Below are 250,993 nucleotides of genomic sequence, written 5' to 3'. Positions count from 1 at the left end.
CACCTGGCAAGCTGGTGTGTCACGGGGTAAGTCATCAAGATCTGGGTTATTCATAAAGCCCCAGAGGAACCTCCTGCAAAAGACACCTCAAGACTGGAGAAAGCATTTTCCCTCTGTGCTGCTCTCAATGGCACCATAATAAAAGCAATTTCAAGGGTTGTAGTAGCTCAGTTTGAAAATGTCTTAACTGACTCAAAGTAGCCTGTTGACAGGGGCTCAGAGACACCCAAACTTTGACATCTAAATTACTTTTAGGAGAATTTATGCTCTCTTCTGCTGCCTGTGTTCGGTTAGGGTGTTTACTATATCTGTGAGTATGGGTGTAGCTTAACCAACAAAGTGGTGGTGGTGAAATTTTTATGACATGAAGGGTCTTTTATTGAGGGCTGAGCTTTTCAGAAAATAGCATGCCTTTCATTATAAGCAGCTAAAGGGGTCATTAAATAGTTTTGGTGTGTTCTACCAGAGCAGTTCAAAATTTTTTTTTTTTTTGTGCAATAACTTTATTATTGTTGAAGAAAATGAGATAAGCCAAGATGCTGCTTATTTAAACAAAATACACTTGGGCCTACAAACACTTGTTTACGTCAAAAATGAGGCGTCTTTCAAAAGTATTCACGCCCCTTCAATTCTTTCTCATTATGTGACGTCACAACAACAAACTTCAAAGTATTTTCTTGGCATTTATATTACAGACCAACTGATGAATATGAACAACTTTTACAAATAGAAACCTTATGTTGTTGATTACAAGCACCAATTGTCTGGACCACTGTTGGATTAGGTCGGTAACTTTAAAGGGGGCGAATATTTATGAAATTACCTTTTTTTGTTTTTCAGTGTCATTACTTTGTTGAGCTAGTTTTTACTTTGACATTAATGTTTTGTAATTGTCTTTTGTCAAGCAAACCAAACTTTGTTGATCATAACTCATTTGTAAAGGCATTAAAGGGTAAAACATCCATTATGCTTTTTATAGGCACTTTTTAAGTAATTTGTTAAAACAGTGCAAGTTGGTCTGTCACATAATCCTAATAAAATACATTAATGTTTGTAGTTTATTTTTCAATTTTGTGATATGACGCAAAATTTTACCCAGTTCAGTTTTTTTTTTGTTTGTACAAAATATAAAGAGATCCCATATGAAAGTACCAATGAGTAGACTGTATTTTCATCTATTTTTCCAGCAGCAGATTTAGCAGACATGAGTTGTGGTGAGATGCTGCACTTCACTACCCGTTTCCCGGAGAAGGTATTTTTAGAGAAAAAAAAACACAAAACAGATCTAAATTCAGAATAAGTAAGGTCACTAACTCTGAAGTTGCATTTTCATTGGAGCTTTTTAATAGACTTTGCTACATCAGCTGTAAATTTCACTGCCAGTCCATTTTCCTGGTGGTTTCTTTTGTGTTTTAGTGGATAATATCAAAAACCGTTGCCTATATTGGCTTATTGGACGTCTGTAAACCTGGATCCAATCTGCCTGCAGCCACCCTAAATATGAATGATGATCTGGTGAACATGAGAGGTTATTAATTTTCATGAAGTTGGCTTTGTCCAGTGCCTTCAGTGGCAGTGGTTTAACCAAGAAGTACTTAAGGGTGGAAGCAAGTCATTGTTCCTGTTGCATCTGTGTCTGCATTAACAGCATGGATAAACACAGAAACCATGTTTACAGCCCTGGTCCTTCTCCCAGCCTTCGCTCAAACGCCCATGAACCACCATAGGGCTCATCCACAATCCACCATGACAAAGGGAAAGAGCTGAGTGCAGGATATAAGGCTGTCACTGGCTGCCAGAGTGCGTCCAGCACTGTGTTTTTTGCAGATTGCAGCAGTTTGAGCTAAACCCCCCTCTGTCTGCTCACTATAGATGGGACGTAGGCGGGTAGGGGTCATCATTGGTGCATGCAATGACCAGGGTGGGGAAGGGAGCAAGGGTGGTTGGTGAAGCTGCTTTGGCTCTACACCTACACAGCCTGAAAGCTGAATCATATGGCTCCAGTCCTAACTAATTGGGAGGAGCCTGAGCTTCCCTTGAGTTAATTGTCTGGGACAAGGTCACACAAGGTGAAGGGTGTTGAATGAGACATGCATGTATTCTGCTTTTACAACCTACCACTGAATGCAAACCCTATCTTCTAAACAGAAATTAAAGTTTTAATATTGTTTCTTCTGTATTAAGGTGTAAAAATAAAAGTACTGATGCACTGAAGAAACTGGAGTCTTTCTCTGGGAAGCCAGTGCTGTTTTCATTTGTGCATGTACTTTGGGTGCTTTTCTTACTGAAAGACCCAAAGACTAGCAAAAGCATAAGTCGTGTTTTTATGTAAACTTTCCAAGATTAAAAGATTTCATAATGGCCCCAGGATCCTTCGGAAAAGAAACAGCTCACAGCATCATGGATCCCTTATGTATGTAAGAGTTTACATGATAATGTTTTTCACATTTGTCTATTGTTTTATAAGTAGTACGTAAAATTCATTTATACAGCACTTTTCACAAGTTGAAGAATAAATAAAAGGGTTTTTAGAAGTTGAAAAGAAATATAAACAATATAACTAGTGTGAAATAAAAACATACTGTAAGAAGAATTTGTAAAATAAAACTACATGTATCTCGATATAGAAGACAGCTTATGGTGTTCAGTGAACCTGAATTAGCAATAGAGCAGAATATCATTGGCATCATCAGAAACATAGGAATCTGGGGTAATAAAGTATAATATAAATGGAATAGTTCCTCATTTCTTGTGCAGTTAAGTATGTCTTGTTATTTGTCTCATGACAACTCGGACATTGTTCCTCATGATAAGAAATTATAAAAATTTTTGATCTAGCATTACTTTGTGTAAAAATACAATTAACAAAAGAACAAAACCAAAATCATTCTAAACCCAGATTTTGATTAGTGGTTATGAAACAGGCTTTCTTCTTGCATCGCCAATCAATTCTGGTGACTGAAGTGGTGAAACTCTTCTCTAAGGGAGTGTGTAAGACGGAACAGCTCTGTAAATGTCTTTTCTGCTCTGTTTTTGGCGTAGAAACAGATGTAACAGACGCTGGATACTTAGATGCAGCATCTTTTTTTTTGCGTGCCACATTTGTCCCACAAAACCAACACAAGTTGCAGACGACTACAAAAAGTTTAGTAGCCATCACCCAGTGGGTTATACTCCGGTCACTGTGACCCATTTCAAGATATTTATATCCTCAACATCAAGTTTTTGAGTCGTCTCCCAAGGACAAGTATGCTATTTCTGTTTTGGTTCTTTTTCTCATCCCCTGACTCTCCTGTCCTGTTTTTTTTTTCTCTCTCTCTCTCCCTAAACCAGTTGCTGTAGGTCACCCTACAGTTCCAGTTTTAAACAGATATAATTATTAGACAGAATGAAACCAGGACAGCAAGAAGCTGAGGCACCACTCTCATGTGGTGTGACTCGCTTCATCTAACAGATTGAGGACCATCCATAGGTTAGGGGTTGGTATTCATGACACCTCTTTTTTTAATTCAGCAAAACAAAAGTCAAGTCTGTCCTTCAGTTTCTATTTCGCAGAAATCAAAACCATTATGGTACCCAGTAAACCAAAATTATGTGACATGGGGTTATAAGATATATTTGGCTCCTCTTTTTAATTATCTTATCTGGCTGTCGGGAGGAATGTTGGTTATGAAAACGTTAGGGATCACAGGAAATCTCTGTCCTGCACAAACTAACCAGCAGCTCCCTCTAGTGGGTAATGCTTGCTACTCTGTTTTTGGTCCACTTAAAAAAAATGGTAGAATCTATTTTTTAATTGGGGGTTTATCTTGAGATAAATTGCTTTAATATTTTTTTTATTTTTATGAACCCAAAGAATTAAATTTGTGTCATCTGACCAGAGAAATTCTGTCTTATGCATACAATTTATTCCTTACTCTAAGCATTAAGCTTCCTAGTAACTAAATATTCTCTAGCAGGCTTATAAATCTTTGACACATCTCTCTTTATACTCGGGTGGACTCGATTTCCTGATTGGGTGACTTTCAAAAGACAACCGGCTGCACTGGACTTCATTTAGGGAGTGATTTAATACAAATGCACATTTTTACTTGTTAGAACAATGTATGAATATTGTACACTGTGAATGTAAGCACTACTTCGCTTGAATAATTTCTTTTTTTGTAAAGATATTTTCAGGTCTCAATGTAATGTCTAGAAGTGGTGAACTATTTGTAAATCAATCTGAGTTCTTGCAAACATTTTAAGGTTTTGAGGGACGCTTTAACACAGACTGGGATTGTTATGTGAAAGACTCGATTATATCAAAGTAAATAAGTGGATATAAACTAAGGAGCTGATTGTGAAAATGACTTATTGTGTTTGCTCTCACTGGTCCTGTTTAATACAGGGAAAATCTGTCTCTGTCAGAGTTAGACGCTGCTTCAGACAGTCGGATCCTGTGTCAGCTGTTTACTGTCAGCCTCCTCATCCTGGGACCGCTCCAATGTTTGTTTTCACATTCTGTCGGCATTCTCATGGTTCTTCTTTATATTGGAGATCCTTCAATCAAATAGAGACAATAATGCAAAATGGAAAAAGTCAAAGAGAAAACAAACCAGAAAAAATTACCAGGGAAATGTCAAATAAATAGTTCTTCTTTGTGTTGGGTAATTTGATATCCCAATGCTTCAACAAGTTCCTGTGTTTGAACACAAGGTTTCCTCCAGAAAACTTGCTAAGCCTGGTGGTTGGTGCTCGGGCAGTCATTCATCCAGCGGCCCGTCGTGTTTTTGAGTTAAAAAAAAGTTTAAAGTCTACAGAAAATTTTAAAATATCACTTGCTAATTATGTGTTATTGGAAGATTAATATCTGAACACAAACTATAAAGTCTTAAAAAATGCAAACATATAAAAAACATAAATACACATTGATTAACCTGGTGGGGGCACAAGTAAAGCCTGGTAGCCCACCAGGCTTATAATACACTGAGGGAATCCTTGCAACAGGAGCTATTTTTTCCTTTTAGTGTCTTTGATTTGATATATTGTTTTGCATTCTGAGTGCTTATGCATAAATGTGGCCATATGCACTTCTTAGGTGTTACAAATTATGTTTTCATCTCACTTCTTCTGTTTGGGGGCCATTTTGATAGTATAATATTGTTGTAAATTCATAGATCCATCTAAACAAGGACTACTCAATTGTCAAATTTATACAGGACCTGACTATTTTGGAAATGTGTCTAAAGCTAATAAATTTTGTATCTATTTTTAACAATGGTTCCTGAAATGGCTCAAGGACTCCAGAAAGTTTAGAGAAGAAAAGTGCTGACCTGTAAAATTGTCGGAACCTTGTTCTCATGCTGCTTGACTCAAATGTTTGATTAAATCAGGCTTGTGTCCAATAACACAAGATTCAGAAACAAAGGTTCTGATTACCATAATCCGATGTACATCTGCTGTTGACCTTTCCTGTAAAGACCGAAACATTCAGTTTACTAGATTAGATTTAGGAATTGTAGTAACGCAAACAATTCACAAGATGGCATCATTATGAAACTGATCAGCACATCATAGTCTCCCTCCTCATCAATCTATTGGCCCCATTTTGTTCCTATCCAATCATTTATTAGTTATTTTCAGTTTCTGCTCTGAATGTTCTGTTTGATTTTAATTTATTGGCTTGACTAATTCTCAACTGGAAATCTTGGAAAATGAAATTATTGAGCTGTTATCTTTATTCGGCACCTTGAAAACATGTGTAGAATTAAAGACATCTTGTATTGCAACGGCAAAATCTCATACTGAACATTTTTGAAAAAGCACTTTAAATCAAACATGACTTTCATAAATCAAAATAAAGTTTCAATTCCTACCATGTGCCATGTGTTTTTTTACTCTTAATTTATAATAATAGTTCCATATTTATTGATTATTTTCTTTACGGGCTGTAATGTTCACTTGTGTAAAACTATCCAGAGTGGATAATAAAAGTTTGAAAGCTCTTGTTTTTAGAGTGTCTAATCCTAAAAACAACAAAAATCGTACACACATGTATTAAAAGTGATTTTTTAATTACATTTCTCTCTTCCCAACAACTTCTTTGGCTAATAATTTGATTCAGCAATTATAATGGCTTTTCCCAGAAGAAGGTACATTTAGCAAATATTTTCCACTATACTCCCACTGCGTCTCAATCTCTCCTTTTCTGCAAAGTCCACTTTGGTGCGCTTGTCAAATTGATAACAAAACCCTAATTTTCTTTCATACTTTACATCAACAAATAAACAAAATAGCAATGGGGTCATTCCACAGAACAAACTGTACAAAAACACAATTTAAACAATGTGTAATAATTAATGTAGAAAATACACTTCAGGTAATGTATTATTATTAAACATGTCAGGATGTGGGTTTTACAGGGGAATGTAAAAAAATTCTTTGAGATCTTTGAGATGAATTTCTTTTTTAAAACTAGCTTGTCTTCACGCTCCAACTGTGATTAAACCAATGTGGCGAAGTGGGGGGTGTCGGCAAAACAAAAATCACAAAAATATACACTTTAATATTAATCTAAAAAACAAGTTAGAAAACAATAATTACAAAAAAACAAAAATTAACCAATAAACAATTATCCTAATGTGAGCTGATAATTTATTTTTTTTTAAAGTGAATTGGTGGGAACGAGAACGTTTTGTACATTTCAGATAGGCCTTCGCGAAGACGTGTCTCCGACGGCGAACCGTGTTTTCAGGTCTGCAGTGGCTCACGCAGTCACACAAGAACAGAGAGGTGTGCGACAGCATGTCTGCTGGGTTGGTGTTAAACTGCGTGTACATACGCCATCCAGGTGGCACCAGGATCTTTACTGAGTTCTGCGGCGCACGCATACGTTTTGCCGGCGCGAGGCCATGAAGCCGTGTTTGCAGAAGCACTTGTACGAGCCGAAAGTGTTCACACAGCGAGCGTTCTTGCAGGGGCTGGTGCGTGGACCCGGCTCTGCACACTCGTCAATGTCTGGAAAACACAAACGAGTGTCAGTGAGGTTTAGCCGACAAACAGAACCAGAAACCGTAGGTCAAAGTGTACAGAGATGTACAGTGACTTGCAAAGGTATTTTCCATGTTTAGAATATAAAATCCCAGTACAACCAGCAGTCAGTAAACAGAGTCCATGTAAAGGTAATTTAATTTAAGTATGAATACAGACATCCTGTGTAAGCCTCAGAGTTAAATAAAGAACAAACAGCATCATAAAAACAAACCTGTAAGTATATGGCAAAAGGAAAAATTATACTTTTGTATGCCACTGTACACACATTATTGTATTTTTGTTTGAATTTTGTATGCACACAAAAACACACAAACCTATACAGCGGGCACGGGAGTGGTCTAGCCTAAAGCCTGTGTTACATTCACACATGGTACCCAGGTAGGAGCGGACACAGCGGCCATTTGCACAGCTACATTCGTCCGAATCCTCCTCTGAACTGTCACCTTTTAGCAAAAAAATAACATTAGACACCGAGGGGTAAATATCACATATTATATGGCAAAATAGTAAAGAGACAACAAATACAGAGTATGATTTCACCTGGGTTGTAGTTTGCGAAAGCTGCCAGAAAATCCTGATCCCCATCCGACTCAGTCTCATGTTGCATCTTACATAGAATACTGAACATTTCTGAACAGAAAACAAGAAGCGTGTTGGTGGAAAGCAGGGGGAAAAATAAAACCAAAGATCAAGCTGATCCTGTAGGAAACTCACCCAAATTTCTGGGAGGGCAGGTGTTGCACTCTGGCCCCCAGCCGTGGCCGTAGTGACAACAACACTCAGAGTAAGTCACCACTTTGTCGATGGGCTGACTGCAGATGAGACCCTCGTCAACACGCTCGAAACACACGTCTTTGTGGGCTGCAGTACGATCTAAAATAAAAATAAGGAAGAGATATACATGTTTTTTTAATGTTTGCTACTTTCACTTTAGTTGTAAAATGGGTTATAGTCCAGCAAATCATTTTATTTTTAGCGCTTTTTTTTTGTAAAAGTGCCATTGGGTGTATAATGTATTATTATCAACAAAATCTAGAAAGTAATCTGTGTGAATTTGCAGAGAGAAGCAGATTATGCAGAACTGCCATAATGAAGTGAAGTAGTTCTGCCCAACATAATAATGAAAGTCTGATTTAAGTAAAAGTTAATCTAATACGAGTAGAAATGATGTTAGGGAAGCCAAAATTAAGAGCTTGTCAGAAAATCAATCAATATGAAAACATCTGTTGAATTTTAGTACATATTTGGAAACATATTTTCTGTTAATAAATTTTCCTAATGTAACTTGGGAGACTTATGGTGTATTTTTATTTTACTTTTATGCATTCCCATGAGTAGGTTTCAGGTTTTAAACATAGAATAACAACAACAACAACAACAAAAAAAAAAATCAAAGGTTTGGAAGAGTAGCTGTTTCTGACTGATGTATTTGTGATACTTCTGTGGCATGTTCTCCTGGATTTCCCATTTTAAAGAGGAATGGGCCACACAGAAAAAAATAACAGCGATTACTGATAAAATGCTGTGATCAACTAAAAACGTCCATTGCAGTATGAAGTTAACAAAAACACTTTAGTTAAATACTGGAAATACTGGAGGTTTTTTGTAAGCGCAAATAATTTTATTTTTTTCCTACCACTAAATAAATTTACTCAAATTAAAGGCTGGAATTTCCCAAATGTTATATGAGAGATAAGATGAATACATGGCAAGGCTTTTTACAAAGTGTGGAGGGCAATGTGTGCTAAAACCAATACAATAAAAATCAGTGGAATAATGAAAGTAAAAGCCTTTTTTATTCTCTATAAATGCTTTTTATGGTTGGGTGTATCAGGGTCATATAGGCACATGCAACGAGCAAAACCAATAAATTGTTCTGAAATCATTATACAGATGGCAATGCTTTAAAAAAAAAAAAAAAAGGTTTATGGCTTTCAGCCAACTCATAAAAAAGCTAGATAATAAAAATACATTACCTGTTTTTAAAAAGATAAATAGATATTGTTTCTTTATTCCCTAAAATATTTAGTCATTATGAGTAAAAACATAATTTCAGATTCCTAAAATCACACATTTCACACTAATTTATAAAGCAAAAGCAGCCACAATGATTTGTTTTTTGCATCGTAAACGAACAAAAGGTAATAAAATAAGACTCACTTATATATAAAGACAGAAGCTGTTTTTTAAAAGTTTAATATTTAATAGTAAATAAGTGAAGCTAATTACAGTATGAAGTGGTTCACTAAATATTTGCTACTGCTCAACAGCCTGCAGGTTTTACTGTATTGCGCCACATCATTAAACACATTTTGTGTCATTAGAAAATCCTGTAGCAGCTGTTACAAATATTAACCGTGAATATAATAGTTATAGTTTTAGTAATATTTCATTCAATTGTGTGAAATCCTGGGCAGCTCTCTCTTGGAAAAAAGAAATTCAATATATTTCCTTGTTAGAGAAATACTAAATAAATCATAAGTGGTTACATTGATTATTCTGCATGGATAAATATTAAGGTTTTGTTGACTTTGTAGTGAAGTTACCAATAAATTTCTTGTATAATTCTGACTCAGCAAGTCGATTGCATTAAGCTATTTGGCTGCAGGAGTCAAAGTAAAGCTTTTAAATAAACAAACAAAAAACAACTAAGCTGTTAAGCATGGTGGTAGCAGCATCATGCTGTGGGGTGCATTAACATTACAAACACATTGATACTGGTTTTGAACTAGCCGGAACAAGTATAAAGCTTTTGGAAAACCCTGACCTCAGCTAAGATCAAATGCTAATAAATTATTACAGATGTGTGTTGTGTCATCAGGACAGTTTAAATGCATCATTAGAAGCTCATAATACGACATGAGTGCATGTAGCGTCTGTTTGGCAGTGTATTAATCACTTTCTAAGACCAAACATGCTTATAATACAAAAGTAATACTGGTTTAAAGCTAGAAACATCTTCCTAAAAACAGCCTGGACAAGGCAAGGCTTGGGAGGAACTGCAATGGAAAACAAGAGTGTCAGACTGAGCGGTAAGGCAAGCTAGTTCTACCCACCGTCATAGACGCACTGCTTCAGCGCCGCGCTGAAGGTGAGGGGAGGGTCGCAAAAACAGTGAAAGGAGCCGGGCGTGTTCTCACACCTCCCATTCTTACAGTACGAGGGGTCCTGGCACTCATTCACATCTGCAAAGGGCACCACAGACACTGGTTACAGTATGAACATCTGCTTCTGGGCCAGAGCTTAGTCTGCAGGTGGTCGACTCAGGCTTTCGTCTCACCACAAAATGCAGAACAAATTCTTCCCTGGGGTAAATGCTCCATTTGGGAATCTTTTTAGACATTAACTGTGTGTCGAAGGTGATTATTTATCCCTAAGCTAACTGTTAAGGCCGGTGTGTGAGGTGGATCTCTCAGTCTAGAGGTTGGACAACTATAAAACTAAAACAGGTTGAAATAAAACTGATTAGTTGATTGCTGATTAGATTCATAAACAGTTTTTACAGCTGTGATAATCGACTGGTTTAGATAAAACTGTGGTGTAAATAATGTCTTTGAACCACATGTGGTTTCTGTTAGTTTTTTTTACTACGTGAACCATTCTGCTTATGGGAGATTGCACAACCTTGCAGCTGGCCTGTTGTATAAATAAAAGAAGAAGAAAAAGGGGAACTGATATCTATGAAGTTAAAAATGAGAGTTTGGTTCCAGAAGAAGCTGCTGAAATATTGCTAAGAAAATAAAAAATCTCTAGCGGGCAAAACATTCTGTTTATGAGCAAGACATATTGCTAATGATCAAGTTTATGAGGTTGAAGTCTCCTTATTATCATCATTACAAAATTTTCTAGTTTGAAGAAACAAAGTGTGATGTGAACAAAAAAGAATTTAGAGAAAGAGAGTCTACATCATATTTACAAAGCATATGTTCTCACATCCACCCACATTATTGCATTGCTACGGTTTTTGTCCCAAACTGGAGGTCAACGTTATATTTCAGAAAAGAAACCATGTTACTTGGAGGCCTTAAATTTTTTCTGACTGTCATAACTAAGCCATATTTATCTCCTGTGTGTGCGTCACAGTATTGGGTTTCAGGTAATTATACATGACCCGACTGTGCCACATTCATCTGCAGACTAGGCCTGTAAACATTCAAAAGCTTCACTTGGGTTTTCTACATACTACGGCTGCAATAGCTGCAAAGTTAGCTCAAGCAAAACGAACATATCCAGGTAGAAACCAGTTATCGTTCCCAGCCAGATCTGCTAGATGGAACCGCTTCACATTGACCTACCTGTCTACAGACTACCTACTGTCAGCCTCAGAGGATTAGTTTTCACGACTTCGCAAACATTTGTGGAATCTAACCAAAGTTTCTAACAGATGATGAACCATGGAGAACTTTTTATCTATGCAGGAACAAAGTTTTTCCCTGACAGTACGTTCATTTTTTCACTGATGAATGGCTTAAAGATATGTACTATTTATTAATAATTGGCACAATGATTATCATCAATCTGCTGGAGATGACTTGTAGAAACAAAAGATCCCTCACTGTTTAACATTATCTAGTACATTTGAACCACAGAAGCTCACTTGAGAAAGGTGGTAGTTTTCATAATGATAGAAGAGTAAATTCATATTGATGCAAGGCTGTGAATACTTTTACACTTAATTTATTGGACTAAGAAAAAGAAAAACAAAGCTGGATTTGCATTGTTTATATTTTTACATTCTGCGCTGAAGAATTTAAAAAGATGTCTCTCCTGTTTTGCGTCTCTAAGTTCAAGTTATTGTTTGGTTTGTGGATTCCTCTTTGACACCATTTGGATTTTATCATTAGGAGCTAAAACATGAACACAAGAGGTTTTTCACGTGTCATTTTGAAATTATTTAGCTATTGTTTTGTATATTATGCAAAAAATCTTCACTTGCACAAATCCGTCAACATATTTCCATTTGACAAAAAAATTTGCTGAAGAGGGTATGGATACTTTTGATACAAATTTACTCTCATACATTTAGCACTTCTAGACTGCTGTGATCAGCAGACCATAGTTGAGAGGACTTTTGCTTTTAAGTTCAAAACATTCAAATTTGGGCAAATGTTTCTATTTTATTAACCTATTTTTGCACCTGATAGCATCTATGCATCTTCCAAGACATATTTACAGGAACATAGGGCGTATTGTGGGGAAGGAGTTAGTTTTTGGCCTGATCGTTGACTACATTTCAACAATATACATCAAGTAATTGATAGGCTTTACCTGTCACAACTGACTTAATTATGAGTTTCAGTTCCAGAAATTATATATCATCTTTATTTGTACATTTAGAGAAGAGCTGGACAGATTTTTAAATTGCCATGCATTGTTCTATGCCAATGTAATGGCATAGGACAGTTTGGATGCAATATTTGGAAGGGTATTATATTTGTCATATGTGATATATTATGTCATGCATTTGCTTTCCATGTATCAATAATATGTTTGAGCCGTTGGATGGACTTTAATTGCCCTTAATTCCCATATCTCAGGGTTTCCCACAGTGTATTATAAGCTTGGCGGACCACCAGGCTTTACTTGTTTATTTTTTATTTTTTTAATTATTGCCTATTTTTAAAACTTTATAGTTGGTTTTCAGATATTAATCATTCAATCTTCCAATAACACATAACTATCAAGTGATATTTTCAAATCTCTTGTCAACTTTAAGTATTTTTTTAACTCAAAAACATGGCGGCCAGCTGGATGACTGGCCAGCGCCACAAGCACAGGGCTTAGCAAGTTTTCTAGGGGAAACTGTGTATCTGATGTATATTTAAAGTGCCTGTGATGCTAGAAATCACTGAGAGTGGTTGGGACTTTGTATAATAGCATGTAACATGTTCTTCTTTATCTGCTTAATTATGTTTTACTGAAAACTGATTTAGCTTCCCTTATTAATTTCATTCAGAAACCTGTCTAATTTTAAAATTCTGCTTGCCAATTTTAATTTGCAGATCAAAAACCCGAGGAAAGCCACATAATTACGGCTATCCAAATCTGCAAGACGTGTAAAAATAAGGTACTTCTTGTTAGTAGATTTATTGGGGTCACATGCCTACATTTTCTGTGCAATAGACAATAAATAGATTACAAAAAATTTCTTTATATCTTCTGAGGTCACGGTGGGTACAAATTGAAACAAAGTATGTAATGCAATGAAAGATGGAATAAAACATCTAAGTAACAAGTGCAAAATGTCACATAGGCGACATTTTGCAAGGGAGACTCAACAAACTTTTCAATATTAAAATAGAAATAATCTTTCTTGGCGACCAAAGTGGAAAAGTTTGAGTGGAAAAGTTTGAGAGTTAACTTTTCCATTGGTCAAACACACAGAATGATGCAGGCTAAGATACTGAGCCAGACATTGACAGTAAGTTCTCTAAATATGACCACTTTGACAGGAAACCCATTGTTTCCACATAAAGCAAAAAACCGCTGAGAAAAACAAACATTTTTGTGCTGCAAGTTCAACTTTGAGACACAACGAGAAACTGGCCAAAGATTGGGATAATCTTGCCAAAAACACAAATGTCTCACATTTTTTTCGGCACAGTTCTGAGTCAGGAAGACTCAATTAACTTTAGGCAGATATGCAAAAGATTTAATCCAAGATAAATCTGTGGTTTATTTGCGCTGCGCAAAAGAGAGAGAGAGCAAGGCTTCCATATGGACGTCTGAACAAAGTACTGTAAGGTTGCTCACCTTTATTCCTCCCCAGCTCTTAACCTCTATCTGTCATGAAACATGCTGCATTTAAACATATATCGGTCCTTTTGAAACTATCTACATCCTGTCAACTATAAACATGGAGACTGCTAGTATGCTAAGGCTTACAATTCTATTCACCCACTGCAGGGTGGACAGAAAATTGTTCTTCAAAGAACGCTAAAAACAACAGAAATATTCTAAAAAATAGAATATTCTAAAATGTGGGTGTTTTAGATGGAAATATCAGGGATTTCAAAGACAGACTGATACTCAGGACAAATGAGAACTCACCAGCCTGCTCCTCGAGAGTCACGCAGCTGTTTCGGTCCACAGCCAGCGTCCAGGGCAGAGAACAAATGCAGTAGTATGAACCCACTGTGTTCACACATAAGCCATTCTTACAGTTTCCTGGGTTGTCACACTCATTGACATCTGGACAACAAAGTTAGGAGTTCAAAGTTGTCCCAGAAGAAGCTAGATAAAAGCCGGTTTCAGCCATGGAAAGGGAAATACTACTCACCAGCAACTGTTGGCATCACACACTTCTTCCTGCTGGAGTCGGGGATCCAGGGCCGGTCACAGATGCAATAAAAGCCCCCGTCAGTATTGACACACCGACCATTGGTGCAAAGAGACTCATCGTGGCATTCATTGACATCTGAGAGCAAATATGAAGACATGAAGCAAGCACCAATCTGCTGTAGAGAGTCTAGAAAGTCCTACATGCAGAAATTATTCACAATTTCATGATCCTACATACCAATGCACTCAAGAAGGTTGCTGTCATAGTAAAAGCCTTGTTGACAGTAGCACTCATAACCTCGCAGTGTGTTTTCACAACGACCCCTTTTGCAGATTTCCTCAGCAAACAGAGTACACTCATCAATATCTGCAGACAACAAACAAAAGATTGTTATTCTGCAGAAAATTTGATCTCTTAGCAGTTAAAAGAAACCCCTTCAGATGCAGAATTAGCTTAAATTAGCGAGAATCGCCTGGTTGTAAATTCAGTAAATGAATCTTTTTTTCTTTCGTTGACCACTACATACTGAATAAAGTTATTTGAACAATTTAAGTTTTAAAAAATATCAATCGGGGCGTGCCGTGGTGGCGTAGGGGATAGCTTGACCCATGTTTGGAGGCCTTGAGTCCTCGACGCGGCCTTCACGGGTTCGACTCCAGGACCCGACAATATTTGCTGCATGTCTTCCCCCTGTTCTTCCCCCTTTCTGTCAGCCTACCTTCATATAAGGGACACTAGAGCCCACAAAAGACCCCCTGGAGGGGTAAAAAAATGTATATATATATCAATCAAAAGGTAAAACAACTACAGAGATGTAAGAATCTATAAAAAATAAATCTATTTTCTACATGTTGAGTCCTGCATGTAGCCAATTCCTTCTGTGAAAGAGTGAGAAAGAGCAATACTGACAAAACGGAAGGATAGACAAAGTTCTACAAAGTGTCTGCTTTATCCTTGTAAAGATTCAACATCTGTCATGGAACATGTTGTATTCGGAAATGGCGACAGCCTTTTAGAAAGCCTAAAGTCTAACTTTTTTTCAGTAATGCTAGCCTTGCTAACTTTTCTTGTAGCCATAGCTACAAGAACAGTTTGCAGCTAAGGCTACAAGTGCTAAAAATATATTTTCAGCGATGTTCTTAGATCTGTTTTTAGTCTTTATATTAAATATAAACTGAATTGTTGCCTTACATTTGTACAGTTAGTGAAGTTTACATATTATATTATATTATAACTTAAATGAACACACCGTGGTAGGCGGGCAGGCTGTACTGGAGTCTTTGTTCACTGTAGAAACCTTGTCCGTGTGGACAGAGGAAGTGGAACTCTGCTACATCGAAGGGGGAAAAAAAAGAGTTTTGAAAGAAAAACTTTTAACAGAATTATGAAAGTAAATAGTCGTTCTTCTATTTGCTTCCTCTGTAGTAGTTCAATGGTACCTGAGTGGGAGACTGGGCAGGGATGGATCTCGCAGTGATCTCCCCATCCCACACCGATGGAGCAGCAGCACTCCTGCTTGGTGACGTTGATGGCCAGGACGCTGTCGCAGAACACCGTGTCATCGAGGTTCAGGTAACACTCCTTTTTCTCATCCGTCAGGATTCGAACCGCTACAAGTACAAATGTGAAGTTTGAAGCAGATAATTATTAGATATCTGTAACAATAATGCCAAAAAGTCTTTTGGGATTTAGAAGGTTTCAATGTTTTGGTTCATCTAAAATGAGAGAGGATGTACCTTCGCAGTTGTGTCTGTCCTCTGAGAGGGCATAGCCGTGATTGCAGACACACACATATGAGCCCAGTCTGTTCTCACATGAGCCGTAGGGTTGGCAGAGGTTCCTGTCTGCAGCACATTCGTCTATGTCTAAAAGGGAAATCACAAAGCTTGTACTGAGCATTTGAATTTCAGTCCTAACCATAGCAAAATTTGCTAAAAGAATTCCAGAAATGAAGCACAAAAATAAAAATCTCTAAAATTCAAGACTCAACATTGACTAGCTCATTCAATTTGTCATAAATAAAGGAAAATGGATACAAAAAAAATCCAAATGTTGACATCCATTCAGAAGGAGCTACAGACCTTGGCATTCCCTGCCTCCGACCAGTTTGTAACCCTTCTGGCACTCGCAGTGGTACGAGCCCATGTTGTTGAAGCACTGGCCCCTCAGGCAGCTCGACGGCCTCTCACACTCATTAATGTCTGAAAAGACAGCAGAGGAAAATTTTTACTTAAATTTCCACACCAGTTCATGTCTGAATCCTTTTCAGCAACTGGATCTCAACTCCTTTTTTTATTTCAGAGAGAAAACACTGAAGTACGTGAAATTGTACACTTAGAAATATCAGTTTCCTAGTATGCGAAGGCCCAATTTCAAGCCTAATTTTGTTTAGCTGTAAAACATAGTAATTTGCATACAAAAAATTACTTGTTTCATCTAGTGAGTACACAAGAAGTGAAGTTTAATCAAAGAGAAACTAATAGTGGAGGTAGAGAAATAAAGAAAAGTTATAAACTTGTTTGGTTTTCTTTCATTTTGATGTATTCTTTTATTTTCATTTTGATTTCAGGAAAAAGTTGCTTGTAGCATTGTTTGAGCAAATAAATAGTAAAGTACCAGGGAGGTTATCACAGCGCCCGTCGCGACAGATATCAGGCTTCTGACACTCATTAATGTCTGAAGAAAAGGTCACACATGGAATTTTAATGTATTCCTTTAAAATTCCTTTAAAATATTGATGGGTACAAATATTTGCTGCTTTAGATTTTTAGGTTTCTGGGTAATTTCACATTAATTTTTAAGAATTCAGATTTTCTTATGCTTTCCATTGGTTTTCAGTTGGGATCATTCATGGATCTTAATGGGTATCAATCTATAATAACGTCTTAAGAACTTATTGTTCTGAAAGTTTATCATCATGCTATTCTAACAATTTAAAGTCCTTCTAAAGAAATGTCAGAGTAACGATGAGCGGAGTTTCCTCTGGCTGCAGAGAGTAATGCAGTGTTGCCCCACCTCCACCTGTTACTGTGTACAGCTGGTCAGCTGGCTGAAGGAAAGCTGCTTTACTTATCCCTCATTAATTAAAGAAAAAAAAATGAGAAAATATTTCCATGAGAGCCAAGAAACCAAGATCTTTCTGTTTTTGGAAGCGATCCTGGAAGTCATTTATGCTACAGAAGTATATTGTGCAACATTACAAATTTTATATTAGGCTTGATAAATTGTTTACTTCTTGCTATAAACAAAAACAATTAACAATTAATTATGGTATATATTTTATCAAAAACTTTGTGCAGACACCACAATAACCTGATTTGTGCTTGAGAATGTCATTTTGCCCATGCCTAGTTGATGCAAATAAAACAAAACCAAAGTTATTTTGGTGTAATTTGCACCTTCACAGTGGCTGCCCTCCTGTGTGCGCTGGTATCCTGGGTAGCAGTGGCACTTGAAGGAGCCTTGTGTGTTGATGCAGCGGCCATAAGCACACAGTCGAACGTCCGCACACTCGTCAATGTCTACAGGGAAGAATTTTTTCTTTGTAAATGAAATGGTTTAAACCAGAGGAATGTATTTTCTAATTAAAAAATACCTCACTGTTTGCAAAAGTCAGGTTTTCTACTTACCATTGCAGCTTTTGCTGTCTGCAGAGTGGAAGCCCTCGTTGCAGAGGCATCGGTAAGTACCAGGGAGGTTATCACAGCGCCCGTCGCGACAGATATCAGGCTTCTGACACTCATTAATGTCTGAAGAAAAGGTCACACATGGAATTTTAATGTATTCCTTTTTATCACTGCAGCAGCAACATGCCTTAATCTTTATCATTTCCACTGCAAAAACACAAAATCTTACCATTTATTTCTGGTATCTAGTGCAAAAATCTTAGTGTACTTGAAATAAGACAAAACTAACTTAGTAGTAACTTTTCAACAAAATATAGGAGCTTGTTTTTAAGTCAGAAATTCCTTTATATTGAAGAAAATGTAACAGTAACTAGCACTTTTTAACAATATTAAGACATTATTGACTAAAAATAAGCTCCTATATATCTTGCTAAAAAATTGTTATGTCTCCTATCAAGTGCTCTGAGATATTTGTGCTAGAAACTAGCACAAATACTTAGAAGTGCCATTTCTTAATGGCACTGCTCATTAAGAAATACTTGGTAAGATTTTGAGTTTTTGCATTGTTTATCCACATTTTCTCTATCTCCTTACCCTGACAGCTGCATCCATTTTACCTCTCAGACAGTTTTTACACAAGTATCATGTGATATTTCAAATAAAAATAAACAGACACTCACCATAGCATATGCCAGCATGGGCCTCATAGCCGGGTAAACATGGCATGCACTCATACGAGCCCGGTGTGTTTTCACACTGCTCGTTAAGACAAGCATCCGGACTCAAACACTCATTAATGTCTGGAAAAAGACCAGATTTATGCTACTTATTTCAGGATGAACAGAGGGATTATTACCCAGATTATTAGATGATTTGCATCGCCACCCATAATGTCAAAGTGAAACTGTGTTTGTACCTTCACAGGCTGGATAACGGTGGGACTTGCTCCTAAAGCCGTTTTGACATTCGCATTTATAAGAGCCAGGCAGGTTGACACAGTGGCCCCCGACACCGCAGATATCTGGTTTATGGCATTCATTTATATCTGTTGCACAACACAATTGTTACAGTAAGATCTGACAGCATACAGAGGAGAAAAACAAAACAAAACACAGAACCGCTTTGGATTTTTTACCTATGCACTTCAGTCGCCCGTGCTGCACCATGTGTTTATAACCTGGCCGACACTGGCACTTGTAGGCTCCCTCTGTGTTGACGCAGCGGCCTCTGCCATGGCCGCACGGCTCCGCGTCACATTCATTATCATCTGATAAAGGAAAGAACGCGAAGTCAGTGTGGAATGTGATCAAGAAGTTAATAAAAGTAGTGCTGAATATTCAAAACAATTAGTGGAAAAACTGCAATCTCAGAGCACATTTTGTCTGAATGGTGAGTTTGATAAAGACACCTTTTTTTTTTTTTCCAAAGATTGTGCTCACAGCTCAGCAGAAGAATTAGGGCACCACTAATGAAAATGCAAAGGTTATATGAGTTCTGCACTGACTTGCAGGTACCTGCCTGGCCCCCCACAAAGATTTGTCTTTCATTCACAATCTAATTCCTAAAAGATTCAAATAAAACCACCAATAAAAAATAATAAGCAAGTCTCCACAGGAAAACTCATTAACCTGGAAAAACGTTAAAATAGTGAAAGTCATGTCTGCATGTCTCTGCTTGTGCTTAGGTATTAAGTAAGTTTAATGACATTTACTAACAGGCGGTTAAGTTAAATATATTTCTTGCTCTAAATTCCTTGATTGTCCAATAAATAAACACATAATTATAGGTGATTTTAAGCAATATAATGTACTAAATTGCTACCAGCAAACCACTTACTTAAAATCTTTATTGTATAAGGTGTGGTGAGTGTTTGTATATTTTTTTACTTTGATAAAACCTGTTCTAAAATCATGATCCTAGAACCAGTTTAATGTCAAAATATGCACTGGTGTTGCTAGTAAGAAGATTTGAGAGAAGATTCACTTTTTGTCCAAAATGTAATTTTTCTGCAGCTCAACATTTTCCCTTTTTTGTCAGGAACAGCAAGAAAAAATAAATTAAAGTTTGCATGGTTTTCTCTCCCAGCGTCTCTTACCCTCACAGATGTTCCTCTGCAGGTTAAGACGGTAGCCGGGGAAACAGTGACAGATGTGGCCGTTCGGGCTGTTCTCACACTTCCCATGACCACAAATGCTCCTGCTTAGCCCGCACTTATCTGTCTCCGCTTCAAGGGCAAAGAAAAGAGACCACTGGTGTTAATTCAATGCAACTATGTGTGTATATACAGTGCAATACAAAAACATTGAAACAAGAAATATACTTTGCTTACATTCTTATGCCCTGATCAACAGTTCTCTTTCAGTCTTTTTTAGGAGTTGTACATATTTTTACTCCTCTCATTGTGTCTGTCCATGACAATATGTTGCAGTGACATTAGGAGCAGAAAAACGGAAAGGCAAAAAGAAGTGTGATGTCTAACTATGAGCACCACCAGAAAGTCCTGCCTCTTAGAAATAGTACAATAATCCAACACAGATTGTTAGCGAGTGAAAAGCTTACATTCAAAAAAAGAACAACTTTTACACTACTTCACAATCGTGCACTACTGTGTATTGCTCTGCCACAATAAATTCCCAATAATTACATTGATGTTTGTGGTTGTAAGAGGACAAAAAGTGGAAAAGCTCAAGAGGCATAATTATATCTTATTGATATTTGCACTTTTACATATTTGAAATTAAGAGACGCCACTGAAAATGTAAGTAGTCTCCTATGAATGAGAGGTAATCACACAAATTATATCAGATTAGATTGATCAGATTTGGCATTGGTTTATCTTTTGGGGATGTTTTCTTCTTATGGGACAAAATCAGTGTTAATACATTTATTTTAAATGTTTAGCAAAAAAGAAAACTGTAGTTGTGGCAGCTTTCATTACACACAATGTGTGTGAATGAAGCCTTCAGGCTGGTTCATGCTTCGTGTTTGATGTCACATAACATGCACAGTGACCAAAAGCATCAGCTAACTACAAAAGACATGCAGAGAAATTAGCTTCGTGTTAAACGTCGGGTTTTGGAAATGTGAGGTTAAAAAAAACAACAACAAAAAAAACACAAGAGTTATCATTAACGGTATTTACTGCAAGAAGGAAGTCAACATGTCATCTGTGAGAGACGGCGGCGAAGCTCGCCATGGTTACCGCCTCTCACTCTGGGTGGGTTTGCGGAGTGCTGGGTTTCCCAGTTTTCAGGCGCATGAAACATGAACCAGCTTGTATTGAGAAGAGAGTAAATAAATAAGAAGCGACTCTTATGCTGGATTGGTGTTAAACTCACGTTTACCTTTAGGGTCTATTTCGAAGGGGTCATTGCCTGGGGGGATTCGGACGATTGGCGGAGGGGTGGGTTTAACAACTGTGGATCCAACAGAGGAGAAATGAACCAGCAACCATGACATGTTGATCTTTGGTCTTTGTACTCCACAGAGGCAACATTTATTTGCAATCTTCTGTCAGTTAGCAGCAAGAAAGAAACATTCCCCTCATTGTGGCAGCTAATGGTACATTTAGTAACTCAAGACATTCAAATGTTACTTGCAGCACGTCTAATTTTCTTTGTGAAAGGGGGAGCGTTTACCAAGCACTCGCGGTCGGGTGGTGCTGACAGAAGTCTGCTGCACCGTGGTCGGCTCCGGGGGCTTCTCCTAATCACAGGAGGGGGAAAATATTTCATGCCAGCGAAAGAAAAAGCTACATCTGCAAATAGAAATGAAATCTTACCGTCACAAGTAGTGCTGAAAGGAAAAGTGGTAGAGTGAGGTTAAAACGATGAACCTCTAATAACAGGATTAAAAGCTTACAAAGCAGAGATGTTGGATGTATAAACAGTGCTGGTCAGAACTTTAAATGCATCCATTAAGGGTAGGAACATAATATTGACACTGGCCTTTTAATTACACTTTTGTTCTTCTTTTAGGATGGGATGATAATGCAACACACACCTTAAATGTCTGTAATGTTCCTGGCAAAAGTTTAGCTGGATATTTAACCACACTTCTTTCTAGAAGGTGTAGAGCTTATTTTAGTTTTTTAAGTTTTACATTTTTACAAGACTCCACTTATTTCCGGTACGGTAAGGCCACAACTACTTGTACCCATTCTGAGAGCACTTTTCATGTCCATTTAGGATCACCGTCCTGTTTAAAGATTATAAAACGAAAACTTTCTTCTAAATTGGCAGAATCTCATTGGATGGATATTTGAAGTTTGCTTTCCTGTGAACAGCGTCACTGGGGTTCGAGCAGTTTCCAGTTCAAGGCAGGAATGGGCCTTGATGGTTTCGACATCATTCTTAGTTTTTCCTTTTTTCTCCTTTGTCTGACAGTTTGAGTCAAACACAAAAACTTTGATAGAGTTACGTGTTAAAACTGATCAATGATTCCAAGAACACATCAGAACAACTTTTTTTTTATTGATAAACCAAACTAAAATGAACCTTTTGGAAAGTTTTTATCTTCATCTCACTGAATGTTTGTGTCTTAAAATTAGAAATTTTCTTCCATGTCACGAAAGGAACCGATTTAAATAAGCTCTGCCAATTCTACTTAGAAAAGTGGTTGAATGTCCAGCCAGAAGTAAAGCAGAAGGCAGTTGATGGCTTCAAAAACAAAGTACGTACATATTTGAACCTACATGTGTAATTATGACCATCATACATTTAAAATTGCACATGCAATTTGTGTTTGACATTAAATTATCCCACCCAAGAAACAGAACAGTACAAATAAATCACAAAGGGCAACATCAACATAAAACTCCTTCCTGTGACTGTATGAAAACTTCTGGCGAGCAGAATGAGAATTTATGCAAATTCAAACACTCACGATGGAAGATGTTGGGGGACAAGGCCACAGTCTCTGTTATACTTTGGAGATAGTATCCTTTCCCAGCAGGGCAAATCTTATTGAAGGCCACTAAATACAGCATGAGGAAAGACACAAAGTTTAATTGTTATTTGATTGTATACAATTACACTGATTTGACAATTATCTCTAGAAAGAGTCTACTATTTGGGATTTACACAAAAATAAACGTTGTGAAACCACATCTGGATGTACAGCAGTGAGGCAAGATTTAATCCACATGAACGTATCTCCAAATATTAGAGAATTTAAAGACAGAATGTTGAATTTTAATTGAACCCAAGCCAAGAAAGCCTTTATTTATCTGACAATATCCAAAATGGCAAAAGATACTCAGATGGAAACTGATGACACTGGAAGCTTTGACTCATCTTGTTTAAATAAATGAAACATTCATTTTTGAAAACAAAAAACAAAACATACTGTATTTAGCAAAAAAATAAATAAATCGGCATGCATGCAATAGATACAGCTTTTATTTTTCCAACAGAGAAATACAATACTTCTTTCAATGAGATGTAAAACAGGAATGTAATAACATTTGGAGCTAAAGTAAAAATGCAATCGATTATTTAAAACTCAGGGGAAAAAAAAAATCTAACTTCTTCAACAATTTACCAAGCAACAGGAATCATGAATTGTGGAGGGAATTAAGCTTCATCTCTGAATGAGCTGAAACTTTTCAGTGAACATTATTGCTATGGCGACTGACTCACCTGTGCCCACCTGAGGACATCTCTCACATTTGTGGCCCCAGGCTTTGCCCACCGTGCAGCAGCACATCTCCTGGGTGATCTGGTTCACCAGCGGGTGCTCGCAGCCCCTGGCGTCAGACGCCAACAGGAAGCACTGCGCCTGCTCCGGCGGAGACTCTAACACACGATGCGCTTCGGTTAAAACAGTAATAAGGGAGCAATATTGTTTACTTTACTCTCTTCCCACAAAACTCTGCTCTCACACCTTCATTGCTTTCATATATGCTCAGCTCATTCCTTGAAAATAGTTTCTTGCAGTCAGATTTAATGTCTCTTGCACAAATATTTGTTGTTCGTGTTCGAACTCCCACCCTCTGCTCTCTTTAATAATCTGGTATGAACTGTATTAGCACAAAGAGGGCAGTGGCACTGAAGTCACATTGTGTTGAAATCTTTTCAAGAGAAAGCAAAGATGAATGCTCCAAAAAAACATGATCTCCACAGAAGATGTTAAAGCACAAATGTAAGATTTAAACAGGAGCAGAAGATATTTGCAGTCAAAGTCTCACTTTGCTCAGCAAAATGCCTTAATGTGCAGAGCATATTTGTCAGCAAGCTACTCTTTGAGCATCAGAGAGGAGTTTTGAGCAAGAGCAACTCAAAATATTTGAGTAAAAATAAAGAATTTGCATTAATACGGAAGATTTATGATTATATATTTTTTTTATTTGAAAGAAAAAACTAACAGAGAAATTCAGCCTCAGTAGTTTGAAGAGATGTCATGTTATTTCTTACCAACGCATCGATTTCTCTCCAAAACAAAGCCAGATTTGCAGGAACACTTGAAGCTGCCCAACGTATTTAGACAATCTCCGTTCTGACAGACTCCCTGCAGGGTGCACTCGTTGATATCTTCACAGTCAGGAAGAGAGAAGCGAGAATAAAAAGGTTACGCCGATTTCTGCAAGAGATCTGGAAAATGACACGGCTAGTGTTTCGAGTTGTTACCTTGACAGTGAGTGCTGTTAAATCGCTTGTAGCCTTGTGGACATGTAGAGCCGTATTCTTCCACAATGGTGTGTTTGACCGATGCATCTGAGGGAGGAGGAGACAGGAGATCCAAAAAATTAGTTTCTACATCTTACAAAACTCCTGGGTGTGAAAAAAAAAGCTATTAAGATTTCACACATGAGCAAAACATTTAAATTGAAATCTTTAAAGATAAACAACAGCATCGATTCAGGCTCGCACAAAATCTATGTTCTTTGCCACACATAGAGATACTTGTATAACATTTCACTGGTGCAAACAAATCCAAAACCAACGTCTATGTTTAAATTAGTAACAGAACTCCTTTGCTTTTGATTCTTTCAGAGGCTTGTGGAGGCCTGCTGGCTTACTGAGGGCTGAAATGACAAAATTAATACACTTAATACTTATTCAACTCTGTCCCTGAGTTTAGGAAGCCACATGATACCTTTCATTTGTTATCCAGTTTTTTCTGCACAGTTAATAAGCATACTGCAAAGAAAAGGTTTCTGTGCGTAGTCAGGATTGCCTTTTAACTGCAAGATTTTTAGTGCAATTTCATCTTATATTTCAATTTTATGTAAGAGCCAACTTTTGATTATCTTGACATGCCTTATAAGAAGATTTTCTTTAAAAAAGCAGCTTCCATAAAACCCAGAGAAGTCTGAGCTTCCAGGAGAATAAAAAAGCTACAGCAGCTTTTTTAGACATTAGTGCCAAAAATAGCTGCATGCCAACAGCAGCTTTTTCAAACCTAGAAGGCAGCATAATGTAGAGTCTGAAAAAGAAACTGGAAAATTAGTTTTTGTCTTTTCAGTTCCTGTAGTAAATGTTGTAGCTGAAATCGATACTCCACTCCAGCAAAATGCCAATTTTCCAGACTTTAACTGTCCAGTTTTGGCAAGCTTCTATGAACTGTAGCTCATTTAATGTTCTTAGTTGAGACAGATTACTGTGACTACTAAAGACTGATGAAGTACAACAAAGGCAAGAGCAAGCCAGGTGCAAAAGTCAGAGCATACCAACATCCCCATAATGTGGGAATGGGTACTAAACTCCAGTGAGAAGCAAAGATGCTGAGATCATGACTTAGTTGGAAACCCTGGAGACTTTTGAAAACATGCAGGACGTCGGCCCTCGAGGACCGACTTTGGATGCCACAGCTTTAGTTGAAGCAGTTTCAAAAGTACACCACCTACAGGTATGATGACAGCAGAGACAGCCTGTAGAAAAACACTCAACTGTATTCATACATAATATAACTTTAAAAATGAGCAGGACTCATTTGTTTTAATCCCTCTTTACTCTGAAAGTAGTAATGAAAATCTAGCTTTTAGATCTATGTGCAAAGAACGATATGTGGTGGAAAACAAATAGTGATGTCAGCATCATGGTGAGGGGATGCTTGTCTCAATCAGGAAGAGAGAAGTTGATCCGGGTCGGTAAAAGGAAAGAAATCAAGTCTTGGGGAGAAATTCACCTTCCGACAGCCAGAGCTCCAAAAGAATGGTTCAAATCAGACAGTCTTCATGTTAGAAGGGCCCAGTCAAAGTCCAGACATAAAATCAAATTAGAAAAGCTTTAAAATGTACATGAAAAAATTTTTAAAACAAGAATGTTTTCGAGAGGCTCTGTGAAAAAACAGCAGCAACTTCGCAAACAAAAAAGTCTTACGTCTCTCTGAAAAAAGAAATACGCTTTGTGACTTCTAGATCGCATCTTCTTGGTTTATTTTAGAAAGAAAATGAGTGTGGTTGAGCGGTTTCTATACTGGGTGCTTGTTCTGTTACCACATTCATCCTCTGACATCATGTTACTTATTTTCCAAAACTACGTCTTTATGTGGTAAGCTATCTTTTCCCTTTGTTTTGTTTTTTATTTTGTTCCTTTCAAATATAAGTTTTATTCAAGCCTTTGGACTAAAAAAAAGTGTTTATTAAGGTCTCAACTCATATAGTTGCTTTTTCTTCTTACTGGTATTGCTAAACGAGAATCTTTTTTTTCTATAAGCGAGTAAAATATTTGAGGCAGTTTTATTACAGAGCTGTGGGAACACTGCACATCGTGGAAAAAGAGAGAAGAAAAAAAAACATTGGAAATGACGGCAAGGTCATGGCTATTTTTACAGAAGAAAAAAAAGGAGGAGGGGTTCAACAACGTGCACATGAGTCACAAAAGTGACAGCAGTGTGTGCAGGAGTCGAGTCATCCGCAGCGCCAACCAGACTCACGGTGTCAGGTTTTCGTCAAAGCCCGTATTGTCTGAGCCAGCACCGAGAGACGGAATAATGGCGGAGTGGAAAACGTGAGCGGCCAAGATTTTCCTGAAATCTAATCCTCAGCAGGATGATGACAGTGAGCAGGCGCAGAGGAATGAGCTGAAGTAGAGGCATTTCCCCCCCAAAATTTATTTGTTTCTGTCTCACTGTCTGTGTGCGATTCCCATAACTTCCTCTGTTTTCTCATCCCTTTTGCTTTCAACACCATATGCTATGTTTACAGCGGGAACCACATATTTACATACAGTCTTAGAAAATACACACTTTTCTTTCACTGTTTTTGGCCAGTTAGGATAATAAAAAAATATTTCTACTGCTAAATCACTGAACTACAAGAGAGGCATTGTTTTAGTTACTTTTACTTCCTTTTATACTTTTAATATCAGAGAAAGACTTAGAGAAACTCCTGTTAGTTTATAAATTGTGGAGTACAAGAATCAAACATGGAGAACTAAGATTTAGCCTTTTCAGTTCCTACTTATCAACCCAGATCGATAGGAGAATTTTGAAGTGTAGTTTTTCTTTTGCTGTGCTTGTTTTTCTTTCTTTTAGCTTTATTGTTTTGTTTGTATTCCCTTCTAATTCATGTAAAGCACTTTGAACTGCCTTGTTGCTGAAAATGTGCTATGTAAATAAAATTTCTGTACTTCACCTTAAAGAGCATTTTTATCACTTTATTCAAATTCGGAATGTTAAACACACAAAAACTACAAAATTCTTTAAACAGATGGTTTTGAAAGATGCTGATATGTTACTTCACAACATGTGAGTTAAATTAGAGTAAACCTGTGGCTGTTTTTTAAAGCAACACCTCAAGCAACGGAGCATCATGTCTCAAAAACAAAGAAGGTTTTGGTGTGAAATGTGTGAATCAAAACCTAAAAAACCAAAAAGATCTTGTGTAGATGTTGGCTGGAGCTAGTAAGCGGCGGTCATTGTCCTGAGTGGAACTGTACTAACATGGTCTGAAGGACCGCTCAGTGGCGAAGAAGCCATTACTCAAAAAGCAACACGAAAAAGCCAGAAAATCCTTTGAAAAAGCACAAATGGATAAGATCTGTTATTGAAGCAAAAATTGAACTGTTGGGCCAGAATAACTTTTGTTACATCTGGAGGAAACGGAAGGAAGCTTGAAGCCTGCGAACACAATCGCAACTATGAAATAAATAGAGAGATTGAAGGAACAATTCAAGACCAGAAGTCAATCAGAAAGCTGTAGGAAAGGGGGGAAAAATCAATCTTAAAAATGGACAATTGTCTATTCTGGAGGCAGAGATGCAAAGGTGAGCTAGCAAGTTAGCAAATCTAATTCTGTTGCACCACTTCTGTCAGGAGCCATTCTGTTATGAAAAGCTTAAAACATTTGACTCATGTGTCTGTTTTTTTTGCAAATTGAAGCTCTAGCAATACCTAAATAAATTCATTTTCTTTTATAAAATAAAAAAAAATGTCCTGAACACTTAATGTCAACTACATAGTCACTTTACTGTTTGCTTAGCAGCATGTGAAGCGTGTGGATTTTTTAATGAAAAGCAGTGTGGCTCAATGAATCATTATTTTATATCTGAAGAACATTCTCCATGTTGAGTTTGCTGGAATATCTTATTAAAAATGTCCACTGTTAGATCTGAACTTAAGTACAGTATTAAAATTAAAAATAGGAGTTTATGACATCTGAAAAGATGGAATGGGAACAATAAAATGTATTTTATAGCCAGCATTACTCACTTGGTAATTTGGGGCACTGGTAGCACTTGTTCTGTCCCCAGGAGTTTCCCACACTGCCACAGCAATCCTCCTGATTGGTCAGGACGGGAAGCGGCGTGCTGTTGCACTGAAACGATTAAGAAGCCTCATCAGCGGGTGTGAAGTGTAATATTTTACGGTGGTGACCAGAGCATGAGTTTTTATACACACGGCTTGTTTGGGTGTTGTCTCCTGAAAGCAGCGGCCCTTCGGTTTGTGTCTCGGTGGGAAGGGCCGCATTGCTATTTTGTGAGGAGGTTTGGAGTCTGATTGGTCGTGAGGCTGAATGATGACCGAGGTGTCTGGTGTGTGGTGAACACGAACGTTAATCTGCACTGAAAGCAGAGAAAAGGAACAGATCGGGTAAAAATGAGACAAACAGCAAAAGCATTTCTTACAATTCTTCACCTTTTGTTAAGTCGCAACCACAAATGTATTTCATATACAGCTCTGTAAAAAATTAAGAGTCCACTTCACTGAACCCCATTGAGAACCTCCTGGTTATTCCACCAAATACTGATTTCTGGCGGGACACCAGGCTTTACTTGGGCCCCCACCAGGCAAAACATTGCTTATTTATTTTAATTTTTTTAAATGTTTGAATTTTTTAAGACCTTATAGTCGGTATTCAAGCATTAATCTTAAAATAATACATAATTATCAAGTGATATTTTCAAATTTCCTGTCAACTTTAAACATTTTGTAACTCAAAAACACGGCGGGCCGCTGAATGAATGACTGCTCTGGCACACAACCACCAGGCTTAGCAAGTTTTCTGGGGGAAATCCTGCACTCTGTTAGAAAACAATTTGTTTTTGCTCCTAAAACCTATTTTTGGATGAAAAATATTAACAGAAATAAACTGATAATGTCACAAAAATGCAATCAATTTAGCCAGAAGATTGGATATCTCTAAATCAAATTTGAATAAAAACCTGACCTGATTGAGAAAAATGGACGTCATTTTTGGATTCAGCGGTGCAAAAATAGTCCTAATTCAGCTGAAAAAACATAAACTTCCAAAAAATATCTTTTGAAATCCAGTGTCATTTATCATGACAAATTAAACCCCAAGTAGGTTGCAGTGAGCAATAGTTACCTTCTGATGAATGGTGCCCCACTTGTGACAGGGGCAAGGTGAAAATGGAGTGTGTTTGTGTCATCTGGGTGCGCCCCATGGCCGTGTGCTCCACCAGCTTTTGGCCATCTGGCTTCAGGGAAGCAGGGTACACGGGCTGCCTGTTGCCGTGTGCCGCCTGCGCTTGCTGTGGTGGAAATTGGCAGAGTCGGCCCGTGAAGCCAGGCGGGCAGAGGCAGTGGTTCCTGGAACTGCACACCCCTCCATTCATGCATGTCAGAGGACACACAACTGCAGGGAGAAAGAGAAGAAGACACTCAGAGGTGGAGAAACTCCCACAAGCCACATATAAAATCATCGAAGGCATTACTTAGGATATGATTTACACACTAACCATTTAGCTTAACAAATGGATGCCTCGTATATTGTAGAGTATGTACATATATCAAACAGGCAGATAAAGAAAAAAACTAGCATAAGTAGGACCATATTCTCTTTGAACTGTAACGCCATAAAAACCAAATCAGCTCGATGAACTGAAAGGTCCCTGAAAACCAGCCAGGCAAGTGAGAGAGCAGGTAAAGTCATCGATCTGTGTAACGGCTTTATTCTGACATATGGGAAAGATCTGGAGTTCTGTGGGAAACCTGCTGGCTCCAGAGCGCTTCAAAGCGTATATACTATGTACTGCTGTTTAACTGGGTTTTCTCCGTTGTGTTTATTCAAGAGCAGGGCGTTTGAAACTTCAACTACAGAACAGTGAAAGTTAAAGAGCTAAAGAAGTGACGTAAAGAAAAAAGGTAGATTTCACATGCAGATTGAGCTACGTGATACAAGAAGTAATGATTTTGTGAATTGGACAAATAAATCTGTGGCAGTGGATTTACTTCCACTCTAATTTAACCAGCTTATATAGCAAATCGTCAAGCAACTTTAAATGCAAAAAAATGTATCCACCCACCACCAGAGTTCACATTTAAGAAATCAACCAATTATGTCAAAAGAAACTTGTCACACCACATGAAGTAGGTTAAAAGATCTCAAAAAGCACCATATCATGGTCCGATTGGAAGAAATTCATTTTGGAGATCCAGCAGAAATGGAGAAAACTGAACAGGGGTAATCCTTCCCTGGAGTGGCAAGCGTAATAAAATTACTTCAAGAGCAAATCAATGACTCATTTAGGTCACAAAAGAACCCACAACAACACTGCAGACCTCAGCTGTTTTAGAAAAGGTCCAACAATGAGAACGATACTGGGTAAAAGTAAAAACAACACTGCTCTCTAAAAAGAAAGGAGGCTTTTATTACATTTACCAAGTAACATGTTGAGGCTCTTTCGAAGATTTTAAACAGGGAAATTATGCTTGACAGCTCTCCAATGTAGCTGAACTAAAACAGTTCTGCAAAGATGAATCGGAAAATCTTCCTTCTCTAGAACCACCTATTGGACGGAGAACTACAACCATTGACGATCCACCTACTATTTATTATTATTTAAACCAAACCAAATTTGTAGTCAGTTCTCACGTGGATAAGTTTTTCTTATCTTGCAAACCATGATTATTTTTTGCACTTTTACACTCCTACTGCAAACGTGATTAAAAAGATAAACACAAATATTTTCTCAGAGTCATGGCAAGAACAAGGTTCTCCTTAAAACTTCAACAAATTCATATCTAACCTTCTGAGGGATGCATCATATTTTAAATAATGTTTTTTTTTATCTATATATGTTGTCCATTTTAACTGCTTCAAGATAAAAATCAAGATATAAGTATTAATGTAAATTAAAACGACCTCAGATTGTAAAAGTAAGACATTTAGTTTCTGAAAATCTGTAGTGTCTTAATTTCAGCTCTATGTTTTTCATTTCTTTATTCTCATTCAGATAACAAAACCCAAAAAACAAATTTTCTTTCTTTATGCTGCAGCGTGCCAAAGCAAAAACTGAATATCATCACCAACAAGTCCATTTACAAAATCTGCTCTACCTTCTGTGCAGCACAGCAGGTCATTTTGACCTTTTCCTTTTCCTGAACCAAAAGTACAGGACTGTATTTACTTTATGTAATCTGAGTGTTTCAAACAGTGTGGATTTAGCTAGTGGTAAATTACAGAACTATACATAAAATTTTGTTAATTTCCCCCTAAATGCATGCATTACAACTCATTTAGATGTGAATAAAGTCCCTCACCCAGACTAAGAGAAGTCTTTCTTTGCATTTGGTTTAATAATCAGATGAATGCACATATTTAGAGCGAGCAAGTAGCTTGGTGAATTTCCCCACTTCTTTCTTCTCTAGTCTATTTAATTTTGCTTCATGTCGCACAAAATAAATTAAAATCAACATGCAGATTTAACTTTACTATTTTGCCAGTTTTTTCTGATGCCATCTAAAACAATAAAAAGATATTTTTAATAAATACCGCCAAACTCAACTGGTTTATTAATCAAACATAGAAGAGCAAAAGAAGCGAGGATACAAAAGGAGGGGAGGAGAGCTCTTTCTGCTTGTGAGCCAAGTGTGCACACATGTAAGCAATTAGGCGAGTACTGCCGAGGAGTCTGGGCTGCGGCATAATTAGGGGACTGGATCACTTTAAACACGGCAGGGACATCCTCACATGGTAAAATTCAGGCAGAAAAAAGAAACGAATAACTGAAAACAACCAGCTGCCAAAGTGGAATAGCTTAAATCTGAACACAAGGTGGATCATTCAGAAGCAGCCTCTCTTTGCCTGTATGTAGTTCAGTGTCACAGGGCCCTTTAACCACAGAAACTGAGCGCAGGCAACAACACGCAGCGTCAAGAGGTAGAGAGAGAAAAGACAGAGCACCGCAGACTGAAACCTGCCAGCTCAACCCTGTCAGACTTCCTCCGGTTTCCATGGATCGGACTCCGTCTCGGCCCTGGATTCAGAGCAGGAGGAAATTGGGAAAGATGCGGGGGCCGAAAAGTGAGATCGCAGACACACACGGAGAGAAGCAGCAAAAAGAAGCAGCACCTCTTTTCCAACTGTCATTATTACACAATCTAACCCAACAGAGACGGAGGAGATGACAAACTGCAGGCAGGGTCTGGTCTGAGGCTCCGTCTGGCTGGGAAAGTGTCTGTGTAAGACCGGGAGCTCTCATCTACGCTGATGAACACAAGGAAGAGCAGAGGCATCATGTTTCATACTGAGGCTTACAATCTGCTGTGCGAACGGGAATGGGGGTCCCATGAATGAGCGCTTTGATGCACGACCAGTGGAAAAGAAACCACACCACTGATAACAGAAATAATAGACTTCAGGTAACGCTATGCTGCAATAATAAGTGTAATAACTGCACTGCAAGCTGTCAGTCAGCTGTGTATGAGGGCTTGACGATGGATTTGGTTTCTTTGAGGTCTTTCCAGTACAAGCAGCCATGGCATGGCTTCAAGACGATCACACTCCATTACTCTTGTTAAATCTATTCTGAGTCAAACATTTTCAACCAGCTACAAGAGTAAGAATGTCTTATTTTTGTAAAAAGTTATTATTCAATCAGATTCTCATACAGTCCAATATGCTATCTAGATATATCTTCTATAACAACCAGGGATATTCATTTAGTTTGAAAAAAAATTACAAATGTTTAAAGCAGCAATATAGAGTTACAACTTAACGAGCAGAAATCTTCTCGTCACTTGTTTCTTTGTTTTTCTTATTTATATGAACAAAGTACATACCGACTAAGAACAGCATGGGAGAAAAAGAAGAAAAACAACAAAAAAGTAATAAAACAAGCATCCATACGAGTATAAACATGTGTATTATTAAGAACATGGGAGAGAGAAAAACAAAACAGGACATACATAAATAAGCGCAAAAAAGCACCAGTAGATCTTCCCGTATAAACTTTTATATCTAAATCTTTTTTTCCCATAAGCTAATAAAAATATATTACTTAAAACAAATAGGAAATTTTATTTATTAATTTCATTGCTTCCAGTGTTTTGTAAGTGCTTTCAACAGACAAAGATATATTTATTTTAAAGGATAAAAGAGTTGGAACTCCTAAAAACTCAAATAATTCTTAAAATCAAGTACATAGATTAAAAAATTCATATCAAATTGTTTCATTGTGCCATTTTTTATTATATCATTTCCATTTACATATAGATTATTTTAAAAAAAAGTAAAGCTAAAGCTATCCATGCTTATTATCTTCTGTTTATATGAGATCAGGTTGTCGGGGTAACCAGTTTCCCGCAGGCACTTCCTGGTCAGAAATGACTTGGAATCTCACCGCAGCTAATTCCCAGGAGCAGCATCGTAACTCTTCAGAACTGCCTTAATTATCCATGCCTTATATTCAACAAGATGTTGCAAACATTCCTCTGAATTGTTGATTCAAAACGTGATAGCATTCAGCAGATGCTGCAGATTCTCTGCAAATTTGCCATTTCACCATATCACAAACGTTCTCCACTGGACTGAGATCTGGGGACGACACAGGTCGTTGGGTTATAGTTTCACGAAGCCAGATTGAGACTACTTGAGATGCATTATCCTACTGGGAGTAGTGGTTAAGTGGTTTATTCTTTGCCAAAAATATATCCTACACACTATTACCACCACTAGACTAAACTATGATAGGAAGGAAGGATGGATCCATGTCCAAAGACTGTTATTTCAGAAAGATGCCATTTTGTTTCCATCTCCAATTTAAGCTTAAATAACAGGTGACCCTACCGCTGCACCTGATGCCTCTATTTTCACATTCTTTGCTTTCTATAAAGTGTTTTTTTATTATGTCTGCTTGTATCCAGAGCTACACAAGGATGCAGTAACTTGCACACATACAGTAAATTCTCACTTCACTTCTGCCCTTGTTATCTGAGCCCGAGTCACCCCGACTGCGCACAGGCTAATGTTTTTGGCAGATCGTGCATGTTAGTGGGCGTGCTTGTCTGCGTGTGCTATTAAGTGGAGGGTGTTTCGTCTCCTGAAGAGCCGCTGCGGTTAGCTGACTGCAACCACACTGTACAGTGCGAAAGAGCAGAAAGCCTTAAAGCTGAGATCTGAAGGTTTTCACTGTGAAAATAAAATCATCACCCTGGAGTTCATTAGTAAAATTTACAATCCCTGAGTCACTTGTGGACTTTCCTCCCTTATATTTTCTGGGATTTCTGTTTTTGTGCCACACCTTTGCATTTGAAGATCTAACACATTCCTGAGTCTAGAGGTGGTATGTTATTAAAGAAAAAAACAAAAATCAAACATGCTTAAGAGTTATGAAGTGGTCTACATGAATGTGAGGCATGAACATGGCCGCCTGGCTGGCTGACAGGGGCAGGAGGGGGGACTTGTGATTGTAAAGCCATTGAATTATAATGAGCAATATTTTCCACGTGTATTAGTCGTAGAAAAAGGGAGTATTTTGGTAACAATTCCATCTTTAGTTATGTTCTGTCTGCTCCAAAGAGACGTGCAAACAATCCTAAATAATTTACTTCTTACACTTCAATGTGCCTAAAAGCTGCAGTGTTTAACATTTTTTGTCCCCCAACACATTTGTGTTTTTCATGTCAATAGTGCAGAACATATTGTATTTTATATTTAGAAAAGGTACAATGCCGAGAGCTATTACACTGTATATAAATTGCTCTTTTACAGAATATGACTTCAATTAAAACTTAAAAGGAGCCAAAGTTGACCACATCCTTGGCTGTAAGGTCTGATTTAATGTATAGTTCCAGCTCGTAGGTATGCTCCAAGACTCAGGAAGTGTGTAACTTTCCCAGAGAGGAGTTATTCAGAAAGTAGAGTGAAGCAAACTGGCTAAAAAAATGACAGAAAGAAAGGGAGTCTGTTTGTCTTCAAGCTTTATCAGCACCACTTCTCCTGACGTAATCAGAGCTGTTCCTTAAAATGCCAGATTTGCCCACAAGCGATGAAGGATGGAGAGAATACAGATCTGTCTATTTAGGGGTAAAAATGATGGCGTAAAGAAAGATTAAGTATTTAGGAGGAATGCAAAACGAAAAGTGAAATGTTGTTTCAAGTGGGATAATTGTGATTTTCCTGTGAGAAAAAATGTACTTGGCATTCCTTAGCTGTTAAGTAAGCAAAACTGATGTATGTGGCAGGGCACACATACACCAACACAAAGTCTTACCAAAGCATTGTGTGCAGAAAGAAAAAAAAATTATAAATAAAAACCTGCTTTTGTATTTAGCTCCCTTTATTTTGATGTCCCTTAAATAAAATCCAGTGCAGCGAAATGCCTTCAGAGGTCATCTATTTTGTAAACAGAGTCCACATGTGTGCAGTTTAATCTCAGTATAAATCCAGATGTTCTGGGAAGGTTTGTTAGAAAACATCGGTGAATAAACAACAACATAAAAACTAAGGAACACAGCAGGCAGGTCGGAGAAAAAACTCCTGAGATGTTTAAAGTAGAATTAGGTTATTAAAAAAAACAATGAAAATATCACTGACTGAGCAAGGAGAAGGACTCATTTCACAAGGGTGGTCTAAATAAGATAAACTTCCAATAAAATATATTTAAGAATTTGACTGTAACAAGAAGGCCTATGAAAACACGATAGAGTGAAATTGAGAAGTAAAGTGCAGAAACTGCTGCTAAAAATGAAACAGAATGACGTGCGTGCGTTTGATGGCAAAAAAATAAACGACTGGGCCCAAAACCCTGAGGTTGCCCTTTGATTCCCCTGTGAAAACACCTACCCACGCTCCAGTCTGTCTGGAGATGATGCATCGCAGCCCCCACTCCACTCCCTCGTCATATTGTCCTCTTACCCACAGCCGCACCCTCACAGCACAAAAACAACAAATTATAGCTCTACAAACCGCAGCTTGCTGAGTCTGAAACGGCTGCACACAATCTCCAACCGGACCAATGATACAGCCCCTGATCTGGCTCCCGCTTTAGCACAGTCTTCTGGCAGGACTACAAATAGCAAGTCTTTAAGATTCAGACACCAAGATGTGATGTCTTCAATCAGCTTACTTCCACTGTGACTAAATCCGTCCATTCAGAACGGACTGCTTCTTCGTCTGCGTTTCGTCATTTCCAAGATTTATCCAGGAGCTGCTTTTCCACTGCCGCAATATTCCAGTTGTAATATGGCAACTGTGAGGCTTGTTATGACCCGGTCTCTTCAGCTTCAAGCAGACGAAAGGATACAAGTGGTAAAAGTTTTCCTTGCATTAAGTTTTCCGACTACTGTGACATTCCACAAAACATCTACTTCTAATTAAATTCCTCATTAATCCGTCAAGCTGGTTTCAGTACTGTAGGAAACCTGAGAAGTTTCTTTTGAAACAAACTAAAAAAGATATTTTCAACCAATTTTTAAAAGTTAAAATCAAAGCTGGATACATTTATCAAAAGCCGACATTAAAATTAGTTGCTTAAATTAAAGTGTATCGTTTTATTTTTTCGTCATGATGCACCTAGCTTGGAGCTAGAAAGAAACACAATGAGACACTTTTTGGTCAAGTCTGTGGAAAGAATAACAGAAAATGTGAGTTGGAGTGAATGCAGCCAGCATCATAAGAAGCACAGATAACCAGTAAGGAAAATATGGGAGAAGATGAAGGAGAAAGATCAGAAGAAAGTTGAAGACCGGGCCAAGAACAATGTTTTCAGGAACATTTTTAGCTGAAGCCACAATCACTTTGACATCATGTTGAGGGGAGGGAAAAAATAAAGACAAGTTCTTTGTTTAAAGGCTATGAATAAAACATAGGTGAGGTCTTAGCATTTGTAGCACCAAAATGAAACCTCATACACACTCATTGCCATTTTTGATAAAGCTGTTACCTAAACATTATTTTAAAATAATAAAAAAAAAACATTTGAGTAGCATCACTTTAAATATCAACTTTCACAAGTCCTACCATTAATTTAAGTACATTTACTTTGCATGGGGGAGGATGCCGGTCAAATGTGTTGTGAGGGTCTGCTGGGAACGTCTGGCGGAATCCCTTGTGAGACGGAGCTTTAACTCCCATCTCCGGCAAAACTTCGACACGGAGGTGGGGGACATTGAGTCTGAGTGGACCATGTTCCGTGCCTCCATTGTCGAGGCGGCTTATCGGAACTGTGGCCGGAAGGTTGTCAGTGCCTGTTGCAGTGGCAACCCTCGAACCCGTTGGTGGACACCTTCGGGAGGGATGCTGTCAGGCTGAGGAAGGAGTCCTATCGGGCCTTTTTGGCCTGTGGGACTCCGGAAGCAGCTGATGGGTACCAGCGGGCAAAGCGGCATGCGGCTCAGGTGGTTACTGAGGCAAAAACTCGGGCGTGGGAGAAGTTTGGAGAGGCCATGGAGAAAGACTTCCGCACGGCTTCGAGGCGATTCTGGTCCACCATCCGGCATCTCAGGAGGGGGAAGCAGTACGGCGCCAACACTGTCTATTGTGGGGATGGTGTGCTGCTGACCTCAACTTGGGACGTTGTGGGCCGGTGGGCAGAATACTTCGAAGACCTTCTCAATCCCACCAATATGCCTTCCATTGAGGAAGCTGAGCCTGGGGACTCTGGGTTGGGCTCTCAAATCTCTGGGGAGGAGGTCGCCGAGGTGGTTAAAAAGCTCCTCGGAGGCAGGTTGCGATTTGCCCGGTGTTCCTTAAGGCTCTGGATGTTGTAGGATTTGTGTTGGCTGACGCCACTCTGCAATATTGCATGGACATTGGGGGCAGTTCCCCTGGATTGGCAGACTGGGGTTGTGGTCCCCCTGTTCAAAAAGGGGGACTGAAGGGTGTGCTCCAATTATAGAGGGGTCACACTTTTAAACCTAGCTGGCAAGGTCTATTCGGGGGTCCTGGAGAGGAGGGTCCGTCGGATAGTCGAACCTCGGATTCAGGAAGAGCAGTGTGGTTTTCGTCCTGGTCGTGGAACACTGGACCAGCTCTACACCCTCAGCAGGTTCCTGGAAGGTGTATGGGAGTTCGCCCAACCAGTCTACATGTTGGGTGGACTTGTGTCCGGTGTTTTGTGGACTTGGAGAAGGCGTTCAACTTTGTCCCTCGGGGAGCTCTGTGGGGGATTCTCCGGGAGTATGGGGTACCAGGCCCTTTGATACGGGCTGTCAGGTCCCTGTTTGACCGGTGTCAGAGTCTGGTCCTGGGGGGTGTCCTGCCCCAAGTGGAGAAGTTCAAGTATCTCGGAATCTTGATCATGAATGAGGGAAGAAGGGAGATCGACAGGCGGATTGGTGCAGCGTCTGCCGTGAAGTGGGCGCTGTACCAATCCGTCGTGGTGAAGAGAGAGCTGAGTCAAAAAGTGAAGCTCTCGATTTACATGTCGATCTACGTTCCCACCGTCATCTATGGTCATGAGCTTTGGGTCATGACCAAAAGAACGAGATCGCGGACACAAGCGGCCGAAATGGGTTTTCTCCATAGGGTGTCTGGGCTCTCCCTTAGAGATAGGGTGAGAAGCTCAGTAATCCGGGAGGGAATCAGAGTAGACCTGCTGCTCCTTCACGTCAAGAGGAGCCAGTTGAGGTGGCTGGGGCATCTGGTCAGGATGCCTCCTGGACGCCTCCCTGGTGTGGTTTTCCGGGCATGTCCCACTAGGAGGAGGCCCCGGGGAAGACCCAGGACACGCTGGAGAGACTATGTCTCTCGGCTGGCCTGGGAACGTCTTGGGATTCCCCTGGAGGAGCTGGAAGAAGTGGCTGGGGAGAGGAAAGTCTGGGCCTCCCTTTTTAAGCTGCTACCCCCACAACCCGACCCCGGATAAAGCGGAAGAGAATGAATGGATGAATGGATACTTTGTATGGAAGCTTTTTTCCCCTCTGTAATCACCAGTGCCACTCATATTGACACGTGTAACACATTTTTACCAAAACTGAAGTGGAAAATAAACCACGACTGGCCAAGGGTATAATTATGATGCAGCACTTTTTTTTTTAAACCACTGGCTACTAAGATAGATCCAGACCCATGTTTATGTTGCCCCAGAGAGCAAAGAAGAGCAGCAAGGAATAACATCTTGGGTCACCATTAGTTTTTCATCTTTAAGGTCTTTACTGGCTAGACTTGGATATATGTGGTGGTGGCCCTTACAAAAAAATCCCATGAAATTCACATGTGGTTCCCATGTTCCACATGTGATAAAGTATTTTGTTCATGTGATCCATGGTTTACTCAACATGGGATCACATGTGATCACATATTTCTCACATGTGCCTTAGTCTATGTGCCTCTGGCATAACTTAAATAAATGTAAAGTCATGCCAGAGGCATAAACTTCAACTTGAAGACAAAACAAAATATATTAACTTATATTTATATGTTAATAGAAATATTTGATAATAATGTAAAGTATATAGTTAACTAAAAAAATAACCAACTGGTGTGAAATAAAAGTTTAAAATGCTTTATAAAATAAAATAATACAAAATAAAGGGTCTAAGTCTGAAATAAAGGGTTTAAGTCTGAACTAAAGGGTTTAAGTCTGAACTAAAGTGGACTTGAAGAGTTTGATTTTTTTTCCCCAAACAAAAGGTAAGAAATGTTTTACTTGATTTGAATCTCGAGGTGTATCAAAAATGTTTACACCGAAATATAAATCTGGAAAGTAATGCGTACTGATAGTGATGTACTGGTGAACTTTTCCTTAGTACTAAAGTCATGCTAAGCTAACTAAACGTTAGCTGAATGCTGGCCGATTTTACAGTTTGAAGGCATCATCTTGAGTCCTACAGCTCCCAAAACAAATTAGTGTGGATTTGATGGTTCGATGCTTCACTACTTAAACTTTACCTCAGCTATTTTTTTTAATGGAGGGTACAACAGACGGCAGCTGTTTTTTCAGTCAAAATTAAAGTTGAGGACCTAATAAAACTGCCATTTCTCCACCCTCCCTCCAAGTCTGGAGTGCGTGCAGATATGTGAGCTCACTGCTGGATTATGATGACATTAATCCAGTTGAAAAATATAAATTGACCTGTTACTGGTTTTAACACTGCGTGATTTTTCTTTTAATTGCCAAGAGAATCATAGTTGTATCAACTGAAGTGTTTTTTAGCCTGACACAAGATAGTCACCAAACAACGTCACGTTATGCTGCTTTATTTAGCATATCAGAGCAGCCCATGTCATTCTGGTCAATTACATGCTAATGTAAAAGTAGGACTCTGCTGTGCGTGGGCGTGCTGGTGTGTGTGTACATAAAATGTAGTCAAGATCGTAGGAGCTTTGTTTTATTAATTTTTACATTTTGTTGGAGGCCAGTGGTCCAGTGAAGCTCAGATGAGGAATGAATGGGGCAACACATCAGAACAGCCAGAGACCTCACCACCTTCAGCACTGGAGAAGGAAATCTCCCCACCTGAGCATCAGCACCTACAGCACCTTTACCTGTGGTTACTGGCACATATAAGAAGACCCCTATACAAGCCACCAATGCCAACATGTGTGTGTGTTCTAACCATCCTTGAAGACATTAATGAGACTCAGTGGGTTCACAGTCGAATGCTACAGTCTCTCCTGAAACAACGTGAAGGACCAGGAGTTCGCTGAGGTTTTATTTTCCCTCTCTGGACTGGCACTGATGGTATTAAACCCGTTTCGACACATCTGGTTTCGACACGTTCATTGTCGGGTCCTAATTTGGGGCAAATCTGTATGGTGTCATGCTCAGATGCTAAAAGTCGTTTCTGATTCTCAACAGTTTCAAACAGAAGTAAATAAATTGTTGTTTTGTGTACATATATACTTGTCTTAGAAGTCTTGATTCATAGCTACAAGTTTACTTTAGTATGCAGTTATGTCTTAGAAAATGATATGAAATTGACATGTGACCTCATATTCATCGTAAAAAGTGAATAATATGAAGAAATTGGACATTTTCATGGTAAAAAAAAGGTGGTCCCATTATTTTATAATTGTATATATGTATATGTATATCACATATTTCCACATGTGGAAATGTGTGAATTACATGTGTATCACATGTGAATTACATGTGTAACACATATTCCCATATGTGGAAATGTGTGTTACACATGTGATCACATGGGAATCGCATATAATTTTACCACGAAATGTTCCAAAATCACACATACACATGTGCTTTCACATGTGATACACATCTTTCACATGTAAAAAGTTGTGTGAACCACATGTGTGGTTTTCATGTGGTCACATGTGACCACACTTTCACATGGGATTTTTTTTCTAAGGGGGAGCATCAAACATCTTTCTGTACCACTGTTTGAAGAAAGTGTTTCCTACAAACAGGCAGCAGGTTTGAGAGTTGATTCCAACCAGCTCATCGTTAATATCAGCCCAGACCAGAACCACCTTGTTGGTGTCTGACTCCAAGTGGAGCTCTGAGCCCATTACTGACCCAGCCACAGGTCCATCCGTCTGGCCAAGTCAAGAGTCACTCTCACTTCATCCAGAAAACCTTTAACAAATCTGTCTTCAGATATTTCTTGGTCCAATCTTACCTTACATTGGCCATGTCTCTGAGCTCTGAGCATCTTCTAGCTACTCCAAGTAGGCTTCAACTAAATGACAGAACTGGGAGGTAATGGATTCCTGATTGCTTCAAGCTTCATTTGAATAGTTTTTCTAAGCATGTTAAGAAAACGTTTGATGGTTCTGTGATCACGCCACAATATCTTATCAATTTCAAAAGGGCTGCATCCCTCTGAGAGACTTTTGGTAATTTGCATGATATTTCAGAGTCAGTTAAAGCTTTTTTTATGCTTTTGATATGCAGATCAGAGGTAACTAAGGGTTAAGTACATTGCCCCTGGGAAAAATAAGTTGTGGATATAATAAGTAAGATAGATACAACAGTTTGACCCCTGGCCTTTATAGGACCTCCGTGTTTTATTGTTTGTAGATGTTTCTTATAGGTTTGAATTCTGTAACTCTAAACAATCTGAGAAGAGTGAAATAAGGAGATTACCAACTTCCTTTAGCGCAAATGCTGTTACCCAACCAGGACTTTTTTTCCATTAGCACATATCCCACAGCATAGAGGAATGGATTTTAAAAAAAAGGGAAAAGACGGAAGCGTTTTAAGCAGGCGAGCATTGAGGCTTGACCTTAATCCCTCTAAAATGACCTTTGGACAGAGCTCAATTCTTTGTTCACGTCAAGAAATTCTGCAGTCTTAAGACTATTCAAACTCAAGGACAGAAACCACAACGAGTTAAGGACAAAAAAAGCCGTGGTTGTTGTCAAAAACTTTGTGACCAGCTATAAACAAAGGGTGGAAAGAAACAGCCATTAAAGCCCTGTTTATGTAAGAATTTAGGCTCACATGCCGATGTATTTTCAGGCAACACCGCAACCAGACTGCTTTCTGGACTGACATCATGAAAAAAATCAAGAATTCAGCTAAGACATTAGGAAGAAAACTGTGTGCATCCATAAGTTTTGCTCAACCTGTAGCTATAATTTCCAGGTGCCTAAAGGTGCAACATAATTCTGTTCTAACAATTATAACAAGTAGCCCTGACAAGTAGGGCTGTTATTAACAATTATTTTAGTAATGGAGTATTCTATCAATTATTCTAACAATTAATTGACTAATTGAATAAAAACTTTATGAAATAAAATATTGGTAAATTCTACTATACCCACAATATTGATATCGGCCCAAATTTTCATATTTGCGCATCCCTAACAGTGACTTTTCTGTAGTTTAGAAAATTAACCTGTAACAATAATAGCTCACTTTCTAAGTTAACTTGAAGAAAAGTTATACAAAATTCTGAAATTATATTTTATTTAAGAATAGTAAGGACACTTTTTAAAATGGAAGTGAGAGAGTTGAGCAACATAAATAATCACCCGGCCACAACACAGTGTGCTAAATAATAAAGCATAATTTAATGAAGCTTTGAGGCAGGTAATTTACCTTGAGAAGTTTTAATAATCATCTGAGGAATCGTTACAGCTCTATGTGCAAGTAAAGTCATCAACGCAATCTGCAGCCATCGTACTGTTCAGGAACAATGAAAATGCTTTTTTGGTGTCAAGCATACAAAAGACCTTGTGAACATACTCACTGGAGTTGGTAATAATGTTATTATTCACGATAAAATTAATCTAATACCAACTTGGGCTAAAATGCTACTCAGCCAGGAAGAAGCCATTATGCTGAAAGCAGCCCCCCACCCCTCCAAAAGCATTCAGGAACAAATATACTTATTTTTGGAGTCTTATCATGTGGTCTGATGAAACTAAAACAGAACTGTTTGCTATAATGTTCATCAGTACTTCTGGAGGGAAACATGGAAGCTTGCAAGTTAAGAACACAACCAAAGAGGTTCCAAAGTGGCTTAGAGACAACAAAATCAAGGTTTTAGTGGCCCTCAGAAAGCCCTAATCCCAACCAGATCTTCCAGCAAATCTTGCGAGCAGAGCTGAAAATGTCTGTGTGAACACAGTGGCTTACAATTCTGACCAACACCAGTTCTGACAGGAGGAATGGGCCACAGTCCCAGAAAACTCTCGTGAGAACTTTGTTGGAGAAAACCAAACCTGGTTGACCCACGCTATATAGCGTAAAAGAGATTTCTACCAACTTCACGGGAAATCTTTGTAAAATGTTGAATTTAAGAAAACTAAAAACTAAATCTAAGAATGCAAACGGCAATAATTGTGCTAATCCAAAAACAGGAAACATTCAAACTGATTTAAAGTCCGACAGGGAGGAAAAAAATATGCAGAGCACAAAAACATCTGGTCTCCATTGTATTTCTGAAGAAAATACAAAAAAAAAATCCTGATAAAACTCCAAGAACTGTGAGAGGCACTGTGTTTGAAAGTGGTGAGGTTCAACTATCGGTCAGTGAGAAACCGTAATAATAACCTACGACGGCTAAAAGCTGCTCTAAGCTTCTATAACAGATGTTAGCTCTCAGTGGGTCCAACACTGTGAGGTTTCTAGTCTTCATAAAAATGTACCTAAATAAATAAATACCCCAGTAGTTGCCCTACTTCCATGACCTGGTGTGGCTAAAAATGACTGGCTCCCACAGAGGGGGAACACGTTCCTGCTGCAGAAGGAGAACAGGAGAAAGGTTCACTCTCTCATGACGTGCTTCCCTCAACCATCAACTGCAAGGCAGGAAACCGCCATCCAAAATACGCCTACCATCAATGGGCACAGTGAGACCACATCCCACACCAACTGAGGAGCAACATGTGAAGTGTGTTCGACTCCTAAGACCGAGCCAGCCGTCACAGTAAATGACATAATCACTCCCTTTAGCAAACACAAACCAGCGTACACCTTCTCCCCCCGCCCACCGCCAGAAACTCTGAGAGGTCGCTGCTTTCCAAACATCAGAGATGAAACTCTGCTATTAGGGTTGAATCGAATAGCAGATTCGATTCAACCCTAATATATATATATATATATATATTATATATATATATAATATATATATATATATAATATATATATTATATATATATTATATATAATATATATAATAATATTATATTATTATATATATTATATAATAATATAATATTATTTAATATTATATAATTAAATAATATTACTATTATTTAATTATTGAAATAATCATAAACTAATTTAGTAATTGGTTAATCGTTTACTGGATTATGAAGACAATAAAAAAAAAACATATTCAGAGAAGTAATTAAGCTCAAACTGTACATAGCGCCGTCTTCTTTGCTACATATTAGGGTTGAAATTAAGCCCAGACTGTGCATAGCACTGCCATCTTCGGTAGATATTAGGGCAGACTCGATAATTGTGAGTAATCGCAATTAAATCACTATTAATTGAAATAACGTCAACTATTTTAGTAATCGATTAATTATTAACTGAAGTATAAAGAAAAAAATATATGCATATTCAGAGAAGTAATTAAGCCCAAACTGTATATAGCGCTGACATCTTCACTGAAACAATTAATCTGATTAATTGTCATTAACCGATTATTGAAATGATCGTCTACTAATTCAGTAATCGATTAATCATTAACTGGAGTATAAAGACTAAAAATAACATATTCAGAGCAGTAACTAAGCCCAAATTGTGCAAAAATAAATATACATTTAGCATTTAAGACTAAAACTCCTTTGTCTGTAGAAATGTTTTAGCCAAAACTCCTCAAGTGGCAGAGTTTTAGCTTCACCCAGGTCAGATTTACTGAAGGAATGTTACGTTATTACATTTCAGGCAATGAAATGTCTATTTTCTTATTTTCAAAAAGGAACTGAATTTTATCTTTTATAAAAATCTGTAGAATGGGCCATTTTAATCCAATTAATCAAGTGTCAGAATAATTGCTAGATTAATCAATTACTAAAATAATAGTTAGTTGCATCCCTGCTATGCATCGGTCCTCACATTCAGCGTGAAACAGGAGCAGACAGAAAACCCTGCTAGACCCCTGGAGTTGGAAGAGTTGCATTTATCCACATCTACACCTAAATATGCTCTGCATGATGTGTTTTATATGTCATGGAAAAATGCTACATCTCCTTAAACAGCTCCCAAATGGGCACAAATCCAATATTGCCTGCTTTTTTCCGCTCTTTCCTGGCAGAGCGGTAAGAGGGGGGAGAAGCAGACAGAAACTTGGAACATGTGCACATGATGTCATATAATGACTATCTAACAGCCCTGGCTATAGGGAGTGGAGAGGAGGCAGGTGGAGGAGTGCTGACAGAGCTCTGCCGAGATTAGGTCAGGTACCTGCCCCTGGAGGAGCCTGCGGGAGGTAACCTCAGGAGGCCGATCCGTCTCTACTGCCCAGGTCGGCTCCATGTTCTTCTGTTTACTCTGGCTAATCGCTACAGCTACAGGGCCCTGCATTCCTCTCAGTGGCTTTAAATAAATGCTGCGAGGCCCCCCCACTCCTCCCTGCTACGCAAATGGGAGGAGAGTGTTAAAGATGGCAAAGAAGGTTGTTTGTTTGAGTAGGGCTCAGCGTGCTGCTCTTAACACTGTTCTCCTGTGACGATGGAGAAAAAAAAAGAGCCTCTAATTGCTGCTTTGTTTTCCAGATGTAATTTATGGTGATGGGTGTTTTTTTTTATTTTTTTTAAAGGTCACGCTGCAAAACTGTTGACTTGCAGAAGTTTGATTTTATGGAAAATTCTGACTGAGATTCCACTGATTTGAAAAGTACTCAAACTCTTGAACAGTTTCACATTTTGTCTGATTGTAGCAAAAAAAAATTTTGGATGTACTTGGATGTAGTAGATAATTGTGAGGTGAAAGGAAGGTGATACAAATGAAAATCTGAAAAGTGTGGCATGCATTTATATCAGCGTTTTCCCTACCAGCTGCCAACGAGACCACCTACCTCCACCCCCCAAGAAGACCACATGTAATCATTATAGAGGCTCACAGTTAGTCATTAATTTTATTAGCCTAAATAACACCAGATCACATTGTGAGCTATTTCTGTTTCAACGTGGGTGCTCCTCTACTTTCAGCTCTCTCTCAAGATAGGCTTAGTGGTGCATTGAGTTCGCTCGGCTCAACGTTAACTTTTAAAAGCGAGACTATAACTCGGATTTTGCTCTCCTGCGAGTAGCAGCAGGAGGCACGCTCCTACTTTTAGTTATACAAATCACACTTCTTTATGTGACTGATGTCCTGCAGGAGTGTGCTATGTTACAAATGGCTGTTTTTCAAGAGCAGTATTTGTGGTGATATGATTGCCTGTCATTCAGCTAACTAAAAAACAATAATAAATAGTTCCCAACGTCACTTTTACTGTCATCACAATAGTACCATAAAATATTGTGATAAAACTTTTTCTATTTCACCCATCACTACTTTCTAATATGGCTGTCTTCCTCCCACTCCGCTATAGACCCTTTTCACATGACGTCACACAACTTCCGTTTTGGCTCGAAGCTGTGTATCCTTAGTTCCGGTGTACATAGTAAGTAATGATAAAGTTGTCTATTTCATATATATATATATATATATATAGAGAGAGAGAGAGAGAGAGAGAGAGAGGTATAAATCTGACAGCATATGTTGATCAGACAGATCACCGGAGCATGGAGTTTACACAGTCTCTAAAACATTTGCCTAAAATAAGATTTGAAGATATATCACGATTTGCAAACCAGTTCTCTCTGACAAAAAAATCTAAATTAGACAAAGGCTACAAATTCTTCACCGAACAATACCTGTTTGACTATGAAGGTAGGTATTTTTGTTTTGCGTAACCGTTAGCTTAGCATTAGTGAATTTTGTTAGCTAGCTAACTACGTGACATAACTGTTCCTTAACCAGAACTTTTTACTGTTTTTGAACTATAACGTTTTAGGCTCTAATCTTGATCAGATTATTAAATTATAGACTGGAGTTGCCACTCATCCCATAAAATAGGGATTTGTTTGTTATAAGCAGAGATGTCCGGTGCCGCCGCTGCTTTGTAATGCCTTTAATCGGACCACTTTTTCGGTAACGAATAATCTAACGAGTTCGTATTTCAAATCCAGTAATCAGATTAAAGTTATTTATCCAAATCATTGCACATTAATATTTTCTTGTGTATTTATTTTTATTCCTTCTTTGCGTCTTTGGGAGAGACTCTGTGACAGTTAGCAGTGACAGAAACATGAACAGTGCATGGAGATGCGCATTTTGTTGCTGGAAAAACAGAAATATCGTCAAGCCCAACTGTTATTTGTGGCTTTTGTCTTGTTTTTTTGTTTGTTATTTGAACAGCATGGCACACTACAATAGCAACGGTTTGATGATTGTGCCATGCTTGTTTGATAGATGGGTCGTTGCTGAGAAAGATGGAAAAATACAACAAAACAAAAAGAGAAATTATGAATCACATCAGAATATGTGAATGATGCATGTAAATCTTTTAAGTCAATATTTAAAATACTATTCTAAACAACGTTGTTGGAAGCTGCCCTTTATTTTCCATTAATACAGAAAATGAACCTCTAAACGTTACATCACTGACAGGCGGCGGTGTATATGTTTCCTAACTGTGGCTAAAGCTGCTGCTAGCTGGTTTACTCATGATCGGAAGCTGGTTCCTTTGAATACAGTTGGAGAATGGTAAATTGACAATGACTGATAACGGTTATCTAACACGTAAACACCGTTTTATAAAATACAGAGAGTGAACCTCTAACGTTACAGCGCTGACAGGCGGCCGTGTATATGTTTCCTAACTGTGGCTAAAGCTGCTGCTAGCTGGTTTACTCATGATCAGAGGCTGGTTCCTTTGAATACAGTTGGAGAATGGTAAATTGACAATGACTTATAACGGTTATCTAGCACGTAAACACTGTTTTATAAAACACAGAAAGTGAACCTCTAAACGTTACAGCGCTGACAGAGAGTATATTTTTCCTAAATGTGGCTAAAGCTGCTGCTAGGTGGTTTACTCTCCGATCGGAGGCTGTTTATTTTATACACAGATAGAGAATGGTGAATTTACAATGATTAGTAACAGCTATCTAACACTTAAATGCTGTTATTATTAAACTTACCTTTTATTATATCCTTAAGATTATGAGAATGCGGGAAGTTTTCAGCTTGGTTCCCAAGGCAAAATCACACCGGAAGTAAAGATACCCAGTTTTGAGTTATGGCGGCCATTGTCTGACGTCACTGTGAAAAGGGTCTATTGACCCTTACTACGTCACTTAGTTATTTGAAGCGGCATGATGGACGTCAGAAATTAGGATTGGGAGTTTTGAAATGAGCGACTGAAGTTGTTTTCTAAGTTGTTTTTGTCAGTTTATTCATGGCTTTTTCTTGTTTTGAGTCGAGCTAATTTGTCTTTGAATGTAACACACCCGGTTGAGGCACATAGGCGGCGGTGTTTACAGAAGCTTGAAATAACTAGCTTAGAAACCAGCTGACGTGTTGATCAAATTACCGACTTTGCCTGAATTCACCACATGATTTATGTCACTATGTCATAAACGGCATTTCCCCTTAAACCGGAGCAACATTAAAAACGTACAAAAGACGAGATGCTAACCAGTTTTATTCGTACGTGCTAGGCTACATGATGGCGGGACATTGTTTCCATGGTTACTGGTGGTTAGACGCGTACATAATGCAATATTTGATAACTTTCTAATCATACGTACTTATAAAGTATATGAACGTTAATCTTCTTACCTTGTAAAAAGTGTTAACTGCAAATCCGCGGTTACACCGAGGGCTGACAGTGATTGTGATTGACAGCTGCTATCCATCACCGCCGCATCTTTCCTTAAAAGTTATAAAATAAAATGACATGTTTGGTTTTCACCCCTGTCTGTTTGTGCAGCCGACCGCGCAGCACCTTGTGGCCATTCTGTACTGCTAAGTCAACTAGATAAAAGCGATATTAGGCTACCGCATGTGGGTTTTTTGACAGACTTTACAGGAGCTGTCAAAATAGCATACATGCAGTGAGTATGCTTGCGTGCGCATGCGCATTAAGAAGTCCGCGACATTTAGAGGAGCTGTCAGTTCAGCATACGCCACAAGATACGATAAAAATAAGTCAATAAATTGTTTCCAATGATAACTAGATAGATATACAGTACAGACCAAAAGTTTGGACACACTTTCTCATTGAATTCAATGAGAAAGTGTGTCCAAACTCTTGGTCTGTACTGCACATGCATTGTCGTGGTTTCAAAGTGTATCTAAAACGGGGTCTAGTTGTAGCTACAGTCAACTACAAAACACGCCCCGTATAAAACTGCCCCTTGATGATGGTCTGACTAGTTTACCGCTAAGTCGGGATGTCATACAGCTGTTAATAACAAAGTGTATGACGATTTAACTTCTACGTCATGATGTTATGTTGCTGATTAAATAAAAACATGTGGTAAAGACAGTGTGTACTTGTCTGACAGATGTCGCCGTCACCTCGCAGTGCTTCTCAATTCCAGTCCTCAGGCCCCCCTGCTCTGCATGTTTTAGATGTGCCTCTATACCAGAACAGCTGATTCAAATGATTGCATGACGTCTTCTGCAGCCACCAAGTGCTGCAGAAGCCTGTTAATCACCCAAAGATTCAATCCAGGTGTGTGGCAGAAGGGAAACACCTAAAACATGCAGGGCAGGGGGGCCTGAGGACCGGAATTGAGAAACACTATGCTAATCTGACAACACGGGCCGAGTTTGGAAGAGAGTGACGTCACGTGCAAAGGGTCGGGAAGCGCATGACTAATCGATGTCATGGCAACGAATTCTCCCACCTGAGCTGTGGATTTTGGCAGCTCCTCTCTGATTGAAACCCTCCTTGCCTGAGCTGTCAGTTCTAGGAAATGATTTACTGTAATTTTTTTAATAAAATGTAATTTTCAGTTGTAGCTGAAAGAAAAAAAAATGTAATGGCCATGATCCATTGTGACTTTATATGTGTGTGTGTGTGTGTGTGTGTGTGTGGTTCTGCTTTAATCCAGCTTGTAGAGTGGTGAAAGATTTATTGGAGCAGAAGACCTTAAATAACCCCATGTGTTACTTTCTCTACAAGCATAAATAGACAGGGAGAGGTGACAGAATGTGGCTCCATGAATATTAAAACTCAGCCTTGATGAGAGCTTCACGGTTTAGGCAAAGCACCCCACAAACACACCCACACACACACCCACCCCCACACACACACCACCAGCTAAGGTAAGAAGCTTTCTTGATCTTTAAGCTACAAATGAATGTGTGCGTGTGCGTTTGAGACGTTGAGAGCGTGGGAGACGTGTCAGCTTCGACTCAGAGTTCATTCCAACCTGTGGCAAAAATACGGACTGCTGTAGGTTTACGGTTGCCAGCTTCAGGCCGCCTTCTCAACAGTTTGGCATGAGGGAAAGAGGAGTATGTGGAGGAAGAGCAGAGGGCTCTGAAAGGTAAAATAAACTCGCCTCCCTGCACTGAGAGGAAGCAGACCATGCCCTATTTACTGTATTTAACTGACTGCTCTTCATTCTCCAGCTCCGACAGACCTCTGACCCGAGCCGAGGAGAAACCAAAACAAACCACAAGGCTACTACTGTCACTTCGCTCTAAATACAAAACCACATGGGAAAGCCCAGAAATAGCTGCCTGCCATGATGCCCGACCTAAAGGGATGACAAGCCCAGACCGGGGCACGATGAGAGCACGTCCTGTGTAACGCAGGGCCTCTGAGCCCGGAATAAGACGGGAATCCAGAGCAGCTCGGACATCCAGAACCCAGGGAAAAGGGGGGATGCTGCTGAGACGAACAGGAGGGGCGAGGGGCTTACAGGGTGGTTTGTTTGAGCCGACAGCTGCTGTCGGTGAAGCTGATGTACGAGATGCCTCTGTAAGATTGATGGCACGAAAAACAAATAACCAAGAGAAAAAAATATATTGGATTTGTTGAGGGAAAGCACTTTTTTTTTTCTAATTATGTGCACCGGTTTTATGTCTGTACATAGATCATTTCAGAAAGATAGCTTTGAAACAATCCAAAATTAGACCTGCACACGTAAAAACTTGGAACTAAAATATACTTTCTGTGCAGGGGAGGGTTCTAGTTTGCAGGGAACGATACTTGATCCTGCACATATTAATGATAAAAAATACAAAAAAATGACCTGCTGGTTCAATCCACAGCTCTACAAAAGAAACTATAATGTGAATGATGTCAAACAAACTGATATAAAACACTTATATTAATATTCTTTAAGTTTACATGCGGTTTAGTATATTTTTAATATTACCGGCTTGACTTTTAACGACTTGTAGCTTTTAACACGCTCCTGTTTTATGGACATTAATTGTCAAAATATGTAGCGAAAGGTAATATTTTTGTCACATTATTTAAAAGAGTATGTTTGGTGTCCAAGTTGCCATGGTGATAAAAAAACAAAAACGACAGATTGCCAAAACCCAGAAAATAAAGATAATATCTCTTCAAATTGTCTCATTGAACGAAGGTAAAAGTAGGAGTTCCCCTTCTCAAAACGCAGGGCATCGCCTGCCCAGGCATAAAGTAGGTAGGTAAGTAAAACTGTTTTTAAATGGCACCTTTCAAGACATAAAAATCCCTAAATGCTTCACAATAAAATAATACAATGCATAAAGATGAGAAATAAATGAAAGGCTCATATCAAAAGTCACAACTGCTAATGATACTGTAAAAATAAGAGTAAGTTATTCATTAGACTGTTTGTTGATTGTTTGGCTTTAAAATTGAAACTTGAAGTGAATTTTTTATTAACTGCACAGCTTATAACAGTACTAATGTAAATGTCACTGGAATTCAACCAGATGCCGCCTCTCTTTTTTCCCAGATGTTTTTGTGTCCATGTGACCGATTTGCTTCACATGTTACTTATTTGGTGAAGGGGTGCACTCTTCATCAGCTGATCCCACTATTCCCCTCTACTTTGTGGAATACCTAAGCTTTTTTTCCTTGCATTTTATTTATTTTTTCATTTATTTGTCTGCTTTCCGCTCAATAAAGTCTTGGAATCAAATCATGTTTAGTTTAGGAATAAATCCTAATTTGTCAGAAAAATTGCACATTTTATTACCTTGTGTGATCCTGTCAAAGTTTGCTGAGTTACAGCGCCTCGTGATTTTTTTTACAGACGAACACAGAGTGTTTTATGCAACATCTCACTCTAGAGACGATGTTTTTTTGTTTTTTTTAAATTGTCCAGAGAAAACCACGGACTTTGGACAATAACTCAGATCAGTCACATGCGGTATTTAGCCTAAAAAAAATCTCTAACATTCACAGGTTGAAGCTGTAAATCTGATCTTTTTCAAGCCTCTCTCAGTTTTTTTTTTTTTTAAATTCAGTGCATTCCTGATAGGAAGCTGTAACCTCTGCCAACACCGATATGTCCTGCAGCTGTTCAAACCACAACCTGAGTTTGCTGTCCTGTTGTTTTCAACCACATTCTTATGCTGGCATCTTCTACATTTTATACAAAGTGAAACTCCTGGTGCATAAAGGAGCACAGATAGGAAAACATGCATCTCAGACCGAATGCAGAAAACGCAGATCTGAACTGCACGAATATGGGAAAGTCTGCATTGCTGTAGCAATGGCCGTTTTGACACAGGAGGGAGAAATTTCCACCACATTCCAGCACCAAAGTCAAACCCTCCATCCATCCCTTCACCAAACCCAGCGGGGAACTTTTCAGATACTTTGACTGGGAAAATGTAGGGGACTGTATGATGGGACCGTGATCCAGAGGCGCTGTGAGGTATTCCAGGAATCCGATATGCCTCTTTTTGTTTATTGGACACAGAAGCTCCAGAACGTGATGCATCACATGGAAACTGGGCAGAAGAAGGAAAACCGTATCCTGAGCCAACTTTCTGACTCTGAACGGCATCAGAGAGGAAGAACGGCGTCATGGCGCTCCGAGCAGGAGTCAGCGGACTTCAATAGCGCCGCAGTCATAAAGTATATCATATTTATGCTGCTGTTGCCAGCACCCGTTTCTCTTCTCCCTAAAAATTCCAACACAAACCTGCATGGATTGAAAAAGCACAGGCGGAGTTAACACGAGCAGCTATTAAATCATGCTGCTGAAAGAGAAGCACACTTTTATCTGTTGAACTAGAGCTAGCAATGCAGCTTATTTGCGAAAATATCTTATTTTATTTCCTGACTGACTGCAGGGATTCTCTTCTTGATTGAAGATTCACGTTGAACGAGAGTTTGGGACGTTGAATGAAGTTCTTTGGGTGTGAGATCGATGTAGACTCCTAGGCACCACCAACTCTGATCTGATACACAAAATTAAAATAAAATAAAATAAAGGGCTCCATCTATGTCAACCAGAGATTGGAGTCAGGGGGAAGGAGAAAATATAGATCTGTAGAGAACATTATGTTCCATGTAATGAGCCTCACTAATTAAAGTGCAACGTGGGAATATTTTACAGCGTTTAAGTACAGGGTAAAGCCCACCACACCTCATCTTAGTCTCTCACTAAGTAAAAGAGATTGAGTCAAGTAACTTGAGTTGATTGGAGGAATTAGTTTAATCACATTAATGCATGTTTGTTTTTCAGGAGGATCGGCGCCCTTTGAAAAACCCAATACTTATTCCCGTTAATGCTTTTTTTGCTGTTATGTTTAAATGTTTTAGATCATCAAACAAATTTTCATAGGAGACAAACATGACCTGAGCGAACACAGAAATCCATTAGCTACAAATGCAAATGCATGCGAGACACTGTTGGCCAGCCTTGTTCTAATTTTACTCTCATGACTCGTGCAATAAAGTTGAGCTATTTGCAATTTTTTTACACGGTCTGACTTTGAAATGAAATTTGCTGGAACATTAATTTCTATGAAGACTGGCAACTCTTCTAAATGTTAAAGATTTTTTTTTCTCTGGAGAATCTAAATAGCTTGACAAAGACCTCATAACCCCTCCCATGTTGACACACAGCAACAATTAATTATTCAATGTCATTGCTGTTGTCTTTCCCTCTTGGTATTGTGCTAACAAAGCCCCGCAGCAGTCACACTTGCTGACAATCATTTAATCAAGCACTTTTCTCTTTTTATTTAATTTAATTTAACCTGTATTTGGGTAAAAACCCACTGAGATTAAAAACCTATTTTTCAAGGGAGTCGTATTGAAACATTTTTGCGTCACTTAATTTGATCAACAACATTATAAAACTTGTTTTGCATTTTCGTACACTCCTCAAAAGTATAGTTTCAATTAATATTGAAATGGTAAAGACATATCAGTTTTATTGTGCTCTAATTAATAAAATATCACAATTTAAAAAGGGAGTAATGTATTTTCCCTTTGATGGTATTTGGTACCTTTGCTTACTTCCAAATAGTTAATTTGCTTATTTTAGCATTTTCTGTTACAATTGTTAATTGTTTCCTGCATTTAAACCTCCCTGTGTTACATCTTAGTGCATAAAAAGTCATCTATAAATAAAACTGACTGATTTGTTGTGAGGACACGTTCAGGAAAATTTGGTATGGATATCGGAAGTCATGTAATTTAGTATATTGAATGCTCCCCTATGATTCTGCCTCTCTAATACAGGTCTAATAATTGACCATATTAATTCTTTGTTTATCAAGACCTTTTTGTCATAAACAATTATATAATTAGGAGATGGAAGGAAAATTGTCGAAGGCCTGAAATTAAAAAATAGCTGCCAAGATTTTTAAAAAAAGAAAGTATATCCTAGTATATATGCTAAATAATTTTATTGTTTTTGTTGTGACACCAATTGATTATGTTCTGTGTTTTGTTTTGAATGTATCCATTTGGATGTAAACCTTCTTGTTTGGTTATTTTATTTTCATTGCTGTCATTTGTTCCATTAAGCGGTTAATTATTTTGTAGAGCTAAACCCCCTTTTGCTTCTTGTCAGTCTGTAATGTTTGCTGTATAGACACTAATTGGTGAATAAAAAATAAAAATAAATTAAAGTCTGAAAAATGTGTGGTAAATTTGCATTCAGCACACCCGAGTCTATACATTTTAGAACCATCTACTATCAAACATGTAGCGTTTGATAGGAGAGACTGAAGTTTTCATCAAAGCAAAATATCTCAACTCCAGTCACAATGGATGGAGAACATCTCAACATGTTAGTTTATGTCTTGGGACAATTTTTTTATTTGAATGTTGGTTTGAGTGTTGGATTGACTGGACCAATCCAACACGTAAAAATTTTTTTGTTTTTCGCTCTGGCTGTATGTTTTAGTTTGTTGTCAGCCTGGATGGTTTTCCGTGTTTCTTGACGGTTTTCTTTCAGGGCAGTCCTGTATTTAGCTTCATGGATGTTTCTCGTCAACATTAACAAGCTCCCCTGATCCAGCAGAAGAAAAGTCTCCCATGTCTCGTAGCGGTCAAGCAGTGTTCAGAGTGAAGCTTGATTTTGGTTTCGTCTGTACGCAGAAAACTTCAAACTGAATTTTTTAATGTTTTTTTTTTCCAACAATGGTTTTCTTCTTGCCACTTCTCCAGAAAGACCAGATTTGTGGATCAGCTAATAGTTCTTCAGCTAACAGACTTTCCCACCTGAGATGCAGAACTCCGGTCTATTTCTGTGATTATTGCTCTTCTCACTCAGCCAGTCAGTTTACGTGAGTGAACTGACTGGCTGCATCAAGCCACACTCTCGGTTTTTAATAGAATGAATTGAACAGCACCCTGTGAGATCTCCAAAGCTTTGATATGACCCAGCTTAAAGCCACAACTTCATCTCTGATCTGTCTGGGGTGTTCCCCATTTTCCTCTGATTCCTTCACAGTTTACTGGATTTAGACACAGGTAGGCTTTAGTTATTTATTCGATTACCCCTAAAGGGAATTGGTTAAACTGAATATTGTTTAAATCGATCTGAATACAAGATAATAAAAAAAACCACCTCTTAAAAACGCAGATTTTTCCTTCTACTTTGAAATTCTGGCCTACGTTCTGGTGGTCTGTCCTGTAAAATCCTAATAAAATGCCGTGTGGTTTGTGGCTGTCAACTGACAAGACCTAAAAAAAATTTTTTTAAAACGTACATATACAATTTTGAAAACACTCCACTTTTCCCACTCACTGCTACAGAAATAAAAATGCATAAAGCTTACCCAAGAGTATCCAACTGATTACCTGGTTTAAAAGTTACAGGTCTGTATAAAATACATCTATGTTTTGTTAGGTTACAGTTCTGGGTGCAGCCTTGCCATAATCCCATTAAACTCGGATTGCCAGGGTAAATCATTCTGCCCAATTAGGCTATTTTATGGAGTTCCATGGCTGTAATTAGCATTTTCACTGTCCATGGTATTTTTATAAGGTCTGCCTGGAAGCCACCGCAGCCTTTAAAACTCGGAGGTCAGCCCATAGGCCTTTTCACGTCTCCCCTCCCTCCGGAGGAAATAATACGGCATTGTTCCACTCACTCACTCACTCACTCACTCACCAACCCTGAAGCCCTGTCCGATGAGCGTGTCGGCGCCCTGGCCGTTCTCTGCGATCAGCGTGGTGTTGTTGCCCTGCTCGCACCTATCCTGGCACTGGCCCTTCAGGCAGATCCGCTTGCAGATGAGTGGCGCGATGACCACCTTGAAGCGCTCCCGTGCCGAGGCGCGCTCCGAGCACCACACCAGCCTGTGGACGCTCAGCCAGATGACGAGCAGACGGGAGATCATCAGGCAGGGCATCCTGGCATCCTTCACTGCCCCGCGCAGAGACCCGAGGGCATGAAATCTGCTGGCTTCGGCTTCGGCTCCAGCTCAGAGGAATCCCGCTTTGTTATCCAGGGGGGGAACTTGGACGTCTCATGCGGTGGACTCAAAAAAAAAAAAAAAAAAACAGAAGAAGGAGAACAAGAAGAAGAAGAAGCGCGTCCTGGTTTCTGTTTTCTTCTTTAGGAACGAGAAAAAAAGTTACTCCCTTCGCGTATCCAGGTGGTCCGCCTGCAAAACTGCCACGTTTGCCATCCTCGGAAGTTTCCCGTTGGTCCAAAAAAAGTTTGCTGCGGCGTTTCCTCGGTCTTCCCTTCCGTCTTTTCGCCGTGCTGCGTTGGAGAGTTGGCGAGGACTGGTGCGTATGAGGGTTTGGGAGAGAAAGAAGGGAGGAGACGGAGGAGAGGTGAAAGCGAGGGAGCCAATCCTATCTGGAGAAAGCTCGCTGCAGGCAGGCCAGGCGCTTTCCTTGTTGGCTCTTCCTCCCAGGACCTCCTCCTCCTCCCTCGCAGACCCCCGCTCCGCAGATCACAGCTGCACATTTGTCTGTGTCACTCTGACTCACAAAAACTGTCGTCAGCCCCTGATTTATTACTTGATGCACCTTTCTGTCGAGGTTCATACATGTCTGGAAATCTAGGAGCGCGACAGCAGATCCCCAGCTGGGATCCAAGAAACATTGGAGGCTTTGCCCATCACAGAAACACAGGACATGTTGTACCAGCTCTCTACCGGATTTTAAATACATTAAAATGAATCTGAAGTTGTGAACTGTCATTTAGTTGCTGGGCTAAATGATCAGACCCTCATATGCTCTGGGATGACTGGACTTCAGATTTCCTAATCAACAAAGATGCTGTGAATTTAAAAGATGTCCAGAAAGTCTGAGTGTTTGAAAGAGGAAAAATAAAAAGAAAGGACAAATAAAGTTACATCCATGACATTTAAGAATATGGCATATGGCATATCCATACCTGGAAGCTGTAAATATGTGCTTAAATTCAAAATGAGAATCCGACTTCACAAAATGAATCATGCTGAAGAAGAATGGAAACTCGAGATTTACATCATACCTTGCGCTCATTTCAGGATTTTTCTTGCCTATTCGTCACTGGCACCACTGGAACTTCTCCATTTCCTCCTAAAGTCTATTGAAGACATGCGGCCGCTCATATTTGCAGCTTTATATGCTGACAGGAGCTTCAGTGTAGTACAGAGACAGATTATTGATGAGTAGTTGGATGGGATCGCCCTTTTTTATTGGACAGTCATGATCAGGATTGTTCGACTTGTGCTGCCTAGAGTTCATTGGGAGCTGAGAGTTTTTTAAAGCCAGATAAGTGCGTTAGATCAGATCGTGGTGTGGCACCAACTCATGCTTGACAATCCAGTAGCTCTGGGAGATTGAGCTTTCAGTTTCTCCAGTTGGTGTCAGGTGATTTCTATTTCTCTCATTTGCTTTTCCTGTGCTGTTCAGTCTTAACTCTGCGTAGATCTCATGTTGTTTCACTGCCACTGAGAAATCATCCTTGATGTTGGAGGGGAGAACATTGTGTTTATTGTCCTGGCTGTGATTCTCCTGTGCATCTCTTGAGGCAGCAGGCCAGAGCTCTGAGGAGTCTCTTGGCAGCCTGTAGAGCCTCTGGTTTGGACAGGTTGGAGTATTTCTTCACTGGTGTTTGACTCTCCATGTTGCCTTGATTTTAGCTTCCAGCATTCACTGTAATAGGAGACACTGATACTTGTAGCTGTTGTTGTACTTTGTCTTGCAATCAGTTATCACAAGAATCACAGTAGCTGGTGTGTATTCCAGCTACTCACAAGTAGATCTTCAAAAGTCTCCAGGGTTTCCAACTAAGTCATGATCTCAGCATCTTTGCTTCTCACTGGAGTTTAGTGCCCATTCTCACATTATGGGGATGTTGGCATGCTCTGACTTTTGCACCTGGCTTGCTCTTACCTTTGTTGTACTTCATCAGTCTTTTCATTTAGTAGTCACAGTAACCTGTCTCAACTAAGAACATAAAATGAGCTACAGTTCATAGAAGTCTGCCAAAACTGGACAGTTAAAGTTTGGAAAATTGTCGTTTGGCTGGAGTGGAGTATCGATTTCAGCTACAACATTAGATGGTAGGGCCAGATTTTCTCCTGAAGAACTACCAATCCATCCCGACTTGCTTCAAAAGTCCAAACTAGAGATGGTTGCGTAATAGTGAAAGGAATATTTCAATAAATTAAATCATTTTGATCTGAACCAGTCCTTGACCAGTGTTAAGTCTCTAACAGGTTTTCCTCTAGGAATTGAGCTCCGTCTATCCTCCACAACTCATTCTGGTCTCATCTGGTCAGAGTGTTTTCTTTCACACATTTGCTGTCTTCACTGTATGACTTTTAGAAAACAGTAAATCAGATTTCTGATGACTTTCTTGCAGTATCGTCTTTTTTTTATCGACAAATGAGCAGATCGGTGTAGAGCACTATTAACAGCTGTTCTGTCAACAGAGCTTACAAATCCCCACAGCTCCTCCAGAGTCACTATGAGCCTCGAAGGCTACAATGTGGGTGGATGTTCATGTCTAGAAAGTTTGCATTTGTGCCATCCACTTTCCAGTTTCCAATTGATTAACTTAAATCTGGTGTTTTTACTCCGTGACTGTTTTGTCGTACAATTAATGAGAGGATCAACGAATATCATAGAGATTATGAAACCTACTCATTGCTACAAGTACAAGCATCTGCAGTTCTACCAGAGCTGCCAGCTGAGATATTTCCAAAGCTGCTGCAAATTACAGTGTAACATCATGAGTCCACACAACTAAATAACAGCCAAGCCTACAGGGATGCACTCTCACTGAAGCAGACTGTAATTGTGACACCGTACTGTCATCAGAGCCAAACTCATCTGAGAGACACACTCGGCTGTGTTTCTCCGCTGGAAAAAGGCTGGCACGCTGATCGAAAACAAAAAAGCTAAGAACACACCAATCTCAGGACTGCAGGCGCCTCGGGCAAACAAAGGGACACAAAAGAAAAACAAGTGAGTCACTTCCGCTTTTAAAAAGTGAGAGTGTTGACTTTCAGTCGCCGAGGAAATGACTGCATGGGTCTGCAGAGAGTTCACAGGCTGCGCTCACATTTCTCTGCAGAGTTGCTCGCCGTAGCAGAGTCATTGACTGCCAAGATACACACACACCCACCCCAACACGCAGAGTGTAAACACATTGTGGGTCAGTCAGGAGCCAATCCTGAATATTTGTTGGTACAATTTAATGATTTCCATCCCTGAAAACAAAGACTTAAAGGGTACTGAATGCACCACAAGATAATGAGAGAAACAAAAAAGGCAAACAGTCGTTCTGCAAAACCAGATGGTAAAGCAGCTTGAGGTAACTGAAGATGATGCACCAGCTGAACCTTTTGGACATATTAAAGGTTTTACATGGCAACTTGAAACACAGAATATGTGCAAACACATATCCTGCTGCTAAAAGTAGAGCATTTATGCATTGAAATAAAACAAAATAGCCAACTTGTGAAAGTCAATGTCTAGTTTAAGTGAAAAAACAGGATTTTTTTCTACATCCTCTGAGATTTACCAGATAACTTCCAAAACAGAAAGGACGAAATGATAGGATGGCTCTGGATTTATTTTTTCCTAGAATAAAAATATTTTAAATTCAAAAGGAGGTGAAAGTATTATATAAAATTAACTTTTTTTGAGCTTTATATTATGTTATAATGTCAAAGTCTCATTAAAAACATAACTAGAGTGTTGCTTTTACTTTTTGATGCACATCTGAGGAATCCTTGAATCTCCAGAGGTAATCAGATCACTCCTCCTATGTGGCTTTCCCAACTCAGCTCCTTCAGACTAGCAGCAGAAATTAGCAAACCCGGGGGGGAACTGCACATCTGCTGAACTCATTATACAAAGTGGTTCTTAATCAAATGCTACTAATAACTGTAGCTCATAGCATAACTGGAAGCAATATTGTAATGATGAGCTGAAAGCAAAATGTAGGTAATTTTATTTATGTTGCACGTGTTATTGCAAAAATGGCACTGTGTGTCTGGAAAACACAGATTTAAAATGCATTTTATGGACTGGTTCTAATTTTTGTAATAAAGATTATTTATTTCTTGCACTTTTAAATAACTGCATTTACAATACTTTATTTGTGTTTCATTGTCGTGATTAATGACAATGGCAGTTGTTCAAATGTTAATTTACTGTATAAAATGTGTACTATTAAGACTGATAATTAATAAAGAATGTTCTATACTTAAATCTAATGTTATTTTCTTGTACTTAATGGCCTATCAGTTTGCCTTTGTGCCACACATTAGGCTGCATTCTAGTGTCATGTTAATGTGGAGAGTTCACCGTCTTCCAAATCGTAAACTTGCAGGAATCTAATGGTCCTTTGGCTCCACCACAAGGAGAAACGTGTTCCTTCAAGAAAATCAACTTCAATTTAACAGGTCATGAATTGAATCAGATTTACTTACTTAAACTCCTACTGGTTAGAGGCTAATAAATGTAGGTTAGGATGATTGCACAATCTAAAACAAGAAATATTAAAAGCACGATCATACAGGTGTAGTTTTTTTTTGCTAAATTTCTTAAGATGGCCATGACACTCGGGATCATATTCTTGCAAGAATATCCAGTTGGTTCCAACTTCCAACCTTCTGATTCAAATTTTCTAAGAAAGGAAACTGGCTAGGATGTTCAAGAAAAACCCAGGAAACCATCTAGAGCGAAGTCTGGAAGTCTGGTTCGCAGTGGAGTTTTAGATTTTAAAAGAGAAAAGGATACATTTGTAAACTTTCCAAGAGAAGACTAACGGTGAGATTAGAGAAAAAATATATGATTGAATGACTATTGTTCAACTTGTGTCCTTTAGAAAACTGAAGATGTTGGGGAAAAAAAACAAGTATATGTAGGCATCTTGTCAGAATTGAGAAAAGAGATGTATTATTAGGCCTCCAGGTTTGGATGCACTCTTTTCGTCTAAATTGATCAATACTTAAACATTTTTGAAAAACAAACAAAAAAAACACAGCAAGACAATAAGTAGAAACACAGTCCTTTAACATAATCACATTTACAGAACCTAAAAAAGCTGATAGTGATTTTATTTATTTTTGTAGTCCACAAAAGCATATAAAACTTCACTCATTTCATTGACTTTTTAAGAGCAATGGCAATCTTTAACCTACATGCGGAGGTCCTTCTGGAAAGTCAAAGAAAATTGATTATCTGGGGCATAAACCACTTTAGCATGTGAAGTCTTGGATACACATAATCTAATATGTTTTAATGGCTTTGAGAGTAACCATACCGTTATATATAGTTGGAGATTATATTGGTATATATGTCAAATAACACCAACGTGTAGCTCAAAGCTTAGTGCCCCAACAGCCTTTATGAAAACGCTCAAAGGTCAAGTATTTACATCACATTTTGACGTCCTAAAATCATAAATCACGATACAGTTGTACGTCATTGTTGCACGAGAACGTTTATCTACAAAGAGAGACCCAGTTAAAACCAAACAAAGCTCATTTCATCTATATACAGAAACATTTAGAAGAGGTGTGAGGAGGTGAAGAACCAGATGATAACAGTGAAACTAATCCTAGAACAGAAAGGCTTTGTTGGAATATTGGCAAGAAGCTGAAAAAATGCATGGAGTGAGTTATAAAGATGATTAAAACAGTGGGTTCGAACTGGGTATGGGCGTGTGCTGATGTTTGTTTTTCTGTATTGTTTTAAATAATTAGGTGACAAAAATCCATTTTACAGATGGATTTTTGTCTAAATCCTTACTTTTTCATATTGTCTCAGTTTATATTCCTTAAATACTAAGATATGTTCAATAACCCCAAACAGTGATTCAAAAGCAAAACGTGGATAAATCTCTGAGGTGGATGCCTACGGCCTGGAGAAAGATTTGTTTCACAGAGACACACACACACAGAAGAATCCAATCTAAAACCAGACTGGATGTGTTTAGAGTCCTTGTCCTGCTGAAACGCCAAATTATGTCCAGGTTTTAACCATCACTGATTGGTTGGGATCTTCCAGAAGCTCAAGACTGCCATGACCTGGAAACTCCTGGAACAGTTCCTGGAGAAACTGGAGAAAGGTTTTAAGGGTAAAATGAGACAAATATCTGTACACAGTTACACAAATGGTGTGGAGGAGTCAAAGAGGTGATTGTTTCAAACATAGAAACGCTAGAACAAATCCTTTCCTGTTTTATCCATAACTTTCTTTCAAGCTGTTGTACTCGTGTTTTCCCTTCACTCTGTCGTTTTTTGGGGTATTTTTAAGCAGTTCTGAGGCACAAAACTTGAAACTGCTGCTGTTTGTTGCAAGGTAACCAAAGAGTGAGTGAGTTGCTAGGTAACCAAAGAATGAGTGAGTTGCTAGGTAACCAAAGAATGAGTGAGTTGCTAGGTATCCCACAAATATCCAGTGAGAGGTTGAGAAGTTAAAGCCTTTCCTTTGCCTACATCCCCCAGAATGCAGTGCAGTGAAATTACTTAACATCTAGCAGACTTATCTATTGATTTTGATCACATGCCCATTGTAATATATATTATTGATTTATTATCCAGTACTAATAATGAGTTCTACCTCCTGATTATAATTAAATCAACAAATGGTGGGATGTTTCAGCAGGAAAAAGATTCTTTTTAAAATTTTGAGAATAGATAAAAAGGCAAAAAATAATTATTGTTATGCCCATGATAAGTGTTGGCAAACATTTGACCTATAAGCATATTTGAAACTTCAGAATTTTCTTAAAACCAATATAAATATGTGGGTGAAATATGACACAGTCGACCTCGAGTTCTCTTTTGACCTTAAATTGAATCTTGAAGTGACTTCATGTCAGTTCCAACATTTCTAAATTTGATTTTGTTGAAGACATGCAGTTTTGTAAAAGCTGATTACTTTTAAAGGTGACATCTAAAGTTGATTTATAATGTTTTGTCTCCTCCATGAACCTATCTGGTGGTTCCATTTCTGCTAACAGGAACATTTTTTAGAGTATTTGTGTGTAGAAACAACAACTTTGTTTCAACTACTCAAACAGAAGGCTTTGGAAAAATTGACATTTTAAAATAAAATACATAAACATTAAATTTTAGGGTGCTAAAGTGGTAGTGTGGAACAGAAATGCGTTAGTGTTATCTGTCATGCTTTGTTTGTATTTCAAAGACAAACAAACAAAAACAAAAGTCACCACTTCTCCGCTCATCCCTAAACACAGTCTGCAACCGAGCCGTCCTCCTCCTCCTCCGCCCCCCATTCCCCGAACCGCATCTGAGGAGAGGGAGCTGCAGGATGGAGGTTATTGATGTCGTCCATGGCGTCTGGGTCCGTCTCCTCGCTGGGGCCGATGCCCATGTGGCCGCCCTCGTCGCGGTGCGTCCGGACGTGCTTGCGCAGCGCCGCGGGCTCCTTGAAGGTGCGGTTGCAGAAGGGGCAGCAGCAGGGCCTCTCGCCGGTGTGGATGAGCTGGTGGTGTTTGAGGTGCTGCAGGCGACTCAGGCGCTTCCCGCAGATGGCGCACACGTAGGGCTTCTCGCCCGTGTGAGTGCGCCGGTGCTTGCGCAGACCGTCCAGGTGGCGGAAGCAGTTGCCGCATTCGGAGCACGAGTAGGGCTTCTCGCCGGTGTGAATGCGCAGGTGCGTTTTGAGCGCCCCGGACTCACGGAAGCGGCGGCCACACACCGTGCACGGGTACGGCTTCTCGCCCGTGTGGATGCGGATGTGCTTCTTCAGGCTGGAGATCAGACGGAAGGTCTTGCCGCACTCCAAGCAGTGGTGAGGCCGGTCCGCCGAGGGCTCCCCAGAGGTGTCGGGAGCCGACGGCCCCGCAGGCTCCTCGGCTCTGCCTGGTGAAACGGTGTCACCTCTGCTTGCTCCAAAAGTCCTTGACAAAGGTTTCTGTCCATCAAGACTTCCCTGCTGCTGCTGCAAGGCACCGCCACACTCCCGCATGAGTCTTTGGTGACGTAGCGGGTTGGAGAAAGAACGCAGAGTTCCTCCTTCACCTCCAACCTGACCGTAAGCAATGTCCCCCACATTAAGGGACGAGCCGTCTCCGTCCCCAACCTGGCTGTCCTTCCTATTGGGCTGACCAGAACCTGACGGTGGCCCCTGCTCCTCTTTTATCTCAAATCTGGATCCTCCACTGGGACCCTGAGGCTGCCGGTCATCTTCAGGTCAGAGAAGAAAGAAAAGGTATGAACAGAGGCTTTGTAATAAATCCTCACATCTAATCTAATGAACTTGTCTTGTTAGGATAACAGCCTAATTGTGTAAATACATTGAAATAACTTAGACCTGTTTTGCTTTAAAGGCAGCTTATATTTAAAAACTCAAGCTTGTTGTGTTACTGTAACAGCTTCAATCTGTAATTTTCTTTAAATAATGAGATTGTGATCATGTTTTTATCACAACATTATCACAATCAGGTTTTGTTGCCATAATACTTATGACTACAAGGCGTGAAATTAATTTTAGTGTGCGATGGTTTTATTGTATCATCTTGTTTGGTTAAAATAAGAATTGTATTGCAATTGCATTAGGAACTCTGTTTGCAGAAATGGTCTAATTATTTCTTTAAATAAAGGTAACAGGGCAATAAGCTTGTCTTTAAAAGTCACTGTTTCTTCTAAAGACATTGAGATTTGTTTTCATAACTCCTTCACTACATAATTATTTTCAGCTTGCTTTGGTTGCCACATTATGTCCAAACATTATAGTTAAATCCAGATTATTCACACCCTTGGGAAATCTAGGTTTAAAGTAATCTCCTAATTTAACCCTCATGTTTCTTCTGACTGAACGTAATAATACTGGTTTAGGTGACCAAACCAGAGTCCAGATTTAAATTAGAGATAATCTGTGGAGGGAACTAATGATTAGGGAAATGATCCAGAGGCCCTCCAACCTCAAATACTTGGTTCTTTTAATCAAAAATAAAGTAAAAATAACAGTGAAAACATGCAAAAAGCTGGCTATAACATAAGGGTTTAACTGCTCCAATGCTAAGGGGTTTTCTATTGAAATACATAAAGACAAATAATTTGACATGACATTTTGAAAAAGAAATGTAAACAGATTATTTGTTCCTAGTCAATAATCTCAAAATGGTTTCTCTCATTCCCTATCAGACCTAAACTTCTTGGTTGTATCAAAATAATTTGAAATATAAATCGGCTAAGGATACAATAGCTGCAGTTTAACTGTATCTCAAAACCTTGCGCTTGTATTACCTGTCACAATAAGCAATTAATCGAGTGACAAATTAAAACAAACATAAAAATTTCCATCTGTATAATTGATTGTTTTTCTCTTTTTCAACCAAAAACTGGATGATAAAAGTCTTCAGTTTGGTGTTTTGGTCCCAACTAGCCCTTTTTTGAAGGACAATTTTGTTTACAAAGACTGTATTTGTTGTTTCTGCTGTTTTATTTGTTTGTTTTGGATGATATTTAAAATGTCTTACAGTTCCAGTGTTAAAAGTTAATCAGAATGTAAAGTTTATTGATCTTTGAGAATGTGTTCTCGCATTATTATTATTATTCTGTCATTACCATTATATTGCTTGAATATAGTCTCAAAACAACATTATCGTTTATCGCAAAAAAACTTCTGGGGCAATTTATCGTTTAGCAAAATCTGTTATCGTGACAGGCCTAGCAAAGTTAACATTTTAGATGATGCACTTTTATACCCTCCATATTTGTTTTGTTTATTAAGCATGAAATATGAATGAATGCGGCAGAGATTGTGGACTTACCCGCTCCTCTGGTGTCTGAGCACATGTGAGAGGAGCTGGAGGAAAACGAGTCCAGAGTGTGGTTCGTCACGGAGCCGTCTGGCTGGATCGAAAGCTGGCACATTTTGTATTCATCTCTCGGCTCGAAGCCATGAAGAGATTCATCCACGGAGCCGCCCAGACCCAGATCCACGCCTGCTCCGTTCACGTTCCTGGGGTTCTGGTGGTCTCGGTCCAAGCCTGGGGTCAGAGAAGCCATGGAAGAGAGCGAGGGGCCAAACACCGACTGGCCGATCTGCTGGGGGCCCGTGTAGGAGACCTGCAGCTGGTCTATGAGCTTCTGGGCGCTGCACAGACACTCCTGCAGGGTCTTCAGCTCCCTCTCGGAGACCTCCAGCCGCACCTTGAGCCTCTGGTTCTCCTGCTCCTTGTGCAGCAGCTCCTGCTGGGTCTCGTTCAGCACGACCACCACCTCTCCCAGCAGCGTGTCCACGGCGGCGGACATGGCGGTCTGGATGGTCGGGGCCAGGCGGGATTTCAGCGAGGTTACCGTCACGCCGCCGCCCTGAGGAGCTCCGTACCCGCCCTTGGTGTCCGCTTTGCGGTCGTAGCAGGGCTCCATCCTGTCGGGGATGTTGATGATGCTCTGCTTGCGGCTCCCCGCGCTGGATGCAGAGGTGTCCAGGCTAGCTGCGTACTCTGTCCTCCGGGACGTCATTGGCTGCGATTTATCCGCTGTTCTGATGTTCTGAAGGCTTTAAACTGCGCAGGATCTTGTAGCTGAAAGGTGTGAGGGCATGAATTGATCTGGTTACATCTGTTTACCGAGCTGTGAGCCAGACGCGGCAGAGAAAAAAAAACAGAAGATGCGACACTCCGCTCCTCAACATCCGCCTGCAGACAAACAAGGACGCGGTGAGGCGGTGGGAGCTGCGAGGCGACAGAAACCTGGGAATCAGGCCCTCCAGGCGGCAATGAAACCCATCTTTTATTCTTCGGATACTTTAAATACTGCGGCCCTCCACGACGACTCGCCCATTTCCAGATTTGCACTCAGAGGCCTGTCGCGTCTTTATGACGAAACAAAAGGTTGAGCTTGTGAGTTTGGTCCCTGAGTGAAGTCTTAAAGGCGCAGCTACCGCTTCAAGTCAGGAGGAAACATTAGTGGTGACATTATGGTGCGAACCTATTTTTTCTACTCACACACAAACACTCACCTGTTTAGGAATAACTTCCTAATTTAGGAATAAACTCCCCAAACAGCTATTCAGCAAAAACAACCTTTTAATTATTTATATGAGACATTAGGAACTAAAAAATGCTCTCTGGAAATGTTCGTAGCATTTTTAGCTCATAAGTATGGTTTACAGCAATATTTTCCTACAGGACTCTGCACACCATAGGACATGTATAATAAAATAATGAAAAAGAGGAAACAAAATGAGATGTTATGTCTACACTGTCCTGTAGGTGGCGTCCTAGGCCTCCACTCAAATACAGAGTCTTTATAATAAAAGCCTCAGCTGCAATTAAACTCACAGCAATGTCCTTGTTTCGTCTAAAAAAACTACATTACGAATGTTTTTCCGTCCAAGAATAAAGTTTCTTACATAAATGACAAGACAACATAAAAAACATTAAAAACTCTGATGTATTTTTATCATTTTAACCCAGAATAAACACAAAAACCCCAATATAAACCATGGTCCAACATCAAGTGAAATCTTAATTTTTTATCTATCTATTTATTTATTTAAAGAAATTGTGTTCTCAAAAATTATTTTTGTTGTTTTTATTTGTTGTACATGTGTACACTAATTCTCTATGTGGGATAAAGTGTCTGAATGCATGGTTACTGATGCCGGATGGGCTGCTGCCATTATTCCAGAAACTGTAGATGTTCTGCCATCTTAGGGAAAATGTTCCAAAGAAGAGAAAACAATCAGAGCGCAGCAGCTGTGTGAACAAAATAACTTTCAGAAGTAAAAGGAGAACAGATAACTCGGCTCAAATGGTGACTTGTAATAAAAAGGTATGCAGACTACCATCTCTGGGAACAAAACGGACAGCAGAAGATCGCCCTAAGCGTCACTCCTGTCAGCTGACAGCAGGAAACTGAGGCTGTCAGTCACACAGAAAACAGACTGGGCAACATCGCCTGGTCTGATGTGTCAGTTTCAGCTGCAACATTCAGATGGTAGAATCTGAATTTGGCATAAAAAACAGGAATGCTTGGATTCATCCAGCTTGAATCAATGGTGGCGTAATGGTGTGGGTGACCAATTGAGCATGAAACTCTGCCGCCTACCTCAACATTTCTGCTGACCTTGTCTATTCCTTTCAGAAGGACAATACACCACAAAGCTCAAGCTGGTTTCTTGAACAGGACGATGAGTTCGCTGCACTTCGATGGCCTCCACAGATGCCAGATGTCAATCTAGTAGAACATCTTTGGCATGTGGTAAAATTGGAGATTTGCATCACGGATTTACAACCAATAAATCTGCAACGACAGCAGGGCACTAGAACTGCTTTCAACGTGTTGTAGTGTCTTTGCAATGACAGGTTACAGCAGTTCAGAAGGTAAAATCAGACACTTTACAAAATACTTTTCCGTGGCACTGTTGTATATCTAGAGATGATGCAACGTTTTTACAAAGCCTTTTGTGGAGGCTCTTTTGAGGATTTCATAATCAGTGTTAGGAAATCTTGCTGTTGTTGTCATATTTCATATTACTAATGGCTCCGTGGAAGCAAAAAAATACCGACCCTCTCTTGTATTTTAATCTTATGCCTTCGGTTATTGTTTTATTTCAAACAAAATCTTGTTATGAAGCAAAGCAGTAGAACATAATGTCCATTAGCTGGAGTGCGTTAGTGAGCTTATTACATCATTATCAAGAATCAGGGCCTTGATTCTTTGTATTTAGCTGGAAGAAGGCTGTATGTCATAAAAACATTATTTATTTGTAGCTTTTGCCGAGGGGGACGATTCATAACAATTGCCTTTTCCCATTTGGCCCATAAATAAAAGCACCAAAAGGATTTTATTAGACCATGTGAGGCAAATGCTGATCACAGATTTAAAGGCATAAATTGGCAGGGTTTACGTCAAACGTGTAATTTCTCCTGAATTCCCTTTGGTTTTTCCATGATTGGGCCTTGTAGTTCCTATTTTGGACTGCATCCATTTCAGAACTCAAAATAAAGTATTCCTGACGGAGTCATTCCTGATGGAGTAAGCAATCTCCCGATCCCAGACGGCCAGATGTTCAGCGGGGGAAAACTGATGTAGCTGGTTTGCGGTGAACAGAAGCAACACGTTGCGCAACAACACGTCCCTCATATATACAGTAATTTGTGTCATTTCCGTAGAAATACCCTCCACCACTCTGATCCTATTTCCATTTTCTTTAAACTGCCAGTACTCCCATTTGAACTATATTTTTTTCCTCGAGGTTATAAACATTTGTTCCTGGTGGATTTTATAGGCGTATTATGGAAGGAATGGTTTTCACAAACCCACATCTGACTCACGCCATTAAAAGCTGTGGCAAACGTAAGCTGAGTGATTTCAGGACAACATATGCAGCCAATGTTTAAAGGTATTAAACTCAGGCACAATCACTGGATAAACACAATCCATATTGCACAATAAACACATACCCACACATATCCTGGATGCAAATGTATGCCTCCTGTCCACACTTAAACACTCACCTTTCTCTTTCTGCTCACCTATAGAGACATACAGGAGGAAAAGCTAATAAACATGACCATAATGTAAATAAGGGAAAACATATTCAAGTAAGTTGGTTTTAGAAGAGTGACAAGAAAAACAGTGACACTTTAAGTTGATTCATATATTCATTTTTCAAATAATAATAATAATAATAATAATAAAACATCCCAGTAGCTGTTTCTTTCCCTTAACCTTTAATCTATATCATGAGCACATCTTGTTCTGCTTTGTCTTCTCAGGAAGAGTTAAAGATATACATGATTACTCTCTTAGGAATTATGCTTCAGTTCGCCTGGTTTTGATATTTTCCACAACCCTGAAGCATTCGTTCATCTTAAGCTGATCAGAGTGTCTAACAATTTTAATTTGTAATCCATGACTTCCTGCCTTCCTGGAATATTCAGTGTTTTGCGAAATTATGCACAGTCCTCAAACTTCTTACAACTACAAACAGCAAAATAACTTTTCCGGAATTTTACGTATATTACACCAAATAGAAACTGGTGCATAATTCTGAAATAAAAATAAAATAAAGTTTTGATTTTTTTTTTTTATATATAATATAACGGGGCAAAAAAGTATTTAGTCAGACACAGATTGTGCAAGTTCAAGTTCTCCTACTTAGAAAGATGAAAGGGGTATGTCATTTTCATGGTACACTTCAGCTTTAAGAGACAATATTAATTTATTTCTAACAGGTTTTCAAAAACAAGAAAAATGAGAAAACAAAATACAGGGACTCACGTAGGAGTTTTAGAGAATTTACTTGTAAATTAAGGTGGAAAATAAGTATTTGGTCAATAACAAAACTCAATATTTTGTGTCTAAGTAATAGAGAAACTCCATTTGTTTGTAATTTACTCTAAGTATAACAATAGCTGCGAAGACCTCTGAGGTTTATCAGTGGAAATCAGACCGGAGATAAAGAAGAGTTTGAACAGTTTTTATAAGAGAGGCAGTTTAAAGGACATGACAACTCGGGTGGGAGAATCTGTCACCAGAACAACTATTAGACATTAGACACTATTCTGGCCTTTATAAAAGAAATCCACAAGAGGTTTTGTTTGTAGTTTCCCATAATCATGTGGGAAACTCTGCAAACCTGGAAAACAAGGTGCTTGAATCAGATGTAACTCAAAGTTGGATGCAAAACTGAGTTTGAGTACGCCATCACAATGATGGAGGAGCATGGTGGTGGCAGTATCATGGAGTGTGACTGCTTTTTGTATACAGGGACACAAGCAGACCAGAGTTGGTAAATATAGGAGGATATACAGGAGCTAAAACAAAATTAAGCTATGGATCATCATGTTGGTATAAACCCAAAAACACACAGGTTTGGGATTGTAACATGAAATTTAACAGGAATAAAGAGCTTTTTACAACACTTTTTACTTTTTCAAGTTGATTCTTGAGTGTTAAGGAAATTGAATTTATCTATCTATGACTTCCTGTTTGCTTGTGAAATTTCTATGATGTGTCACGAATTACATCTCTGGGTTAAAAAATAGGAAATACAAAAGAAGAAGCCATTCATGTAAATCAGATTCATGCTGCTCATTATGAGTCAGAGCAAAGAAACAGCTGAAATGGGGATAAATGAGGCTTTCAAAGAACCGTCATTTATCTCACATTTGTCAAACTCAAGGCCCGTGGGCCAAATCCGGCCAGCCATAGCTTTTTATGTGGCCCTATAGATTCTAGACTAAAGACGATGTGTGTTTAAATATTATGTTATCGATCAAATCAATGCAGTTTTTATCTGTTTAGTTCCAAATTATATCAGTCAGTCCTTCTTGAGAATTATCGTGGAAATTCACACAAAATCAACAAATCTTTGCACTTTTTGTTGGGAGTTTATTGCATATTTTTCTCAAAAATTGTCAAAAACTTTTGTGCTTGTAATTAACAGCTGCCTCAGCCTTAACTGATGTCAGATTACACTCCACGATCTATACAGCGAGTAATAAAATTTGCATTTACCGTCATAAATAAGCTCAAATATCGCAAATATTTCCAAATTAGTACCACAAACACTTCGATTTTTATTGCAAAAAATCGCAAAACGAATCACAAAATCCTGGAGGGATCAATGCTGTACTTTCTGTAACCTTAGGTTTTCTTTATCTTGAATGAAAGAGCCTGACAGAGAACAAGCTGTTCTCTTACTGTTCAACGATTCATCATATTTTCTAAATATAAAAGATGTTCAATAATATAGTTTAATTTTAATAATTCATTGATATTTTAGCAGTTCGTGAACAGGTTTTATTAATACGTTCTGGCACAACCGGCCCTTTAAGAGCATTCATAATCGTGATTTGGCCCAAAATGAAAATGAGCTTGACACCCCTTATTTATCTGAACATAGCACACTGTAAGAAGGTTACAGATTATCCACCTGTAGGAACAGATTTTTTTTAAATAAATGAATTATGAGTCTATAAAGGCTGATTTCTAGTCATTTAATAAAATACTGTTAAATAGACTTTTTTTTTCAACTTTGCAGGTCATTCTTTTCCTTTACGTCCATTCAGGTGGAAAACCTCTCCCTTGCTTGCCTCAATGAATCAAGGCCCTGGTGTGGGGATTCCTCAGAATCCATTCAATCATCCTCTCCAAAAAAGGAGAACAAAAGCTCATTAAGAAAGGAGACACGCTCTGAATAATGTGCAGACGGTTAAAGAATGCTAGCAGATTTTCTGTGGGTCACCTAACCTGGTTGCAATAGCGGATGATCTGACTAACATCGCTTTGTGGTTTAATCACTACCAAGCATGCACGTCACTCAGTGACAAAGCAAATGTGTTTAGCAGGCAGGGAAGGCGGAGCTGCAGTCGCAGGATCGGGAATGAGGAGGTGAAAGGGGGGGAGGCAGGCAGAAAGAAGGAGGTGATTGTTGGGCAGGAGGGAAACATAAAGAGGGCAGCGAGAGGAGGAGAGGGAGCAAGTGAGGCGCAGCACACAGAGAAGCTCAACTCACATTCTGATCAACGCTGCAATCTGAAGCAACAGGTAAGTTCATGTCTTCTTCTTCTTCTTCTGGTTTGCACGGATGGAATACTTTGGATGAGTGAATGGCTTTAATCTGCAACAAAAACAGACAGTGAGCTGGTATTCAGAAGAGTTAAATAAGAGGACGTTCATAATAACCTGGAACGTAATTTCTCCACTAAAGCCCATCTCAGATCATGTTTTAGGTACACGCTTTGTGTAAACTTTTTCCTGTAATCAGATCCAGCTGACCAGACTGTGCTCGCTGCCGGGGCGTGCAGGCATTTGGGGTCAGTTGTGAAATACCGCGTGGAATGCTGATTTAGTCTGAAGCACCCCCAAGTCTTTACAAATGAGGATTATTTCAAAGTGTTCTGTAAACAACTCTATAAATCACCAAGGGAACATGTGACGAAGTTTGCTAATTAAGTGTCCTCGTTTTGATTTCTGCTTTTGCCAAAGCGGCGTGGTTTTACTTTGTGAAATAGCTTGTGCTTCCAGCTGGGATTTGGTTGAATAATACGAGCCTGTGTTAAATTATTGGTTTAATTTGCTACAGTTGTTCAGTTGAATGTCATATAATCTAGAAAATATGATGAATTAGTGAACAGTAAGAGAACAGTTTGTTCTCTGTCAGGTTCTTTCATTCAAGATAAACAAAACCTAAGTTGCAGAAAGTACAGCACTGGTGCCCGTTTCACTTATTCACATTCTGTCACATTTCAAGGATAAACCTCGAAGTATTTAATCTGGATTTTAATAATGTTATGTCACTGATATCCACAACATGACACAAGTTTTTTGTCGTGATCCATGATTTCAGGTGATAAAACAGTGCAGGATTGAAATTTTGTCTTTTCCAAGACACTCAATACATAGCTGTAAACCCAAAGTAGCTGATAAAGTTGATTTCATATACAAAAAGCAGCTTATCTGATCAGACAGACCAAAATATAATGTTATGTGGACATTTTGATTATTTTAAAAACCAAAACTATAAGAATTCATAGAAATAACATAATTACAAAATGAGACAAGAGAAACATTGATCCAAATCAGTTTCTTTCAAAATAACGCTTATGAAACTTCAACAAAAGCTGCAGGTGTGCGTGTGTGTGTGGGCGTGTGTGGGGGTGGGCGTGTGTGTGTGTGGGGGTGTGCGTGTGCATTTTGGTTAAAACAAGCTTGTTAGTCATTCAGTGAAGTGACTCACAGTGGATAGAGCATCCAGAAATATTACTCAAGAGTAGCGATACTTGGTAATAAAATTGCTCAAGTAAAAGTAAAAAGTACAGCGTAGTAATAGTACTCCTCAAAGTACTACATATTGCACATTACTAGCCAACTCTGCTGATGGATTTTATTGTTTTTTTTAATATTATTTCCAGCTCATCGCCTGCCATGAGGAACCATCCCTTCCCGCTCGTGATCATGTGCCTGCTTTCCATCAGGGATTTCTGTCCGCTGTCCGCTGCAGGCACAGGAGTGCCTCCCAGAGGTCCCGTCTTTCCCACAGACGACTACAGCATATATGAGGATGTATCCACTCCTGCTATGACTACAGATGCTAGAACATTCCAGCGGTGCGACTACCACCCCTGCAATGAGAACCAGACCCCCTGTGAGGACCTCGCTGCCTCTTTCGGCTGCTTGTGCCCGGGTATCTCGTTGCCCGACCAGCATCCAGAAAGTCCCACTCTGAGCTCAGTGTCCTGGAACGGCTCGGCAGTAGTGGTTCGCTGGTGTGCGCCACCTTCATACGTCACATCTTATGTTGTGACGATGAAAGGTGGGGAGAAGCAGATAGTGAAGGAGGACCAAAGGAGCACAACGTTGAACCAGATCGACCACAAAGCGGAGGTCTGTGTGGCAGCTATAAACGACGCGGGGGAAAGCGGTTGGTCCTGTATGGAGTACACGCCGGCTAGCAACAGCCTGCCCCTGGCAGCAGGCCTCATCGGCGGGGCGTTGGGCCTCCTGCTGCTGATTCTGCTGGTCGTTCTGCTGTGTAGGCGCAGGAGGCAAAAGAAGAAACGGGAGGCCACGCATGTATGAGGAACTCAGCTGAGAGTCAGCGTCCAGACAAACAAACAAACAAGAAACACAGAGAGACTGCATACTCAGAGATGAGACTCATGAAACGCTCCGTTGTTGCTGAAGTTAATTAACTGTGAGAACGTCTGAATGTTTGTCTCAAGAAAGCAGGAAACAGGGTTCATCAACTCCTTATCATGCCTAGCTGGTTATATTCATCTCCTCATTAGTGGTGTCTTTTTTTTTAGGAATACTAAAACACTAAAAACAGGAAGGAAATATTTTACTCCAGTGATGCTGGGCCCATTTAACCAGTATTATTGTCTTACAATCTGTCAAAACAAGCCAGAAGGATGAATACTTGCTCAACTCAGCGAGCTACATTTTATATCAATAGAAAAAATAATGAGATTTATATTTATTCCTCAGGATTGGAAATTCACTTCAACTAAAAATAATTAAAATATCAATGAGAACTAAGCTCTGGTAGAATCAAGAAGAAATAATTATCAAACTAATTTATATTGGGTAGCGACCGAACCGAAACAACATCCAACGAAGATGAACGACTGATTTAACAGCTGGTTCTCACTAGAACCCCAAAATGGGGCTTTTACAGCCTAATTCTCTAAATCTGAGAGAGGAAGAACAAAACAGAGCAGTCTTGATTCCTCGGTTTTCAGCGTCAGAACTGAAACCAGAGCTTTGCTGAAAAGAGGCTCTTGTAGGCAAAAGGTCAAACGTGATGTGTTTGTGTACACTGCTTTACTTTATTCAACCAGCAATGTGCCTTTTTGCTCAATGAGATACAGTATCTCTTCTAACAAACAGATAAATGGCAAAAAAATATTAGATATAAAAGTACTGATAAAGCACTGAAAAAACCCCAAACATGAATAAATATATATATAAAAAAAGAAAAATTAAAGCAGTGATACTGTTTTGTTCAAGCTGGTTTTTTTTAAATTGTATAAAATGTTAAGTGACGGTAATGACTCTAAGTTGAATTTGTTCTGGAAAGGCAGTTTGGGTTAATTCTGTATAACAATGAAAAACAATATTTCCAAACAATGGGAGTTATTTATTACACTGGAATTAAGTTTGAACAGAAACATGAGTACTTCGATAATAAACATTAACATATATGTTACTTTTCTTCTAACTGATAAAAATTAGTAGAAAGAAAACAAAAAGAAAGAATTAGAAAAAGAAAATGCAAAAATTGTTGATCAACTTTTCTCTGCCAGGTTGAGTCTTTGCCTTTTTAGCTGAAATACATAGCAGTACTTTATACAGAATCCAGCATTTTTCAACTGAAGGAAATAAGTCACTCTGGACTAACCATTTTTGGGGGTTAAAATAAGATTTTTAAAATAAAAATAAAAATCCAGCTTTGGTTTAGTTTTCATAGGATTTTCCAACTTTATTAATGCCAATGTGGAATGTATTTGTAGCCTACCAGTCTACATATTCACCTCTAAAATAATTCCGCTAGCCAAAATCAGTAACTTCAAAAAAGTTATAAATACAAAAATCCCCTCTGCTGACTCTTCTTGCAATCAGATTTGTTTATATCAAAACATGTGGGGAAAAAATGGGCATCATAGGTGATTATCAAGCCAGGAAACGTAACCCTCCCCCGGTGAGACTCGTCTTATGTAGTAACTGCTTTTGCACTTCGCAAGTGTGTGGAAAATACATATTTAGTCTTTTGGTTGATTAATTTGCTCAAAACCTTTAAAAAAAAGGTTAGATGAATATTAAAGAGAGTTTACCAATTCTTTTCGAGATTGAGTCTCATAAATAAATAATTGTATCATCTGCATAGAAGTGAATGTCCGTGTATTCTACTTACATTGAGCTGCTGGAGTGAACGACACAAAAAGAAGGAAATGCTCATAGTTTGACCTTTAACGGAATAAAATCCTCAAATAGGCTGCCAACCATTTATGTTCTTATTTACATGACAAAGGTTTTGTCACTAAAATTATGTTTGAGGCCTGAAAGAAATTCATATCAGAGATGTATTTATATAAAATTTTTACTTAAATGGTTTTGGGAAGCAGGTTTTGATGCTGTATAAAAGAAACACTGTGAGAGTTTTATTGCACTCTTTATATATTTATTTTAAGTGGGTGAATAGATAGTGGGATTAGAAAACAAGAATGAATACATTTACTTTGCTCTTCTCTGGATATCATTCTATGTCCTGATTTGAATCATGCAAGTATAAAGAATTAGATTCTTTCACCAGTTACTGTGTGTGTCTGTAAATATCTGTCCATTAAACGGAAATAAAGTGAAACTTTTTCTTATCCAAATGTCTTCGAACATGTTCTTTTCCAAGTGCTGTAAGATGGGTGTGTTTTTCCATCTGTTTTGTTGTCGGAAGTCCTGTCATCATTGGACCGGATCAGCTCCAGTCTTTCCTGCTTTTTTTCCCAGCTGTCATACGATTTCCCTCATGAGTGAAGATAAATTTTTGCAACACTTGTTTCATATTGACTGGGGCTTCCCAATCACTGCTGAGCTGCTGAGAAGCTGCAGGCGTTTACTTCTACAATAAAAAAAAAAAGAAGAAGAAAATTGTGGAAAAGTCCAGTATTTTAATCCTCCCAGTTTATCTCATGCTCAAGCCTCCATCTGCATGTCTCCAGGTCATGGTGCAAACCCAATTTTTTCTCTGGCTGCTGTAGCATAGTTCTTCTACAGCACCCAGCTTTTTTTTTTTTTTTTTAAGTGCTGCCTGGAAGTCAGTTAGATGTCTGTAATTTAGAGACAAAGTCTTCTGCTCACTGCAGTGGCTGAAATGGACCCAAAAAGTGATGCATTGTGAATCAGCTCAGCCTGAACGCAACTTGATGTTATCTGCTAGAATACAGTTCAGATGCTCAAGAGCGATGTGATGTGATTATGGCAAAAATATCAGAAACTTTTAAAATAGTGTTCTTAAACCTTACCCTTACATATATGCTTGTTCTGCCAAATGAAATTTGGAAACCTGATCCATTTCCATGGATCAAGAGCGCTTGAGTGTTATTGTTTACATCCGGAAATTTCACGCATGCTCACAACGCTGGAAGGCAAAAAAAACCAAACCAAAAAACAAACCCGATTTGTTTTACATTCCATCCATATCCGCGTAGAACAATTCAGTTAACTAAATGACAGAAAAGTGAAAAACACACACAAAAAATACGTTGAAGAACAAGTCGAACTCTTATTTCTTCTTTTTTCTTGCTCTGTGTCGGCTAGCTACGCCACACAATGACTCGTTGCCAATGACAACAACGCGACGGTTCAACACCAAAAAACACTCTTTAACTTTTCCCACACAAAGAATAGAACATTCAGTCCGCTACCATATTATGTTTTTAGGCTTGATATTTAACAAGTGATCGCTGTGGCAGATTAGCTACCGCTGCTATTAGCTAATCTAACACAGCGCTGGTTGATTAGCTTACCTGCTACTGATGATCTGTCAGAGTTGGTGTGTGGGTCGCCATTTTTTTTTTTAACTGAACCGAAACACGCCTAATTCCAGCACGTCTACATGTTAAGGTTGTCAAAGTTAAATAACAGACATACTTTCCTCTCCCATTAAAACTTTCTTCTGACCTTCATGCTATGTACTTGTCACAGTGTTGACAATTAGTAGCAAAGCAGCTGCGTCCCTTTTTCTTAAGCCATGCATACATTTAAGATTTTGAGCGTTGCATTGACAAATTAACAGCTAAAACCAATGATAGTTATAATCAGGAAGTAGCTTTTATTCCTCCAGCATGGAGATGTTGGGTCGGCATCTTGTGCGCCTGACGCCAAGGGATCAGTTAAAGGATCGATGCTTTGGAAGATGATCCACAGTGACTGAATATGGACGGATTGGTAAATCTAGAGCAGGGGTGTCAAACTCAATTTCACCAAGGGCCACTTCAGCATATTGGCCACCCTCAATGGGCCACATTGACGGTATAAATCAGGAATGCCCAAGTGCAGTCCTCCAGACGGCAACTTTTAGATGCGTTCCTGCTAAAACATACCCCAGACAAAAAGTTGACTTCCCTCATTAGCAGTAACTCAGTTCTGTAGAAACCTATGAATGAGTCAATGATCCAGGTGTGTTAGAGAAGGAACGCATCTAAAGTTGCAGAGTGATGGGTCTGGAAAAGTAGACTTGGGCAACCCTAGCATAAATGTATGAAAATACAATGTTAAAAATAAATTAAACAACACCTCATATTGTTAAATAACTGATTTTATGTATTCAAGTTTTAAATATTACATTTGAGTTTGCATGGATGTAAAATTACTGCTCAGTTTAAAAATTACAGTATTTTTAAACTGCTCAGCTAAACTTCGCTCTTTAGCTTGTTAGCTTGTCGATGTTTCAGTTTTATTCGCTGGGAAAATTAATCTTTGTCTGCTTTGAAGATAAGCAGACAAAGAATAAAAACAAGTTTTGATATTAACTCTCAACTTCATTCACAAAACTTTTTCGTTATTTATTACACAACGAACATGTATTTCACATAAGAACAAAACAATTAGGTGATGTTGCCTGTCCTTGAACACAACGCTGATCCCTCTTCACCCTGTCACCAACTCACACACATCCTCATTGTGTTCTGTAAATAAACAAAACACAAGCAAAATCAATAAACTATATGCATATTCCAGTATACTGAGTTTTGGTTTTACATTCATTCTATTTAAATTTAGTTTGTTTGTGCTTACCAATGTTTTCTGGCCGGATGTCTGGCACCGTTTCCCCCTGGTCAGTTCGTCCATGTCTGGTTTTAGTTCTATTCTGTGGCAATCCGCAAAATGGCGTGTAGGTTTTCGTCAGTAATGCGCGATCTGGTCTTGGTCTTGTTTAAATTCATTATTGAAAACATCTGTTCGCACAGATAGGTGCTTCCAAACGTGGACAAAACACGAGCTGCATGGAGTCGAAGCTGTGGCATCAAATCAGGGGGCAGGAGACGGTAAAAGTCCTCGATTGAAACATCACGGGACTTCGCTCTTTAGCTTGTTAGCTTGTCGATGTTTCAGTTTTATTCGCTGGGAAAATTAATAATCAGCTTGAGGTGACTCTGCTGCACTCTAGTGGCGAGAAGCCGTAATGTTGGTTGGTAAGAATCGGAAGGCATTATGGGATATGTAGTTTGTAGTCAATTCGTGCTCAAAACCTATTTTAAGTCAATCAATGGGGCTGAAAACGGTGGTGGGGGGAGGGGGAGGGGGCCACATAAAATGACGTAGCGGGCCACATGTGGCCCGCGGGCCTTGAGTTTGACACATGTGATCTAGAGCTTCACTTCTCATTTTAGCTCTTTCTTCATTATAACTGATAAGCAGTGCCCACATTAGTCCAGGCAAAGACCCCGGCTGTCTACTGCTCCATTACTCATGAACAACACATCTAGATACTTGACTTCTCCCATTGAGACAAGTGTTGACTCCTGACCTGTTGGTGGAGAACCATTTCTGTGAGCTGACTCACATCGAGGCTGCACACCGCCCCGATGCACACTGAAGACAACAACAGAACCACATCATCTGGCTGACGTTATTACTGACTGCTAGAAGGACTCCTTTGAGGATCTGATGGAGGCACAGACTGTGAACTATTGGGAAGATGAGTTCATCAACATGTTAGAGGTCACTGAACTAGCTAACAAGCTCCGCAACAGTTTTTACATGGGGTGGATGGTTTTGGCCCGAAAGTGCTGAAGGCTTTGGACATTGCAGTATGGCGGTATGATAGTTTGCTTTCCAGTCCATATCTGTATTGTGGCTCTTCACCATGCTTATGGCCCTGTCCCTTGAGAGGCATGAATTGGTTTTATAGCTATTAAGTCCTGGTTTAACCAACGCAAGTTCTGTTTCTGCATTCTCGTCACTAACTCAGGTTGAACTTCGCCAGCACCGCCCATTGTCATCTACCCTCTGACTGAGTTTCAGTGTGTAATTGTGAAGATAACCTAAGAATCTCATCTTGATTTTTTTCCCATAATACTCTTCTTTTGGCCTCTTGAAGCCCTTATTGACCTGTAGACCTTCATGATTGACAGCTCATGTGTCTGAGCCCAAAGTTCCCAACTGGATCTCAAAATTCAGCCTTAAGCACTCTATCTTGATGTCCTGTTGACGAGTGATTGTAGCAATAATCTGTGCACTTTTTTGCTATTTTGTAGTGAAGAAAACAGTGAGGCAAAAATGGTTGACTCAAAGGTTGATCCCTATTTTTTTAATTGTCAAAATAGCTGAAATAAAAGAGCCACGAAGAAGGCCGTCAGGGAATTAATCTCTTTGCAATTGACTGCAACCTTTTGTAATGCTACTGTGGGATTTGGGAGTTTTATCTTAAAATAATTCAGCTTAAAAGAGCAATTTCAATTAATTTAAATTTCTATTTTTTTAAACTTACACAACAGTTAATGAATATCTGGCACAGGATATGCACAACCTCATCTGCTGAGTATTTGCTAATCTTGACTTTAGTGTGATTATTTTGTGCTCCTGAGGAAAAATTGTCCAAAGTTTCACCCCAAAACAGTTTCACTTGTTCTTCTGTGCCTGAGATACCTTCCAGTAAGCCAGACAGGGCGTCTCCTTTGGCTTTGCAATGCTGGCAGAAATTCAGTTTGTAACCCGCTTTCGTGAGAATAAATGTTGATAACAATGCTGATAAATCTGGGATGTGAGGGCTATCTGCCGACACTTGCTTTGGCTGGAGGTTGAGATCTGGCTATGTGCTGTCAGCACTGTGCTCATGTTGAATCACTCCTAAATCAGCCAGTGATCTGATGAGTTATTTTACCTTTCTGTTTAAGAGGTCACATTCAGTAGTGAATCAGTTCAGCAGATGGTGGGGTTTTAAGAGTCCAAACAGTTACTGTAAATGAATGACTAACAGTATCTACATGAGTGTTTGTGTGGAGAGTGAGGGTTAGTGAAGTGTTGGGTTGTACCTGCTCACACTGACCGGTGTCATGGTGTTAAAAGCTGGAGAGACATGACTCACAATATTACCTCAGAAACCTTTAAAAGAACGTTTACTGTTAGTAGTTCATTGCCCCCTGCTGGTCACAGTGAAACGTGGCAGCTTGTATAAAGGGCACAAAACGTTGTTTTGCAAAATAAACTTGACTGCAAAAAATAAGCATGTTTAAAAATCTACGGAAGAGGATTAGGGCCACTGACTAAAGAAATTCTAAAGAAATAATTATTATTATTTTTTTCTTTTTTTTCCAGTAGCCCCAATCCTCTTCTGTAAAACTCTGAATCAAATTAAGTGCAATATTAATTAGAGCAGTTCCTTTTCTCCTTTTTTGATGATTTTATATTCTTTGTGTTTTGTAAGTTTTGATCCTTACTTATACACGTGGCATTTAATAATCCACGATTCCCTCATATTCTGCCTTTAAGGAACAAGACCTTCCTGCTCCTGCTCTGGAGGTTTTCAGTTTCTCCACATTTTCTCTGGGCTTCAGCTGCTTCTCACTTGTTTTGTGTCCAGCTAACTTTATTATGACACAATGTTATAAAGCATGCTCTGAAAAATAAAGAAAGCGGACACATCAAGCAAAAAAAAAAAACCCAAAAACGTCTGCCACAAATAAGCAGTATCTGAAATTCTTCATGAAAGATTTTTAGAAGACCCGAGGAATGCATCACCTTGCAGTTGGTCAAATGCTTTTTGTACAGATTATAGCTTTTTCTGCATGTTTATAAAATATAAAAATGCATCAGTCTGGGTTTTCAAATTATGCATTTTTAACTACATACATTCTGGACAGAAATACAGAGAGATATATTTAACTTCACACAAGAAATTTACAAGCAAAGCATCTGTTCAGACTTGTCTCATGCTCTTACCAAGACCTTGGCTGTTTATGTAAATCTGGCCCACTTCATGGTCTTAGCTTTCCATTTTTAAGGCGGCGGCAGCAGCAACATGTGCACAAGTGTTCAGTAGTTCTGAAACTGATAGATTTATTTCTTTATTTATAAGTAACTTTAATTAGTAACTTTAATTATTTAGTTTTTATGGTGATACTGCACTGACCACACGCTGCGGCTAGGAGTGATCAAATAAAAATATTTAATGACAGTTAATGAGAAGCTGCTTTTACTTCTGTTTGCTGCCACAAAATTACTGGCTAGTGTGATTTTCAAAGCGTAAAGGGATCATTAACAAGACTGCTGGTATCATTTTACCATTTTGGTTGAATAGGAGAGGAGCAGATTTGCTGCTTGACTCTTCCTGACTCAACCATTCAAGGAAACATGTGTTACTCGTAACCCATTTGGCTCCAAATGGCTTCGCAAGCCAGGATATTGCTGCTAATGAATCCAAATAAACTTTTCGCTTTTGAGCTGTCGGAGGATATCTGAGCTAATATAGTGGACATCCTTACATTTACCCCAATGAGTTATTTACTACTATAAACATCTGACTTTTAGTCTCACAACTAATGAAAATGACTGGCTTGTTCTGCAATTAATTTATCCAGCATTGATTTTAAATGAATTCACAATATAATAATGCTATCAATTCACAATCGTCTTTTGCTGCCATGTAGTTATTCAAAAAGCAATTTGCATTTGGCAGTGAGAAAGTAAATGGAAGTATTATCATTATCATTAGTGATCCAGAAGCAGGTGCTTTAATGCTTCTCCGGCTGCTGGGGTCAGCTTTTACTGCGCAGAGAGAGAGAAAAAAGGGTCTAAGTAGGTCAGACATCCATCAGTGGCCATTACAGCGACTGCAACGTAAAGCCTGCGATACTTGCTGGTTCTTTTGTAATTTAAGAGAGGTTTGTGGTGCTTTGTACTTTTCTGTAGGGACCACAACCTAAAACCAGGGGCTCAACGAGCGACTTGTGATGAGTTGAGAGTTACAAACAGCTGCTTTAAGAGAGAGAGAGAGGCCTGCAGCAGCTGAAAGTCAGGAGCTGTGTGGGTGGCTGCAGAAACTAATCCCCTCCACCTCTCTCTTCGTCTCTCTCTCTCTCTCTCATGTCATCCTGTTTACCCCTGTGTCTGTCTGTCTCGGTTCAGACCTCAGACTTGTAAATAAAAAGATTAACTTCTGTCTCTCTGGTGCGAGTCGGATGTTGCTGGCAGGATGATTTGAGTTTATGTAAATGCAGCAGAACGGATGTTGCCCCTCATGGATTCTTTAGGCTTAATATTTGGGGGGGGGGGGGGGGGGGGGGGGGGGGGGAATCTTTCATCTGTCAGACTTTTTATTTTTTATATGTATACATATAAACGAGATGAGGCGGTGCAACACTTTTTAAATGCTTCCACAGCAGCCACTAGAGGTCAGTGTTGCAAAGGTTACAGCAGCGACTGAGGCCTCCTCCGGATGCACTCGCTCATAATAGAGTGGGGATGGAAATGAGTTGGTCTAACAGGGATGAAAATGAGTTTGCAGCTGTAATCAACTCGGCAGCACACACATAACAGGTGAGGGTTTTTTAACGTTTGAAGTGACAGCGTGAGGCAGCTTCTCTTCCCAAAAATAATCTTCCACTCGCTGCTTGATGGGCAGGTCAGCCTTCTCCTCCAAACTCCCAAAGATATCACCGCTGGAGTATTTCATATTGAAGAGACGTTTCTCCCCCCTTCAGATTTTTTTTGGTTTTGTTTGAAGAGCTTGAGTAACCGTGGCGTTCTGGCAGGATGCAGGACAGAGCTGAGGAAGGCTGGAGGGGGGCAATCATCAATCATCCTGGCAGCAGCCCTGCTTCCCACAGGCACACACCTTTTACCCTTCACATGACTTTTTTTTTTTTTTTTTTTTAATCATGAACAACAAAAACAAATTCATTCGGATGTGGTGTTGTCGTTGCTCAGATCTGGACACAGGAAGAATAAGCGTCCTGGAGGACACAGGATGCTGAAACAAAAGAGGCGACTCACTTCCTGCAAGTTTTTCATTTTTAAAATCAACACAAACTCAAGATTAAAAGAAATTCTCATACATTAGATGTAATTCTGGGTGTTAAAGTTCAAGCAATCTGTTTTAGTTTGCTTGAACTTTAATTTATTTGCCTTTGCTACAAATATGTAATCAACACAGAGCTGTTTTTGATTGTGGAATATGCTGATCTCACAACTGATGGTTTTAAAATTGCAGTTACTTTTCCTACCTGATTTCTTGTTTTCTCAGATTTCTTGTCTGAGTTTATACTCATATCTGAGTATAAACTCAGACATGTTCCTAAATTAGACTGCACAACAAGCAGTTCTTCTCTGCAGAATTGCAGGCTTACTATAAGTAGGAAACACAAACGTTTGATATCTGTTCATTTCCCCGTTGTGAAAAAGTTTTTAAAGTCTTTTTAAAAGAGTTGATTACATGTGGTAGATGAGCCTTTAAAGAATTTGGAAGTAAATTTCTTATAATAATTAATAACATTTTCCTCAGTATTTATCATCTCCTAGCCTTATTGTTGTCATATTTACCAGATGTGCTATTATAGAACATGTTCCTACAGCGTTAGGTTTGGCTTGTGCTGAACATTTTCCAAGTCTTTTGACCCGGCACGCACAATACCAGATAACATGCAGATATGTTATTAATGAACATTGCAATGATATTGATTGTAATTAGTATTTCCATCCTTATCATTAGAGACTACATTAGGTGTTGGGATCTGGGGTAAGAACAGTCCATGAAAGTATGTAATGCATAATTGCAGAGAACCTGCATTACTTTATATTGAATGCAAACAGTCCTTTGTAGTTTTGATAATTTACATATAAATGTGGCAATAAAGAGAGATGCAACTGTGCCTCATTTTGAGCAGTAATTCATCTTGAATCCGCTTCCCTACCAGTTTAAGTCCTTAATCTCCAACAGAATGAAACCTGGAGGGACGTGAAGCTGCAGCTGTATTTAACCCTATGAGGTCGAGCAGTTTCCCCAGAGGGACTGAGCTGCTCCACTTCTGCAAACCTCTCAGCAGGTCCACAGGAGGTTGCTCTTCACTTTCCTGGAGCCTAATTTAATTTTGCGTGATGAAACATTAACTTCACGCGCTCCGTTTGGTTGCAGGAGATTTTCCCCTCAGCTTGCAAACGTCTCCGTTCTCTCTGCAGATCTATATTCTTTGCATCCCTCCTGCTAGTCATTGTCAAGGGGGCAGCGGAGCATATCCCAGCGAGCACTGGGGTTGAAGGTAGAGACGCACCTCTGAGAGGCTCACCGTCTGTCAAATCTACAATCCACTTTGAGCTGTGCCAGAAAACTTTTCGAAAGAGAAGACAGAGAAGATGCAAACGGAACGCGAATGGTTTGTGTTTTCCAGCATCACACGAACAGCGGGGCTGCTTCAGTTTGGGAATTAATTAAATACGAGATGCTGAGATGTGAGCCATGTGCACATTCTGTCCTCTTTTTAGGCTAAACATAAGACACCAGACTTGGGAGGAGAAGAAGAATTCGTTTTTGAAGTGGAGGATGCAAAAAGAAAAGTGAAAGTGCTTTTGGTGAAAAAGCGGGTTCATGGAGACAGAGCAGGGATGAAAATATGATGAAATAATGGAAAAAACTATTGCTCCACTGCAAGAGTATCAAGGTGAAAGTAAGTGAAAGAAAGTGGCTGTTTGTCACAAAATATACAGATTTAATCGAAGCAGATTCATGTCTAAAAATGGTCAAGTCAAAGTCCTGACCCAAAGTCAACGAGGATCTCTGGCTAAACCTAAAGCGCTGGTATTCACAGATATTCTCATCTTGAGTTATTTCACAAAAAATGGGCAGACATTTCTACCCGTCACAAAGCCGGTATATCATTTAAGACTCGCACACAAGTTTTAGGTTGTAGTGTGACAAAAGAAAGAGACATGAACACTTTTGCGTGGTTCTGTAGAAAATGCAGCAGGCGGCTGAACTAAAAACCCAGGACTGATCACTGTCCAGATGTTGGGTAGAACAAATCCCAATTAGTCCTGCCCCCCTCCCGTCTCCGGCGGGGCAGGAACAAGCTGTGCAACACGAGGTGAAGCAGAGGCAGATTATTCAGGACACAGTCGCTGCGGGATGGAGAGCTCAGGAGGGCTGCAAGGACTTGACCTTTTCCTGAATATTCATGACAAGGGAGAAAGAGATGCACACCTTCCCTGACGCCTATAAACCCACAAGAACCGAAGCTCAGCTTATGATTCAGGACAAAAAAATATGATTCTATCTAGCATAAAGAAAAATAACACATCAGGACGTGTTGGCCGCCTGCCAGCCAGCAGGATCAATAACCATTAACACCATTGTGCATTCAATCAGAGGACAGCAGAGATTTGAGGCTCTGCAGATTATTTCATCATGATGGGAGGTGGATCAGAGCTTTAGTTACAGTAACCGCATCCAGATCTTCACTGCTGCTACTGCGAGAGATGCTCTCTGACTGACAATGTCATCAGAGCTCGCTCGCTCTCTCTCTCTCTCTCTCTCAGTGTGTGTGTGATTGTGTAAACACACAGAGAGAAACTAGGTCATATTCCAGCCTTGACAGGATGAGGAGGAGTCGTCTGGAGACGCACCGTGCTGCAAATGTGTGCTGCGTTCATGTGTCAAAGAGTCAGGGCGTAATCCACACACTCCTGTTTTTATCTGCCTCATGAATCAGGAGAACATGCCTCTAGTGGTGATGAAATCCACAGAGAAATGCAGGTACTGGAGCAAAGGAGGAGAGGAAGAGGAAGAGGAGGAGGAGGGAGTGCTTGTAATTTCTTGCTCCAGTTCTCTTTGGCTCGGCGCTGAGGAGACACTGTTCATTAATACCCAAGACTTCATTCTTTGGGAAGCACAAAGCTCTGAGTCATGTAATATTGACATTGGCTTGCTAAGAAACAATAGCAGCATGTGGCAGGAATTACACAGAGGCTCTCCAACACAATGAGCTGCACTCCTGTGGCATTCCTGAATATGTGGAGGTTGTTAAGAGTTGGTTTTTTTTTAAAGCTCTTCCTAAAGTGCTCTTTTAACTCTGTGTGAAAGGTGTGGGACAGAACGTCCCTGATGAGGAGCAACGCTTTAAGGATGCATCTCAGAGCAGCAGCGGAGCGCTTCCTGTCTGACTTAGCTGCTCAATGGAGGAGGTTTTTTTTTTCTTTTAATTTGTGAAAATGTGCAGAGAAAGTTGAAGAAATGATGCAGAGGTTGCAGTAAAACAAAGAGCCGGCAGCTTTTGGGGCTGATTGATAAGAACAAGCAGAAGCACTTTGAGCCAAATGCAAACATCAGCATGCCAACGAGCTCACTAAGTGGCAATGCCAGCGTGCTGATGTAATGCAGCGTGAAATGCTTCTCAAGTTTGCCGTCGTTGCTCAGTATGTCATAAAGCAGCAAGCGCTTTTGATGGGAATCTTAAACAGGGGCAGAGTTTATCCTCTGAGGAGCATCTGGACAGAATCCTACTCCTTAGTCAGCTTCGTTTTCCAAAGCGACCGTCTATACCCAAATGTTCCAGGCATTAGAGGCAAGAGGGACCTGGAAACTGTCGAATGTGTACTAGGGGTGCACGATATTGGATCTTTGGTCGATATCCGATATGCCGATATACACACTTGAATCCAACAGCTGAATTACCTCCCAAGTGCAGTCAAGTTTTCCAGAGTCCTGCTAATGACCTCATTATTTGACTCAGGTGTGTTGAAGTGGAGATACATCTAAAAGTTGCATCTCGAGGCCTGGAGTTGCCCACCCCTGCGATATATTGATATACTAAAACTTGCTTTACTGACAACCGATACCAATACCAATATTTTTTTCTGACTGAAACTGTATGGCTTTTCTCTACTGTGGAATTAAAATACTACATTGTTTTTGTCAATTTAGCCTGATACCAAACGCAAATGTTAAGAAGGAGGCTGAAAACAATGCAACACTTTCAACTTGAATTATGATTACTGTCAAATTTATTTGTGACTCTCTAAGACAATGACATTCAAACAGCGCAAATTTGATGTTGTACTGTGGCGGAGGCATCACTGTCAATTGTTTGTCATATAAAATCAACGGCTTCTATTTTGGTGAGTAATTCTGATGAAATAGCCGATATTAAATTTTACAGCTAATATTGACCAATTCCGATACCAATACATCCCTAATATGGACACTACACTGTATGTGGAAATATATTTAGATTTAAATTTTTAGCATACAGAAAAAATCAGAACTGTGCACACATCGTGGTCACGGATCTTCAATTATAATTATAATTTTTTGAGGGGGTGCAGGGATGAGCATGTATTTAAAAATGAAAAATTAGCAGCATATGTTAAATTTAATGCTAATTTTCTCTCATTAAAACAGGACAGGAAACATACATAAAGACTCAAATACATACATAAAACCCAGCTGATATTAGGATTGTTGTTCCTTTCACAAGCTGCCACTAATAAACTAATCGTTAATTAATTAAACATAATTCTGGATATTTATCCGCTCTTCGAAGACAAAAAAAAATCAAAAATAATACAGTAACCAATTATGAAACATTATATCTTGTCAACTGACATCATCAAGCAAATACACAGCAAATAAGTTGATCAGCTGATCAGAGGCAACTCAAACCCGGTAGGTTTTTAGCCTTGATTTAAAGGCGCTCTGTGTTTCAGCATCTTTGCAGTTTTCTATTTATTGGAAATGCACAAACTTCTTTTCTGAGAATCTAATTTATAGCTTTGTAATTAGAGGGAAACATTTAATTTCACTCATATGGCTTAAATCTTCACATATATATATATATATATATATAAACCACTTCTGTACTAAGCTGCAAATTTTCCTCTTAATGGCCTTATATACAGAGACATAAACAAGCTGCAGCGCAAACAGAGCAGCAATACACTGAGGGGCAGATTATTGAGGCTTTGAACCGTCTGCAGTCGGTTTCGGCGTCGTTTGGAGACTGTACTAATCATTCAAGTGCAGCGCTAAATTAGTGCCTTGGAGGTGTGAAAACAGGAATGTTTGCACCTGGCCCTGCTGCATTCGTGTTTATGTGATTTTTTTTTCTCTTTTTTTTTTTTTTTCCAACTTTATTGCCTGGCGTGACTGAGTTTCTGCTTCTTCAAGGAGAATGCGAAGGTGTTGATTACGAGAGCAGAGAATGTCAGAAGGAAAAGAGTTTCTATTTGTGAAAATGTGTTCAGGGATCCACATTATTCTGGTTTTAACAGAGTTTCAGAAGCCAAATTTTCTCCAACTAATCTGGACCCAGGGGTGTTGGTGGCACAAATCCATCTTCTTTTTCTTGTTGTGGAATTAATACTTTGTTTTTTTTTGTAATGGGGATTTAAAGAAAGATCAAAACTATAGAAATAACAACACACACAAGATGTTTGTCCTAGTTAAGGAACTTATCAAAACTTTATACTTAATCTTTAACAATCTTGTATAATTTCCCACCAACCACAACTTAAAGAATGCAACCCGATCCAGTAATGAACAGATTTCTCCTGTTTTTGCTTTTTTCTTATTATTATTATTTCAGACCATGAAAAAGTTTCAGCATCTGGATAACCTCAGAGAATAAAAGAAAACATATAGTTTTATATATTTTATATATTTAAGCTATCCAATCCAAAGTGACCCCTGTGGAAAAGTAATTACCTAAACCTAATAACAAGCTGCGCCGCCCCTTGCAGCAACAACTGCATTTATAATAACTGGTAATTATCCTTCCACTTCCCAGTAGAGGAAGTTTGTCTCACTCTTCTTTGCAGAACTTTCTTTTTATCCAATCACACTAACGGATCGGACAGCAGGAATGGCCTGTTTAACATTTTACCATTTGTGCTTAAGCACAGACTTTAACAATGCAACTCCAGAACCTAAGTTTAGTGTTTTGTTGCCATTCAGAGGTGGGAGGGCTCGTCTAATTTGGATCCCTGTCCTGGTAAAGAACCAGCGCGTGGTTTGCGGAGCTTAGCTCAAGGTTATAGTCGGACATTTGTCTGCAGAATTTTCTGATTGAGAGCAGAATTTGTGGTTCCATCGATTAGTGTTTTGAAGTGAAGTGCTCGTGTACCAAATGGGTCCCGAAGCATCACACCGTCACCACCATGTTTGACTGTAGTGATGAGTCTCTTTTCATGAAGTTTTCTATTGGCTTTAGACATAATGGCATAATGAGACACACAACTTCCAAAACCATGGATGCTATTGTTGCCCTGGCTCTTTCTTCTTGTTGAATCATGAACTCTGACCTTTTCACAGTGTATGTGATTTTCTTTAGGCCCCAATGTGTTGCTTGTTGAGATGGTTTAACCTAACTAATGCCAGTTTTCAAGTGATATCTTGATTCTGTAGGCCTGGATGGTAAACTTGAAGACTGCTTTCTGAAAAGTGTGGATAATTCATGACTTAAAAAGGGGGGTGAGTAAGTTTCATACATTGCCTGGCTGAATTTGAGACCTTTTTCAATCTAAATAAGTGAAATTACCATTTGAAAGGCAGGTTGGATGTTAGCACTGTTGATGTTGGGTTTGAATCAAAGCCCAGGGTGTTTCTGCATGAGTTCTCTCCAGATACTCCAACTTCCTTCCACAGTCCAGAAACATGCATGCAGGTTAATTTGTGTCTCTAAATCCTCCTTAGGAGTGAGGGTGTGTGTGTGTGTGTGTGTGTGTGGGTGTATGGGTGTGTGTGTGGGGGTGTGTGTGTGTGTGTTTACCCTATGGACTGGTCACCAACAACAGCTGATAATGGGAAACAATCTGCCCCAGCTGTCCTGCATGAACAATGGCTGGATCCTACAAAGTCTCCTTTTTCAGTGACAAAAGAACAAAGCAGAGGAAAGCTCTGAGGGGGAATTCACCTTTTCACATCACTAATTTCATAAAAGGAAATGTCTGGTAACCTGAACACCTGTCTGATGGAAAAAATGTAATTCCCGTTGCAACGTTTTCTTCTGTTTGGTCTTTTGATTCTTCTCCTTCCTACTCTAACTTTCAGCGATGTTCTCAAGATGCTACAGGAATGGAAATGTCACCCAACTGAGTGAATTTATGCACAGCAGGGTTTCCCCACATATCCAAACTGAAAGCTATTTACTCAAATCCCAGGAGTAAACAGCACTGAGCAAAAAAAGCTCTCCTTATTTGTCTAAATAACTTAGCGCAACTGCCTCAAGTTTTCCTCCAGTTTCCTTCCACCATCCAAAAATAATTCACATTATTGACTCCAAATTGTCTCTTTTGACCGTCTTGCCCAGTGATAGACTGGTGACCTGTGACCACTGGAGACAGGTACGTCCGTAATAAGAAGGTGAGTGAAATATTCTACACTAAATCCAGTTTTATTGCTGGTTAAGTCGCCAATCTCTGGATGGTGACAAGCCATTGAGATGTAAATATCTCTTCCTACTAATAAAAGGTTAAATTAGTCATTTGTTCTGGATTTCCACGGGGATTTAATTCCTAAATGTAAAATGAGATTATAAAATCTAACTGGTAAAACAATTTGGGGATGAAAAACTAAAGTAAAGACTAAAATAAATATGACAACATGACGAAAATTAATGCAGCCAGTCAAAGTTTTATGTAAAGATAAATATTGTGATGTGCTCTGAGACAGAACTTGCTTACTGAAAAGTTGATAGAAATTCAAATTAATGTAGAAAAATGTTTTTGGGGGTGTAGTAGAAAAAAACCTAAATTATCAGCAAAACCTAACTTTATAGTGTGACCCCTAAATTAACATCATGGAGTTTATATTTAAATGCAACAACTGTTTTTGGTCAAAACTAACTTTTTTATGCTCTATATTTTGTTTATTTAAAGACTTCCCATTATTTCGAAGATGGGAACTGCTCATATTTATGGGCTTTATTCATTAAGATGTGACTTTAGTTTCTGAAATGTCAAAAAAAAAAGATAAATTCCCCTTTTAATGTTACCAACTGCAAATAAATCCCGAACGAAAGAGCTGATGAAAGAAAAAGACAAAATAATTGCAACATCCAGGTCATCAAAACACGTTATGCAAAAACGACCTGATCTAACAACAGTGTTTAAGGGGACAGAGGAACAGAAGAAGCTCTCCAGCATGTCATTAATGGGATTTAATGAGGATATAATGAGCTCTTAAAGCTGCGGACCAAACTCACCTGGTGATTACACAAACCTTTTGTTCTCGCCAGCAGCATGAAGGAACACGTCTCGGACACCATATGCTGCTGTTAAGGCCTTAATCATCCAGGAGCAGATGGGCAGATTGCAGGCGACGTTGCCGTCTGCTGCGACGCCCAGAGCAGCCATGACAGCGGAGGGAGCGCCAGCCCTGGTCACCAGCTTCTTCACATCACCAGGGCGAAGATCGCTGCTTTTGTTACAGGCCAACATCACTGCAGAGGCCGCTGCGGCCCGCTGCGACCACCCGGACAATGTGGACTTCTCAACACTTTGAGCTCGAGTTTAATGAATTCTGTGTTTGTGACAATTAACGGCGTAGAGATAACCTCCCACACTCAAGCTTATTGGTCCTGCTTTTACTTCGCAGCTTATTCATTGCAGACAGGTCCACAAACAATGATAAAAGAAGCCATCCTCCCTTCTGCTGATTAATGAGCTGAGGGAGGGTGCAAATGTTTCACTGGAATGCAATTATCCCAAGGACTGGACTAAATCCAAAGCAACTATTCAAGTGAATGTTATCCAGAATGAATAAAAGGTCTGAAATCTCTGAAGTCCTCCCGTTTACAGACCCTGTAAACGAGAGAAGAAGAAAAAGCCACACCCAGGCTCAAATTCTGATATACCTCCAACAATATTCAACTAAATGTCCCTGAATGAGCTAAGCACCAACTATACCAATTTTATAACCACCATTAACTTGCTGCACTAATTCTGGTAATATATTTGACTGCTCTTCCAAGAGTCCAGAATAAACTGGACCCACTGATTCAACTTCTGAGCACAATAACATTAATGTCTGGGTTTCAGGAAGAGTCCAGAAGCCTAACTTATCCATTTCAGAATCAGATCTTTGCCCCGTTAGTATCCGACCCAGACGATTACACTATGTGATGACAAGAAATCAGTTTGGATGTCCAAGAATAACCCTCAACTGGAGACTCCAGGACCAGTGTCATTCTCCACAGTGGAGTGGGTCCAAACCAAATGGTCAGATGGCACAAAGTCATAGCCATCTGACAAGAAAAATGTTTGAAAGCTTTCAAAACTTAAGATTACAAAGCCAACTGTCAAGCATAGTGGTGACAGCATAATGCTGGGGGTCACTGTTGCTGCCAGTTCCACATGGACTGTTTAAAAGTTTTGTCCCGTGCCAAGAATTAAAACAACTTCAGCCATCAGAGAGGCTGCTTGTGGCCAGAACGAAACCAGGAAGTTGTTGACGGCTACAAGCATGCGGTCTCTGTGAAACTTGCCAAGAAACATTTCAACAAGTGTTACCACAAAAAGTACAAAATGATGTTTTCGATTGTCGTAACTCTTGGTTAGGGTTTTACCCATAAACATTCTCCAAATCCTCTCAGCCAGAGCCAAATGGTTTACTCTACTCTTGGCTCATTTGGTGTTTTTTATAGTATTGGATGAGTCAAGTTGGAAGAACAACACATTTTGGGATTCGTTTCACAAAGATTCACATCTGCCTAGTCATACCAAACAAAGCGACCTCATGCTGGTCATCAGCTTGGTTACACTGAATCATGTTCCTTAAGCACCGTTTTTCACAAGACTGAAAATTTGGTCTCTCAAAAACAGAGCATCCATACTGATCCGACAAGTTTCAGTAGAGTTGAAGTTATGACTGCATTTCATTCTCCATTCTCAGGTTCTGGAAGTAGTCTGATAACCCGGCTCTGTGGGAGCGAGCTTTGGCATCTTGAAGTTCACAGTTTGGGGCCCAAAGATGAAGAATGGGATTGTCATTGGTTGCAGATCATTTTGATCGTCTCTTATGTTGCCTTGTCACACACCCACATACTCAAAACCATCTCTGCATTTTCCTTTAAATTACTAAAACGGTTAAAAAAAGTCCTTAAGTCTATATCTTTAAGAACGAATATACCTTGGATAGATGAGAGAAAAAGCACAATAAATCCAAACATGTTAAGCAATTCTTGTGTTCTAAAAAGAAGAAAATACTTGAGTTGTTATAAAATGACTCCATGATCTATACATACTCTCTTCTCATTGATCAACTTCCAGCTTTAGATGTTGAGACGTTCACCTCAAATCTGCCTCGGTCAATAACCACAACACCCATTTTAAATTTTCTTTAAAATTAGGTTTATTAAATTTAGAAAACATTGTTTCATTAACAGTTTCATACCAACAGCAGGAAAGAGCTGAAACTGTGAGGAGACGCAGATGGGGCCCAGGCCAACCCCTGAGTTAAAAACCATCAGCTCTGGAGGTCTTCTGTCACTATTCCTCCGTCGCCTGGGGTCACCTGTAGTTCAACCTGGCATAGAGTAGAAGAGAGTCACAACGTCGTCAACATCTCAAGGTAGAACGCCAAAAGAAACGGGACGTAAGAAAACTCTGTGGACATCAGGTAGAAAAGTTGATTTGCAAAGTCAAGTTTCAAGTCAAGGTATTTCCTGCCAAAATATGCTGAGTATGCAACGTTGACATGTAATTAGGTTGCCAAGCCATGTCCTACGTAGACTTTGTCACTCAGGGAGAGGTTTCTGCACAGTTTTTAGGGGCTGTGGACTCAGGGATGCAGAACAGATGTCTGAGAAAGAAGTGCAAACAATGTCTATAAGGAGTGTTTATTGAGAAGGTTGCATGGGGGAAGGTTAACGGGGGTTTGAGCAGACCTGAGCCACCCCCTCGTTATTTATCAAGGTGCTGATAGGGGCGACTCTCTGGAGGGTGAGCCCGAGATATCCTCAGGAGGGAAAACTGTGAGCGTGCAGGCTCGGATCCCGCCTAGCGACTCGGGCAGGTCAAAAACCTTTTGCCACTCGTCTTTCTCCGGGTCGTACTTCTGTACTATTTCCACCATGCAGCGATTGTTCCAGGAGTAGCCGCCCACGACGTAGATCTTGTTCTCGAACACGGCAACGCCGACGTCGCTCTGGCCTCGCAGCATGGCGGCGATGGGCGTCCACAGGTCGAGGGCGGGGGAGTAATACTCGCAGCTGAGCACGTCGTCGTAGTCGCTGGTGCCGCGGAAGTGATTGCCCCCGATTACGTAGAGCCGGTCGCCCACCGTGCACATGCAGTGGAGACCCCGGACCGTCGTCATGGGCGCCTTCTGAGTCCATTTATCCGCATCTGGGTCAAAGCACATCAGCTCCTTCTGGAAAGTGTCATGAGTGATTCCCCCTGCAGCAAAAAAAAGACAGTAAAAAAACAAAAATTTATCCTCAGTCTGATCATCTTTGGGGAGGAAAACACTTTATGGACTTGTTAATCAGTCATTCACTAAATAACATCTTTCTAGCACCAGCCTATAATGCTGCCCCAGGCTCTACGGTTTTAAAACTCATCCTTCCACAATCCCCACATTGCAAATTCAGCCAATAAACAGATTAAACAGTAATTATACAAACTAGAGAAACATCAGCGGTTGCTCAGCCTCTTTTTAACACTCATTGTGAACAGTCGGCACAAAGCGGTGCGTCGTTACAAAGCCCCTGTTAACATATGCGCAAACAGACGGGAGATGTCGGGACACAAAACTGATGAAAAAAAAAAAAAAAAACAGGGAGGAAAAAAAAATATACAGGGCATGTCTACAGGGAAGGCTTAAAATAAAGAGGAACACAATCCCAGCATGCATTTGGGTGGGAGCCAGCTCGCCCCTCCTCCCCCAACCACACACACATAGGCGGGGAGCAAACGCAGAGCAGGATTTGCGGAGCGTGCCGTTCTCAGGCACAATCCCTCTTTTTGTTGCCGCCCAGCGATCGTGTGCTCGGTCCATTGTTCCGGCTTAATCTGTGTATTCAGCTGCCATGACTCGGATCTGTGATGCTGCACCTTCTTAACTGATCAAATGAAGAGATAGCCCGACTACTTTATCCACCAATTGTATGAAGCCATTATGAACCACTGACAAGAGAAACAGTGCTGGAGTTAACTCCGGATCTTTATAATTCCTCCTCAGGGGGCTGTGTTGCTATTTTGATCCAGTTCAAAGGGTTTAGCCTTTTCTTTGATACGATGCCGTCTGATCGGGATCCCAGTGTCTCAATGTCTAATCAGCAACATTAGAGGGGCACTGGGACACACCACATTTTCACCGAGCTGATCTCAACCTTCAAACACCAACTAGAAGCCAGTGCCCTTAATTAGTCGCCACAGGACAAACTGTTATTGTATTTCATGCCATGTGCGCCCATATGGTTCTATTTCAAAGCATTTCCCTGTGCAGCCGAGTGGACGCTGAATAACTGCGGAGTCGTTTTGTACAAGCACTGACCTGGATGAATGAGTGCCGGCACACCCGGGACTCCGGCAGATGACGGAGGACGGACAGAGAGGTGAAACCGACGGAGGACGGTTTCCATAAACGTCCAATAACAATCGCAGGTGTGAGGAGTTGAGATCCTGCATAAATAAATAATCGCCCACGGACGATCTGCGCTCGTTTCTGATGTTACATCCCTCAAGGGTGAACGGCGGAGATAAGTGAGTATAGATCAGTCTTACTACAGGGCTACATTATCATGAATGCAGCTCTGTAAGGACAATAAAACCCACTGCAGACTCCAGAACTCCATCCTTTCCCAGTGCACATCTCACTTTTTAGAGTAATTTAAAAGCAGAAATAGTTTAAAATCCCTGAAAAAAAAAACAGAGATGAAAAACAGCTCTGTTTGCTCAATCATAAAGCTGGTGATTTCCCTGAGATAAACCTGCTTCTTTCCTTTCTTGGAGGAGTAGCTAGATGGAAGTTTTTTCCCCAGAGTAATACTTTTGGCCTTTTCAGCAAACAGTACTGACCACAGAAGCCCTTTTATGGCTGTATGTAACAATGTGTGATTGTGTAAACAAAGCCACCATCACAAACCCAAAGAGTGGCAGCAGTGCCTCCAGCTATGACAGACAGCTGCTTGTAATGCCTCCCACTTCACACCGGCTTGCTTAATTATCACTGCGACTTCCTCCGGGGCCAGAGGAGATGTGTAACCGATGGCAGGTCAACTTGAACTTCCCTGTCCCCCCAATTCCTGACATTAAATCACAGCGAGATGCAATCCAACTTTTTTGCTGCAGTCTGAGCGCCCCAATCACAATCTTTTCACCCAAAAGTTTAAATCCAATCTGTGTCTCTTCCCCTTGTGATACTAATCTGGATACTGTTTTTTTGAGCATGTTGAGATTATTGTGGTACAAAAATATATGTCTTTGCATTCGTCGTTTATGTGTGTGATTTTTATACTTCTATCATGTTCGATATAAATAAATAAAAATAACCTGTGGTCATGTCGCATTTTACCCAGCTTGTATGTCATGTGAGACATGCGTAATAATTCTGCACCAGAAGAAGCTGAACTTGGTAAATTAGGATGTAAACGATGGCTAAAAATTACGATTATGAGGTTGCGAAAGAAGACTGTCACTAAAGCGCATCACATCACAATCAGACCACTTCTGGACCCGACTACACATCCAAACAAACCTCCCTGCAGAATCTGCAGTCAACGCTGCACAAAAGGCCGGTGCTGTTTGCTGTGCTTTCATTTGCTTAATATTAACGTTCTTCCTCTGTGCATGCGACTCAATCTGGGGACTTAAACCGTTCACACAGAACTCTCACTTAGGAATATAAATGACCACACATAAAAATGGATATCAGCAAAAAAATCATAATTGAGCATCAAGATCTGCTTGTAGCCAATGGCGGCCTGACTGTTTCGTAAAACCCACGGAGAGAAGGCAAAAAGTGTTCATGAAAAGGGGCACTGATAAAACATACAGACGGAGTCTTCTGGCTCGTATTCAATAAAACAATTATTGGTTTCCCCTCTAATCTGCAGGAGAGATACAGCTAAATGTTTGTCCATAGGAATGCCTGAAGCAGAACAGAGTGGTGGCAGTATGACACTGTGGGCTGTTCTCCACAGGCAGTTATAAAGAAACGTTTCAGTGAGTAGAAAAAGCCAAGTGAAGAAAGATGTTGTTCTGCCCCAGAGCATTCTTGGCCTCGCAGTTCTCCTTCAAACACGAAAATGTCTTTAAGAGGTTCGACCCAAGCTCCGACTTGAAGCCAATTAAATATCCATCAGGAGACCAGGAAGTGGATCTCTACTGACAGCCATGTCCAAACTGACGAAGCTCAAGGGGATTGCAGAGAGGAATGGCAGATAATCCCTAAATCCAGGTGTGTTCAGCAGCTCATGTTATTTCATGCCCAAGAGGGTTCAGAGCACAAAATGCAGCCAAAGATGATTCAACCGGTAGAGTATGAGAGCAGACGGCTTGTTTCAGTGAAGCATTTAAAAAAAAAAAAAATGCAACAGAAAGAAAAACAACAACAAAAAAGGGAGCTGAAATGTGCTTATAGGAAAACAAAGCGTGGCAGAAATTTAGTAATGTCTGAATTGTGCCGAGGCGCTGCGGCTGTGACGGCTTGTAGACTGAGTGCATTTGTCAGGTTCATCCAGCTGACAGAATACCTTCAGACAGCACAGCGGCGCAGACGGAGAAAGTGACCTGATGTGCTGTGACAGACAGACAAGGAAGTGCACTCCAGCGTGGGTCACCTTGCCCCGCAAGACTCTAACCCCCCGGAGACTGTGGGAGCCAGTGAGGCCTCTTAGCGAAATCTTGGAGCATTTTTATTAAAGCTACGTTTCATGTGCGCTGCTCGATTCCTCTCTGATAGCAGCTGCAGTCATTAAGCAGGTTGTGTTGTGATATTACGCTCCTCAACAGTTTATATTTTTAGGTGGTACGAGAGCAGAGCCTGCCCTCACAAAAACAAAATGTATCGCCCGACTCACTTGATATCGATATCGTAAAACTGTATTTTCAGCGGAGGAGTAAAAACGGTAAACGGTGAGCAAAGGGAAAAAGTAGTGTGTGGCAAAAGCCTCTTTCTCTCCAGCTGCCAACAGTGAGAATATTAATAATTTTGATTATTGCATCATCAGCATGTTCTGCTCTGGCTGGTTTTAAATATTCTCTCGTTCTTTATCTTGAAGTGAAAATGATCCGTCATGTCTCGAGGTAACAGCAGCCGTCCTTCGAGTCTTAGCTAATATGAAATCAAATTAAAAGGGCTCCCTGTTCTGCTAACTTGTCAATATTTCCCACAGCAACAACTAGGATCAAATAAGAAACTGATTCCTGAAACATTGAATAATTAAAAATTAGCCCCAGTTAACTTCATTTAGTCCAACTGTGCTGACTACAGCTCGACTCAATCATAACGTACAACAAAATACAAGATTCCTAGGAAATTGATCAACAAACATTTGATGAATATGTGAAGGAGCCTTTAGGAGCCTTTTTCAGGAAGAAGGGCAGTTTTCTGGCCTTTATTACCCCCTTGTAGTGTTTCACCCATTTATCACTTAGTGTTTCAAGCCAGGTTTGAAATGTCCAAGTAGGCAGATTGCACTTTAGAGTGGTAGAGGTTGACTGCTCTGCATTCAGACTGGTTTGATATCAATTTAATATGATCTACAACTCTTTATTTCTGTTAGCTTTAACTGTATTACCTGGTTAAACCCGTTTATGAAGAAAGAGTGAAGATGATCCTTCACAAATAAAAAGTACATTTCAGGGGTTTAGACCATTTATTCTTGTTCTAAGGCACAAATAAAAATTCCAGTCACTGCTGCAGAGGCTGCATGTCTGATTGTACCATAAATAAACGCAGTAAATTATCACTAGTTTATGGCTAGAACAATAGATTTTAATCCCGATCGCCTGCAAAATGCGTTTAAAATTTGTTGCAATTACATCTCCAGCTTTCCATTAACTCTACATATTATGTGTAGTTGCACAGACAGATTAATTGATTGATTATAGTTTTATTTTCACGACAACTTTCTCCCGCACTCAGTTATTGAGAGAGACGCAAGTCAACACTGCTGCAGTGGAAGGAGCTTCCAGTTAGACGTCATGTCCTCGTTAAACAAAACAAAACAAAAATATCCAGGGTAAATCCAGCTTTTGTGTAAATAAGCTCAGACTGAAAAAAACCTGCCTCCACAATCGATACAAGAACCACTCACAGACTGACACTAGGGGGTGCTATTTTTTGGTTCAAGTATGTGGTGCAAATCATCTCCACTCATTGGAAAAACTTTAAACATCTTTGGAATAACTTAATGCTGTGCAATGTTTGTTGTCAAATGTTGACTTTCAGCATCAGGAAACTTCAGGATCAGCTTTTACGCCTTTGAACGCCCGCCGCCGCCGCTCGCGTTCATGTGTTGCAGGAGGAGGAGGAGGATGATTTTTCTTGTGGCCAGGAGGGATTAACAGTGTTGTGTATTACACCTCCTACACCTCCTTCAGTTCTCCTTCTCCATCCTCCTGAATTCCCCTCCACCAGCAGAAACGGTCGCCCCTTTTGTTGTGTTGCTCTGGATTAGTCACACTGAGAAAATAGGGCTCATCTCCATACCGCGGGATTCGCTTCCAATCACAGGAACAAGTGTTAATGTGACGCCTAAAGAACAGGCAGTGATTCCCCTAAGGTCCACCGCACGCGCCAAACCCTCCACCATGACATAAGTGTGATGCCAGAGTGTCGATAGCGGACTACTTTCTTTAAGACTCGGCAAGTCAAGCAGACAAAAGCAAGCATCTGATCACAAACTAAGTCTTTAAGTAGACAATGGATGCACTGAATCACAATTGTCATAGCAATACCAGCGTGTGCAATGTCGCAGTCATAAAGGCAGCTTTCTTGCCATATTTGGTAAGGTATTATATTTAAAGTGTTGAGCATCCAGGGTCTGCATGTTAGTGATGTATTTGGCCATTTGGATGGACTGTAAAGGCCCTTTATGTCTGTGCCGGATGGATATATTTAGAAGCAAGTTTAACGAAGTTTGTGGAGAGTGCAGGAAATTTTGTGACAGCATTGAAAGAAAAGTGTTCAGAAAATGTAATTGTATTATAATTAAACCTGGGATTAAATGTTTCAACATTTATTTTCATTTTGACTTTCATAAATGAGCAAAATCCTGCTGAATGTAGTCATAAAATTTAAGGGCTAATTATACAGAATGTTGTATCTTTTCTTGCTTTTCTACTCTTCAGAATATAACAGGGTTTATACAAACTCCCAGCACACACTCACCTGAAATATACATGTAACCACCATACACCGTCCCAGCGTGGCCGTAATGTGGCTCATTCATTTTGGCAACATACGTCCATTCATTTGTCCTTGGGTTGTAGCACTCCACAGTAGCTTTGAGATGGGGAGAAAGAAAAAAGAAGACCGTATTAGAAGAAAGTGGGTCAAAACACAACTAAAAGAGGACAAACAGCAGCAAATGAGGCCTTGGAGGGTCTCAGTGTGGGATCTAAAACTCAGATTTAAATACAGCACACACCCCACGGCCCGCCAACCACTGCTGCGTCCACTGACTGTGCAGGAAATTGGGAGGATCCTTTATCCTAATGTGCCTGAGGATACTTCAGCGAGAAATCTGACATATCCAAGAACAGGAGCGGTGGGATTCACGAGCGATAATCACAGACGAGCGATCGGTTGCTTGTTACGACCCCATAACAAGCAACAAGGGTGCATCAACAAGATTACCTAGTGCTTGAAATAAGATCATAACAAGGCTCAAAGCACACTTCAGTCTCTGCCATCAATAGCCCTTCATCGCCATGGTTGGAAAAGACATGAGAAAGTTATTCTCCTGTAATCACAGGGTGAAAACTTGCTGGTTTTATTTACTGCATTCAGGACACTAGTACTGAACTAAAACTGAATTGATTGATGGTGAGCAGAAAGAGCAGCAGGTGGATTTGGAGAATTTTATAGGATTCTGTGAAATCAATGAGACGATTACAGATGAATGAATCTAATGTAGAAGCTGCCAGCAATAACTCAGTGGCCTGAATTGTCTGGATTCTCATATACTCTAAATTAAGCCTAGAAAACCAGCAAATTGAGTATAAATTAAGTTACACAAATTTATCAAAAACAGTAGTAGACGCACAGCAAAATACATATTTGTTCTCAGATTTTAAGAAGCTAAATTAACCTAAAGGGAGAGGGCAGTAAAGCGAGCCAGAAAGACTCAGTGTGTACTCATTAAAGCAGAAATTCCCCCCGTGAATCTGTCTTCACGTTGTTAAGCTTTCCTTTTCTAAAATCAGGGCATTCCAGACGCAACAATAAAACCACACCCATACGACCCGTCAAGAGTAAACAAACGTGGCGGAGGGGGAGGAGGGCACATCCAGAAATACATCGGGCCTGAACCACATGCAGCGCGAAGGCAGTGGAACGTAAAGCTGAATAAGGCAGTTGTGTAGACAGTCGGTGAGCTCAGGCTCTGTTCTTTGGTCTAATTATAACCCAAAATAGAAGACAGCTCCTCTCCCGGTCTGCTGGAGTTATATGGCCGGATTTAAGTATTGGGTGGCACCTCTTTGTGGTTTAAGGCTACCGGTGCAGCAGTCCCTGATTGGTTACTAGGCACCAACCGACTGCCAGAAAAACATATGAACAAACATATACATAGACTGATCTGCTCATAAAGTTAGTTTTAAGAATTAAAATAGAATAAAATAGTGTTATAGCAGGAAGTTTCAGACAGAACGACTTTGCCAACACTTAAAACTCAGGAGGGTGTGTCAGTCGCTGTCAGTACTGATCCTGTCAAAGCTTCAGGCCGGTCTCAACTCAATGTCACACGCACCAGCACAGAAGAAGAACAGCAAGTAACTTTTCTCCAGGGCAAAGTCACTAAAATCTTATGTATTAATGTGTTTCTGTAATCGACTGCAGCAGATTGGGAGGATATTTGAGGTAATTTATTTTATACTACTTATAGATTTATCATGTTAAACAAGCACTTTAAGGACTAAAAATTCATGTCAAATTAAAGGCGCCTGTTGTTGATTTAAATTATTTTACAGCGCCTGCACCATGACCAGTTCTTCAGATATTTTCTACCTGACCATGGTGGGGGAAAAAAAAAGCAAAACAGAATAAACTCAAATGTTCACAAATCTGAACAGCTTTAATCTTGAAAGTGACTAATTTCTTTTCTTGGGTCACTTACATGTTTTCAATATTCTACACTTTCCGGGACTCAAATTTTAAAGATTAAAATGTAATTACACAGTTGTGTTGCCTGTATGTTCTACAAATCATGGAAAAAGAATGTTGTAAAGTTAAATCCACTTTCCATACTTTACCAGATCTGGAAAATGATAAACGTCATGCATTTACAGACTTTTCAAGACCTATAGGGAGCAACATTGGCAGCCTTGTGTGTGCACCACCGCGATGTATGCAAACAAAGGAAAGATTCACTGGAAAGATAGAATTTTTAACAATATATGGACAAATAAGTAAAAGCTCTCCAACATGTAAATATCACAATATCAGTGGATTTTAATAATATAAAAGGACTGTTCGGAAAGCAATGTTTGTCTGCTGGCATTTCCAATGATTATAAATGCATCCTCTGAATGCCAACATAATATTCAGCCTGTTGGATGGAGTGTCACCACAGCAGATGCCAACGTCCGGCACTGATGATAGCGCCCAAGATGCTAAAGGTCACAGAGTGTTGGAAGCATTAATATCACAATCCAATTCCCTAATCGTTGTGCAGTAATTCTGTCGTCGTTCTTTTTACCCTGAAGTCAAAGAAAAAGAGAACAGAACTGCTTGTATTTTCAGGATGATTATTGATTGAGTTAACATAATGTAAAATACAACAACGTACACATTTTTCAGTTTTTGTTCTTACAGATAATGTGACTTTTCAGTTCTCAGAATTGCAAGTCTTGTTTTATTTTTCAGCTACGACAACTTCTGTTACTAGTAACCAAAAAAAATGTCTCTCTACACATCTATAGGAGTCATACTTACCATGGAAAAAATAGTTACTGCTGTAGAAAAAGACCCCTCACCAAGCTACAACATTTTAGTTTTCATTATTCATAAAGGAGAAAAGGAATAATCCTTGGTTTCTTTTTAGTACAGTTGCCAAACCTACAGCCATAGCTCAGTTGAGCCATCAATTCCCCCGGCACTCAGCGGTAATGACTTTATGGGATTCTTCTTAAATAAAATTGATTCTATTAAAAATAAAATTGTTGGCATTCTCCCGAAGGCGATTACTTCATCCTCAGTGAGTGAGTCAGCACCGAGTGCAACTATAAAACCTGATGTTTGTAGACTGTTTTGAGATGGTTGAGCTTTCCAAGTTATCAGAAACACAAGAAGAAACTAGTTTCTCTTAGACTTTTTAAACATCTAGTGCACAGTTGTCAAACTCTTTTTATGTGGCCCTCTAGGCTCCAAATTACATCAACAAGTCCTTCCAGTTTTTCACAAGTCTGTCAAATTCACACAAAACCAACAAATCTCCATATCTTTACTGCAAATTTTCTCAAAATTGCTCAAAAACATTGAATCTGTAATTGATATGGCGAGTGATAAAACGTTACGTTTAACATTATACATTAGCGCAAATATTGTAAGAACTCCTTACAAACATTTCTAAATTGGCACCACAAAATCTGTAATTTTGATTGCAAAAAAACACTAAAACAATCACAAAATCCTGGAGCAACAGCTATTTATAGATTTTTTACAATTTCTTTTATTTTTATCAACATATTCTGGTACAACCGTCCCTGTAGTAGAACATCCACAATGAAAATGAGTCTGATCGAGTGAGAAACATGGACTGGTTTCTGCTTTCCATACTTTATCAGACCTGGAATCAGCCTCATACTGTTCTTGCTCCTGCTTTTAATAAAGTTCTGACCTGACTGTACTGTATGTTTGCATTATGTAGTACTTTTGGTGGCCTCTTGCACTGCGTTTTAGTCTTGAAACTAAAAAGTATGATTGAATTATGCCTTGTGAATTGGCACAACATAAATTGAGCTGATTTGGAGTTTGTTGTGATACATATTTCAAAATAATTCTGTTCACCTAATGATCTGCTCATTAACAAAAGTCAGTTATGGTGGCCTTGTGACAACAATGTGCTTGATTTAAAATAAAGAAATAAACCACATGGTGGATTTGAACTCACCAAGCTCCCCAGCAGCATTCCTTCCACCTACAGCGTAGAGATGTCCCTTGAGAGCGCTGAGGTGGAAGAAGGTTCGTTTTTCATTAAGGCACGCCACCTGGATCCATTTATTGTAGCGAGGGTCGTACCGGAACACCGTGTCCACTGCCGTTTTTCCTTTGGTGTCGTAGTTGCTTTGGCCGCCCACAACATAGAGAAAGTTGCCGATGACGGCGATGCCGTGCTGGTAGCGGGGTGCGTCCATGGGAGCCAGCGCCTTCCACTCGTGGGCCTTCTCGTCAAAGAGCCGCAGCTCCTTGCTGACAACTAGCTGCTGGCGCAGAACGCCGCCCAGAGTGACCAGGTGGGCACTGTCCGAGCGAATGGCTGTCCGTTCAGACTGCATTACTGGCTGCATGAAGGGCATCATTTGGTAATTGCTAGCTTCTAGGAGAAGGTTGACACAAGTGTTGTCTGTGCGCATAAAATCCACCGTCTGTACATGATTGATGAGCTCTTGAGGGTTCATGAGGGGAAAGCGAATGTTCTTCATGAGCTTTGCAGCATATTCCATGCGACCGTCCTCGAAGCGCAGCCAGCGGCAGGCGGCCTTGAACAAGTCTAACTCAGTGCAGTGTTTCAAGCTGTTACTGGACAGCACAAAGGCCAGCCGTTCAAACGGGAGCTTGACAAACTCTCCTGTGCCCAGTAAGGAGGGGAAGTTCTTCAGGATGAAGTTGTTGACGTATTTGTCCACCTCCGTCAGGTTGTACGTGTTAGCGATTCGTCCCACCTCAACGCAGTTGTCGAGTGAAACCTGCAAAATCATCAGAAGAGTAAGTCGTAGAAAACCCGGCAACCATCAGCAGCAGCTAAGATGGCTGGCTATCCCAAAGGGAAAGAGCTAGATTGAGTTTGTATATTGAAAACAAGGTATTTAATCCACTTACACATCTTGTCACTCTATGACCAAAAACTTATTTTTTGGGGGATTTTATGTGACAGATAATAAAGAAGCTGATAACTTTAAAATGAAAAGAGAGCAACACAAGCTTTTTAGCATGTTTTGTGTTTTTACACCAACTGAAAAGTGTGGCATGCTTATATATTCAGCCTCCTTTTCGTCCGTAAATGAAATACAGGGCAACAAATTGGCAATAATAACGACAATGAATTAAATCTAATCTCAGTCATAACTCAACCCGTTGTTGAAAAACTAAAACCTGGTGGCTGCATCATGCCATGGGGATGGAGCACAACACGGGGCAATCCTGGAAGAAAACCTGCTGGAGCCAGCAACAGACTGGAGACTTGGTGCACCCTTAGCTAGGTCCAAAAGTTTGGACACACTTTCTCATTGAATTCAATGAGAAGATGTGTCCAAACTTTTGGTCTGAACTGTACATCTACTTCAAAAATATTAGCAATACTTGAAAATTAATGTCCACACATATTCTGAGGCTGAGCTCCAGTTGTTTTGCCAAGGGGCAAAAAAAAAAAAAAAAACTGGTAGAGACTTGCAGCTATAAATCTCACACACTAAAAAGTGTCTCCACAGACTACTTTTTAAAATCCTTTTATTCACAAACACTACTTTGTGTTGGTCTGTCGCATAAAACCTTGAGAAAAAATACGGGAGTTAGTGGCTGTGATAAAATGTCGAGATCTTGAAGATAGATGTATGGAAGCTATTGTACTTTCACATCTTAAATAGCCTGTGGTTAGTCACAAACACATTCTTTAGTATTCATTGCGATTATCCTGACTCCCATATGTTCCCTCACACTTTGTGTCGACAACAACAAGCTGCTTCAGCTCTTCACAAAGTGTTTTACATGCACGAGCTCCTTTGCTGTCTCCTTACCCCAGAAATGAGAAAAACCTTGCAGAAGTCCAACACAGGAAGGATTTGTAAAAAACTTGCAGCCTCAAGTGTGTCTTGCAAATTCTCCATGTTGAGTGACAACTTTGCTGTGTAGATAAAGTCGATGATCTTCTTGAGGCCTATTCGGTTTACTCCGTGAAGCTTGATGCACATCAAATCCTGTTCTTTCATTCCACCTGCATCAGGGGAGAGTAGGTGGCAAAAACAACAACAAAACAAATTACTAAATGTGGTTCTACTCATTACAATAATAAATCAGAGTCAGGAGCCACTGGAGACCGGTATCCTTCACTCCAAGCAGCTCTTCAACACACACCTACTAAGACAAGCTCTTTAAATTGTAGCTTTTTGTCACCATATAACCTAAATTTTCTGGCGCTGCCAAAAATGAGCAAGGGGTAAATTACTGTGTGAAACATCAACAGTTTTCTCAGTTTAAGTATTTCTGATGAAGCCATCGCCATGAAATTCTGACCGGATGTCTGCAGCAAATTAGTTATCAAATTAAGTTATGGGTAAAAATCAGAATGACACAAGAATTAAGTTGTAAAAATATTTTAAAAAATGAAATGAAACCCAAGAAACGAGCTGAAATTGGTGAGTGGCTGGTTTATTATTAACTCATGGTCTATTAAATATTTCTTATTACAAAGGTACTTCAGAGAGTGGCATGACTGGTAAAAGTAAAGAAGTTTTCAGGTAAAATTCTTATTTTTGCTAAATATTCTAACAGCGCTGACAGCAGCTGCACTTCTAAACTTGCGAAAGCCCCAGTGAGCGCTGCTGGAGTCGTAATTCTGAAATGGAGAGATCATCGTTTCAGAGTAAGCCACCCACGGCCAGGTGCCCCTCATCCGATTTCTGACAGACAGGTCAAGATAATAATCAAAGGAGTTGCTCGAGAGACGAGCCGCGCTCTCGGAGAACTTTAGAAAGACCTGAAACTAGCAGGTGATCCGTGGCCTCAACCTGGTCTCACTTTTCTAAATTTATAAAACGATTTATTCAATTTTACTTTGAAAAGGGCCTGTTACGGCAAACTGGTTTACAGAAAAGCTACAGTGGAGACCAGCGGGATCTCAATGAGGGGACAAAATGTAAAAGTTTTGCATTTATGCACAGCTGCTTTTCAAAGATAATGTGACAAACTAACCAGGATGTTATTAAGGTGTTGACAGAAAGTGGAGAAAAAACTGTTTTTGAACATTTCGTCATATTATCTACTACTTGGGACTTTATAGAATCTGAAGTCCATAAGCGACTGCATAATTAGAAAACAATAGTGACTTCTTTTCAAAGTGGACTGACAAGCAACTTTGCCAGTCCACACAGACGAGGATCTGTGTTGCCAAGACGATTGGATTTATCACCACTCTCCCCTGCAGCTTTAAAGGCGAGTAAATTACAGTGGGGAGTAGAGCAATATGTCCACAACACATCTCACAGAACAGTCTTCTTTGCAATTGAAATATTTTACATACAGAGAGCTGCTGGGGTGAAATGTTTAGGTGGTTATATTGTCTGTTTGCCAACATACAGTACGTGGTCACCTTAATGAACTTTCACTGTCTTTTATTCCCAAACCTGATCCAGGCGACATTGTGAACATTTTGACAAAAAGATCCATGAGAAAAATGTTTGGTTAAATTCAATCTTTACTGTTATCGCAATATTTAGCAATATTATACTTCCACACAGTTTTCCAGCCCTCCTGCAGAGTTATCTGTAGATCAGAGTTGGTAACGGAGCTTGAAGTATTACCACCACCCACCAATGTGTGAAGCTATTCAGACACATATAGATGGAGCTATAGAAGCTATACATAGCTGTGAAACCAGCTGAACACACTCCGATGAAGGCGAGGTGGAGAGAAGAGAAGGCTCCAAATCCCCACATAATAATGCTGCATGATGGGAACACCCCAGTGCTGGTGTTACTTGTCAAATTAAAAGAAAAATTAACATTTTGCACGAAGTAAAAATCAACTGACATTTTGCGATTCCTGTTCATTAAAAAGCACACAAGTAATAATAATAATAATGCATTTTATTTGTTGGTACCTTTAAATAGATGCACATTACCAAATAAAAACAATACAAGGATAGATTAAAAAATAAAATCAGATGCTGAAGAAAAAACAAATAAAATTAACTTTCTGCATGTCTTCTTTAAAAAAACGAGTCGGTGACTTCTTAAAAAGCTTTAAAAAGTCATTACAGGAATTTAATAATAGAAAAAGTTGAGAATATTCATATCTGTAATTATTTATGACATTGACTTGACTACTGTCTATTATAAATAACAAAAATCAGCTTCTTGCATCAAGTTCAGTTTATTATATAAGTGTGATGCAGTTTATTTATCTTATAATGGTTAAATACATCTGGAATGTATGTTACTATATATGAATATATCAATAGAAGTGACTCAGTCATATATTCATGCATATAAATTGTTGACATGTTAAGTCATCAACTGGTGCTAAATAAATAAACTATTTTATTAAATTCAATCAACTATAAATTCTTTAATAATATATCCATCTACTGAATGTAAAGGAACTTTTAATGATAATTTTCACAGAATGTCACTTTGAAATAGTTCCAACTATCCCTTTAGTAAACTTTACAATGTTGATTAAAGGTTTTCAACTTTCCTTTACTACTGAATTTCCAGCTTAAAACCCAGTTTTTTTTGTTGCATAGAAAAAACTGCTAAAAACATCAATTTAAAATAATTCCTAATACAGGGAAGAACAGCAAGTAATTTCTCAATGCACTAACTGGGGTTCAGAGTGAAACTCAACCCCACTCAATACGTGACATGCATCTATTTAATTCCTGCTTCAGCGGCCCTCTGATGAGCGCACGCTCTGGTCAGAGAGGCAGAGTTTGCGGACCCACCTGTGAACATAGCTTTGAAGTAGTCGGAGGATGAGGCCATCATTGCGCGGTGAACAGGAAAAGCTTCATCGCCGTCCCCAGCAACCAGCGTCACGTCACACAGCAAACCTTCTATTCTCAGCTGATCAAATCCCTGAATCCAAAAGGGAAGGGAGGTGAGAGTTATACGAGCAGGAAGTGTTTCTGGCTTCAGCTTAGGGGACCTAAATTAAGTAGCAGCTTTTTACCCCCTCATCCAGTGACTCCTCAGCTGAGTCAATAACAGACTAAGAAGATCACGTGCTTACCGAGGCTCCTGGTGACAGAAATAAAATTAACTCACCAGTGTTGTAATTTCCTCGGGTAAATTACTGATATTGCCCCTCGCTTTTGCACATCCGATTTTTATACCTACTATATCATATGAGACGGAGGTTTTGGTGGCTTGTGCAAATAACCTGAGAGCATGAAAACAAGTCGATGGTGCTAGAGCTGGGTGAATTTTAACTTAAAAATTCACCACCAGAAACAAACACATTCCAGGATCCGGGTATAAGGTGGGAGATAGGCTAGAAAAATCATTATCATTCCCCTGCAGTGTGCATTGACAACAAAGAATAATGAACAGCAAAAGGAGCCAGCGGTTTCTCATTTTGAAAGAAAGCTGGTGACCAAGGACAACCGCTGCAGCAAACAGCAGGGACCACAACATTTTCAGGCCGATCCTCACTTTACACCAATCAATGCTGACGTGCAGGGTTAGCCATCAATATGAATAAGCATTCCTTCTGCAGGAAATAAAAAAGGCACTAAGCAGACACATAGATAAATGTGGAAAAAAAACAACTACAATAAATAAATCTTTCATTGAAAAAAACACAACCAAAACAAGAAATGCATTATGTTTTACCAAAAGGGCTGAAAAATCCAACCTTTAGGCTGACAGCATTTCTTCAGTATTTCAAATATTGGGAAAGAGTAGTTTAACAAAATCAATTTCAATTGTTCCAACTCACAAAAATCACTTTTAAATTTCTAAATACAACTAAAGCATATTTACATTTCAGGCAATTTATACTTGTTCTAGTCAAGTTTATTTGTATAGCACACATCAGCAATAAGGCAGTTCAAAGCGATTTACATCATAAAAACATCAATTGTGAAACAAGTAAACATTAGATTTTGTCAAATATAATCAAATTCATTACGCAAATACACATAAAACATGTTGTCTCCATAGCAACCACTAGATACTGTCAGATAACAATCTTTTTCTGTTCTACGGCCACAAAAGCAAAACCCAAAGCATTTTAAGCGCTTCAGTTAGGGCTGGCGCTAAACAGAGAATAAATATGTAAAATACGGTAGTGGATCTGTGATTCTGAGGGCCATTTTCCTTTTAAAATGCTAAATGAGCATCTTCAGACAGCAAGACGTAAAAATCTACTACCCTCAGACAGAAAACTCAAAATATGTTGTTACTAGATCTTTCAGGGGGATAATAATCTGGAATTTACTGCCTAAACAAAATATAAACTAAAAGGTCCACCTGATGACTCAAGATTCACCAAAGATAAAACCCTCAAAACACAAGTAGAAACATGCAAAAAGCTGCTAAGGAGTTATGAACAGGGTTTAACTGGTGTAATGCCACAAAAAAGATTTTTCCACTGGTTAGAAGAGGTTATAAGTTGTATTTTTTGAAATAAAATGTTAAATGTCAAACTTGGTACCGTACTATTTCTGGATTATTTTATTATCTTCTGAGAGACACTTCTGCCATTTTCTAACAAAAACAAACTTCTCAGTTGAATAAAAAGGACTTTAAATCTAAATCTGCCAGGGGTATGAATACATTTGGGCTCAGCTTGTAAAACAGGAGTCAGAGATCAGATTTCCTTCTCTGTGTGACAAACCTTGTGAAATGTGAAGCGAGGACAATCCCATCGGGAAAAGGACATTTGCACAAAATATTGAGAGCAGAAATTGTTTCACTGCGATTCTTTTTTAAACAATTATTTCCCCACTGAATAAATGTACTCAAATTGTAGGTTGAATTTTTTAAAAAGGTCAGTGTGAGATTATACTACTGCAATAAAACATTAGAGTTATTTGCATTTTACATCTTTAACAACAGTGCCAACAAATCTTTCCACAAAAATTTGTGGAAGATTTTTTTTACTACACTTTATTGTAGTAAAGTGTAATACTCAGGCTGTACTAAACCAACAGACAAGCAATACCCTAATGGCCCTAATTAAACTCAAATTATTAATTTTTTTTCATAAAGAAGTGTGTGCTCTCACCTGAAGAACCACAGAGCTGTGTGTATTGCTTGTAAAAAATCGAGTGTTTCCAGTCTTCGATGCTTGAAGGTGAGTAGGAATGCCCATTTCACCGTAGCCCAGAGCGACTTTCATGTGAGCGTCGTCGTCCTCCACAAGGGATCTGAAAGAAAAACAAATTAAAATTTTTAACGATAACCTCTTAAGAAAAAAAAAAAGTGGTAAAAAGATGCGTAGCTGGACTGTCATAAAATATTTCCAATGTAGAGTGAATAAACCTGGTTTCTGACCCTTCCTATGAAAGTGTTTCCGTTTCATTCTCCTCCTCAATCCATCAAAGTGTCCTTGGATGAGGCCTTAATCTCTAAAGCGCTCCTGATGAGTGACAAATTAAAAAAAAAAAAAAAAAGCTGAACCTCAGGATTGTTCAGTTTTGCTGTCAACCTTCTCTCATAAGCATGTTGACTGCAGATCAAAAGCAAGCTTTACCGAGTGATCGACCCCTTTCTCCTGTTATTAAACACTTCCACTCCGGCGGGCGGTGGCGTCCCACCAACTGAACACCAGCCAGGAAGAAAACGATCAACCCATTTCCCAACCGACTTCAACGTCGATAAAAAAAACATTCTGCGTCACTGTCAGCAACACCAACCGAGGGAATTTGTAGTGGGAAAAATTTTTTCCCATTTACAAATCTCTCCACAGTGCTGCTATGAAATGTGAAATCTGTAAACACAAACCTTTTCTAGCAGCATTTGATTTCAGTAGTTTTTATCCAACATTTGCAGAAACACAAAACAAATGGGAGAGCCACTTAGGAAAGGCCTTTATTTCATTCCATAACCAGAGAAAACTCAACTTCCAAAAGCATCTTTCAAAACTTTGTGTACAAGTTTAAAAAAAAATAAAAATCTCGCAAATCAAACAGGCTGATTTACACTGAGATGTGATATTACTGTATGTAGGTCAGAGGTCAAACACAGAGCATAAAATCAAAGGGACTGTCTGTAGTCCTCTAAGACAAGATGGTCTTGAGGCACAGTGGGAACCAGCAGGAGTCTAACTAGAGCACACTTTATAAATTTTCTCTGTTTTATTTATTTAGTCGTTTTTGAATATTTAACAATATGTACTTTGCAGATGCAGTGTATGGAATCCATGAACTCAAATGTCTGGCTACACTGGTATTGCGCTGCAGGCAGTGGAAGGTGCCCTCAGTAATCCAAGCTTTAATAAATCTGTTTATGAGCTGCAGAAATGCACAGTGCATGTAGGGAATGTGGCCTCAATGCTGCGCGCAGTAAGCAGTATGCTACCTATGTGACTGAGAAATGACGGTCGGTAAAGTGAACTTGCATGAATGTTGTCATTTTAGTCAATATTAAGGAAAAACATTCCCCAATTACATTAAAAATTCCCATTAGTCACCCTTCAGTGTTTTAGCTTCTAAATATGTTCCAGTAAATGTTCAAAAATCACTCTAAGTCCCTCAGGCAAAATTTCCAACTTTGAAAAACAAAGAATTATACATCCTTAGAATAAATATTTGCTAAATTAAGTAGTCGTTTTTAAGCTCTTGTTTAAGTCCAAGAATGAAAATCAAAATGCCGATCAACAAATGATATAAGTGCAGTAATGCGTCAGACTATTTTAGGAGCAGAAGGAATCAGTCTTTTCCATTTTCTTTTTTCTACACTAGGTGATCACAATTTTCAACAAGTATTATTTAGTACTTGCTTTTGGCTATTACAAAGGTTACAAAGTAACTTTAATCCAACATTTATTAAGAATGAATAGTGAGATCGCTGATGATAAACCAACCATACTGGTGTCTTTTCACATATGGCGACACCTCTGACTCAAGCAGAATACTAATGAGTGACGAAGCGTTCTGTTTAGATAAACTGCTCCTCCATTTTGTAAATCATCTCCAAGCTACATTGGAAAATGAAAAGCAATTTGAAAAGAATAAACATTTTTAGAATGACTGTGATGTGAGGTATTGTGCATTTGTTAAGGTTTCCGGACGAGAGGAACCGACTAAATTCTGGAAGTGATTTCAAATGGCGTTTACATCTTCAGATGCGACATTGGAACCAATCTGGCTAGTAAAAACCTTCGGGTTGTATTGCACTGTTTTTCATAATCACAACATTCTTTTTTTTTCCATAACTGTGTAACTAAAAGCATGTAAAGGGATAAAGATTATGATACCAGTAGGACCTCAACACTGTGATGTAACATGGTGCAAAGTCTAACTTCTCCACAGAGAATAAATGTGTGAAAAATGTCCCACTGTGCCGAAGGGAATATTCTCCGCATACACAGTGCAAACATTTATGCAGAAAAATATAAACACACAATAGAATGGAGCTCATTTTGATTGGATAACAACTAATCTGCAGAATAACCCAAACAGGTCAGCCATTCATGTTTGTTTTAAGGAACATTTAAAAAAAAACACAGAAAAAAGAAATCTCAAAACAAAAAAAATGCTTAAAAGCTTCTTCACACAGGATGTGCATAAATACTGAATGAAAACCAGGATTAAAATATTACAAATATTCCCCAAGGAGCATATTGAGATAACGGAGTAGTGAATGAATGTTGCATGGTGGTTTTAAAAGTGTTCATTTCCATGAGAAGACAGGCCTGGTTTTGATCAAATATTCGTCGACACAAATGTCTGGCTCAGCAGGGTTTTGAATGCGAGTCTTCAAACAGGGCTATAAGCAGGCAGCGCTCATCAGATGGAGAAGAGTAATGCTTTTCGAATGGACTATTTATATAATGAAGTAATTCAAAATGCTCGCCTGGCTGAACAGTTGAGAGGTTTTTAACACTGGCAGAGATTCCCTGAGCTTTTAAGGAAATTTAATTTCTTTCCTTTAAATTTAAGATGTGAGGAGGTTTAGTGGAACATTTCATTTTTACTGATTGTTAAGAGTTTAAATGTCAGAATAACACTATATATTTAAACTATTGTAACCTCCTCAGCAGTGCTGCTTGCATATTGCTGGTCAACTGGCTGAAAGAAGGTTGTTGCATTACTTCAAAACAAAGACGAATTAAACTATGGGGAACACTTTCTTCCAGGTCCAATAATAAAATTGTCATGTTCCGTGTTTTTCCTGTGTATTTATTTCGAGTTTCTGTGTCCTTGAGTCTCTTCGTTGTCCTGTCTCCTCTCGATTACTCCCAGGTGTTTCTCATTCCCTGATTACCCCCTGGTATTTAGTGTCACCTGTGTGTCTGTCTTTGTCGGGTCCTCGTCTCATTTGGCATCTTTGCTGTCTTATGTGTGTTCAGTCCGTCGTCAGTCCAGTCTTTTACCTAGCTGCTACCTGTGATGAGTCCTGGTCTTCGCTCAACAGTGCTGCCTTGGATTTTGGACTGTTTTTGTCTTTATTAAACTTCATTCACTTCACTACAACCTGGGTCTCAAGCGTCTGCCTCACCACCTACACCGCATTTCATGACAGTAGGACCCGACCAGAAAGTACGGTGAGGTGCGCTTCTTTTCTTTGTTTACATCATGGACCCAGAGGATTTAAAGGAACTCACAGAAACCATTAGAGAGTATGAGGAGGCCATGGCCAAACCATACGCTGCCTGCAGACGGCTTGGTTTCACCATCCGCTTGGGGCTCTTGCTGGACTACTGGGTTCCTCGCTTTCCGCACCCGAGGTTGGTGGCGTTGCAGAGGGAGGCAGAGCGGGAGCGTAAGGCAGCTCTAGCCGTCATGGCTGGCGAACCCCTGCCTCCCAAGCCGCACAGTCTCTCCGCCAGCCCAGACCCAACTCCAGCATCTCCGGGACCAGCACCGGAGCCCGTTTCAGCCGGCGTTCCAGCCGGCGCACCGGAGCCCGTTTCAGCCGGCGTTCCCGAGCCTCATGTACCCACTCCAGAGACAGCTCCAGGCCGACAGGCAGCCCCGGTTAGTGGGTTCTCGGCTCTACCAGACTTTCCCAGTGTTCCTCCAGAGCCCCCCTGGCCCCCCGTCCAGCGCCCCTCCGCCCACCCTTGTTGTGTTTTTGTGTTTTGGGCGTCTGGTAGCCGCCCTTGAGGGGGGGTACTGTCATGTTCCGTGTTTTTCCTGTGTATTTATTTTGAGTTTCTGTGTCCTTGAGTCTCTTCTCTCCATTTTATGACAAAAATGTCATGAGGTGGAAAACTAACGTAAAAGTAACACTTGAAAGTAAAATTTGCTGGGTTTTTTTTATTTTTTATAATATATCAGATTTTAATCGATTTTTTTGATTTTTCTTAAAGTAATTACAAATGACCAAAAAAATATTTTCAAAAACTTACTTTTATTTCAACTCTCCGTTTTGCAAGATCACCTGAATTTAAAGTTGTAATAAATACGAGCTGTAAAACAAGATGGTAGGACTTTGGCGATTTGATGTCATCATGAACTACAAAAACCCAAAGAGTGAATAGGTGAAAAATTTTTTTTTTTTTTCCAAAAATTAAATCTTGATAACCAGATAATTTGATTAAGCAATAAAAATTATTCATTTAACCACAATGACATTCTTCAATTTTCCCAAAGATTATGTATCAAAATAAAAACAAAACATGTTATCAATAAAGCTATTTTAACTGCAATCAACTATTATTTCAGCAACTGCAGTAAAAACATTGTAAAAAAAAAAAAAAAGCAAAGCTGAGAAATGTTTTAATTTACAAAAGAAAACATCTCAACCTGTGATTTTCCTTCTAAAAAGCGAGAAAATTACTTTCACATTATCAGAGACAAAAATAAATTAGAAAAAAAACAGTTTTTGTTGTATAATTAAGTTGCTGACTTGAAATTAAAAGAATGTAGTAATATTTGACCATTTACTGAATGCTATTAAACAAAAAGGGGATGGAAACTTCTCATTTCCTTTCAAATAGCTTGAACTTTATGGCTTGGATCTGCTGAAGTGACCCTTAAATCCAACAGAAGGCGATTAATCAAACGTTGTGTGTCACCTCCATTCACTTTGGGTCTTTGCCCTCGAACACATCATGAAAATTTGAGGTGACTGAAAGTCACCTGGAGTCTTTCTTCAAGGCTTTCACCTCTAAGTCAAAGACATTTCAAGCTTCTGATATATAAACATTAGGAAACCGGTTGACTCGACCTTTAACTCCACTGACATGCTTAACCGATGAACACTCAGAAAGCCCAAAAAAGGTAAATTCACAGAAAATGCAAAGAAAAAAGAAAAAAGCACATAAAGATGCAAACTGTACTAGAAGACGTAAGGAAACCTAGGTAAAAATAGATATACAAGATCTGACCACATGTGCTGAAGGTCTGCTACAGGCAAGATGGGCAACACTCAAGATATGGGAGTGGTAAAAAGGTCACATCTTGCACGTGACCTTTTTACATGATGATGATCCACTAAGTCTAGCAGGAGCTTGTGAACAGCAGTACCACTAAACACTGATGGTTTAAACAGCAGTCACAATCACAGTGACACAAAGCACAGGCAATGTACTTGTACATTTACCCTGTCAGGTGGTAAGTCGGACAGGCAGCGAGGAGAGAGTGGGTTGTCCAAACCATAAAGGAGTGCTGGTGGCTGCCGGGACGAAGAGAGAGACAGAAGCTACAGCATCCAGCAAAAACTTTCTGCTTTCCTCAATCTCAAACTTTATGAATGCTTAAAGTTATCATCTCTAAGTGGGACTCAACACTTAATACAAAAATTACTACAACATGACAAATTTTGGATAAAATAGCAAGATTAAAAAACATTTTTCCCCCGTTTTGCTTCACTTGGGAACCACTTAAAAACAGAAATGTGGTGTTGTGTAGCAGCCAATAAAGCAATTTCATCACAATTTTGGCCATTTCACATGGAATAAAGCCAACTATAATCCAATAAACTACAAATAACATAATAAAAAGTTTTTCATTTATCATGGTAGTTAACAGTTTTTGTTGAAGGGAATAATTATAATAATTAACTCAAGTATTTGATCTATGCAGCACTGTCCTGAATATGGTTTAAAGACACAATTTGAGAATTATGTGTTGCAGAAAATATTGCTTTAGAATTGTGTTAATTGGTTTACATATGAAAGTAATGCAATTTCATGTACAGATAGGTTATTAAAGAAATACTTTGTAGAATACTGTGGTTTTTTGACACAAATGCATTGCATTTTTGCTCAGTATTTCACCTACAACGCAATAACTTACTACAATATTGGAAAAATATGTAATGTAACATGTTACTGGCTCAAAATTGATGTTATTACATTATTGGCTTTATTTTAAGCAATCAGAGTTATTAGGCTATTTGAAAGGTGTTATATTTACCGGCCATTATGACATTATTGGTTGCTACTTTGTAATTGTTTATAACTAATTTTCAATGATAAATTAAAGCAAAATCATATTCAAGACAAAGCAGACGGACTGAAGGGTGGACTAATGAACAAAGTCGTGAAATAAATACACAATAAAACACATTGCATGGTATAATTTAAGGCTTAAAGTGATAACAGAGATAGACGAATGGCAAATTCTTACAATTATTAAAAGAAGAATTCAACCTGAAGATTTAACTCTAGTCACCTACTGGTCTTATTATTTCAGCAGCTTCATGACACATTTAATGTTTTAATTTCCTTTAAGAATGATATTTTACAAAAGAAAGTTTTCATTTGGCATTTGTCAGAAAGTCTTTGAGCATAGCTAAACAAAAAAAAAAACATTCCTGCAATTCGGATTAATTTCTGAAGGCTGATTTGCATCATCCTGTGTGTAAAATATTTTCTGTTATAATGAAATTCAAAAGCTTGATTAAATTGTCACAAGGTTGTTCTCATGTATTTGCACTTCAGTAGGAAATTGGAATTAAAATGATTAAAGTCGGCTATGTTCAAATCAATTCAAATTGAAAAGTCTGTGGTGGTCATGTTCATTCATTCTTGATGCCATTCCTGGGTTGAATGTGGACAAAAAAAAAAAACCTTGTCAAAACTACATGGACCATTTCACTTAAACATTTTGTAATGCTCGATGTAGTGGTTATCACATGGTTCCCATCATCCCTGAGCAGAGATTTGGCCCTTAGAGGTGAAAGAGAAGAAATTATGAGGATAATGTCTTGCTCCAACGTTGTCCACATGACTGGAAAAAAAACAAAACAAGAAAACATGGGAACCGGTTCCTCGTTGCATGTGCCAGAGAGCTTTGGGATTTGGAGATACAACTAAGGAAACAGTTTTTCCTGTCATATTTAATAGCAACACATTTACGTTTCTCTTAATTTGTTTTAACATGATGAAATCTAACTTCTTCGTGAACAAATTCGTTTGGTGTCAACTTTGTATGTGTAATGCTCAAAAAAAAAAAAAAAAGAAACAATGAAAAGACTGTAGTGTTACTACAGCAGAGTTAAGGAACATACAGCCCGGCAGCAGAATCACATGAACAATGATTGAGTGAAAAACCTCTGAATTGAGAGTTATTGCAAATTGAGCCGGGAAGGAAATCCCAATTTGTCTCTAATCAGAGCAATAAAAAGACCTCGATACCAAGAGTCCTTTCAATCACCGACCACAGAAATGCAATAAAGATACACGCCGACCAACTTCTGACCACAGAGAGACACACGACCCGCATGGCTGCAGCCCTCACCCTGACTCGATTCAATGAGGCCGTCTGCAGGTCACTTTCACAAGTATTATTAGTCAGAAAATTAAAAGACAGTTCTAAATACAGCAATATAAAACTGTGTACAAGCTATGTAATTTCCTGCAGGAATATGTTTACATTAAAAAAAACAACAACAATATTCTCTCACCTTTGAATGGTGTTCACTTCGTCTGAGAGACCATCTGGGATCTTACCATCTCAAAATAATTCCAAAGTACTTGCAGTAACCTTATCTCAGCAGTATCTGGGTGTACCCAGTGTTGAATATTAAAATTATGTTTCAATATAAACTTCAAGTCATAAAGCCAAACTACTTTTTATAAAATGTGTGACTGCAAGTGAAACACCAACCCTGTCAATATTTCCGAAGCTGAAGATAAAATAGTGGGACACTAGGTGAAGCCCAAAAAAAAAAAAAAAGAAAAGAAAGAAAAAGCTGCAGGTTTTGTAAAACAAGCTGCATTATTTATTTTCCATTTTTTAAAGAACCTGTCTAGAAATAAGTAATGCTCTCCATCAAAAGGTCTGTTAAGACATTAATTAGGGGAGAATACGTGAACGTTTACCCCAAGACCGAACCAGAATCTGAGCAAAGAAGCAGGAGACGTGCAAAAGCCATAAAAAAAATGAAAAATGTCAGCAAAACCTGGCCCAGCCTGTATTCAAATGAGTGGAGGCACAGCTCCGCATACAAAGGAGCTTAATTTGTCACTCCACAAATAGGGATGCACAGTTAGTAGTAGATCATGTCATAATCACGTAGGTCAGCATTATTATAGTATATTTCCATATTCAATTACCCTGAATGTTCTGGTGGGGCACACCTGTCATTATATGAGGCTAATTATGACCTCAAAGTGCAGCTATGCCAGCGCCATACCAAAAACGTACCCGGCATTGGTCTTTAATGAGAAAGGTTGGAAGAAACTTTGCACCTCCTTGAAACGCGGCTGCAGGAGGAGAGAAGTTGCAAACATGAAGGTAGCTTGGATCTGACTCGCTGGCAGAAATACGTTGCTATGTTTGGCAACATTCGGCGTAGAGATCTGATTTGAATTTTATGTCTTTAAATCTGCACAATGTAAACTTTTTAAGAAAAGCACCAATAAACAGACGAGGTGAAATCGGCCACAAGTTTCAGGTCGTGCGTACGTTTGCTCTGCTTTCAGACTGAAACATGAGGGATCTGATTTAATAAACTTGACATTCAGTCAGTCCTCTGTAATGCATCTGTTTTTATGCTCTCTTTATTTTTTTCAGTTATGATAGATCCTGGCTGGTAATCTATTTTCTGTGAAAGCAAACTCCGCTTCATCGTAAATAGCCTTGGAAAGGGCTTGCGTGTGTCTATGTGAGTGAGATGAGTGCAGATATGACAGCTTCACCTGAGTAAACCCACTTGAGTCGGTCTGTACCTCCCACTGGCCTTTCAATAAAAATAAAATAATCCCCCAGGCAGCCGTTGCCATTTATGAGAAGTGGCCACAAATCAGCATGGATTCAATGTCCATTTCAAAGGGCAGGTGTACTAAAACCTTAAAAACTATTTTTCCCATCATCGTGCGTTGTGTCTATACTCAGGGCAAGAATAACATAGATGAATATGAAAACTATAACTACAAGTTCATTATGGAAAACAGCAGCAGATGTTTCTCACAGGAAGGCAGCATTTCATGTTGGGTTGTTGTCATGCAAACAACAAAAGAGATGAAGTAAAGCTTTATTTTATGTTTCTACAGAACGGTGATCATCAACATCAAGCCAAGCACTCGAGAAGAAAACACAACTAATGTATTTTGTTACAAGCCGTTTCATTTACCTTCAAGCCAGTAAATGAAACGGGCAAGACGTTCATATTAGAGTTGTACCATTCAGGCTTTTTCTGGTTTTCTGAAAAATTTAGATTCTGGGGAAAAAAGGCAGAGGTTGGAGTTTTGGATCCAACGGAAATGCAGGCATTACAAGATTATCCCCGTGTATGCAGCAAAGCTAATGTCTCCAACTATTATCTGATTTGTATTGAACTTAAAAAGACACAGTGCATGAGAGTACATTCTGTTGTTTAATACAGTTAGAGCCCAAAAATGGTGGGCGTTTTTAAGTTTTGCTCCTTTTTATAGATTTTTCCAGTATTTCCCTTGCCAACCACAGTCAGAGGCAATCAAAGAAAAATTTAATAAGCCCCATCACTGGTCATTTGATTGGTGCATGTCTAGAGTAGTCCAATATTAGTGTTTCAGTTTATGTTGGACTTTAAAATATTATTACAGTAGTTTGGAACAGCCAAATAAGTTTAACCTCAATGCTGGCATATCTTCCCTGAATAACTTTAATTAAGGCAGGCTTAGATACATCTCACAGCATCCTTAGAAAAAAAAATCTGAATCTGATTTATGTACTTTTAAGTATGAAGGTGTGTTTTTCTCCCTTGCAGAAGGCTATGTTTAAACTCAACTCCGATATATATATATATATATATATATATATATATATATATATATATATATAGATAGATATAAAATCTCCTAGAGAAGAAAATCAGCTGATATTCGGCGTCGGATGTTATACCAACCATCCTGTGATTTGTTCCAAAAAAATGAATGACTCTAGGTTGGCTTCGAAACATCTTCAAATGAAACTTCACTTGGATAAATTAAATCAGCTGCAGACTTTGCAGCCAAATAAGACATATCACATGTTCCTGCAGCAATCTGGTAAAAAAGGAGTATCAAAGCTTCTTTTTTTGGTTTCCTTTCTTATTTTAAACTGATTATTTTTCCTTGGAACTTATTCAGTCACAGATTTACTTTAATCTCAACACTTTTTACATAAAAAAAGACATTGTTTGTCTTTGGAAAGCCATTTTACAAGGAGCCAAGATTTTAACTGAAGGATTTAATGGAAAAACGGTCTTAAAAAAAACCAAACAACAATCACTTCTCACTTTATTAAACTGAATAAAAACTATAAATAGAAAGCACAAAAAAGGCCCAAACCACAACATGCATTCCTACTCTTATTGGATTTTCTGCAGTTTGCATCCATTAGACTGTTGACAAAGAGCAAGAACACAGGGAGGGAGAGAAAAAAAGGGATATGACAAGTGCTAACAAGAATCATACAGGCAATTGTGGCAGTTTGACTACTGGAACACCACAGCCCTTTTCACACATTAGTCATGCTTCATTGATGCAAAAAAATGCCTTTACTCACCAAAACACCACAGTTTCTCCTTTGGTATTTAATCTAAACCAAACAGGAAGCTAAGCGCTACAGGAAAGCCATTTGGCATTGTTGAATCAGCTGAGAGGCGACAACACCACTGGTTAGAGCCTTGTACTGCATGGCTCACCTCTCAGTTCATACCTACACACACTGACAACATCTCTGGCTTCTTCTGCTGCTGCTAGCTCTGAGGTGCATTAGCAGCTAGATGACAACTAAACAATTCTGATGAAAACACATCAGGCACATGATTCCAAGTGTCAGAAAAAAAAAAAACGTCTGAGAATTTATTGCTTAGGTCAGCAAATGAAAGTATGGTCCTTGGGATTTATTGACTGTATTTGAATAAAAACAAAACACAAGGCAATAACAATTCATACAGAAATAACAGCCAGTCTGTATGTTATACTCTCAGTGAAATGAAATCATTTCTCATAAGTGTCTGTAGACGACTATCTGCAGTAGATGCTTCTTGAAATTGCTCCTCGTTCAAGTTAAAAACCACATACTTCAACGTTAGGATTGTGCTCATCCAGCACAGAGTAGTAGGTGTTTATCAAATAGAAATAATAGATTTTTAAAATGTGAACCACTTTGTAGAACCACATTTTGTGGCTCATTCGTTTTCGTCAAATAGCTCAAGCTCAGTCAGATTGGACGGAGAACAATTGCCACCAATTCTGAAATTGAAATTAGGTTAGGACTTAAATCCCTTTTAGAAAGGCTAACACTCAAGGTAGAGATGGAGATGAACGGGGCGTGCTGTGGTGGCGCAGGGGTTTAGCACGCCCCACGTTTGGAGGCCTTAGTCCTCGACGCGGACGTCGCGGGTTGTCTTCCCCCCTCTCCTCGCCCTCTTTCCTGTCTGCCTACTGTCACAAAAAAATACGAGCCACTAGCACCGCAAAAACTCTTCGGAGAAAAAAATGGAAAAAAAAAGAGATGGAGATGAACGTATGGTTTTCAACCTGTCAACCGAAAGACATAGAAGTGTAAGAAATACCAGAAATGTAAGTGTCACTAAAATGACTAAAGTCATGAAAAAATGTATGTTTATTTCTAAAAGATAGGATAATGTATTTTAAGTTGTTTGGTTCACGTTTTAAGATTTGTGTTAAATGATTGTATTTTATTTTGTGTCAAATTATTTTTTGTAGAAAGTTATCGCGAGATTTGTGTACACGTGTGAGGCTGCGAGACTTAAATAAACATAGAAGAAGCAGAAGCCTGGAACAGAGCTACGTGTAGCAGCCTCATGTCCTGTCGTTGTCAAGGTATTTTGTAGTTATGTTTGTAATGTTTTGTGAATTTATTGGTTATGGTGTTTTTATGATGTTTAATTACTTAATATTTTGGTTTAGAGTGAACAACGACAAATTAATCGTTAAAGACCTCCTAAGTGTCAGGCGGCCACGAGGTAACGTTTGTCAAAGCACGTGTCAGCTGTCTGTCTGTAAATGTATCTATGTCTAAAGCTTTGTCTTTTATTTCTGTAGTTTTCACGGCAAAAAATAAAGAGCCCGTCTTAAGGAAGCCATGCCAGAGTTGTCACTTTGGAGCTACAAGAAATAATCTGCAATTTGAAGTGGAACTTTACAGTTTCCATTTGAAGCATTTGCTCAGCCAATAACGCTCAACTTACTCCCTATTATTTTTTTTTAAATAATAGAATGGGAAGATGTCTGACTCTGATTTTATGGAAGATGTTGAGCATCGCCACATCTTCTTCTTTTGCAATGCTGGTTTAATTTTTTAAAACTCACAACTGTGGGTGATTTAACCATCTCTGTTTGGAACCTATGAGTGGCTAGAGTGAGCATTCTAACCCAAGAATATTTTGTATTTTTGTTCTGCTTGAAAATGAACCTCTTCCTTACTATAGAGTCTTTGCAACCTCTGACAGATTTTCTTCCAGGATTGTACTTAGCTGCATCCATCTTCCCAACAACTCTGACCAGTTTCCATGTCCTTGCTAAGGAAAAGTATCCCCACAGCATGATCCCATGAATTTAAAACATGGTCTCATGTGAACAGAGCACTTTCTTCCACAAGTCTGCTGTGTCCTTTACAAGGTTTGTGTGAAGCTTCAAATGTGACTTCTTGTGGCTTTCTTCCAGTTTGATTAACTTCCTACTACTCTTCCACCCAAACCAAGGATCTCTGTAGATTCTCCAGAGTTACTGTCGGCCTCTTAACTGCTCCTCTGATTTAATGTTTCTCTTACTCTGCCCGCCAGTTTAATTGGACTGTCATGTCATGGTAGGTTGACAGTTGTTTCAAACTCTATTCCATTTTCAGACAGTGGATTGATCAGAGCTCAGTGAGATGTTCAAACCTTGGAACACTTCCTTACGACCTAATTCTGCCTTGAACTTCTCCATAACCTGTCTATGTATTTTTTGTTCTTCTTGATGCAGTTTCTTCACTGATGTCCTCAAAAAAGTCTCTGAGGCCTTCACAGGAGAGCTCAATTTACACACAAGTGGACCCAATTTATTAATTAGGTGACTTCTGAAGGTAATTAGTGTTATAAGGCTACACCCTTCGCATCCATGTGCTACATTGTGTTGGTCTATCACACAAAAGTTTATGGTTGTAACACGGCAGTACATGAAAATGTTTAAAGAATATAAATAATTTTAAAAGACACTGAACAGAGATGCTTCTAGCTGTTAACTTGGTGGACGCAATGTACCTCGTATATTCTAAAAGCGTACCCTTCTGCATCCCCCGTCAGTAGCTAGCTAGAACACACAAAAATTACCCCACCAACACAGCAAGACCCAGTTATAAATGTCTTATGGCAAATGGACAGCGGGTTTATAAAGAGTGACTTCTCCCTTACCACAGACTAACCCCGAATATCAGCCTGTAAAATCCCAGCTAACTATTCAGGTTTCAAAATAGTAAGTGGTCTGAGCGGGCAGAGCAAGACAGAGCAAAGTAAAGCGGCAACTCGATGCTTCAGTACACTTCGATTGTCATTGTGTGCCCATGATTTACCATAACGTTACTGTATGTAGCCACTTCCACAACCAATTAAACACACTTGGTGTACTTTAAGATTTGCAACCTAATGGGAAGAGCTGTCACAGTAGTAGCACTCCCATTTCTTATTTTTAAAGACAAGAGTTTTGCAATGCACTATAAACATATGAAAAACTCTGACATGCAGCTTGGATACATTAACTTTTATATTTGCTGTTGCTTTTTTAAAAATCAAATCAAATTTTATTTGTATAGCACATTTCAGCAGCAAGGCATTTCAAAGTGCTTTACACCATATCAAACACAGAAACACAAAGTTTTAAGCAGCTTTATTCTACAACAGGAGGAATGTACTAATACAAATGATCAATTGATGTCATTTTATTTGAAATAATTAGAGGGTTTGATCTACACTCCGCTCAGATTTGCTGACAAATGCTTACAATAACTAATGTGAATAAATTAGTTCGATGATCCCAAAATCGATTGCTGTGAAACATTAATTTCAATTAAATATTTATATTAAAGTTGGATTTTTCCAAGTGTTTCCATTTGGGATAAGACCAACAAAAAAAAGTTACCATGTTTTAAACAGGTTAAAACCTTAAGCTGTTAAGGTGTGGCAGGTAGCTGACACTATGTGTACTGTATGCTCACTGTAGCTTCAGGACACCTGTAGAGATTTACAGTACAATATAAATAGGCTAAGCAGATGAGAACACAACATTTTACAGTCATCAGGAAAAAAAAATCTGGGGAAATTCTTAAGTAAAACCTCCTAAATTCACAAGTAAAACTACAAGACAACTGGAGGATGAAAAAACCTAATTTAGTGAAAATCCATCCACGTTTTAATTACTGTGCTAGCATAAGAAATCTCCTACAGGCAGTGAGTTCGCTCACTTAGCACAGGTTGCCTTGAGAACTGTTTTTCTTTTCCCCTTCAAAATCCAGCTCTTCTGCTCCATAAACCGTAGCTACGCCAAGAACCGAACGGCGCTCTGACAGAGGGGTAGAAGTGAGGATGGCGAGAGGCTGTGTGAAGCACACGCTTTCTACCCTTCCCCCTTCATGAGCAGTAGCTGATGACAATAGCTTCTAAACCAGGGCATGTCAGACATCCTGACAAAGGCAGACTCCTCCCAAGCTACTGATTCCCAGCTCCCAAACACACACAGCCACAGGAAGAGGGCAAGAGTCAGGGATGTGGTGCCTGCCATGTCCGGACTTGCAGAACAACAAGCCTTTTTGACGGAAAACGAAAGGCATTCTGAGGTGGAACCATAAAAATCATGCTGGACGAGGGCAAATCTCTTGATTCCAATAAAAAGCATGATATATACAATAGCACCTTAATCTATTTAAATAAATAAAGCCAGCAATAAAAACCAGACAAAAATCCAAGAAACACACTACCACAGTTGTGTAATGCAAATCCCATTAAGCTCTTACTCACATGTAGGCAGGCGAAAGGGGTGAGGACCTGGATGTCTTAAGGACTGGCACTGGGAATTTCCAGCTGACAGGAGAACCGCTTTTCCATTTCAACGGCATGTTGTTGTCACCAGGATGGTGCTACAGCAGTACCAGCAGCAAAAACCATTTCCATGAAAAGATTCCTAATGCAGTCTTCCATCCCACTCTGCCCACACCATTTAAGGGGGAGGGAGAGCAGTGGTGGCACCAGCAGCTGCAGAGGAACGCTGGTGGAGGCAGCGAGGGCTACAGTCGGGGTTGTGACTTTAGCACTGAGAAGCCAATGGACTGCGCTCGACGCGACTGCTTGCCCTGCTGCATTCACAGTTGTCTCGTGGAGGGAGGGGGGTGAAGGAGGAAGGAGGGAGGGAGCGCTGCGCTTCCATCATCCTTTTAGGATCTCTGAAAACACTGTCACTGGCCAACACCGCCACCTTGTTACAGAGGTAAGGATTACAGCTTAGAGCCAAACTGAGTGCAGATAGTTTTTATGGGTTGGGAGTTGAAAGCAAGAATCCTCACAGTAAGTTTCACGACATGCGTCTGAGGCAGAGTGCCGTCTTGGGCTCCTACAACTCATTCACCCCTCTGTTGCACAATAACTCTTCTCTCTTTCACAGGTAGACCTTCTACTGCCCTTCTGTATATACAGATTATTAACCCATAAATCACGCCACCTATAAACAACCTCTTCAATTACATAATGTCCATAAACACCCTCTATAAATCTGTAAATTCTGCCATTTAGTGCACCTTGATCTCTGTACATTGTGTTCTCAATGATACAGCTGTGTTTACTGTTGAAGACAACTACTGCCGTTTAAATTCTTATCTAAACTTCACATTCTGATTCAAAATGGCTAAATGCATTACTTTATATGACATTATGTTTTAATTATGCCACTTGACCAGTTCTTTTGTTGTTTTTGAAAGTAACTACAGAGGTATCTGCATGTACAGTCATTGGGGTTCCTCTACAGCCTTTTATGTCCATTGTAAAATAAACTGAATAGGACCTTCTGACAGATATTTCAGGTGAGTATGCATTAAATATGCCATCAGCAAAAAAAATAAAATAAAAAAATAAGGGAACAGAAAGTACAGACCAAAGCTAGGGCTAAACATTTGCTATAATATCAAACTTTGTGTTAAATGATGCCGTGTTTTGTGAAATCGCAGACAGTGATGTTCTGCTGATGACTAGAATTTTATTTATTGTGCAGCTCTTGGAGGAACAGAAGGAAGGAGGAAGAGAAGGAGGGAAGTACACAGGAAATTAAGAAAGGGAGGAAGAAAATATACAAAGGAGGAAAAGAACAGAAAGAAGAAAGCAACCAATTAAAGACAGGAAGGAGTAGAAAAAAAGAAAGCAAAGAGCAAGGGAGGAAAGAACACAAGAAAGGAAGAATGCAAGGAAGGAAGAAGGGACAACGAAAGTATGAGGAAAGGACAGGTAATGGGTTAGGAAATAAAAATATTTCTCTGTAGTCTGATTCTCTTTTGCAATTTCATGTATACCTGAAAAATATTGAAACGAAATTCAAGATTTTCACAGACTATACAGAAACCCTGAGTCATAGATAAAAACATGTTATAAATAACATCCTATTTTTTAACACTAAGGTTAGATTTTTTTTTTGTTTGCAACAGCAGTAACAATAGTTGCTCTTCTGCTTTACATGGACTGAATTTACATATAACCTTTCTAGTCAAAGCACTTTACACTAGAACCACATTTACCCAAGAGCACACACACTAATGCTAACAAACTCATACAAAGATAAGTAGGCAACTTGGGGCTAAGTACCTTGCACATCGGTGCATCAACCTGGTGCAGGAAGAAGCTGGAATTGAATCCACAACTCTGACTACTCTTCCACTGACCCCCAGTTGACCAATTAAATTATACATTTTGATTTAATTTCTTGGGTAAATCTAGTTAAAAATCTAAAACTTTGTGAACATGAAATGTGCCCCAAAACTCTAGGTATGTGCAAACGGTAGAAACCTAGAACTTAAAGGTGGACTACTTTTTTTGTGATAGACTAGTCCACAGTATCCCATACAGGGCTATAACAGAGATGCAAGTTTGTGCTCCACTATTTTAGTCTCTGCACTTTCACAGAGGAAGCAGCATGTGCATTGCCCACCACAGGCATAAGGCATGCACAAATCACTCCCAAGTTGGCCACCAGTTGCTGGGAGACCAGAAAGTACTTAATAAAAAATAATTTTAAAAAACAGCTGTAAATGGAACAAACAAACTCTGATTAGAGTAGATGCTTAAAAATGTGTTCACGAAGAACTGCGCTTTAGATAAAGTTTATTAGAAAGTTTACAGTCACTGTGCAAGGACAGTATTTACCAAGGTCTTGCACATGGTTTCCTATTTATAGAGTCAGACTATCACTGAATCATTTATGACTACAATCATGAGATGACAGCACTGTCATTGCTTTTGTGGCTCGGTCATAGTTATGCTATGATAAATTTGTCTATAACAGGTGCAATGCCAACAACAAGGTAGCGGTAAAGGTGTGCGTCACCAATGTGCAGACAGAATTCACAGTTCGCTGTAGCAACAACATTGCCAAACTCCTGTGAGACATATGCTGGAATTTATAAAAGCCAAGCAACCTCTAGTTGAGTGCGGTATATGCAACAAGAGTTTCTTTTAAACGTGGTTCAGAGATGTTAAAGCACGGCCACACATACCCAAACCACAACAAAGAGGATGACTAAGAGCAGAAACCACAGACTTCCTCAAGAGCTGCAGCCGGTGACTGTCTAGCTCGCACAAGTTGACCTATTGCAGGAGGTTACTAATTAAAAACATTGAGCAACGTGATCCAGCATGCAGAGAGTGAACAGAATCAGACAGCTGTTGTTGGAAAACTTTACCAGGCACCTATTAGCAGCTTGTACTGCAGCTATGAAGAGGTTTTTGCACCCTGGCAGTTTTCTTGTTGGTTTTCTGTCAGACCGAGTTAATTTTATTTTAAGAGAGATAAAAGGAGAAAAGGGGAAGTTTATAAATGATGAATTTGTTCATTATGGAAAAATGGGAAAGAAAAAATATAATGTCAAAACATGATGCAATACTTCAGAAAAAGATAAATAATACATTTTCTATTTAGTTCTGCCTATTTACTGTCATTTTACACAAATCAGTCTAGGGTTTCTCCCAGAAAACTTACTTAGCCCAGTGGCTGGGTGCTAGAGCAAGTCAGTCATTCAGCGCCGTGCCATGTTTTTGAGATAAAAAATGTTTAAAGTTGACAGAAAATTTGAAAATATCAATTGTTAATTATGTGTTATTACAAGATTAATGCTTGAATACCGACTATAACATCTAAAAAACGCAAACATTAAAAAAAAACTAAAATAAATAAGCAATGCTTTGCCTGGGGGATGGGGGCCCAAGTAAAGCCTGGTGGCCCGCCAGGCTTATAATACACTGCGGGGGACCCTGCAGTCCAAGTGTATACTTAATTAAAAATACGGTCAGGTTTTTTTTTTGTTTGTTTTTTCAGGCATAACTAAGAACAACCACCACAGATTTTAAGTTATGAAATGAGGCACATTGCTGCTGTGTATAATTAACGCTCTTTTGAAAAACGTTACACAGGCCATATTTAATAAAACAATGTGGACATTACAAACTTCCTCTGACTGTAATGTAATTATAATTCTGTCAATGCTGGAAAACAATCACTAATTATGGCTTCAGAACACCTGCTTGCTTTATAGTTGTGACTTGAGCTCGTTCTCCTCTTCTCAATTTGGGGAATCCCTGTAATGTTTGTCGAGGTTGCTGTTTTCTACAGGGTTTGTAGTGGCGTCATCTAAGCTATAAAATTGTAATCGCTATGACTGTAGTTTTAGTGCTGGACATAATATCATACAGACTTTAAATGAAGAGAAATGTTTTGTACCCAACAATGGAAATATACAGAAAAGTTCCAGAAAAAAATTATTCTTTCCCAAAAGGTAAAATACACCTAAATAGACAAAAAAGACTGCAATAATTAACTGTTACACAGATTACGATCCTTTACTTAGGTAACAAGTAAATTGAGAAAGCTCTGAGCATTTAATGTGGGGACAAAAGTGACTTTTTATGGGTTTTTGTAGCTTTGTGTCTGAGAAGCTGTTCATCTTTTCAATTCTTTAAATACCCTTCTTTACTACTTCTCAATCAGATCCAGGAGAATATTGTCGCCTCACAGATGCAGCCGGTCGTAAATACTAGAAACAAAAATAACAACAGAAAACAATCCCCACAGTTCTGTGTGTGATCCCCTTAGTGTTCTTGTTTGATGCTTCCAACATTGCAAGAGGCTTATTAAAACTATTCAGCTGTCGCGAGCCAAGTGCGGCGACAAGTCGAAGGCTTTTTAAACACCACTGTTACTATTCTCAAATGTTGACAAATGTAGCCAGTATTAAACACAAATCTGTCAAGCATGAATGACTTCCACTGTTGAGCTGTTGTAATGGAAAAACTGGAGGTATTTCCCAGGAATCTGATGTACTACAGTAAGACTGTTGGAGCTCGCTTTCAGTCCTGGTCAGACTGCGGCGAGGACTGCTTTTGTTTCTCGAAGAGTAATCAGGGATTAAACCATCTCATGTAATGCTAATGCCAATCTGCTGCTGGTTTATTTATACAGTTTACCAGCTAAAAGGTTGTAGAAAATCATTAAAGGGGGAAAAAAAACTTAAACAATCAATTTACTTTCACAATGAGTTACAAAATGATGAGACAGTGTGACACATTAAATTACCTGTCATGTAGTCCGACAGGCATCGTCTCTCCTCTGTGTGCAGGGTGATCCATACCCTCCCCGAAAGCACACCTGGACAAAAACAGGAAGAAATCAAAGCAAAGTTCTTAACAGAGTTAAATCCAAGTTCAACACCTTAAATAATAATAAAAAAAACTGAACACTGTCTACTTGAACTTCTTCCAAGTGGCAGGAGATACAGAAGACCAGGATTAGTCTGTCTGGGAACATTTTGTTTTCTCTTGAACAAATAATATATACACCAATGTGTGTTTGTTTAATGGGGTTCACCTTATTTAAATGGTTGCGGATTGTGTACTTTCTGTATTTGTGAAACACTAGTCAAATGCCTGCACAATTAGACGATTCTATTATACTTTTTTTTTTCTTCACAGTACAACCTGAGTCACAGCATGAATAAAGCAATCAGACTTCCTTGGTATATTATATTAGTATGCCACATTTTGACTTGGCAATACTTTCAAACACCACATAGCAAAAGTTATTTAAATCTATCAAATTCTCTTTTGTACAGGTGCTTTTAAATTGAGCTTTATACCAGGGAATCTTCTAATTCAATACCTCAAGAGTCAAAATCCAACAGCAATATGATTGCAACTCTTCACACATTAAAATCAAATGAACTCATTAGCATCTAATCAAGTTCTGCAGAGACCTGGTAATGAACCAGTCATTTAATTCAGATATGCTGTAAGAGAGATGGACATTTGTCGACAGTTCTCCAAAACTGAAGGAAGAAACACATGCTGTAGACTTTTCTTGCTGAATATAGCTTATGAAACGTTGATAAAAAATGTTTAGGTTCGATTTAATCTACTCATAACGCATTCTACCACAGGATTGGGGAGATTTTGGTCATGCCTATAAGTTCTTTTTTTCTTTTTGAAGAAAATAATTCTGTAAAACAAACCTAGTCCTTGGTCCAGAAATACCAAGGACTGAACAACCAGTACGTTTTGGCTGCCTCTCTGACCTTTGTTGTTTTTTTAGTCACTGTTTTTACATATCTTCTAAAGTTATTGACGACTGCATTCTTCTAATGCAGTAACAGCTTAAGGGTGTGTACATTTATGCCAAATACTTTTTATTTATTCATTACAAGAAAAAATACTGAATTTTCCGCTTTTAATTTGTTGTCATTTGTGTAACCAAGAAAACGCATATTAAGGTTTTCCCTCAGTAAACTTGCCCTGGACAACATAAATAAGAGTTCAATTAAAACACATCCATCAGAATACACACACAGTACAAAACATTATTGAAAACAGTTAAATAAAAATTGAAACTGATAATTCAAAGTATAAAATTAACACCAATATATGGTTTAAATAAAAAAAAAAAGAACACAGTTGTGTATTTAACTGATTTAAATGTTAAACAGAAGAAAAGGTTTGAAGAATTGTATTTTCAACTCGTGGCTTTGTGTATAACTAGACTAAATAAAGGGTAAACAAATATCTACAGTGAGAATAAGTAATCAAAATAAATTTACTTCTGTTTTTAAACTTCATTTTGCTTTTTCAAAGTGGGAAATAAAGGCTCCTTTCTCTTTATGTGATCTGCGTACGGATTTCTTATTTAAATTTGATCTCGGTTCTTATGACACATTTGTTATAAAGATTAGCAAAGATGAACAACAGAGAGCTGCAGGGGGATCTCACTAGAATAGTGTATTTAAACTTAAGGTATGTTTTGTTTTTAAAAGTCGTCTCTCAGTGACAGTGCGGTCTTATTTGCTAGCACTAAAACCGATTGAAACAACATAGGACAGTAGCCAGACAAAACCAAAACCAGTCATCACTGTCAAATCTTTGTTGCTTTTCTGGTCATGTTGTTGCCTTCACAATGTCGGTCCATTCTCCTCCTCTGGGATTCAAGCCCTAGCTACCTAGCTTAGCCGACACTAACGTTAACGCTCGCTAGCCTAAAATCTCGGTAAAAGACTCGACTCCTACATGATTATTAAGTTGGAAACAATTCTCCAAGTCCAGCTAAGTAGGTTTAGTTAGTTTAGTGAGCCGTAGCTGACCGGTGTCAAACGATAATTTAGTTGGTTTAGTTAGTCTAGTTGGTTGATTGATATGCAACAGCCAGCAGATGCCTGAGCCCAACTGTCAGCTGGTGTGCGTTCAGTTAAATAAGCAACGTACGATATTCCCACCACTTTACACGTTTTTTCATACACTACGTAAACTTTTAAGTAACATATTCCATTACCTTTCGAAGCACGATAACGTTACCAGCGTCCTTGTTTTCCTTCCCAAGCCCCTCAAATCCACTTACAAGGCTGAAGCCGCCTTCTTCTCCGTATGACCCAATGCTTTCGCCGTTTACTGTTGTGCAGGGAACATCGAAACTTCCCATTGGAGGAAGAGTCTGGCAATCTTCTGCTATTGGCTCAAAACTTCCGTTACTAAATAAAGTAGTTTTAGGAAGAGCCTGCTTCATGTGCGGCACGTTGAAGCTGGCTGAACAGGGTGTACTCCTGTGCTCTTTAAATGGGTGGATTTCCAGACTACCATTTATCCAGTTTACATCTCCGTATTACAATATTTTAATCAATTAATTAATTTATTTATTTATTTTTAAAAAGGTCGGATATGTTTTACATTAAAGTAAACAGCACATAACTTGTAATAATGCCAAAAGCAGAAGTAAGATTATGCAATAGTACTACAGGTAGCTAAGTTAATCAGAGACTATTCATATCTATATACGTGGAAGTCAGTTTTAAAATTTGTTTAATAGTACTATCTTAATTTTGAAGTGGATTTCCTTTATTATTCCCTAAAAATTGCTTCACTTGCCCTCACAAATTTGAATTTGAGTGAAATCTGTAGTGTTTAACACCTTGCAGCCTGAACTTTTCTATGAAGACTTTCCATGTGGTTTATGAGAGTGTTATTTGAAAGTTGTGACCATTCTTCAAGAAACCTATTTGTAAGGTTTGCCACTAGTGTTAGGTGAAAAGACTGTCTTAAAGTCAACACTTTATCTCAGAAGTGGTTTTACTGGATTGAGGACAAGACTTTGTGGAGTATAGTCAAGTTCTTCCACATCAAACTTGTTCATCCGTCTTTATGGACTTTTAAATGTGCAATCATGTTGGAACAGTAAAGAACCAACACTAATCGCAAAATCTTAGGCGCATTTTCAAAATGTCTTGGTAAGCTGGAGCACTCATGATTTCCTTTCACTGGAACTATTGACCTGAGACCAATTTCAGAAGAACAGCCTCACTAGGCCAAATAAAGTGAGGTCGTTCTCCTGGCAACTACTGAACGCAGAGCCAGGCAGAGCAGCATGATTACGGAGTTGTCACTCCATAGAGCACATCTTCAATGTTCTAGCAGCTGTGTTGTGCTTTACAGCATCACATCCAATGCTTTGCATTGCACTTGGTGATGTGAGGCTTGCATGCAGCTGCTTGGGCATGGAAGCTCATTACAGGAAGTTCTTTACACACTGTTCCTTCGCTAATCTCAAAGCTGTATGAGTTTTGAAAGTCAGTAGCTATTTACTCTGCACTCTATATGCGCCTCAGCATCCTCTGACTCTGCTCTGTGATTGTATGTCTACACATCTGAGTTTCTGCCATTCCAAGTCACTTACATGTTGTTATAATACTACTCACAGCTTCTATTTACTAGCAAGGAAAGTTCATAACACTTGTTGCAGGTGTGCCATTCTATCACAGTGCCAGGCAGGATGTTGAAGAAACCTCTGACTAAAGACAATCAAATATTAAGTTTACAGTCCTATGTTGTCCTGGTGGTCTGTCATTTAAGAAGCTTTCTTTGTAAATTAATTACTTCACCAGCTCATTGACTCAGATGGTGCTACCCCAACTGGTAACTGCTGCTAATACTTGTACAAGCTCTTAAACATTTTGCTGCAAACCTCAACTTTATGTAGAAGTAGAGTTTGTTTGATGAATTTTTGCATATTGCATTGCATTCACTGACTCAATTCAGTTTTGTGTGTGGCTGTATAATAAATAAGCAAATCACATAGACTAGTTAATATATTTTCATTGGCATGTTCTGAAAACTTAATGTGCTTGGGAGTTGTACTATGAGCTCTATATTGCAGACTGCATGTCTAACACTCAGTTTTAATCAAAGCTTGCAATTAAATATTTCAACATATCACCTGGGAAATATGTACCTTAGAAACAACTCAGAAGATAAGCAGAATATAACATAATATAATATAATATAATATAATATAATATAATATAATATAATATAATATAATATAATATAATATAATATAATATAATATAATATAATATAATATAATATAATATAATATAATCCATCCATCCATTTTCTTACACCCTTGTCCCTAGTGGAGTTGGAGGTGCTGGTATATAATATAATATAATATAATATAATATAATATAATATAATATAATATAATATAATATAATATAATATAATATAATATAATATAATATAATATAATATAATATAATATCGTTTTCTTTTTACATTTTTAATGTTTTAATTATATTTGTACTAATGACAAGCTATTCTCTCTTGCTGTTCCTAATGCACCCAGTAGAGGGCAGTAATGTCTCTAAACTACATCGAACTGTCATAACAGCGGAGTAGAAGCAGCTGCGCCCCGCCTTTTGACCCACCCGTTTACACTTCATGGAACCGTTAAAATATTGTTGTTTTAGGTTAACGGCTCGTTTGTGAAGTAGTTCCTCGCCTCGTCGTCAGCTGTCCAGCTGTCCAGCTGTCCAAGAGCAGCCGGAAAGTGTCTTCTAACTTCAGATTTCATGGTGGGCGCTTTGCTGTGATTGAGACAGATTTATAAACAGGCAGACGGCTACGTTAGCATCGGAATACATTTGTTAGCCTGTCAGCTGGTTAGCATACACTAACATTATGGCGTTAGGTTAGACAGGAAAGTGGTTGTTCCGCCGAATCGTCGGCCACAATTGCTAGTTTTGATAAGCCAGGGCATAAAGAGATAACGCATATGTACATCACCCCAAAAGTCCCAGGTTAAGCGTTTACACAGCTGTCTAACGACTTAGTTGGACTAGCTGATGAGCTAAACTGGCATTAGCATGGCGTCAGATACAAGTGACAACGAAGAATTCTACGATGCTCCAGAGGACGTCGCCTTGTCTCCGAAAGAGTAAGTTAACTATTTTTAATTTAAATGTACACATACTTGGTATGTGTGAAATTGATATTTGTCAATTGATATCAGTTAATCAAATGTTGCTTTATTAAAAAAAATAACTGTTTCAAAACAAGATTCGCCGGTTTGGTTTTCTTAACGTTTTAATTTGTTGCACTGTACTTGATTTGTGCAGCTGGTAAATGTTAGAAGAGGGAGAGGCTAAGCAAGTGAGTCACATGATATGATAGGTCTCAAACAGAAGGATAAGGTTACTGTGCACATTTCCTAGTTTCAGTTCAAAGCACAGCAAAAGGACATCTGTCAGGATTAACCAGAAAAAGATCAAGCACAATGTACGGAAATACGGACACCTAAACATGGCATTGAAGGTGTTGGTTTCTTCACTTGTAACTTGATCTTTTTCTTCCATCCTATTTACTAAATATCAGACGGAAGTGTTTGAAGTCATATTCACACAATGAAGTTCAACGTAAAGCCCAGCAATTTTGGCAAATAAGATTGGCTAATAGGCACATTCCTATTAGATATGAGCAAAAATGCTTTATCTTACGGGGTTAAAAATACTAAGAATCTTGTGATGTATGCAAATTGCAAAAAACTGACTTGTTGGGATTATTGCCATTGCTGTCAACTTTCCTACAACTGATTCAGTAAAAGCTGCATTTATTCTTCAAAATATGATTGAATGTGATTATTTTGTACCAGTGGCACTGGTGTAGTCAATTTTACTTGTTGATAATGGGGAAGTTTTCTTTTTAGACCGTTTTTTCTGTACACAAGACTGATAAAATGATAAATATTCACAAAAGAATTTTAAAGATAATTTTTGTAGCATTGCTTGTATTGTTCTGACATTAAGTACCACAGTGTAGTTTATTCCCTGCATTTATTGATTATTCCCATATGTTTTCCCCCTGAAAACTGGTTAGGAATACAAAATGCCTGGGTAATTTCTGTTCTGTTTAATATTTCAAGTTGACATGTTTTTCATTTTGTGCCTCTTTACTGCACATATCATCTCAACTCTCTATCGTTTTAGGACTCCTGCAAAGCTTGTCATTCCTTCACCTCAGGTATGTCTGTTTTAAATCAAAACCTCATTGAAATTATGGATTTAGTGAATTCTGAGCCTTTTGGAATAAAGAGATGAACTAAAATACAGAGGTGGTGTGCAGGGGGAAACAAATACTTCTCTGCTTTTTCCAAAGAAATGAAGACTAAAAACCAAGTAAGTCAGCAGGTGCTGTTCCTCTGAAGCTTGACTGATTTCTGAGCGTTATTGACGGTTTGTTGTTATTTCAAACTGTAGGACATTTCACGGTTTTAATTGCTTTTATAATATGCTGTTGGCACTTAGTTAATATTTTGGAAAATTCTCAATGATTCTAGAGAAGCAACTGTTGCTTCCAAAGCTTTTGGAGGCCATAATTTTACTGTTTCCAGTTTCCCAGGAGTTCATGTTTCTACATGTTCATCCTGAGCTCAAATTGTGCAACGCTCAGAGAACCAAAAGGCTAAATCTCTTTGAAGGCTTTTGTGTTGCCATATAGTTAAAAATGACATTTAACGGGTATTGCTCTTGCAGACAGGTTGCAAAGTTAATAAATTCCTTTACACAAATGTGATTAAAGTGGAGATAACTAGCTATACAATCGAGTAAAGTATTTTGTAAGAAGCCAACTTGCCATATCTGGATAAAACAAACATAGATAATTTGGGTTTGTTTAGCATCTATCTTGCAGCAAGGCAGTCGACTTCATTATACAGAAACATTTTCTCAAGGAACAATTACTGATGTTATTGCAAAAGTTTTGTTAATCTGAGATTTTATAACGTTTAAGATCTGCTGCATAAAATTATGTTTGTCTGCAGATCCCTTTAACTGAAACAGCGTATTTGTTTCTGTGACTTAATGTTATGTTGCGTTGGGACACCAAAACAGATGATTTGTAGATATTTTTAAAGCCCATATTCAAACTGCTAACAAAGTTCTCAGCATTTTTTCCTGATAAGTGAACCTACAAATATATATTTTTTAAATATAGAATAATGTTGCTTTCAAAATGAAAAATTACAAAAAAATGACGTTGCTATTTTAACGCCTAAATTTGTTTATTTCTGTTTCTTAGGAGACGTCAGAGGGTTTGGTGAATCCAGTAGAAAATGTGACCTGTGCCTCAACGGAAACTCAGCAGGATGATTCTCTGCAGGTATAAATTTGTTAAAAAAAAAAAATCATGCACCTCAGTTGTAGTTAAATTTGACATGAGAGCTACAGTAGTATTTGGAGTCGTTCTTGAATAAACTTCTGTTTCTGTTTTGTTCCTAGATCATTGATAGCATCATCGAGGAGAGTCAAAAAGGATGCGCTATCGATGTCTGCGAGGTGGTCGAGTTGTTGGATCAACTGCAGGTTGATGTGAAACCCGAGCCAAAAGAAGAGTCGGAAGCTGGGGGCGTTCCCCTGGAGACGACCGTCCTGGTCGTCGCACCTGAACTTGTCAAGGGGTCAGAGGAGCGACAGGAAAGCGTTACGACAAATGGAGAATTCGCTTTAGCCGCTGCCGAACTCCCAACTCTGCCTGGACTTTCAGCCGAGTCACAAGAGCGAGTTCAGCCTCCGGACCTCACCAGCACCATCGCTCACAGTCAGGCGGACGCTGCCGCCGCTCTGGTGGCGGAAGCGGAGAAGGAGCAGAGACCGGCAGACATCTTGGACCAAGTTCCCTTAACAGACAGGCCGGTTCCAACAGACTCGCCGGGGCCCTTGAAACCCCCCCGACAATTCACAGTAGAACCCGATATCGTAGCCAGCACTAAGAAGCCTCCTCCCACGCGGCCACCGCCTCCTGGTGGGGGTCCACCGCCCAGACCTCCACCACCGTCTTGCCACAGCTTGCCCTCCAGGATGTCTCAGGAATGTGTGAGGCCAAGTGGACTGGAAGGTGAGGAACTACTGGATGATTCTTCAAAAACAGAAGTGAAAACTTTAACTCATCATGATGTAGAAGCGGTTTTAAGTGTTTTGCAGACAAAAGGTCTGAAACTGGGTTTCTGGTTTGTTTGAACAAGTCAAAGCATGAGTAAATCAATAACAGAACAGCAGTACACATTGCTATAATTTCTTCAAACATGCCACAGTATGACATTCTGACACACACTTATTCTCCAGCTCAGATGTTAATAACTTTGTAGTAACCTCAAAAGTTGACACACCCCTGTTAAAATGCCAGGTTTTTAGGATATAAGCAAAGTACAACATGGTGAATAGAATGGCACATAATTCAGCTGAGAATCAGAATAATCTGTTATGCTGGAAATGTGAGGAAAAAAAATCAAGTTACATAAGAGTTCACACCCAGATATCAATACTCTGCTGATGCACCTTTGATTCAATTTCAGCATTTTGCTCTGTTCAGTTCACACCTACCTGTAGCTGTTCTAGATGGGATTTTGAGACTTTTCCATGTGTAAACCTGTCACAATAACTTTGCTGGACGATAAACTGTCCCTGACCAACAATAATGTTGTTTTGAGACCATTTTCAACTTTTAAACTTTAATTTTTTTACAGAACGCTCCACACAAAAACAGACATTTTAAATATTCAAAATAAAACACAACAAAAACAATAAATACAAACCACACACAACCAAAACCATTAATAAAATGGATTATGAAATCTCTGTAAACAAAATTGCCCTTTGAAAAAGATTATCAAAATGGAAATTATCGATCTTATTTTAATTTAACATGATATTAATTAATTGTGACAGGCTTATCTAACTGTGTATACTTAGCTCAACCTATATTTTGCAGAGACGATTCTAAGGATCACCTTATTGTACTAAAGTGTTAGTCAGGAAATAAATAAAGGCAGCCATCAATAACTGGAACAAAACTGTACATTTTGTGCAGCTTGTCCCCTCAGAGGGAAAGGTCATAAAAGTGAAAACAATTGGCATTGACTTTGAGAACGTGTGGGGTTATTTTTTTTATTTTGTCTGATTGCCCAGTATCTGCGGTGAGTTCGGTTAGCGGTGATTCTCTGGAGCCGCCTGGCCTGATGTCTCCCTCCAGCACAGTGAGGTGTCTAACTAAAGACCTGCAGCATTCCCTGGATCTGGCCAGCGCCACGAGTGGAGACAAGGTGGTGACGGCACAGGTCAGTGAGTCTGTAGACCAGGACTTTTAAAAAAAAAAAAAAATTTTGCTGCACAAAATTAGGTATATTTCTTTAATGCACTATTGCGTTCTCTTTTTTATTAATTTGTTTCATTTCTAGGAAAATGAGGATGAACCAGCCTTGTCCCAGAGTGGAGGACAAACCCCTGGCCCTCAGCGTCCTCGTTCTAACTCTGGCAGAGAACTGACAGACGAAGTGAGACCCGTTCTGTTTTAGTAGGATATTACCATTTGTAGTGAAGTGAGATGTCACCGGTTTTAATGCGTTTTTGTTGTGTTGATAATTAAAACTGATATTTGTGAATAGGATTTTTATTTGCCCCTTGAAGTTTTTCAAATTTCATCACAAGTTTTATTGTGATAAGACGACACCTTGTAGTGTAAAATTGTGAAATGGAAGTGAAATAAAAGTGTTTTAGCCTCCTTACACTGGTGCCTCCAAAGGAAAATACAACTGATCGGTCTACTTAAACTGACCGATCAGGAATAGAAAAGTCCAGAGGAGCTGCAGGAATCCACAGCTGAGGAGGAAGAATCAGCTATTGGGTGTACGCCACAAATCTGACTTTGAAGAGTAGCAAGAATGAATACATTTTTAAAAGACAGCTTAAGAAGTCTAATTTGCAATTTTGCTCAATCTCTGTTGGAGTTGCAAGTGGAACTCTAGGGCTACATGTAAAACCATCACTCCGAACACACAGTTCCCACAATCTGTGAAAAACTGTTTTGACAGCATCATGTTGTGGGGATGCTTTATATTTAGCAGGGACAATATTGATATTAGTCAAAAACCATGTGGAATATTTAGTATTCTCACATTAACCTTCCCGTTTCTTCAAACTAGCACTTCAATTCTCACTGGCTGCTGCTCTTTTTCTCGACTCGCTCACATTGCAAAAACGAAACAAGAAATCAGTCGATGCTCTGAAAGTGTGACTTTCGGTTTCTCACACTTATCAAACTGTGTGGTTTTGTCTACCCGACGCTCTGCGATAAGAGGAAATGCTGCTGCTACTGCTGCTGCAGTCTTTATCCAGGCTGTTTCCCACTAAGTTAATGTGTGACAGACCACAGTTAGCACTGCATGATTTAAAATCATTTAGTTATTATAAACTCCAGTAAATCAAATGCAGAGTTCCAGCTACACGCCGCAAGAATTTAATATATTTTTGCTGAATATTTTTTCAAGAGCTCCACATTCACAGCCAGATTATCCACTGCCATTGAAACCCATTTCTATGTGATTATAATCAGGAAATACTGGCCAGTGTCATGATCAAGAACTTGGACACTGGAGAGGAGATTCCCTTGATTCAAGCTGAGGAGAAACTTCCTACAGGAATCAACCCTCTCACTCTGCACATCATGAGAAGGACCAAGGAGTACATAACGTGGGTCAAATTAAAACTGATTACATTTTAGTTCATTTGAACTATATGTAAAGGAAGCTGCTATTTTTTTCTTGTCCTCAGTAACGATGCGGCGCAGTCGGATGACGATGAAAAGTCTCAGGCTCCGCTGACGGACACGGATGGAGGAAAACTGAAGCAGAGAACGTAATGTTGCTGAGCTGCCTTTTTCCCCCTCGCTTTCTGTCTCTCTCTCTCCTGCTCCGTTTATATTCCATGATTTAATTTAAAACATTGCAATGCATTTGTCTTTGTTTTTAACCAGGACCCAGCTGAAAAAATTCCTGGGCAAATCTGTGAAGAAAGCCAAGCACCTTGCTGAGGAATATGGGGAGAAAGCAGTCAATAAAGTGAAAAGTGTGCGTGATGAAGGTACAGAAACTAAATGATTACGGTAGTTATGTTCTGTTTGTGTGAAGAAGCAATCTTAAAATATGGATAGTTTACAATAACTTTCATAATCTATGGGGATATTTATGAGGCTCCAGTCATACACCTTCTACTTTTTATATCTTTTGTCAAAGGTCAACCACAATTTTAAACTGTTTTATGGAGACTTCATGTGATAGGCCTACACAGAGTAGTGGATATTGCTTAGGAGAAGGAAACTTGGGTTAGATTTTTACAAAGAAACACCTGTAGTGTGTGTATTTATTAAGCCTCACTAAGTCAATACTTTAGCAAGGTATTTCCTCATTCTAGCTAAGTTAGAATGAGCTAGAACAAAGTATGATCTAGCTAACATTATGAAAGTATGATGTTCATGTTTACATGACAAGTAAGCAGGACTTGTCATGTAAACACAAGACAAGGAGGTCTTCTGTTTTACATGATCTCGTACTGTTTCAATAATCTGAGTTCTGCTTTTTGCCCACTTTGCTCTTCAGTGTTCCACACAGATCCCGATGATCCTTCCTCCAGTGATGATGAGGGTATGCCCTACACCAGACCGGCCAAGTTCAAGGCAGCTCACAGCTTCAAGGGTCCCTCCGACTTTGACCAGATTAAGGTTGTGCAGGATTTGAGTGGAGAGCACACGGTAAGGCTAAGTCATTCCTACATCAGTGACCAATGTTAGCGGTTTTAAAAATGTCTGTCTCGTTCTGAAGGGAGCTGTTTGGACAATGAAGTTTTCTCATTGCGGGAGGCTTCTGGCGACTGCAGGCCAGGATAATATTGTTCGCATCTGGGTCCTGAAGACCGCCTTTGACTACTTCAATAATATGAGATTAAAGTACAACACTGAAGGTATGCATCTTATTAATGTGGATTGTACGCTCTTTGGTGATTGAGTATGAAGCAAAACGACCGATTCTGGAGTTCATGCAAGATGTTTTGGTCCTCCAGGTCGAGTTTCTCCTTCTCCTTCTCAGGAAAGCTTGTGCTCATCTAAATCTGACACAGATCCAGGGGTGAGTGCAGTAACAACTACTCTGATCCACCAACAGCTTGTGTTGATAGCAGATATAAAGCAGCATTCTACATGAACATTTTCCTAAATGACCTACCTACTGTTTAGGCAAGCTCTGCCCCAGAGGACCCAGACACCGAAGACAGAAATGCCCCTTTCCGCCAAGTCCCCTTCTGCAAGTACAAGGGTCACACAGCCGACCTGTTGGACTTGTCCTGGTCAAAGGTAATAACGGTACCTTTACAATTTTGTTCCCTCCTGACACACATTTGTATTTTTATGTTTGACTTATTCTGTGGTCTGTGCAGAACTTTTTCCTGCTCTCGTCGTCCATGGATAAGACTGTTAGATTGTGGCACATATCCAGGAGAGAGTGCCTCTGCTGCTTTCAGCACATTGATTTTGTCACAGCCATCGCTTTCCACCCCAGAGTAAGTCGGGTCGCTGCGTGTTTGTCTTGGCACAAATCTTGCATGCTGTTCTAGTTAGAAGTTCATGAATGTCGTTAATTTTTCATCAGAGAGGAGCTAACAACAAGAACATTCTCTAATCCACACAAATCAATTACTTTTAACCACATTTTAATGATAATTGGTTTGTGTTCAGTATGTGTGGGGTCTGCACAGATGTTACCTTTCACTGCCGCTACACCTGTTTAGGTGTATTTTAGCAACCAAAAAGCTCCTTGCGTAATCCTCACTGGATATTTGTTTCCAAACTCAGAAAGACTTTTTAACATACGCTATATGTTTTCAGCAGAACTGAGACCTTGGCGTAAATCCAAGTCTGCTGGACTGAAATGTTCAGCTGTGTTGTGGTAGGACAGAATAGGACAGAAATTTTGTGAGAATATTTGGATGAGTCAAAGTGACTCTTTAAAATGTAAGTAGATTGGCAACAGTACCAACTGCAAAGCACTAGTGGAAAATCTACAAACTCTTCAACATCTCCTGAAATCAAATGGGTGTTCCCACAGTGTCATGATTTCAAACTGTTTTTAGATCAGATGAAGCAGACTGGAAAGGCTCTTACCTTAAATCTCCCAAGTATTTATGGACTGTTCCTTCTTAATTGAGTGCTACAATTTCTGCCAAACACTGTGGTCAAGTGTTCAGTCAGAAGTGAACCACAGAAATTGTTGATGGTTACAAAAAGCATGTGGTTCAGCTTGCAAAAGGACATTTAACTCATTATTAGTAGGGGTATGAATAAGTTTGATTGTGTATGAAAAATTAGGATTGTTCCCATGGTGAATACATTCAATGGTTCTGTGTTAAGCAGTTTTTCTTTTCTGTTTGTAGGATGACAGATACTTTTTAAGCGGTTCTCTGGACGGCAAACTCCGACTTTGGAACATTCCAGACAAGAAGGTGGCTTTGTGGAACGAGGTGGACGGTCAAACGCGACTCATCACCGCCGCCAACTTCTGCCAAAACGGAAAATACGCCGTCATCGGCACCTACGATGGACGCTGCATCTTCTACGACACAGAGGCATCCTGTTGCTTTTATCCCTAAGATCAGTTTAATCATACCTGTTCTAATGCAAATTCAGAATCTGATGTGGGTTTCCTTTGTTACTTAACAGCGACTGAAATACCACACTCAAATTCACGTGAGGTCAACTAGAGGGAGGAACAAAGTAGGCCGCAAAATTACCGGCATTGAGCCTCTGCCTGGAGAAAACAAGGTAACATCCCCCTTCCTCTGTGAACACTTGTTAACTTTGCTGCAGTGAGGGTGGTTACGTCTCCAACTCTGTCTGCTCCGGCAGATTTTGGTTACCTCAAATGATTCCCGCATTCGCCTTTATGACCTGAGGGACTTGTCTCTGTCCATGAAGTACAAGGGTTATGTCAACAGCAGCAGCCAGATTAAAGCCAGCTTCAGGTGAGAAACGTTCCCGTCATGCTCAACACTAAATCGTGAATCTGTGCTGCTTCTGCATTTATAAAGAGAAAAGGGGGGTAAAAATTGCTTTCTGGTCCTCTCAATTAAAAAAAAAAAACCAAAATCATATTTTTATTATTAGGATTGCAACACAACACAGGCTGGAATAATTCAGGATTAGATGTGTAGAAAAAGAAATTGGAGGAAGGTTAAAGTTTATTTCCTTTTCTATTGTCTAAATGCCTCCTAGTTGTTTTCCAACTTATTTTGTTTCTCATATTCTTTTATCATCCAATTCCTTTCCTTTAATTCCCCTTTTTCTATATTTGCTACTTTCCTTCCATCCTTTTGTTCGTTTATTTTCTTTTAAATTTATTATTTCTTGCCTTCATTTTCTTCTTCCTATCTTAAAATTCTCATTTCTTTTTCTCCCATTATTCTTTTGTCTTTCTTTCTCAACTTCCTTCATTTTTTTTATTTCACGTTATTTCCCTCTGTTGTTCCTGAAGCTTCTGTATGTAAAGCCTGATCTCTTTAAACATGATCTGATAATGTCAGATATTAAATATCACCAGCCTGACCAAACATGCAAGCAATCTTTGCAGCTCTTTGGGGCCCCCTGCTGACCTGTCAAATGTTTGTCTCCAAGAGAATTTCAATTAAAAACTAATCGTGAAACTGTTCATGCCTTCCTCCAGCCATGACTACTCCTTCATCGTCAGTGGCTCAGAAGATAAATACGTTTACATCTGGAGCACTTACCATGATTTGAGCAAATTCACATCTGTGCGACGAGACCGCAATGACTTCTGGGAAGGAATTAAAGGTAGCTACTGTGTTGCCCACAAAACACATTTATTTATGTATTAGTCTTAACTCTGAGGTGGGTTTTTTTGTCTTGCAGCACACAACGCAGTGGTCACCTCCGCCGTATTTGCCCCCCATCCAGATCTTATTGTCCCTCAAGAAACACTCGCAGAGAAACCAGAAGCGGACCGCAAGAGCCTGGACTCCACCGACTCCGAGACGATACCATCAGGTCCGTTTCATCCTGTATCTGATTTTCTCAAAGCGAGGAATTGCATTTCAGTGCTGCTTATTGTTCCTTGCTTTTCCCAGGAGCCCTGAAAACCGATCACACGGAGGTTCTGCTCTCTGCTGACTTCACGGGAGCAATTAAAGTTTTTATCAACGTCAAAAAGTACTGAACATTCCACAAGCAGGTCTGTTCAGCAGAGATTAGTCCTAAAGACGGACGACGACAGAGAGACTGTACAAAGTGGGCAAGGTGGGGGTTCCTTGTCCTATTTCTTTTTTTTTTTTTTATCTTTCGTACCAGGTAACTGTGAACGGTTTAGCATCTAGAGATCCAGAAAAGTTGTCTGAGCAGAAACTGACTTGGCTCAGACGTACAACTGTGTGGCCAAGAATTACTGTAGAGAACATAAACATCTATTTTCAATAGCTATGAGCACCTTCCTTGTTTCCTTGGTTTTCAGGTCAGACAAATTTCAAAATCAAAACAGTCAAAGTCTTTCAGGTGAAATGTCAAGTTGGATTAAAACGACAAATTCCTGTACGTTTCCTATTAAAATAAGTCATTTCGGTGTGTTTGACGTTACTAATGATTAAAATTGGGTGTCCTAAATGTTTCAGAAAAACACAGATTACTTTTGATAAATCCCCTGGTCAACAGAAGCACATCTCATGATAGCACTGAAAACCTACAGCTTTTGTAAACAAAATGATGGAATTTCCTCAATAAAAAAATCTGCACAAACGCAAATTCTCTCTGGCAATCTTTTTCAAAAAGCCCGTCGAGTTCAGGAAACGTCTTCCACAGAAGCATTCGTCACCAACGGTGATTTATTTAGCGTTGGCGCTTTGCAGCAACATGTCATTTTAAAAACAAAATATATCTAAGTAGGTACAGTGGTGAAACTTCACAATAGAAAAAGGTGCAGAGTCTCGTGTGGGTTGTTGAAGGTGGAGCCAAGATAAGAGACTGATGTCAGAGTCCTGAATCTGGTTAGTGTTTGCTCTTCTTTGCCTTCTTGTGGGAGCGGTGCGGGGACCGGGACTTGGATTTGCTGACCTTCTGGTCTGGAGATGGCGATCGGGAACGTTTGGACCATTTAGGAGACTTTGTTCTGCAAAATGAGCACAGAATAAATGATCCTGAGCTCACCTATATGGAATAAGAGCTTTTTTTTTTCTTTAAATTTATATTTTACCTTGATGGAGAGATGCTCCTTGATTTCCTCAGCTTTTCTCCAAGTTTACTGCTCAGCCTTCTGTCTCCGTCCTCATTTTTTTTGCTCCTCTCTTTGTGTCTCCTTTCTTCCCTCTGCCCGTCTTTAGACTTCGACCTCTCAGTCTTTTCTTCGTCTTTGTGAAACTCCTAGAGGTGGTAGTGTAAACATTTGAACTGATTCAACCTCTAAGATCTCTAACTTCGTTTGCAGATTCTTCACAAAATAAGCCATTTTATTAGCAGACAATTTGAACAAAATTTGAACTACTACACAAAACACCCAAATACACAATGAAATTGGTGGCTGTATAAGTATTTTAGCACTGTATTCCCACGTAGCACGGGAGAAAAAGGGTGTAGGTTCATGTTTCATCCAGTAGATGGCGCACATAACTTAAAATCTCTGACATGGTGTAATAAGCTAATCATAACTCTGAAGGTGCTCTCCCAGTTTCCTATTGAAGAACACTTTGATTTGGTTTCTCATGGTAAATTATACAAGGTATAACGATAACAATTTAAACATGTTCTTATGAAATGATTTATACCAAGAGGAGCTGCTCACCTTCTGCAGCAGCTTCTTCCTGTAGGTCTCCACTTGTTGCTGTATGCTCATTCCAGACTTCTTCTGCCTCTTTCCAGATTCCAGCTCATCTTGGAGTTTCATAACCTTTACCTGTTTCAGAAACATTGGGTCAGTTTTACTGTTTAAATACAATCCTATGTGATAGAAAACTTTCTATCTACAATATGTTGATGTTTCTTTCGTGAATAGAAAACTGGACACATTTATTAAAAGTAATTTGTGTACAATGACTGAAACTGAGATCATCTCTAGGCCAGTTTATGATAAATGATGAAGCAAACACTTACTTCCACCTCCCTCAGCCTTTTTCTTTTACTCTCAGACATATGAGGGAAAACTGCCCCCTCATAGTTGGGCGACCTGCAGGAATCGCCACTGCTGTCACTCTCTGAATCCTCGTCTTCATCCTGCGAGTTGCAGCTGGAGCCAGATAAAGGAGTTACTAAAAACTTTTCTTTCCTTCCAGATAAATGAAATACTTTTGCTGATACTCAGCCTTACCTAATATGAGCCTTCTTTTCATCATCCTGCTCCCCTAAAGTATCCCACTTGGAGTCAGTTTGGGCTGAAAGAAAAGAAGCAGAACCATTCAGGGTCAAACCAGTCACAGGAGCGTCCAGCTACGTCTTACCACTATCACCGATCTTCTCCCATTTAGACAAAGGCACTCTGGAGAGTGGAAGTTTGCTTTCATCCACTGAGGACAAAACAAATCTCAATAAGCAGCAGCCAAAGTAGCAATTCTTATGTTAGAGAGTTGTACAGACATTAAATGGTGGACTCACAGGGAACTCCATCAATGTCATCAATAGGAGCGTTTAGGGGTACGCCATCAATGTCATCAACGGGGACTCCGTCCAGGGGGTCCCAGCCCATGGGGCAGCCGTCTATGTCGTCCACCGGAGTTTTCCCCAACGGAAGCCCGTCTATAAGCCTTCTGTCCAATGGTGCACCGTCAATCTCACCAGATACCTCCTCCAAAAAGACAAACGCATAAAACTCACTTTGTCTAATTGTATTCGTCAACATCTCCGGCTGGTGAGGTGACACAAAGCAGCAGTCGCCTCTGCAGCGAGGAGATAAGCTCACCTCCGGCGTCTCCGTCTCCTCCTCTCCTGCTTTGGCGAACCCCAAAAAGATGTTCTGAAGCTGGATTAGATAAGGCTGGGGATATATGGCCCAGTCTTCCCATGCTCTAAAACAGTTCATGGCCTTTTGCTGTGGAGACGGGGACGTTAAAATGTTTCAGCTTTCCCTTCTCTTCTATTTTGGGTGAAGCAAATGATTTATGTTACCTTAAACTGCTCAGCCTGCAGTCTGGCTTGAATGTTTTTATGTGCTGCATGTAGATGCTCAAATATCTGTGGTAGCTTGCTTTCAAAACTGCAGAGAATTATTTTAAAACCCATTAGATTGACCACAAATAAAGACATGGATGTTCTAAAAGTGAATTCAAAGACAGTTTCTTACTATTTCCGATAATATGACGCCCCGGCTACTTTGGCGCACGAGTTGTGCAAGATGTCCGACACGAGATATAATCTAGAAATCTGTGGGGATTGACATAATGAAAATATGTGAGCGCATATTTTACAGCAGACAGGGAGCAGATACAGTTGTGTTAAAGTTTGAAGCAGGGTTAGGATATAAAACAATATCGTAAACTGCATATTATGCACTTCCAGACCAGCAAAGAGACACTGTTGCCCTTATTCCAACAAAATACACGTTTTCTACAGCAAGAAAGAAGGTAAATTTGTAAATCAGTTCTACAGTTTTTACTTTGGGGTGGAAAAAAAACGTTATTAATCAGAAGGATGTTCACAGAATCCTTTAAGTTATGAAAGACAACAAATAGGTAGCCTCCTTATAGGAAAAGAGTAAAGTCTTTTCAGAATGACAATGTGGCTCCTGTTGAGAGAATCAATCAGAAGCAGCTGACAGGATGTCTCCATTTCATAGTTATGCTCCAATCTGGCATCGGTCTAAAATGTACTTTCTGCCTCTCTGAATAAAATACCAACTGAACTTAATCGCTGCTTATGTCCGTAACATGATAAACGTGAAAGAGAATACAGTAAAACAGCAGAACTCGCCTTCTTCTGAAGGGGAACTTGAAGCGAACAAAAGGACTCTGAAATGTGTCCCACGACTTCCTCTGCTGCATCTGCCCGGTCCAGACAGAACAACATGGCGCTGGCGATATCCTCCCTGCTGGGAGTCAGCTCCTCCACAAGAGTCTCCAGTCTCTGTCGGTGCCTGGAGTGGGTGGGGAACATCAAACATTCAGCTCGGATCAAGTCGGAAGCCGATGTGCGTCCCAGATTCAGACTTACTCAGCTCTGAGCTGGCCCTTCTTCACCTCCTCCTCGGGAGGAGCGGCCTCCTCGACCGCCGCTCCCTCGTCGCTCCTCTCAGTGTAGCTGTTGAGGATGGGGGGTCGCCATAAGGAGCCGCCTCTGAACAGCCGAAACTCTGCTGTCCTCCACTTTGTCGGGGACTCGCCCTGTGGGACACGAGACGAGAGGTTAAATCCACACAAGTTATGTCCTATAAAACCAAAGACTTCTATAGACGTTTCAGTCATGCAAACTCACCTGGAGGATAGAGAACAGTTTCCAACGGTAATACACATGATCTTGGCTTTTGTTGTCAAAAAGAAACCTGAGAAAAAGAGGAATTCAAAAATAAACCTCGAGTTGTATTGTTTTTGTTCTAAAGAAGCGATTATGTAACAGTTTAGCATAGCTACCTGTAATCTGGGTTGTTTTTTTCTTTGTTCATTATCATGGCTTCAAATAACGGGCCTTCACGCACCACAAACTCTACCATCCTGTGAATAAGGAATAACAGATTCCTGTGGGGAGAAATGGCTGTATGAGTAAGAATACACACCAAACCCAGAGTCAAACACAACATAAAGACACCAATCACCTCCTTACTAAACTACAGGCCAATGAAAACTGCCTTACTGTATTGTTTCAGCTATGATTTAGGCTTAAAAAAAAACTTTAGTAACTGTTCTCGACTTCAAACATTTATCCCCACTTTATTATTGGGAACCTCAATAGCAGGAACCCCTGATAAAAATGTGTAAAACAATGTTTGTGTTTTATCGCAGTCACATATTCCAGAACAATAATAAAAAATAAAATAAAATAGAAAAAAATCAATCTAACCTTCAGAATCAATAAATTTGTTGAGTGGGGGAAAAAAAACATTTCCCAGCAAATTTTTTAACAAAATCGTTATTCCTAACAACTCCTATAAAATAAAATTAAATAAAGCAAACTTTAATGTTGAAAAACTGCATGGCATCATGAAATACCAAACATTAGATACTGGAAAACTAAGAACGGGTCACGATTGGATCTTTACAAACTATAACAATATAAAAAAATCCAAGCTTAATCTACGAAATAAATGTATTTAATTTGACATGTATTTTAACAGTTCGATTTTCCTGCATTTTACTGTGTTAGATTAAACTACTTATATTAAGGCTTCATCAGGAGTGCCGGTTTTTGTGGAGGATACTAATTCAAACCGTAGCAGATTCTACTTGCAGGGATGGCTACATTTGGATATTTCAATGAAATAACAGTCAGCTCTTTAACAAAGTTATACGATCACAATGATCAAATATAAAACTATTAAATAGAGAAACAACTCAAAGGTAAAATATCCTGAGTAGCTCCTGCAGATTGTTGGAGCCCAATCACTAAACCAAAGTTAGATTGGCATCATCTACACCTACTTGTACCCTTGAGCAAGAGCTATAATTTACAGAATTGCACTAGAAAGCTAGCGCTAAATGCTAATTACATCCTGACTGGGTTAGCATTAAAGCTATCTGCCTTCCAGCTGTATCGGTCTGCAGTGTCTCAGCCAGCCCATGCGAACCCTCGACCCTTAAAGAGTATTTCTGCACGTTTACTAACGCCCACTGTCTATGTGACTATGTGTGTATGCAAAGTGCAAAAAAATGCAGTTCCTACTGAATATGCATGGTTACAAGATGAGTACGCCTCAGCCTCTGTCCTATGACACTAATGCTATGACAGCTGGTCAGTCGTAGGAAGAAGAGTGTGTGTACCTTTCGGTTGGGATAACCACTTTGACTACGGCTTCGGACAGAGTCTGTTTGTGAAGTCAAACCAAATAGTGAAGATATTAAAAAGTGAGTACCTGTACAGATGAAACACTGCAGGATACATACAGCATAAAAAACAACGGAGGCATTCATGATCAGACAACTGGGGAGGGTTGGTAAAAACTTCAACATGTAGGGGGGAAAAAACTGTTATGGAACCCAAAACTAAAAGCTTCAGTTACTGATGTGCACCCAAAGAGGGCATCAGAAATTTAACACGATCCTGCATCCTGTAAAACTGCAAATGCAGGAACAGATGAGCAAGTAATAAAATGCTTTTTTTAATCACTTAACAATAATTCATGATCAATTTTGTCGATCTTGAATCAGCTGCCTGGCAATATTTGAAACAACTTGACTGAAATGATCATAAAGGACAAATTTTCAACCTTCATGCATTCTGCAGAAGAGATCTACGAACAAATTTTCACCCTTTATTTTCACACTCATCTACAAAACCTTGCTAAAGTATTCAGACACCTTAAACCTTCACACATTTAGTCAGTTATGGCCACAAATTAGTATTTCACTGAGTTTAAATCGAAGCTAAACCTGTTTAGAGTTACCTCTGATGAAAAATAACTGGAACATTTATCAGTATATTTGACGTTAATTATTCTTGATTCTGATTATGGCGTTTGACTAAATGAAATGTTAATCGCTTGTTTCAGAATTGGCTACTGTGTTAGGTTTTTTATATTTCATGTAAAGCACGTCGAACTGCTTTGCTGCTGAAATGTGTTACACAAATAAATCTGACTTGTAGGGATTTTAACATTAAAATCAACATTAAGTATTCAAGAACTTTGAAAGGTTTATAAATAAGAATGTGGCATGCCGTTTCCACTGACCACAAAACTGCACAAATTGGAATTACGAAAATAAATTTGCTTAACGGAAGCACGGCAATTTTGAAAAAGATTTTTCTGCTAAATAATTTTCCCCACTGTATTTATTATAAGCCTGCCGGGCCACCTGGCTTTACTTGTGCCCTCACCGGGCTTAGCATTGTTTATTTATTTATGATTTTTCAAAATGTTTTTAAGACTTCATAGTTCATGTTCAGGGATTAATCCTACAAAAACACAGCATTATCAAGTCATATTTTAAAATTTCCTGTCAACTTCAAACATTTTTTTTAACTCAAAAACCCGATGAGCCGCTGGATGAATGACTGCCGAGTTTTCTTGGAGAAACCTTGCAGCCGTATCAAAATTTATATATTTCCCAAAACTGCATCAAAAATTACACGAGTTAAGTGATCAACAACGAAGAAGACGACAGGAAGGGGTAGGAGGATGATGACGGCGCGGCATGTTTTTTAAAGACATCGCAAAAAAATTCAATATTCTTGTGTGATTTTAAATGTTTCTTATTTAAAGGAAACACCGCAATAGTGAAATTGTGCTTTGCACACATTTGTAATGGGATTGAAGTTACTGTAGTGTGCATTTCTACTCAGCTGCCTTTTAGAAATCTTGTTATAAAATACAGTGCAACCAATTGCTTTCCATTGCTAAATAGAAATTGTAATTTAATATCAGTATAAATCCAGCTGATCTATGAAGGCCTCAGAGGTTTTGTTAAAGAAAATTAGAGGAAAAAAATGGAGGAAGTTGTGGAGATTAAAGCACCGTCTCTGTCGTTTACGGACAGGGATGCAAACATCTCTAAGCTTGTGGCCGTATGTAACAAAATGTGAAAAGGTTCAAAGAGTGTGAATGCTTTCCTCAGGTCACCATTCCTAATCTAAAACATTATCTTGATCAACGCATTTTCAGCTAGACACCATCGGCCAGACGAGGAGGCTTTACCTTGTCCAGCTCTGCTTTGGACGAGCCCAGCGGCTTTGTGAAGTCGTTGCGGAAGCGATCCCGGGGCTGAGCGTTGAAAGGGAGACCAGATGGGGGAGGAGGTGCCACCCTCACCCCAGCTGGTGTGTACAGAGGCTGAGGCGGGATACGGGCTGGTTTGCCCCATCCGAGCTTCATTTCAAAGCCCATAATCACTTTACCTGTGGTTCCAAACACATTGCTGTCAGAGATGAACAAAATGATGAAAGCTCGATAAATTGGGACCAAGTTCGAAGGTCCACTTCACCGTCTAGAGCAGCCATGGCTCTCTCTGCATCTTTCCGAGTCATGAAAGCCACAAAGGCTCTGTTTGAAGTCCTGCAGCGCTCCTCGTCCGTTCGGGGCCACATGATCTTCACGCTGGCCAAGGGGCCATATTTACAAAACTCTCTGCAGAGTAGGTCTTCGTTCATCTGAGCAGAAAAAAAAACAGAGGTGAGAGATGCACATGTAAAAGCATTAAATCCAATAAAACTGAGTGTACTCCTGCTACCTTGGGGCTAATGCAGTTAATGTAGAGATTAGTGGTGACTGGGGCCGTCAGGTCGTCGTACAGCACTGTGGGGCAGAACAGAGGGCGCATTTAATAAAAACTGTTCCTACATGTTTCTCATCTAACATTTCCAGACTCGGCTTTTTACAGTCTTCTGTCCTTTACGTTCATTTAAAATATAAATAATTAAAAGTTCACAGTGACTTTACGTCCGCTATTTCTACAACGGGACTTGCACATAGACTCTGCAAAATAAGAAACTGACATGACAGGACAGGACGAAGGAAAGAAAGCAAGCAAGTCATTGAAAGAAAGAGACAATCTAAAGAGAGGACATTAAAAAAAGAGATATTGAACAAGAAAGGAATGAAAGACAGAAACAAGCAAAAAATTAAGGGCCCAAGTAATGAAAGAACAAAAGACAGACGCAAGGCCTAGGAAACGAGGAAAAAATGGAGGATGAAGGAAAAAATAAAAGACAAAAATGGAAGGCAGGATGGAGGGATGAGGAAGGAAGTATTGAAGGATGGACAAAAATAAATAGAAGAAGGAACAAAAGAAGGACACAAACAAGGAATAAGTAAGATGGGACAAGAAAAATGTCAAACTCAAGGAAAAGGGGACAAAATTTAAACAATAGCATAAAGAATGAATCAATTCAAAGATTTTTCTCATTCTGATTTTTCTTTCTATATTTAATCAGACCTGAAAAACAAACAAAAAAAACTCTCACTTGATCGTCCCGATAATGGAACGTCCAGATCTCCATATCCGCCTCCTTCTCCTCCAGCCTCAAAGTCATTTTTCTTCCTTTTATGCCTTTCCTCACGTTCCTCCTGAATGCTGAAAAATTTCAATGCAAAATAACGAGCTTGTGTGCGAACAGAACGTATCATTCATATGACACTTAAGCATTAAGCTGTAAAAAAAAAATGTGTCAGACTTACAGCTTAAGTTCCTCTTTAAAAAGTTCGAGATTGCTCTTCTTCTTTTCTTCTGTCTTCTTTTTGAAAGCCTATTCATCAAACAGGCAGCGAACGCAGCGTTTAGTGCTACCTTATGGTACACTTTCTGAAGATTTGAAAATTAATTGAAACTATGACACAGCAAAGATGTAAAGAGTACAAACTTACAGACTTTTTGCTGTCAGACAAGGACGTTGGTGAGGAATGTTGAGACACAGGGACAAACTTTGTGGCGGGTCGGTACAGCTTACTTTTCTTGATCTCTGATTCTTCCTCCTCTGCAAAAAGTATAACCCACCAAACACCCAACTTTTATATACTTAGTCAAAACATATGAAGGTACAAATGGCAGTAACATGACGCAGTTCTACATTGTCAGTTCTTAGTAACTAGAAGATTAAACTTTAGATCCTACACAGTTTAGGACTTAACACTTCCATTAAAGGTCCTTATTATTTAATAGAAACAATGAACAAGTGCATTACACCAGACATTGAAAAGAAGGAAGTATCGTCTGAAGTCTCCAATCAGAGGTCAAACATCCCTGAAAAGTCCATACTCGCCTTTAGTCGCATTTACAATTCCCCCACGTACAAAAGTCTTTACTTTGCTTTTTTCACTGGTTTCAAAAGATGCAACAAATTCTTCAAAAACTTCAGCAGCTTTCTCTTCCTCCTGCAGCATCACACAGACAGATAAAAACACAAACTTATGTCTCATTTACCTCTTCTTACAGTTTCCAAAGAAACAAAGCTTAACAGTAACCAATTATTAGTCTGGAACTGATACACATGGGCATGACTGTTATCTTTACATAAAACACATTAAGAGACAGTACAAATGCGAATGCAAGCAAACCTTTTTCTTTAGCTCTACTTTCTCTTTTTTTGTGATCGGTTTGATGGAGGCGGCTGGTTTTCTTTTTCTGTCCGCCATGCTTAACCTGCAAGACATAAATAAAACTGAAACACAGAGCTAAAAGCAACCAGCAGTAAAATATTGATGAGATATTCCAACAATCACCTGGGCTGCTCACAGGTTTTATTGTATAAAAAGATTTTATTCACTTATGTCTGCATTCAACACTGCTAAAATGCACTGACCCTCCTCCAATCTGGTGCTAAGCACTGCTAGCCAACTGGCTGAAAGAAGGTTAATATACTTTAACAAGAAAAAAAAAAAATCCATTTTCAGTCATGAAAGACAAAAGGTTATTGGGTTGCAAATTAAATGAGTGTGAGCCATCCCACTTATTGATTTAACACTGTTTGAAACTACAGTTGGAAAGCTACAAGTGGCTTTGATGTTAAGGGGACGACTGGAGGTTGACTACATGAGCAGATAGCCCAACTACTTAACCTGATATCAGCTTGTTATACTTGTATAACCTTAGAAAATACATTATAAACGCTAGGAAGCTAAAAGTAAAAAAAATCAGTCAGTAGTTATTGTTAGTAATTTGGATGAAGTCAATATATAATATATAATATTACAGTATTACAGTAGCATGTTGTGAAAATCAATGTTTTGAGGGGCTTTTTAGCAAATGGGGCAATTGTTACATTCCTGCATAAGCAATTAGATATATTCCACAATTGTATTTTCTTTTTTGGTCTAAATACAGCTATACTGTGAAACTGTATTTTTGCCCAAGGTTAACATACTAAGATAATCTTATACTGGCCCATGCACTGCCTATCTCAGTTTAGATCTGTTACTACTATCTAAAAACCTCAACATAGACTACAACATGATTTTGGTGAAGCAAAAGTAGAAGATAGGCAGGAACCAGACCTTTTAAAAACACAATCAAATGAAACTTTTGAGCCAAAATTACCAAGAAGAAAACAATATGAATATTTTGGAAAAGCCCTCCCTCTGAAAAACAAACCAATAAGTGTCTGATTTGTTTGATTCTACATAATATAGCACATACAGGGAAACAATGTGTTGCAGTTTTTTTTGAAAGAGGTAATAGTTTTAAATAAATCTTACTTTTTTGGTTTGTCTTCTGCAGATTGATGGAGAAACTAGCTGATCTGATCTCTGACCCATCGAATGATATATCTCTATTTATTTGTATCAATAGCAATAGTCAGGATGTGAATATAAATCAGTTTAGTGCAGCCTTGTCTGGGTCAGAGTATAATAATGCATCTTAAAACAAATGGATGGACTTCTACGAGATCCTAAAACAATTATATGATGTAAACATTATTCACATTATAAGATGCATTCAAAGCCCAAATCTGTTTTCTGCTAACTGAAAACATCCCATTTGGACATGTAACAAATTTTAAAAACAAAGTTTTTCACTTAATGTAGATTTTTTTTTTAAATTCATAATGCATACACATCATAACTGAGTACATTTCCAGCGAAACATAAGTATTTTAGACCATTTCTGTAAAAAAATAAACAGTTTTAATCGGCCTGGTCAGCTTGAAAGCCATAATTTCACTAAGCTAATGTTTAGCTTAGCCACCAGTTCTTTGCCTCTGCTGAAATATGAAGCTAACCGTAGCTTTTCACGACCAATGCTGCACAGAATGTACACTTTTCAATCAAATAGCACAGTTGCCTTAACACAAACACGCAGTGGTGCTAATCGTTTCCATCTTCTAACTAGGGGGGTTTTCCTACAGAAACAAACACATCCCTGCTTGCTAGCTAACATCCAACCGTCCCCCTGCTGTAACGCCACAACACGCAGCCCCGCCGCATGCACACAGAGTCATACCTCAGCCAGAAACTCTGGGAGTCTTTTTCTAATGCTCCACCATTTTGGTTATGACATATGTTTTGTTTTTTTTGTTGGTTGTTGTTGGGTTTTTTTGCAGCCACAGCCAGATACTCAGTTGCAAGAAGATACCCGAGTGTAGCTCCTCAGTGGGGGCAGGACGCCTGCTCGGTCTGAACGTCAGCGACGGCTCGCTGCTACAGAGGGAAGATTGCTGTAAAAAATGACTGGCTTCAATTGTATGCGTTTCATCTGTTTAAAAGTACATCTTATTTGGATTTCCAAAAAAGAGGACACTTGACCTGGACCTGAAACACTTCAATTCAACCGTACTCTGAAGACTTTTGAGCTTAACAAAGTTAAAATGTGCCTTCTCTATAGAAGGAATGGTAAATGAACAAACTTCAGATAGGCTTTCACAAGTACCAAAGTGACTTATAAATCTCTGGAAATATATAATAGAAATAATTATTGGTATCAGCAACGGTATCAATCGATAAGTATATCTGGTCCGATATGAACAACTGATGTTTATTTCCATCTTGTTGCCATTTGTGTATGTTTTTCAGGATGGGGAAGTGGTTGGCCATGTGATATTTATTCAGTGCAGAGCAGGATTCTGGTGTCAGCAATGGTGTCAGAAGTGTAGGCAAATATAAATACTGATACTGATAAATGCTGGCGTAGCAGCAGTATTAATATTGGATATTGATATCGGCCCAAATTTTTACATCAGTGCACCCCTAATAATTACTTTTCTGTGGCTTAGAAAATTAGCATGTGACAATAATAGCTCACTTTTTAAGCACATGGACAAAAATACAGAAAAATCTTGAATTTATAGAATGTATAAAAATAGCAAGCAGCAGGGGGCGCGGCGGCGACACAGGGGTAAAGCGGGTAACCCTTTGCTGAATATCTATCCCCTCTCTCACCGCCCCACTTTCAGATAAACTCCAGTAGAGGCAAATATAATTCTAAAAAATTAATAAAAAGCAGCAGTCTCACAAAGACACAAAAATGTGTATACTCTTTAGTTTCCGTCTTCATTCTCCTCAGTCAATTTAATAGATTATCTCTCATTTTCTCAACCTTTTTATAGTTCTTGTGTCCATGTGACCTAAAGGGTACACTTGCCTTTTGTGAACATTCACTGCAGTGCAGCCCTCTATTTGTCTCTTAGGCTCCACCTTTGTAAAGTAGAATAAGTTTCGTAAGTTTTGGCAGCACATCATTAACTGGAAGCACATTTAAATATGTAAAGCCATCAACCTTTCCACTGCCTGTGAGATTAGGTAGCAAAAATAAAAGTTCCCAGAGAAAACCTTACTTTCTGCAGCAACACTCAGATCATTCTGGGTGATCCCAATGTGTTCTCCGGCAAGAAGACATATGTAAACCCTCTGCTTGATTTGTGTTGTAGTGTACATCTTTGAATCTCTCCCTTTGAATGCCTTAACCTGACTTTTCTTCATAAACCTCTCAAGGGTTTGGTTATACCTGTGGCTTCTCGCTTTTTCTTCCACATTTTTTCCTTCCTCGCAACTTTCCATTAGTTTTTTTAGATACAGATCTCTGTGAGCGGCCAACTTCACCGCTTCACGCTAACAAGTATGCTGTAATTTAATGCTGGTTTGAGCTGCAACCTTCAAACCACCGCATCTTCTCAAATTAGAAAACCAAACTTAAATGTATTTTTATTGGAACAGGCCAACATGATGGATAATTTGGAGATAAAAGAAAATAATCAACTATTTTCCTCTATTTTCTAATCAAATGAGGAAATTCTCAAAGGTTTGTTAGAGGAGATTAGCAAACAAACAACATGATGAAGAGCAGAGGCCACAACGGACCAAGTTTGGAGAAGTTTAAAGCAGGCAGGGTTCGGTCAAATAATAATATTCAAAGCTTTGAATGTCTCAAAGGACTCCTTTTAATTCGTCAAACAGAAAAAGGAAGGAGCTTGGCAGATCTGCAAACCTACTCAGACATGGTCGTCCTCCTGCATTGCAAGCCAGGGAAGAATAATTAGTTGTGAGCTAAATACAAATAAACACAGCCAGATTTTTAATTGTTAAAAAAACTCTCCTTTTCAACTTCACAAGACACAATACTTGTTGTAGATCCATAAGATAAAAATGGAAATAAACTTGAGGTTTTGGTTGCAATATGGGTAAAGTAAAAGTAAAGATTAATATAATTTTGTTTTATCTAGAGGGATAAGACGCATTTTGACACAGAATTATTTTTAAATGTTGTTTGGAAACAGGACGTAACATGATCACCCACTGTCGTCAAAGCAGAGGGGAAAATCTACGAGTGGCTGATTCCTGCCTCCTGCGGTGCTCTGCTTCTTCTAAAACCAGGCGGCAAAAAGGGGGTTAAACCCTAAAATGGCTACCATACCCCCCACCTTCTCCTCTTCATCCTCATCATCACCAGCAGCAACAGCAGCAGCATCATCATCATCACCTCTGAAGCCCATCCCCTAGTGTCGGTCCGGGAAACGCACCCTGCATGCGCATGGGCGGAGAAACTGCCGCTGTGCGCTTGTATTATTCTACGAGTAATTTCTCCTTTTTTTTTTTTTTTTTAACGAAAATGGCGTCTGGTCAGGGAGGTGTAGGAGCTGTCACTGCTCTACAAAACCATGAATGCCCCAGCGGACCCCACTGGAGCCCGGCTGTCAACCAGTACCACCACCAGCACCAGCACCAGCAGCAGCAGCAGCAGCAGCAGCAGCAGCAGCAGCACCACACCGCCCGCAGCCTGGACCGGGCTCTGGAAGATGCCGTGAACTCAGGGATCCTGAACCTCAGCGGCAGGAAGCTGAGGGAGTACCCGGGGATCAACTACGATCTGACCGATACGACACAAGCAGGTGAGTCGCCTGTTCTGGAGCCTGCAGATCCAAATCACAGCGATGGGAGGGTCATGAACGCAGCATGCTCGCTTTGTGCGCGGATTTCTGCTCGTTTCTTATTCCTGGATAGGGGCGCAGCCTCTAAATGGGGGAAGCTGGACTGACTTGTGTTAAACCTTAACATCCTCGTTGTATTTACCGTCCAGTGGGTCATATATCACATGCGCTCCTCCGCGGACTCTGTTGAGTGCCTTTTTTCCCTCAACGCCAGTAGCTTTCATTATTACATCTCCCCTGGAGACCTGAATGAGACGGCAGGCGCACCCTACAAGCAGGCGCTGTGCAGCGCTTTGGACTGAAGGCTCAGTTCATTTTGCACCAGGAAGCAAATTATGAATGAACCAAGTTACACATTCCTTGCACGCTCCGTATCCTTTGTGCGGTGCACTGAGGGTACTTCTTCGTTTTGGGCAGACAAAAGATGAAGGGTACTCAGAGCCTCAACCCGTCTGCCTGCATGACTGTGCTGATATAGATCCATAAATTTTAGAATGTGCCAAACAGAAAGAGGGGAGCTGGTCTGTCTTTATATTTTCTCTAGGCTTGTTTATTAATAGTTTCTGCCTGAAAGGTGACCTTCTGCTGCAGGCAGGTCAGTCAGTAGGTCAGTCACTTTCTCTTATTGCTGTGTTAGTAGAGCCATATCATACATACTAAGTTTTACTTGACATTCAGGGTTTGCACTGGGCTTCTGTAGCGCTGCACATGAGAGCCTGGCAGGAATGAGATTCTCAAGGTAGGATAACCTTGAGTAAAAATACCTACATTTCATGGAATTTAGTCAAAGATTAACAACAATTTGCATAACATAATTTAATAGGCTTGGTTTTCAAACAAAAAAACTGAACTTATTCCTAATTATGTTATCTGTAAGTAGAGATGGGCCAATGGGAATTGGATAATTTTTGTCTTATTGATTGATTCCTTGACTCTTGTCAGTTGGTAATAACATTTGCCTTATAGAAATTAAGTTTAAAAGTATTGACATAAACAAAAACCCTGGAAAGTGTAGGATAAAGTGCACGGTTCCTTCTTATTATGCCAAACACAGAAAAAGTCTTACTCATTAAATAAGCAAAAATTAAGAACATGAGTATAATCTTCATGAAAATGTTTGTTACAAAACGTTGTCAGTCTTTATCCTTGTTATCCAGAAGACGCTGATTCTCACAGTGAAGGTCTCGTCCTCTGATGTGTCCACCTGCCATATGGCGACACTTTATCATCAGCAGCTTATTCCTTTGATGAGCCCCTGGCCTGCGTTACATCCCTCTGCCCCAGGGAGTTAGTCGAAGCAGGTTTTTTTTTTATGAAACTGACACATCTCAAGTCAAAAGAAGCACCAGACGCTGTATGAAAAATAATGAGCTTCTGAGAACAAAGTGACTTTCAAAGGCCTGCATTTTGTCTAAAACGCTGGCTGTTTTGTTCATCATGCTGTTGTAACAATGAGCTCATTTCGATCTAAATCCAGACTTATGATTGTCGTCTGTTGTCTCCAGAGCATGGCATATCCCAGGTGTGACAATCAGAGTTATAAACAGACGTTTTCATGCCTGTAAAGCCTCTACTTTTCATAGAGACTAATCCTGCGACCGGAAAAACTGCTGTGTCTTCACTTTCATTTCATGTCGGTACTCTGAATAAAGGGTTGTGCTAGAGGGAAGTCACACTTTCACAAAGACATCAACACCGCCCTGTACATCAGCAACAAAAGGTGTTACACGCCTGCATTTCAGACTAACTGATGGAAGAAACTCATTTACATCTAATCTGAGAGAAGTGATCACTTTAATTTTTTCCACCTTCAAACAAATACATTGCTCTTAAAAATGAATTGCTTTAACTTTAGGTCCTCTTACAACAACTGTGATATGAGTCTGTTTAACCTTAACTCTGTTATGAAGTGTTTTGTTTTACTTTAAAACATGGCTGCTCCAGAATCTAAGAGGTGACCTCCATAGATCAGCCTATCAGCTGGAGCAGAGAGGCTATCCAACACATGAGTGCCTGTTTGCTGTGTGCTACTAGCACTTTGTCGCCACTCAGTTTGTTTTCCCATGAGAAAAAGCAGCAGCTCTATGTGACGCTGCCCTCAGCTTGTGCTGTGGTGCAGGACAGCAACACACCAAACAGGCCAGATATTCAGCTTAACAGAACAAGCTTACGCTGACTTGATTCAGCGTTATGATGAATCGCAGTTGTCACTGCATGTACAATATTGGTATTCAGAAGAGCCCACTGCACTGAACCCCATTGAAAACCTCCTGGTTATTCCATCAAATGTTGATTTCTGAACTGAGTTAAAACATTAGTATTGTTGTTTCTAAGTGAATATGAACTTGTTTTCTTTGCGTTATTTGAGGTCTGTAAGCGCTGCATCTTTTTCGTTATTTTGACCATTACTCGTTTTCTGCAAATAAAAGCTAAATTTTTGCTTGGAATTTCAGATACATGTTGTCAGAGGTTCATACGATAAAAGAACAATGTTCATTATTACTCAAACATTTGCTTACAAAGAGTGAAATCAGAGAAACTGGTCATTTTAAGAGGTCTCTTAATTTTTTCCAGAGCTGTGTTTGGTTGGACGGTCTTTTACTGGCTTTGATACCCAGATGCTAAACGTTATAAAGAGTTTTGTGAGCTCACACAACCACCTAGCACAAGGAGTGTTGGGGAGTTTGTTTTAGACTGCAGTTGGATAGAGAGCATCTGTAAACATCAATTTTCAAGCCTTTACCACATATTCTAGCACATAAATATGTTTTGATATAAACCCTCTCATTATGGTTGTAAGACTTTAAGTCTTTTGTTTCTAAGTTTTCTTTCACTATTGTCCGTACTTGGCTTCATCTGACTTCCCACCAAGTTTGATCAAATTTGTGTTGTGCACATCTGATAACTACAAAGGAAACAGACTGACTGCACAATTATACACCATTTTGTGTTGGTCTATCACATGAAACCCCAATAAAAACATTAAAGTTGGTGATTGTGAAACAACAAAATGCAAAAAGTACTTTGCATTTCGTAAATAATGACACTTTTAATGCAAAGTTGACACTTTTAATAGACTTTTTATGGAAGTTTTAGTACAACTTTGCATTAAAAGTGTCATTATTTACAGAGTAACACTTCATGACAACAGTCATAAACATTCATGACGACTCCTTCATGTTCATAACAGGTTATATGTCATGTCAGTGTCATATCAGTCTTATGCAAATAAAGTGTTACCGTAGTTTGTAAACAGAATTCATTACATACTGAAATGAATGGGAATGAATTTGGAAATTACAATAAAAGGATTTTGTTTTAATCATCAAATGAGGGAGTTTGCTTCAGGGGTTTCACAGCTACAACAACAACAGCAACAGGTTTGTTGAAACAGATGTGCTTAGCTTATGTACCTTTAATTATTGTGGAGTGAACAGAGTAAATCCCACAATATGTCGTCACCACATTCCTGGGATCTTGGAATCTTGAAGGGTGATCTCTGCACAAGGTTACGAACCAATCCAAATTCCTTAATTTAATAATTAACCCATGCAAACACTGAGAGGGCCTCTTATCTGTAAGCAAATGAATAAAAAAGGCCAAGCCATTCCACAGGGCTCCGTGAGACCTGGCTGCTATAAAGACAACAGGATACAACCGAGGGTTTAATTTTCAGGACTCATTCTGAGAGTTATAACTTCAGGTACTGTTTTTGTTTTCAGAACTGAACTTATCTTAGAAATATAAGCAATGATTTTTTTTTATAGGTATAGATAGTAAATTGTTCAGTTGAGTTTTTTATTTTAAATAAAAAAAAATCACGTTTTGTATTTGCGATGGACTGGCGAGCTGTAAAGGGTGTCTGCCGCCTCTCGCCCACTGACCATGAACTGCCAAGTTAGTTGTTTTTTTTTGTACTGACGGATAAGTAAACATCAAAATTTAACCACATTCCATTGGTCTTCAGATGAGCGTGCTCCTTTAGTCAGCAGTGACTTCATATTTTGTATTATTTACAGCTTGAGGCAGAAAAATCATATTTCAAGAGCTTGTTGGAGAAGAAAATATAAAATATACCTTTGTTTTAGACCTTGGTGTAACATTTCATTAATGGCTCTCACGTTACAGCAGCTCTGATTGATTCTATCGTCTCAACAACAGGCGGAGTATTGAGGTCATGGTGATATATTACAGCTCTAACCTGTGCATTGGTAGACTGATACACAAACCACTAAATGTTTAAAAATGATCTGACATTGATGAGTGAGAACCATTACAGAAAGATTAGACAAACAGTGAATAAGTCTCATTGCTTTACTTGTGTTTGACGTGTGCATCATGTATCCAGCCATAAATCCTGCCTTTTAATCAGTCACATTGATGCCAGATGGTCAGTTGGTTTTTTTGCCCACAAATAAACAGAAACGTTAGAATATAACTGTGTCAGAACAAAGAAATAATAACAGATCCACCTTTTTTTTCCAAGTAAATAAAAAAAATGTTTAAAACGAGATGCGATTTCTTTGGCATCAGTATTTTACGTCTTCTTTTTGTATCTATGAAGTATTTCAAGTTCAGATGCTTAAAAGAACTAGTTCATTTTGTGCTACTGTGACAGTCTGCTAAATGTTTTGAATTGAGCTGGATTCAGAGACATGTGAGAATTGGTGTTCTTAGCCTGCAGAGTTTTGTGTTCAGCCTACATTTCATTCCTTCACAAGCCCTCGAGCGTTTACAGACCCTGGATTAGAGAAAAGATGAAAATCTAGAAACGGCCTGAAGGCAGCTAAATATTTTACAAAGTGTGCTTGAAGTATTTGATCTGGACATAAACCAAGTTAATGTGTGACTAAGACAACAAGCAAATATGGGACGTTTTCAGTCATTTGGCCACCTAGGATATTTATTTTACACATTGTCAGTCAACCGGACCACAAAATGAGACCTATTTTGAACTATAGTTCCTCGAACGAGGAAAGGGATTTAACCTTTTTCTACTGTTTTGCATTCCTTCCACAAGACCGATTTCTGCTTTAAACTGGACTTTTAAGCAAGCAGTCCAGTGTTAACCAATCAAATGTGTATTGTATGTTGTATTATATTCTCGTCTTTGACAGTGGTTCTTTTGATGCCAAAAAAGCATTAAAAAGCCTGTTTTTGTGTTTGTGCAAATGTGTTTTTATGAATGTCAAAATGGGTTTTAATAAACACACTAAGTATTGAACCATCAGAGAACTGACCAGATGAAATCCAGAGTCCTTAAAATGTCTAATAGCTGAAGTATGCAACTGTGTTTTCTTACAATTCTTACTGTACTTACTGTGTGCACAATACATGGAAACGCCCACTCCACAGGGAGTGAACATGCTAATAAGCAATACATAGTATCCTGAAGGTTCATCATCTTTTTGAACAGCCCCCTGACACAGTGGCCCCACAGACAAAGACCCATATTACCAGCAGGAACAAAAGCTCCTGCATGCCAGAGAAATAGGCTGGTCACTTCTGCTGTAGGGTGCTGACAATTAACCGCAGGTTAATTGTTGTGTTTCATCATGTTTCTTTCCATTAGGAAGTTCTTCTGTTTGTGCCTTCATCTGCTACCTCTTACTAATCCATTTTTTAGGTACTTCATAAAAAAGTAATGCTTGTTGTCATTTAGTTCGCTTTAACCCTGGATAGGATATCTATTAGTGGAGGTTCTGCTGTGTCACAGGAAGAAAGGGTATTATCTGCACTTCCAACCTTAATGAATATATTGCCGATGCAGCGTAAAGGGTGCAGCGGAGTGGATCCGTGATGGAGTGCTCCTCTGCCTCATAGGCTTTGTCCTGTGGGAGCTCTGAGCAAACCAGCAGGTGGATTAAAGACCCGCTGCGGCCTGCAGATGGTGCACAGTCTGCAAAAGGAGGAGGCAGAAATGCGTGTACAAAAGACCCCTGAATCCCTCCTCCCGTATCGTGCTATCATCAACCCTCATGATTTCAGTGCTAAGCAGGAATCCCCAGTTGTGGGGCAGGTGGATAGTCTGTGTACAGCTGCGTTACATCATCCCAGTCAGAGCCTCAGGGAGAGGCTGCGGCCACTCTTAATGGAGAGCGAGTGTACCCCACGACCTCCCATTAGGAGTTCCTCCCTGTGGTAATTTCTGTTTCCTTTAACCTCTTCGTTTATTTTGTCTTTGCTCTACTGACTGTGTCATCACTCGCTTCTTCCTTCTGCTCACTGATTGCAGTTAGAGTTCAGGTCTGAGAGGCCTGTGAATATATTCGCTGTTAATTAGCGGTGAGGGTTTCTAAATTTGTCAAATCTTGTTAAAAAGTGAAGCGAATCCAAACCAAACTGGAGCGGTTGCTTTTACGCGATCAGCCTGATTGCTTAATAAAGTGGTAACCACATGTAATGGTTTTAAGATGAGGGAAGCGCTGCAGTTTTTATTCTTTCAGTAGAAAGCATGGGGGTCTTCTGTGTGGTGGGACAGAATAATTGAAAGCTCTCTGTTTAACTCAGGCCACGCAGCTCTTTGAAGAGGTTTCTAATTATCTTGTCAGCCGGAGATAATTCAGAAAATAAGATTGTTCACGCACTTGTGCACTTACACGCACACACCCACACACACTCCCAAACACACACTTCTACCCATTAAATCAATGTTTATTGGAAGGTGAATGGAAGGAAGTCTGTTTGGACGGATGCTGCTTTAAGTGGAAACAAGTTATTTGTGTTTTTACAAGGCTGTTTATGGAAATGTCTTAGGTGTGTGATTTGGGAACCTTGAGACCTTGAGACACAGGCAGCAAAAGAATGTTAGGATTTAATTTGGTGGTATTTACATGATTTATTCTATATCTCACCAAATGACTGCGTCTCTCACACCCGTGACCCTGCGAAGATAAGAGGGCATATAGACAATGACTGGAAGGAAACATATAAATTAACTTATTCTTCAAACTAACTATCTGTTCTTCACTTTCACACAAGGACTGAACTGAGTTTAATAACATTTATTTAGCATTAGGAATAGCTTGAATACTGGTATCATGGTTTAAATTCCTTCAAAGACGAGGTCAGAGAATTGGAGTAATATATAAATATGTATATATTCTAGCTTGTTAGCTTATTAGCTAACTATTGTAGCTTGTTTTAAGATTATTGTTTACAGTGTATTGCAGCCCGCACACACACAATCCTTTTATGACTACTATATAATTACTGAATGTCACTGAATATAAAGAGGAGGACAATAAATCTCAGCAAAAGTTATCTTAACTCAAATTACGATTTACACTTGTTTGTGTCACAAGTGGAGCTGATGTGAATTTCACATTATTTTTTAAAAAAAAGGACACAATGTCCAATGTTTCCATTGCATTCAATGCACTCTAAACCAAAGATGTGGATATAAAATAAGTTAGAGTTGTAAAAATTTAAAACACTCTCATAAGGTATTTTGTTTCACTAATATCTGAAACAGATATTCAGATATATCTGAGCTATTCTAGCTTTATCAGCTCAGCTTTATTGAGTTGATAAAGCTAGAATAGCTTTATCTAGAATAGCTATTTTAGAATAGCTATTCTAGATAGCTCAATAAGAAGAGCATGGAGCTCGTCTATCCTAAAATTACTGGATCTAAGTGCAGCTTCACATTTGCATCTTCCTCTTGCTATGAAATATTTAGCACACAAGCTAAAATATTAGCTTCAATTTATAACTCCCTCTCCCATCCTGACCTCATTCAGCAGTTTCCAATGTGCCTCATCCTGTGATAAATTAGCAAGCATCTGAAATACTTTCTTAGACAACTGATGTGAAAATACATACAGATCTAGATCCAGTAGATGCAAGTGATGATGTAAGTCAGCACTTTTCATCATAAAAACTTATATTAAACAGGTTATTAAAAGGCTCTCATGTAGTTTAATTTATATATATTTATATTTCAGCAAGAGTTTCGACATGTTATGAAAATATAAGCAGAATCTTTTAACATAATTAAATATTCATTGGTCATCATGGCCATTAGTGAAATACCACATTAGATTGTTTATACAAAGAAACAAAACTAAACTGTATGTTACAGTTGCCTTTAATTAAAACTGAAGAGCCGCTGTCGTACTGTTGCTAAAATGATACCATACATTGATTATTACAGTTGTAACAATGCCATCTATAAATATATTGCCTGTTCAGCTTAAAATATTGCTAATGCGGTGAGTTATTTTTGAAATATTATGTTATAATTTTAAAGTCTTTTGGTTTTAAATTCAATTCGTTAAACCATCTAGGCTTGTGATCATTTTTAAAACTCCAAGAGAAAAGTGTTTGAAAAAAAAAAAAGAATGTCTGAGGTGCAAGCTAACAGTTCATAGCAGTGCCTTTGCCTCCTTTTACGCCTCACTATTCAATGCCCTCGTTTGCACATAAGCACATTTAATAAATGTCTCTTCAGTTGACATTGTTAGCTTGTTGTTAAAATTCAGTTTCCTTTGTTTTTCTCTGCTTGTGTTACCTAAATGAAACTTTAGTGGCTTAAACATTTACTTTGTTATTATGATAAGGTTCAGTCAGCATATGAAGAGGACTAGCTTATATAATCTTATGCAAAGCAATCTGGAGTTGCAAAATCAGCTGACTAACAACAGTCTTCTCTCTCATGCACAGCTTCCCACAACACATATTCTCTAATTTAGCTGTCATGGAGGGAGCTTGTTTCCTTATCAGCTGCAGATCTGCTGACTCAAATTGATGATTTTTATCTTCTTAAATGAGCAAAACCTACTGCAGATTGCAGGAGGTTCTTTCTTTAATGCTTGTGAGAGTGAGCAAAAATAAATTAATATCAGCAATCAACTTTAACTTTACCACAAATTATCAACTCGACAGTACACAATAGATCTGCTGCTTTCCAGCAAAGAGAAAGAAGGCTGTTACTGTGAGTCTCCCCGGTCAATGATAGATGCTCTGACATATTGCAGCCATAGCAGCACTCAGACAGTCAAAGCTTCAGACTCCTCTGTAATTTTAGACCATTGTTCGATGAAGGAGACATGTTAGCCACTGGTCTGTCACAGAGATGTATTGATCTGTCTTTCTAGCTCGTGGCCTCTTGGGTTTAAATCAAACACTGGGATGTTGCCTGGACCGTAAAAGGGCTTTTACGGGTATCCTACCTCTGCATGCTGGAAGTAAACACTTTTTCTGTTTCTGTCTGTAGATCTATCCAAGAATCATCTGGCAGAGATCCCCCCAGAGGTCTGTCTCTTTGCCCCACTCGAATCACTCAACCTCTACCACAACTGCATCAAATCCATCCCTGAAGCCATTATCAATCTGCAGATGCTGACTTATCTTGACATCAGGTGAGCCATGAGTTTCTATTATTGCATTCAGTCAAAGTAAGAGCTAATGTTTTGCAGCTTTATGTGTACATAGAGGTGCTTGTTCCGCTTTTTTGCGCACAAACAAGCTCACACAAACAGGAGACAATTCCTCCTTTTGTACTGAAACTCAATTCCCAGTACCTCTATGCTCAGTTTTGATATGTAGGTCAATGTTTTATCTTCCTCCACAGCCGAAATCTCCTGTCGGTTCTACCAAAATACCTGTTCAATCTCCCCCTCAAAGTCCTGCTTGTGAGCAACAACAAGCTGGTATCCATCCCTGAAGAGATTGGCAAGGCCAAAGAGTTGATGGAGCTGGTGAGCGTTGCCTAGGCATCGGTGCATTTGACCCGATGACGTGATGCACGTTGACAGATAAGAGTATTTCTGCTTTCCCACATTTTCCCTCCACTTCCAGGACGTGAGTTGCAACGAGATCCAGGTCCTGCCGGCGCAGGTGGGGAGGCTCCAAGCCTTACGTGAACTCAACATCAGGAAGAACTGTCTTCACATGCTGCCCGAGGGTCAGTGATCACTTTGAGATGCTCTGTTTGTATCTCACCGTGCAGCTCTCACAGAGTTATGGGTGCGTAGTCAGAGCACCGCGTTGTGGATTTTGGCAAGCGCGGCTGACCTCTAAGAGCCAAAAAACACTTGGCTGGAAGCATTTGTTTTGTGTTTCCTGTCATGTCTGTTGTCTGTTCTCTTTTGCAATCGACTTTCGATTTCTAAACTTGATTAATAGTTTTGTCACCAATTAAAATTTTTATTTGTGTGACATAAGTCATAAATTTCGCCAAGAAGAGCGCAACTTGTTAAATTAATTTTACATTTTACGGATGAATGAGAATCTGATTGAGTGAACAATAAATCTACTTTCTGACAGAGTTTAGTTGGAAGCCAGTTTAGTTATTTTCATAGGCAGGTTCGCTCATGAGAAGCTGTCAGAAAGTAATCAAAACTGTCATGAAATATAAACCACCGTGAAAAGAACTTCATAAAATCAAACGAGATCAAACGGTTTTGGGACCTCAATCCCTGGGACTCCTTAAAAAAAAAATCCTCCTCACACTTTCCTTAGAACCAAGACCAGTATGAACTAAACTGTTACTGGAGTGTGGAAATAGTTTAACTGGATTCCATATTTATTCATGAGAAAACACAAATTCATTCTCTTTTCATGTATGTCAATGAGGTCAGTCATAAAAAAGTCTATCACCTTGATTTTAATACTTTAAATATTCCCTGATTTTCTACACTAGGCCTTACATTGCATGAAGTCAAGTTTTATTTTTCATTAATTCATTTCAACTTCTTGCTGTTGAATCAGGTGTAACAAGAATGTACAAGCCACTGTTGTTTCTACACAGTTAAAATATTAATATTATTGAAAATATGTATATTTAACAGGATCTGGTCACCATCAGTAAGTACAGTGATGATACGGAAAGTTGATTCCAGCTTCCTGCAACATGTTGAAAGTCTCAGCAGATTAGAAATAAATTTGTAGACAAGCATTTTAAAGGAAGAGGCTATGGGACTAAATCCATGCGGTATGAAAACACTGTGACTGCAGCTCCACATATTATCCAGAGGCCTATCGACTTTTTTAAACACCAGCTACATTCAGCAGGCAAGCCTTCTTCTACCAGCTCCGTTGTGTTTGTTTTTCTTGCATTTCCTTTGTTTTTTTAAAAAAAATCTGTATTCCTTTTATTCTCTTTTTTTATTAATCAAAATAAATTTTGATTGAAAGAAGTATTTTCAGTCAATGCTGACTCAGCCGTAAGCAGACTATTATATAAAAACCCATTAAGATCGAGCGCAACAGATGCATCTGTTGCCTTTTAAGACCTGCATCAACCTTTTCCACTTGTTTACTTTGGTGATGCAACCTGAGACATTGTCAGTGTTGAAATATCTTCATTTGGTGAGACATAAAGATTTTTGAGAATGAAGGATTTTACAGCCTACGCATTATTAGGTTGTGAAATGCTTTTAAAACGCCTGTGTGGCTCCAGTAATTTCCCATGATGCATCATGGTAAAAGCGAAGTTGGCTCCTAAATACTTTAGAAAAGAGAAATGAGCTTTATTAGGTTGGAGAAAGTTAGAAAATGTTCTGTAAAGAGGGTTAAATCCACTGGGGTTCATATTTAGTCAGAATTTATTTGGGTAATTTTTGTTTCCTTGGAACATGAAGACAGTTAAACTAACCACAACGTTCAACTCTACAGAGGCTAGGTTAGTGTAGGTTTAAAGAAACTCAGTTTTTCGGCTGTTTTTCAGTTTTCTGGAAATTTGTTCCAGATTTGTGGAGCACAGAAGCTGAATGCTGCTTCTCCATGTTTGGTTTTGGTTCCGGTGATGCAGAGCAGAACCAGAACCAGAAGATCTGAGAGGTCTGGAAGGTTGCTATGACAACCTTCCAGATGTTTTGGTGTTTCAGTGATTTATAAATAACAGGATTTTAAGCTACAGGAGCCAGTGTAAGGACTCTAGAACTTGGTGAAATGTTGAAAAACGGGTTCCCTACATTTCTGTCACCTCTGCAGATTCTGCTGTTTGTGTCAGGGTTACATTTTTTCCTTTTCAGAGCTGGCAGATCTGCCTCTCATCCGACTTGACTTCTCCTGCAATAAGATCACAGAGATTCCTCCAGCTTTCAGGAAACTCAGGCAGCTGGAGTACATCATCCTGGACAACAATCCTATGCAGTCTCCTCCTGCACAGGTGTGTTATTTCACTCCAGCGTCGTGCTCATGCACGAAGTAAGACGTACTTATGTTTACTTGTAAACATAAAACGAGAATGAAATGAACCTGACACGAGTGCACCCTCTAGTGGTTCAGAGGAGATCATTCTCTCTGCAGTGGTAATTAACAGTGAGCTGAGTTCAGTTTTGGATTTTATGCATTTCAGATTTGCCTTAAGGGCAAAGTGCATATCTTCAAGTACTTGAACATCCAGGCTTGCAGAACGGACAAGAAGCCAGACACCCTGGACCTCCCGACGCTCAGCAAACGATGTCTTCCACAGCCCCTCACTGACAGGCAACAACAGATTCATCATTATGTTATATTATATGTATCCAAACCTAATTAGCAGTTTATTCATTTTAACATTTTCAATCTGTTTTGTATATTTCCAGCATGGAAGATTTTTATCCCAGTAAGAATCATGGGCCCGACTCTGGAATTGGTAGTGACAATGGTGACAAGAGGCTGTCAACAACAGAGGTCAGAGTTCAAACACATCGATGGGTGATGGTCACAGATGTGCTCCAGTGTGTAGGAGTCTCAAACAGCCTTTGGTTTCTTTCTATTTTGTTTTTTAAGAACCAAAAATAAATTCACATACCGATTTTCCTTCTTGTAGGAAATCTTGAAAAGCATTTCTCATTGTCCTTTAACTTAATAATGCACAACTTTGTTAACCTGTCTCATAAAATCCCAATAAAATACATTGAACTCTGGAACATGACAAAATGTGGGAAAAGTGTAATACATACTTTGCAAGGCACTTTAAGACTACAATGTTTTACTGTGATGTCAAAGGATTGTTGTTCTCACTTGGTTTGTTATTTCCATGGTTATAATAATAAATTAAAAAACTCCTGGGGTGTGGCAGCTGAAATAACACAATGTCTCATTAGACCGAGCTGAAGAGAAAAACATTGGTAGCCTATCTTTAAGTTGTCAATCTAGCTTTGAACTTGCAAAAGCAAAACCAGCAGGCACAGAAATATTGAAGCAAAAAATGGAAGGCGGTGAATCGCCAGAGGGTTAAAAAGGAAATAATACAAACGTCAAACTTCAATCGCACAACATGTACTATTAAAATCAAAAGTTTACATACATTATATGAAAAGACATCAGCGTTTTGTTGACACTGTCTGACATGAAATCAGATAAAAATGTTTCCTGTTTTTGGTCATTTAGGATTACAAAGGATTACAATAATGAAAAGGCAATCATTTTATTACTTTCTTCAAAATCAAAAATTTAAATACACTCTAAGAGATCCCAGAGAGGAACACTCTTTGCTCTGAAATGAGCATATCAACTCAAAAACAAAAGCTAAAGAAGATACTGGCTGAAGATGGTAAGAATGTGTGATTATCCTCAGTGAAACGAGTCCATTCCTTCAGCCAGGAAGGAGCCATTACTTCAAAACAAACATAAAAAAGCCAGAAAATATCCAAATCATACAGTTTAAGGCCAGTGGTGCCAAATACTAATGAAGTGTGTTTGTATTTTGACTTTGAAGAAAGTAATAAAAATTGCCTTACAAATTCTCTCTCTCATTATTCTGGGATTTAGCAAATAGAAAAAATGTTGGTAATCGTAATTGACCTAAAACTGGAAAAGTTTATTGATTTCACATCAGTCAGTGTGAAAAAAAAAATACATATGTGTTTTTGTATGTCGTGTCAGCAAACTTCAGGTTTCAACTGTATATGACTACAACGCTGAGTGGAGAAACGGCATAGGGATATTTACTGAAATAATTTAAGAGCTGACAGGAGAGACTGTGGAGGGAATCAAACCACATGTATACCCTAATTCACCTGTTGGTAATATTTCAGTTTGTGCCTCGGAGCGAAGGAACTGCGACATGTCAAAGGCAGCATACCACAGATGTCTGTTTGATTGATGATTGATGAAGGTTAAGATAAATAACCTTGTCTTAACAGCCAGTAAAAGGAATCTTTACGTTGTATCACTCCCTCGCTAGCGCATGTTCTGTATTGCATCAGCAGCCCATAAAAGTAATGTCAAATAAGGCTGTTTTTGTTTTTAAATGTCGTCCGCAGCCCTCAGACGACGACACCGTCAGCCTCCACTCACAGGTCTCAGAGACGGCCCGCGCCGACGCTCTGTCCCTGCTCTCCAAAATGGACTCTTGCAAAGGTTACCCAAAATAAGTATCACACATTCCCTTTGACAGCAATAACAGAGACACATGGGGGTTATAGAATGAAGTGCCTGAAATGTGACAGTTGTGTGATGAACGCGGATGCTTCCTCCCTCTATCAGATCAGGATCTGTATGACTTTATAGAGCCCAACCCCGACGAGGATCCTGCTCTGTTAGAGAAAGATGGGCAGCAAAGCAGCCATGTGTCTTGTATAAAGGTACCTACATCTGTTTGTGTTTTCTTCAAGATCTTAACAAAAGAAAATCGAGAAGTTTTGCTGTCCGGATCCTCATGCAATGTTGCTTTGGGTGCGTTTCAGGAGCTGGAAAAAGTTTTAAACATGTCCCAACAATGTAAAGATAAAGACAGCTGGAAGGAGGAGTCCGGGTGAGTTTGAAACCAACTCTCTTATTCAGCAAAGCACGTGCAAACGAACACACGCCGCTTTTAAAAACTGCTGATGCTCTCTGGAAACAACAAATGGCTAAAACGTCAACGACTCACTGTCAGTGGATGCAGGCTTACAGGACGGCACAACATCTGTTCTTTTTTTATCTTTATTACTCATTCAAACTTCACATAACGCAATGGGAAGAAAGAAAATACATGGTTTAAAAGAGTTCTTTAAAAGAAAAAATGAAAATAGGTGTGGCCTGAATTTTTTTTTTAGTTATTCTGAGTCACAACTCATTTCAGTTACACATGCAAGAATTTTTGGGCTATGTCTACCAAACCTTTCCACATTTTTCCATATTTTTCAATGCAAATTAGTTCATGCTTGGTCATACTTGAAATTCAGCATTTGTGTGTAAAGTATTGCTGCAGTATATGCTTAGACTTTGATCTAATCTTTTAACACTCTACCTACAGCTGTTGGAGTATTTATCAGGTTTACAGCTTCTGCTCTGTCCAGCCTTGTTTTTGGTATCCATGTTCCTAATATTTTCCAACAAACCTCTAAAACCTAAACAAATCAGCTGTACAGTATTCATACTGCGATTAAGTTATACACAGATGAACTGCAGCAGTGTTGGATTTGATTCTTTATTTAGCCTCAGGAATGTAGATAAAATAAACTTTTCTCATTTTTAGTACTCTTCTCATAATATCTAAAACCACCAAACAACTCCCTGTTGGTCTGCTTCACAGAATCCCAATAAAATTCTTGAAAGTTTGTGATTATTACATAACAGTGAAAAAGTTCACTGATTTAGCAAAGCACTATGAATTGTAGCACTATTACTAGGAAAAACCCAGCATGTACAGATGCTGTGCAGCTGTTGTTTTGACATGCTGTAAACATTAGTGACTCATATATGCGTCTCTAAATCTGGAGTTTGATTCCGTTCTTTCCTGTTTTGATGAAAATCAAAAAGCTTTGTCCATGTAAACAATATGAACAGAGGACTACAGGAGTTGAAACAAGCAAAGGACTGCAGGGAAGTTATTAAGCCCAACTTGATGAAAGGAAGCAGCAGATCAGAAAGGAATAAACATAATTTTTACTCATATGACATCTAAATGTCAAAACATCTTAGAGCCTTACTAAACGAGACGAATTATGCTCTTCTGTTATTCCAAGATCTACAAGATGTCGGGAAAAGGTTGAAACTCTGAATAGCCGCTGCATGTTGAATCTAAGCAACACACGGCCAAATGCTTATAGAGCAAAGCTGAAGGTGTGCCAGTAAAACACTGGAGCGTGATCCGACCACTGCATCCATGCATCCAGTTTTTGAGTCTGCTTTATCTCTTGGTACCTATTCCTAGCAATCCTGCATCACTGGTCAAAACAGAAGCACATGCAGACTTCATTAGGAAATTCATTTCCATAAATTGGTTGGTTTTAAAGCATCCAAAAGACACACATTTTACACAAACTAACTCACCGTTATGTGTTGTGTCTGCAAAGTATTCCATGGCAGAAAGCAGGAAAATTAAACAATGTGTTGGCTGACGTTCAGAAAATGATATTAAAAACAGAAATAAATTGTTGGACCTTGAACTTAAACTTTGAATCAGCGTGCTGCCCCGAGTTGGGATGCGTTGGGATGTTTGCGTTCGTGCATACGACAGAGGTACTTCAGCTCCAGTAATGTGTAAGGGCCTTTTAAGTTAAAGTAAGAAGAAGAAAATGTGAAACTGCTTTCTGCACATTACAGCACGACCTGTCCTAAAGGTTCAGATCCAGGACAAACCCATTACATTTGGCAGAAAATGCTTCTAATTATGTATCATCAGTGATCAACGGTTGAGCAACCCGTTATTGTCAATTTTACAGAAATCATGTTGTTTGCAAAACTACTTGGATTTTAATCGGTGCGTTTTGCATGTAGTGAAACTGGACAGTATGTTGTAAGTTTAGTGATATTTCCGCAGCTGCTGTCTTGACTGGTCTTGAAATAAAATCCAGAGTCCTCGGCGCCCGAGACCGAGACGAGACCGAGACCAAATGCGGTCGAGTCCGAGACCGAGACCATCAAAAAATGGTCTCGAGACCAAGACCGGTCTTGAGTACTACAACACTGTTAGCTGGAATACATATTGAAAATATTGTATAATAAGCTCTTTGCATGAAAACATAGAGGAGACAATCTGCAAAGTGAACAGTTTCTTTGTGAGGGAGCCTAAACTGTACAAGGAATGAGAGGAAACTACTATGACAATATTAACACTTTAACTCTAAATTCAGTGATTATATTGGATCTAGTCGCTAAAAGAATCAGTAATTAAACTATCAGTCACACCAATGGCTGGAGAATGTTGGAGAACGAAGGTTTTCGTTTTATTTAGCTAATAAACTTTGAACCTTATCAAAAAATCTCTCTCTGAATTAGCTTTGGCGAAGGTTTTCAAAAGAATTCGCCTGAGGAGGGCCTCCATGGTCTCGACACGAGCGTTGAAGGATTTGATTGTTAGGCAGTTTCTCTTTTTGAGAACCTAGTTGGACGTAATCCAAAAACCGTCCTTGTGCGAATAAAAACACCAAGCTGCATTTTTAACAAGAGGTTCAAACTTGCTGGGCGTGCTTCCCGGTTGGTGGTCATCTGGACAGAGCCAAACGGTTCCTCCCTGTTTCTCTCTTCACTATCTCGCGTTCCCCTTCGCTGCACGCAGATGCAACCTCCAGAAGTCAGAGAGAGTTTGTGGCACGTCTGCCTTTCATAACCGTAAGGAACAATAGAGCGTATTTTGTTTCAGAGACGTTGTGTTTACGGTTTGAGTGGACAGGTAATTCTCAACACACCAGATAAGAAAACCAGTCTGGAGCCAGAGCTTTACTTTTGTATTCACATGCATTTTAAATTTAGTAAAAAGGTGTTAAAGATTTTATTATGACAACCGTATAATCATTACAATCTCAAGAGTCTATCAAACCTCAGAGGCATTCACAGAACAGTTGGATTCAAACTGAGATAAACCATACACAGCCAGATCCTGTAAGCTCTTTAAAAAGGGTTTTAGTTCGGTGTTTTCTGCCTCTGTCAGTGTAATGAGGTGTTTATATCTGTGCATCTCAAGGCATCAGCCAGAAATTCATAGCTCAAGCAAAGATGGGTCTTTCAAATTGACAATAATTCCAAAAATATAGCCATGTTAGCTGCAAAGTGGTTTATGGAGGCCAAAGCCACTGCTTAGGAGTGACCATCACAAATCCATGATCTCATCTAGAAAATTAGTGAACAAATCTGAAGAGGTGTTTATAAGAAACACCTCAGTTGCTGAAAATGAGAACATTTTTACCTTTGAAAATCTTATTAGTTATTTGATGCTCATAATGTTGAAGATACATAACATAAAAATGTTTATAAGAAGAGAGAGAAAAACAACAGCTCACAATTGAAGAAACACCTCTTCAGATTTGCTCTGACTCAGTTACACCAGTTCTGTTGGGTGGAATCTTGTTTTTACACTGCATGTAAATATCAAGTTTTAACTCTACTTCTGTCTTATACACTAATGCAAACTAGTGTCACCACAAATGTCTTCTCTGAACAGTCGACTGATGCAAAAGGGAAGTTTTTGCCTCCAGTTTGGCTGGGAAAATGGTTTTCTATTTTACCTTGTTGGATCAGAGAGAGTTCCTTTGTGTCACTAAAAGTTTGATTTGCAGATTGAATTAACGGCAGTAGTTTGCCGGTGCTATTTTTGGACGTTTTGTTTAGATAATCTGATTTCAACGTTGTGGACAGAAGCAATATTTTTTTTATTTTTCAGCATTTAAAAGCAAACTTAGTTGCTCAAGATGAATCCACACTGCGTCAAAAGCGACATGTAGAAACTGAAATGCTTGTGCAATCGAATGAGAACAATTGACAACAAAAAGGAGGAGGGAGGGATTTTTATTGCATTTTCATTTGTTTAAATATTAAAGCAAGACAACCTTTGCTCTCTTCATGTTTTGGCCTGGCGTCTGCTGCACCAGGGTTGGAGTAATGAGATTAAACAGAACCAGGAAATTGTAGCTATGCATTGTTTTTTTTAATCATGTTTATTCTTGCTCTCTCTCTTGATGTTTATATATCCTGCAGTAGTTTCAGACACACAAGCTGTTACTCAAATAAACTTGAATAAAACCCAGATTAATGCTTACAATTCCACTTAGGTCAGTTATTTAGTAACAAAAAAAATCAAGTGGTCGTGAAAGTGTCTTCTCATTTGATTGTCTGGTTGCGTGCTCCAGCTTCTGCAGCTGCCCGTTTAATTTAATGTGGCGGTTTGGCTTCCTTCATGTAAACACAACCCCACCTATTGCCGATATTAACAAATGCAGCCTGCAGCGAAAAAGTCCTCCTGTGTTATAAAATCATACATTAGATGGATAAACACAGAATGAGTTCATTTAATAATAATTCAGGCCAGGATTGTGTGTTTTTAAAGTTTGCAGCAAAGCCTGTAACGTAAACTCAAACCTCATCTCCTCACAGTTCTGATAAGGACCAGCTAGCCGAGGAAGAGGATGATGAGCTGAAAGAAGTGCTGGATCTGAGGAAGATCGCTGTGCAGCTTCTGCAGCAGGAACAGCAGAACAGGTGGGTGGTAGTCGCCATGACGACACACATGGCAGAGGAGAAATCTCTAAGAATGCTCACAGAAAAACAGGTGAAAAGCATAATTGTGTGACTTGAGCATTTGTGTGTACAGACGAGCCAATCTGACTGAACTTCTGTTATTCTGCAAAAACAACATGAGCATAAATCTCAGTGTTCAGATGTTTGCAGAGGTACCGTCTAAGAATATTCAAAACGATATTTCACCTCTGTTTCACTGCAAAGAAATGTATTTATTTCTATTGGTCTATCACAAGAAATGACTTTTTAAAAAATCCATCAACGTGTGCTTGCATCAAGCCAAAGTGTTTTGGTGTTATTCTGTTGCTGATAATTCTGGCCGATATTTCCCCTCGTTTTCCCAAACATTGCTGCATCATTTCTATCTTCTTCGTTTGTCTCCTCAAATGTAATCTCTCTCTTCCTACTTCTGATGTTTCTCTACTTCTCTCTTCCTTCTGCTTCGGCTTGTTTGATGTCTTAGACGACGGTCCTTAATTTGCAGAGCAGAGAGTCTAATCCACCGGCGGAGGGTGACCGGCAGGGCGCACAGGTACGCAGGTTTTCCCTCTTAATATTTCACAGCCGGTTTGAATGTCACGCTTGCCAAGGAGCGTCTCCTCGCAGCTGTTGTACCTGAATCGTTGTGAACTGAATCAGTGCCATTGTTAAAAGAAACATTATACAAGGGGGGCATTATCACTTTCACTCTTTAGGTGCTGTCCCATGTTGCTCAAGTTTCCAGTGAATATCCGGCAGTGTGTATTTTAAGCCATATGGAAAAGTATTGTGTCATTGCCAAAGATTTACCGGATTTGCATCGTTTCATACGAGCGTGCCTGTTTTACCAGTTTACTTGTTTTTCTTTGCAGGTTTCTGAGTCACTCTGGGAGCTCCAGCAGCAAACCAAGGCCCCCACCTCAGGCTGCTCGAAGGTACGAGTCACAGTCGACCAGAAAAGCCACAAATCCGCTTAATTAAGTTTACTCATCTTAAAGGGAAACCGCTGATTTTATCCAATTAAAAACAGATCAAAATAAATATTACAAGACAAAATAAATGCAGCATTGAGTTAACACAAGCTGAAATTGTCTCAAATTTGATTCAAGGCTAATCGCACAACTCATCTGCACAATATGGATGTTTTAATTTCCTCTCAAAGCCTTGATCAGGTTAATCCGTTACGCCTCCTGCGACACTAAAATCCGACAAATGACACACAATGTTTTTGTCAGGATTTGTGGTTGTGGAGGTGGTGAGGAAGATGCTGTGGACCCAGGTTGAAGTGAAGAAATGTTCATTTAATGACGATGAAAACACAACAATCCAGGCAGTTCAGATGAGCAGAGGCTAGGAGCTCACACTGGTAGCAACTGGTGCAAAAACACACTGACGACAGACTCAACGTAGCATAGATGAGGACCTGACAGGGGAACAAAAGACACAGGTGGGCTTAAATACACAGGGAGACAATCAGGGGAGACAAGGAGCAGGTGTAACCAATCAAGGGGTAGACAGGACAACACGGTGAAACCGAAACCAAAATAAACACACAGAAAACTCAAATCCTCACAGTTTTCTTTTCTGTTGGATGAGTGAAAAGGTTTTTGTTTAATGTTATTCGTACTGTTTCTTTCAGTGCCTCTCTGGATGAAGGAAGTAGCGGCGCTTCAGTGCTGAGTGGGCAGGTACAGAGAGATTTTATGCACAATTATACCAAAATTCATGCACTTCTGTCTGTTGTGGTCTGACGACGGGAGTCGTTTGAATGTTAACTTTGTGCGTTTCAGCCTTCGTCCTCCTGCTCCTTTGATGGGAGCTTGAAATCAGAACAGTCAGACTGCGATCCAAATTGGCCCGAAGTTCCTCCTGTCCTCAACCAGAACGAAGACCGCAGGCGGAACAAGTACCTGAGGAAGGACTACCTGAAGGTGTGGCCATGTGACAGCATCCTGTTATGTACACCTTTCTTTTCAAGGCTGGCAGAATCTTTCTAGTATTTTGTCATGGTCGTGGGATTTCAGTCACTGTAATCAGCTTGTTAACCTGCATCTTTTCAACAGTATGTTGTCATGTGGCAGGTACGCCATCCTTTCCCATCTAGTAACAAAAGCATGCAAAGATGTCGAAGGACCCTTATATTAGATTATTTTTTTATGATAGTAGCACAACATTACATTGACAATTTTAGAAAAATCCAACCTTTAGCTTGAATATTCAGTATTTATTTTAAAACTGCTATCTGGAGATTTTTATGTTTTCTGCAAATCGGAGTTGGAAAAAGTATTTGTATTTACAGTTTTTATTCCCTCTGATTGTCTAAAAGTCACATCTTTGTGACCCTCCACCTGTTTTTTCCTGTCCTCCATTCTTCCTTTACACCTTTCCTTCTTTCATTTCTTCCTTTATTTATTTTCTTAATTTCTTTTTTTCATTGTGACCTTATTTCCTGTCTCTTTTGTCCTTTGTTCTTTCTCTTTATTTATTCCTCTGCTGTTTTTCATTCCTTCTTTCATTTTTTTCTTTAACACTTCCATTCCAATTTCTTTCTACTTTTTTCTTGATTTCTTCCTCTCTAATGTCTTTTATTTCCCTGTGTTCTTGTTTTATTTCCTAGAAATATAAAAATGGCCCTTTTAAGTGTTTCTGCTGCACAGTGATCCAAAGCATATGTCCAAATCAACACAGAAATATTTAACCAGAAACAAAGTCAACCTTGTCAGTCTATAGAAAACAAGAGTGAGGAAAGGAGATTAAAAGAAAAGATCGGATGATCTAAAAACATTGTGCAAAGACAAATAGTTGTGGGATTTTTTTTTTACTTTACCAGATAAATGTACGCATATTAAAGGTCATAATTTTCTATTGTGGGAAATGATGTTACTGCAATAAAACATATTACATGTCTCCTCCTGTGCATGTCAAATACAAATAAATAAACAAGTAATCATAAAAATGTTTTGCTTTTCCTGACAGTACAAGTGTCAGAGCGCTCGTAAAAATTCCAGCGGTAACGAAGAATGTGAGGTGGGTCTGATTGTCTGGTGTGCACACATCCCACCTAAAGCTCATCTATTCTGAGTCTAACAAACGTCTTTGTCCTCAGGAGGGTTTGTGCAACGCTGATTTCAGCACCACGTTGACAGTGTTTGGACTCAAACCAAGATCAGGTAACAGAAAAGCGCTAAGCTCCTGCTGTGTCTAGCTTTTGCCTCAAATTTTCTTCTGTTTCTGTTTCTACTTCCCTTTCAACTCTGTTGGGTCTATAATTCAGGGTTTAGACACGTACTAGATGAGGAATGTCTCGTCATGCAAAAATAATAGCAGCTCATAGTTGGTTCAAGACTGTAGAAACCACAAACATCCTCGTACTTTATAAAAATTTTATGTGACAGACCAACACAAAAAAGAGCCTCATTGCGAGGTTGAAGGATTTTACAAATACAAATCTTAAAAGTGTGGTGTGCACTTCTATTCAGGTATATTCCCATAACATTCCTAAATAAAATGATGTGCAACCTTTAAAAGCCATCAGCGCCGGCTGCTTTCGTTTTGCAGGTTCTGTGACTGCTTGCCAAATTAATGACGCCTGTGTTTTCCTCTTCAGCTCTGTCGGAAGATTCGTGCCTTTATATTGCCTGCAAATATTCTAACGATTACAACAGCGATCCAAGTGAGAACAACCGTCCTTTGTAACCGAAGAAAAAACATTTTAGTCCCAAACTGCCTTGCAAAACAATGTGTTCCCCTTTCTCATGTTTTATCATCTTCTAGCCACAAAGTTCAAAGTATTTTATTTAAATTTTATTTGATAGACCAACAAAGTAATGCATAATTATGAAGTGAATTAAAACAGTTTTCAAAAGTTTGTACAAAAAGAAAATCTGAAAAGTTAGATGTGCATTTACCTCCATTCAGTGTATAAGAACTGTTCACAGTCCAGAGCTTCTCTTGAAAATTGGTGCTCCCATAATGTCCAGTCTGCCTGAGCTTGAGCTATTTAGAAAAGAGAAATCTTCTGTCTTGAATATGCAAGTCTTAAAAAACAAACAAAAACATTTTGCACAAAGCAGATTTAAGTGGTTGAACTGAATTTTATTCATTGTCTGACACAGATGCAGACACTTTTCACATGTTGAAATTTGTGAAAACTGTCAGTTACTATTCATTTTGGTAAATTAATTTTAAAAAAAACCCCAATGAAATATATTGTAGTTTGTGGCTGTAACATGACATTTGAATTTATGGGGTATGGATTTTGTAATAAATTATAGCCTGCAAGGATTACTGGGGAATGTAAAAGCAAACAGTTTTAGTTATCATCTGTAGAGATCAACGTTTGAACAATAAGTGCAGAGTGAAAGTGTTGAAGCACAGACTCACGATTGTTTCATTGGTACCTGCGTTTCTCTGGAAGTGGGAAGGGTTTTCTGTGGAATCGCTGCAGACTTTTTTTTTTTTATTTTGCTCCGTCTCTCAATATCAAATTACAAATAATTCCTGTCTTTACTGCTTTAGTGAGTCATACAGTAATACCGGGGCATTAGCAAATATTTGTTCCTCTTATTTGTACAAGCAGATATGTTACCACAGAAAAGCTTCAAAAACTCTTAAATAAAAACACAAACCTCCAGAGGCAGAACCTCTGGACACAAACCACACACAAATACAAATCTTAAAAGTATTGTGAGGTCCGGTTCTACTTCAGTTGTGAACTTCTCCATTACGGTCTGTTCCTCAGTATTGTGACTGTGCGTTTGGGAACGTGTAGCATTTGCTTACGACTCTCTGATGATGTTTGCAGCGACACTCAGGAATTGAGAACCTAGAGGTTCTAATGAACCCAGATATTTCATTTTGTCTTATTACTGGCCAAAACATAATGAATAAAAATAATTCAGATCAGCTGATTGTTTTGTTACACATATAAATATATCTATGTTCTGGCACTTTGGGGTTTTTTTAAAACGTGAAACTTTTTGTATTCAGGTAATGCAGTCAGAAGATGTAAACCAATATGCACAAGTGAACTTTATTTAAAAAGAAAATCCAAGCAAAGGAAACTGCAGATGTAGATCCTGTGTTTCACACTGCAGCTCTGACAGAAATAATAAACTCATTTATTTATTTTTCTTCCCTCCTTGGGGTCTTTTGTGGGCTCTAGTGTCCCTTATATGAAAGTAGGCTGACAGGAAAGGGGGAAGGCGAGGGGGGAAGCCATGTGGCAAATATTGCCGGGTCTAGGAATCGAACCTGCGACGGCGACTCAAGGCCTCCAAACGTGGGTCGCGTTATCCCCTACGCCACCACAGCACACCCTCAAACTCATTTATTTTTGCTGCATCCTGTCTGCCTTTTTATTTATTCCGAAACATATTTCCTCACCTCCTAGACACCATCTGTGACGTAACAAGTGGGGGCTCGTCCGGGATTCTTGAATGAGAAGATTAGTAGCTTTAGCTATGGTTGGTGATGGGCTAAGTAGTCCAGCTTGCGCAACATTGTTTCCAAAAGATTTGAGCATTATAGTATAACATTGAGATGGAAACCACAGTTGCTGAACATTTGTTGTCTGAAGATGATCTTTCTTTGCCTGATGCCAGGAAACATCCAGGGTTGCTGTAGAGGGTGGAGGTCAGTCAGTGCCTGGCTGAGAGTCAAACTCCTGAGTGAGCAGGATAAACTGATTACTTTGCCACATTACCATCTGTTCTCTGTGGAGTCATCAATGATTCCTCAGATAAATGCATGGTTAGTTAACATTAGCCAGATTGCACCTTGTTTTAGTGTTCTGTGAGGCAGAAGTTGCTAGATAACTTGACATTTTCGAACAAATAGTAACTGCATTAAACTGGCCACAGGATTTGTGGGTTGCACTTTTACAATGTAAACTAACAGCAAAGGCTCAATAATCTTGTGCCTCACTATCTGTTAGGAATATTGTACAGCAAATTAAAAGCTGCTATTTTGGGAACATATGAGTCTGTTCCAGAGACTTGCAGGCAACGTTTTTGCCACTTAAGTAGGGACCAACGGCAAACGCATGTTGAGTTTACTAGAGAAAAAACTTGCATTATTGAGCGCTGGTTGTCATCATGTCAAGTTAAAGATGCTGATCCCCGCCTGGAGTTGATGTTATTGGAGTATTTTTATTTTTTTTTACCCCTCGAGGGGGTAATTTTGTGGGCTCTAGTGTCCCTTATATCACAGTAGGCTGACAGGAAACGGGGAAGGAGGGGGGGAAGACATGCGGCAAATGTCGTCGGGTCCGGGAGTCGAACCCGCGACGGCCGCGTCGAGGACTCAAGGCCTCCAAATACGGGTCGCGCTAACCGCTATGCCACCACGGCACACCCTATTGGAGTATTTAATAATTGCATGCGTGGATGAATTGTGGCATATCTAAATAAGCAAAAAGATACCACTTCCAAAGAAGCTGTGATTCTGCCTTGACTCATAAAATCACCCCTAGTAGACATGATTTCACTGCTCATCCATATAAAGTTAGCAGTGAGACGGTTTCTTCTTCTTCATGTTTTAAGAAAGTCTGAGAAAAAATATTTCTTGAGTGTAAAACCAGATCATTTCTCAGGTTCTAATGGGAACAGAACTGTGAGTAAACTGGATGATGGTTTTAAAGAGCTTGTTTTTGAAGGGCTGATTTCTCTGACAGGACCCACACTCGACTCATGTACTGCGGGACTATGGGAGTTTCCAGTCCCTAATCATATCTAGCGTGTTGCACTTCAGTGGCAACACGCTGAAGTGCGTGACTTTCACATGCCACTGTGAGATGTAGGTAGGAATGAGCCATGTGCCTGCTCCCCTCCATCGCCTTCATGTACAGACAAGGTTCGTGTCTGGAGTATTTCCCTTGTCTTTCCCTTTTGATGGACCATTTCGGGAAATGATATGATGAGATTTATAGGTCCCATAATAGTGGACCCTCCCATGGTTGAGACAGAGATGGACAAGTTAGAACAAACTGTTCCTGACTTGATTCCTGTCTGTGTGGTGACAGGATCTCATGCATCTGAAAAATCCTCCAATGTTGACCTGTCTGAGTCTCTGCTTACTCCTGTTCTAGCTGGAGATAAAATATCTGTTAGCTCTGAGTGAGACGTGTGGAAAAAGCAAAGAAGAGAAGGGTGAGCACGTCTGTTGTGACCCCTGGTTTCAGTTCTGCCAAGCTTGTTTTGGGACACATAGTGCATGAACTCCTTAAAGTGTTGAATAAGATCCAATCATGTTGGTGTTTCTGACTTGGCTTCCATGTTGCAGAGAGCTACTTTACTAGGATGGCAGGATTTTTTACTATACAATATATTATTATTAACTTTTCCGGTCTCTTTATCTTTTAAAAAAGTGTCAGATACAGACCATGTCAGCTCTTTAACTAAAACTTATTTCAGAGAAGGCATTTGTTTGGTGATTTTACTCTAGTAAATGTGTTAATCTGCTTCTCTGATTTAAGGTTGCATGGGAAAGAAACACACATAACTGCTTCTGAACTGCTTCTTAAAGAAATATTTAGTATCTGATCGCAATCTGAGGTTGTCAATCACACTTGTGCATTAGAGAAATTGTAACCAAAAGTCCCAAGTTCTTGTTTTCTTTCAGTCAATAACTATGCGGATGTTTGAAGCACAAGATGTCCAGATGTTGCAGTTTTGATTGGAGTTGATAAAACATCAATTTAAGCAAGGATATAAGTGAAAGGAATTTTCTCTTAACCTTGTTACATCTGCTTTGTATATAATGTAAAAGGCATTAGAAATATACTCATCTATTTTGCAGATGTGTGTGAAAATCTGTTTACTTTTATCACACTGAGAGGAAGTCGATTCCAGATGTCCTGCATCTGACCTGAGTGTTGCTCAATCACTGCAGTTTTCTAGGAACTTTTACAAAAACATTTGATTCTTGGACCTTGACACCTTTCACTGTGTATCATCTTGAACTCGGAGCAGCGCTCTTTGTTTTTCATTTCAGCCTTCACTCGTGGGACCCGGCAGGACATCAGCTCGACGGACCCCAGCTTCACCATGAGGAGGAAGATGGAGCATTTGAGAGAGGAAATTGAGCAGATTGGCCTTTTACGGCAGGTCAGACGCTTCCCAGCCTGTTTATGTTTTTCTAGTTCTCACCAGTCGATGAGTCATAAGAAGAGTACGGTCTGCCAGATCCTGTTTGTGTTGCAACGTCTAGAGTTTCCAAAGAGTAAACCAAGGTTACTCTGGCTTTTATTAATTGAACTGGAGAAAATGTACACTCAAACAGGATTTAATAGAGTTTATATAACTCTGTGGAAAAATTGAATGTGAATTTGGTCAGTGGTGCACTAGTTTAGAGAGATGAACAAGAGAAATGTAAGTAAGCCATTAAATACCTTTCAATAGTATTAAATAACAACTTAGGATTGTTTATTGTTTGGAGCAAAGTTTGAAGAACTAAGAGTTTTAATTTTGTTAAAGGAAATGGAAAACCTCTTCCAAATACCAAATATGGGCATAGGAAACTGGCTGACTTCCACTAAAGTGCATTCTTACCACAGAACCTCTTCAGACACCCAGTCTGGTCATTCATCCACGGTGAGATTTGGATGAGCGAGCTTCATTGGTTTTAATGGGAAGAGCTCCAGACCATGTTAGTAAGAAAGAATTAGTCAGAAAAAAAATCTACATTAGTTACTCTGTATAGAGAAAATCTAAGGTATGATCTTTTAAATATCTTGAGAAGATTAAAAGACTTTAGGGCAAACCATATTGAGAACTATTATTCATAAATGGAAAAAACATGGAAAACATGGTGTAATCTTCCCAGCAGTGGAAACAAAAATTGCTTTGAAGATCAGATAAGACCAGAATATAATGAGTTATTCAGGAGTTCAAGTAGACAGAACACCAGAGCTCACATTCCTCAGTTAAAGGAGCGGCGTTATGGAAAATGAACAGTTCAGAAACGAATCACACCCTGACCAAAAAGGAATAATGCCTAAAATTAGAACATGAAAACCTTTGACCTGCAGGTCATTTAAGAAAAGTCAAAAAACTGAATCTCTGAAAAGATAACAACTGTTCCTCACAGTTAGGATTTAGACCAGAGCTTGATATTTAGCATGCTGCAGTGAACTGAATAGGATTCACCCAAATATCACTCCTTTGATACTTGGTAATGAATCTTCCCATTTCAAATTTCAAATTTTCTAAACATTTGTGAAACACACAAGTATTTTAACTAAACAAAAGAAGGTAAACAGTCCGGTCCAGTTAGTCATTTTAACTTTCAAGATAACGCCACTTAAATTGGAAATAATAATAAATAGATATAATCTGTCACTCGGAAGCACTTAGAGTCATGGCTGATTAGGACACACCAGTACAAAGAGATGTCTTGATATTTCACACGGTGAAAAGCGTTTTTCCAAAGAAACGTATTGCTGGTGGTGATAACGTGAATAAGAAAAGCAAAGTGTTTCAGGCAAGCCTTTTTTTGACAAGAAAGTTCCTGATAAGATCAGATTTTGTCTTTGTAGGATTTTACCCCGATGACGTTTTTGTCATGGAGGTGTTTTTTTCTTTTAACTTCACTTCTTGTCTCAACTAGATTCCCTGCAGTCAAACCTTTCAGCTTAATGACTGTGTGCTGTTGTATTATTTAGAATACAATCATGCCAGAGTGATAAAATAAAACACAAATTGTGATTTTTGATGTGGTTCATAATTGCACCATTGGAGAGGGAGGTTCATGGCACAAATACCAGTCAAAAAGATATAACTTGTCTATGAGGACTTATTTGCTCTTTGTGGGACTGAGTTGTGTTTTTTAAAGTAGTATCGTAGTTAGCACCGATCTACTGGGATTTTTCCGCACCTTTGTGTAATAAAAAATAAAGAAAAGTTCAGCAAGTTGCAGTTGTGTCAATGAAAATGCCTGGATGATGTCAGATATCAGAATGAGACTGCGTTCACACTGCAGCCTAAAGTGACCCCAATTCTAATTTTTTGTCAAATCGGATATTTTTTTTGCTGTGCCTGTTCACACTTCCAAATATGTGTGACCTGTATGTGATCTCCTGTGTGAATGGTAAACGACCTGAAAGTGTCCCGCATGCGCAGTAGAGGGCGCAATAAGTGAGCGTTCTCAGTGTTTTGCCAACCGCCATAAAGAAGAGGAAGTGCTCGGTGTTTGCGGAAAGTAAACGTGGATGGTAACAGTGGAGCATAGCTTACGATTTTGAAGTTGTTGTCCGACCGCAGCCGGCACTTTAACAAGTTTTTCTTCCAAGTGTTTCTTCCCGCTTGCGAGAATCACGTTCAGGCCGGATGAATGCGACCTGGGCGTTAGGCCACATTTGAATCGGATTCGTATCGGATACTCAAGTGGCCTGGGTCGCATTCGAAAAAAATCCCACCTGTGTCGGATGTGTTGTTCAGACTGTCATGAAAAGGTCAGTTACAGGTCTTTTGACCTCCGTTTCCTGGGGGTCCACATTGAGCAGGGCCTCACATGGAACATGAACACCTTCGAGCTGATAAAAAAGGCCCAGCAAAGACTGTACTTCCTGAGGGTTCTCAGGAGGAACAACATCAAGGAGAAGCTGCTGGTGTCCTTCTACAAGTGCTCCATAGAGAGCATACTGACCTACTGTATCTGCGTATGGTATAACAGCAGCACTGCGGCTCAAAGGAAAGCTCTCCAAAGGGTTGTGAATACAGCCCAAAAAATCATTGGCTGCCCTCTCCCCTCACTGGAGGACCTGCACAGCGACCGCTGTCTAAGAAAAGCACAACACATCACAAAGGACACTTCTCACCCCGGACATTCTCTGTTCACACTGCTGCCTTCAGGCAGAAGATACAGAGCAACCAGAACAAGAACCAACCGTCTCAGAGACAGTTTCTACCCGATAGCAATAACAAAACTAAATGCAATCAAAAACAACCATTAATCATCATAAATGATGTATGTGAGAATGTGGCTGTTCTTATTTTTCTTTTTTTTTGCCAGTTGTTTGTTGATTCTTGCGTTGTGTGTGAATTGTGAGACAGTTATTTTTTGTTTTTGGGCATGTGCACCGACTGATGGCACCCTTTGAATTTTGTTGTCCTTGTGACAATGACAATAAAGATTTATCTTATCTTATCTTATCTTATCTTATCTTATCTTATCTATCTTATTAAAAATCTGAATTGGGTCACTTCAGGATGCAGTGTGAAATGAAATGATAGGCCACAGAGGCAGGATATGACAAATGGCAAACACATCAGAGCTTAGATGGGCTAAACAGCAGATGACCACATTGGGAAACAAGAAACTGAGAAACATCAAAGCTGGACGATACAAGATTAACGTCGCCTGATCTCATGAGTGTCAATTTCAGCATCAAGATTCAGATTTTAGGATCAGGATTTGGTGTAGACATGAAAGCATGGACCCAGGAAAGCAAGCGGGAGTCACCTTTGCCCCTTTAATATCAGTTCAGTATTGTTTAAACACCACAGCGTAATGTATTGTAGTTATGTGACCACAATATACCCATCTACTGATGTCTACGTCCAGCAAGATACTCAAAGCTCTAATTGTCTTACACTGGTATCTTGAATGTGAGAATGAATTACTTGTAGTTACGTAAATAACCTCTTTAGTCACCAGATCTCAGTAAACTGGAATATCTTTGAGAGGAGTTTTCCATCATGGATGAGCAGCCGACAATTCTGCAATAACTGTGAGATGCTATCGAGTTATCACAAACCATCATTTCTGAGGAATGAACATCTTTTTGAAAACCAGGGGACAAGATCCACACACCCACTCTGTGCCCCGCCCTGTCATAAGATAACAACAGATGAAATCTTATTTAGTTCTGCAGCGTTTGTTGTTCTGATCTGAGATACAGGAGCCGACATGCCATTTACCGCATCACAGATAACAAAAACGGAAGCAACAAACTCACCCTGTCTCGATTACCATGCGTTAGAGTTTGTTACATATCATGAGTAGAACAAGAAACGGCATCGATTTCAACCAGTTCAAAAAGTACTTGTCCACATAAAGTAGCTCTGAAGGTCTCTGACATATTCCTGACTGTCGTTGAATTGATCCCCTAGTTCTCCTTCCAAAGGCCCTTTCTTTTCACTTTGAATCAAATCATTGTAATTTTTGGTAAAAATAAAATGTCTCATTATTTTTGTCCCAGGGAAAAAAGGTGAGTTGCAGAGAACTGGAGGTTCCCCCACACAAGATGGGGGGGACAAAAGACACTGTAGATGAGAGTTTTATATTGATAAAAGAGTTGAATTGTGTAGAGATTATTGTCCAGAGTCAGTGAGCAATTGAACAAAGGTCCAAGTATTTCTTTCTGATAAATTAAACTTGTCATGAAAAGAAGAGATGTTAACTTATTTCAGTTTAGTCTTTGACCTTCCTGTATTCCTTGAAAGAGATCTTGCTCAATATGTCCACATGACATTGTATTCTCAATGAACGAATGAATGTCAACATGATGTTCGTTTAGATATTCACACATTTCTTAACTATCTTCTGCAAAGACTCAAGTCTTTCACAAGCACGAGATTCTCACTGTATAAAACCAAAATAATTATATTTACTGTATATATTTCTCAAGATGGAATAGCTAAAAAAAAGCCCTTCTCAATAACCAGTAGAAAAATTATATGGATTTATCGCAGTAAAACATTTCAGCATGTATTCATTTCACTAGTTTTTAGAGGATGCTTTCCTACTGTAAGTATCTATCACAGCCATGGTTTAAATATTTTTGTTCAAGATGCTCATTAACAAACTCACTAATTTCATTGGTGAGCCTCAAGTACAGTGAAACAAAGAGGTTTTTACATCTGTTTTTACATGTTTAAACTTTTAAAATTATAACTTCATGGAATTTGAGGCTTAGTTTTACTGGAAACCAGACTGTTTTTCATTGACTCAATATCACAAATGTACAACAGTGGTAAAATGGTACAAACATTTTAAAAAATGTCTCTTTCTAACATATTTGTTAGCAATTCGAAAAGTCTTGAATTGGTTTTCACCTCTGAGCAAGAAAGCATTTCCCTGTCCTGCCATGATAACGGCGGGTTGTGAGATAAGCCCAGATTTTAAAAACAAACACCAGCTAAGATGTGCTTTCTTTGTGTTTGCTTTTTCTTTCTTTGACAAAAGCATCCACCCAAGCGTGGTTTGAACATGCTGACTATTGTGCGTCATTCGTATGTCGCAATAATTGCAGACATCAATCTGTGGCTTGTGAGTTTATCCAGTCTTTTTTTGTTTTTAATGTGTGATCAAGTTGTTTCTATAATGCACAAATCATCAATACTGTGTAGGAAACTCTAAATGTGACAGAAAATGTTCATGTTACAGAAAAATCTGCTTTCTGATGTAACCTTTAAACCAGGGGTCTCAAACTCCAGTCCTCGAGGGCTGCAGTCCTGCAACTTTTAGATGTGCCTCTGCTGCACCACACCTGAACAGAATAATTAGGTCATTAAAGCTCTGGAAAACTGATCTACACAAGGAGGAGGTAATTAAGCCATTTCATTCCAGTGTTTTGTACCTGTGGCACATCTAAAAACTGTAGGACTGCGGCCCTCGAGGACTGGAGTTTGAGACCCCTGCTTAAACCTTCCCCTCACCTCTAAAGGTCACAAAATATAGATTTTATTATGATGGTGACGCTTTCCGACATAAGTACTCCAGACACTTCTAGAAATACAGTAGTTGAAGATAGTCCAGAAGAGTTTAATACACCTGTGTTTTTAGATATGTTCAAAATAATCCCAGAGGCGAACCAGCGGACAACCTGAGACGCTGAACCGTTGTATCTCTGTTGTATTTAAGAAGCACATATATTGACTTCTGCAAGATGAATTGGAGGAGGTATTTCTGACTGCAGCTACTGGACAACTGAAGCAGGTGGAAGCAGTTGGTTGTACACCTGACATGCCAGAGGTAAAAACAAGGAATCCAAAAGAGATTACTTGAGCTGAACCCCCTCTGTTTTTGAAGAGAGAAATTGTCCTGGACTCCCGTGAGACTCCCACGCACTCAGGCGTACTTCGCTCCGCTCACTTTTCTCTTTTTCAACATTTGACATTTTCGTGTTACCTTTAATGTGTGCAGAACATTGAGTCCCGACTGAAGGTCCTCCTCCCAGATGATGTTGGTGCGGCGTTGATGGATGGAGTGGTCCTCTGCCATCTAGCCAATCACATTTGTCCCCGATCCGTTGCCAGCATTCACGTGCCGTCACCTGCAGTAGTAAGTATATCGACTGTAAGATAAGATTCAAATGTGTTATTTAATCTAAACTGTTTCACAGACATTTTAATGCTTAAACGCTGAGTTTAACAAACTAACATGATTAATGTTGTGGCTTCCAGCCAAAGCTAAGCATGGCAAAATGCCGCAGGAATGTTGAAAACTTCCTGGAAGCGTGCAAGAAGCTTGGAGTTTCACAGGTAACACATTTTTTACTTTAAATGTTTTCACTCTGTATTTGTTTAGTTATTTAGGATTTATGGCTGCTAAGTGTTATCAGTCATTGACCATAGAAGATAAATGACAAAATTATGAAGCTGCCTAACAGAGGCCTACGAGTTCTTTCATGCACTTGTCGTTCAAGCTTCCTGCAGCTGAGACTCTGACTGATGTTTTTCCCCCAAAGTGCATTTTATCATTTAGGAAAATCTGTCTGACAAATATGCCTCCATCAAGTGAATGTTGCTGCGAAGTGACATCAGTCGTTTTGCCAGTGGTGTTGATGAATGATCTCTCTGTTAATTCAGGACAAATTGTGTCTGCCGCATCACATCTTAGAGGAGCGAGGTCTGGTAAAGGTCGGCGTGACCGTCCAGGCTCTGCTGGACCTGCCCACGTCAAAGTCCACTCACTTGTCCTCCGTTTGACCCGGAGAGTAAATGCTGCTTATATCCCGCAGAGATCAGCCCACCTCCACACTGCCAGGGACTTAGGACCCCTGTTTCTGGGGCGAGGACTCTGTGACTTGTGGCTTTGTGATGGTCTGCTTCTGCCTGACTGAAATAGGAGACTGGATTACGCAAAATTTCTCCTTAAATGAAGTCGGTCGTCAACCGGCTCCAGGCCAACACATTATCACATGTTTCTTGTTTCCTGCTCCTGGGCTGAGAGTGGATTTGTAACGTGACGGCAAGAATCCTCAGCTGCACTGTTAACCTGGTTGCAATGGGTTAATGAGAAGACCTTTACCTCCCTCTCAGCTGTTACCACGAACTCTGCAAGTGCCACTACAGATTGGACATCCACGCTGTTATAGCACAGTGTGGCAAAGAAATAACAGACATAACTCACTGTTTCACTTAAGAAGACATTTAGATTTTTTTTTTTTAACGAAATGTTTCATTGGTTTCCTTAGTTTTTTATTCTATTTTTTGCCATATTCTTACGTCTTAAACCCTGAGTCAGGAAAAAAGCTGCCATGAACTTTGGACTCTTTTTTTCTTTCTGAGATCAAGCTCAAGGTCCAGTAGGATTTGGTGCTGTTCTGTAGAAAACCAACAGCAAATGCTGAAGTTCTGATTCATGTCAGCATCTTTAAATGGCTGCAAAAGCCATAAATTATTTTGTACTGAAGCTACAGTGCTTAGTGTATCCATACACCTTTTTTCCACGATTTGTCCTCAACAAACTTCTTTGTATTTTATTGGGTATTTATGAGATGGACCAAAACGCACCAAAGTAGGGCATAATTTTGAGTTGGACAGAAACTACTAAATTGTTTTTAAAATGTTTGACCAAAAAAAAAAAAAATCTTATCTTAATGTAGCAATGATTAGGAAATGTATTTATTTTTTGCTGTATTTCTATTGATCCTTACCAGCTTTCTGTGCTTTCACTGAGGTAGTTTGCTCAGGGTTGTGTGCAGACATAACTTTAAAACTTTTTATATTTTTTTTAGAACCTAACCCTGCTTTTTAACCTCTCCACCTCTCCACTGACCAGTCTGCTGCGCTCCTTGTTCTCCATGATGCTGCTCGGTCTCTAATGTTCTCCAACAAACCCATGAGGTTTCTAAATTTAAATTAAACCCATGTGGACTCTATCCACTGGATTTTGCTTAGTACTACCACGATTAAATACAACATGAACTCTGAAGTTTTCTTTTTACTAAAAATGAAAAAGCCAGATGTTTTTCCTTTTTTTCCCCCATCACATAAAATCTCAATAAAATACGTTGAAGTTTGTGATTGTAATGTGATAAAATGTGAAAAAGGTTCACTGTAATTTGCTTGCAGGGGAGTTGACATTTTTGATCACTGTGATTGTGCATGCATGGTCTTTGCCAAGGCGTTCTAATGTACGTGCAAGTTCATGTGTTCCTCACTGTTTAAGTATCTGATTGCCTGCTATGATTTGCACACAAATCAGTTTGGAGTCGGGGTTTTTTTTAAAATATTGTTTTTCTGACCTCAATTGAAAAATGTTACCAGTGTTAATGTTGTTGCTGCTCAGAGATCCTCCTGCAAACCTCCCGCTCTGAAACCGTGCACAGCAGGGCAGCTTGCTGTATGCGGTTTCAGATCTACTTCAGTGAAATGTATTTGGTGTAATTATTTAATCCTTTTACTTATACGTGACATCGTAACCTCTCCAGGTTGTTCACGTGCAGCAGAGTATTTGTTTTTGATCAAACGTTACGATACGCTGCTAGCAGACACACTGATTCCTGTGATTGGTTGTTGCTTGAACTCTTCCAGCGGTTTGAGGTTCAACTCACCTGCAGCTTGAGAAACGTGCCTGACAAATCAAAAGGGAAGAATAGCTTTTGATCGTAGCAACACCTCGAAACATGAAAATAGCAAATATGCAAATATGGCAAATGCATATAGCCACTACACGAGCCTGAACAAAGCATCTATAGATTAAAAAATGAAATAGACTTAAAAAATTACGGATGCAGGCTTTTAGTAGTTACACCAGGATGTCAAAACTTTACAGCCACAGTTTCCTGTCATCTCAGAAAAGCAAAGCAAAATATCACTTACTGGTTGTCACATCAAACAAATGAGCATAAATTCAAAAGTCTTTTCTTTTTTCTCAACATGTTTGATTGAACAGAATCCTTCTTTCACATTAGGAGTTGCATGCCTTTGCAGAAACATGTTTTAACTACATGATAGCATTCCCTCAGGCACAAGTGGTGCAGTGTTGTTTGGAAGTAATTGGTGGGATGTAACACAAATAAAAGGAATTACCTTGGAAAATGAGGTCACCTAGAGGGAGAGGTTAGATTAAATTACTGCCAAATTAAATGCCAAATTAAATTACAATTGAGAATGCTGGAAAGCTGAGAAAAAGACTGTGGCAAGTATAACATCTTCCATTGGTAAATGTGTGAAAACCCCAGAAATGTTTTTAAATAATACAACACTGCATTTAAGTGCATTGACTCAGTGAGGTGGGAAGAAAAAATAGTGATTGTTTCAAAAGAAATTATCACCACAATTACAGGGACCAAAATAATTTCTAGAAACAGAGAAAATTAAAGCATTTATTATTGTAAATGCTTAAGTTTGTTCACGGTGCACACGAATTGATCACTTTGAGTCGTTTTCACAAAGGGAAAATCCATTCCAATAAGCCAGATTTGTTTTAATTTATATAAAGGGCAGGAAATGATAATAATAATAATAATAAAGTAGCTGTTCCTCAGTATTTTCCTATTTCCACAGTCAACTGGTTGCTCTAGTTTCAAATTAAGACTAAAAGGGACAGAATAAATTTGAAAATGGTTTCCCGGTAAATTGTAGGAATGCCTTTAAGAGGCACTGTGTACATCTTTACCTGTGGGCAGATCTGTATGTACGCTTTGGACACTTTCATAATCTGTCAGATTATTTTGGACTGTAATGAGAACAAAGTGTCGTACACAGATGAAAGTCGTCTTGGTCAAATACTGATTTCTGAAACCGAACACTTCATGATCTGCAGAAAATGTGATATTCTCCGGTGCCACGTTGATTTTCACCTTCAGCATCACCTGATTTGCTAATTCCATCAAATGTTTGCAACTAAAACCACACAAAAAAATGTTAGAAAGCGAAGAGCTGCTTTGATATCGAATGAAGATGTAGCAAATCAGTTTTCTAAATCTCTAATGTAGAATAGCTTCAGTTCCTGAAAACATCCAAGGATGTCACTACGGTGTTCCAGTATTCACCATCACAGCATCAAAAACCTGGAATATTGTGCCTTAATTGAGGGGTATTTATTATTTATTGCTTTATTTATATTTTTTGTCAGTTAAAATGTACTTTTGTTGTTTTTCCTCTTAATATCTGCATAATACTCAGAACTATTCAGGAGGGGCTTTGGATCTGAACACAGTTGAAATTCACACTACAGCTTACACTCTGCAAAGATACACAACCTTCTGTTACTCATCGTTTTCACTCAAATCAGAGTAAAATGTTTCCGTTTCACATCAATTAGGATTACCAAAAATAATTCTGTTTCCTAATTATGCAAGTAACGAAAGAGATATTTTAAATGTAGTTTATATGCATATTTTTTACCATTTTGATTGATTTAGCTCCGAGCTGTTTGACTTGTTTCAAACATTTTGGGTATCCTTCGACTTGGTTCTGTCAGTGGGTTCAGCTGACTTTCTCCCACAGACCTTTTAACTCTGAGATTTGTGAGATGCACTAAACAGCCTTAGCTTTGTTGTGCTTAATTGATCTTGAATCTAATTTGGTTACATTCCTATGATAGTTTTCCAGCTTCATGTTTTTGGCTGATGTCTTGAGAGATTGTTTTAACATTTCCATATGAAGTTCTTTCCTCATGATTCCATTTATCTTGTGAAGTGCATCAGTCCCTCCTGCAGCAAATAAATGCTACTTCCTCTTTACTTCGCAGTTGGGATGGTAATGTCAGGATCGCAAGCGTCTACATTTTTCCAAATGGTAACGAAGATTATTATGGCCAAACACTTCAGTGTTTGTTTTTTTTTTTGCATTTGCAGAAAATGTTTTATTTTGCTTTTGTAGTAATAACTTCTTCTTTCCTCGCTGAGTGGCCAGAACTCATTTCTCTGTGAATAATGACACATTTATCAGCTTCAGTCAACATCTTAACAAGGACTTTTGCTTTTGTTCTGGGGTGCACGGTTCTCTTACAGACATTTTGCCTGATTCGAAATCCGTTATGACGCCATGATGGCTTCCCAAACTGTTTATAGGTGTACAAATCTTGACATATAAACTCCTGAAATTGAAGAGAGTAAGAAAAACATTCTCCAAAAACCATTTCTCTCTTATCATTCTCACATTTAGCGAACAGAACTCATTTTGGTCATCCTAACATAACTAAGACTGATGTGAGACAGTAAGAAAAATGTGTTTTGTGTATACATTGCATGCAATGTTTTTTTTTTTTTTTTTATTTTTACTTTTGATTCAGATGCCAGTCATATTTGCCCTCTCTCAGACAGTTTTGGGGTGTTATTAGTTCCACACATTTGTGTGTTTTACCGTGTCTAACAATTTGTAAAATAGTAACAGTCAGCGAACAAGCAAACACAAAAATAGTGAGGAGAAACAAGTGATTCATTATGGCTTGAAGTGTTGTGATGTTTGTAGAATTTTCCGTCATAAATGTCTGGTAAAAAAAACAAAAAAAAACAAACAAAATGCAAAATTATGCTTTGCTACAGCTCTTCTTATCATCACACAGCAGGTTCATGTGCATGGCAAGTCCTTTTCTTTTAACTGGAGCTGTATTTATACAAAACAATGCAAAGCATCCTGCTTATCATACATATGGAGACCACAGAATCTCTTTCACTTTACCAGAAAATCTGTAACAATCTTAAAAGTTGCTGCCCTTTTCTATGCTATGGTTGTGTGAAGTCAACACTGTCTTTTGCACAGTTTGAGTAATTCCTCCCACTGACTCTAGTGAAGTTTTTGTATTCATCCGTGCGTGTCATCATTGAACTAATGTATCAATTGATAAGAACATAAACTGTAGTATTTCATAACTTTGCGTCAAAGTCTCAGCTCCCAAAAGGTTTAATCACCTGTCAGACGCAGTGTAGTGTAATTATTCTGACATTTCTGCACAGACAAAAAGAAATAAGTGTACGAGCTGCTTTGAAGTGCAATTACCTGAAGAACCTTCACTTCCATGATGTTTGAGTCCAGAACTGGGGCAGAACTTAGGTCTGCGTTTGTGCTTTTCTTTTTCTGTAAAAGATGACTCATTGTGTTTGAGAGTGTTTGTTTATGTTTCTCTGTAAAGCACATAAGGAGGTGTGACACAACACTAAGGTGTTTCAATAGGAGTACTTGTGCTCCTCTTGCTTTTTCTTTGTAGTCATGAATCGTCACTTGCTGGTACATGCATTTTGATCCATCTAATACAAAATGTTTTGTGGCACAGATTTCAAATTGTAGAGTCTTGCTTAGTATAGTTTAGCTCAGTTTCTCTCTGATGGTGTCTTGCAAACTTTGTTACGTTTTAAGCAGATTTTTTGTGATTACTTTTGGCTTCCACTTCACATAATTGTGAAGTGGAAGCCAAAAGTAAACACTGTTTTCAAAATTTCTTAAAAATAAAACTCTGAGTCAGTACTTTCCTGAACCCACTTTTTCTGCGATTACACCTGCAAGTCTTTTGCGACCAAAGGAGCTGAATGTAAATGGACAATGCACTTTGTAGGATATTTATTTAAAAAAAAAAACATTGGACAGCATGTATTTATTTCCTTCCATCTCATAATTAGTTGCTACATTGTGTTGGTGCATCACATAAAATCCAATTTAACTCAAAGTGAAACAATGATATTTGAATTCTTTCTTGCGTTGTTGAGCCTAAACAGGTGAAACGAAGCTTTTTTCTCACAGTAGCATTTATTACTGGGGTGTGGAAACAGTAACGAATGGATTGTCGTCACCTTATCGTATTATTGGAAATAAAAAACAAAGTCAGTTGTTTTTTTTTATTTCCTCTTGGCAGAGGACCACGAGGGACAGCAAAATTTTCCGCACAAGAAAATTTTGCTTGTGCAGAAAATTTTCATCACTTTTTCAAATGTCTGAGAGCGAGACATGCTGGGGACTTCCACTGATGCTTACCCAACCTTCTTCCAGTCGCTCTCCAAAATCACAAACACGTTGTTCATGCATTCCTGTCTGTAGGGGTAAACATGCTTTCCGTAGTGATCGCCTTAATCGTATGAAAAACTGCTGTTCATCTGTGGGTTTGATTGCATGTTGCCAGGCTACCTGTGCAAGTGTAGGTTCATAATAAGACTTGTTGAAAGGAGAAATGCATACTCTGGAATGTTTTTGCAGCCATAAAGATGGCTAGTTTTGCGCAGACAGTAGAAGAAAAACAAACAACAATGATAAATGTGGTTTCCAAACTCCAGACAAAATTAACATGACCTGCACTTCGTTAGAAAGAACAGAGCGTATTCCAAAAGGTCGATTGTTTCCTTGTTTTTTTGTTGTTGTTTTTTTTTTGCATGTACTGACAAGTACTAACCAGTTTTGGAAACAATGGGACACTAAGACAAAACCCTGAAATTTCAGACGTCAAGGAAGTAGCTTTACTCACAACAAAGACTCATTATTTTGCACTTCTTTGGAAAACACATCTTTAAATCATGGCCAGCAGTGATTGGATAAATGTAATGACTGATAAACCTCTACTTTGATTCCTTCACACATAAGGTTTTGTTTTTAGATGCATGCAATACGTGATGTAATGTGGAAAAAAACATCTATTTAATCTGTGCTAACACAAACTTTGAAGTAACGGCAAATTAAAAAATGTGTGACATTGGGCTTTTTGTTGTAAATCAGCGTCTTTTAAGGCTCTGGCTCGGATTCTGTAGGCAGAAAAATGAATCCTGCTCTAAAGAAAGGCTGCGATAACAAAATATGACAACTTCTCAAAGTTCAAAGCAACTTTTATCACATCACTTCACATTTTGTACTCATTTCTGAATTGCCTGAGGTTCAGGTTTAGGCTTTCTTTCCAGCAGCTACCGCAGAACAAGCTTTGTTGTTCGTGAGTTTGGTGCTAATCTATTAATAAGTGATAATTCTATGCATTGAGTTCATCTTTGTCAACTTAATTAGCTTTTTTTTTTTTCATTTTGTGATTTAACAGATCCATAAGTGACAGAGTGAGTCATGTCTGAATATTACACTGCCAAGACAAGTCAAACTTCATGTACAAAAACCTTTTTTCTATTGAAAATCTGATGCATGCAAGACAACTGAATGACTAACAATGAACCTCTGTAAATATAATCTGTATAAAAATCCAAGGATTTCTTAAAACAGTTCATGTTGATGTACAAATAAATCAAACTCTTTGCAACCTCAGGTTGTGGGTGTTTTTATTACACACAGCACTGTGTGTGGGTTATAAAACAACTTTGAAAAACCATCATAAAAATCTAGTTAGTGATTTATGAAGGGAGTCATGTCAGAGCTGACAGAAAAATGTGTGGAGCTAATTACAGGCGGCTACTGGAAGAAAAATGGTTTGAAACCGCAAAAGGCTTGTATAAGAATGGTCCAGTCAAAGTCCAGGCTTAAATTAAATCGAGAATAACACTTGATTGTTGCTCTCTAGCCAAACTAACTGAGCCTATGCTATTTTATTAAGAATCATTGGAGCAGCCTTTGAAATCATTTGTGGTTGTTGGTGTCAAACTACATTTTACATGCAATCCGTATAATAAATTCTGAAAAAGTTCAGGAGTTATGGGGTATTCATGGCTCAGCATGGCACTCTTTTGAACCGGTTCATTAAAATATATTTGCCTCTCCGTTTGTCTTACACCCACCAGCACATCTGCTGCCAAGCCCTTATGGTTTGGACATATTTAAGTTAGTTATATAACCTTGCTGTTCTCTCTGCGTGTTTCTTTGAGGGTTGTCCATTTCTGTGTTGGAGCATGTTTTATCCATCCCTTTGTCGGAGTGTGATCCCAGCCAACTTGTTTCTATAGCTGTTTCCTGGAAATGTGTCAATGCATTGTCAGAGGGGAAAGACGAATGGCTCACAAACACGAAACCGGAGCTAGTTAATTACATCGTGGCTGGCCTTTGCTCCGCAAAATATGATGGTGACTAGGTTTTTAATGACAATATATTTACATTTAGAGGTTTGAGACTTGTTTGGTATTTGCTTGTTTGTTAAGGGCCTGTCTGAGCTCATATGAACAGTAAGGATACTATTAGTGGTGTTGAGTGTACGGCCCTTCATTGACTGGTTTAAAAACCTACAATATAACGTTTTAGTTTTTTATTAAAGTACTCTGTTACTTTTTTGTTTTATTAAAGTACTCTGGTAAGGTATAGAAGAAAACTGCCCATTCTTATTTGAAGAATTTAGTTAACCGTTAACAAGAAGAAACCTCCAGCTGGGGGTTTGAGATCTAATCACTAATCAAAATGTATTTTTCTTAATCAATTTCTATGCATATGATACTCATCTGTCAAAAAATTCAGCTTGTTTTATCTTAAATAGTTACAGGACTGAAAGTGTTTGACATTGGGACTGATGGTATCCAGAAGAAATCCTGCTCTCTTTGTGTGTGGGGGTGTGCGTGTGTGTGTGTGTGTTTCTGTTCCTCTATTTTAGGTTTTGCTATTATCCACCCTCTTCAAAACCATTTCCAAAAAGGTTTTATTTTTTCCACAGTTACAGACCAATTTCTAGATTTATGCTGAGTTCATAGAGTTTTGAAATGTTTTTGGTAAAACGACCTACTGGAGGCCAAAAAGACTATTTTTCTACATGCCATGCAGAGCTGCGCTGCCGCTGTAGAATAACTGCGTTAACTTGATCAAACTTGGACATGTAGTTATTATTAATTTCGTGCTGTGCTCCACGGCAAAGGGAAACCCCGTTGAAGTACAACTCAAAACCTCTTCTTTCTCTCTCTCTGCATTGGCAAGGCTACACGTAAACTCGTTCCCATAGCAACTGACAACAACGCCCCTAAAAGACACTGAAATATTTTCCACACAAAGAGCAGAACATTCAGTCTATTGCAGTAGCATGGTTTCAGGCTTAATGTTTTTTTGCGATTATTAATACGTGATTGCTGTGGTAAGAGGAGGAAACTATAAATATATTGCTGCACTTGACTTTACTGTATGGCTAGCTCCATGGCTAGCTCGCTGTTATCGTCTCTTACTCTGCAGTTGTGGAGTCACAATGTCTGGGATCATGAGCGCCCCCTGCCATGAGGCAGAAGAACTGCCTGCCTCACCTCGAATCTGTTCTCTGCCGTTTCTGATCGCTCCTCAGCACACGAAACACGTTACACACACAGTTGGTGACAAAAAACACTGTACATTATATACATAAGCTAAATTATGGAAAATTAGTTCATACATTAAATGTTTTTACCCATTTTATTGGCGACATACAGACAGGAGGAACATGCTCCCATAGAATGGCAGCCAGTGGAGTTAGACAGAGGTTCATCAATCCCAGGTGAGGCTCAACTTGCTGCTGCCTCAACAGCTTCGCTTCCGAGGATTTGAATGGGAAAATGCGAAATTTCAGCGATTTTGAAGAAAAAAAAATCAGAATTGAAAAATTAATACTTTATAGTACAAAACACAGGATGAAAATAGCAATATAGATTATTTTATCATTATTTTTCCATGATGAGAGGTGAGACTCTGCCTCCCCTGACCGCACGTCATTGCCTTCACGGTTTTCAGACTTGTTTCTGTTGAGCTCGTTCCACCAAAACGGCCCTTGAGCCTCCAGTGACATGTTCATGTATAATGAAGAAAGATAAAACTCTGATTTGGTTTTGGTTATATCTGTAGCTTTTGGTTTAGTTCCGCATTCTTCTGGTTCTGTTTGGGACCTCTGTTGTTTTCAGATCATTCTGTGGATTTCTGATAGTGTCTCTTGCCACTTATATGTGGACACGATTCAATATTAAATCTCCTTTAAACCTTAGGAAACGTGCAGAGTTAGCTACAGGTCTGTGTGGAAGGTGATGTTTATTTATTTATTTTTCAGTCATTTTCAAATCAAAAAGAAAAAACAACACAATACTGAAAAAAACACAAGAAAAAACTATTTAAATTGCTGTCAATGGCAAGAACAAAAATTGTCATAAAAAGTGTTGGTAGAAGCATTGTGTTGGTAGAAACATCATCAAAATCAAAGCAGCAGAATCTTTCCTGCATGTTTTTCTAACATATTTATCCAAGGAATTCTGGTTTAATCAGTAGACAAATTCACAGAACAAAACATGAACCTTATTGTATACATATTTCTTTTTTACAAATAATTTTTGTTCATTTTTTTTTTAAACATTGAAAAACACAATTTTAACTCCTCGCAGCAATTATTCCTCTCCTGGAATAATTGGTTGGTCGATGTACCACACGCATAGTTGATGGATGCCCGATAATATCAACACTTTTCAGAGTGTTGATTTTATGCTGATTAAATGACACACAGTTCGGTTTAGTGGATGACAAAATATATCCAAAATAAGTTAGACTTGTTATACAGAGAAGTAGTACAGAGGTTCAGTGTTTATATTTCCATCCTTTGTTTCATTAAGCCGCTAAATGCTTTCACTCAGTGGTGCCTCACGCCGATGTTTTGGCGTTATGACAGAGGTTTTACTGAGGCAGGAAAGTTAATCCAATTATTGTCAAATGCAGCAAGCATGCAGTGTTTGGACAGTAAAATTAAATGAAGTATTGAGCTAGCGTGTAGCCTGACGGACAAATGCACAGATTGATACAGGTTAAAACTTGGTTCAAACATTTTAGCTTGATGCATTTTTTTTAAGTTGGCTTCACGTTCAAATGTTTGCACGTCTTCTGCTCGTCGTTGCATTTGTTTTTTTCATCCCCTTTTAACCAGGTTTGTAACATCAATTCACACTGGATATTTTTCATTTATTTGTATTTATTATTACTTTTACCAGTTACAGGTTATTTCAGTCACCATTGTGGGTTTTGGATCATTAACAGAGGGTTACCAACAATTTTGCCCATGTGTGTAATTTGCAAAAAATAAGGCTAGAAAGCTCCCATATTAAAACTTATTTTAAAAGTACACTGGACTTTTCCTGAAGTTGGTCCTTCCTGTTCCAGTTGTAAAGTCAAGTCAAGTTTGTTTGTATGGCACATTTCAGCAAAAAGGCAGTTCAAAGTGCTTTATATAATAAAAAAAAACACTACACAATACATGAACAAAACATAAAAAAGAAACATCACATGACAGAGTCAGAATAAAAGAATGATGATGAAAAGTTGTAGATCATGATTTATTGTTTTCCACTTTTGATTTTGTTTCAGCAGTTTTACCTTTGAGGCCTGTGAAGAAACTGTTGCAGTAATCAGTTCGACTAAAGGGTGAGTTCACATGGGTGAGTTTCTATAGATCTTGTTGGGTTCTTCAGGTGATAAAAGGCTGGGTTCGTAATAGTCTTTATGTGCCTCTGAAGGTTCAGGTCTGCGATTTTGGATTTTTCTGGGTTTACATCTTTCACGTTCATTAGGTAATATGAAACTTGGTCTAGTTTTGTGTTTTTTCCTGTTTTTCTGCCTCATCTGATCATAAACATTTCTCCTGGAAGCGTTTGGTGAGTCCATGAGGACAGCAGGACATTTCAGTCAAGCTGGAAGATCTCAATTTGGAGTAGGTGTTTATCTCTCTTTGGTTCCCTTTCAGTTCAAACTATAGGCTTCTGGAGCTGGTGATAGCTACTGACATTATATTGTTGAGGTAAAAATTATTAGAGAAATTTCAACTACAACTGTTTGTTGCTTGTTAACACGAACAGTGAACAGACAATCACATGACAGCAACACATTGCATTTAGGAAAAAAAACAGCAATCGGAGATCTTCTGAACTCTGATTGCTCTGATTCCTTCGTGCTCCGAACTGGCAGGAGTCTTGAGGTGGGGCAAAGAGATAAATAAAACTCCCACTAATTGAGGCAGTCTCCATTTCAGGCCAATACAAGTCCTAAACAGTGAAAATCATGATGAGACGGAGATTTAAGATGAGTAATGTAGGAATATGCTCCACTTTGACCATTGCTTCCCCTTATTGCTTGAATTATGTTAAAATATGAAAGTTATATGTGTTCTTATCACCATCTGTATAGTTAGAAAAATGTAGATTGTGTTGAAGTTTAACAGACTGAGATTCTTGATGACTTGAGAGTTAGAAATGCTCTCCAGGCTGAGCCCATCAGGCAGACAGTGACACAGAGAATAAACGGTAGTTGTATTCACTGACAATGATGTCCCTGGGTATCATTGGCCACTTTCAACACTTTACAGTAAATAAAGAGTGTGCACAGGGTGGTTCCTATGCACCATCTGGCACTACTCCTTTTGCCACTCTCACCTTAATTTGAGAGTGGCAAAAGGAAAATTGGTGTTGAAAAAGCAATAAGTGGTTCTGCAGAGATGAGGAAAAAGATTATCTGGTTTGATGAGATCAAAACTGGCATATGTGCAAATTATATGAGTCACAAGAAAATCTGTCAGGGTCAAAAGACTCACTGCTGGGTGGAGAATGGCTCAGTCAAAGTCCAGGGCTAAAGTCAATTACATTTGTGGCAGGACTTCAAAAATGATGTTGGATGTTCTCCATCCAATCTGACCTTTTGGTAAAGGAGAATGGTTAAAAAAAAATCACTCTTTTAGGAATTTATAGCTTACAGAAACAAACCCCAAACAGATGATTCTACAAAGCAAAAGCATGCAGTTCACACTTTTCTTTAGTTTTAATAAAAACCTCTCAAGATTCATAATTATGCACCAGTTTGTGTTGCTGTATTCCATAAAAGGCCATGTTTTTCTCTGATCTATTGTTTGCTGTTTGCAATTTCTAAGTGCATTTTAAAAAAGACTGGAGTCAAAAATAAGAGATCAAAATTGGAACAAACAATAAAATTCTGTTTTGCATTTAATGTTTATAGAACCGAGTTAAAAAGCGTCACGAAATAACGTGACCCGAATAAAGGTTTTTAAATACAAACTCAGATCATCTCATTGCATGGCAAGACGCAGTAAAAACATTGTTATTGAAACACATGACAAGTCAAGTGGTTAGATCTTTAGGCGCTCTCAGACTTTTGACAGAAAGTGAGGGATTGATTTATGACCCAGATTCTTTTGAAGATATTTAAAACCTGTCAGCTATTTACAAAAGGCCGTTAAGTGAACGGTCTCATGTTGGCTAGCATGACTGAACAGAACTGAGGGCAACGCTTAGTTCTCTGCAGCAGATGTAAGTTTGGCAAGCATTTTCTGATAAATTGTTGTAGGTAAAAAATGAAAACGTGACAAAATGCAATGTAAACATCGACAAAAGTCAGAACCACATCCAAACTAATTTGGAAATGTAATATTCCCCTAAAGCTTTAACCAGTTTTGCTGCGGTATTAGCTGGCATCAGGCGTTTGCAGTAACCGGTAAATAGTGTTGCTCCTTCATTAGTGTGAAGGACGTTAAGCCCACACTTCCTCTTAGAATCGTTTTAAAGCTGCAGTATGTAACTTTAATTTAAAAAACCCATAATTTTACATATTTGTTGAAACTGTCACTATGTCTTGCCAGCTCTCTGCTGCAATGTAGCTAGCAGCTGAGCCTGCCATGAATGCTAAGGCTAGTTAGCGTGCTCACCGATAATAGCGGATAAATGTTTTCCTGTAACAGTGAGTTAATTCTCCATCATTAGTATTTTTAGCAGAGTGTTCACGTGGTTGATTGGCAGCGCTAAGATGCTCCTCTGATTGGTTATTTTTCACTGGGAGTGTTGCATTTCTTCAGATGACAATCGAGGAGGTGGAGCTCGATCTTTTCACAGATTATCCGTCTAAATGGTGATAATTTTAACAAATATGTAAAAAACCCCCCATATTTTTCCAAAGAAGTTACATACTCCAGCTTTCAGGGAAATCATCATTTGGTATTTATTTAGGTCATGCATGTGAATATTCTCATCCTCCTTGGAATAATCACAGTCAGATGGAAAACAAACTTCATCACTCATCTTACTCATTTAGATCTTTTGACTCAAAGGACTGAAAAGTTTCACAGGCTTGTTACGGTACATAAAAGATCCAAACGAAGCGAGTGAGTGACAAACTGGGTGCTAATTTATGTGTGACACAGCATGCTCCCAGGAGAACGGGCCTCTTGAAAAACTCCAGCTCCATGTTGCTCAACCGCGAGCCTTGACAAAAACTTCTGGATAGGTGTCAAAACGTCTTCAGACAAAGATGAACGAAAGTTCAGTTGATTTACGGCTGTTGTAATTGGTTAGCTGTGATTTTTGTAAGCTGTAACCATGTGTTTCATAATCTGAAACATTAAAAAAAATCTGTAAAGGGGAAAATATGTTTTGCCAGGACGATGTATACTGAGAAGAGTGATTAGTGGAGCAATAAATATGTCTATAATATTGCAAGTATAAACAAAACTGGATAACATGAAGAGATAAGAAGAAACTAAACTATAAAGAAGCAGAAAGAGTTGAATAATAAAACACAGGACTAACTCAAAACATACAGAGAAAGTCCCATGGATCATTAGACTATTGCTGTTTTGAACTATTTGGATTTTGGTGGCTAGAGGGACTTGATTTTTTCTTGTAAAGCAAATTGTGTTCCTAAAATTAAAAGTCTGTTTAACTGTCAATATTGTCCTGATCGGACCTTATACCAGCTCAGCAACCCCTGAGATGTTCAACACGTCTGTCCAGCTTCTGAACTGCTTTACACGCAGACTTGATAGAAATCCTGATCTGTGTTTTTCCCTGATGTCACACCACTTATTTAAACAAACAACACAATAAAAGAGCGGCAGTCATTGTGACAAATTAGCTAGAATGAACCATTAAGTCAGAACCACAAGGACTGTCACTCCTTACTTAGACAGAATTACCTCCGAAGCATGTGCTTGTACTTGTTCTGGTTTATGACAAGGTGTAATTAACATGTTCATCTACTGTTTTTATATAAGCTGTTTAACTTGGGATGAATTAAAATTTCCACACATTTCTTTCTTCTTTTTAAATTATCAATCTTATTGTTATAGTATACAGTGTGATTATTATTCGTTGAAAGACCGCTCAAGATGGACACTGTCTGAGAACATCGGTGTTGGGAACCGGGGTTTGGCTCTCTGTGGGATTTTTCTGTTTGCCTGCTGCTTCCCCCTTCTTCCACTAGATGGTGCCTAGAGGCTGCACCCCTTGAAGGGCGTGCCCGCTGATTCTGTCAGCGCACCTGTGATTCATCACCCAATCATCCCGGAGTATATGAGGAGCAGGCTGCCAACACTTCGACGCCTGGGTGTTTGCCAGTTGTGGTACTCTGCTCTCCTCCGAGCTTGCTCTCTGAATTTATTGGTGTTTTCTCTAAAATTATTTCTAGTAATTTATCCTTGTTGCCTCTCTTTCTCAGGTGTTTCCTTGTGACGCCCTGGAAATTCTCCTGTTAATCCCGAGTCCTGGCTTCCTGGATTTCTCCAGGCAATCCTCAATTCTCCGCACCTGAACTTACCTGTCCGCCCTCCACCGCAGCCCCTACATCATCAACAAAGAACTCACTCCCACACTGTGGGTGTCCCTGAAGTTCAAGGACACCCACAAAGAGACCATACCCTAAAAACCACTGCCTTACACCCTCGATACCCCCCTGCCCGGCGGAAGTTTATCTTAAGTGAGATAAATCTAATTCTTCCTGAAGTTCCATTTTCCGACAACCTCAAACTCACCATCTCTCTCTCACTGCTCTTCAGCGTACAGACGACCCCGGTTGCCAACCCCAAGGACAAGATCGACACATTCTCACTTTGCATCATTGTTAAATTAAACTTTATTTATCTGATCATCTGTTCTGTACGTGGGTAAAGAAACTAGGAGCCATCATGACAATCGGTTTTCAGATCTTGATTTAATTAAAGTCTGTGCTTTACCTACACCACTTTAACACACTCTTTGATTTAAACCATTATTTTCTATCTCTGTATATTAGCAGGCTCAGGTTTTTATCATACATGATTAAAATCTCTATTTAAGAGAACAAGGCCATATTAATGTGACAAAGATTTGAGAAAGCTTTAGAAAAGGAAATTATTCAGTAAAATATATAAAAATTAGACTATGTAGTTTAAAATGAAGGAAGAAGCAGATTGGTTGTTATATCCATCACCTATTTAACTTGTCCTGTATAATTATTGCAGCAGCATAATTGTTTTGGCTTTCTTCCAGTATTGCTCTCTCTGAAACTTCATTGATAGAAATTCAGAAGTTTAAATTTAAAATTCCACCTTTCTAAAATATGAAAAGGGTAAGGTATACATAAAAAGGTGTGATGTTAGTATGCTAAATATGTCTTCATGACCACTTAAAAAGCGAATGAAGATGTAAAATGCCGCCATTAGTTTTAAGTATATTTATTCAATCCAGTGCCAGCACCTTGACCAAGCGCTTCAGGAGTTTTGGAAGAGCATTCTGGGAGGTTAAGTCTGTTTAATGAAGTGAGTGAAAGCGCAACAACCTTTCATGTTGTTGTGCTTTTAGCTGCAGACTGAAGCTCTTTCTAATCTATTAGATTTAATGCAATAAAACAGGTGAGCAATCTCACCCAACGACACAATGGAAAAAAAAAACCCTGTGGTGACATTCTGCCTTTGAACCAACCCTGCATTCATGGCTATTAAAAACCTGCCAAGACTTGACATCTTGGTGCCAAAAGAACTGGGACACAGCGACGTCATACATTTCAGTTTATGACCTACTTGCCAGCTGAAAAGAAACAAAAGACTTTACATGGAAAAGGGAGAAAAACTGAAGTGCCTGCAGGGCATGATATCCAAGAACATTGAATAATAATAATTATTATTATAATAATAATAGTATTAATAATAGTAATATAATAATTAATAATAATAACTGCCGATAGAGGATGGAGATTTAGGAAATGTCTCTGTACAGTTTTATTTAAATCTTAAATCTCTTGCAACGACAAATGGGGGAGGGGGAGGGCACACTCTTTGTCTCCGTGGGTTACTTCGTGATGATCCACGCATTCACATGGAAATGGATGCATCTTCTCACATGCCTGTCAAATTTTGGATAGTAAAATACTCGACTGAGGTCCAGTATTCCTTGCATTTTAAGACAGGCTTACAAGAAATCTAAAATAACTACAACATAACTAAATAAATCACTAAAATAGCCACTTACAAACCGCAATCTGATAAGTTTACCTTTGTTACCTGAAATACGTGGAAATTCACATGCGTATCTTATAATAGAGCCTAATGGAACTGAAGTAAAACATTTTTATTTTACATTTTCTTATTTTACATATTCAACAAAGTCACTCCATGCAGAAACTACGTGTCATTTAACCTTTGTTGTAGCTTTATGGGAATTTATTGGTGTTGACATGCATAATTTGTCTTAAAGAAATAAACGCGAAAGACATTAAAAACGACTCGAGGAGACACTGAACGCGCTCCCGCAGCGCGCTCCTTCCCTGGCGCGCACCCGGCCGGTCTCACCCGATCAGTGGTTTTTCGGATCACCACTTTGTGCACAACACCTAGTATGTTCCCGCTGTCGGCACCTGCAGCAGCCTGGGTGGCAGTTCTCAGGAGGGTGGTGGAATAATTCAATGTGGAGAGGCACGGGAATGTTTTGTTTTTACATTGTATTATAAATACGGGAGATTTACGCGACATTAGTAATACGGGAGGACAGGAAAGAGGCGTAAAATACGTTTGTTTCGTGGGTCCAAACGGGAGACTCTGCAGTCATGCTGACTATTCAGATTCACCTTAAACCACCAGAAGGGGGAAAAAAATACGAACGAGTTGAGTTTTGTTCTACACCGACGGAACCCGCCTACTTTTATAAAGCTTCAGCTAAGCACATTTACCTCAAAGTCGTTAAATCAGGCTGAGTCAGGAGCGGCTCACGGTCACATCACACCTCTCAGGATTTTATTTATTTTTATGGTATTTTTCTGTTTTCTAGTCTTTTCTCGTTGTTGATTTGTTGGTTTTCACCGATGGCTAATACATCCAGTGTTCTTCATTCACTGATGCTGATCTTCATAACCTGGAGGGGGAGCATGCGCTGCTGTGCCATCACAGGTTTAATATGATTAAGAGAGCTGTAGTATGGATGATTATGTCTAAAATACAGTTGCTATGATAAAAAAAAAGGAAAGACAGAAATGCTGTAGAGGCTCAATAAGCAGAGATGTCCTCTTTATTTTGTAGTGGATCCCCCGGAGGATCTTGCAGTATTGGACTCTGGTCGCCTCGGACAAATGCAGATTACTTGGCGTCCACCAAGCAGCCTGACGAAAATGACAAAGTGCCTTCCTCAGTACCAGCTGGAGTATTTCAACACATACAAGAACAACTGGGAGGTCAGTGCTGATTCCTTTTCCATATATATATATATATATATATATATATATATATATATATATATATATATATATATATATATATATATATATATATATATATACAGTACAGACCAAAAGTTTGGACACACCTTCTAATTCAATGGGTTTTCTTTATTTTCATGACTATTTATAAGGCAAGAAATCCCACTTATTAACCTGACAGGGCACCTATGAAGTGAAAACCATTTCAGGTGACTACCTCTTGAAGCTCATCAAGAAAATGTGCAAAAGTGTGCAAAGCAGTAATCACAGCAAAAGGTTGCTACTTTGAAGAAACTAGAATATAAGGGGTATTTTCAGTTGTTTTACACTTTTTTGTTTAGTGCATATTTCCACATGTGTTATTCATAGTTTTGATGCCTTCAGTGTGAATCTACAATGTCAATAGTCATGAAAATAAAGGAAACTCATTGAATTAAAAGGTGTGTCCAAACTTTTGGTCTGTACTGTATATAGAGAGAGATTATTACAGAAGTCACAAAAATTAGAGTATCACATCAGTCCAAGGTTTTAAGCACAAATGTCAGTTTTAAAGTATTTACACTTCTATGCACTTAATACTTGGTTGGGTTTTTTCCTGCATGAATGAATTCATCAATGGCTGTGGCTTATTAGTGCGTTGGTGTAATTAAAGCCCAGATTGCTATGATAGCTGCCTTCGGGTTGTCTGCCTTTTTAGGTATGATTGATGTTCTATGGGTTAAAGATCAGAGGAGTTTGTTGGCCAATCAAGAACAGGAACACCACAGTCCCAGCTTTTGGTACCTTGTAAGTAGGTGGCAAGTCTTGCAGGAAAATAAAACAGGCTTGTCAGTTGGGGGAATTTCCTGGTAGACGGCTACATCTTACAGGTTTACAACTTCATTCGCTACGTGATGATTCACCATTCTCCTGCTGAAGAGCCAAATCAGTGCAGAGTATCTTAGGCCGCAGGATCTTATTTACTTCATCCTTGAACAGAGTACAATCTGATACAGCGGCAAAATCAAAATAGGGGTTGAACAAATAAAGAGATGATACTGGTGACACTATAGATGTATCCCACAGAAGATAATCAAATTTTAAGATAAACAGTACGATTATAGATTTGAATATGGATGTGGAGATTAAAAATAAGATTAAAAAACGGGACAAAGTACATTTAAAATAAATTTGCACCTCTGTTTAGGGTCTAACAGAGCCTTGGACTGACTTTCTGGATATTGATCTTTAAAATAATGTAGTTAAAACAATGCATAAATTAATTAAATGAAAATATTTTCTTGACGCGGCGCTTAATCAAGAAGAAACACTTGAATTGTTTAATGCTACCTTTTAAAGTCATGTTGTCATTTTGGCACCTTGAAACGTGATCTTGTCTGGCAATGGAAAATTACTCACACTTGTTCGGGCTATTAAGATGTCATGAATGTTGCCTTAACAACCTTGTCATTACTGCTGATCTGAACCCGGCTGACTCCCCAACATGCCGTCACAGACTTGTTTCCAAAGAATAATGACACAACAGGTAGATGACACATCGCTCAAGTAATCAGGACATGTAATCATTGTCAAGGATGATAATGGCAGATTGGTACAATATTGGATGGGACCATTTCATAAGGTTCTACTGTCAAACCTGTTTTGAACAACCATTTGAAGAATTGGTATTGTAACTTTGAGGTAAAGAAAAAATAATTGGATGTTTGCCATTTCAACTGTTACCTTCTGATAAACCTGGCAGTACAAAAAGCTATTTGTGTTGCTGTCAATTCTGGACTAAAGGCCACCGCATCAAACCTGGAAACAGCTAACACCTATCCTTTTAGTTCAGCTGTCTTTGCATGTGAATGTACACAAAGTGTTAAAACTCTTCCAGCGTATGTCTGATGTGTAACAACATGTCTGGATGTTTGGCTTGGCAGACTCTCAGAACCCCGAGGAGGACCTACAGCACCCAGTTTGACCCGTCCAAAGACGTCCATATAAAAGTTTACACCATTCTGAATGGAGAGTGCACCAACAACACGATGATCATGAGCAAAAACTGCACTGAGACGATTCTGAAACCTCCCAGCACAGGTCAGGCCTAAACGTGTGCTTCACATGTGTAGCACAAAATGCTGTGCTTTGCAGAAGCATCGACACACCTTGAACTTGATCACAAACATTAACTTGAATGTATTTCATTGCGAATGTATGTAATAGACCAAAAACTACTATAATTAGGAAGTGGAAGTAAACGTTTTAGGCAGATATAAACAAACGTGGAAAAAAAGTGCTCTGGTCAGATGAGACCAAAATTGAACAATTTGAGACGCATTTGAAATGCTATGTGTTGTAAAATGGACGACCTCAATACAACATTCCCACTGTGAAACATGGTGGTGGCAGTGGGGGTGCTTTTTATTTGTTTTTATTTATTTATTTCAGACATGACAGAAGTATAAAATTACACACATGAACAAGGAATGCAAAAAACTAATTTTTCTACCACAATAATCTTAACATGCCCGAAAAGGAAGAAGTAAGAAACTTATGAATTCCTAAATTCATACAATATTTTCAGATGGACCCTCTTTATTAAATCAAAAATAATAATAATAAAAAAAAAATCAGCAGAGACCGGGAAGCTGGTCAGAATTGATGGATATCAAATAGAACCGAGGTTGAACTCTTTTGCAAAGCAAAATTAGCAAAATAATATTGACTCAGCGTGGATGAATACTAATATTCTGCACTATTTTGTGATTTCTATTTTCATTTCCTTTTTTAAAAATTGAAATCCATGCTTTTTAACACTAAAAAGCATAAATTAACACTAAAAAGTGCTAATTTATGCTTTGTTAATTGTAACAAAGTGTCCCAATTATGACACTTTGTTGTTGATTCCTCACATAAAATCCTACAAAATCCAAAGATATTCCTAGCTGTAACGTGGAATATTTCAAGTGGCACAGAAGGTTTTAAGAAACATTTGCTGTGTGGCTTTTTTATCGTTGTGTTTAGGAATATTGGATGCAGAAGCCAAAGCGTTTATTTGCGTGTACCATAATATGGAGAACCTGGAGTGCAGCTGGACACGCAGCCTGAAGACACCACCCAGCGCACTGCACAATCTCTACTTCTGGTATGTAATCTGCTTAAATAAGAGCTTTTTGGCTGGATGCTAGCTTGTAATTGTTTTTATTGCGAATGCTTTGTAGCTAGCGGTTCTCGTTAGTGAAAAACAACTGCATACGAACGTTTTGGAAACTTTCTGAATGTGACTCATCCGTCATGCCCCACAGGTTCTTCTACTTTCACTCCATTATTTTCCCACCTTACACCTCAATACTTGTCTTGTAAATTATTGCAAGTATATGTTGTTTACTTTGGCAGCAACTCTTTGGCTTTATTAGTCATAAACATTTCCACCTGTATGAATAATTTTTTTTTTTGTTTGCTTTTCTCCCAGGCATAAGTCCCTGGATCAGGCAGTTGAATGCCCCAGCTATATTTTGTCAGGTGGAGTCAGGAAGGGCTGCAACTTCTCAGGAAAGCCTCTTCCTGAATTCACTGACATCTACTTCTGTGTAAACGGCTCCTCCCGCGAAGGGCCCCTGAAGGCAACATTCTTCTCCCTGCAGATTCAAAACCAGGGTGTGTACATGGCAGCTGCCATGCAAGCTCTGTGGTAGTTTAGTATCTCATCCTGATATTTTGACTCTGTCATTGTTTTTTTCTTCTTCTTCTAAACCAGATTAGGTTTTCCTCCTTTCTCCTGTGGTGATATGCTGTACTTGGTTTTAATGTTTTTGCAGTGAAGGTTACAGCTCCAGATAAGCTGCATCTGCAAACGAGTTCTGACACGGAGTTGGAGTTTCACTGGGAGAATCCCACTGGGAGGCTTCCTGGTCACTGCCTTGAGTGGGAAGTGAGACACCATCATGTGGGGACTGATGGAAAAATATCTTTGGTATGGTTGATCAGATATGAATCTTCCGATAAGACTCACTGCGTCAGCTTATATGTTCTTTCTAAAAATCCTGTTGAAAGATTCTGCACAAGTTCAGTAAATTTTTATTTGAATGTACTTGAAAATGTATTGCTAACGCATGCAGCATTGGTGAAGCTGTGCTGAAATCTCATGTAAAACGTCTCATGTAGCGTTCAGCGTTTGGTCTCCAGTGCATTTTGAAGAATTTTCAAAGCTTGAGCCACTTTCACATTTTTAAATCACATCAGATTTTTCTCCTTAAGCTCTTAAAATGACACTTTTTCCACATTACTTCCCCTTGTGTCATTAATTTCTTTTATAAAACTATTACTTGTTTTCCTATGTGACAGAACCACATTCACACCGAGAAGCCCCGCCTGACTCTGCCTTTCAGCAACAGCAATGAGAGAAACTGCTTCCAGGTTCGGTCCAGGCTGAACTCTTATTGTGTGGACCAAAGCTTCTGGAGTGATTGGAGCCATGAAACTTGCCATCCAGGTAGTGATTCTAAAATCTGTGCACCCCTGCATGAAAACCTATTTAGACAAATAAAAATAACGACAAACAATCTTTTTAAATGTACTTTGTGTTAAGTTTTAAATCTGTTGAGCTAATGTTAATTGATCCAGACAGATGGAGTCTGGGCTAATCAAATGGAAAAATAGCCTTTTAAAATAATAAGCTGCAAGAGACGCACCTGATGCTGTCCACGAAAATTGCTGCGCATGAAAATGGCAAGATGGACGACTACCAAAGTTGTGCTGCAAATTTTGTATTAAATCAAAGTGTGAAATATTTCTTTAGACATATTTATTGTTCTGCAGAGATGAAAATATAAGCATCTAAAATTCACGGCTGTTACAGTTCGAAAACATTTCTGTTTTCTGGAAATAAGTCATTAAAGTTTTGAATGGTTGCTAACAGAGTGGGTTGATCTTAGAAAGCTCTAATGACGCAGTGAGCAATATTTACCCTAAAATTATTTAGGCTTGAGCATAAATATAATTTTCCCTTTTTAACCTACATTTACCAAATCTACCAAATAGCTGGGTTGGCTTCTTTGGGGTGATTCTTTTTATAATAAATCATAAATCTGCTTCAGTCGCTTGAATGCAATCTGCTACATGGGGCAATGCAGCAAAATTTTGTATGAATCACCTGAAGTTGAGTTTTAATTGTTCCTTAATTCCTCTACGATCAGACAATATGTGACTGTAAGATTTCAGATTATTGTGGTTATGTGATGTAATCCGGCATGTTACAGGTAGAAACAAATATACATGAACCTTTCTTACAGCAGCACCTGCAGGCGGTTCCCTCTTTTATTAGATCAAAAACTTGGATTTCCAAAACTATTGAAATGAATATTTTACACTGTTATCTCGCTGGTTTGCTTTTAGGTTTTTGTGGATTTTGTTACTTATTAACATGTGTTTTTAATCAAATACTATAATCAAATATCTCTTTGTAACAAACCTGGTTTTATTTGATTTTGTTCCAGTTTTGGATAACAGAGAAACCGCTCTGGGACCAGAAATGAGTTCTGTGTCGATCTACATCTACGTTGCTGTTGTCATCATCGTCATCCTGGTGGTGTCTCTGTGTGTGTGGGCAGCAGTCAACATGTGAGTTTAAACACATGCACAATGTGATTTTTGCACACACACACGTGATTCCTGGGCTTTGCAAAAAAGATTGTCAACATTAATAAGCACAAACAACATCTTGCTCATGTTTATTAAAGGTTCTTTACTCTTTATTTCCCTTACTTTCTGGGGAGTTTAGATGTTTTTATCTCTACGTGCAGTGTTATGCTTTGCTGCATAACATGATTTATTTCTTTGTTTTTCATTCTTTCCCCGTCGGTTTTGGGTTATAATATCTACCAGGTTTATGTCTAGACTAAACATTGTGCCCATTGTTTGAGCAAAATAAGCTCAGTCTAATTGAATGGAAAACATCTGTAAACATCATTCTGTCAGAGATTCTCTATAGGAGTTATCGCTGGACTTAATGTGCTTTGTCTTGACAGGTTTATAGTTAAGTACAGTGCAATACTCTATCCATTAAGATGTAAAAAACACATGATATTGTCATTATAACCTAGTCATCTTTTTAAATAATTGGTTGCCCTGGAATTTATTTTAAGGAAACTGACTGAGCACAGATCCCACATCATCCAGATTTTTGTTTCTGAAAGATTTATAAAGTCTTACATCATTTTCCGTTTGCTTTACAATTGTGCACTAGTTGTTCTTAGTAATTGAAATGAAAAACACTGCGAAATAAGCTGAAGTTTGCAGTGGTTAAATGTGAAGATGTTGAAGGAGGATCATTACTTTTGCAGGTCACTGTACACAACAGAATATAAAATAAACTAAAGCCCAAACTGTGCTTTTATAACAGGAGGAAAGCAGGACCACAGAAGAAAGTGGACTCTCTGCTTCCCAAGCTGCTTACCAACAACTTGACTCAGAGAGTTTCAAAGATCTACAGCGGCAAGAAAATGTGCACTGATGTCGTCATTTAAAAACATTTCAGAACTCGTCTTTTTTTTTTGTTCATTGTTATTGTTGCACTTCTACTTATGTTTGACGCTGCCTGTCCAGGTAAGTTAATCACTGTACTACTCTGTACAGTGTTTTATTCACAAAAATGTCTAACATTCAACAGATATGTTAAACAGAACTAGAAAACTACTTTAGAGGGGAAAAAAAATCAAGAGTTTTCGGTTTATTGTTTATTTTTTGTCAAAGCTCTTGCTGGAGGATCAAACAGGCTGCAGTTACTTAACCAGGATGTTTTACAGTTTGCCAAATGTCTTGCCAAGTGATTTACTTAACAGAAGTTGCAAAATTGTTGCGTATTGTATATACATGTACATTTATGTATTTTGTGATGTTATTTACTTGTTTAATATGTGCCTCAAATCTTGCCAGAAACCTGATAAAACAAGTAATTTTTTTATGAAACAAAAAAAAGGAAATTTGATGGTTAATGTGTTCAAAATGTATTTGTAACCATCTCTGTTGCACACTTTGGACCAGAGAAGTTTTTATTCACCAGCCTAGTATTTCTAATGCAACTGGAAGTGTAACAAGACCAGAAGAAATGAGTGTGTCAGTGTTTTAATGCCACAAACGTTGCCATTTTTGGGGGAATTGACCCCAACAGGACTTTTACCATGGCTTGCTTTTTTCCAACACAAGCAAACATGATTGGTACCTTGACAGTAAGAGTTAAAAATCACCACACTCCCTTTGCCTCCTGGTTTCATTTGAATTTTAATGTTACTTTATGGCTCTAATAACCTGAAAATGTAAATAGAAGTATAGATTTAATAAATGTAAGCCTTCATATTCACAATACATCTTATTTTGTTGCGTATTCAAGTTGTGGGGATGAATTGTTTGTTTCTATGTTTTATCAATTTAGCACTTAAACAAGGAGCTTTTATTTATGCACCTATACTATCTTTTATTGAGAGACAATTTAAGGATGTATTTTTGTATGTTTGTTTTATGTTGGGCATACATTTTCAGATGTGAAACCTTTTAGGTTTTGTTCGACAAATAAAGTTGAGTTAAAATAATGTTTTTGTCAATTTGTGTTGTGGTTTGCATAAAAAGGAAAGCACCAGATTTTAAAATTGGTAATATATATATTAAAAAATGCTATTTTCTCCTGATATAATTAAGAACCTGACATTTCCTACATATCTGTAAGTGGGAAGAAAATATGACAGTCTGTACATAAATATCTGCTTTTGTGAAGCTTGGAAGAGATTTGTATACATTCCTCTTTGTAACCTATTTTTAATAACGTATTATGAATAAACAATATATATATGGTATTTCTTAAAATGTTCTGTTCTGATTCTTAACTTAATACAGCTAACAAATGCAAAATAAATGCAGAATTTGTGACTGATAACTTCTGCTAAAGTTTACGCCATTTTACCTGATTGGCACTCGTCTTTCCCAGGAACTCCTGAAGACAAAACATCGTAGAGACAATAGAACAGGCAAGATTTCTGAGTCTAAAATAATAAAGCAAAAGAAAGTAGATCAGCAAAGTAATTAAACAAAGCATGATTAAATCCAACCGTGGCTAGGATATCAAGGGACCCAAAAAAGTAGGGAGCACTTAAAAAAAGAACTAAAGACAACATGCAAAACAAACCAGGTTGACAAAATAAATGGATTCAAACCTAAAGAGTACAACAATTCAAAGTGTAAACATCACATAATGCCAAGGCAAAGTACTAACAGTTCTCCAATCCCCCTCCTTGTAAGACAGTTCCTTGGAAGGAACAAATGAGTAGTTTGGGGATGAAGCCTAGACGAGGCACGGACTTCAGGAGGGCCACCTGAAGGCAGCAGGAGCCAAAGTCAGAACTTCAGGGACCAGCAGTGAAACACGTGTGGTTGGATCAGGAGGGCGGAAAGGCGAAAACACTGGAGCTGAGAACGTTGGGTTTTTATTATGGCACTTGAAAACGTGAATTCTTGTGCATGTAAATAAAAACTGTTATAGTAATTTTTAACTTTATGCACTTCTCTAATCACGTCTCTTTTATTTTTAACTGAATAATTGGCATAAATCTCATTCTGTAAAGGCAACTACAGACTCAAGGATTAATTACTGTAATTATTGGCAATGTGGATAAAATATGTACTGGGTAACAGTAAGTTGTGTGTGGGCTAATAAATATATTGAGAACTTGGCAATGGTAAATTAGTGCCTTTGGAGATACATAAATAATGTCAGACGAGATTTCTCCCTTCTTCTGATAAGAAGAGGGATGCATTTCACCTTGACAATGAGCCAAACTCTGCTGCCAAAGGAGAAACATTCCAGAGAAAAATGTAGACTTTGAATTGTTAATGAACTGAAAATGTCTTTCAGCAGTCCGTACTGCATGGCTGCGTGACGAAGAAAACCAAAATAAACAAAAACACTCCACACTTTTAGTGGAAGAGGAATATTCAGTTTTTTATACAAAAATATATACATATTTAAAGGACAAAAAAAAAATCTCAGCTACCACTTTCCCTGGCTGCTGTAATTTTGCTTAATTTTATTTCATTGTACAACTATGCAGATTTGATTAATGTTGTCATGAAAGCCAGATGTTTAGAGTTTTATTTATTACGGAATAGGTTGTCGGAAAATGTATGCTTTTTATTGCGTCTTAAATAATATTTCAAACCGATTCCAACTAACTTTGATTAAATATGACCTGATTTTTATATCTTTTGCATTTTACCTGTCATCACACATATACAGATGTGTTCATTATTTTGTCCTAGATTTTGTTTTCTTTTTGTCAGATTTTAATGTCTTACAAAGATAACCAAAGTAAATACAGAAATAAGAAATTGAAGAAAAGAAGAGGAAGAGTCGCTGACATCAGTCTTAGAAGGATTAAAAAGCCAATTAAGGCTTTGAGTGAATCACGGTGAGAGAAATTATCCAAAAAGGCCGGACAATGATGCCCAGCTCTTTTAGTTACATTCTGAATGAGTGTTTGCTGCTGATGTATATTTATGAACACATTATAATAACTTACAATAACAAATAAGGTTATTTTGTGCCAGGGACCGTGTATAAATGGCGACATCTGCTGGCCAAATACCAGTATTGCACTTTGTTGCTAGAAGGGAAATTTGAATCATGTAAAATTGAAAGCATAACATGAGGAGTAATATTTCATGATCTAACTCAGAATAATATCAATTTAAACTGATGAGACATTTTCAAAAAAGGTTAATTGGTCAAATAATTGAAAGGAAATAGAAAAATCTATTTCTGTTTTGTTTGCTATAATCATAAAAGGATGCCTTCCTAAGATTTATTAGGAGCATTTTAAGCAATCTAAAATGGGTTAGTTTGATTAAAAATGGATTTGTAACTTACTCACCAATTCAATTGATCACAAAGGAAACTTTGGGATCAATAAACTGATATTAATTAAAATGTTTCCAAAAGGTTTTGTAGATTGTGACAGCTTTTGGCAGGACGAATCTTTTAGCAGTCTGTATCACAGCGAATCTGGAGAGGCCTCTGACTGAAGACACTGTTTTCCCAAGATAAATACAACCCAAAATTGTTCTCTGTTTTACCGGTGTGTTCATATTAGTTGGTACAAGTCATAAAGTTGCAGACTTTAAGGTAGCCACCTTGACCTACAGACGGTGAATGTCCTTCAACGTTTAAATGCGTCTGCTTCAAGAAACTTCAGTAATTACTCTTTAGCTGTATGCAGTCAAGGTAGTTGATTCAGATATGTAGGATCAAAGACACATCACCCTCGAAGATTAAAGATTAAGATACAAGTTTCAATTAAATTAACTTAAAATCTTTTACAATACTTTGTGAAACTTGCTCATATTTTAATGCTTTTATGAGGATTTTATGTCAAATGTTAAATAAACTCCAGGGAATCACATACGTTTAACTGGCTGGTATAATAGGGATACATTAGATGATCCACTGAAAGATTACTGGAGACACAGTGGAGTAAATAAGTGTTTTCCGCTTCCTGATTTCCTGCTTTTTAGTTTTAGTTTTTCAGGGTGAGTAGAGAAAAAACAAGAACTAAGAAAACATGGTGTGAAGGCAGGGTATTGGTTGAACATGGGAAGACAAAGCATTTAATAACTTTCTAAAGGAAACAGATTATATGCAAGATTATAGATTAAGGATCTGGATTAAAGAGAGACATCTTGGAATCAAAGTCTCCATTGTTGTACCACATTCCCTTGTTAAATGTGGTGGAATATATGTCCAAATGTCCAGGGAACCTTAGTGAACAACTGGGAGATTACAAAATACTATAATGATTCAAGAGGATTGTCCTGTATGCATCTCAAATACGTATCCAGCACAAACCTGCTTGCTGCATGATACGCTCTCTCTCTTGTTGAGAAAATACCCATCTGGCAGCAGGTTGACCACAGCTCTGTGTTTGATCCAGCATTCATTGACATCCTCAAGGTCAGCCATGGCAGCTGACTGCTTCCCACACCAATGCTGTCAAGTTCACACAGCCCTTTTCTTCTGATCTCTGCCTAGGCATGGATTTATTTATGGACTTAGATAAATGGTAATAAGAGTTTGTGGATAAGAATTGTGCTCACACTGCGGTTCATCTTATCTAGATGCTGTAACACAAAGTGGAATATTATGCAAGATATTCAGATAGTTTTATTACACCTAAAGAGATAACACAAGTTACTTGAGTGCAGGATTTGTACCATTCACAGCCCTCAGTAAGAACACATGTAGGTTAAATGGGACCCTGGGGGCTGCAGAGTGGTGATAGTAGAAGAGAAGCAAGTAAAGTTATTTGGGTTAATGTGTAATTTTGGCGGAGCCAATCTTGATAATAGATTGGTAGGAGGGTAATGTACAGCCCAGGTGTTGCTGCTCAGTCAGTTCATCAGCCTCACAGCTCGCTGACTCTCATCTTCATGAGGATCTGCAGCGCTGGACTACTTCAGGTCTGATCTTTAGATTTTGTGCTTATTTTCAGAAAATCCTAACATAAATGCTTGGGTAAAGCAATGTTTTTTGTCCCTCAGGTGACAGCATGTCAGAGCCGATGTGTCTCTGACCCCCGGGTTCAGTAACTGGAATCTGTCCCTGCAGGGTGAAAGCGTGCAGGGCCTGGCTGGTTACTGCACCCAGGGGCCAGGCTAATCTTCACAGGACAGACTCCCTTCAAATTCTGACTAACAGGATTTTGCAGGATTCACCACCCACCTTAAAAGCTTTGGTCTATCCCATTTGCTGCGGAGCTGTAGTGGTTCTGCTTATTTTCTGTTGATAAAGAAAACACTGTCTAGTAAAATATATTCAAAATGAGCAGAAGTAGATACAATTAAAAAACAAAAAATACAAAAAACAATATACAGAGTACCTTTTCAAGCTATGGTAGAAACAAAGATAAGAACATTAACAAATGTTTTTCTCCCAAGACCAGCTGTTAATTTTGATAAATTGCAATCTGCATTTGACCAAAAGTGGCTTTGGATGTATGCCATGGTTTATGCTAGACAACTTGACATCACATTCATCTGACCACTAGGTGGAAGAATACTACCATTATTAAGGCTGCTGTTAAATACAACACCCACTAAGTGCACTTAGAAAAGAGTCTGGTCACCTGGGAATTTAGCAACTAGCTTTTCTACCAGCACACAGGAACTGTGGCTCTGTTGAGACATTTCATGTTGTTCTTATGATTTCTCTGTACTCAGAGATATAGAAGAAAAGTGGGAGTATCTGTGTGGGCAGAAACCTGAGGGTGAAAGCCCACAGGCATTCCCACCACTGACCTTTAAGACGGATCACTGTAGTGAGATGATGCATTTTACAGCCCTCTGCTGCTGATTAAAAGAAAACCGACTGCAGATAATGAATGTGCATAGTTCAAGGATAAACAAGGTTACACGTGGGAGTAGGAGGACGCTTAATGTTTTTGATCACTGCTATGTTAAAAATGCTCAACTTGCTCTCTGACATGAAATTACAATCTGTTCTTTACTAATGTCATCAAATCATGCTTTATATAGACTGCCTGGAGTCATAATTTGTAAAAACTGAACCATGAGGATGGCCTAGAGCGCCTCATCTCTAACCTTTAAGTCACATTTCTAAGATTCCAGGAGGCTAAAGTGCTAGGAAGCATCTTGCTTTAACAACCTTCCTGCCTTGCTTCGATTATTGTGATGTCTATATAAATGCACATACCGCCTGCTTACATATGTATGGATGCTGTCAATCATGGTGCAGTAAAGTTCAGCAGGTTATAAGGCTTTCACTCACTGTAATTTATATTTTTTGGTAATGCATAGGTACATTTTTATCTATAAAGCTTTCCAGTCACAGGCCACACTTTCAGGATTTGCTCTCCTTCGGTTTTCCATTAGTAAAGGTCAGAACTTGAAAAAGAAAAAGCATTACAAAAATCATTTGTAATCTTCTTATCCAAAGTCTTCAATGGTTCCTATTTAATTTTGTGGGGTGCAGAAATACGTCTGAGATCCGCAGTAATAATTCTGCGGCGTGGAATAATAGTTACTATGTTGATGATGTTGGTAGTTGTTGTTCTGTGGGGTTGAGTAATAGTTGTGATGGTGATGATGGTGACTCTGGATGTCTCACTGCTGCTTTTATGTGACACACTAAAGCAGGACCTGAAACTATCCACTTTGATTCCTTTTGGAACAACTCAAATTTCTTAAAACAAAAAGAGAAATCTTCTCATGAAAGCCACTCTTGTTTTTAGCTAATTTAATAAAACTTTTTTTTCATCAAAACAGGTCTCTCTTGTAAATGAGAGCTTGGATCTCAACGAGATACCCTGTATAAATAAATAAAAACATACATTTAGAAAGCAGCACCGCACAACTCACAGAGTCCATTTGTCAAGTCCACATGGTGAAATAATCTCGATTCCTTTCCCCCTGGGGTTGTTGATTCTGGTGCAAATACTCTTCGCAGCTGTTCAGTTTTCACACCGCTGCAGCTGTGGGAAATTTTTTATCCCTTTTCAGCTGCAGCAGATTGCCTTCACCAGCCCGCTCAAGTGTGATAATGTTTTCCGTTTTTCCACCAGACACGGGAAGAATGCTACCTTAAATTTTTAACATCTCAAATCGCACCATAAATGTAAACGCACTTGCTTAAAGAAAATAGGCTTTTTAAAAATTATTTTGTAATCATTTTGTCATTTGTCCATTATGTATTTCTGGCACATTACAGCCGCAATGGTTAAGATGTGCAAAAATCTTCAAACTAAATTTACTATTCACCACAGTTGCAAAAAAAAGAAAGAGAAAAATACAACTTTTGAACTAAATATATTTAATTATTTGGGTAAAAATACAGTAATTTCACAACAAACAAACGTGACTGCACCCCTAAGACTTGTATTATATAAATATTTCTTTTTCAAAATTTTTTCTGTTATGTTGGGGTATAAATACGTGACAGACGCCCATTTTCTACGCCACTCTTCTAAATGAGCAATCCAAGAGAACATATTTCAACAAGAAAGATGTGTTTCAATACTCATGTCATGAATTAGTTACAACAACAAAACTACTCACCTAACCTGCATACATTTATTTGGACACTTTATCATAAATTAGGCTTTTTTTAAGTTTTCCTATGTATAATGGTTTTTGGATGTGATACTTTGTTTTTTAATGATAACTATAATAATAAAAGTGGTTCGTTTGTATTAAATTCTGGATGAATTGTTGCCACTTCTTTCTTAGATATTTTTGTTTGTTTTTATGTCGTTTATTTTCCTCCAGTTTCTTTTTAAAGTCTATTTGGCTGTGAATACAACAGTTAAACCTCAGTCACATGAAATAAATCTAGATTTTGCTATAATTGTTTTGTTTTTTTCTCGAGATTTATTTTGTCTCATGTTTTCTAGTAAGAGTAACCATTAAAACATTTAAAATAACTTTAACTGTGTTGAGGAAGGATGACCCATTTGGTGGTGAAAAGGTTCACTAGTAGAGAAGCATAGCAATAAAAAGGGATTTATTTTCAGGCTTTGCTACCAGGTGTCAGTGAATTTGTAAGATGCTGTTTAAGAAACGATTTTCCATTTAAATCCATGAGTAAATTGTTAAAATGCTGTAAAATGTGGTATTGAACATTAAAATGTTCCATGTAGCTACACTGTACACACTAGCTAGGTAGCTAGCTACCTAGCTAGCTAGCAGTCCCGTGGTACCTCTTTAAATAGCTTCCGCCTTCCTCTGAGGAATGTGATCCAGATAATGATGGTGGTTCGGCGGCTCAGGGTTGTTTAGTCTGTAGCAGGGCCATCCACCTCCAGTCCTCTAGGCCCTAAAACGGGAGAACATGTACCTGCTGCAACACAGCTCCTTATGCTTGAACTGCCTTCTCACGGAGCTGGTAACGAGCTTTAATTTGATTCAGGTGAACCAAGGTAATATCTAAACAGTCACTGGTTTAGTTACAACTGTTAGCTACGTAATGAAATTATCTCAATTTCGTGTTTTTTTTCTGTTTTAAAGAACCTGTATTAACAAAGTTAGGAAGTATACACTAGACAGAGGGATACAGATACACGAAGTTAGAGTTTAAAGTCTAAAGTTAAAGTCTTAAACTACAAAAATATGTCAAATGTGTCATGCACTGTAGATAATTCAATGAATTTCACATATTGGCAAGCTGACTTCATGCCAGCAACTAGATGGTGAAAGCAACTTTAGTCTTCTTCCAAGTATTGCAAGAACAATAGAAAGAAAATATCTATGCATTGATTTCATGAATGTATTAGATAATTTGTAGATAGGGTATTTCTGATTGGAAATTTAAAGGAATATACTTAATTATTGCCTCCAACAATAATGTAAAACTCCAATACTTCCAAACTAGATGTAATTAAAGTTTGTAATAACTTAGAACTGCTTTGTACACTTTTCAGAATTTGAAGGACAAACTTTTTTTTTTAAAGGTGCCATGTTTAAGGTGTTAACTGAAGTAGTCATGGGAATGAGCACAGACATCCAACCGCATTGCATTGTGGGACTGTTGATGTCTTAGTTTCAGCTCTGCTAAACAGGAGTCCATAGGCAGCAGTCAGAGAGAGAGACAGACAGTGCCTAGATAAAAATAAAAAATAAATAAAAAGAGATGAAGGGGAGACTCGAAGGAAAGTGGTTGTATTTATCCTATAATCATGACAAAATTAAACTTTAAAAAGGTTTTCTGGTCCAGCATTTTCCTCCTGCAGTTTTTGGTTTTGTTGACATTCTTAAAATGTATAGGGATTTGTCTATTAATACATAAAAAATTAGTTGCTAGCTGTCAGTGTGTTTGACCTCTGGTGTCAAATCACAGGGAAAATTCAAAACGTAATTCAGATAACTCACGGAGGGCTGATGTACATCTCTCTTTGTCCCTTTCAAATTCAGTGGAGTCTCAAAATACCTCTAATACACAAGCTGGAGAAAGTCCTGGCATCTGTAATAATTTTGTGGAAAAGTATCTATTTAGCTAGCAAGGCTGGAAAATGAACAAAAATCATTTATAAACAACAATTATCTATGGGTCTCTTCATTTCTCTGGAATCTCACTGAAAATGTCCTTTTGTTAATGCAATCTTATTCTCTAAACTGGTTTGTAGTTTTGTTTCTGTAGTGTACGGTCATGACAGTTTGTAACAAATATGTCAAAATGTTTCCTTCAAACAACACACAGAAATATTTTGTATTGTAGATTTTATGGGACAAACTACTGCGATTGTTTTTCAGAGGCTACACATCTAAAAAAAATGGTCTAATTTACACTTATTAGACATGTTTTAGTTTAAACAGGGGAAATTTACACTGAATGTCAGGAAAGAGAGAAATTATGCCATAAATACACTATAAAAATAAAATTAAAAAAAAGAAATGTGGAGATCAGTCAGTCCTGGTGAATAGTCAGCCCCAGCACATTCAGGTCTGTGTCATTTCTAACAATAAACATCCTGGAAACGTCCAGCAGTCCAAGCCAGTCCAGAAAACTCTGTGCTTTAGTGTTGCCACCTCGCCCCCTCCACCAAACGCCACCGGCAGCTGAGTGTGACTGCAGGATGGAGGCGGAGATCGACTCTCACAGCCCCGGCCCTAAATAGCACCTTCACAACCTGTCTAAAAATAACAGCAAGAGCAAGACAGGAGGCAGAAACGAGACATGGGGTCTGCTCACGTACTGGCCCTGTGCAGAGCAAAGAGAAGTTTCTGTGGGTTTATGTTTGCGTTTTCAGCAGCGTGGCAGGGATTTCACTAGTACATGGCGTCCTCGTAAATGTCCGTCCGCAGGCAGAAGAGTATCCCTCCGCCCAGCATGAAAATGGTGGCTCCCCAGCCGAGTCCGTAGCCCCAGTTGAACTCATGATAGGTCTGTAGAACCGTTCCATCAATAAACTTGATTGGGTAGAGCACCAGGGCACAGGCCTGCAAAACAACTGCAACCAGAAAGACAATCATGAGATTACGCTCCTTAATAGACAAAGATTTTATAAGCAGTCTTTGACGTTACATTACTCATAAACTGAAATGTCTGAGCTGATTGTAAAATTGTTTTGTTAGTTATTTTGTACCGTAAATAAGAAACTTATTCACCTGATTAATAGTTAAAAATAATCAGTAAACACATTATTATTTAGTAGGATAAATAATCCTACTAAATTTTACAACTGCACTTTATAAAATCACAACTAGCAAAGCTAGCCATTTCCATACTCAATCTAGAATATGTGCTCCACTTTTCTTTTTTTGTTTCACTGAAGTCTTTCACTTAGTTTATTCAGATATTTTCCTAATTGTTTTGATAGTTTTCCTTTCTCTCTGCCTTTATGCCTTTCTCCAAATTCAAAATCTAACATTGGTTATGGATTAATCCTTCCTTTTTGAAGTTCTTTTTTCCTCCCATCTTTCAAACTAAAAATCTGTAACACGTTAGCACCGTTAGCAGTGGGAAGCCATTCAAAGTATAACAATTCTTGGTTTAAACAAGAACATGAAAGCGAACACAAACAGCTTCCAGGCTGAAATGATGACTAAAAGTTGACAGTTTGACTATAAACAGGATCTGATGGATAAAACTGGTAAGATGTTTTTCAAAAATAAACTGAACATAACATGCTTATACAATGAAGGATTATTAATGATTATTAATTTATTTGTTCTGATGCTTGAAATGATCATATTCTGATTTACTAAATACTTTACCTTGTCTTTTTTTCTTTTACATTTTGTCATGTTAAATTCAGAAACGTCAATGCATTTTATTGAGTTTCATGGAAAACCAACATAAATTAACTCACGACTATTAAGTGAATAAAAAATGATCGTTGGTTTTCTGCATTATATATATAAAAATAAAGCAACGCTGAATAGTGCAGCCTGAATTTGGATTCATCGCCACAATTCAATACCGTACAGATTATTCTTTTGCTGCAGTTACAGTAGTTTGTCTCCAACAACTCTCCATATTTAAAACCATAAATTTCACACACAGACTTTAAGATTCATTCATTAATGAAATGTACCATTACCATGTATCTTGTACTCTGATGTAAAATTAATTTAACAATAAAAAAATTAATAAAAGTGCAAATTTTAACCCGTTCTTATCTGTAAAATATCAAGGGTATTGTCGTTAGGCCTGTCGCGATAAACGGTAAATCGATTAATCGTACGATAAATTAAAACTATCCACGTCATTTTAATTATCGGCATTATCGTCTCTTCCGGCCTTTTTCTCTTTCTGTTGATGACACCGAATGAAAAAAGGCTCAACTCCGGTGCTCTCCACTGACCCCCCCTTCCTCATTTCCTTAGTGTAAAGCCCAGCGCACACAAGCTGTCGCCGATTGTCGGCCCATTTTCAAAACCTGACAGACCACACATTACCCGACAGAAATCCTAGGTATAACGGTTCGATCGGGTTCGGTCCTGCCGTGTGGTGTCCAACAATGGGCACAAAATAATGGCTACAAGTCCAGTGAACTAATTTTAAAACCAGGCATTAATCAATGCTTTACTACAATCTACCTGCAATGCATGTGGCTAGTGTCAGCGTAAAGTCCTGACTGAATGAAAAATCATTAGAACATATTTACGTCACGTTAACGAAGAACAACTGAAAAGTTACCGGGTTTATCAACTGCGGTAGCAATTTCGCTCCAACTCCTCCTCTTGTCATTTCTATATTCTTTGCATGTTGAATAAACATTAATGTTGTTCCACATATTATCTCCAATGTCCGCTGGACTTCGTGTTGCGCCGTGTCAGCTGTTTGGGATTCCCCTCCGTAATTTCCCCTCAGAAAGCCAGAGGAGAATCCGTGCTTTCTGATTGGCTACCTGTCACATTCAACAGGCTCCGTTAAGATCCCAGTCGGGGAAAATCCCTGATTTAGATCGGAGCGGCAACGACGATCTACCGTAACACACCACACAATCTTAGAAAGACCAACGTTTTAAGATTGTTGTAAGAGGAAAAATAGGAGCAAAAAATCATGTAGTGTGAATTATTGCATCAGGTAGTCATGTGCCCATCTTCTCTATTTAAATTTAATTATTACTGAAGGGCAACATAATATACAGACTTCATAATCTGCACTCTTTTGGTTGAATGCAGTATTTATTTCCACTTTGGCTTTATGTTGTTTAGGTTTTTTTTTCTCAAGTGAGTTTTTTGTTAATGGAGACTGAGAATCCATTTTATTTTCATTTTTGGTTGTTTTGTTTATTTTGTTTATCAGTTCCAGTGTTTAGTGTTCTTTTGAAAATAAAGTGTATCTATCTTTGGCAAGAAATCGCATGCATTATTACGTCATTTCCATTAAATCAGTGTAGAAAGGTCTTCAAACAATATTATCGTTTATCGCAATAATTTTTGAGACAATTAATCGCTGAGCAAAATTTGCTATCGTGACAGGCCTAATTGTCGTTATTTTCTTATAGTTTTAAAAACTGCAGCTTCGTGATTCATTTTGTCCACCAATGTTCTCAAACTACAATTTATACATTTGTTTACAATTCTAGGATTATTGTATACAGGTGTAAATAGTACTTCTAATGGCAGCTGGTTACAGTTGGTTTTATTTCGGGTCAAGAGAAATCTGATTTTAATATATGGTAAGAGTGAAATAAATACCATCATAAATCAATTCCTCTCTACTTCACTAATATGCAAAGCTTCATCTTGGCTTGTTACCTAAAAACCCAATAAAATAAAGCTCTAATGTGAAGAAAGATGCCAATACTTGCAACACAAAGCAAAAATGGCTTTAAGAACTCAATAAATTAGTTTGGTGTGTTGTGAATTATTACTACTCATACCTTACAACTTCATAGATAAAAAAAGGTTTTCTAAAGATGGTGCATTCTGCGGGTTTCTCAGAGGAAAGTCAGGCCTGCTTGAAGTGGCTTCTCCCTGACAGCGACAAACGTTTAGAGCAGATGTTAGCACCCACAACATAAGGCTTGTTCAGCTCTTTCACGCAAAGAAGTGCGAAGAGTCGCAAACATCAGCCATTATTCTCTTAATCTCCGCCTCACATATGGGCGAAGGTTTTTGCGATAACGTCATGAATCATCCTTTCCTCCCCACCATTCAGACCCAAAAGAATTCACACTATGCTCGCTCCTTCGCACCCATGCTGGGCGACTCTTGAGGACTTTAAAGGTGTTTCCACCTTTCCTTCCTACAGGACGCAGCCCTGGGTGATTGGGTGGAGACCCGGGCCGTGTTCACTGAGGCCCAACGGAGTGAGCTGAGGTCATATTTCTGGAAAGAAAATAAATACCAGAGTCACAGTCCTCCTGCCAAGAGGCTTTTAACAATCCAGCCCTTCTGCTGCTGCTCTGCTGAGGACTCCTGAGTCTGTATGGAGACATTTTCTCTCCAGGCTCTTAAGGCAATTACACACAGGAAGGAATAACACGGCATTCCCACGCTTGGCAGTAAATGTATAACAGGGAAAGCCACAGGACTACAGTGCTCCTTTGTAGCAGCTGTTTGCAGAGAGAGAACAATACAAAGCTTCCTTTTCAATGCCATTCAGTGTTAGAAAGTTACATTTTGCTCAGTTTTACAGTGGCTTGAGAAAGTCTGCTATCCTTTGACCACTTTCACATTTTGTCAAGTTGCAACCAGGCCCATCGCAATAAACAATAAATCAAGTAATCGCATAATATATTAGAACAAGCTCAATAATTTCCATTTGCATGATTTATCGTTTTTCCTCTTTCTACCAAAAAAACTGGATGATAAAAGCCTCCATTCTGGCTCTTTTTTTTAGAATGATTAATTTACTCCATTTGTTGTTTCTGTTGTTTTGGATATTTAAAATGTCTTCCAGTTCCAGTGTTAAATATTCTTTAGAATTTAAAGTTTATTAATCTTTGAGAATGTGTTCTTGCATTATTACGCCATTGCCTTTACGTTACTTGAAAACGGTATTAAAAAAAAAAATCAATATTATTGTTTATTGCAATAGCTTCTTGGACAATTTATTGTCCAGCATATTTTCTCATTGTGACAAACTTCTACGTATTTTATTCAGTATTTTATTTATTAGTAGTGAATAATTGTGAACCAGAATGTAGATGATTTGTGGTTTTAAAAAATGTTTTGCAAGTAAAAATCTGAGAAGTTTGACATGTAGCCGTTTGCACTTGTTCAATAAGCAAGTTTAGTACGTTTAGACTAAACGCAGACTATTTAAAACATGATTTGTGAACTTTGTTACCTTTTCCTAAATTCCTTACCATCCATTGCTTTTGGAGCAACAGCGTAGATAAAAATAAAATTTCTGAGCTGTGACAAATTTTATTTCATCAATTAAAAGCTAGTGGCCATTAGCATATAGTTAAAAAGAACAAACAGAAATTCTTCCTTTGCCAGTAACAACAATCATGTCTTCCCAAACGTTACCCAACTGAAGTGGTTTTGAGTTTTACTGGCAAAAGCAGTAACTCTTGCTGTAAGAGATGCTTGGCAGCCTAAACACTCATTAACTAGCATCAGTTATGGGTTTTAGTCCATCAATTAGATTTCATTTATTTAGAAACCACCACATCTTTTTTGAACGACTGTTTTAAAAACCTGCTTTTTCTAAATTTCCTGCATGTGTTGCCACAGTTACGGCCATTGTTTACTCTCCAAGATGACCGCTGGGTTCTTCTTGTGATGCCATTGCAATCACTCTATTAATTGTGGTTGATCAAAGGAAACCAAGCTCATATGGGCAGCAAAAGCTTTTTTCGCCTCCACATTTATGCCGATCATGTTTCTTCACAGTTGTAGTTTATTTCAAACTGTGCCAAATGTTTCTGATGAGTGATGGTCTGAGCTCAGGATCCAGAGCGCTTCAGTACAGACTCGTGTTGTAATATGTGAAATATGTGGCCCAAAAGCCTGGAACGGCAGGCAGACTTCAGAAATTTGATCTCAGCCTTTGAGCTCAGATTCCTGTGAAAGTTCAATGACCAAATGTTTTCATAGTAAAGTCAAAGAAACCTATTTGATTTTTAAAACTTCGACTAATTATTTCAGTTTGAATTCTCTACAGGTTTTGTACAAACGCCATGCTGGAGTCCTGGCTGCAAAAACATTTTGAAGCACAAACAGCTAGGAGCGTCACAATGGCCCCTTCGGTCCAGCTCGCTAATTAGGCTCAGTGTTAACAGGTCAGTAAACAACCTTGGAGTAATGTTATACGTGTAAAATTGCTAAGAATTTGGGCATTTTATCATCAGAAGAAGTGGAGAAAGCTGTGATATCTCTGTATACATGGTGGAAAGCTGAAAAATGGTTTATGTTTGTATCAAAAAGACCATGGAACAAGGCAGGAAGCTCAAGGGTACGTTTAGCAAAAGTCTTTTCACCGCCTTCACACTCGTAATTAAAAGAACAGAAACATTTTCAACAAATAAAAATGTGAGAAGTGTGGCCTCCACTTATATTCAGCTCCCTTTAATCAGATACCCATAGATAAAATGAAGTTCCACCACAGCATGCGTGTAATTTAATCTCACTATAAATCCAGCAAGTACTTTTTCATCAGAGGTTTGCCAGAGAACATTAGCAACCAAACGGCATCATAAAGACCAGGAAACAAAGCAGGAAGCTCAGGGGACGTTTGAAGTAGGGCTAGGATATAAAACAACATTCCAAGCTTAGAAAAGCTTGCAGAGAACCTTAACGTTATCTGAAAATGTAAAGAGTATGCTACTGTTGGATATGAACTGCTCACCTAATCTAACAGGCTTATCCCATGGTTGCTTTAGAAGAGATCTGCAGCTCAGATAGAAGAATTGGTTGTCAAAGGAAATCCATCATTGGAAGAAGTTTTATTTGCAGTTATCAACTTTAAATGAAGGAGACACAACAAACATGTAGAAGAAAGAGCTTCGGGAGACCAAAGTTGAACTTTCCGGCCAACATGCAAATGTATGCAGATCACTCATCACCCATCTCCCAAATTTAAGGAAATTGGGGATTTATCTAGTGAAAAAGTTCAATTTTGCATATGTTGACTAGTTTTCCAAAGAGTTCCAACTTATGTATATTTTTTCCTCTCATATGCTGCAAAAACACAATTATTTCACTTAGAAGACGACATTTTCCCCATGTTATAAGTTAATTTATCTGCCAATAGAACAAGTACTTTTTCATCAATATTATGAAATTATTTACCTAAAACAAGTCTCTATATCTTGTTAAAAAGTTTCTTGTAAGTTAGTTTTGTCTTATTTCAAGTTCACAAAGATATTTGCACTAGAAACTAGACCAAATCTATTTGGTAAGATTTTGTGTTTTTGCAGCGTACAGATGGGGGAATTAATAGACTTTTGACCCTGGACTTAATGTAGCACATAATAAACGTGTCATAAAGTTTCCATGCTGGGAAGCATAAAGTTTTCTTCACACTCTGAAACTGTTGAGGTTTATTTGTAGAGTGCTGGATGTCTGTTTCTTATATAATTTGACTTTATTTTGGAAATTGCCATTGCTTGAAGTCAGGGTGAGTAACGTCTTGTGATAGTGAGTGGTTAGGGTTTCACTACTGCTAAGCTAAATGAGGCTTGAGTTATGACTCAGTTATTACAGTCTCTATATTCTTCATCTAAGAATGTGTCTTCATGATTCTTCCTAATTACACGTTTCAGATTTAGATCCTCCCTCCTCCGCTACAGAGTTTGGTTTGGCCCAAAAGATCTTTCCACAAAGCAGGACTCCATCGTATGAAGCAATGCTGGGTGAGCTGTCTCTAATGACTCCCCCCACCCCGTCTCAATGTGACTTTACTTTAGCTGGTAAAGTTGGAAATTCTGCGGCTGCTGTTTCTTGGCTCAAGCAGCGGCAGCAACTCTACAGACTGAACCTCACAAAAATATGAGCTCAACCATCAAACCTCATTCTGATGGTTTTCTTTTTTCCCTTTCTGCATCGCCTCTGTTTAATGGGAGCATAGAAAAGAAAACGTGGAAGCATGGAAACTATTGTGGTGAATGCAAATCAGTTGGCCCTTCCGTTCCCCAAATGCGTTCGCTCAAAGAGAGTCGTGAAGGCCGACCCACCTGCAGTGAAGAGGAACACCGCCACAATGCGGTAGTGCTGCCTCTTCGTACCCCAGCAGAGGGAAATGAGGGCCACCAGAAACGCCACCAGAGTCGCGATGGCGCCGGCCCCCAGGAGCACCAGGGTGGCGATCTGCCAGTCTGCAGGACAGGACACAAGCAGGTTAGAGAGGAGCATCCCACTCTGACAACAAAACACCTGGTTCAGAGCGCAACGTGGCTGAATTGAAGCGTTGTGTCAAACAGCACAAAGGAAGTGCTAATCCTACACAGAGAACCGAACAGAGCAGAACAGACTCAAGCCTGCAGGAGAGAATCAGGAACACGAGTAAAACGCCGCAAACACAATGTAGGGTGTTACTGTGGAGAGAAGGTAACTGATACAGGGTTCTCAACATTTTACTTAAATGCAATTAAAATATTAGGAAAACAGGATATTGGGTAACACTTTATTTGAAGGGGTGTGCATAAGACTGATATGAGACCGTCCTAAGCATGACAAAACCTGTCACGAACATGAAGGAGTCTTCATGAATGCTTATGACTGTTGTCATGAAGTGTCATTTGGTAAATAATGACAGACTTTTAATGCAAGTTTTAATGGAACAACAGTGCCTTTAGGAAAATTTTAAGCTTCTAGAATCGCCGTGTATGTCTGAATGTGTATGTAGCAGAAATCTCTGGAGAAATATCTCCACTGCTGTTCTTCATCCAGCCAGGTTGAGTCCAAATATTTCCTCTAGCAGGAATGTGAAAAATTTTAAAGTTTGCTAAAGCTTCTTTAGCTTTGAACCTGTGGAGGATTGTGTATGGGCTGGTGCACAAAACGAATTGTATCTTTTAAGATGGCTCTGAAAGAGTGAACGTGGGAAAGTTTCACCTCTGTGAAAACGTAGCACAACTGCAACTATCACGTGGAAATTAACAAGTTTAGGACTTCCTACTTGAAGATTTTGGTTCTCTAGTGTCTGCAAATCCCTTTTTTCAGTCATACTTGGTGACTTGTACAACAAAATTTCAATGGTCTACTCCAAACAAACTGCTGTTGCTCCTTTCAGAAAAGTAAAACTCAGACATTCTTTCCATCGTAACATATTTTTCCTGAAAATACCTCCACAACCGCAGGCGGATGAAACTGCACGTTTACCCTATTTTTCTGCTTTTTTTTTTAAGACTGGGCCATAACAACCTAACCAACCGCTCTGACCCAAACCATAAAAGGATAAGTTGAGTTGTTTTTACATCCCCCTGTTGTCCTCCAAAAGGAACATTTTATCACTGCTCTCTGAACGTAGTTTGCTGAAACGCCAGAAGATATTTTTTCACCATCTTTAGTCTATTATGTGGTTACATATTTGCCCTGACACACGGAGAAACGATGTTCTCACATTACAAGTATGTTTCTCTAGTCTTTTCTAACATCGTTTTTGATCAATCCAGTCACCTGCATGTTATTTTCTTTAGGACAATGACGTCACTCCAAAAGTAAATAAGTCCAAGAACCTTTGGGTGAGGACATGTGGATGATCACCCTTTGTTGCCTTTTGCAGATCTCCACCTTTGACCCCCACACACCCCACTCCACTGTTGTTTTAATGAGCTCAAAGCAGTAGGCCCGCCTCCTATTCACGCAGACACATTCCACAGTGTGAGAGGGAAATCAGTCACCGCAGCCTGCAGGTCCCTGTTCGTTTCTGGAGAGGATTGTGAGGTAAACTGGTGTTGGATGTTGACTTAACAAGTCCAGGTTTGGGCCCGCTGAAGCCAAAAAGGAGGAGGATGTGGAACGTGACAATTTAAACAACTTTAAAGCCTTTTAGTTTTTGGAGTTTAATGTGCCAGAGATGTTTATGGTGGAGTTTTCTTTAAGGAATTCAATGTAAAATCAGCGGGTACATCGCTTTGTCGGCTCTAATCTGTGGCTGTCCAGTCAGAATAAAAAAAAACAGAAAAACACAATGAGGGTCATGGGCCATGCTTGATTTACTTGGAAATAGTGGACAAATTTAAGATTTAAAATAAGGATCTATATTCTCCAGGGAGAACACACCAAGACAGCAACTAAAGCTGCTAAAGCTAGCAATGCTAGTTGCTAACATCAGATGCTGAATACAATTTATGTCAACTTCCAATCCTTTTGTCTTAGTTTTACCTTTTTAAATGTTGCCTGTGTTTCTAATTTAAATGGTTAGAGACCACTTATGGCAGATAAGTAACAAATAGTTACTTAACTGTGCTGTAAAACTGGACTGTATGCCTGGAAAATGCATAACACCCATTTAAGGAACTTCCAAGAAGTTCTTCATTCAATAATTTCATTTTTATACAACTCAGTAAATCAGAAACACATAGTCACACACATAGTCAAAGTAACCTCTACTAGACATATCTGTACTTTTTGTCAAGAGATATTGATTAAAATTGACATGGACAACTCGGCTTTTAAAAACAGAGCTGCAGAAATCTGTCCCTGGTACAGTTCATCCTTTCACTTAAAAGTTTCCTAAAACACAAACTAAAATTACAGAAAAACAATGTACAACAATCAAGATTTTAAGTACATGTACCAAAAGTTCAATTCAACCTTTACTGTCTCTTCCTAAAACCAGATAAAGCTAATTTCACCTGGCCAAAGGAGCTCTTAGAAGCAACTTAGATTTCTTAGAGGAACAGTAAAGACGTTACTTGAGTTAAGATCTTTCTTTATAACTTAACACTGAAATGTTTGGAAGACAAATTTACTTTTCTTAAAACTACACCAATAAGATGACAGGGATTTTGTCACATGTGCATCTTTTTTAAAATAAAAAAGGTGAGATTAACTATCTATTTAGTAAATAACATTACTGATTTGTGGTATTTTTGATAACTAGAACACCAAATGGCTGCCTAAATGAGTAGCAGTAACGAGTTCACACCTTTTCCCATCAAACAACATTATTCAGGTCTTGCCCTCTATTTTTTTAGAGGCTTCTTGCGCCAACATTCTGATTATTATATTAGGTGTGTTCAGCCCCAGAAGCTCCAAGCCATACCAGAAAATTAAAGACAACAACCTCCGTAAAATAACCCAGCAGGCGCGAGAAACAAACAACAAAAGCCTCTCCCTCCTCCTCCTCCTCTTCCTCCTACCAGATGTGAGGGTGGAGAAGCAGCTCCACGCAGCCTCCTCCGCGGCTTGCCGAGCCTCGGACTGGGAGCAGGACTCCCAGAGAGACAGGGAGAAATGCTCGGCGGTGACCCAGGCTGGACTCAGCAGAGCCACCACGTCCAGGCACAGCGCCAGGAAGACGCAGAGCAGGGCGATCAGCTTGAAGGGCCGGAACACGTACACCTCGTCCACAGACATCTTCTCAGTCCCCGTCAGCAGCAGCAGCAGCTCTCCGGAGGTCGATGCGCTTCTTCTCCTACCATAACCCCCTCTCCGCTTTGTCTGAGACCAGCTGGGAAAGTTGCCTGGGACACTTCCGGTTGCATGGACTTTTCACAATAAACGTACTCGTGGACCACGTGAAGAAGAGTTTTTGTTTGTTTTTATTGTTGCAAATCAAAGTGATGATATTTTATTAATTTGTGAAATGATCGAATGATTTATGAATCATTTAGTAAGTAATTACAACTAATAAAATCTGTTTACTACTACTAAATAATACTACTATTATCACTGATAATATTAATAATACAAAATATTGTATTTGTAACATTTTCATCTGCTTTTTCAAATTTAGCACACAAGTAGAAGTTTTTGTAATTTTAAAAATGTAACATCAAATGAAACAATTCATTAAATAAGCAATACGTTATTGAACTACAGCCAGTACTCCTGCAAAAGACAAACTATCAACAATAATGATATTATATTTATTTAAACCTGTGCAGTAAAAATGAAATCAGTAATCCAGATGTTTTTCCAAAACAACTTTCAGCATCAGTCATTCCAAATAACTTTGTGTTTTTGACTGAAAATAACGAAAAAGCTAGCAAAAAATTATACCAAATTGCATCTGTGTTGATTTAATGTAAAGAAAAATTAAAAAAATGCAAAGAGTGATAAACCCTAACCCTAAGGCATTGCGGTTGTAATATAACTTGATGTTTTTTTTGTTTTTTTTTTTCATTATGACAATAACGGCACCTTGACAAGCGTTACAATGACGTGCTGAAGAAGGCGTGTCGGAAAGAGAAAACGTTTCATTATAGGCACAATTTCAAGGCATCAAATTAAGAAGTTAAATTTCTGTGATTTTTCTATGTGGTATATAAATATATTTCAAATCTATATGTAAAAGTGCCTCACTTTTAACAAATGAAGGTAACAAATAATTACTTAACTGTGCTGTAAAACTGGACTATATGCCTGGAAAATGCATAACACCCATTTAAGGAACTTCCAAGAAGTTTTTCAGTCAATAATTTCATTTTTATACAACTCACTAAATCAGAAACACATAGTCAAATTAACCTCTATCATTTATTGCTAAAGGACAAAAACACGAGCACCGTCTGTCTTTGGACAAATTAAAATTAAAAGACTATTGGCTTTTTAAAATAAATAATAATAATAAAAACATCCAGTATGAATCCATCATTCTTGTTTGACTGAACTCCCTGTCGATGCAGCTGCTCTGCACCGCTGACAGCATCCAGCAGAGGGCAGACTTGTAACATTATTCCACCCCTTTTCTTTTAGCAAATAGTCGGATATTTAAGTTTAATTTACTAAAGACTTGTTCTCATAGTCAGTGGTTGCTGAAAAATGTCAAGAAATTTCAGCAGCACATATACACTACTGCAAAAACAGAAAATAAGTCTTTAAATTTAATGGAAAAAAACCCAAACAGATTTATGGTAGAAATCGACCCATATTTAGGCAGAGGAGAGGGAGCCTTAATTTGACATTTTATTTGAAAAACCTATGGAGAAAGAAGATCATGATTTTGAGTCAGAATATTTATGAAATTAATGTTTTTTTTATATATTTGCTGCATAATAGTAGATTTGGATGCAGACTGGACCATAAAAATGCATCAAAACTTTCTTTCTTTAAACTGTCTTGGTGTTTTTGGTAAATATGCACAGAAGCAAGTGTAAAACAGTATGAAGGTCTCTGATGATCTAAGGAGTCTGCATGGTTTTTACCTGATAGAAGCTCTGAAATGTACTCAGGATTTTAAAACTAAAGCATTTCTCCTGATAGTTCAGTAATTGTTGATAATTATGGAGTTGAACAAAAACAAAAGTCTAAAATGTGACCTAATGTACTAGTACTAGAGTTTATATGACACCATATTTGTACTGATTGTCGTTCTAAATCCTGTTTTGGGGATTCAAGTCCTTTTCATAACTGAAAAAGAAACGTGGACACAGATCAAAAACTGCAGAAGTATGTAGAGATGCAGAGACCAGGACAGCTGTGATGCTTTCTTGAGTTTTACTTCTGTTCTTGTTCTTGTTGTGCCCTCATGATGTCCCCAGTGCTTCTGTAAAAGCTTCTCATTCTGTTTTCTATTCTTAGTCAAGGCAAGTCAATACCTCCCAGTATATCCACTCTGCTTGTTTCCTCAGTGTACTGGTAGGACCTCTGTTTGCTTGTCTTGCTACCTTTTGTACTCATTATTCTTGATTCAGTTGCTTTCACCTCGACAATAAAACACAGCAGGATACATTACACTCGACATTTAGGAGTTTTGTTGACCTGAAAGATTTAAACAACTGTCTACATTTCAAGCATCAGTTGAGCAACACTCACATAAAATACCTGTAACATAAAGGTACTGTCTGCTGAGATTTCTATGAGATTTTTTTTCTCTGTACTAAGCAACTAAACTTTTAGGGACTAATATTTACTTTCAGTCTTACTTGAATCACGAACACTCGTCTTCTTTTCATTTTTGTTTGCAGGTTTCAACAAATCTCTGCTGCTGTTTCCTGTTTTTCTGCTGCTACATAAAGAGGCCAGAAGCTCCAGACTTTGTGCCCCACACTGTACAAACAAAGAGACTCTGAGTCCTGCAGCCTTGTTGCCGAGTTTTTCTTTCTTTCTTTTTTTAATTCCTCCCCTATCATTTGGAGCCTGGATTACAGGTTTTCAGCGTATCTGACATAATGAGAGTTTCAGACTAATACCACCCTTCTCCATCCTAATACTGCTGCCAAGCTGCCAGGAGGGCATCTGAGTAGGGGGGGGGGTCTGGCATTAAGTGTATCCATGAACAGCGCGTCGCCGGTTTATTTTGAAAGCCCCTCCTCCCTGACAGAGTGCCCTGTCATCCTCCTCCAAAAGCCCCTCATTAGAAAATCTGCAGAGCAGACAAAGCTGCTTGAGACAGCAAAATGGTAGCTGCCCACATGGAGATTTAAACGAGCCATACAGAGAACGCAGGTCTTGCTTTATATTTTTGGATTGTCTTCTGGGCCACCCTCCTACAAAACCCCTGCCAGTCTGAGCCACACTTGAAACATGAAGATAAATTTGTCCAGACTCCCACATGCTGCCACATGTATCACTGAGATAACTGTATAAATAAACAAATGTATAAAAGACAAAGAAGAAACCAGTAACGGATAGGAAGGAAGAGGAGAACTGGAATGTGAGATTCAACATGTTTTATGGTGACAGGGATACATTGTGTCTCTGATAAGGACCAGGCTTCATTATGAACGACTCATCACCTGATGTCATCCCTTGTTACTCATCATGGATTTGGTGAAGTGGCTGATTAAATGACAGTAAGCCTCTCAAGCCTTTTTTTTTTCTGCCTGTGAATGAGCTTCCATGGTAACCGGTAAGGCCTTGTTTAATGATGGCGGCACATTTTAACACATCGCTGTCCTACTCGTCTCTTAACAGTGAATCATGAGGATCCATGCTGCTGTCCGGCTTCACAAAAGCACGTCCTTAAAAAAACAAAAAGGTATTTCAAACTGCTTGTAACTCAGGATGATTTGCTGCCCTGATTTATTACTTGTCTTGCAATTAACCATAATTTTTATAAATCTTAGACATAATTATAACCACTTACAGGAAAAAGTGCATACATTTTCCTCTACTGTAAATTTTCTGTCTGGTACTTCATTTATTTTTGGCATAAATGCAAACTAAACTAAATTAACTTTGCTTGGAAGATTTTACTGTTTATCAACAATATCTCTACAAAAAATCCACTTCCTCTTGGTTTAGGCGGAGATCATATCACAATTCTTATCGTATCATAAATCAGACATTATTTTTTAAGCAGTTTTCTGGTTTTATATCAAATTGGTGTTAATGAACTCTGCATACATCTAAAATAGTTGTTTGTCTTGTGCTAATACAGTCTAAACATAAGTTTGTTTTTGTTGTGCTTGTTTTTACTAATTGTTTTAGTTATTAAAAATTGAAGTCTACACTCACTTCAAAAACTTGGTTTTTTTTATTTGTTGTTGCTAAACAAAATTAAACTGTTTCATTTTACCTTTTATTTAATCAATTACTACTAATCATCATTTATCAAGAATCTTTGAATTTCTACATTTTTATTCATTGATCTTACGGTTGGTTGTTTGTCCTGTGTGTCTCTCTAATGGACTGGCGTCCTGTCCTGGATGTCCTACAAGGACAAGAATGTGTTTCAATTAATAAGTCTATTTAGAGAAATGAAAATATGCTTTAACAGACACGCAATATTTCATAGCCTCTCACCAGGATATGCCACCCTGGGCAGTGAGCCATATCTCCCAAGTCAAGAACCATAAGTTCATTGTAGTCCACTTTCAATGTTTTATTTTTATTTTCAGAGCTGTAATGAAGAGCTCTTCATTACTGGGACTATTTTTACTTAAATCACTGTATAGCACTTTTAAAAGTATTTTTGGGGACGGCGGAGTCCCTGCTCGAAATTCCGTGAAAGAGGTGCTTTGAGGTGGCCTCGTGCCAGAAGCCCATTAAAATGCTACATCTACATCGTTTTAAACTGTGTGATTGTGAGCGTGAGTGGGAATAAAAATAGCAATAGGTATTTTGTTCCATATAACACAGTAGGAGTGTAACCGGTAAACCTTCTATGGATGCAAACTCGACTAAAAACCCACCTGTTTAGGATTGTATTTGAAACGTAATCAGTTACAAATTTATTGATGAAACTTGACTTAATGCCGTGTTTTGATTGTTGATTCTATGTTGCATTGTGTTTCTGTGTTTGATATGATGTAAAGCACTTTGAAATGCCTTGCTGCTGAAATGTGCTATACAAATAAAATTTGATTTTGATTTGATTTTACACTTTATTAACAGTGCAAAAATACTGCGCTGTTAAGCATAGATTTGCACATCAATAACTATTTGCACACAAGAAGTTTTAATTGTATTTATTGAGCATTTTTAGAGATTAGCATGTAGCCTTTTGTTCTGGGCTCTGCACAGCTGCTCCTCATTGAGAAGTGAGGTGGAGGATAATTGTTACTCTGAGCAATGAGCTACTGGTGGGTAAAACTGAGCAAATGTTTGTGCATAATCTGCTAGGTGTGGAGTGCTAATGTAGAGTGGCTCACCTGTCTTTTCGGTGTTCTCTCCAGGGTGTTTGGACAAATACTGCCCCAGGGGTCCAGACACCATTTATAGTTTCCGGGAGAGGCCATTGAAAAGTGTGGGGGGGGGGAATTGTTTATGGGTTTTGTGGTGTTTCATTATGGTGTAAGGGTAAAACACAAAATATTTATAAAAAGTAAATGGAAATGTTTGTATTTAGTAAAAGGTATTTTAATTAAATAGGTGGAGATTGATGAATTGAGATTCCCCTGTGAATTAAAGGTGGTTTGGTCCGTCACAGCTGGGACTATTTAAGGCTGCAGTTTCACCTGTGAAGTGTTGTTGATTTTGTGTGAAGAATAAACCACTGTTGTTTTCCACCTGACTCTGCCTCAAAGCTTCATCCTCACTGTAAAATCCAACCGCAAAAGTCTGCCTTGTTACAAGAGCACAACAATTTATATATCTTATACTCTAAATTTATTATTTGTTTCCGTCACATATGGATAGTGAGTTTTTTCCCCCCCATTTATCCATAACATCTCACAGCAGCTGGGTTTGAAGTGCCTTGCTCAGGGTCATGTTGACATTTTTTGCAGAGGGACGGCGACTTTGTGTCTCCTTGTCTTCCAGGACTCAGAAATAGCAGCTTAAAGGGGATTAAATTTGGTCTTGTGAAAG

General features: G+C 38.8%; 9 protein-coding genes and 1 long non-coding RNA gene across 19 annotated transcripts; 4 read left to right on the top strand and 6 right to left on the bottom strand.

Annotated features, from left to right (window-relative positions):
* Positions 1-6,037: 6,037 nt before the first annotated feature.
* Positions 6,038-58,249, bottom strand: ltbp3 (latent transforming growth factor beta binding protein 3). 5 transcript variants are annotated; one of them, XM_032576896.1, is made up of 29 exons: positions 57,578-58,249; positions 29,714-29,983; positions 28,786-28,949; positions 28,597-28,702; positions 24,570-24,656; positions 24,357-24,473; positions 23,583-23,738; positions 22,828-22,917; positions 21,725-21,738; positions 21,582-21,648; positions 21,288-21,359; positions 20,039-20,167; positions 19,079-19,210; positions 18,860-18,988; positions 18,624-18,743; positions 17,947-18,066; positions 17,716-17,838; positions 16,399-16,518; positions 16,054-16,182; positions 15,757-15,927; positions 15,567-15,644; positions 14,555-14,683; positions 14,315-14,452; positions 14,086-14,226; positions 10,092-10,220; positions 7,750-7,908; positions 7,576-7,665; positions 7,350-7,478; positions 6,038-6,999 (listed from the first exon to the last, which is right to left on the bottom strand). In XM_032576896.1, the coding sequence occupies exons 1-29, from the start codon at positions 57,816-57,818 to the stop codon at positions 6,848-6,850; spliced, it is 3,702 nt and encodes a 1,233-aa protein (XP_032432787.1). In that variant the 5' UTR covers positions 57,819-58,249; the 3' UTR covers positions 6,038-6,847. The 5 variants fall into 5 exon arrangements, with proteins under 5 accessions (XP_032432787.1, XP_032432786.1, XP_032432788.1 ...); XM_032576895.1 differs by having other exon boundaries at positions 15,567-15,647; positions 57,578-58,248; XM_032576897.1 differs by lacking the exon at positions 10,092-10,220 and having other exon boundaries at positions 15,567-15,647.
* A 4,671-nt stretch (positions 58,250-62,920) lies between these two features.
* LOC116728658 (histone-lysine N-methyltransferase PRDM9) lies at positions 62,921-69,293 on the bottom strand. The gene is made up of 3 exons (XM_032576933.1): positions 67,670-69,293; positions 65,102-66,080; positions 62,921-63,984 (listed from the first exon to the last, which is right to left on the bottom strand). The coding sequence occupies exons 1-2, from the start codon at positions 68,364-68,366 to the stop codon at positions 65,119-65,121; spliced, it is 1,659 nt and encodes a 552-aa protein (XP_032432824.1). The 5' UTR covers positions 68,367-69,293; the 3' UTR covers positions 62,921-63,984; positions 65,102-65,118.
* Positions 69,294-74,270: 4,977 nt separating this feature from the next.
* On the top strand, positions 74,271-78,733 carry LOC116728670 (leucine-rich repeat neuronal protein 4). Its single transcript, XM_032576944.1, has 2 exons — positions 74,271-74,405; positions 75,773-78,733. Exon 2 carries the CDS (start codon positions 75,786-75,788, stop codon positions 76,437-76,439), a length of 654 nt encoding a protein of 217 aa, XP_032432835.1. The 5' UTR covers positions 74,271-74,405; positions 75,773-75,785; the 3' UTR covers positions 76,440-78,733.
* Positions 78,734-96,668: 17,935 nt separating this feature from the next.
* klhl13 (kelch-like family member 13) lies at positions 96,669-137,256 on the bottom strand. 4 transcript variants are annotated; one of them, XM_032576919.1, is made up of 9 exons: positions 137,035-137,256; positions 134,797-134,868; positions 120,162-120,233; positions 114,676-114,817; positions 112,391-112,523; positions 109,467-109,663; positions 107,624-108,419; positions 103,681-103,794; positions 96,669-97,739 (listed from the first exon to the last, which is right to left on the bottom strand). In XM_032576919.1, the coding sequence occupies exons 2-9, from the start codon at positions 134,847-134,849 to the stop codon at positions 97,252-97,254; spliced, it is 1,995 nt and encodes a 664-aa protein (XP_032432810.1). In that variant the 5' UTR covers positions 134,850-134,868; positions 137,035-137,256; the 3' UTR covers positions 96,669-97,251. The 4 variants fall into 4 exon arrangements, with proteins under 4 accessions (XP_032432810.1, XP_032432812.1, XP_032432809.1 ...); XM_032576921.1 differs by lacking the exon at positions 120,162-120,233; XM_032576918.1 differs by lacking the exons at positions 134,797-134,868; positions 137,035-137,256 and adding an exon at positions 129,990-130,331.
* Positions 137,257-139,432: 2,176 nt separating this feature from the next.
* wdr44 (WD repeat domain 44) lies at positions 139,433-150,654 on the top strand. Of its 2 annotated transcripts, XM_032576901.1 has the most exons (20): positions 139,433-139,971; positions 141,020-141,053; positions 142,110-142,190; positions 142,310-142,925; positions 143,996-144,144; positions 144,265-144,360; positions 145,419-145,555; positions 145,637-145,720; positions 145,839-145,945; positions 146,461-146,612; positions 146,683-146,821; positions 146,921-146,985; positions 147,093-147,209; positions 147,293-147,415; positions 148,286-148,477; positions 148,572-148,673; positions 148,758-148,873; positions 149,572-149,699; positions 149,778-149,912; positions 149,993-150,654. In XM_032576901.1, the coding sequence occupies exons 1-20, from the start codon at positions 139,901-139,903 to the stop codon at positions 150,079-150,081; spliced, it is 2,733 nt and encodes a 910-aa protein (XP_032432792.1). In that variant the 5' UTR covers positions 139,433-139,900; the 3' UTR covers positions 150,082-150,654. The 2 variants fall into 2 exon arrangements, with proteins under 2 accessions (XP_032432792.1, XP_032432793.1); XM_032576902.1 differs by lacking the exons at positions 139,433-139,971; positions 141,020-141,053 and adding an exon at positions 141,176-141,208.
* Positions 150,655-150,719: 65 nt separating this feature from the next.
* Positions 150,720-162,108, bottom strand: LOC116728645 (U2 snRNP-associated SURP motif-containing protein). Of its 2 annotated transcripts, none has more exons than XM_032576907.1 (24): positions 161,918-162,108; positions 160,036-160,120; positions 159,741-159,852; positions 159,346-159,455; positions 159,160-159,227; positions 158,946-159,055; positions 158,213-158,277; positions 157,967-158,132; positions 157,681-157,880; positions 155,810-155,853; positions 154,466-154,570; positions 154,311-154,377; positions 154,050-154,219; positions 153,810-153,972; positions 153,184-153,263; positions 153,009-153,096; positions 152,803-152,931; positions 152,499-152,688; positions 152,345-152,410; positions 152,215-152,278; positions 152,001-152,133; positions 151,693-151,803; positions 151,108-151,274; positions 150,720-151,023 (listed from the first exon to the last, which is right to left on the bottom strand). In XM_032576907.1, exons 2-24 carry the CDS (start codon positions 160,111-160,113, stop codon positions 150,903-150,905), a joined length of 2,607 nt encoding a protein of 868 aa, XP_032432798.1. In that variant the 5' UTR covers positions 160,114-160,120; positions 161,918-162,108; the 3' UTR covers positions 150,720-150,902. The 2 variants fall into 2 exon arrangements, with proteins under 2 accessions (XP_032432798.1, XP_032432799.1); XM_032576908.1 differs by having other exon boundaries at positions 152,499-152,685.
* Positions 162,109-164,334: 2,226 nt separating this feature from the next.
* Positions 164,335-206,593, top strand: lrch2 (leucine-rich repeats and calponin homology (CH) domain containing 2). Its single transcript, XM_032576912.1, has 21 exons — positions 164,335-164,798; positions 174,055-174,199; positions 174,412-174,538; positions 174,639-174,744; positions 176,816-176,952; positions 177,142-177,272; positions 177,371-177,458; positions 179,036-179,132; positions 179,259-179,356; positions 179,459-179,526; positions 184,068-184,172; positions 184,675-184,743; positions 185,063-185,125; positions 185,830-185,878; positions 185,981-186,121; positions 187,167-187,217; positions 187,297-187,360; positions 192,183-192,295; positions 198,336-198,473; positions 198,596-198,673; positions 199,001-206,593. The coding sequence occupies exons 1-21, from the start codon at positions 164,435-164,437 to the stop codon at positions 199,118-199,120; spliced, it is 2,352 nt and encodes a 783-aa protein (XP_032432803.1). The 5' UTR covers positions 164,335-164,434; the 3' UTR covers positions 199,121-206,593.
* On the bottom strand, positions 189,326-190,995 carry LOC116728674 (uncharacterized). Its single transcript, XR_004341013.1, has 2 exons — positions 190,472-190,995; positions 189,326-189,443 (listed from the first exon to the last, which is right to left on the bottom strand). It is a non-coding gene; the product is annotated as an uncharacterized LOC116728674 (long non-coding RNA).
* A 10,253-nt stretch (positions 206,594-216,846) lies between the features above and the next one.
* On the top strand, positions 216,847-225,525 carry il13ra2 (interleukin 13 receptor, alpha 2). The gene is made up of 10 exons (XM_032576939.1): positions 216,847-217,091; positions 217,273-217,391; positions 217,521-217,672; positions 219,619-219,775; positions 220,703-220,823; positions 221,151-221,335; positions 221,497-221,651; positions 222,023-222,170; positions 223,174-223,297; positions 224,079-225,525. Exons 2-10 carry the CDS (start codon positions 217,307-217,309, stop codon positions 224,200-224,202), a joined length of 1,251 nt encoding a protein of 416 aa, XP_032432830.1. The 5' UTR covers positions 216,847-217,091; positions 217,273-217,306; the 3' UTR covers positions 224,203-225,525.
* Positions 225,526-233,930: 8,405 nt separating this feature from the next.
* Positions 233,931-245,335, bottom strand: LOC116728671 (transmembrane protein 47-like). Its single transcript, XM_032576945.1, has 3 exons — positions 244,939-245,335; positions 241,807-241,947; positions 233,931-234,678 (listed from the first exon to the last, which is right to left on the bottom strand). The coding sequence occupies exons 1-3, from the start codon at positions 245,153-245,155 to the stop codon at positions 234,497-234,499; spliced, it is 540 nt and encodes a 179-aa protein (XP_032432836.1). The 5' UTR covers positions 245,156-245,335; the 3' UTR covers positions 233,931-234,496.
* Positions 245,336-250,993: the final 5,658 nt, after the last annotated feature.

The sequence above is a fragment of the Xiphophorus hellerii genome, chromosome 11 (assembly GCF_003331165.1).
Source record: "Xiphophorus hellerii strain 12219 chromosome 11, Xiphophorus_hellerii-4.1, whole genome shotgun sequence".
Taxonomy (NCBI): Eukaryota; Metazoa; Chordata; class Actinopteri; order Cyprinodontiformes; family Poeciliidae; genus Xiphophorus; species Xiphophorus hellerii.
This window is presented reverse-complemented; position numbering and strand designations above follow the sequence as displayed.

Excerpts from the sequence above, each read along its gene's own strand:
- wdr44 (XM_032576901.1), top strand. The coding sequence starts at position 139,901 with ATGGCGTCAGATACAAGTGACAACGAAGAATTCTACGATGCTCCAGAG. Across the intron at positions 144,145-144,264 it reads ACAAGGTGGTGACGGCACAG|GAAAATGAGGATGAACCAGC; the intron begins GTCAGTGAGTCT and ends TTTCATTTCTAG. Across the intron at positions 146,986-147,092 it reads AATCTGACACAGATCCAGGG|GCAAGCTCTGCCCCAGAGGA; the intron begins GTGAGTGCAGTA and ends CCTACTGTTTAG.
- ltbp3 (XM_032576895.1), bottom strand. The coding sequence starts at position 57,818 with ATGCCCTGCCTGATGATCTCCCGTCTGCTCGTCATCTGGCTGAGCGTC. Across the intron at positions 15,928-16,053 it reads GGACAGACACAACTGCGAAG|CGGTTCGAATCCTGACGGAT; the intron begins GTACATCCTCTC and ends TTGTACTTGTAG. Across the intron at positions 7,666-7,749 it reads CTGCCCTCCCAGAAATTTGG|AAATGTTCAGTATTCTATGT; the intron begins GTGAGTTTCCTA and ends TTTTCTGTTCAG.
- LOC116728658 (XM_032576933.1), bottom strand. The coding sequence starts at position 68,366 with ATGACGTCCCGGAGGACAGAGTACGCAGCTAGCCTGGACACCTCTGCA. Across the intron at positions 66,081-67,669 it reads CTCAGACACCAGAGGAGCGG|ATGACCGGCAGCCTCAGGGT; the intron begins GTAAGTCCACAA and ends TCTGACCTGAAG.
- LOC116728645 (XM_032576907.1), bottom strand. The coding sequence starts at position 160,113 with ATGGCGGACAGAAAAAGAAAACCAGCCGCCTCCATCAAACCGATCACA. Across the intron at positions 157,881-157,966 it reads AGCCATGGCTGCTCTAGACG|GTAAAGTGATTATGGGCTTT; the intron begins GTGAAGTGGACC and ends TTGGAACCACAG. Across the intron at positions 153,097-153,183 it reads GCGTCATATTATCGGAAATA|TTTTGAAAGCAAGCTACCAC; the intron begins GTAAGAAACTGT and ends AATTCTCTGCAG.
- LOC116728671 (XM_032576945.1), bottom strand. The coding sequence starts at position 245,155 with ATGTCTGTGGACGAGGTGTACGTGTTCCGGCCCTTCAAGCTGATCGCC. Across the intron at positions 241,948-244,938 it reads CTTCTCCACCCTCACATCTG|ACTGGCAGATCGCCACCCTG; the intron begins GTAGGAGGAAGA and ends CCTGTCCTGCAG. Across the intron at positions 234,679-241,806 it reads GGTGTTCCTCTTCACTGCAG|TTGTTTTGCAGGCCTGTGCC; the intron begins GTGGGTCGGCCT and ends TTCTGGTTGCAG.
- klhl13 (XM_032576918.1), bottom strand. The coding sequence starts at position 130,087 with ATGCCGTTGAAATGGAAAAGCGGTTCTCCTGTCAGCTGGAAATTCCCA. Across the intron at positions 112,524-114,675 it reads ACAGCTCTGTGGTTCTTCAG|GGATTTGATCAGCTGAGAAT; the intron begins GTGAGAGCACAC and ends TTTTGGATTCAG. Across the intron at positions 109,664-112,390 it reads CTTCAAAGCTATGTTCACAG|GTGGAATGAAAGAACAGGAT; the intron begins GTGGGTCCGCAA and ends CCCCTGATGCAG.
- lrch2 (XM_032576912.1), top strand. The coding sequence starts at position 164,435 with ATGCGCATGGGCGGAGAAACTGCCGCTGTGCGCTTGTATTATTCTACG. Across the intron at positions 184,744-185,062 it reads GTGACCGGCAGGGCGCACAG|GTTTCTGAGTCACTCTGGGA; the intron begins GTACGCAGGTTT and ends TTTTCTTTGCAG. Across the intron at positions 192,296-198,335 it reads AGATTGGCCTTTTACGGCAG|AACATTGAGTCCCGACTGAA; the intron begins GTCAGACGCTTC and ends TAATGTGTGCAG.
- il13ra2 (XM_032576939.1), top strand. The coding sequence starts at position 217,307 with ATGGCTAATACATCCAGTGTTCTTCATTCACTGATGCTGATCTTCATA. Across the intron at positions 217,392-217,520 it reads GCGCTGCTGTGCCATCACAG|TGGATCCCCCGGAGGATCTT; the intron begins GTTTAATATGAT and ends TTTATTTTGTAG. Across the intron at positions 217,673-219,618 it reads CATACAAGAACAACTGGGAG|ACTCTCAGAACCCCGAGGAG; the intron begins GTCAGTGCTGAT and ends TTGGCTTGGCAG.
- LOC116728670 (XM_032576944.1), top strand. The coding sequence starts at position 75,786 with ATGAGGAACCATCCCTTCCCGCTCGTGATCATGTGCCTGCTTTCCATC.